The sequence below is a fragment of the Zosterops lateralis genome (genome assembly GCF_965231275.1).
Source record: "Zosterops lateralis genome assembly, chromosome: 20".
Lineage (NCBI taxonomy): Eukaryota > Metazoa > Chordata > Aves > Passeriformes > Zosteropidae > Zosterops > Zosterops lateralis.
Window position 1 is genome coordinate 819,408 of NC_139780.1, and position 272,807 is coordinate 1,092,214.

The window sequence follows — 272,807 nt, forward strand, 5'->3', positions numbered from 1 at the left end:
TGGCAGTGGGTGTGCCAAGTCCCTGCATACACACATGTGTGTCTGTATGTCACAGCAGCTGTGCACGCTGCCACAAGTGCAGACATGTGTGTGAGCCTGTGTTTGCACTGCAGTGCAAGTGTGCATATGGAGTGTGTGTATGTGCACATGGAATGTGTGCACATTGAGTGTGTGTGCACATGGAGTGTGGTTTTTGCATATGGAGTGTGTGTGCATCGAATGTGTGCACATGGAGTGTGGTGTATGCACATGGAGTGTGTGCATGTGTGCACATGGAGTGTGGGTTTTGCACATGGACTGTGGTGTGTGCACATGGACTGTGGTGTGTGCACATGGACTGTGGTGTGTGCACATGGAGTGTGTGCATGTGTGCACATGGAGTGTGTGTGTGCACATGAACTGTGTGTGCACATGGAGTGGTGTGCACATGGCATGTGGTGTGTGCACATGAAGTGCAGCCCATGGCCATCCCCACAGTGTGTGTGAGTGCACACTCTGCCTGCACTCATGGTGTTCCCTGTGCCCACAGCTCCCCACAGTTTAGTGACACCTGTGTGTGCTCACACTTGGCTCTGCGTGTGCCCGGGGTGTGTGTGGGTGTCTCTGTGTGTGCTATGGGTGTATGTGCACATTGCTGTGTGCATGCACAGCCTTGGGGGAACATGTGTGTGCACCCACTCAGTGCATGGGGGCCCTTGTGTGCTCAGAGTGTGTGTGTGAGTCTGTGTGTGCCCTGTGTGTGTGTGTGAGTCTGTGTGTGCCCTGTGTGTGTGTGAGCCTGTGCACACCTGGGCTTTGTGTGTGTCCATGTGTGCCCAGGGGCTTCATGTGTGAATCTGTGTGTGCTCAGGGTATGTGTGTGAGTCTGTGTGTGCTCAAGGGCTGTGTCTGTGTTAGTTTGTATGTTCTCAGGCTTCATGTGCCCTGAGGGGTGTGTGTGTGTGTGCCCCAGGGGTGTGTGTGTGCCCGTGTGTGCTCACACTTGGCTCTGTGTGTGCCCGGGGTATGTGTGTGTGCCCCTGTGTGCCCTAAAGGGTGTGTGTGTGCCCAGGGCTCTGTGGGTGCCCCTGTGCACCCCAGGGTGCTGCTGTCATCCCCTGTGTGCCCCGGGGGCGTTTGGATGCCCGTGTGCACCCCGGGGTGCGTGTGTGACCTCATGGATGCTCTGAGGTGTGTGTGTGACCCGGGTGGGGAGGGCAGGTGTCCCATGGGGTGTGTGCAAGCCTGTGTGTGCCTGGGGGCTGTGCAGGTGCCCCAGGGTGTCCGTGGGTGCCCCAGGGTGTCTGTGGGTGCCCGGGGGTCTCTGTGGGTGCCCCAGGGTGCCCGTGGGTGCCCCAGGCTGTCTCTGGGTGCCCGTGCCCGGGCTGTGCGCGGTGCCCGGCGGTGCCCGGGGGGGCGCGGGCCGCTCTTACATAAAGGCTGCAATGCGGGCAGCGCGCCCCGGGGCCCCCCGGGCAGGACCCTCGGCCGGGGGCACCGCGGGGATGGGGATGGGCGGGGAGGGGATGGGTGTCCGTCCCGGGGTACCTGGCTGGAGATGAGGTCCTCGCACACGGACAGGGCCATCTGGATGGCGTTGGGCTTGTGCGTGACGGAGGTGGCGTTGAGCTGGAGCTTCCAGGTGCCGTGCCGCTTGTTGGCCTGGTTCACGGCCTCGCGGAAGATCTGCTCGTGCTTCTTGGTGCTCAGCACCGCGCCGATGTTGACGATCTTGGGGTCGCAGCCGGCGCGGGCGAAGGACGAGGAGAAGAGCAGAGCGAGCAGCAGCAGGCGCATGGTGCTCATCCAGGGCCGGCCCGGAGCCCGCCGGGCCCCCCGCGCCCCCGGCCCGCCCGGCTCAGCGCGGCCCCATCGGGCTGAGCCCCCCGGGCTGAGCCCCCCGGGCTGTGACCCCCGGGCTGAGCCCCCCGGGCTGAGATCCCCGGGCTGTGACCCCCGGGCTGAGCCCCCCGGCTGAGCCCCCCGGCTGAGCCCCCCGGGCTGTGACCCCCGGGCTGAGCCCCCCGGCTGAGCTCCCCGGGCTGAGCCCCCCGGCTGAGCCCCCCGGGCTGGGCGCGGGCGGTGCGGGGCTGCCGGGCGCTCTCCGCGGTGCTGAACCGCCCGCGCCGCCGCCGCTCCGCCCGCCCCGAGCCCGCCCCGCGCTGCCGCAGAGCCCGCCCCGAGCCCGCCCCGCGACCCCCGCCCGCCCCGGGGGCTGCGGCAGAGCCCCCTCCCTCCCTCCCTCCCTGCCTGCCTGCCCAGGGTGCTGCGGGCTCTGTGCGGGTCCTGCCCGGGCTCTGTGCGGGCTCTGTGCGGGCTCTGTGCTGAGCTCTGTGCGGGTCCTGCCCGGGCTCTGTGCGGGCTCTGTGCGGGCTGTGTGCGGGCTCTGTGCTGAGCTCTGTGCAGGCTCTGTGCAGGCTCTGTGCAGGCTCTGTGCGGGCTCTGTGCGGGCTCTGTGCGGGCTCTGTGCTGAGCTCTGTGCGGGCTCTGTGCTGAGCTCTGTGCTGAGCTCTGTGCGGGCTGTGTGCGGGCTCTGTGCGGGCTCTGTGCTGAGCTCTGTGCGGGCTCTGTGCGGGCTGTGTGCGGGCTCTGTGCTGAGCTCTGTGCGGGCTGTGTGCGGGCTGTGTGCGGGCTGTGTGCGGGCTGTGTGCGGGCTCTGTGCGGGCTGTGTGCGGGCTGTGTGCGGGCTCTGTGCTGAGCTCTGTGCGGGCTCTGTGCGGGCTCTGTGCGGGCTGTGTGCGGGCTGTGTGCGGGCTCTGTGCGGGCTGTGTGCGGGCTCTGTGCGGGCTCTGTGCGGGCTCTGTGCGGGCTCTGTGCGGGCTGTGTGCGGGCTGTGTGCGGGCTCTGTGCGGGCTCTGTGCAGGCTCTGTGCGGGCTCTGTGCGGGCTCTGTGCTGAGCTCTGTGCGGGCTCTGTGCGGGCTCTGTGCGGGCTCTGTGCGGGCTGTGTGCTGAGCTCTGTGCTGAGCTCTGTGCGGGCTCTGTGCTGAGCTCTGTGCGGGCTCTGTGCGGGCTCTGTGCTGAGCTCTGTGCTGAGCTCTGTGCGGGCTCTGTGCTGAGCTCTGTGCGGGCTGTGTGCGGGCTCTGTGCGGGCTCTGTGCTGAGCTCTGTGCGGGCTCTGTGCGGGCTCTGTGCTGAGCTCTGTGCTGAGCTCTGTGCGGGCTGTGTGCGGGCTCTGTGCTGAGCTCTGTGCTGAGCTCTGTGCGGGCTCTGTGCGGGCTCTGTGCGGGCTCTGTGCTGAGCTCTGTGCTGAGCTCTGTGCAGGTCCTGCCCGGGCTCTGTGGCACCTCTTGCAGTGCACGGGTCCCTTGGCTCCCCAGTGCAGTGTGATCCATCCCGCACCTCCTGCAAGTGTCCCTGGTGCAGGGGGTGCTCTGGGGGTCCCGCTCTGCCCTCCTCCCCTGCAGTGATCAGTGATCAGTGATCACCTTTCGGGCTCAGGCCATTCCCGGTGCCTCGGGAGGCTCAGACACAGCGGGGATTCAGTAAATCAGGGCCCAAGGGTAAAGCACGGTCTGTGGGTTTGTTCCCCACACCAAGATCCCCAGTTCTGCAGCACCTCTGTGGAGCACACACTGCCACAGCTCTGCTGGGGACAGCTGTGTGTGACACGGGCTCTGTCATGGCCTGTGTGTGACATGGGCTCTGTCATGTCCTGTGTGTGACACGGGCTCTGTCATGGCCTGTGTGGGACACGGGCTCTGTCATGGCCTGTGTGTGACACGGGCTCTGTCATGTCCTGTGTGTGACACGGGCTCTGTCATGGCCTGTGTGTGACACGGGCTCTGTCATGGCCTGTGTGGGACACGGGCTCTGTCATGGCCTGTGTGTGACACGGGCTCTGTCATGGCCTGTGTGTGACACGGGCTCTGTCATGGGCTGTGTGGGACACGGGCTCTGCCATGGCCTGTGTGCACTCAGGGCTGGAGAACCCTCCCCTGACCAGCCCAGCTCCTGGGCAGGGATGTTCAGCCAACACTGAGCCTCCTCCCTTGGCTTTGCTCTGACCCTCCAGACAGAGCCACCACTCTCCCAGACATTATCTCACGGGGCAACCAGCCATTTCCCTCCATTAAATTCACCAAACTGCTCTGGGACGTGACCTTCACATTTCCCTGCTGGGGAGATTCCTTGGGGTTTCTCATCATCTACCTGTTGTTGGGCTGAAGGAAATGGAGGCACAGTGTCCAGTGGCGAACATCTGGAGGGCAGTCCAGCTCCATGGCAGAAAGAGACTGAGTTTCACTCCTGTCCTGTCCCAAGGCCAGAGGGGTGAGGAGGCCAGAACAGCACCTTGCTCCCAAGAGTTCCACTTTAGGCCTTTTTGGAGAAAACCAGCAGCTTTGCAGGTAGTGAGAGGGTGTTGCTTTGTCACAAATGTCCCAACCAGCCCAGGCAGGGAACAGACCGAGCACTGCACAGCCAAGACCACCAGGGATATTTTTATTTTCTGGGGTGCTGCTGCAGCCAGCCCACCTCTGTCCTTCCTTCGCGATGCGAGTCGGAGCAGAATATTTTCCCCCAACGCGAATTTTCTCGCTGGCATCTCCGAAGTGCGAGTTGCCATGGAAACCATTTTGCCTGTGTCCCACATTGCCCACATGCACTCGGGAGGAGCTGCAGGAGCAAAATGGCTGTTGTGTAATGCTGCAGGGCTCAGAGTGCTGGGGCTGGGGCTCTGCAGCCTCCTCCAGCCCGGAGACCCTCTCAGGGAGCTGCAGACCATGGCTTTGGGTGGCAATGAAACCCATGGAGGTGGTGATGCTGCTCTGTGAGAGAAGGAAAAGGGCCCCACCTCGCCTTAACTCTTGCAGTGCTTGGCGTGGAGCTCCACACCAACCCTGCTGTGCTCTTGGAACAGATTTCCAGGAAAGCTTAACCCTTTTCAGTGTCGTTCCCACTGCTCCACACACGGAGTGAGGGCCTTGCTGGATTCACAGGGTGTGGGTTTGTCTTGAAGGGACAAAGGGTGAAAACCAAAGGGAGTTGTATTCCCTGCCCTCAGTGTGCACAGAGCTGACTGCATTCCTCCCTCTGCCTTCCAGGGGCACCTGCAGCAGGTTGTGTGGGAGGAAACTGTTCTGCAGTGGGCTGTACAGACCTGGATCCTGGTGGGTGTGATGGCAGGAGAATGACAAAGGCAAGACCTGGCCACAGCAGGTGCCTTGGTGGAGAAGACAAAGGAAAAAGGCAGGATTTGAAACATTATTTGGAGTGCAAGAGCTCTTTCCCTCTTATTACCTGGAGTTTCCTGCAGGGAAGAGTGCAGCTCTTGAGTCCCTCCTGTGTTGCCCAGGACTCTGGGATGGCCATGCTTAGGAGGCAGGCTCTTCCCTGTGTGCCTCCATTCATTTTTTGTCTCCAGAGAATCTTGTATCTGCCACAATTGCAGAGATCTGAAGAATTCCTGCTTCCCTCTCAGGCCACGTCCCCCACCCATGTTGTGCTGGCAGCAGGAGCAGCCTGGATGACAATTCCCTGCAGCCAGGCTCAGCCAGCGCAGATGTTGTCACCACACGAGTGTCCCCCTTGCTGTGTCCTCGGGCTCTTTGATCCTCTGAAGGCAGAGGAGTGTGCAGGGCTTTCCCAGGTGGGGGCTGTGTACAGCCACGTCTGTCCTGGGTTTCAGTGTAGGATGTGCACACAGTGTTTATTCCATCCCCATCCCCATGAGCTGTTGGAACCAGGTGGGGCAGTGTTTTCCCAGGCCCCTCCTTTGGGCTCTTCTGCTCATGGCCCATCAATGCCTTGCCCAGGACTCACAGGGAACTCCCTCCAGGAGCTCTCTCTGTTTAATGGGCCATCAAGGAGCCACTGCACGACTCCTCATCCCATTGGGAGATGCTCCCAATGCCCAGGGGGAGGAGCCAAGCATTCCCACCTGGAGAGAATCTGGGATTTGGGACAGGACAAGCAGCCCTGAGCCACTGGATTCCCAGAGGAGCAGAGCTCCCAGACCTTTCTGTGGGATCACTGCTTCAGGAAGAGCCCCTCACCTGGACTGCTCCCACCACCCTGCTCAGGGTGTGTTCTGACTCTGTCAGTGCTCTTTGGTGTTATTGCATTGATTTTATTATTTTTTTTTTACCTTTTTACCTTTTTTCTTATTAAATTATATTTCTGACTTGGAGCCTCTCACTCGTTTTGCTTTTCAAACCACGACACACGTCCTCCAGCTGGTCCTGGCAGCCAGGGCTGCTCTCTCTGCTTTCCCTGTCGCTGCCTCCTGGAACATCATGGCAACTCCTTGGCCATGGCTGAGGGCAAGGATTGATCTGTTAGCAATTCATGCAGTGTGATCCTGCTCTTCGTGTGGCATCCTCTGCCTGCCACGAGCGTGGGAGGGGTGTTGGGGAGGTGTCCCCTCACCAGGGAGTGCTGCAATTCCTCCCACCCACGGCCAGGGGAACTCAGTGTAAAACCTGGAGACCTCAGAGGAGCAGCACTGAACTCAGCTGGAAACTTCTCGGGGTGAAGCATGGTAGAAAAGGCAATAGGGAATTTTATAGAAAACAAAATTAAATATTTTTAGTAATTCATTATAGCAATTCCTATATTGCGTATAGGAACATGCAATTTGTGCCACTCCTTGTGGAGCTACCAAACAATTCTTTTGATAAAACTGAAATGGGATTGAGAGCAGTGACTGCAGCACAGGCTGTAGAGATGCTGTCTGCGTGCAGCTGCAAGGTTAATGTGAGGTGTAAAATGGAGCAAAGCACACGCTGAGTGCCCGTGGCAAAGCTCCAAGGCCTGGGGCTGAGGAGCTGCTGTGGGATGTGGGTGTTCCTGCAGGGATGAAAGGATTTGCAATGCATTTGCCACTTCAGTATTCCTGCCTTTGCTCTGGAAGCAATCTTATCTGGTGATAAAATCTGTGAGATAGCAAATAATGGTGCCAAATCACTTGGAGTCTTTGATAAGAACAGAACTGGAATGTATTTTAGGACAGGCAGTGTAGAGCCACGGAAGGAGAAGCAAATATTGCTGATCCTGTTTTTCATACAGGACTGCAAATCCAGTGGAGACATGGACTGGAAATGTGACCTCTCATACTGACCTGGGGCTCAGAGATCATTAATTTCCAAACAAAAACGTGGCATTGTCATCCTTGGGTTCACCCTGAGGAGTCAGAGCAGCAGCTGGCAATGGCTTGAGCCTCTGTAGGAAGCCCTGGGGAGCCCTGCACAGCTGCCTGCAGGTCTGGGCATCACATTCCTTACAAAGAGGCTGAAAAAATGGAGAAACTCTCCTTGAGAACGTTTGGAGGAAAAACTCCCCAAGAGCTGCTCCAGCAGCTGTTCGAGCCCCATCTTCAGCTCTTTTCCAGAAAACACCCAGGATGGACTGCAGTCCCTAAGTCCCTGTGCTCTCCCTGAATGCTTTCCCAGCTGAAAGGGACTGAGCCCAGCCCACTCTGCTGTTCAGAAGTGTCTCCTGGAGTCCCCAGGCAGCACAGCTCCCTGTTCTGGGTATCCATGGGCATCTGTGGTTCCTCTACCCAGCTCCCCCCACAGCAAGGAGCTCCTTCCCCAAGGCCTTTCCCGCCCTCCTGAGCAGAGTGTTTGGCCCATCTGGAATCCCTGCTGCCACAGGAAGCAGCTGCAGCATCATCCTGCAGCAGGGGATGAGGATGGAGGTGTCTCTCCCCCTGCACTGGCAGGTCACTGTATCTCTGCATTCCCAGCTCCCAGCAGAGCTCTGCCTCCACCCCGGGAGCTGGGCACACACAGGGATGGGGCAGGTCAGACAAGGGGTAGGAGTTACTCTGGCTCCTGGACACCAGGGTGCTCCTGAGCAGGCAGGGACACCTTGGGTGAGTGGTAAAAGGACGGGACATGGAACATCAACGGTTCGAGAAACCCCAAAGCACCTCCTGTGCAATCAGAGGGAGCTGAGTGTGAAGAAACACAGTCAGATGTGCAGTGGGAGGGGTGGCAAGTTCAACTGAGAACATTTTCCAAGGGAAAAACCAGGATTTGCGTGTTTGAAATGCGCTGCGGGGAAAATTTCATCTTGATAACGTTCCAATTTTTCTGCTGGAAAAGCAGCCAGAAGCTGAGCTTCAGCTTCCTGCACGTCGTGTCCCAGGGGATGGGACAGCTTGTCCTCAGGGATTTCCAGTCCCCTGGGACTGCCACATTTCCCAGCAGGGCTGGAAAGCACCTCAGAGAGGCTGGTCACTGCTTGGGGATTTCCTGCACTTGTTCACCTCAGAGGAGGCTGAGCCTGGAGAGGTGATGGGGATGGAGCACAGAGGGAACAGCCCCTGCAGCCCTTGGTGCTGGACAGTGCCCAGCCTGGGTGTCCCTGGGAAAGCTGCACAGAGGGATGGCTCTGCTGCCTTCCTGCAGCAGGGCTGGCACCAGGAATGCCACCCTCATTCCCCTGGAAATGCTGGGGGACAGCAACAATCTCCACCCTGTCCCCTGCAAGGAGTGGTGGTTGCTCAAGCAGAAACCATCCCAGTGTTTGGAGGGGCTGGAGGGGCCAAAATCCCCAGGAAAGGGGCAGCAGGAGCTTCTCCAGGTGTTTGTTTGTTCCCAGCAGAGCCCAGGTGGTGACAGGCACCACTGCTGGGCCATGGCTGTGCCCTGTAAAGGGGAGACTGAGATCTCTGGGCATTTCCAACCTCTTGGAGCTGCAGTGAAGCTGAAACAGGGGAAGGAAAAATGGCAAATGAGGTGCTCTGGAACTTGCAGCCCTTCCAGAGACAAACCCAGGACATTGTGTGCACAGTGAGGGGTGCAGGAGTTCCCATCTCTGAACTCCACATGGGAGAGGATGCAGTGGGCATCTCCTTTGGGTGTGTACCCCAACCTCCTGTCCCCTCAAAGGAGCCACCACAGTGCCCAGAGCATCCCTGGGGTCCCAGCCCTGCCCCAGCCAGAAGAGGATCCGTCCCCTTGTCCCCTTGCAGGGACATCTCAGTGCTCAGCACCTCATCCTGCTGCTGGCAGATGTTCATGTCTTTGCAAAGCTTCAGGAGCTCCGTGGCCTCTCCAGCCTGTGCAGCTCCCTGTGAATACTCCTGACCTTGGGAGGACAAACTGAGAGTGGCTTTCCAGTCTGCCAGACGTGGCTTTCCAAGGCACCAAAACATGATAAATGAGACGTGCACAGCCTTGGGAGGAGCTGAGCAAGAGAGACAAAGGCCAGGCTGCCCCAGTGGTGACAATGTGGCATTTAGGGGCAGGAGCTGAGTGGCACCAGGCTCGGGGCTGCACTGGGTGTCCTCACCCCAGGAGGCTGGAGGGGAAGCCTGGCTGGGCTCCAGAACCACCAGAACAGCTCAAAACTGGTGGGTGACAGCTCAAAACCACCCAAAACACGGGAATGTGGTGACAAACCCATCCCCTGAGAGCCGTGCCCTCCTGTCATGTGTGATTGATGCTTGATAGGAGATCAAAATCTTGCTGCTGAGTGAGGACAGAAAGAAAGATTGATTACACAAGTTCTATTATGAAACCGGCCTAAAAAAAAATTAAAAAAAAAAATACCCAAGTGAAAACATGATGAGACAGCACCAGTTTTAGAGAAAACGCTGCTTTTATCTCATCTCCTTCCCTGAAGGCTCCTGCAATGCACTTAGGAGTCAGCACTGCTGGAAAGCACAATGGGCTTCCTAGAAAGGCAAACACACAGGTGAGGCTGCCTGGTGTGAAGTGTCATGGAATCAGAGAATCACACAATCCCCTGAGCTGGAGGGACCCACCAGGACCATCCATCCAGCCCCTGTCCCTGCCCAGACCCCCAAAAATCCCACCCTGGGCACCCCTGGCACTGCTGTTCCTGCTCATGGCAGGAGGGTTGGATGAGAAGGGCTTTAAAACTCCTTCCCAACCCCAACTATTTTATCATTCTGTGTTTTTCTGCTGTTCCCAATTATATTCCTAATTATTCTTGAAGGAGGGCTATTATACCTGAAAGCTCATCCACTCTTTTTTTCCATCTATATAAACTCATCTAATAGAAATTACTATTGTTCTCTAGGGGCCTTGCTTTTTTTATCCACTTAGATCATGCCCGCAAAGGCATTCATGCTAATTATCCCTAACACGCATTTTTCTGGTGGAACAGTGAGCAGATGCAGGCACAGAGCGAGTGGAGGAAGGCTCAGATCTCTTTCCAAGCACCAATTAACAGGCAGGGCTCTCCTGTGGGGCTGTGCAGACTCTGCTCTTGGCCTGAGAGGTTTGCAGGGCTTCTTCTGCAGGGATTGACAGACTCAAGCGCCCAGAACTGCCCAGTGGCCCTGCAGCTCTTTAAATCCCCCTGTGCTGTTCTTGCTGCCATTGCTATTTGTTTTCCATAAAATAAGTAAATTATTTACATGGGAAAATTATAAATAAAAATTAAAATGAGATAAATCAGTGTCTCTGACACTCATCTGGCACATTTCTCAGTATATCCCAGGGTAGAACACTGTCCTCCCAGGTGGAGAAATATCAGATTTGATGCAGGAGCCAGAGCAAAGAGCAGCCTGTCCTCTGGCTCTGCTCTGTGTTCCCACACTGCTGTTCCTGCTGAGCCCACAACGTCTCCCACAGGCACAAACACCTCCCCTGCCTTCCCCCTTTTGTCCTCAAACTCAGCTCAGGTGCAGAGGTGGGTCAGGGACAGAGGAAAATGCTGATGGTTCAGGATGAACCCCTTTCACTGGGGTCCAACAGCTCATTCCTGCCAGACATCACCAATTATCCTCCCCAGGCTTGAAGGCTGGGAAGGTTTCCAGAGGTTCCTTTCCTTGGCCCAGAGCACTCCAATCAAGGAAAGTGGTTTTTGGGAGGCAGAGCTCGTGCTGTGTCACTTGTCATCGGGGGGGGCCCAAAGTTTGGTGTCCCACCTGAGCTCCAAGTGGGAGCAGCCCCTGAAACAGCCAGAGCTCACCAAGGAATAAACTCTGACTGCAAATGTGCATCTCCTGAGGGATGGACTGGCCTTTGACCCCTGTGAGCAGCCCCAGGAGCTCCTGCAGCCCTGGCTCTGGTGCAGCCCCTCAGGAGGGGCAGTGGCTGGGGTGAGGCTGTGGCTGCAATCCAGATGTGGTGGAGCACAGCTGGCTGGGGCACAGCTGGGCACTCCCCTGTGCTGCAGCCCAGGACCTGCCTGGCCCTGTTCCATCAGGTCAGGGCTCAGATAATGTGGTGCTGCCCTGGGGAGGAGGAGGTGGGTCCCAGAACTGAGCAGGGACAGATCCCAGCGGGGCAAACCTCACATTCCTCCAGGAATCAGGGCCAGCAATGGGGAAAAACAATCCAGTTTGGGGCTGGGGCTTCACCTCACCAGGAAATTCCTTTTTGTGCAGGAGTGCCACAGCTCTGGCTCCCAGCCCCGGCCCGAGGGAGGGATTTGCTGATGAGTTACAGCCCGAGGGGCTCTTGGGGCTCAACAGCAAAGGGAGGAAGGGCTTTTCCTTTTGATTCCCCTTCCCGGAGATTCCTGGGCTGGGGGAGCCCGTGGCTTGGGAAGGAATGGAGATTCCTCTAAATGTTCTTTGAGTCTCTCTCCTCCAGCAGGGGAAACATCCTAAACCTTTAAACATCTTTTAAGGTGAAGGTGCCTTTTATCCTGCAGCCAAAACAGGATCCAGGAGCTCAAAAACCGGGCCTGAGGGTCAAACCCAGAATGGTTTGGAGGTGACCATGCCTGGAGCGAGGTGATGTCTCTCCTCAGGGATGTTTCTGTGCTCAGAACATCCCGGGGATTTGCTCCAGCAGTGCCAGCCCAGTTTTGTGTGGTCCTTTCTTCAGTCAGTGAACAGCTCCTGCTGCCCAGAGCCTGCCGGGAACTGCTGCCTCCTGTCCCTGCTGTCCCTCCTGTCCCTGCTGTCCCTGCTGTCCCTGCTGTCCCTGCTGTCCCTGCCCTGTCCCTCCTGTCCCCGCCGGGCTCCAGCAGCCGCCTGGTGCCATCTCGCGGTCCCATCCCTCCTCCGCACATCCCTGTTCCAGTCCCTCCTCCGCTTTTTCCCACCCAGAGAGAAATTAAACCCTCTGGGGCAGATTTTTGGCTGATTTTTCCCGATTTTTCTCCCAGGCTGTGGAGGGTGCCCCTCCCGACCCTCCTGCCCCGGGGTGCAGCTTTGACCCCTCCATCCCCTCAAGAAAGGTAAAATAAAATAAAATAAAATAAATAAAATAAAATAAAATAAAATAAAATAAAATAAAATAAAATAAATGCAATAATACAAAAGAGCCCTGCCAGAGTCAGAACACACCCTGAGCAGGGTGGTGGGGGCAGTCCAGGGGAGGGGCTCTTCCTGAAGCAGTGATGGTAAAGGTCTGTTCCTACCCGGGTGATTCTGACAGTCCCTGTCTGTGTGGGGGCACAGAAATCCCTCTTTGAGATCCAGTGAGATCCATCCCCCCCGAGGCCCCAGGTTGTGTCCCTCAGGGATGGAGTGAGGGGCTCCTCCTGCCCCCTCTGATGTTCATTGACTGGAGCAGAACCTTCCCTTCTCCCCATCCTCCCCCTCCCACACGTCAGCGTGAGGCTGAGCGAGGATGAATCACTCTCCTTGCTGCTCCTTCCCACATCAGGGGAAAAAATAAAATAAAATAATGAAGGCAACAGCCTTCCAATCCTGCAGGAGCTGCGTTTTCTGACGCTGGGTAAATATAAATGCCAAAATTAATTTCTCTGGAAAGAATGAGCCAGGCATGATCCTACAATGTTCCAACAGAGGATGACTGGAACTTGAGAGGCAGTGATGGCTCTCACTCTCTCATCTAGAACTTAAAGCAGCTCATTTTAGCTCGTTGAACATGAAGAAGGCTCCATTGATGCAGCCACTCAGTGGTTTGAAGGTTAAAGAGGCAGCAGAGCAGCCAAGCCACACAAAACTCATGCAAAACACCCGACTGAAATAAATCTGATGGGAACAAACACTCTGCTGTGCCCTCTGGAGCTGCTGTTCTCCTCCAGCACTCTGAAAACTGGAGAAGTGCCACCACGGGTGTGTGCCACAGGGATCTGTCCCAGTTCAGGGTGAGGTGACCCTTTGGGGTGAGGTGACCCTTTTTGCCTGGTCAGCCTTGGAATCACCTCTTTTATCAGGTTCCCTCCTGCCCTTGGGGTGTCTGGGGGTGATCAGGGTGCTCTGCTCTGGCCCCACTGCACGGGGCAGTGCCCAGACAGTGCCAGACCACCAGGAGTGGGGGTCCCCTGGGCAAACACAGCTCTGAGTGAGCAAATTGGGAGCTTCCTCCCCTCCAGGGCACATCCAGGTCTGGCTGCTCTGCTGTACCCCAGTTCAGGGGCATTTTCCCCCCAGTTCCCCCAGTTCAGCAGGCCCAGGGAGTGTCCCCAGTGCTGCTGGCACAGCCCTGACCCAGGGGCAGCCCCTGTGCTCACACTGAGCTCACAGCTCTTGTTCCCCCAGCACAGACTGTCAGCTCCTCCAGTGGAGAGCAGATGTTCTGGGTACTTCAAAAAAATCTGTTATTTTGCTGTGACTTAGAGCTGATGTGATTTAAAGGAAGATTTCCCGAGCAGTGCAGCACTCAGCACTCAGCACTCAGCAGCAGGAGGGTCTCAGCTCATCCATCACCCCAGTGGAAACTCGGGGTTGTTTTGCGGTTAAACTTCATATTCACCATCCCAGGCTGGCAAATGGTGCAGTCAGAGCTCAGAGAGCCCAGAGCTCGGTGCCCCTTTGGGCTCTCACCAGGAGCAGCTGCCAAACTCCTCCTGGTCAGAGCCCAGTGCCCACCCAGCACCTCAAAGGCCCATTGGTTTCCTCTGGGTGAAACCAATCCTGGTACAGCTGGAATCTCTGAGCAGAACCTGGTGCTGAGGCTGCCCAGCACAAACACCCTGAGCTGGGCTGGAGCTCCTGGTTTGGGGAACCCCAACCCCAGGGGACAGCCCCAAACTGAGGGTGAACCCCAACCCCAAGGGACAGCCCCAAACTGAGGGGCTCAGGGCCTTTTTGCTGCACAAAAACATCTCTCCAGAGACAGGAGCTGTTCATGGCCCTGGGAGTTCATGGCCCCAGAAACTAAGTGTGGACACTCTGGAAAATGCTCTGGGGAACTCTGAGTGTGCCAGGGATGTGGGATGTGGAGTTCTCCTCCTGCTGCCCAGTTCATATGGCTGTGAACTACCTGGATGGGAGATTGGGCAGGAATTGTTCCCTGGAATGGACATTGGGGCTTGGAGCAGCCTGGGACAGTGGGAGGTGACCCTGGGACAGTGGGAGGGGTCCCTGGGACAGTGGGAGGGGTCCCTGGGACAGTGGGAGGTGTCCTGGGACAGTGGGGGGTGACCCTGGGACAGTGGGAGGTGACCCTGGGACAGTGGGAGGGGTCCCTGGGGCAGTGGGAGGTGACCCTGCCCATGGCTGGGGTGGCACTGGGTGTCCCTTCCAACCCAAACCATTCCATGGTTCTGTGGGATCCATCAGTGCCAGATCCACTTCCATGGATGTTTTCCCTCCTCACATCAACACTGGGGATGTCCCAGTCCCAAACCTGAAATATGGAAAATACAGAAAACCTCAGACACTTTTTCTTTTTTTTCCCTAAAGGTTGTTTTATTGTAAAACCATAAATACAACACTGACATGAAAATCCTCAAGCAACGGATGCTTTCTTACAGTTACAGTTTGTCTTCTGCCTTGGCATCAATTCTGAAAAGAATGTTGCAGAAACATGTCTCTAAGGTATTTCCAAATCACCGAGCTCTGGCCTGGAGCGCTCGGCCCCTTTGGAAGCTAAGTGGAACTATTCCTCCTCTCTCGTGGAATATTTCCATTCAGACAGCAACAGACTTGTAAAAAACAGCAACATTTAAACACCTTGATTTTTTTTCTTTCTTTTTTTTTTTTTTTTTTCTCTTTAATAATCCTTTTCGTTTGACGTCAGTCTAAGTTTCAAACAGCACTGAATTTATTTAGCTGAAAAAAAAAAAAACAAAACAAAACAAAATGAAATCCTAAAAAAAAAAAACAAAATAAAAAACAAACCTCAGAACTTGAGTTGGCCTCAAGCGTTCGCGTTATCACAATGAAAAATCAGCAAACTCAACCCCGTGCAATATTGCTCTCTTAGTGAGTCGTTTTTTGATCCACACCAACAATACATGAGACTTCAAACAGGTTTTTTTTTGTTTTGTTTATTAACACAGCAAGTGTGACATTAGATAACCTTTTAAATACAGTACATGGTTCAGCGCGGGGCCGGCCGCCCGCACGTTTCCCGTTATGAAGACAAAGCCAGCGGTGGCGGTTTATAAAAATATTGTGTTGCTACAAAAGTATAAATTAATGCTACCGGTATTAAGAAATATTAAACACATAAAACTTATAAGGATTAAGAAAAATATTCATTAATACCTGTAGAAAAACTCTGGCCTAAAAAAGATATTTTTTGTATATTTTTTTTTTGTGTGTAATTTTTTTTTTTTTTTTTTTTTGTAATTTTTTTTTTTTTTTTTGTATTTTTTTGTATTTTTTAAGATGACGTGGTCGCGCTCGCGGCGCGGGCGCTCTGTGGTATTGCCTAGAACATCTGCATCTACAGAAAGGAAGGAAATGCACACAGATTACTGAGGGCAGGGAGGGCCAGGAGGGACAGGAGAACATTAAAATCCTTTGCTTGATGAAACGAGAATTCGGCCCCCCAGGAGGAGGGTTGGGAAATGGAACGAACGAGCGAGGAACAGCTTTTCTTTTCTTTTCAGACTGGCTGCAAACAAGGATCTCCTGATGTTTGGTTGTCACCATGACTCTGTCTGTGCACGGACCACAATCCTCACGGCCTGGGCAGAGTGTCCCCCACACCGACAGCCTGGGCTGCCACCGCTCAGTGCAGCTCATCCACTACCAGCTTTCCTTCTAAGAATTCAAATAAAGGAGTATTAAAGTACCAGAAAGTTTCAAGAGACTGTGGGAAACAGCTCCTAAAAATGCTGCTCCTTCCAGAACGTGCCTCTCCTTCCTTGAGGGGAAAAGTCATCCCTTCTCCCACCCCCAGCCCCCTTGAAAAGCCAATCCTGGCCCGTCCACAGACCCTGCAGAGACTGCCATGAGAACCCCTGGGAGGTGAGAACGAGGATTCAAGGCCAGTGAGGCTGGAGGTGTCTTTTTAAGAAACTTTGGTTGTAAGAAGCAAGGTTTGGATGTGTCTGTGCTCATCAACTCCACCCTACAATATTCCCATCATTAAGGCTGAGCTGCTCATCCGGGTCCCACTGTCAGGGGTGCTACAAAAAATCCTTATTTCAAAAAATCTCTTATTTCAGGAGCCAAAAATTCCAACTCAGCTGCCAATGGATGAGGAACCCCACAGGGTCGATGGATACACCGTGGTCTGTGTGAGCAAAACTCTCCCATGGAGTTACAAAGGACTCTTGACAGGAAAAAGACCTCAACTGAGCAGCCAAACTAAACCCGAAATGAAACAGAAATCCCACAAGTGTTCGATGGATAAAAATTAAATTTCAGGGCAACCCACTCTCATTGGTTCACCATTTCTGGCCTAGCATAAGCAGACTGTCCCAGGCCTGTCCCCCATGGGGTTCAGCTGGGCCTCAGGGTCTGCTCAGGGACACTTCCAGAAGCCCCAGGGAGGTGACAGAGCCGTGAGGGGACAGATCCCACACATGAGACAGGGAGTTCTTATTGCTACAGAGCCACAGTGTCAGGTCTGGCACGGGGCACGAGGCTCAGCTGATGGTTCTGGGCATTCCCAAGGGATCCCATGGATCAGAGATCACAGTGCTGCACAGAAGAAGCTCAGCAAAGACATTGAACACTCTCCCCCACGTCCATCTGACAGGACATTTGCTCCCCGACCAGCAGCTTCCCCTGTGCCACCTCCCTCCCTGGGGAGGCCCAGCTGATGGATGTGCTGAGAGCTGGCAAGGGCTTGGTGTTGGGTGGGAGGATGGGGAGAAAAAGGCTCTGAACCCTCCTGGAGGGGTCTGGAAAGGAACCTGGCACTTTCCAGTTCCTTTTCTCCTGGCTGGACCTTGCCTGGCCAGGTCCAGCCTCACGTCTCATGGAGTGAGCTCCACTCTGCAGCCTTGTCTTCAATGACAGGGCTCCGAACACATTCCCCCCACAGGCTCCTCCCAGAGGGACAGAGTTCTCCTCCCTGAAGAGGTTTCGCAGAATCTGCCTTTAGTATCTTTTTCATTTTTCTCCCAGCACTCCTAATTACTCCACAGGGAACAGCCTGTCCCTTCCTGTGTCAATGCTCACAGGAGCTCCTGCCTCTCCGTCAGCCAAGAGGTGCCATCAGAGCTCTGAGCCTTTCCTCAGCACAAGGCAGCACTCCCAGCCCTGGAGCCCCTTCCTGGCTGCTCTTCTCATCTCTTTTCATTCACCAGTTACCTGGTGCTGCCTAGAAATGCCCAGGGCTCTGTGGGAGCAGCAGGAGGTTCCAGTCCCTGCCCTGTGCTCACCTCAGCCAGAGTGGAACGGTCCCTCTGAGGAGACTCAGCCACCAACACATTTTTGGCAATTCCTTCCCATGCTAAACTTTCTGGGTTATTGCAGACAGTTGGAGAAAAAAATACCCAACCCACCCGAGCCATCTGACTGAAACCTTCAACCATTTAGAGCTCAAGTCATTTCCAGAAGTGTCTCCCCTCTGTTTTCAGTCATTCCCAAGGTTTGAGAGCATCTGCTGCAAGTTCACAAAATTTTGCAAATCTGCAAAATTCACGTAAGGGTCATGACTCCCTGAGCTGCTGCTGGACATCACCTCTGCCCAGCAAGCACAGAATAAACCAGTGCAGGTGGTTTGTGTGGATGCTTAAACCAGTTCAGCTTAGACTGGCTTAACCAGCAATGAATGAACCACTGAGTTAGACAAAACCTGAGCCCACAGTCGGCCTTCACAGAAAGTTTTGCAGATTGCACCAGTTCAAAGCCAGCCAGTTTCCTCAGCACAGACAGAGAGCTTGTTCAGAAAGGGAAATTCACCTCCATCTCAACTCGAGCCAGGTACAAGACACCAAGTCCACTCTGCAAGCCAAACACAACCACTGCCCACTGAGAAACACAGGAGACAAATCCTCCCTGACCTTCTGGCTGCTGCACCCACACAGAAACAATCTCCTGAGAGCTCTGCCTCCATCCCACTCTCTCCAGTGACAGGGATGTTCAGACAGGCCCCTCCCTCTTGGAGTTCACCTTGTTCCCCACCTGGAGGTCAGAACTCTTCCAAAGCAAACTGAAGGCAGGAAGAAAAGTCTGCAAGGTCAGGCAGAGTCAGCAGCAGGAACAGGGGGATGCCTGAAGGCCACACACCATTCCTGCATCCTGACACATTTCACAAGGGAGATTAAAGGAAACCAACAAGCAGAAGGCAAATTCCCAACATGACCCACCAGGGGATGATCCCAGTTCTGAGGACTTCTCCCAGCTCAAAGGGACAAACTCAGAGCCTCTCCTGGGCAGTCTCACCCCAGGAGCAGCAGTGCTCCCTGGCTGCTCCACACACCTGAGGCACCACAGAGCAGGAACACAGCAGCTTGGGTTGGAGCAACCTGGCAAACAAGAGCTTCCAAATTTCAGACCTTGGTAAAGCGTTTTTGATCCCTATAGAATGTGAATTCAAGCCTTGAAGAAGGAAGTAGGAAGAGGAGGCATTTAAGGTAAATGCATGTGCTACAGATGTGCTTCTCTGCTTTTACTGAGGCCCAAGTGACCCAGAGAGAGCCTGGAGCACAAACAGCTCCTCTGAGCTGAGCACCCTGCAACCAGTATGCAAGAGTCAGGAAAAGCTGCACCTTCCTCCACTGAGTCTCTGGAGGAGGGGCTACCAAAGCAGCCCCTCTCCTCCCCACCTCTGAGAATGCTCCATTTCAGGCCTTTAGCTTTCCTCTTGCTTTTCCAGCTGTTGAGTTTTTAAGTCTTTGGGAGAATCTCATCTACCCGACATCACTGCCCATCATCAGTGCAACTACAACTGGAGTTGCCTCAGAGGGGCAGTTTTTGGGATGGGGGAGAGGGCCAGTCCATCCCTCTCTTTGGTCAGCACCACGAGGAAACCCCAGCTCTGGTGCCAAACCCACAGTGTGAGAAGGGAAAGGGGAGGTGGGATGGGAGGTAGGGGTGGCTGTGGTTTTCCTGCCTGCATGTCCCCAGTCTGCACCACAGTCCTGCTCACTGCTGGCCACAAATCCCTGCACTTTGTCCCACTCTCAATTCCAGAGATTTACAGCTGTGCTAACTCTGCCTTGCCCACTTCCCACCCTTGTACAGACAACACGAGCCCGAGTTCACCAATTCCACAGAAATCATCCCTTAGCAAAGGAGGGCTGGGGGCTGGAGCTGTCTTTCCAAAGGAATGCAAGGGCTTTGCATGTTCCCCTGAGCATCAAAGAGCTCTCAGGGTCTCAGGTGAACCACACAGAAAGGTGAGAAGGAGCTGCCAACCCTGTGCCACCAGCTGAGCTGTGTGGTACCTCTGTGCCCACAGCTAATCCTGTCTGGGGACATGCACCAGCCAAGTTCTCCTGCTGTCAGCTACCAGTGGGCCCAGCACACGTCTCACTCACTCACTTGGAGTTCATTTTTTGTCTGTCCCAGGTTCCTCCTTGCCCTGCAAACTGCTGTGCTGCCACAGGCCACAGGCCCTATGCAGGATTTGCACAGGAGGAAACAAAACCAGCAAGAAGGAAAGCTGGCCCGACAAACAACCCCTCCATCAGCAACTGCCAGAGAAATGAGGAGCCCAAGAGCCTCTGCCTCGGCAGCTCCTGTTCATGTGGCAGGCTGTGTGCTTTAGGCAAAAAGTTATAACATTTTGGGAGACATTGGTTGTGGCCTGATGGCAGTAACAGTGCTGAGAGGTCAACCCAAACACCAGCCTCAAGGCAATGGAAGGCTGAAAGGGCTGGAAGGGGCAGGACAGCTGGTGCCAAGGTCTGACCTCGTGAGCCTGGCGTGGGGAAGGGTCCAGTGTCAAACTGTGACCCCCAGTCCTGTGGCAGTGCAGGGGTCAGGGAGTGCCCGTGAGGTTCAAGGCATCTGCACACAAAGCCTGAGAGAGATTGGGTGTGATATTTCTCATGTCTTGGAACTTGCAACTTCTCTTCAGCCAGAGCTGGGCGGGTGGGATCCTGGTTTAACATCTGGTCAGCAGCAGCAGTTCAAAGAGGCCTCCAGTCTCCCCCTGCACTGCCAGTGAGCAGCAAACTCCCCGTGCTGCTGAAGGGCTCCAGCCTGCCCCAGCAGGGCCAGGCCCTCCTCCCTCCCCTCCCACTGGGAGTGCAGCTCCACAGCTCCTGAAAGCAGGAGAGACTGCTGAAAAAAAACAAGGATTTGCTTCAGTTTTCCTCCGGGAGACAAGTCCCAGCGGTGAAAAATGCAGTTTGGCACCAGAGGTTGGGAATTGTCCAAGAGACACCACACCTGACAGAGCCTGTCCAGCTGTGCCTGCAGGAGCTCTGGCCTTGGGGACAGCAGAGTGACCAAGATGGTTTGGGGTTTATGGGGATCTCTAATTGCATTTGGGGTGAGCCAGTTACGTGTGAAGGTTTTGGGGCCCGTGGCCTTCCTGGCCAGAACAGGTCAGCAACAGAACAAGTAGTGTAATGCACTGTAGGTATCAAAAAGACATTCGTGCCACTAGAGGAAACCATTCCAAAAAAAAAAAAAAAAAATTAAAAAAAAAAAAAAAAAGGGAAGATATTCTTTGCACTCAATCAGGAGCACTTACATTCAGAAGGATCTTTGAGCCCATGCACTTCTCTAAGCTTCCTTCAAACCCCAGTTTGACAAAACTGGTGAGCTTTGTTCCCCTGAAAAATCATACACCTTGGTTTGTCCTTGGCCTTGGGAAGGGTGGTTAGTGTGTCACTGAGACAGTTTTTAATAAAAAGCTTTAGGTACAAGGGTTCTCTGGCAAGCTCACCAGTGGCCCACAGCCACCAGTGCTGTCACCATTTGCTTCTCCTGGTTTCTAGGCTTTGCCACAAGAACAACTGCTGTGGTTCCCATAAGAATATTATTTAATTGCAAATGGGCTACTCTAGAACAACTCTGAGAACACCTGATGTACAAAATTCACAGAAAAGCTAATTAACACCGGGAGTTTAGAAAAGTTTTGCTGTAAAAAAAATAAAGCCAAGAAACGTAACAATTACTGACAGCTTCTGCCATGAACCGTTTCTCTTAGTTTGAAATCAAACTTTTAATCACTTGCTACCATGTAAAAACTCAAAACTGGGAGTAGAGACAGAGGAGCGACTTTTGATTCTTTGGGAAAAAAAAATATATTGAAATGTTAAAAATAAAATTAAAAAAAAAAAAAAAAAACCTTCAAGCCTCCCTCCCTGATTTCTAAAGATACCGGTGTTGATGGAACAATCAGCTGCAGCCAAGTGCCCTCAAGGTGTACAGTTATTCAAAGGAGCAAAGTCCAGTGCAGAACTGGTCTGGTCAATGGAGTCTGATTATCCATGGCAAGATGGCCCAGGGGACAAGAGGAAAGGTGGGGTGGAGGAGAAACAAAAGAAACTTCAAGTCACTTTAGATCTCAGCTGCCTGAAGACTTTAGAACATCAGCCTCCCATTCGTCTGCCCACTTGAAAACATTAGAAAGTCTGTCAAGTCCACACACTATCTATGGAAAGGAGCACGTTCCTGGCAGAGGGCTGTCTCTCTCCCGTGCTCAGCTTTCCTTTCAAACTTAATTTTATATATATTTATATTTTTATATATATATAAAAAAGCACTTGGTTTCCAGGGGCATTCATAATGAGGTCCACAGTGTTTAGAACTTAAATTTCTTTTTTTTTTTTCTTTGTTTGGAACAGTGTTTTAAAGTTTTGTTTTTAATTAAAATACAGTCTTAAAGCATGTTGGACTTCAAAAACATGAGTTTGTTCATGTCTTCTGGACTGAGCAGCCGCCTCCTTTTGATCAAGAGCGCCTGCTCACACATATTTACACACTCGCTCCTGGCACCCACAGCAGGCACTGCTAAGAGCCAAAAGGCCAGCTTGGCTAGTTTTGTATGCTTTTGGGTAACACACGACCAGTACTGAAACAGGTCAGGGGTGGCCTGGAAGAGAGGTTCTTGCAAATAATCATAGACTTCACTTTTCCCGAACCAATCTTCTTCCTGAGCTGCTGCCGCGGCCTCCCCCGCTGCACGAGGCTTCTTGGTTGAGGGTTCAAACTCTGTTTCTTCTGCCCAGGACTCTTTCACCTCATTGATCAGCTCGCAGACCTTGCCAATGATCTCTTCGTGCTGGTAGGGAGGGACGGGCCGCAGCTTCTGCTGAGGGTCCAAGATCATGGCTACCTTGTGTGCCGAGTGAACCTTGAAGTTTTCCTTCAGCGCCTCCAGGAAGAGGTGACAGAGTTTGCTGACCACGCCAGCGTCGTTGGCTTTGGAAGTGAAGAGTTTCTCCAGTTTGACGTAGGTGGGCAGCACCAGCTGCAGCGTGGGCCGGCTCTCGTTGCTCAGCTCGATGACGGCCTGTTTCACCGGCGCCAGGATGGCTGCCAGGTTGCTGAGCAGGTGTTTGTTCAGGTTTTGGATGAGGTTCATCTTCTTGGCCCTGCTGTAGAACTCGCAGATCTGCTCGTAGCGCTCGTGGACGAGCAGCAGGGAGTCGGTGACCGAGTTCCAGCAGGGCGGAGGGGAGGTCTCTTCCAGGGAGCCAAAGGTCTCCTTGGAGAGGCCTGTGGACCCTGCCAGGTCTTCGCAGACATTCAGGAGCTCGATCACCTCGTGCATGTTGCGAGCCTGCAGCGTTCTCTTGTTGAGCACGCTCTGCACCACCGAGTTCAAGGCACAGGCCGAGCAGCGCAGGCACATGCCCGCCTTGGAGAACGCTGAGGAGTTGACCCTGCAGTCCGTCACGTACACCGTCCTGATCTCCGACATCACAAACTCCGACAGCACGTTCTGCACCCAGTGGTGGATAAAATCACCGTTGTCTCGAATGTCCACACCCTTAATGCCCAGGACGTAGCTCTTGATGTGGTTCCCTTCCACCTGGTAGGCGGTGAGGATGTAGCAGGAGTCGGGGCCGACGCTCTGCGAGTGGCAGGTGACCCCGATGCCCAGGCAGGCGTTGCTGCCCAGGGCGCAGGTGACTTTCACCTTCACCTGGTTGTACATCCGAGGCAGGTGCTTCAGAGCCAGGGTGTTGAAGTTGCCCAGGACCTCGGTGACGGAGAAGGCACCGTAGCGAGCCCCGCTGTCCACCAGGGTCTGGGCCAGCTTGATGAACTCCTTCCCGCTGATCACGCTGAGCGCGCCCAGGTCGGTGCACATCACCCTGAGCAGCCTCTCGGCGATGTTCTGCCGCTCCTTCTCCGGGATCGCGCTGTTCCCCAATGAGCCGCTCGCCGACGCTGCACCGAGACACAAGAGGGCACAGAAAGGACCACATCAGCACCAGGATACAACAGGGAACAAGGTACAAAGCAATTCTGGGAGGGCCTCAGACAGGTGGAATGTGCTCAGGTGATGGAAGAGGCAGTTCCAAGCTTGGATTTGTTACCCTGAGGTTTCTGCATGGAGGAACCTGCAGAGACAGGCCCTGCTCTTGTTCAGAGCAGATCTGTATCCTGTCCCTGGTGTGGGGATAGTCACCACTCAGCCCAGATTGAAAGAAGGACATCAAATCACAGAATCCCAGACTCGTTTGGGTTGGAAGGGACATTAAAACCCATCCACTGCCACCCCTGCCATGGCAGGGACACCTTCCACTATCTCAGGCTGCTCCAAGCCCTGTCCAGCCTGGCCTTGGGCACTGCCAGGGATCCAGGGGCAGCCACAGCTGCTCTGGGCACCCTGTGCCTATGTCACACCATAAAGACTGGATTGGTTTTTTAACTCCAGGCCAGGAGGTCTGACCCTGGATCAGAAGTTAGCTTCTTCCAGGAGCTACCAAATGCAAATGCATTTCCAAACGCATCTTCCTCACAAACCTTTCCAACTACCCCAGGGTTCTTTGCTGCACTCCTGCAGTGGGAAGGGGTGCTCTACTCTGCCAGGTAGGACATGAATTAAGGACGAAATCAAACACAGTTTGGTGAGGACAAGGGCCTTGTGCAGTGTCCATCACTGCTGCACCCTGCAGGCACCTGCTGGACAGGGAGAAAGTGAGAAGCTGCTACTCACTGTTGTTGGCGTTATTTCTTTGGAGCTGTGGTTTCCACTTTTCTTCAACCACGGGGTGAGGTGACCTGGACTGGTTGGAGGCAATGTTGTTCTCATTGTCAGCTGCGAGGCAAGAGACGGGGAGGGGTTAAAAGCACAAAATAATGTTTAAAGCACAAAGAAGCAGAAACTACCCAACTGTTCAGCATTTATGTAGCGTTCCTTTAACTAAGGGGACAACAACCTACCACACTCTCTGTGGCTTTTAGGCAGCTCTCAGTGAGCTGGCACAGCACCTTCAGGGACCTTGAAACTATCTTTGGGCTTACAATCTATCACTTCTCAAAATGTGGCTGAAATGTGCCACAGGTCTTTCTGTGCACCAGGGACACTGATGCCATCAGCACACCCTGAGGAATGTCTCCTGAGGAACTGGAGCTGCACACCAGGAGGAATGGAAGCTCAGCCATTCATGTGGCTCCAAAATGATGTGGAGCAGACACTGATCCTTCTGTTCCCTCCCTGCCACTTCCTGCACTGCAGGTGGCTGCCCTCTTCTCTCTGGGAAGAGCTTTGGTTTTCAAGCTGTGCTCAGCTCCTCTGGACCTGAGGGTCTCATTGCAATCCTCAGGTCTGATTTCCTCCCTATGAAGAGCAAGGGCCCATCTCCTCTGGGCTCTCACTGCTGCCTCAGGCTGCAAACACAAAGCCAAAGTTTCTGGAATGTGGACCAAAGACCATCCCACCCTGAGGCTGCAGACACCAAGTGCCCCCTCTTTGTGTTTGTGCTCACATTTCTGTGTGTGTAACTGGGTTAAACATTTTGGCTGCCAGTCTGATGGGATCTTACAAGAAAATGCAAGCCAGATCAGTTAAATCTGTATTGTATCCATGTTTTCCTCTCCTGTGCCCCAAGAATTTCTCCCCACCCTCCAGAGGAAACTTTCTAGTCCTTAGTATGCCTCAATACAAAGTGGTGCTGTGAAACAGGCTGTGAAGGAACAGTGCACAGTGAAATGGGATGGAAGAGGAAGAAGAAAGATAGAGAGACTGATGACCAGGTGGAGCAGAAGGATGGAAATAAACCCAAGGAAAGCAGAACAGGCCATTTGCTCATCACAGCTGGATTCATCACACCTAATTCTGGACCTGCCAGAGACACCTCTCTTTGAGGTGGCCCATTAGGGCTCCTTTTGCACTCAGAGGTGCCACCCATTCATTCCCCCAGGCAGAGCCAGATCCTCTCCTAGAGCGGGAACCACCTTGGCCTGGAGCCACCTGCAGTCACTGACTCTGCAGTGATTTTACAGGGAGTGCAGCCTGGCCAGCTCAGCCCCCACAGCCTGGGGACAGCAGCACACACTGCAGTGACCCTGCCTGTGCTCTGGGCAGAGGAGCACGAGCTGGAGCAGTGCCTTGGGGCACCCACAGCTCTGCCAGGCTGCTCTGGGGGCCAGCAGCACACACAGGAGAGGGCAGAGCTGCTCTCCTCCAGGTGTGCCAGCAACCTGAGAGAGCAGGGAGAGCAGCAGGGGTATGATGGAGCCCTCTGCCTTTACTGCTGGGCACTCCAGACCTGCCCATGCACTGGCACAGGCTGGAAAATGCCTCAGAGCAACCCAGGACAGAGCCCAGGACAGCCTTTGGGGCCTGTGTGTGCCCAGGGAGCTCCCTGGCCATGCTGGATACCCAGGAGTGCTGCCACACTGAGGCTGCAGCCACAGCTTGGGCTTTGCAGAGATGTGAAGAGCACAAGTTCAATGTCACCAGTGTCTTCAACTCCAAACTTCTGTGGGTGGGCAAAGGAAAATGCTGGATGTTGCCTACTGACTTTGCTCATGGTTGATGCCCTCCTTGTCTTGGTGAGGGATGGGTAGGGGGAGAAACCCTCTGTATTTCCTCACCACAACTCTTTTATCTGTTCCCTAATAATAGGGGATTTATTATACACAAATATCTGCTGGCATTCAGTGTGGTATTAATGAGATTTGTACATTTCAGCCTCATCTTCCTTATCAGACAGTCTGTGAACTACACATATCATGGTTCTTAATTTTTCTTCATGCCTCCAATCCTTTAATCCAGGTTCAGTCTAGTCCTCCTTTTAGTTTTTTTAGTCCTAGATTGTAGGAAGGGCATTATATGGCAGCACTCGACCTGAACAAAGTACTCTAAAGGGAGTCAAAGCTGTATATTGTTCAGTGTAATTACAGAACAAATTCCTCTGCCTGGTGTTCTGCTGTTCTATTTCTGCCTTTCAGCACCCAATTTACATTCTAATTGCTTCTTCTCACCGTGTGGCTGCTTTATGAAGCTATAATCTCTCCTTATTACCTTCCAGCCTGCAGGCTCAGCCCTCTGAACGACTCAAGAGCCAGAATGTCCCTGATTTTGCTTCTGGAGGCCAGCAGTGTGTTCCCTGGCTCCTGTCCCTTGTGAGAAGGGTCCAGGGGAGGCAGCACAGCCAGTGGAAGAGATCAGCCCTTTACATCAGACAGGACAAACCAAACTGGGCTGCTGAACACATGAACTGAGGGAGCATTTGACCTCTGCAGGCTTCTTGGCTCTCTCCTGTAATGAAACATTCCCTGAGCAGGGATAAATCACTGTGTCCCCAGCCTGTGCATCCTGTGCCACCAGTTCTGCTGACACTGCAAGGTCCCTGCGCTTCCAGACTTCAGAGATGTTGGGGCAATGCTTGGATATGGAAATCCCAGAATCACAGACTTGTTTAGGTTGGAAAAGACCTCTAAAATCACCCAGTCCAACCATCAGCGCAGCCCAGCACCACATTCATCACTAAGCCATGTCCCCAAGTGCCACATCCACATGTTCTTTGAGCACTTCCAGGGATGGTGAGTTCACCCCTGCCCTGGGCTCAGGGTGCTTGAGAACCCTTCTAACCTAAACCTCCCCGGGAACAACTCGAGGCCATTTCCTCTTGAACTTGCCAGTTGTTCCCAAGGAAAAGAGACCAACACCCTCACCTCACTACAACCTCCTGTCAGCCTGAGGGCAACAAAGTGCTGCCAGGTCAGATGCAGGCCCTGTGTGCCTCCAGTGCTGTCTGTGACACAAAACACCCAGAGCTGGACACCCACCAACACTGACTGCAGTTTTCCTGCCTCTGGTTTGGTTTTGCCCTCATCCCACAGCAGCAAATTCTGCCTGCTCTCCCCAGCTGCACACGGGGAGGAAGAGGAGAGGTTGATGCCCCTGCATTTCTTGCTTTCAAGTGTTTGAACCTTTGCAGCACCGTTCTCACGCTGCTTGATGTAAACAATGTGTATTCTTAGAAATTATCTTGTGTTTTGCATAGTTGTTCTCTGAGAGAGAACTTGATTGAAAGTAAGAGTGACCAATGGGAGGTTGTGACCTCCTTGGGCCAATCTGGGCCCTCTGTAAAAAGGGTATATAAGTTAATTGGAGTCAGATAATAAAGAGCCTTCCATGTTTGACCTGCTGCTGCTGCCTGCTGTCCCCTGTGAGGGTCCACACCCACATCACAAGGTGTTGCCCCTCTAAGGGCAGGGGTAACACACCACCCCCAGAGAGGCCACACGAGGGGACAGTGCCTTTCCCAGGGCACAGCCTTGGTGGTGCCTGCAGAAAGCAGCTAAAAGACATGGACACTCTGTCACTGCAGCAGTGAGACTTCAGGAGGAGGCAGCCAGGCAGGGGAAGGGACTGGCAAACAGAACAGGAAGCAATGAGAAAACAGAGTTTACCAAGAGAAATCCTGATCTGGGCAGAGGGGATTTACCCATTCACAGAGCTCTGATGTGAGAGCAACTCAATCACAGATACTGTTCCCTGCAGCCGTGTTCTGTGGCCAAAGTAACCCAGGGGAACAACCACAGGACACAGACTGGTCTGGGTTGGAAGAGGCCTTAAAACTCATCCAGTCCCACCCCTGCCATGGGCAGAGACACGTCCCACTATCCCAGGTTGGTCCAAGCCCCATCCAAACTCACACTTCTGCTAACAAAGTGCTCCCAAAGTCTTTGTAACATTACACAGATGATAAGTAGCTGCTCAACAACACACAAAGCCTGCACTAAGATTTGCCAACAGAAACTGAACTGGAATAGAGGAACCTCGTGGATGAAGATCTCAAGTGACACTATTAAAATTAGGGCTAAAACTAAAATAGAGAGGAAGAGAACTTTGATTAACATTATTGTTACAAAAAGAAAAAAAATGCTTTTCCTCCATCCTCTTGTCCTCCCATGCCACTTTCCTCAGGCCTTGCACTGCATCTGCATCTCAATAAAGCAGTTGCCTGTTGGAGAGCACAGCTCTGTCAAAGGGGGTTTAATTGTTCTTAAAACTGTGTTAGTGCACTTGAATTTTTATTCAGGAGAAAAAAAAAAAGAAAAAAAATCTGCCAATAAAAATTAATTCTGTTTCTACATTTTTGAATATGTTGAATGCTGTCTTTGAAACAGGCTTGGCTTTGAAATTTTAAAATCATCTCTTATGTATCAAGACAGGAAACAAAGCCAGTGACTTAGAAACAAAGCACTGGAATGACTCCTAAGAATTCTCATTTGCAGGTAGCTGAGAGGGAACTGAACACAGCTGCTGAAATGGCAAATTCTTCTTCCAAGAACACATTTCAGTCCTTTGCGGTACTCCAGGAGATACAGGCACAGGACAGGACTTGCTTCACAGGCAAAGGCTCTGCTGCCCTGTGAATGGTTTTGGTTTGTTTGCTTCCTTGAGAGCCACCCCTTTGTGGGGAATTAACCTGCTGTAGGAGCTTATGCAATGAGGATTCCCTGGACAGCTCTGGATAAAGGCAATGAGGAGTGTGATGGACTCTGATCTGACATGGCACAGTCCCTCTCTCCCTAAGGAAAGGGGCAGAATTTACAATACACCCTGAGCCTGTGTGCTCCAGCCTTTGAGAGATGACTGTGTTTGTTGCAGGTGAAATGACTGGGGCTGGGGAATGGTGGGGCACTGAGAACTCTAGGGACACACATCAGGGTCAGCACCAGGCAGCAGCACAGAATTAATGTAATTTATTTAATTCTCTGCTTGCAGCAAGTCGAAGTGCCCAGCTTACCTGCATGGGACTGCATGTGCTCCAGGAGATTGTTATAAAACTGGAACTGGATTCCACAAGCTCCACAGGTGTAAGGCTCTGTTTGGGAGAAATGAGTTCAGAAGAATTACACAGAGTCTGCAGGGAAGCAGCACAGGTGCATACCTCAGTGTGTACAGCTGTGGGGCACAGCACAGGGAGCAGGGCAGGGCTCTGCCCCCTGCCTGGGGCTGGCCTGGCCTGGGCTGGGCACCTCCTGCTGCTGCTGCACTTCATTCACTGCCAGGGACAGGCAGAGCACTGCAGGAAGCAGCTGCTGCTGTGTGTGGGCACCTCAGGGATGTGCACAAGGGTTTCTTCAGGCTGGTATCTGCTGGTCCCTGCTGCTTTTGTGCCTGTGCAAAGCCTGCTGGATTCATCTTCAATCCAGTCCTGTCAAATCCCAGTGTCTGCTGCCTTTCCTGAGTGAGACAAGGAGCACTGGGTTGTGACAAATGCTGTGGTCAGAGGCTGGGGGTGGAGCAGTGCCATGGGGGAGCTCAGCTGGGGCTTTGTGGCTGTCACCAAGTGCAGTGAGACCAGGGACTGGTGAGTGTCAGGGCCTGGGTGGCAGCAGGATGCCAGGGAAGCAGAGCTGGAGGGCAGAAAGCACAGGAACCAGGGCTGTGCCTGAAGGCTGAGAGCAGAGCAGGAGAGCCATGTGCCAGAGCAATATGGATGAGCTGGAGTGAGGAAAGAGCTGGATGCAGAGCTCCCTCATCAGCTGGAAGCCACATTTAGCCCTGTTCTATGTTCAAAGTGCATTTTTTTTCCACTGAATTAACCAAACAGCAAATGTTTGCAGCTGCCTGTTTAAACTGTATCAGTAGAGTGACAGTTGGTTGACAGATGTGATCTCGAACTACAGAGCTGAAATTTGGGTACACTGCAGTTGGCCTCTGTCCCTGCAGCCACACCAGCACTGCCACCTCTCCCTGGGACATTTTGTCCTGGAGCAGCAGAATGGACAAACACATTTGGCATATGAACAGTTTTGGATACACACACCAAGCAGGGTCTGTTGCTACAATATTTCAGAAGCCTAGCTCTAAGTTCAAAAGGAAAAACATATTCTGTATCAATGAATAAGCAGAAGCACCCAGGATAGAAGAACCAAAACCCAGGGAAGCACAAGGCTGTCTAAACCCTGTGAGAAGCCTATCTCAGGGAGCAAAACCCAGAATCCACCTCAAGGCTACAGGAATCCCTGAGGAAAAACATAAAAAAGAGCACGAACAAGTCTGTATAAGGTGTATTTTTATGCTGTGAGGTTAAAACTTTCCCACAGAACCTGCAGAAATGATGGAGCCAGCTCTGCCTGGAGTTGTGCTCAGTGCTTTAACTCACTGTATCTGCTTGTGATGCTGCTGCTGGGCTTTGCTGCACCATGGAAGTTTGGAGGTTTGGTACTCAAGTAACTGTGCTTGCAGAAAAGAGAAGACTTGGATGGCTGAGTGGCACACAGGGATTTATTCCTTGGGAATTAACAGGGACTAGCTGTGTCTGCTGAAATCATCAGCAGTGAGGTAGCTGTGATACAATGCAATCTAACTGTTTAGACTTATTTTTAATTGCCAGAGAGGAGAAGGTTCCCTGCGGGTGCAAACCATCCCTCTTGGGCTCATGTCTCAATGCCAGTGACCTGTGCTACAGACACACCTGTGCCTCTGCTGCTGCTGGAGCCCAGACTGCTCAGATGGAAACATCTCAAACTGAGGGGGCCTGACTGCCCCTCCAAGCATCTAAATTAACGTGTGAATGATCTAATGAAAGCTGCCACACTCCCCAGAGCCTGCTGACTGCTGCTGACAGGCCCCTGCTGGGTCAGAAGAGTTTGTCACCCTCTCTCTCTCTGCCCCTCTGCTCTGCTGGAGCCCCTGCCCCTCCACCAGAGGGGAGAACAGACCCTGCTGTAGCTCTGGGTGCTGCCAGTGCAGATGTCACCCCGCAGTGCCCTGGACACAGCAGCTCTCCTGTGCCATTGGCACCTCAGCAGACACCTGCATTCCCTCCTGCAGTGCAGAGGGAGAAGAACTGGGAGAACTCAGCTCTCCACTGAAAACCCAGGGCCCTTCTCTGCCCCCACACAAGCCCCCAGCTGCCCTGGGAGCAGGATTCCAGCACAGCTCTTCCCTGAGCTCAGTTCCAGCCTCAGCAGCAGGCAAGCCCTCCCATCAGCCAGCCTCTCCAAGCTGCACATTTTCCACACTCATTTTGCTCTCCTCTTTCACACTCATTTCCTTCTCAGCTCACTTTGTCTCCCTGAGCTGCTTCACTTCCCTCCTGCTGTATTCTCAGCTATTTTATCAGCACAAACTTGTGTTATTTTTCTAGCTCTCCCCTTCACCCCTGCCCAGTCTCTTCTGGCTTCTCCCATCTGCATCCAGCAGGGCTGTGACCACCAAGGCGTCCACAGCTCTTCATCTCGAGCTCCTCCCTTTGGCACCACAGATCTCTGGATGCTCAGTGCACTCAGTGAATTGGTAAAGCCTCTCATTTGTGATTCTTAGAAAAAATCGTGTTGATTTCCCTTTCAATTCCAAAAGATGCCCCTTCTGTTCTACTGCAGAAATGTCCAACTTTGGAAACAAAATCACCACCTGCTTTCAAAAGCTTTCATGTTCTGAAAATGCTAAAGTATTTTCTAAATAATTCTGAGACAAGGATATACAGAAGCCTAAGGTTGCCACAAATAAAAATGAGGCACGTTAAAAATAAGCATAAAATTTAAATTCACCCAAGAATTCCAAAGTCCTTCTTGGGACCAGGGGAAGGGATGCTTGGGAGGATGTGCAGAATTCTCATGGGAATGAATGAACTCACTTCACTTCCCAGAGCTCTCTCAACCCTCATCCTTCTGAGCTTTCAGCTCCTGAGCTCCTCATGCTCCAGAGTGCAGAGCTGGGAACAGTCAGGCTGGCTGGAAGGAGGGTGGGATGTGCCAGGGCTAGAAGAGGAAGAGGGATCTGGAAGGTGGAGAGAAGAAAGAGGCAATCTGTATCCCAAACCAGGGAAAAGTCACTGCTGGAAAAGAACTGTTCACCTGCACTGCTAATCCAGCAAATCCTCCTCCCTTTGAATTCTCTTGCAAATTAAACTGGAGAAGTTGTCCAAACTGCTCTGCACACCCACCTGTGTCTCATTCTCCTTCCTGGGAGCACAGCTCCCCCCACCACTGCAGGACCTCTGCTCCTCCTTCCCCCTGGGAATTTCAGCTCCTCCTTACTCAGGTTTATGGGTCAGGGACCTTTTCTCCTTCAGGTTGAGCTCCCCTTTTGCTCTCTGTCCTTCTGCTCCCAGCTGCTGGTGCACAAGGGAAGCTGAGCCCCCTCTGTGCTGCCCACACCAGCCCCCTGTGTCCTGCTTTTCTGAGAGCAGCTCCCCACCAGCAGCTGGTGAAACCTCTTCAGTGTCCTGAACCACAGAGAACTAACACTCACATCTGGTTGCACAATTTAAAACATCTTTCCCCAAGGCTATAATTAGACACTTTTATTAGTGCTTTACCCAGTGAGCAAGGCAGCAGCTGTGTGAGCCAAGGCAGAGGAAAACCAGTGCCTGTGCTTAGCTTAAATAAATCACTCTAATTTCCATGTTAACTCTCACTGCCACATCCAAGCCAGGGAAAACAGCAGAGCCTGGTCTGAAGCCAGGAGTGAACAGGAGCTTTAAGAGAAAGTTTCAACAGCAAGTGCCCTGAGGTGGCTGTGCAGTGACAGACACCCAGCAGGGTGACACCACGGCTCAGCAGGGACAGCCTCCCAGGCTGCTCTTTCCTCAGCAGAAAAGAGCCACATTTCAACACTTCTGTCCTCATCTTGGTGAAAAATAAAATGCAGAACAACTGTGGGGAAAACTTCTCAGCGTTTCCACCCAGTGTTTCCATTGGCTTTAGCTTTACTAACAGTGTAACAGCACCTTGTGTCCCTTTGACACAAACCCATGAGACAAGGCAGGAGAACCAGCAGCAGGCTCCTACAAAAATCACCAGCACACCCCAAAATCAGTGGAAGTTTCTTGCAAATAAAACTTCTGCCACTTCCAGCCAGCTCAGACAGCAAGAGGCAACAAGGTGCTCTGGAGTATGTCTGGAAAAGGGGAGTCCCAAATTCACCACCCTTGCCAAATGTCTCGGCATTAATTGAGTTTATCTTCCTGCATGAACTCGAGGTCTGAATAAAGCCCTTGCCTCTCTCTCAGGTCTGTAAGAGGAGGAACATATGTCCTCCCCACCATGGTCAGGATCAGGGTGCAGCTCTCAGGGCTGGCCCACATCACCAGGCTGGCACAGATGTTACCACCCCAAATCCCAATGTTGGGAACCAAACACACTGCAAGGCAAAGGGAGAAGCTCCACCTGCTGAAAGCATCGAGGCCAGAGGGCAGAACTTCCAGCAGAGACCACTGTCCATCCATCCCAGAGCTGCTCTCTCCCCACTCCTGCTCCCTGTTTCCAATCCATACTCCTAGAACTGGCACTGTGAAGGTGTTAACTGAGCTGAGCCCTGATGACAAGTTCTTCTGTGTGTAAATGTATCTTAAATATGGGTTATTTTCAATATTTTCAAATCTTGGTTTCAGAACATGCTCACAAAAAACTCCCTGAAGACTGAATATGAAGTGATTTGGTAACCTCAGACTGCATGGAAACACCCTGGAGGATTTCTGTTGCACTTAAATCGCCAGAGCCACAGAAGTGAGGGCATTTTATTCTTTGACACCTGGACTCATAATAAAAAACCCCATTTATTGATGAGAATTGCTGAGAGGGCAGGGCAGCAGGGCTGCAGGAGGGCAGTCCTTGCCTTTTGCACCACAGACATCCATCACACTTACTTCGTAAAAGCGGGAAAGGATTTGAAATCAGGGGACTGGCGGTTTCTGCAAAAAAGAAAGAGATTTAAATATTGAGACTGGCAGAGACCTCGCTGCATTCTACACTGCTCTGCCTATCTGCTCCCTGCTCCTTATCCCTACTCCACACTTCCAGAGCTATCCAGGGTGGGATGGGAGCTCCATTTACCACAAAATCCAACAGGCCCATTTTCTCTCCCTTGCTCAGTTTCTCATGGCCAGGGTTCTGCATCTTTCCTGTCCAATTAAAAATGTCCAGAGATTTTAACACAGACCCAACGCTACAGCAATGGAAACAAGGAGGGAGGCCAGCAAAGAAAAGCTACAGGGCAAAAAAACCTTTACAAAGGCTTTCTTTGGTGCTCCAGATGCAAATTCCCAGTTTCACCATGCAGCCTCTTTAATCTAAAGCTGGGAGGAAACCAGGGTGTTTCCCTCTCCCTGGATGCCAAAGGAGAGAGTTCCTAAGCAGTGCAGTTACTCCAGGCTGAGAATGCACGTTTCCTATGCAGCACACCCTGCAGGCTGCCTTTCTGTAAGGTGTGACTGAAAACTGGGTGCTGGCTGCCCCTGGGGCATCCAGGAGTTGTCTGTCCTGGAGCAGAGGGAGTGATCCCAGCACCTCACACCATCTGTGGTTTCCTACAGTTCCCAGGTGAGGTCCTTTAGGGCCAGAAATCATTAATTATTAATGTTAAATGTTCAGTCATGGACTCAGAGCATTTCCAGAAGGCTGTGAGCTGGCACATCCATGACTTGAGGCTCTCAGGGCTCTCTGATAGACTTGGCCTGGTTTCTTTGGAAGGAAAACTGCCCTCCTGAACTGCATGGGTCCAACACAGTGAGCTTCCTGCTGAACACCCCAATGTGCTGAGGGCCTGAGCTGCTGCAGAGGGCTCCAGAGGGCAGGGCCAGCCTGGAAGGGATGGAGATGGAGGCATGGATGATGCTTGGCAAAGACATGAGTGGACAGTGCTGTGGAAAGGGGACACAGGGAAGGCACCAGCTCATACAGAATGCTGCTGATCACTTCACACACTGTGACCAGCCAGCAGTGCTCCAGGGGCTCCTGCAGCTGCTCAGCTCTGTATCTGGGGCAGGATCTTCACTGGAACAAGCCCCCAACGTGGCCCTGCTGAGCAGCTGAACAGGGCAGGCTCCTCCAGGCACTCCCCTCTCTCTCTGTGTGCTTGGCCCCTGCTCTGGGAAGTACCAGGGAAGACAAGGATGCCCACGGCACCTTCCATGGCTCCAAACATTCCAGAGCTCTTGCAGCAGCCCAGCTGCACAAGAGCTTTTGAGGGGCAAAGCCCAAATTCACTATCCCCCAAGAAGAGCATCTGATCTGGAGCAGGCACAGAGCCCAGCAGTGGCACTTAAAAGAGCCCAAGGAATTCTCAGCACCACCTCTGGCTGCTCTCCAGCCAGAAGGGCTGACACAGTGTCCTTGTTATGCTTGGCTTCCTACTCACATGTATGAAACAGCAGTTCAGGTACTCAATACAACTGTTTTGATGTGAAGGAAGACTCTTGGGATTTTTCTGTTCTTCATATGTATAATTGGACAATTTTTTATCCATGCATTGTGAGGTCCTTGTTACAGCACAGTCACTTCCACTAAAGCCACCTATACAGGCAACAATCATAGAAATGCCAGAGTTTGGCTGATTAATGATAAATCACCTTGCACTGGGGCTTTGTAATCTTTCCCTCCATAGATTGTCCAGGCAAAATGAGAGTTGAGGCTTTTCTGCCCACACTTTGTTCTCTCAGGGACTCTTGTTGCCATGCCCAGCCCAGTATCTGTGTTTGCAGAGTGCAGTCCTCAGCCCTGCCCCAGCTCCTTGCCTCAATGCTTTCATATGGATTGCCTCAATTCTTCCCTGGTGTCCCAAGGCCCTGGAGCAATTGGCAGGATATCACCCACAGAGACTGGCTGCTGAGTGGTTATTTGAACCCAGATATATTTCTTCCTGTCTGCAAGTTGCCTGTTGAACATGAGAAGTCTGGAACAGCTTAAATGAATGTGGCACCAGAAATAAACAGCTCATTCCTAGAAAACCTCAATTCCACACAAATGCCCAGTGGACACAGTGACTTATTTATGCAACCAGGCAAAGTGACACCCTCTTAACTGAACCTCTCCCTGTGTGACTCTCATTCTCCTGGTGGGAATTGCACTCAGCTCCTGACCCTCCTTCTGGGCACAGCACTTCAGGCTGCTTTGAAAATGCATCTCTGCTTATTTGTGCATTTGTGCTGCCCCAGCATCAGCATTCCCTGTGCTGTGCACAGAGCAGGAACTCACAGAACAACTCCCCCTTCTCCTTTTCCTTACCCCTCAAATTTGGCCATTGGCTCTCCCAACTCCACGGAGACTTGTAGCAGCCACAAACCAACCACAGATGAGAACATTAGCAGATGAATGTTAATGGAAATTATATTTGTGCTGACAGAGCCTGAGAGGCAGCTGGGTGCACCTCAGGAGGCAGAGGCTCGGGGGCTGCCTGTGCTAATTTCACACTGCAGAGAGTAATCAAGAATTATTACGCCCCAAACACTAAAGCTGCACTCACCCACCAGAAATCGCATCCTAAAAGTTCTGTCTTTCCAGCAGAAACCCCCCCAGATGGGCTGTGTGATGGCTGGACCACAGGGGATGAGCAGAAGGGAAGAAAGCTGAAAATCCACTTTTAAAATCTAGCCCTGCATCCTTTAAATCCTGACAATGGGAGATTCCCAGGCTTTTCCAAGAATTTTTACTCTAAATCAATTTTTTTTTTGGTCTCAATCTCATCTCAGCTTGGCATGAAGTGATTCAAAAGAAGAAGACATTTCTATTGACCCTCTCCCCAGTCTGGAATAAACAGTGCTGGAAAGCAAAGCTTCCCTGTGTAAATAGGAATGAAAAGCGTTGACATTTTAAAAACTCTTAAACGCTACAATTTGTTGCACTGGAAGTTCTGACAGTAATAGTTCCCTAAAGCAGCAGATTAAATTGAGACATATTTATACAGCTTAAATCAACCTCGAAAGTTCAAAATATTTCCCAATTCCCTACATAATGATAACTGTTCTCTTTCACACCCGTAACATGGAGAAATTCAGACTTCAACAAACACTGACAATTTCAATTAGATTTCCCCTTTGATGGCTGTATTTGAAGGTGCTGAAACTAAGGAGCCTTTTTCTCATTTTTTGCTTTTATTTTACTTCTTGGATTCTCACAATTTCCTTAATCCCTCTGAGCCTTCATTTCACAAAGGAGTCACCCACAGTGCCCAAAACAATGGCTGGAGTTGCATTAGGCTGTAAACAGCTGAGTTAGAGATGGTTCCTGTGCCTGAGGAAGGTCATTGTCCCTGTCTGGAGCCAGAGGAAGGAGACCCTGAGGAAATCCCAAAACCTGGGATCTCTGTGGTGACAGAGGGCCCAGCCTCAGCCAAAGAATCCTCTCCAACCACACATGGATGAAAAGGAAGGCAGGTACATTTACTATGGCACACAACACTCAGCTCTGCCCCTTTCTGGGAATTTCCCCACCCATGTTCAGGCTGACCATCACTGCCCTTTACATTGCACGAGCTGGCCTTGAAATATTGTTTGGCCTTTTGAGAATTCAGACCAGAAAACCCCAGCAAGTGTCAAGAGTCAGCAGAGTGACCCCTGCCAGGGAGAGTTCCCTTGAAAGCAGCTTTATGGCACCCTGAGGAATAACAGCTTCTGCTCTCCATCCCAGTGAGCCAATCCCACCCTCCAGCACCAGGTCATGGCATTGCTTTCTGGACCTCCCTTGGTTCAGCAGGGGATGAACAGAAGCTCCTTGTCACCTGGGATTCTGCTGCCTGTGCTCCTGAGGCAGCACAAGGGAGCAACTGGAACATTTTAGCAGGATGCTATTTTTAAATCATCAAAAAGCCAGTTCAAGTGGCTGTGGAGACTCTTTTCCATGAGCACAAAGGATGCTCTCCAATCATAATGTGGATGGCAGCTGGAGTCCTTCACCCACTCCCTGTGTCCATCCCACCCTGCTGGGAGACAAAGCTGAACTCAAATCAGGCCCAAGGAGTGTGTGCCACACTGCTGTTTGTTTGAGTGTTTGCACAGAGCTGCTGTTTTATGGGCAGCCAGGTGCCAGGTCACACAGATAAGGATGTCAGGTACCTGCACTCACTGTGACAAGGACTGGGCTTGTGTGCATAGGGAAGAGACATCTGAAATCCAACATTTTTCCATTCTAGTTCCATTCTTATTCCCACTCAGGACTCCCTACAGCATTGCACCCCAGGGTGTTTTAGGTAGTTTTAGTTGCTGACCTCCCTGCTCTGCTCATCCTGCCCCTCATTCCAGACACCAAGGGGTCAGTGCCACTGCAGTCAGGATGGTGACATGGGGAAAAAGCAGAATGTCCCCAGCTGGGTGGCCTAAAAAACTCCTGCTGCTCTCTTGGGTATTTCTGTATCCCAGCCTGTGACACAAAACTCACACCCACAGAGAGCAAGAGCCACCAGGCATTTAACAAGGCCAAGCCACACAGCTCTTGGCTGCTCAGCTGGGACCTACATTTACCTCCCCAACCTGGTGACTGTTCCTTACAGCAGCACTTTGGTGACAAGCAAACAGCAGATGGGAGTGGGAGGACAGAAGTCTCCGTCCTTCTGTCATTCCCCACCACATCACCACCACCTGCTCCCCTGCCTGGGAGAAATCTGCTGGCTGGAGCACAAGAGGGGACAAGTTAATGGTGCCAGAATCACCCAAGAGTTCCCATCCCACGTGTGGCACTGAGGCACAAGGTGTTTGTCCCACCCACTGAGACACAGCTGTGGAAAGAAGGAAAAAGGGGAGGCAGGACATGTCAGCTCTTCCAAAAGGCAGCTACAGAGAGCTCTGCCTGGACACTCAGAGCTCTCCAGGGCCCCTCTGAGCACCAGTGATGCTCACCCAGGCTGCTGTCAGCGAGGCCACTGGGACTCCTGAGAACTGGAAGGAATTAAAGGAGAAATGGCTTGGTGCAAAGGCTGGAAAAGAGCACTGAATGGGACATGTAGGAAGCAGCACAAAAATGGAGCCAAAGAGGGAAAACAGGGCTGGGGAAGAAAAGAGGATGCAGGATAGATAAAGGATGGGAAAAGGGAAGAAGTTTATATGTCCCCATGTACCAGCCTGGCTTTGAGGAGCATGTCAGCTGCTTAATGCAGAAAGGAACTGCTTCTAACCAGAGCCCAACGCCCCTCAAACCAGTCCTGGGCAGCTCACTCGAGTTCCTCAGGTTTCCTGCCTCAATCAAAGGTTTAGGTGAGTACCTTGCAACTCCTCAGCATCCTGCCAGGCCCCCAACTGAGCCACTAAAATAAACTGACACTACATGTGGTGCAGACAGAAATGTTCCTTACAGGGAAACAAGATGAGCAAATCACACGAAACTTGCTACTCAGCTTGTCAGAATTCCTGGCTTTGTTTTGGTTTCTGCTGTGAACTTTCACTCGTGTGGTTTAAATGTTGCAGTCCAGAAAGAAACAGATTGAGGAGGATGAGTGTGATGTGAGCTGGTACAAGGAGATGGCAGGAGAGTCTGGAAGATGTGTCACAGCAACAGTGGGTCAGTATTTAAGAGTTCAGAGAGAACTGAAGTCTTGGACTGTTCAGTACAGCCACTCTTTGTGTGTGTTCCTTGTCAGCTTCCTGAGCAGGTTTATGCTACAGGTTCATCTCCCCTCCTGCAAAACTTGACAAGAGCAGCCAGCAGGTTTACAAATGAAGCTTTCTTGGCTTCAGAAATGAGGAAGATATTTCTGCCCTTCCTTTGTTGGCTGTACAGGGTTTAACAGGAATAAAACAGGTACAATCTCAGGCTGTTGCTTTCCAAGGGCTCCAGAGGAGTCAGGGCCCCAAGTGATATATTGGCATTTACAGATGTGCACTTAAAGGCTTTGAAACCCTCCAAAACACTGACAGTCCCCACAGAAGACAAGACAGGAGCTGCTGACAGGACAGGGCCATGTCCAGGGCTGCAGCCAGGCTGGGAACTCTGATAGCCAGTGACTACCCTGCCTTGAGTCCTGTCTGAAACCAGGCTGGGCTCACTGAGCAGGGCCTGGCAGCCCCAAGAGCTCCTGACTGACCAGCAGGAACAGGACTAAGGGCCTGAAACAGAGACAAGCTCACCTGAAGGGTTCTGCTTACACCTCTTTTCTTTAGGTTTTTCCGTCCCCGAATGACCAGCTGCAATTGTGGCGAATGATGGGTTAGTACAGGATTGTTCCCCAAAACACAACACACAATATTTTAGCAACAAACAACTTTTTTTTTCCCATTCCCCATCACCCACTCTGCCACCACAAATGGGTTTTTTCCAACATCACATTACTGTTTTTCAATATGATTCCAGAAAGCTTCTGGTTCCTTCAATGTGGTTCCTTACTTGTTTCTGAGTCAGATAAAACCCCCAAGAGACACTGTAACCTGCTCCAGGGAGATATCCCACCCCTTATCTGCCCATTCCAGCCAGAGGCATTGCCAACACCACATATTCTGCTTCTCTTGGATGAGGAACGGAGAGAAGCCAGGATTTTCTTGCTGGCAGCTTATTTATTTCTGCAGCAAGATGCCAAAATTATGTTTCATCTGGTCTGTCACTTTTGCTCCAATTAGGGAGCATGAAGAATGGTATCAGCCCACTGGAAGGCTGGGCAATATACAGGCAGGATAAAAACCTTGTAAAAAAATCCTCTATATGTGGTAGGCCTGAACGAAATTGTCCAGGCCACTGGTTATGTTCAGTTACCACCACTTGGACTTAACACTGCAAGGAAACTGCACAAGTGGAGGGGATTTTCATTCCTTCTAGCACATATATTTTGGTCTCACATACACACATCTGGTTCACTGTGACCTCCATTTGGTGACTGCACAAACAGCTGGACATTGGTTACAGTGACATTTAAATAAACAGTCAGGCTCAGCATCACTGTAACCTGCAAACTGCTGTTCTATCTTCAGTCCTCGATCTTTGCTGCTTGTAAATGTCTTTGCTCCACCAGGATACACAGACACAGCACAAGTACTGCTTGATCTCCCCATCCATCCTTTCTCCACATCTTGGCTCCCCTCTGAAAAGTCTATGCTCAAGCACCTGGTCCTTGGCAGCAGGATTTCCACACCCCCTGTTTGACAGGGCTGGAGTGCCAGGAGCCTGGGGAGGAGGGAGAATAAGGCTCTACCCCAGGAGGGCTGGATGGCTGTGAGCTTAACCAAGGTACCCCATCATACATCAACTGAGCACAGCTGGATTCCTGGAGAGGAACATAGAAGTGGCAGGAAGAGGTGACCACACTTACCACTGGAGTTCTGGGAATTGCTGTTTGTTTCTTCAAAGTTGTTTTGCACTTTGCCTTCCACTCTTCTGCTGAAAGCACTTTCTGCTGGGTGGAGAACAAAGCAGGAGTGGTGACTGGTGAACACTGGACACAGAACCAGGCAGACAGGAGGCAGGACATGCTCCTGTGCCACATAATCACAGACCCTGAACACAGCAGAAAGGTCAAATACCTCATTTTGGAGGCAAATGGGCCAGATTCAGTGAAGGGATAACAGGTGGGTATTTTTCCTGAATGCCTTCTGGCTGAGGTGGCCTGGATTGGCTCTTAGGGAGCCCATGAACACCAGTCCTGACTGAACCAGAAAGGTCATGGCTTCCTCCCCTGCAAAAAAACCCAACCCTTATCTTACTCTTCCTTAAGGTAACAAGCAGACCTGAAAGCCTGTGAGCAGAGGTGGCCAGCCTGAGACTGAACTGAGAGCCTCAGCACCACACCAAAGTGTCACCTACAGAAGCACCGTGCTTCTTTCCTTCTCAGCCACCTGCATTCCTTTCATAAACACCCTCCTGGAAATGCTGAAGCAGAGGCCTGAAGGGTTGGTCTCAGAGCTTGCCCACTATGTCTGGAAAAGCTGTGGAAGATCCTCTGGCAGGGGCCACAGAGTCCTGAAGCATCACTGCACAGCTCAGGGCATCCCACCCTGCTCAAACACCTAAACCCATGTCTCACTTCGCTGGGTTTGCAATATCCAGGCAAATGGATTTACTGTTGTGGCTCAAAATATAAACTAGAGATTAAAAAAAAATAAAAAGTAAGTGGCCAAAGCAATGTGTGTGGACTGTGCTGGACAGGCCCTTGCCCTGAACTCTCATCCTGGAGCCACTGTCACTAGACGGTTCATTTGGACACAAAACCTCCCCCCAGTCTAGCACTAAGAAAAATCTGGTTTAATGCACCTGCTTGGTCTTACTGTGCCCTTCCCACACTGAGAGGACAGCTCACTCTGCTCTCTCTCCTTGTATTGGAATCTTTTGAATGTGAAGTACAATTACCAGTATGGACCAAGTCCTTGGTAAATGTGAATATGTGTTATCCAACAAAACCCATCCCTCTTCAGCATCCATGGCCTCTCCCACTGCAGCCACCTCTCATATTCAGCATCTGTCTGTGCCAGACATTCTAGGGGTGTTTAAACACCATCTGACTGACCAGCCCTTCTTCTGCACCCAGATGGAATTTCCATCCATCAATCCCATAGATTTAAGAGAGTGCTTCCCAGTGGACTGTACACGGCACACTGTTTCACACTCTATTTATTAACTGTTATTTTTCAACAATCTTTGCTTTTTGTTTTGTTTTGTTTTGTTTTTGTTTTTTGGCTTGATCTTGTTTGGAAGGAGGAAACTGAGACAATGGGAGGATCAATCAACTTGCATTTTCTAACTCCTCAGTAATGGTTCTGTAATACTGATTTTTCTCTTTATCTCTCAGAGGTTCCTGCGGGGAACGGAGCACTGTGAAAACACCTGTCCTCCATTTCACTTCCAAAGGCACAGCCCTAGCCCTTAAAACATCACCTCGAGGGAAACAAACACTAAATGCCAAACAGTGCTGAAAAACCAAGCAAAAACCCCCATTCCTGACAAGCCATTACACCAATCCTTGTCAGGAACCTCTTTTATTTGTGACACCAGGATTTGAAACGGTGTCTTTTGTACCTTGTAGTTACCATGACATTTAACAAAAAACAACTTATCACTGGGAAAAGATTATAAAGGATCTAATCCCCTCAGCTGCTTCTGGGAGCAGCTTTTATAGGAGAGAATAAAGCCAGGAAGGGCCAAAACCCAGGATAGGAGTGGACATGGAGCAGCCCAGAAAGCTGGAAGGAATTGGTACCTGTGATGGCCTTGCTGCCCGTGGATCCGGAATTTGGCGTGCGGAACATCTGGGACTGGGAGGCAGGCGGGACCCCCGAGGGGCTGCGGTGCAGGAGGCTGGAGCAGCGGTTTAGGGACGCCGAGGATTTTTTGCTGGACTGGCTGGTCTGTGTCTTCACCGCCACGAAGAGTGGGGACCGAGAGAACTCTGGATGTGAACACTCAGAACTAGTGCCTGCACAGGCAGGGAGATCCCGGAGCGGGGGAAATGCTGGAGCTGCTGATCCAGCGAGCCCCTGGGGCAGAGCTGGGCTCCCCCTGGCCCGAGGGGACACTGGGGAGGCTCTTTGTTCCCTTCCACACCTCTCACTGCCACAGGACCAACCCACTCCTCCTCCAGCAGGGATCACCCCATCCATCCAGGAGCACTGTGTGAGGCTGGGGACACCTGCAGCTCCGTGTCTATGGACTGAATTTTGGGAGCAGGTTTCTAAACCACTCAGAGCTCTGAGTGGGGAGAAGTTTATATCTTTGTTTCTTGACCCTTGAATAAATTCTAGTGATCTCCAGCTACATCCATTGTCTCTTTGACCAAATACAAAGGAAAGGGCACTGTTGGGAGTGGGATGGAATTAGGAGGCAGAGTGAGTAAAGGCTTTTGGTCCCAACTCCAGACTGGTGATAGGAGGAGAAATTCTGAATATTACTGGCAGGAAAGGTGTAAAGACATCAGTGGTACTAAATCCCCTTGAAATGGGAAGCAGTGGGAAGGTGGCAGAGCTGAGCAAAGCCCCAGTGCTCACAGCACACTGCTCCTGAGCTCTGTGCAGGGGGAGCAGAGACCCCAGAGCCCTGCTGTCCTCTGTGGCAGCAGATGGACCCACTGCTGGTCACTAAAGGCTGAAAACACCCCAGTGAAGAGGTGGAGCTTCCAGGGCCAGGGAACCACAGGAATGAGGGCAATCACAAGCCCTGGGGCAGGTCCTTCAGCAGACAACAAGATTAACTTTGTGATGATGATGCTGGACACATATTTTACGCCCTTCACCTTCTACCACAGTCCTATCCAAGCTTCAGAGAACCTGAATGGCACCTCTCAAGAGCCACCAAACCTTAAAAGCGACGGTGTGGTGGACCATGTTCCCACAAACCCAAGGGTGCCTCATTTAATTCCCACAAACTCAATTAATTCCCACAAACCCAAGGGTGCCTCATTTAACCCCTTAAAACCCGATTCCGGGTGATTTTGGGGTGGAAGTGCCCCCTGCCGGCTGCTGAGCTCAGCTCGTCCCTCGAGTGTGATTTAGTAGCAAGGTCATTTAAATGATTTTGAAACGAGTTTTAACTCACTGCTTGAAATAATTCTGCAGAAGCTCGTAAGAAAGACACTTCTTCCCTAACATACATGTTCAGTTATTATTTAGGGGAGTATAAAAATGCTGTGCATCACTTCAGTTAAATAAGAGCCTAAACCATCAGCCCACAAGGGATGTGTAGAATTCCATGGATTGGGGTAGGAGCTCAGAGTCATTCCAGACCTAACAGTGTCCCTGTGAGAGGAGAGATCCCAGCTCAGCTTTACAATACACAGGATCTGTGTCCTGCCTGCTGCAATCCCACAGCTCCAGTGGAGGGATCCCCAGGAGTGAAGTCTCTCCTGCAATCCTTGTGCTCCCACAGCCCCTGGAGGTGCCAGCCCTGCAGCAGATACTCACTGATGGGGGCATGCAGAGCCACATGCTCTTGGTAGGGAGTGTAGTACTTGTACTGCTTGCCACAGAACTCACAGGTGTAATTTCCAGTTTCTGTGAAAGGAACAAGGACAAAGGTCAGGAAGGGAGGCAGCAGCCCCCTCACACAACCCCCAGTTTGTTTTTACAGAGAAACTGTTCAGGTGTCACAAACATTCCTCATGCGTGTGGAACTCGCCTGCCCTGTAATCCACACATCCTCTTCCCAAGAAAGGAACAGCTCAAAACAGAGGGATGGACCATGCATAAAAAGTCAAGTAGAACTGAACAAGCTGCAGATGATTACCCCAAAATTACAGCAAGTAAGTGTGCAAAACAAGGGAAGAGAATCCAGTGTTAAAGTCTGTATTACAGATGACACAGTTCTGTCCTCTGGCATGTGTGGACAACAGGAACTGTTAAACCAGGAAATGAACAGTCAAGTTCAAGTAATAGAGAACTTTTATTTTGGATTGTGGAGTCCTCTTGCAGGAGAAGAGGCTTTTCTGGAGTCAGTGTGCTCATTCCTGCCTTGGGGATACTGGAAATAATGGAGTATCACACACTGACACCTCGTCCTCTTGCCAGTGCTGGGAGTACAGAACTGGCAGCAAGCAGCAAGGAAAATCCACGGCTAATGAATTGTTTCCAAAATGGAAAATTCAGAGAAATGCTTTGTCAAAACCTGGTGTTCTCCCTGTTTCCCTCTGCTCTGTTTGAGGACCCACCACAAAGGCAAGTGTGAATTAATCACCTGCCAGATTGCTCTTCCCCTAACTCCCTTCCCTTCTCTTTGCAGAGCTCTTGAGCAGAGCACATCACAAAGCTGCAGTTCTCAGGGCCAGGGCAGAGCACATCACAAAGCTGCAGTTCTCAGGGCCAGGGCAGAGCCCATCACAAAGCTGCAGTTCTCAGGGCCAGGGCAGAGCCCATCACAAAGCTGCAGTTCTCAGGGCCAGGGCAGAACACATCACAAAGCTGCAGTTCTCAGGGCCAGGGCAGAGCCCATCACAAAGCTGCAGTTCTCAGGGCCAGGGCAGAGCCCATCACAAAGCTGCAGTTCTCAGGGCCAGGGCAGAACACATCACAAAGCTGCAGTTCTCAGGGCCAGGGCTGTCAGTGTTTGATGCTCTGAGCACACAAATCTCAAGCTCTCTGTGTAATGCAGGGCTTCCTCCTGCTTCTGGATGTGCTGAGGCCAAAGGCAGGTGTGCACACCTGAGCTTTACCTTTTACTTGAAACAATAATAACTCTTACTTGGCCCAATCTTCTGGAAGGGCTCGGGCTCCTCCTCCTTGACCTCGTCGGCAGCGATGACGGCCTGGTCGTAGGGGTCTGCAAGAGAACAGAACCAGAGACAGCTGACAACTCCTCAGCTTTGCCTTCTACAGCTGCACGGGCACTGAATGCTCCTGCACCTGTAATCACATTTCCATCTGTAACAGGAGCAGAAGGCAGGAATTATAAACCAGTGACCCCTCTTGTCTGACTTGCTCCTCCTCAGGTGCCCCAGGATTAACCCTCCTCCCAGCCACTAAGTGGCTTTTTAGGAATTAATGCTTTAAAAAATGCGGAGAAAAACTGAATTAACACGTTGCAAAGTCTGATCCGTATTTCCTGATTTTCTTGCAGGGAATCTCCCCTCTAATGCTGCTACACTGGCAGACAGTGGGCACAGCAATGCAGTCTGCAGGCACATCACCTAACAAACACCCACCTGAGACTTCTACCAGCTAACAGCACAGCTAGCGACAAATCACAACCCAACCCGCTTTAGAGAAGAATTTGATTTATACCTTGAACATTTTACAAGATCACCAGAGACATGAAACACCTGTTTCTCTGATTGTCTGAAGCCTGACCAAATGTATGTGCAACAAAAGCCTGGTATCTGGTAGGGCTGGGCATCAACCTACTGGCTGTGGACACTGGGGAGGGAGAGAGGATGCTCCCTGTCCTGATGCAAAACTCCTTTGACTCTTACAAGTTCAGAATCGACCTGCTGTGTCTGAACTAGTGAACGTTTGAAAAGATTGGTAAAATAAAGCACACAAAGGAGCTCGGCTTACCTGCCCGGTTTTCTGGGGCCCCTTCCACACTAAAAACTAACACAGAATAGAAGAAGGAGGGGAAGAAACAAAACAGAAATTAAATCCTCTTAAAAGGTCTTGTTTTCCTCCTGCATTTCACACACTGCTGCAGCACATTTCAGCCCCACTGAATAAACCAGGCTTTGTGCCCCAGTCCCTCCTCTTCCCAGCAGCATCCTCACAGGACCTGGTTGAGCATGCCCAGCCCTAACACACACACAGATGCTCAAGGCCTTTGTTCTGACCCTGACACAGCCCCAGGTGAAGTTCAGGTGCACAGCTGCCTCACCCCTGCTGGAAAACAGCAGCCACATTCCCTTCCCAGGGACTGTCAGTGCCATTAATTGTCTTCTGGCTCCCCAGAGGAGGAAGGGAGCTGGCAGCAGTGCCCTGTCCTTAGAGGATGTTCAGATGTCCACACATTCCAGGTAAACACAACCATTTTTTTTTTTTTTGGACAACCATGTATTGTGAAAAACTACTTGCTTTTTTGAGTCATTCCAAACCTGCTGCTCTCCAAGCAGCCTCTTCCTAGAGCTCTCCTTAGCCAAGTGAGGAGCAGGACTGACAGGCTTGCAGCACACACCAGGAAGGGCTGGAGTGTCTGTGGGCTCTGAGGTGAGGAGCTTTAGATGCTCAATAATCAGGGGGCAAGGCAGCATGGTGCTACTTCAATAAAGAAACTGCTTCTGGCAGTGGGGGTCTGCTTCTGTCTAGTGTCACCAGCCAAGGCCACTTTTACAGTCACAGAGGAAAAACCGGCCTTTAAAGGCCACTGACAACTTCATCAGTTCACTACCACAGTGATTAATAAGAATGAAACACTTCCCAACTCTGAAATCCAAAATACTTCACAGAGAAGTACGTTGGGAACAAACCTGCAAATTCAGAAACCAAAAAGCAACCAACTTCTTTCCAGCAAATAATCAGGCTGACCATTTACCTCGAGGCAGCCAGTCCCAGGATCTCCATCCTAACCATGAACCTCACTGCAGACACACTGCAAGGCCCCTAAATCCCAGCACAGGTGTTGTTTTTGATGCATACAGGGAGAATCAGGCACAACAAACTCCTTTCTGCAGTGCCTGCAGGCTGTGCCTCCATGGCAAAGAAAGCTGACCCATGTAGTGCCACATCCTGCAGATCTGCAGAGCCACATTCTCCTTCCCCAAAAACTTCTCAGCCTGGCTCAGGGGTCTGAGTGTCAAAATATGACTCACCATCCACGGCGTGTAGGTCTCTATGCTCTTGGAAGCAGCTATAGTATTTATATTTTTTCCCACAAATGTCACACGTGTACCTAAAATTGTCTGTAGGAAGAAGAAAACAGAGCAGTTTAGAGACTCTGAGGTGAGAGGCAAGCACTGCAACCACACTGCTCAGTCAGGGACCCCCATGCACTGACACACCCCTCGTGCTCTGTCAAGTCTCTAAGGCACACACAGACAATCACTGCTCCACACTGTCCCCCGTGCCCCACACTACAGGGCTTGGGGCACATTCTGATTTATTTCCTCTCCAGAGCAGACCCCACAGACCTCACAGCAATGAGGATGCAGCACAGCAGGCCCTGCTGGCACCTCCTTTGGAAGTTCAGGGTTCAGCAAGCTCAGGGACAAGCAGGGGTTGGTCAGGATGGGGACAAAGGGGCACAGCTAAACACAGAGTCAATGCATGAACTGTTAGAAAGCAAAGCCTTAATGCACCAATAATTAATGTGGACTGGATGTGAGCACACACCTGCTCCTCACTTCTCCTGTTTCCCAACTGCACTCAGGATCCTGTCAGAACCAACAAACCCAGGAGAACCACCAAGCCAAGGCATGCATATGATGCCTGAAGTTTTAGCTTTCATGTTTTTCAGACTCTGTGCTGTCTAGGTGTGTAGTTCCAAGCCTCATATTAATGTCAGTAGGCTCTCCTCACAGACCAGGTAAACAAAACAAATCCTTTTTCTGCTGGAGACCAAACTGTTACAAGTTTCAGGCCCAAAAGCACAAACAAGGGTGGACTGAAGAGAGAAAACAAGAAGGATGGGACTTCATAATCTGAATCTGCAATTGGACAATTAAACCCAAGACGCAAATGGACCAAAAACTTATAGAAGTGTGAGACCTTGTGACCAGTTGTCCATTTTGGGTCCACCTTGGGTGTAGCCCTGGCCAGGCTCTTGTACTGCCTTTTAATAAATATCTACTTTATTCTCTCAGCTCTGTCTAATCTCTGTTCCAGGTCAGCCTTCCCAAGGCATCAAAGGTGCTCAGTGAAGGGAGAACTGATGAAACTTGGTTTCATATCCATTTGTTCCCTATTCCCCATCACTTCATCCCAGCATCAACCAACCCTCCACCACAGCCTGTGTGGGGCAGAGAGATGCAAACCAGCTCTGAGTGTTTATGGATCTGGTTTGTTCTGAATGGGGATCAGTGTCTTTAGGTCAGCTATCACATCTGTGCAAGAGCAGGCTTTCCCTGGTCAGCTTGGTGGGTGTTTTCCCCCTTTGTTGCCTGACACACCCTGGGATACAGAGTGCCCTCCCTGAGCTGTCAGATAACCCCAGGCCCATGGCTTGGTGCTGTGAGCCCATGGCAAAGTGGCAAACACAATAAAATCCATGGCAAACACAGTGAAACACAGGGGTTTGTACAGCCACAAAGGATCTCCAGTGTGTTTTCTTCCCAGCAGCTCCCAGGGCTCCACAGAGGACCTGCCATTCAGCAAGCTCCATGTACCCTTACTATCTGCAAAGTTAAAGCCTTGTTTTCACCTCTTCCATGCTGTGTTCAAATACATCAGGCTGTGCACATTAAGTAAGCTTTTATTTTAATTCTCCATCACTTTACTTTTAAAATTACTCAGTATTTTAAGCTAGGATATATTGGTATAGTGTAATCATTTACTTGGGTTCACTGCTCAGTCCAGCAGCTCATGGGGTTCAGCACTAAATAAAGCATCACTGGCACCCTTTATTCAGGGTGACTGCAGAAGCTGTGATGATCTAGCAGAGAAAAATGCCAAATCTAAATGGTGTTAAACACCTGGGCACTGGAACTTTACCTTTGTGACTAAAAAATATTTGTATCTTAATCAGAGCACATCAGTGCTAAACCAGAGTGAAGGGATTTTTAGAAGTCTAGGCTGGACAAGCAAGGAGAAAGGGACTCACTGCACAGACAATGCATGGCTTGAGGGAGAGGAGGAGGAGCAGCAGAGCACACCTGTGAGAACATTCCAGTGGCAAAAGCACGTCACATTTAACTGTGTTGTTCCATTATGTGATGTTGTGCAGGCTCTTTCTGTGGTCACACTGCAGTGCTGAGCGCTCCCTCTACCCTGGCTCCTCTCCCACAGTGAAGAGGATCAATGACTGCTGCTGAGGACCTGTGTAGCTGCTGAAAACGACCCTTCCCCTGCCTCAATTAGCACAGTCAATTAGCAAGTCAAGTAGCAGAGAAACTCCAAACTTGGCATCAGCAGTCAGCCCAACCCCAATGGGTGTCCCCAAACCAAGGAACCAGCTTCCTTTCTGAAGTGCAATGAGCTCTACAGGACCAACTGAAGATTATTAACTCTTCAAAGGAGTCCCAAAGACCAGACACATTCAGAGAACAAAAACTATTATGGCTTTAGTTTGGAAGAAAAGAGCTCAGTAAATAAGAAGACTTGTTAGAACAGAAGAAAACTAACTAACACACCATTTCACAGGGCCAGGCATGGCTACCTGTGGTCCCTGTCACACAGAGGGGATCTCACTGTCCCCAGCAGAGCCTGGGGCCTGGGCACTGCTTCCCTGGGCACTGCAGGGAACATGGAGCAAGTCTAACAGCACAGCCCATGAGAACAGGGGTTTGTGTTGTCAGGGGACTGTCCCTACAGGCAGGAGGATCTCCAGGGATTACAGAGAAATAAGAATTTGTTCCAGCCGGTCCAGCCGGGCACTGATCTGGGCTCTACAGGAGAGAACATCCAGCAAAGAGTGCCCAGCCTCAGAGACAGGAGCTTTAAAGAGAATTCATGAAATACCAAGAGCTGCCCGTGTGCAGCCAGGCTTCACCTCTCTGAACAACAGTCCCTGCTCAGGCTGCTCCCAGGAGCAAGACCTTCCCCTCCTCACCCAATGAAGCCACCTCTGCTGACAGCCCTGGGACACGTCCAGTGCTGATCCCAGCAGACACTGCTCTCCCAGTGAGAAACTCTCTGGGCACAACCAGCTCTGCACTGCCACTTACAATCACAGAATCCCCTGGGCTGGAAGGGATCCACAAGGATCAGACAGCCCAACAATCCCAGACCATTGTCAAAACACTTCTTGAGCTCTCTTAGGCTGTGCCCACAGGGAACCTGCTCCAGGGCAGTTTTCCTCCTGTGGGTTATAACTCCTACCCCAAGGTATTCAGTTGGGACACAATATCCAGTACCTGTAACACAGCTTGTGGGGGATTCCAGCTCTGAGGTGTGGCTGCAAGCCCACACTGAAACCCACCCCTAAACCTCTGGAGAGGTGGATCCAGACACAGCCAAATGAACAACACCCAGGCAAGTTTGCTCAGATTCAAACTCTCTGCTGCCATCAGGGGCTCCACCATAAGGCTCCACCCAAAGCACAACCACACCAGCAGCCACTATTAGGGCAGGCAAGGACACCCCTCAGCCCCCCAGAAATGGGTTTTGGGGGTTCTGGTTCAGTAAGTGCTGTCCTTACTGGTGTTCCCATCCTTACTGCCAGCTGAGCAATCACCCTGCTGCAAATCACACACCTTCAAAATGCTCCAAAGGCATCTGGTCAAACCCCAGACTCCAGCAAGGATCATTCTCCTCCGTGCTCAGGAGCCTTTCCAACAGGAGCAGGGATTCCAGAGGGAGGTACCAGCTGTACTTATTTAGTCAGCTCACAATTCATCTTTAACACACAGGGCAAAATAGAGCAGCTCATCTTGCTGGTAGTAGAAAAGGCAAGGCACAGCCACGTTTTAAGGCAGCTCCTCAGCCATAAAGGACTGACACACTCAGATGGCAAAAGGGCAGGTTTTTCCAGTACCCCAAGAAATAACTCCACAAGGCCTGAAAGAACTTTTGACCCCTTTGCTTGCAAGTGGACCCTACAAAAAGAGAGAGAATGAGCTGCTCTTCTCTCCCATCTCCAGGAGCTGCTGCCAGCTGGGCTCCTGTGGTGTGTCCAGCATTCTCTGGACTGACTGAACCCCCTGCCCCAGATCCTGCATTCAAGATTTGGAGAATTTTTATTGGTTTGATTCACATATTCCCCAGAGAAGGAAGCACATATTTCATTCTGGCAGGAAAGAGAGGGCAGAGAACACATGCAGTGAGAGCCAGAACAAGGCACTTCTTTCCTCAGGGCACTTGGCCTCAGTGGATTTTGCTTTAGAAACTCAGGAAGGGAATCAGAGCAATTAGAAACGTATTGAAAGGTCGGGAGCTCTGTCTCACTAGAAATACAGATCACCTAACCTGCCCTCCTAAGTGCAGGAATACCACAAAAGCTGAGTACAAACTTGTTCCCACTGGACTCTAAGAGCTCTGCACAACATCCCAGAAACCCAGAGTGGAAACAGTCCCATCCAGTGACATCCCTGCAGTGCCACCAGCACAGCCCATGAAGGGTCCCAAACGAGGGGCTCTCCCCACAGCAGCTGCAGGAGCTCCCCCAAGACTTATCCAAGGTGAAGAACAATTTTCACCTGGTCCAGAACTCACACTGAGCTTTCCAATGGCAGAAACCACAAAAGATACTTGATAGAGGAGCTCTGTCAGGAACTGGCACTCTGCAGGAACCCTGGAATCCTATTGATCCTACTCTTGCAGGAACAGCTGTCTAGCAGAGACAGCCTCCACACGTGGAAGGGCAAAACTGTTGAATGTAAACAGATCACAACAGCCTGATAAATTCTTCTTAACATCCAGAAGTGCTGCAGGTCCCAGTCAGGATAAGCAGGAAAATTAGAAGAGGGCAGTCTGGACAGCACTGCTTGTCCTGCTCCATGTCAGGGTGGCTCCTTTGCACCAGCAGGTTTGGGAATGGCAAAGGAAGCACCCAACATAAGGAATTCTATTCTAAATCATACATCCTATGACAATTCCACATCACTCATTCACCTTGGCAAAAAAAGGCTTCCCAAACATAAAGTCTGAGAGTAACTTTTAAAGGAGAGGGGCTGGATTCTTACAGCTGCAACACATTTATGTCACCTCTCTATTGGAGGCTGTGATGTTTCTGGCCCCAAAAAGGCTCTCTGAGTGGGACTGAAGTGACCACAAAGGATCAGCACCATCCCTCCAGCTTTGGGCAGTGGCTACAGGACAGTCGGTGACATGCTCTGATCCTCGGTTTCACATTCCTTGTTTCCTGAAAATCTGCTGGCAGATGCTCAAGTCCTTCTGGTGCCAAACTCAGAGGGCTGGAGCTGGGGAATGGCTCTGTGGCAGTACCTGGAAAAAGCATCACCTTTCCTGGGAAATCTGCCTCACTGGAAGGAACCATGAGCAACACCAGCACTCTTCAGGAAGAGCCAGTCCCCATGACTAATCCACCTGATGCAAAGAAACAGGAAAGGATGGCATTTTCTGAGGAACATGCTGCATGCCTCCCACTGGGAAACAGCTTTCCAAGCTGTATCTGGGGTAAACTCTACCTGAACAGCCTCCCCAGAAGACCCAGAGTGCAGCTATCGCTTCCTTACAACACATCAGGGAAGGAAAAAAAAAAACAAAACAAAACATCTGGGACCCTCACTTGTTTCTGTGGATTCCACCCAGGGCAGCACAAAGACAGCTCTGGAGAGAGGCTTCTTCTCCCTTTCCGCAGCCAGAGGGGCACCTAGATGGAAAGGAACACATTTATGGCTTCCTAAGCTGGCAGGACATTCCCCGCGCAGGCTCACAGACAATTCCCCTGAGCTGAGCCTTTGGCATCTTTAGAGGATTCCTTGCAGACTGGCAGTGAGGAGAGGCACAGTCAGGGCTGGAGCACACACCTCCCTCTCCTCCCCACTGGAACTGTCCCTTGCACACAGGTTACAGCTTATTTTACAGCCAGGGACGGAGCTGCCAGTAAAATCAGCTTCAATTTACATCAGAACTCTATTTAAAGGTGTCTAATGGCAAAATTCCCTGAAAAGGGAGCAGGACTGAGCCCAAAGTCAGCAGCAAACCTCTAAGAGGATTAAAGTACCCAGAGTTACATTAGTACAGATTAAATAATAATAAAATCCAGAATTCTGGAAAGGACAGAAAGCCTCGCACACAAAGGCACAAGCCAGACCCTAAGTGGGGTAAGAAAGAAATTTTCCCTGTGGAAAAACCATTCCAGTATCACTCAGTTCACAATAACTCACTCTCTTCCCACAGGGGCATCCTGTGTGAATTTCTGCCTTCACTAAAATTCTCCTGGCACCTGGAGGACAAACTGAGGGATGACCAGAACAGTCCGGGATTTCTAAAATTCTTATCCGTTTTTTATTGAAATAAATCTATTTCTCTATCCTTTTCCTGCCTAGGAATTTTGTAAGAGATTTTTTTCCAAGTATTAACATCCAGATTTCTGTAAACGTGGTCAATTTGGGCAGCATTTGAGAAAGAATTCCATCTTAGCAATTCTCAGTATAAGATCATGTGAAGATGACAGAATTATAGACAATTTGAAAGCCTCCTCTTCTAAAATCTCTGATTAAAATTACCCAGAGAGACACTGCTCCTCTCCAGAGCTATGAAACTGCAGGACTTGCAGAACATCAAACCTTCCAGCGTGTGCCCTGTTCCTGAGCACATCTTTGGGACTTGGATGGAAACACAACAGAGATCTGGGAGCTGTTCCCAATTTCACCCACCTCAGACAGGGGACAGGTCACAGAATTACAAAATATTGTGGGTTATAAGGAACCCACAGGGATCACCCAGCCCAGCCTCTGTCCCTGCACAGACCCCCCAACAATTCACCTCCTTGTTTGGCAAATGGGAATCTAAAGAGACTTTACCTACTTAAAATGCAAAGGCATTAGGAAAATAAAGTCCATTTTTACGGTTCTCCCCAAGGAGCAGGAGAATTATTAAATAAGAGCACTGGGAAAATGAATCAGGGAGTTGTAAATGATTCATGGGTCAGTGTGGTGGCTGCTCGTGGGTGTGCACACACAGCATCCACTGTACCACACTTTTCACTGGGGAAGGTGTCAGTGAGCACAACAAAGCAATTTCCTGGGCTTTGCTCTGCTAGCCCCCAGAAAAGTAAAAGAAATCAAAAGTTACATTTACTTTAAGGAAACATTTATGTTGCAAATTAATCAAGAAACAGGGATGCTAAAGGTTCTTCCTCAACCATAAATTAACACCAGCAAACCACCTCCACATCTTCCCATCCCTGTCAGAACATTACAAACACCATATCCTGGATGAGTAAGGTGTGGGCAAGAAAAACTTAATTTTGACTACATTAATTTCATGGTTTAAATTCACAACCCCCCAAACGTTTTTGCACATGCAAGGCGTTAGCACTGTGCCTCCACAGTTAACATTTGCAAGGCATATCCCAGCCCACATCCTTGCTTCTAACCTTTCACTGCTTTTCCAAATAAATTCCTTCCCAGGCTGAACTTTCTCACACTTAGTCAGAGCCTAAAGGGGCATATGTTTTTAAAAGATCAGACCAATCATTTTTATTTATGGGGTTCTGAAATATTTACTGGGAAGTGCCATTCTGGAAAAAAATTAATACCACTTTGTTTTTTTCCTCACTGTAACTGCAGAGGAGACACACATGGATGTACAGCTGTGCCCAGGTGATGAATTTGAGGGATGTGGCTGACAAAACAAATGTTCTGTTTGCTACCTACAATATTCTTAGACCCAGCGAACATTAGAGATCCCCTCCCACCAACTCTCATCTTAGCCCAGCACCCAGGTACACACAATAAATAAATATAAGCAGCTACAAATAGGGAAGAAGAAAGTAAAGTCAGGATGCATTTATACTGAATATATTTTATTAGATTTTTGAAATTAGTTCTTCTGAAGATCATTTTGGCACGTCTTGCCACCCTATTTATACTTAAAAGCAGTTCTTTTTAACCCTGTGACACTGCAGCAGGTGCCTTCCTCATCCTTTGCTCCTGAGCTGCTCATCAGGCTGTGTGGTGACATTGTCTGACAAATTCCAGTGACCACATTTTGCTTCTCCTGCAGCCTGAGGATGGTCTGAAGCACCCAGATATATCCTTACCTCTGAGACAGTATTTGTGATTTTCAAAAAAATACTTTCAAGCAAGGAAAAAAGGGGATCAACACAAGATAAAGGCCTAGAGACACGAAGAAAAATCAGGTTGTGTTATTTGGGATCAGGTGGGATTTTGTGGGATGTGGCCTGGGAGTTTCCAGTTTGTGGGGCTGGTCACAGTGAGCATTAATGTTCTCTGATATCCTGTTTATGGCAGGATTTAAGGCATGAGAGGGAGGCTGTCAGGGATGCTCTGGCCTTACAAACAGGATCTGTGGGCTCTGAAGCATCTCCCAAAACCGGGAGGCCACTGGAGAGCTGTGCAGGATTAACCTGAAGGCAGGCTGGGCACTGGGATCTGCTTCTGAGAAACAGCACAAAATCCAGCCGTGCCTCTTGAACAGAACTGCATGTACACAGGAGCAGGAAATGGAGACAGAAAGGTTGGGATCTACCAGCAAAAAACTATTAGTGGTCTTCCAGCCTCCAGCAAATGTCCCTGAATTGTCACAGTAACAAGTGCAACAGCCCAGGAATGGAAGCAAGCAGAGCAGTAGAAGTGGCTTGGAGTGCAGCTGGTTTTCCATGTTGTTTTCCTGCCCGTGGTGTCACAGTACAGCCTGGGAACACAGCCTGCCTCAAACTGCAACGTGCCAGTGATGGTCCTCAAAAAAGGGAAAAATCACACACAACCCCCACTGTCAGCAAGATGTCCTGATTAAACCAGCCTGACTGACACACTGGAGATCAAGGCTCCCGAAAGCTCCACATCCTGATTCTTCCCACTTCTAACAGTGTTTTATTTAAAGAACCCAGGAATGGCAGGCTTCTCCCCTACAATATCAACCAGCACTGCTCCCCCAGACTCAGCAATTCTCCCCTGGGAAGAAGAGCACTCACAAAGTCCCAGATCACTAACCAGACATACCTGAAGTTAATGCATCAGTGGTACTTTGAGATACCTTTAAGCAATCCTCCCCTGCCCACTTCCCTGTGCATTTTCTGGTTTCTTTCCCAGGGCACAGAACTGAAATCCAAGGGTTGTGCCCAGCATTAACTGGGCTGCAAGCCCAGGGAGCTGCATTTTATTCCATTGACACTCACTCATTTGTTGCCCCTGGCAAGTCACTTTTCTCTGTCCTGCTGCTTCCTGCCTGCCTGCAGAATTCCCAACTCCTCTGGGAAGTGATCCAAGGCTCAGCCAGGCTTAGAACAACTATGGGCTGGGAGCACTACCTGCTGTATCTGTTAACATTTGGTATTTTGGTACTGAAAGGCCATTGCTAAGGAGAAATGAGGCAAGTGTCATATTAACATTTGCCAGAGCAACCTGAGTTCTGCCCTGGGCTGGTCTGAAGAGCAGCAGTGAGCAGGCAGAGCAAAGCTCCAGTGCCTACACACTCTCAGGTCAACTTCATGGGCAAACATAAAACTCAGTTCTCCTTCAAGCTCTGCAAGCCAGTTATGGTTACTCTGAAGATGTTCTTGTATGTAAGCTTCTCTTTCCTACAGAAAAGGATGGTACCACACTCCAACTGAATATTCCAACCACAGAACCAGAATCCCAGACTGGCTGGGGCTGGAAGGGACCTCTAAAGATCACTTTGTTCCACCCCCTGCCATGGCAAGGACCCCTCCCACTGTCCCAGGCTGCCCCAAGCCCCAATGTCCATTCCAGGGATCCAGGGGCAGCCACAGCTGCTCTGGGCACCCTGAGGGCCTCCCAACCCTGCCAGGGAACAATTCCTGCCCAATATCCCATCCAGCCCTGCCCTCTATGATCCTGTAGCTATGTCTCAAACCTGGGACGTGTGCACTGAACACACCCCACTGAACACACCCCAGCCCAGCCCTGGCACAGTGCAAACACCTGCTCAGGTGAGAGAAGCCTCTGTCTCAGCTGAGCCCTGGACCCCCCTCCTGCCCCTGGGTTTATTCAGCGACCTGTCCCCATGCCAAGAATGTCCTGTGGAATGTGAGCAGCAGGAGGGAGACTGTTTGTTCCAGTTTGTAACTCCCCTAAACATGACTGGAATTCCCGTGGAGAATGAGAGTGCAGGCCCAGTGCAAACACCTCCCCTGAGGACTCCCCAGAGCCTGGAGCAAACCACTCAGGCATAGGAGCACCTCAGAAAAGACCTCCAGACTCTTCTAGGGAACAGTCAGTGACCCAGATGTTGAACTAGCCACAGCTGTCTAGGAAAAGATACCAGAGACAGTTTTTTCAAAATCACCCTCTTCTCTTCCTCATCCCTGCCAGTTAAAGTTGGTAGCAGCCAGGCAAGTATCTCTAACACATTAGCACTGTGAGCTGCATTGTTTTCGTCTCTCTCATGTGGGAATTCTGGTCTTGGACCCTGAGCCAAGGCTAGAAAAGGAGCTCTCAAAGCCACGCTGCAGTGTCCCTGTGAGCACATCCCCTCCTCACCACCACAGAGCTGTAGCTCTTCAAGAATTGGTCCAAAAAAATAAAGGGAGTCCCAGAGAAACCATCTAGAGACCATAAATCCCAACAGCTGAAAATAACCAACTAAATGCGACAGTTTTTCCTCAAGGGAGTCTTCAATGTGCTTTCCCAGCTGGATAATGCAGTTATAGGAACTAATCCAGGGCCCCACTGCTGGTCAAGGGACTCGTCACTCACAGGTTCAGGATGGATACAATTCATGTATCCATGGATTGGATACCTTCCGGTATCCCTTAAACACCTTCCTATATCCCTTAAATAAATAAAATGAGGAATTAAATAAAATGAGGAATTTTAGGAGAGGGCAGCAAATCACGCCTGCAGAGACCATGAATGTAGAGGTTTCCCAATGAGATAGAAATAGCAGAGCAAGATTGGAACAACGCAGACATCTGTAAAAGAGAGGGTGTAAACAGCCAGATAGGGTCACACAGGAACAGCAGTGGGCAAAGCAAAAATAGCAAGGAAAGGAAAGATAAATAAAAAATTCCTAAAATATATGAGAAGCAAACAGACTGACAAGGAAACAAGAGAGCCATTGAGGGGAAAAATGAGATGTGCAGAAGCAACTCGGGTAGGCCAGGGATTTATTCCAGCCTCAGAGGGGAAGGCACAGAGAGGAAAGAAGAGAGCTGGGTTGTTTCAGTGCAGCATAAGGAGGTAAGAGGAAGATGACTCTGTCAGGAAATTACAACCATGTGTGCTCAGGCCCAGCAGCACCAGCCCAGCCGTGTCACATCACTCTGCAGGGCAGTGACATGTCCAGGCTGTCCCTCCAGCAGGGCATGGCCATGGGGGAGCCTCCCTTTTCCCCACCCCACTGTTCACCATCTCCCCGTTCTGGTGCCTTTGTTCTGCCTCCACCTCTTTCAGCTAGATGAGACTATTTTGGGATATGATGGGGCAGGTAAAAGAGAGTAATTCCTGCACGAAGATGGGAGCAGTTCCTGCCCCTCCTTCTGCTCCCTGCTCCATCCCCAGGGCCACCACAGCAACTCTTTGGACTCCTGCTGTAGGGAGCAGCTGCTCCTCGCTGTTCTCTCCCAGACTTCTGCCCATGATGTTCCTTTCTTTACGACCCAGACACCACAGAAGAGGCAGTTACATGCACAGAAATCCTTCTAAAGCTTCAAACAACATCGAGTCTGCCCACACAGCAAAGGTGTGAGCCCTCTTGTCTTTTTCTCTCTTCACACCTCACTCTGCCCTATCTTTTCCAGCCAAAAAAAAGTTCCCACATCAGGTGGGGAGAAGCTGACTTAGAGATGAAAAAAATCTCTCTTTGCACGAGGTGGTTCCCAAGCTCTGGCAAAAGTACCCAATACCCAAAGAGCAAGGCCAGGATGCACACACAGCCTAGCCCAGAAGACAGCAGTGCCTGCCAGAATTCAGAGCAAGGGAGCCAGGAGATGAGCCTGTAAAGCCTCAAAGTAAGCAAAACACCAACAGGCAGCTGAGCAATGACTGAAAGGGAGACAGTAAAGGAGGTGACAGGAGCCTGGGAAGGAGTTTCCATGCCCTGCACAGAGCTGGACTCTGTCAAGGGAAAGGGAAAGGCTGAGCTGCAGAGGCCAGCTGCCCCTGTGAGCAGCACACACTGATGTGGGATGGCTGCTGGCTACTGAGGTGTTTCAGCTCCGGGCTGAGCATCTCCATCCCCACTGCAGTGAAGTCAGTCCTGCTTCCTTTTGCAGACAGAAAGCCAAGACCCCCCTAGGCTAACGCCAATTGTTCAGAACATGGTGAAGAAAGTGTTCAGGAAAGGTGCTTTGGTTGTACGTTTTTATTTTTCTTTACTATTTATCTAACATTTCTATACCCATCCAGGGTAAGTTTGTTGCTTCCAAGCGCTGCCGTCTGCAATGACCGGTGTTGGGAACTTACCTTTCCAGTGGCTCTCACCTAACACAGAGCAAAGCCCAGAGACCTGAGGATATCTCTGATCTGACTCTGCTCCGAGCTCAGTCCTGGTTACTCATGACTTTACCCAGGCTGGTTTTGTAAACCCCCAAAGGTACAGGACACATCCCCCTGTGCTGCTCCACAGCAGGAGGAGTGCTTTTCCTCCAATGCAGCCTCAACCTCTCTTCTCCCCACTTCACGCCCTTTATCTCTCAGTTCTGTCACCGGGAGCTGCTGGGCTCCATCTCCCCACTGACCCCTCACAGAGACCCTCAGTCTGTCTGTCCCCAGCTCCCACTGCTGCCCCTCCGCCCTGGGCCGGCTCTGCCTCTCCTCCCTCCCGGGGCTGGGGCACACACCGCAAACCGCAGTTAGGGTTTAAAAACCATAAAGGGCTGGCCGCCGCTAGGGAGGCTGGCACTGCCCCGGGAAAGGAGGCGGGGTGAGCTCCGCTCACGGTCCCCTCACGGCGCGGGGGGACAGCGACAAACAACCGGCTGAGCTGCTGGGCCGTGAGGGACCGAGAGACTCCCCAGATCGTGAGGAGCGGCCCCGCCGTGCCCTGACGGACCCCAGGCTATGCCCCGCCGTGCTGTGATGAACCCCGGGCTGCGCCCCGCTGTGCCCTGACAGAGCCCGGGCTATGCCCCGCCGTGCCCTGACAGAGCCCCAGCTATGCCCCGCCGTGCCCTGACAGAGCCCCAGCTATGCCCCGCCGTGCCCGCCCGCTCTGCCCGTCCATCTCTATGCCCACCCGCCTCCCGCCACCGCCATCTCCGCGCCGGGCGCGCCCCCTGCCGGCCGCCCGCGGTACGGCCCTGAGGGAGCCCTGAGGGAGCCCTGAGGGAGCCCTGAGGGAGCGGGACCCCCGCCCTGCCCTGCCCCGCCCTGCCCTGCCCTCCCCTCCGCGCCCCGCGGGACTTACTGCCTTGTGAGGCTCCTTCCCCTGAGGCAGCTTCGGTGTCTGCAAAAGAGAAAGAACTGCGATCAGATCAGCCGGCCGCGCTGTCCCCACTCTGCCCCCGCCGCCGCCTCCATCGCTCCCTCCCTCCCTCCCTCTGTTCTCCGGCCCCTCACGGGCGGTGAGGGGATCACCGGAGCTGTGGGGACACGGCCAACAAAGGGTCGCTGGTTAAAGCGCAGCTGCCCCTGGTCCTATAATGGTCTCGGCTGGAAGGGACATTAAAGCCCATCTCCTTCCAGCCCAGCCATGGCAGGGTCACCTCCCACTGTCCCAGGCTGCTCCAAGCCCCAGTGTCCATTCCAGGGATCCAGGGGCAGCCACAGCTGCGCTGGGAATTCCATTCCAACCCCTGCCAGGGAACAATTCCTGCCCAATATCCCATCCAGCCCTACCCTCTGGCAGTGGGAGCCATTCCCTGTGTCCTGTCCCTCCATCCCTTGTCCCCAGTCCCTCTCCAGCTCTCCTGGAGCTCCTTTAGGGGCTCTGAGCTCTCCCTGGAGTTTTTCTTCTCCAGGTGAACCCCCCCAGCTCTCCCAGCCTGGCTCCAGAGCAGAGGGGCTCCAGCCCTTGGAGCATCTCTGTGGCCTCCTCTGGACACATTTTAACACATTTTATCCAGGAAAGCAGGCAGCAAACAGCACACTCGGCTCAGCTCCTGTGGCATTTGGCACAGCCGGCTCCACCACCAACATCCCAGCACAGGCAGAGATGACAAAGCCTCCACAAGAGACAGGCCACAGATAGAATTCACTCAGGATTCTATCCTGCTCTTACTGAAGGCAGATTGGGAAAAGAAGGGAGAAAAAGCTCCCTCCACTGTCGTGTGTGGGACTGCAAGAAGCACAGAGCTGACCGAGATCATATTCAAACTCTAAATGAATGCAACAGGCAAAGCTGCGAGCTGGAAAATAAACCCCCAAAGTTACAAGTCAAGGATCAGAAATGATTAGGATTTCCAAGCCAGTTTGAAGTGTTTCATATTCATCCTAAATTACATATACTGTATGTCACATTATCTAATAACGTAACTACGTTGCAAAATATTCCATATGTCTGCTGGAATGATGCTTGCACTGCACTGGAAACCACAGCTGCAGAATGTTTGGATTTAAAATTTTCAACCTTAAGTAATGAGCACTGTTTGCATTTAATTTCCTTATTTCTTTAAAAATAATAAAAACAAATGATTGTGGGTTTGCGAATTTGTACATTTCTACTTGATTAACCTGCCTGATTAGATCATTTTTCTAGGCAACGGTATTAATTTGGCACAACTTCATAAACTCAGGGGCCACATCAGAAACACTCAGTATCAGATACAGAACCTGACAGCAAAGCCCAGGATTTTTCCATAGCTGCTACTTGTTAGAATTCCCATCCATCGTTCAAGGAAAAGCAGCCATAGCACAACGGATTTATGCAAAATGCTGTTCTGGTGTTCACAAGCAATGGCATAAACAAACCATAAAATATATGTACTTTTTAAATAGCTTTAAAAAGTACTTTAGTCAAATTTAACAAGAATCAGGCAACACACGAAGTTTGAGGAACAGCCATTTCTGAACTGCATCAAGAAATGTTACTCCTAGTCATAAGACTAAAGTATTCATGAATTTAAAAATGACCAACTAAAAATCCCCTTCCAGCCCACTCTATATCACCTTTGAGGTCAGACCAAGTAATTACAGTTGTGAAACAAAAGACAAATTTCTGAGAAAGTTGCAAAAGTCAGTAAGAATGGGGAGGTGGGCAGGGAAGCTGGAAAACGTGCCAGTTAACTCCTGTGTAACAAGAAACTTTCTGCATCTCATATGAATATCTGCTGCAGACCAGGAAATGTGCAAGGGGAAAATGGATCTTGGGGTGCAGAGGGCAAAGGACCCCCCAAAATCATCAGATATTTTCAGTAACAAATAAACAAATGAACCTCAACTTTCTACAGCTCAGGAACACCATCCTTCCTCAGGGATGGTTATTCCTCTATTAGTTTTCTACTCCTCACCTCAAAATCCTTTCAGTGACAGAACTGCTTTAACTCAGATTCCAAAAAAGGCGCACTTTGGAAAAAAAGCGTTTTTCCATATTCACCATTTGAATGAGTCATCTTCCTTTTCATATTTTTTTGAACTGAGCAGAACCCATTCTTGGAAAACACTGAAAATCTGAAACTTGAAAAGCTTTTGAGAGGTTTTTTTAACAACTGGTGAAACTCAAAACTTGGCCTGAAGACTCCAGCCCCACTCAGAGCATCCAGGATCTGTTCTGGTGAGGGCAGAGCTGCCCTCGGCTGGCACAGCCCTGTGGGGAGGACATGGAGGGCTTGGAGGGAGGCAATGCAACAACTTAGAATGTAAATAAATAATAATGAAAAATAACGTGAGCAAAATCATCAGTCAGCCCAGAAAAGCTTATCTGGAAACAGAGAACTTCCACCAATTCTTGGGCTAGAGGCGATATATCCTGCGAGGGTTAAACTTCAGACTCGCTATTTTCTTTCTTTGCTTTTGGAAGAATTCTCCTTTGGGTACAAATCTCCCTTGCTTGGCCTCAGCACAGAGGTTTATAAATTTTGCTGTTTGAAAGTCTAATAAAGCAATTTCAGCCTTTTTTTTTTTTTTTTTTTTTTTTTTTTTTTTTTTTTTTTGGAGTTATCTAATAGTGAAATAATTTTCCTGACTCAAAACATGCAGACGCTTTGCTGCTCATGTTGCTTAAACACGACCCCAAACTACACAAAGCAGAACTTTCTAGCTGACTAACTCCTGAAGGCAATCCAAACCTTTTAATGACCTGAAAAACCCCACACAGCTAAAATAAAAGCACCGTAAGCAAAACATTTTTAAGCCCTGGGTTGCGTGTAGGCGAAGCGGGAACGTTTGGGACAGAGCCTTCCATGGGCAGCGGGAACACGCAGCCCCTCTGCTCCAGCTGAACTCCAGCAGGAGGAAGGAGCCGGGATCCTGCAGGGCTGCACGGCAGCTCACAAAGGAGCCTTTCAGCTCCACAGCATAACTTTGTTGTCGGGTTTCTTTTTTATTTTATTTGTGAGTGGAGGGAGGCAAAGGGGGAAGGAACGCAAACCTTTTCCTTTCTTTCTCGATGAAATGCAGTGGGGAGATTTCTTAACTATATTTCTGGTTCTTTGCAGAACCTTTACACGGGGATTTCCATGCCTGGGTCTCAGCTTTCAGGGGAAAGCAGAGTGGGAACTTGTCCCTGCGAGGCGGCACGTCCTGAAGCAGAGCTGCCTCAGCCCTTCTGCAAACTGCCAGAGGAGTCGCTCCCTGAAATTCTCCAGCCAATGCTCAGCACCACAGGGAAGGCTCAATAAACTAAGACAATGCCCTGGTTTATAATATAAACTCCCCTGCTCCTGAAGGCAGACGAGAAAAGAAATCAGCCTGAAGAACACGGGTCACCTCCAACGCAGCTTGTCTGCCACAGAGAGCTGGAGTGGAGGCAGGTGCAGCTATTAAAAAAATCCAGAAAATGTCTCAAATAAATGCTCATTGCAAGGAAAAACGCAAGGTTGCCAGGGCGAAACTCTTCATGTGGAACTGAACAGCTCAGAGAATGAGAAGACATCAAGTTCTGCACAGGGCAAAACAAGCAGAAGGATAAGGATGGATCGACTGCACAAGCAGAGAGGGTGACAGACCTTCCTCCTGCTATAAGGCCTAGATGTGCCCTGGACATAAAAACCACCTCAGAAATAACCCAGGTCAAAGCAAGGACAACTAGAGGTCCCCAATGGAATGGCCAAAAAACCTAAAGAAGAAGAAAGGAGCCTCAGTTTGTTCCAGCTCCTCTGATGCTGAGCTGCTGAGTCTCCCAGGATCAGTCCAACTTTGGGAAAGGCAGATGTTACATGACTGATGTCTGGCACCCAGAAAATCCATCCTGCAAAGAGGGAATCCAGGTCCTGCCACTGCAGTCGGGCTGCTCCCTTGTGTGGCCAGAAAGAAACGACTGAAGGATTCAGGACTGGAGTTTCTGGCAGCTGAGAAGTGCAGGGGCTGAGCCAAGGGAGCTCACATTGCAGTGCTTCGAGGAAAGCAGCCCTGGGAGAGCTGGCTGCCAGTGCCCTGGCGCTGGATCTGAGGAGATCACAGGGAGAACAGGAACGCGCAGGGTGACACCCTCACTTCAGATCCCACCACATTAGTCCACGTTTCTCACCCTGGCAGCACCAGCCCCTTCTCCTCTTGGGGCAATAAAATCTTTCACAAAAATCCCCTTCACTCCTGCAATCTCCTGCCACCCCAGCACCATTATTGGTCCAGTCCATGCACAACCTACACTCATAATACCACACAGAGCTTTCATCCAAAGAATCCTTCCTTATTTTTTCCTACCCATCCTTAACCTTTCATAGCAGGTTATTCCTCACAATGCCTCAGCTCCCTGGGAGAATCCCACTGCCACAGCTGCATGTTTGCAGTTTCATTTCTTGCTGAATAGTGTAGATGAATAAATAACTCATTTGTATTTTTATTGTCTTAAGACAATTTGAATGCACTTTAAATGTTACTGCTACATGCAGCCATTTACAGTAACATAAACCATCACTTTCTAATATCATGGATATAAATTCTGCTTATTCAGCACTGATGTGAGAATTAAGTGATAAATTTCCACATTCACAATTTTGAAAATTGCCATCTTCTACAACTACACATGACAAAAACCTTGGAAGCAAAAGGTAAAGTCACGTCTCCACTGAGTTCATGTCAAAACTATGGATATCAAATGTACAGGTCTATGTTGGTGCACCCACATAATTTAATATATTGCTTAATTTCATTATCAAAATATAAATAAATACAAATTAATCAGATCACACACTAGGAGGTGACCTCATACTAACAGAACTCCTAAAATTCCAGCCAAATTAAAGATCCCATAGTGCTTGGGGAAGAGAAGTAAAATAAAAGCAATCCTTGTCCCACATTTAAATACTACAATTACTATTGCGAAATTATTGCAATGCTGTAATGTAATGGTAAAGCATAACTCTGTTAGTTTAGGGATTTTTTTTTCCTTAAGCTGCAGAGTGAAACTACTTGAAGCTACATTTAAAGGACTTTAAGGAATTTTATTGGTATTTAGAAAAGAAATACCAGCACGGACAAACAATTCTGTGTATCCAGAGCTACAGAAGCAGCTCTGTGATGTTAAAGAGCACACAAGGACTATGCAACCCTGCAATTGTGTTATGAGACTGTGACAAACTCTGAGCAGTTAAGGATGCGTGTTCACTTCTCAGCTGTGCCTGTGCTGACTTTTGAGAGTCTGAGCATTTAAAACTTAATCTTAGCCTTCTTTATTCCTGGATTTTCTACCACTGGTTACACCTGAGGAGCTAAAGCAGATGTTCTACCAGCCTGGCACGGTGACTCCAGTGCTCACCTCACTGACAGGAAATCAAACCCAGAGAAAGGCTTAGGAGCAGCTGCTTTCCAGTCCCTGCTGTTCTGGTTTTTCAGAGCTCCAAATCCTGAAAACAACACTTTGACTGAATAAACCACCTCAAACTTTCACATTTCTGCAATTAAGCAACATTGGATTGTTCAGTTTAGAGAAAACTGAGATCAAGGCACTCCTGACAAAGCACAAGACCTTTCATGCACACAGTGCATTTGGGAAGTGACCTCAGCTAACAGCAAGGGCACAGGAGCAGCTCAAGGAGCATTTTGATGTGAACATAAAAATACAGCAGTCACAAGGCCCAGATCTGATTTATATCCTGCCAGGCTGATTTCTCAGCGATGGATGGAACTCCCAGCTGGGCAGGAGCACAGAGCACCTCAGGGAGATGCCACCACACTGCTGGCACTGGGACAGGCCAGGTGAAACTGTGATCTGAGCTCACCCTGCACACAGTGATGCCACAGAGAGCCCTGGGCAGTAAACACTGCCCCAAACACAGCTGCTGCTCCTGACCTGGGGAGAAATATTGCTGGAGTGAAGAGCCACAAAGCTGAGACAGCCCCAGAGTTTATCACTGGCCCCCTCTCAGTGGGCTAATGGTAAGAATGACTTATGACAAGAAAAGAATTACAAAGAAAAGAATTACTAAGAAAAGAATTTCTGGTGAATACGGAAGTAGCAGAGCGACCTTCAAGACCTGCCTGAAAATAGACATGAAAGCACAGAATATCCTGGAAAGGACCCTCCAGCATCATCCAGGTGTCCAACTCCTGTCCCTGCCCAGGACACTCCAACAATCTCACCCTGGGCATCCCTGGCAGGGCTGTCCAAAGGCTCCTGGAGCTCTGGCAGCCTCGGGGCTGTGCCCATTCCCTGGGGAGCTTTTCCAGGGCTTATTCCACCCTCTGGGGGAAGAGCCTTTCCCTGATCTGAAGCCTGAGCCTGCCTGAACCTGTGTTATCCCAGAAGTCCCAAGATTGCAGCAGGACTGAGATACCTCTGTGTGCTCGCACATGGGTCTGGAAACAGTTGTAATACTTGTATTTCTTCCCACATATTCCACACTCGTAAGACCCTGAAAAACAAGAGAGAGAAGCTCACATCACCATGAGGGATCAGGAGAAACAGCCTCCCTGCACACTGGTCCATAAACTCCGGGCAAAGGGTTGCGCTTTGCAGCAAAGTAATTTTTGGAAGGTTCATGAAGATAAATGCAGGAAATCACTATCTCAGACACTATTCTTTCCTTCAGCCTCTTTAATCTCTTTAAGATTCCTTGGCTTATTACCCTGAACTTACATTTTCAGTGTATCTTTTTAACTTTGCTAACGTGAAAGGGCCAGTCCCAAAATAGCCTGACTTATAATTTTATAATAATGACTAATGTTTCCTATGGACAGAAATAACCTTGAATTACTTTTCAATAAGTTCCTAGTAGCTGGGAAAAAATCCTTTTCAACTGAAAAAAGAAGGCAATATGTTATCCCAAGGCCAGGAGTTTTCAAAATTTCTCAAGAAATGCAGAATGTACAAATTTCCCAAGAAACCCACAGAGATTTGGTAAATATCCACCCAGAGGAAACCAAATAGATACAAATAGAACTTTTGTCCTTTTTAAGGAAAAGCACATGACCACAGTAGTCCCTCTTCTCAATTTGTGTCTCTAATTCCAGAAAACACACATCTGCAAACAGTCATTTGAAATGAAACCAGAGGAACAGAGCTGGGAGAGCCATTGGTAATGATGAAGTTATGCCATGAATTTAGACTCTTCTGTTATGGAACAGGCAGATAGAAATTTCCTTAGATTTGTTACTTGAGTTGATTCAATCTCTTTTTTTTTCTACTTCACTTTGTTGCACAGGCTATAAATTCACATTCCAGGCTCTTATTTTCAGAATGCACTGCACTTCTAAGCTATCCACCAGAGCTGTGGAACTAGGATCCCCTTGGTGCTCTTTGAGAGGGTGAGAGCATCACTTGACTGAAGAAGAGGTTGGAGAGAAAAGGGCTGAATTAATTTGATGTGAAAGCAGAATTTCATTTCCTGGTACCTTTCCTCGCACAACCTTGAAACAATCTTTTCCTGACCATGCCAAACTGCCAAACTCAGGGAGCAGGCACAAATGAGAACAAAACCACTGCCACACATCCAGATAAACATCCCCAAACAGCATTTCACAGCAATACTCACCTGGAGCTACTCAAAGGAACAAACCCAGGGCGCTGTCTGAACACACTATGCCCACGGTCCTTTTTTCCCTTCCCATGTCTCATGCTTACAGCCTGGGAAGAAAACACCTCCCTTCAGAGTGTCAGAGCCCTGAATTCCCTGCCTCTCACTGGTAGCACCACCTGGGGCTGTCTCCTGAGCTGGGGAAGCTCCTTTGTCACTGATGCTGAAAGAGGCCATTCGCCACAGTCTGATACACCAGAGTACCCAGCTGAAAAAACACCCACATATCCTGATAGCACAGGCACTTGGCTGTGTCTGATCTGCTCCAGAGCATTTTTATTATCACAGCTCACTGTATTTTATAGAGATACACATCTGTGGGACAGTCACCACCTGTGGTCACTGCACACAGGCTGCCTGAGTGAAACCTGGGATATCACCAGGTCAGGAGTGTTTGCCAGCCCTCATTCCCATGCTCAAGGACTGATTATTTTCACCACCAGCCTCCCAATTCTTTTCTGAAAACTCTTGGAGCTGGAGCCCCAAAGCAGCAGATGAGAGCACTCACCATTCTCTGGGCCTGCAAAGAGGAGCCCTGAGCACAGCTGAGGTTCAGCTGAAGCAACAGCACGAGGGGACTGATGCCCACCCACATCCCAACAGTGCTGGCTGCACACAGAGCACTGGGAAGAACTGAAATGAGTCCAGAGTTCATCACAGGGCTGGAGCCCCTCTGCCCTGGAGCCAGGCTGGGAGAGTTCATCTGGAGAAAAGAAAGTTCCAGGAGACCTGGGCTTCCAGAGCCTAAAGAGGCTCCAGGAGAGCTGGAAAGGGAACAGGGACTAAGGATGAAGGGACAGGACACAGGGAATGGCTTCCCACTGCCCCAGGGCAGGGCTGGATGGGAGATTGGGCAGGAATTGTTCCCTGGCAGGGTGGGCAGGCCCTGGCACAGGGTGCCCAGAGCAGCTGTGGCTGCCCCTGGATCCCTGGAATGGACATTGGGGCTTGGAGCAGCCTGGGACAGTGGGAGGTGTCCCTGCCCACGGCAGGTCCATTCCAGCCCAAAGCATTCTGTCATTCTATGAGTTGGTGCAAACACAGTGAGGGGCTCTAGGCTGATTTTCCCTCCCCATTTTTATTGTATTTCCTCTACTTCCTCTGGAGACAATCTGGCACATAAATGTACTGGCTGTGCAGAAGTCCTCCAGGAAGGTCAGCTGTCCAGGGAACTGTGCAGTGCTTTCTTCTGCACTGGGAACCTGGGCAGGGGCTGCAGCCCCTCATGCAGGGGCTGTGCTGGACACCAGGGGCAGGAGCTGAGTGTCCCAGGCCAGGGCTTTTGTGCAGGTGTCCTGAAGCTGCCAGGGCTCAAGCAGAACCCAGGGAAGGTTGGAGTCAGCTTTGAGGGGGACACCTGCACTCACCCTCTGCCCACGGGTGCCCCAGGAGCACAGGGAGCTGGGGAGGGTGTGAGGGAGATGTGTCACAGACCTGAGGCAGAGACACAGCTCAGCAGCCACAGCTGTGTGCTCAGCTCACGTTAGAGAAAGGAGAGGTGACTTCCACAAAAAATGTGCTGTTAGAGTGGAGGGAAGGAGAAGTGGAGGAAGGACATCACTGTGTGTTAAGGCCTTGCAGAGGACATGCCCACGTGGCCCTGGACACCAGCAGAGGTCATTGTCCACTCAGGGTGTGTCATGCAGGTCACAGCAGGAGGGGAGGTGGGGAAGGTTCGGGGTTAGTTGGTGCACTCAGTCAGGCCAGGCTTTTCCTGAGCCTCACAGCTGAAATCTGGGCAATGCACCCATTGCTTCCAGAGCTTCCTTTGCTCCCTGAGCCCTGGTTAGACTTTCACACCCTTCCATCACATACCGGACGTGTATCTCAATGCATGGTCAAAAATCCAGGTCCCTGAATATCGATTTCGTGTATATCCAACGGGAGAGCCACGTTCCACTGCTTTTCCATCTAAATTGTGCAAAAAGAAATCAGAAAAAAGCCCTTAAAGTGGATGCATTTCCAAGGAATAATGATGGCTGAAGCCTATTAAAAATTTCCAAGACCCATGTGTCCCTGTGGCTTCCTGACAAGATGTCAGAAGTCTCACAGAATTTCTTAAGGCTCCTGCAGTAGTGTTTTACCTCACCAGGGAGAAGCCAAAGTGCTCTTGAATTTCATATGCTGAGCAGCTCAGCAAGTGAAACATCAGCACCATGGCATGAACCCAGTGTGTGCATGGGAGATGGACAGAGAGGCTCAGAGCAGAAGGGTTCTCTCTTCACTCTGTCTCAGAAACATTTCTGATTTAACGCATTACTTGAAAACTCCTCTCCAAAATGTTCCTCCAGAATCTTAAAGCACCAGATTGAGAGCTTAAGGAGTCTTGGATCAAACTTCTCCTGATCAGCTCACAGGTAACTCAGTCCTCTAGGACACAAATACTGACCCGAAGCAATTCCCAACAGGAGGAAGTGATGACATCTAACAGACTCCCCCTCTTTCTCCCGAATTACAACCAAGTGCCCTTTGCTTTTCCCCTCCTCTCCTCTCCAGACAGCTCATGGTGGGGCCTGTGTGCCTCCCTGCCCTGACAAGTGTCCATGTGCTGGGGCTCTTCAAGTGCCCCTGGCCTGAGCTCAGCACAAGAATCTTGCCAGAAGAAAGAAGAGAAGAGGAGGAAATGTGGCACCTCTGGGCTGTGCAGGGCAGGAACTCCCACCCCAGGGGTGGGACACCCGGGGAACTCTGGGGTTCCAGGTGGGTCAGGGGGGAGCAGGGGATCCACAGCAGCTGCAAACAGGAGCCAGGAGAGAGCCAACCTCTCCATTGGCTTCCTCTGCTTGGGATGCCAGAGGGGGATCCCACAGGATTGAAAGACTTTTGTGGAAAAGCGGCTGAAAGGAAAATGGTCAAAACCCACAAAAAGCTCTTTGTCTTGGGGACTGTGGCCACTTGTCCCCAACCATCCCACCCAGTACAGCCCCTTCCAGCCCCCACAGGGTTTGGGATGCTCCACAGGGATGGAGGCAGAGTCTGGAGGAGTCCAAAGTGCCAGGAGAGAGGAGCTGGTGCAAGCAAACAGGAGGCAAAAGACACATGGCCTGGTTTGATGTAAACACTGCAAGGGAATAGCAGCAACTGAGCTGGGAATCCCTGTTATAAATTGCTCCAAGTAACAACTAAAAATATAAATAGAGCAGATGTGTGACTCAGAAAAGAGACGTAAATCTTGCAATGTGCATTTCAGCCGAGCCCCAAGGCTGAGCCCTGCAGAAAAGCTGTCACTTGGAACCACATGTGCCTGAGCCTTCAGCACCATAGTCCTGGCTCAGACACATCCCCCGTTTAACCAACTGTCCCCAGCACATCCTGAGAGGAGAAAGGCTGGGGAACAGCAATTCCACACACAGGAGAGGGGTTCAGTCACTCCTGATTCACCACTTCATCAGATTGCTATAAAAATAACCATTTTTGACACCTACAGTCTCAGATTTCCCCGTGAAGGTGAATAAAATCCTAGCAAAGCCTTGCCTGTCTGCATGAAGTGATTGAGATACAGGGCTCCCAGATCCCAGGGCAAGGAAAGCTCCTGGAAGTGCTGGGCAGCAGCAGCAGAGTCACAAAGCCTTTGCTCCAGAGGCAGGAGGCACCAGCAGCATCAGCAGGTCACACTTTCAGGCAGCTGGAATGGCCAGTGAGGAGCTGGAATGGCCAGTGGAGCACACGGGGCACATTCCTGGTGTGAGTTACCCTGGGATGGGCACAGTGCCTGTGTGTGATTTCCACGAGGGGACAGAGGGGACAGAGCTCAGCAAACACAAGGAGCTGATCTCTGGGCACCGTGGGCTGTGCACACGGAGCACAGGAGCTGTGGCCAAACAGGAGTTACTCAAAGCCACCTCCCCAAACACAGGGGTCACGTCAATGGCAGACAGGGTTCTGCTCACAAAGGAATTGGCACCAACCCCATCACCTCCAGACCAAACTGCCTTTAGAGAAGCCCAGGCTTTACAATGACCAGTCAATGGGTGTTTCACTGGAAAAGGCCCTTCCAGGCAGATGCTCTCCAGTTTATATGGCTTTAACCACTACTTGTAACTGGTCAGTGAATCTGTCCCTGTCCCTACAGTGCCCATACATTGTGAGTGTCCCCTCACACCAGTCTGTCCCCAGTGCTCCCCATGGGGACAACACAGAACCACAGAACCATGGAACAGCCCGAACTGAAGGGACCCACAGGGATCATTGATCCAGCCCCTGTCCCTGCCCAGAGCCCCCAACAATCCCCCCCTGGGCACCCCTGGCAGTGCTGTCCAAAGGCTCCTGGAGCTCTGTGCCCATTCCCTGGGGAGCCTGGGCAGTGCCAGCACCTCTGGGGGAAGAGCCTTGCCCTCATCTCCAGCCTGAGCCTGCCCTGGCTGAGCTCCAGCCATTCCCTGGCTCCTGTCCCTGTCCCAGAGCAGAGATCAGAGCCCATCCTCACTGCACAGCAATGAGCCAAGCTCAGCTGGAAACCACCATTGCCAGAGGACACCAATTGCACAGCAGCTGCTGCTGCCCAGCCAGGAGCTGTGGGGGAACAGAGTCCTGCAGGGCAAACCCCAACCTGCAGATGCTTTCACCAAGGGCTGGTGGCTGTGGCTGGAGGAGAAGCTCCCATTGCTGCCCATCAGCCATAGACAGTTCCACCTCTCCCTCCCAGGGCTCTGGGGATGCTTTTCAGCTTTGCCCATGTAATCAAGAGCTGCAGAGGCACAAAAACTCTGAAAGTACAGAGAGTATTTCTTCCAAACTGTAAAATCTTTATGTCAGAAATAGCTGTGGACTTCTTAGGCTTTCCCTAGACCTGCACAGACAGCACTGACCTCCCGCCCTGCTGTTCTTAGTGGCTGCTCTGTGGTGGAAAGGAGGACAGGGAGAACAACGATGCTTCTGAGACAATCACCAGCTGAGGACATCTCCCAGGTTTCTTTCCATCAGTGTGGACAATGATCAACAAAACCTGGGAGAAAATCCAACATCAATTCCTCTTTTCTGCCCCCCTGCAGGACAAACCAACCCCAACTGCAATTCTGGGCAGCTCAAATCAGCTTCCTCCTGAGTCCCTTAAAGGAAACCTGGTCCAACTGCTTTTCCTTCTTTTTATTAGCAAGTGCCTTTGGATCTCAGGCACACTGCAGGGACCTGCTCCGGTCCAGGGACTACAGAGGCAGTGCAGGAGTGGTGCCTTGCCAGGTTCCTGCAGGAGGCCAGCCCCTTTCCCTGGAGCAGGAGGAGAGGACAGTTTGATGTTCACAGAAAAAAGAAAAAGCTGTTTCTCATCACAGTGGGAGGTGGGGTGGGGACAGGAACACCACAGGGCAGTCCAGAGTCAAAAGTATTCCCACAACTGACTGGTGACTGAAGTGATCAGGAAAACAAACAGCAACCTGTAAAACCTGCTCTTGAGCTCAGACTTTTACAGAAACCATCCACATTTCTCGAGCAACTTTCCTCAAAAAACATCTCAGCTGTTTTTCAAGTTTTCCTTTCCAAGTTCCTCATCTGTGTCAAACACACCCCCAGCCCTGGGTTCACCAGGTACTGACTGAAGTGACTGATGGGCAAGTCCCTGAACGTGCCAAAAAAAGATGAGGAGCTTTTTCTTCCCAATCTTGGCTGAGCCTTTAGGGGCGACCAGATGCAAACAGACACACAAGGTCAATAATCCTGAGCCAGGACCCCAAGAATGATGTTCACCCTGGCTCTGGGCCCTGCAGCAGAGCTGAGTGTCCAGGCACAGCTCTCCAGAGCCTCATCCCCACACCCAAAGGAGGAGTGCCCCGAGCCTCACCGAGCGTCTGCTGGTTGCGCACGCCGCCGATGACCACGCAGATCTCCGCAGGCACGTCCCCAGGCCCATCTTTGATGCTCTTCTTGGAATCTTTGGTGTCTTCCTGCCAGATCACCTCCTCAATGTAGTCATCTGGTACCTCTGTCTTCACTTTCACCTCAGTCATCATTCCAGCCTCTTCACTGGGGGAGGAACGAGAGGTCACTGAGTCGGAGCCCTCGGGTTTCGGGCTCCGCGGGCTCCTCTTCAAACACTCCCTGAAGGGGAAAAGAGAGTACAGAATGTGAATCCTCAATGCCAAGTGTTCGTTTTGTCATCACCAGGACCTAATTCAAGGTACTCTGGTTTATGCAGGTTTATTTAAAAGAAGCATATTAATGTGTGTCTGCCATATGTGATAAGTAATTAAAATTCAACGAGACAAAAGCAATAGAATTATTTGCTGGTAATGAAAATAACCTTCATCATCACAAACAACAGCAGTACTCATAAACACACTGGACCCCTAAAGGAGAGCACAGAACTTGCCCTGGTTGCCAGCAGGCCACAGGCCCAGCTCCAGCAGTTCTGACTGCAGGTATTTTACCAACACTAGTCCATATTTACATATTCCCCTGTGGCCCTTGAGGACATGGGCCACTGGTGGGCCTGGCACTGTTGAATTAACTTTGACTTGATGCTCTTCAAGATCTTTTCCAACCTAAACAATCCTATGATCCCCTGACATTTTTAATTTGGAGCTATCTCCACCCTCCATCGCATCCTCTCTTTTATCCCTTCAAGCAACCTGACATCCCCTGGTATCCAGAGGCTTTATTGAACATACACGGGGCTGATCAAAGGGGATCATCTGCAGGATTAGGATATTTAGGGAGAAGACCATGTAATGGACAGATACAACTATTGGGGATGACAGGGAAAGGGGGAAAGGGAGAGGGTCCACTGTGCTCAGAAACAGGTTAGAAAATGGCATGTGTTTTCATCTGGGAATTTAGGAGAGAAAACAGTCTAAACAAATATTCAAAACCCTTTAAGAAAAGGAAACTGGACATCTCAAAGCTGTAAAACAACATCAACAGGTGCTGTGGTGGCAAAAGGCAAAGGGGGTGTGAGCCCACCAGACAAGGATGTGGGAATAAGCCAGTGGAGCTCCTTTAGTATCACTTTATGGACCCCAATTTTTCATACACTCCAACATGCAGTACAAAGATAAAATAACTGCTGGTTCAGTTTGTGCAGAAATCAGAACTAAACATATAATGGCTCAGACAACCCAGAAACAAAAACCATTCTGACATATTTAAAGTCATGTAAACACTGGGAACAGCCAAAGGTGTTTGAAAATGTTTTAGGCAGAAGTAACAAAACAAAATTAAAAATAGGCTGAACTTATGGATGATCATTAGGTCATGTAACAGTGACAGAAAAAAAAATCTCATTGCTAGGAACATCATAAATTCATCAGGGCAAAGTATGAATGACAGTGTTAGAGAAGCAGCACCTACAGTGGGTTCTGACACAGGTTAAGGAGCTCACAGAGGAACCAGGATCACTGGAGGGGAAAGTGTGGAGCTCCTGGGAGGGCAGGGATGAGGGGAGCAGGGGAACAGAGAGAACAATCCTCCAGTAATCACTGCCCAACCTCCCACACGGACATGGAGTCACTACTGCAAACTGGGTCAGGCACATTCTATTGCCAGAGATTTTATTATTCATCCCCTCATTCTCATTATGGGATGAAATGTACAATTAATAGCCCCTAAACAGAGAGAATTAGCCTTGACCTGCCTTCCCACTCATTTCCTGCCTTCTCACACACACTCCCCCATGCCGTGCTCCCAAAATCATACAAGGCTCTTACAAGTGAGAAAGATGGATGGAGACAGAGAGGGTGTGGTTGAGAACTGGACAGTTTTTATGGTAATATTATTGGCTGTGCCACAGGCCCATCAATCTCAGCCACCACGTTGTGGCTCAGCCCCTTTCCAAGGGGAAGGCAGGGAGTACAGAATACTCAGGGGTCAGAAAAGAGTGGGATTGATTGCAGATCAATCAAAGCCAGAAGGTGTGAAATGCAAAACACTGATAAAGGCAACAATAGGGCAGATGGGAAAATCTTTCCCTCCTCAGTGAAGACTGTGGAGGTTCCCACTGTGGGGCTGGGAGGTGGGAGCAGCAGTGAGAGCTCCGTTATCACAGCACAGAAACCTGGACCTGCCAGCCCTGGGCAAAGCAACAGGAAAATCCAGGCACGAGCCAAGTGATTTGGGATTAGGAGCTGACACCAGTGAGACTGAGGCTAGAGCTTTCTGCAGGGTTTATAAAAGGGGCAAAAATACAATGACTTTGTGATGATGCCCAGCTTTGCGTTGGTCACGTTCAAACACAAACCAAATCAGCAACTGCTGCGAGGCAAAGCTGCTCTCTGTGAACAGAGAGAGGCATTTCCACAGCACTCCTGGAAATCATGGTTGATGTGGGGCAGATTTATTCATGCTCTGGAATTAAATTTAACACCACTGTTGCTAAAATTATGGGTGGAGAGCAAAGACTGTGAACAGGACATTCCACCAGTGGGTCCCTCTCTCTGCCCAAGACCAGTGCCTGCAGCACATTTTGACAAGTCCAGGACTCTGGATGAACCCATGTAATGCTGCAACCACACAGAGCCATGCTCTGAGCTGAAGGACTGACCAAATTTTCAGTTCAGGTGCCTGAGATGGGACGAGGAGATCATTTTCTCCCTGTCTGAAGCTGCAGTGAAGCCACTCCCCATGAAGCAGACACAGCTTCATGTCCCAGAGGTGATCAGAAAAGCTGAAGGTGGTTCCAAAATGCAGCACTGAAATGGTTCAAGACTGGAAAAGACACTTTATGAGACTGAACTGCTCCAGTCTATTTCTCATGCCAGAAGGAAGACTGGAGGATGATTTGATTGCAGTGTATCATCATCTTCATGGGGAGAAAACACTGTCTTGCCTTAACTTGGCAGAGAAGAGTCGAGTGTAAGATCACTGCTGGAAGCTGGAACCAGCTGAAATGAGGCACGAAACATTAGCACAGATGGTGGTCCACTGGAAGAGCCACTTTCCAAAGGATGTGCTCAGGGAGAACAGATCCCACAGAGTTCTCAAACCCGGAGTGGTGTGTGTGGCTGGCCCAGGTCCCTGGGCTCAGCGCTGACAGGCACTGGCCACACTTGCTGGCCTGGAGCTGAGGAATATATAAATTATTAGACCAGACCACTGGACCCTCAGAACCTTTGCCCTTCATGCTCACTGACTTTGTGGATCCAGCTCTGCCAAGAAAGGAACTTCCCAGCTGGAATGTCTGCTCCTGGGTGGGACCTAACCCTGCAAACATTAACTGAAAGCAATTCATTGCCCCATATGCTCTAACTCTGAGCAGGTACTTGATGTGCAGAAGGACACAGCCCCAAATACTTCAGCAACTTTCTTCCATATGATTTCATGGCTCACAAGCCTCAAAAACAAGAGAAACCATAAAAACAGCAGCATTGACACTCCTGGGAGCAGGGCTGGGCTCTTCAAAAGCAATTCGGTGCCTTTAGCTGGGGCTGCACAACTTCGGAGAGGAGGAGGAGGAGGAGGGAGCAGTGGTGGAATCCAGCTCTCCCAGCCAGGAGAGAGCATCACTTTCTTGTGGTCCCCAACCAGGAGCAGTTCAGGCTTTTCTGAAGCTCAGCTGCTGATTGGGAATATATAAATGTTCCCAAGGGTGCAGGGGAGAGCTGGGCTCAGGGAATAATCCTCATGGGACAGCAGAGTTTGAAGATTCCTGGTTTGGCTGGGGATAGAGTACCAACATCCCAGAGCAAAATAGGAAGGAAAAGGAAGCTCCAGGAGTGAATTTTCAGTTCTGCCATTCCCAAGGCTCCAAGCAGGTCTCACGGGTTGGGGTGAGGGCACAGAGAGAAAAGGACTCAAAGCTCTTCAGGGGTTCAGGGAGTTCAGTATCAGTCCTGGGGGCTGGAGCAGAAGGATTCTCCAATGTCACAGAGACCTGCCCAAGCTGCCAGGACCCTGCAGGCCCTGCTGGGGACACACTGGGGCCAGTGATGGTCAGAGCCTCCACTTGGTGGAGACAGCAGCGCACAGGAGCCAGGGGACAACCTGCCAGGGTCACCTCCCACCACTGGCTCCCCAGCCACCCCCTCCTGGTGGCCCTGAGCTCAGTCCCAGCTTCATGCCAGCCCCATTCTGCATGAAACAATGCAGATTTAGTGTTCAGTGTGGCCTCCCAGGGCTCAGCTGCACCTCCCTCTGCAGCTCCAACCTGCATTTAAACATCCCTGGGCTGGTGTTCCCTGGGCAGAGGATATTCCTGGTGCTCCCTGGGCAGGGGATATTCCTGGTGTTCTCTGGGCAGGGGATATTCCTGGTGGATATTCCTGGTGTTCCCTGGGCAGGGGATATTCCTGGTGCTCCCTGGGCAGAGGATATTCCCAATGCTCCCTGGGCAGAGGATATTCCTGGTGGATATTCCTGGTGTTCCCTGGGCAGGGGATATTCCTGGTGTTCTCTGGGCAGGGGATATTCCTGGTGTTCTCTGGGCAGGGGATATTCCTGGTGGATATTCCTGGTGCTCCCTGGGCAGAGGATATTCCTGGTGGATATTCCTGGTGTTCCCTCGGCAGGGGATATTCCTGGTGGATATTCCTGGTGCTCCCTGGGCAGGGGATATTCCTAGTGTTCCTTGGGAAGAGGATATTCCTGGTGTTCCCTGGGCAGGGGATATTCCTGTTCTCCAAACACAGCCCTGCTTGCACAGACAGACACTGCTCAGAGCCATCAGGCCAGAGGAGCAGAGGGCACACTCAAACCCCACCTCCTTCCACAGGGGGGATCTAACTTCTCCTCCATGGCTTTGCCCTTTCCTGGGAAATACCAATCTCCTTCACCATTCCATGTCTTGTCTTTACTGAACTGTGGGCCCTGGCAATCCGAGAGGCTCTTCCTTGCTGAGCAGAGGAGGCAGAAGCCTTGGGATCACACAGTGCTCACCCTGAGCCTGCCTGCTCCTACAGGTGAGGTCCTGTTTCACTCCCCAGAACAGGCTCTGTGATTTCCAACATGAAAGAGGCAAACATTGCACTTGCATGTATCCCTGCTCTCACTAAGTAGGCCACACAGCCAATTACTGTAATACCAGCTCTGCCATCTCACAATGCTCATTTCAACATTGCTGCCTGCTTTGATCATCGCACTTTCATCTTCTGATGACGTTACGGCCACTTTCATGTCAGACACGAGTGTGTGAAGGCAGAAAGAAATTTCAGAAGGCCTTAATGAAGCCTCAGCATGGGGAACTGGAAAAGCAGGGGTAAAAAAGTGGGTTCCTGGGCCCATTTGGGAACAGATTCCTTGGGCTTCTTCGGCAGAGATTGATGATGCAGCACAACAACAGGGGCCAGAACAGCTCTGGGAGTGAAGCCTCAGCAGCATCAATTCAAGGAGCAACATGAGGGCAGTGCCAAGAGTCAAGGAGCAGAAGGGAAGGACAAAAAGGAAAGGCTGGGTGCTCACCCTGTGCACAGGGACATCCAGCAGCCCCTTCCAGCTGAGCTCCTGTGGCAGGAGGGGGTGAAGGCTGCAGTGTGGAGCTGCTCTGGTCTCTGCACATCCCTGGCTGTGACTGATGAGCAAAGCAGCAAATGAGTGAAAGCAAACAGGGCCCGTCAGCTGCTGCAGCCACAAGGAACTCGTGCTTTGCAGTTTGCTGTTTCTGATCTGGAGTAGCATCCTCATAAATAATGAAAGTGACTAAAAGCTACTTAAAAAACACACACTCCTCCCTTCTGAAAGAATGAGAAAAAAAGAAACCCAATTATAAAAGGACATTTCTCCCAGCTAGGAATAATTTGTCATGTAATTCTCTGAAGACAGCAACAGAAACATGCGTGCTCCGTGCTCCCTTTGAGTCATCTGTGATTGCACATGTACTCAGATGGCTCCTAATGAGGCTATTTTTACAGCACACATCCTGCTGAGTTTTTGGGGAGGGGCAGAGTGAGATCAGTGAAGTGTCAGCCTTCAACATCAGCTCCTCGAAAGGAGAGGAAAAGGCAACACACGTGGAGGAGGATGTAGCACTCTGAACCAACACCTGTGAACTCTCCTGCCCCAGCAGTGAATGTGGAGCATCTTTTGGTTTTTTTCTAAACAACACTCAAGCTGGAAAACCCAGAGATCATTAATGCCTTGGTGATACATCAGTGATGGCCACAGGGTCTGCACAAGCTGGTCTGGTGGAAGCTGTCCCTGCTCAGGGCAGGGGCTGGAACAGGATGGGTCTCCAAGGTCCCCCCAACCCAACCCATTCTGGGATTCCATGGTGACAACTCCTTGGCAGAGCACAGGGTTGTTGCCCTAATTTTTCTTACTTTCAAGTGTTTGAATCTTCGTAGCATGATTCTCACAGAGCTTGATTTAAACTATATGTATTTTTTTTTAATTATCTTGTGTTTGCATAGTTCTTCTCCAAGAGGAGAACTATGATTAATAGTCAGAATGACCAATTAAGTCCATGAGGTCACAACCTTCTTGACCAATCCTTTGCCTTCTGTATAAAGTGTATATAAGTTGATGGAGTCAGAAAAATAAAGAAGCTTTCCATGTGTGACCTGCTGCTGCCTGCTGCCCTCTGTTTGGGTTCACACCCACCACAATTGGTGTCCCCTCCATATGAGGTGGACACACATCTTTGGGATGACCCAACTTGTCCTCTGGAAACCAATGTGCAGTTGGCTCATCCCAGGCTAAATCAAAAGGCCCCAGCTGCCAGAAAGCAAAAGAAGCAAAAAATTGAAACTGGGCTCAATGGACAGATGTCTGCCATGGAAACATGGAACCAGAAGGTTCCTGTCATGACTGGAGCTATGGGAAGTGGAATAGACAGAACAGATGTAAATGAACTCTCATTTCACATGGAGATGGTGAAAGCAGAGATGAGAAAAAGAAGCCTGGAAGTTGAAAATCTGCTTGTGTGATAAATCAGCTGTGGTGGCCTTCCCAGCCCTCCCAATGGCTCCCATCTGCTTCCTGGGGCAGCCCAGGGGGAGGTGGAGAACATCAGGGAGCAGAGGAACTGCCTGGTGTCCTCCACTGGGGATATCTCCTGCAGACATCACCAGACAAGATTTTTCAAGTGCTGGGTTAAAAGAGAGAAAAGCAGGAGCTGTTTTCCCAGTGTTAGAATGGAGCTCTTGGCTCTTCGGCTCCAGCCCCAGCTTGAGATGTTCCCTCACACCCTGAAAGTCCAAGACACCACCCCACACTCCTGTGTCAGTGTCCAGAGCTGTTCCCCTCCAATGGACTCAACCCTCCATCCTTGTCACAGCTCCCAGAGTTTCTGCCAAAGCCCCTGTGCAGCCTGAGCCTGGATCCTTCAGACAGGATGTCCTGGTGTCCACCACCCCATCCTGGGTTCCTCCTCTAAGGGATTATTTTATTGCTGCCTCTGGACATTTGCTGAAAAAAAAGATTCTCTTACTGGGATTCTCCCCTCCACAGGAGAAAACCCTCTTTATTCTGTCAAATGAAGCAAAGCAAATTCTTCCTTAATATACACTGTGTGCACACTGAAATATCCCTTCTGATCCTTGACTCCTTCCATTTGTCCACATTCCAGAGCATGGAGAGCCAAGCAGGATATCCAGGTGTGTCACCAGCATTCCGGGTGACACAAACAATGGCACCACATGCTGGTCCATAGGACTGAACCCCTAATTTCCATGGGGTTCATGGTCATCTGTGTTCCACCAGGAGGTTTCAGTTCTCTTCCCAACCTTCTGCAATGCCACTGTGAATTCCCAAAGTGTGCATTCAGCTTTTGAAAGGTTACAGAAAAACCTGCTCTCTCCTGTCCTGATGTTATTTCAGGGGATGGGAACTCCCTCCTCCAGCAGCAGTGCAGGAGAGAAGACTTGCTGAAGAAGAGAAAAAAAAAAAGCAAAAGCTGATCAGAACTTCTGGGCATTTTCCACTTCAAACCTCAGGATTCAAAGACTTAAGGTCCCTGCAGGTCCCAAGAGCTCCTGTAGTCTCTGTGCTGGTTTTTTCCACGTATCCTTGTGCTTGGCTGGGATTCTTCACAAGCTGCTGGTTCCCTCTTTGCCTGACCAAGGATGGTCCCTCCTACTCTGACCAAGGATGATGCTGCAGCTCCTGGAGGCTCTGAGGCCCCCAGGGGACATCAAACAAACTGGGCACAGAAGAAAATCCTCGAGGCAGAAGCAGCAGACCAAACTCTGCCCTTATCTGGGACACATTTACACCCTCTGCTTTCTCCCTCCAAAACAAACTGAAATCAGAACACGAGGCCAGATCCTTCTGCAGGCAGAAGTGAGACAGTAGCTGCCCTTCAGGTTTTCCTGGAAAAAATTCGCTCAATAAATACCAATATTATTGAGGAGTTCATAAATTTCAAGGACATGGAAGTTTTGTAGAAAAGGAGATGCCTCAGGGAGGTTCAGCCCCTGCTTTTGAGGGCAGCCAGCTTGTGAAAACAGAAGTAACAACTTTCAAAAACCCCCAAATACATAATGCAGCACTCGGTGGTGTGTGTGTGGTGTCAGTGCTAAAATCTAGAGAAAACAAACAAACAAAGCAGAAATACTTAATTTTTTTTTCCAGCTATCTGGGTCTAGTAAAACACACAGAACCTTTCCTGAGAGCAAACTCTGCTTCAGGAAGTCCAGGAGGAATTTAATCGAGGAATTTAATTCCTCAAGGGACACTCGGCAGCCCCAAATCCTTGGGAGAAGGTAAACTCCAGGACCAATCAGCCTTGCCTCTCCTCTGCAAATTAAACATTAAAATACAAACCAGAACAATAGTCAAGAGCCACAAAGAATTCCTAAGGTATTAGCAAAACAAATTCCCTTCAGTCCTTATTAGGAATATCTTGAGGATGGTTTGAAGAGGAAAGTCTAACCAAATAATAATAATAAAAAAATTTGGCTTATCCAACAAAAAAACAACTGTGCACTCTTTGCCAAAAGCAAAAGAATTCAGTCAGATAAAAAAAAAAATGCGACACGCAAATGATGCAGGTTAAAAACTGAATTTAAGATGATAATGGAATCGCTGCCAGCGTCTTTAAATTTTCAAGCGTGGAAATGTCAACAGAGACAAAGAAATTCAGGGGAAAAAAACCAAAGAGAATAGATTAAGGATTTATTTATATCAGTGAAAGAGCTCTGTGTTCTTTGACTAAGAAATGAGTGAGAGGATGAGAAGTGAAATGGCCACACGTCTCCAAGGAGAGAGGGGGTGACCCCAGGATTTCCTGAGGCTTTAGAGCTGCCCCATCTCGGTGTTTTGTGCCTCCAGAAAAGGATGTTTCTCCACCTCACACCATCCAAAGCTCTCCAGGAGTTTGGCACTGGGCAAACTGGTGTGGTTTACACAGAAAATACTCCCATCCCTCGGAGCTGGGATGTGTCTGAGCGCTGCCATCTCCTTGTGTGTGGATATTTCACCTTCTTTTGGGTTTCAAGGAAACCTTTTTGGGTTCCCCACAGCTTCTGTGCTGGTTATGGTACAGAACTGAACTATCCCCTGCTCTCAAACTGCCCAGAGGACATTTTTGGGAGATTTTGTGCTGGTTGGTTGGTTTGTTTCTTTTTGAAGATGGCTGGTGAGAGCCCTTCAGCAGGCACCAAGGCTTATTTAATTCCTTGCCTAATTAGTAAGAGTTTTCTCTTTTTTTCTGATGCAGAATGAGTCAGAAGCGTTTTTTCTTGGCACTCTGGGACTGAAAATTCCCACAGGTTGCCTCTTAAAGAAAGGGGAGACAATTCAAATAATTTTGCTTCCTGGAAATACCCAGTCCTAGGCTTGTCCTTCCACAGAGTGTAGAGTCCTCTCCTGAGGAGCTTCAGAGGACACAAACTCAGAAATTGTCCTTTCCCAGTGCTGGGGACATGGTGAGCTGGGAGAAGAGCTGGTGCCATCCCAGGGCACTCCCTTGGGTGGCAGGAGCTGCTGGGGAGGAGCTGCATGTCCACAGAGGATGGAGCAATGAACGTGAGGAAGGTGCCACCAGGGAGGCTGGAGAAAGGTGAACTGAGAAAAAGCAAAGTGTTTCTCAACAGCTTCTTCCTCCCAGGGCTGCCCAGGGAATGGTCCCAGCCCCAAGAGCTCCAGGAGTGTCTGGACACCACTCCCAGGGTGCCCAGGGTGGGATTGTTGGGGGGTCTGTGCAGGGCCAGGAGCTGGACTCTGATCCTGGTGGATCCTTCCAGCTCAGGGATTCTGTGATTCCATGAGAGTCAGATCTCCTGTGGCACAGGCTGAAACACCGAGACCCCTGAGGCACCACAGTTTGGTCTGGAATACCTGGGAAAAAACTGCACCAAGGCAGAGCTGGGACACCCAAAGCCCACCCTGGGCACTCCTGGGCCAGCACCCAGAGCCTTGTGCTGGACCCTCACCCCCCTGAGCCCTTCTGGGAGCTGCAGCCCTGAGTGAGAGCCAGCCCTGCCCTGCCCTGCCCTGCCCTGGCAGCAGCTCCCAGCCCCAGGCCTGGGTCTCCCCTGCTCCACAGGCACAGCTGTGCTGAGCTGGGCCCCCGGCTGGTGACAGCCCTGCTGCTGATGGGGCTGAGCTTCCAGCTGGCTCCATTCCCTCTGCAAACAGATGCAGCTCCTATGGCAGGGGCTGATTTATTCAGCAGGAGTCTCGCACATTAAGTGTAGTTAAGTCTGAAAACAAATCTAATGGCTTTAAAATAAATAGCCAACAGAGGACTCGGAACTGAAATTCCTCCTTTCCTTCTGACACCCGCCATAGAAACAATAATAATTATATAAAACTGTGTCTAACACACCACTACACAAGGCTCTGGTGACCAAGAAAAGCACACGCTGCTTGTCAGACCTAATTGCACATTTGGTTTTTCAATTATTTCTTGTGAGGATGCAGAGCCCACCATCTGAACGCTGACATTAATTACTGGGAAGTTGTTAGTGCTCCAAGAGTCTTCTGGAGACTCCCAGTGCTGCTCCCACAGTGCCCTCCCATCCCACCAGCCCCCTGGGACACTCCAGCCCTCTGGGACACCCATCATGAGCAGAAGAGGCTTCAGGAGAAGTGTCAAGAAAGTCTCCAGTGGAACCAACCCCCTGCCATGTGCTCACCCACAGGATGGGGCCAGACCATCTCCAGTACTGGGGCCTCCAATAGAACACCAGGAGCTGCTGGAGAGAGTCCAGAGGAGGCCACAGAACTGCTCTGAGGGATGGAGCTCCTCTGCTCCAGAGCCAGGCTGGGAGAGCTGGGGGGGGCTCACCTGGAGAAGAAAAAGCTCCAGGGAGAGCTCAGAGCCCCTGGCAGGGCATAAAGGGACTCCAGGAGAGCTGGGGAGGGACTGGGGACAAGGGATGGAGGGACAGGACACAGGGAATGGCTTTGGGAAAGGCTGGATGGGAGATTGGGCAGGAATTGTTCCCTGGCAGGGTGGGGAGGCCCTGGCACAGGGTGCCCAGAGCAGCTGTGGCTGCCCCTGGATCCCTGGGATGGACATTGGGGCTTGGGGCAGCCTGGGACAGTGGGAGGTGTCCTGGGACAGTGGGAGGTGTCCCTGCCATGGCTGGGGTGGGACTGGATGAGCTTTAAGATCCCTCCCACCCCAAACCAGTCTGGGTTCTGTGAACCCACCCCCTGTCTCTGTGTTCCAGCTGAGTCCCCTCCCAGCCCCTCTGAGCACCCAACTCCTGGTGTCACCCTCCCATCTCATCACTGCCCATCATGCAGCAAAACATCCTGCCTTTTATTGCCTTTTAATTTGCTGCTTTTTAATTTTGTTGACTGTCTCTTTTTTCCTTGCAAAAAGGAAGAAAGAAGCCTCTGATCTACCTTTTCTGGAGTGTTCAAAAACACGCACAGCTTTGTCAGGTTGTCTCTGAGTTGTCATCTCCCCCAAGGCAAGCAGCCATCTCTCTTCTGGCTGCCTTCAGGGAAGGGGGAATTTTTTTTTTGTGTTCTGAAAAATTCTCTTCACCTTTTAAAATCTCCCATTACTGAGCACTCAGTGAGGTGCAAAGAGCACAGAGGAGTTAATGGGGGAGGAGAATATGGTGAGTGCTCTCACCCTCACCCCTGTTCTTCCAAAGGCAGCAAAAGGCCTCTGGAGCTGGGGCTGGTGGGGTCACAAACCCCTGGCCCTTCTGAGCTTTCAGTGTTTGCTTGAAACAGAATAAAATCAATTCACTGCAGTTAAAAAAAAAAGGAAAAATAGGATTGACCCAATACTAGAGTCAGCACCTTAGACCGAGGCTGCTGCTGTGAAAAAAAATACTGCAGGAAGATAAAATCCAGGCAACTATACTTTGATTATATTATATTATATTATATTAATTACATTACACTACATTATATTATACTATATTTTATTATGCTATATTATTTTGGCTTATATTTTTTACTGATCTAAATTAATTGTTAAAAGCTTCCTCGATAGTTTGCAATTAGTGAGGGCTGCAAGCAGCAAAACATCCATTTTGTTTCTCCATCCACTGATGACCTCACAGATTCAGTCAGAGCCTCATCTCCACCTTCAATCACTGACAGAGCTTTCTTGAAATACCACATTTTGATTGTGTTTTATTATTTTTAAATGGACTTGGTCATTCTCTTTTCTGTGGCCATGTTTTGTTCAGTCAGGCAGATGATAAAGGAGGATTTCTACAAGGGAAAAAGCCATGACCAGCCTCACACTCCTCTGGACACACAAAGGAACAGGGAACACAGAGGGAAGTTCTCCCACCTGGCCAGGAGCTCCATCCCTGCCCTGGGAAGGACCATCAGTCACTCCTGGGAGGATGTTCAGCCACAGGGGAACCCCAGGGAGGTGACATGGACACCCCAAAGGTGACATGGACACCCCAAAGGGGACATGGACACCCCAAATGCAAGGTGGACACCCCAAAGGTGACATGAACAGTCCAAAGGTGACATGGACACTCCAAAGGTGACATGGACACTCCAAATGCAAGGTGGACACCCCAAAGGTGACGTGGACAGTCCAAAGGTGACATGGACACCCCAAAGGTGATGTGGACACTCCAAAGGTGACATGGACACTCCAAAGGTGACATGGACACCCCAAAGGTGATGTGGACACTCCAAAGGTGACATGGACACCCCAAAGGTGACATGGACACCCCAAAGGTCAGCTCCCACATGGAGAATACATTTGCCCTCCAGTGAGAGCTGAGTTGAAGTTTGGAATAAATAATCCATGGGAAGGAAGGGATGCCTGGCTTCTCTCCCCTTGCTCCTCAGCCTGAAGTTTCATTCCAACATTTCCTTCAGGCTCATTCCCAGTGTCCTGGGAAATAGCAAAACACTGCTGGACCCAGATGAGCCATCCCCAAAGTGAGACAGAGAAGTTGTCCCCCTCTGCCCAGCTCAGGGGCACCCCAGGCATGTTCAATGCCAGGCAGAGCCAACTGGACAGAACAGTGCCAGGAATTTGAGAATTTCATCCTGAAATCCACTGGCAGAGCTGGGGCACTGGGCAGGGACCAGCACTGGTGGGAACATTGCACCCAGCAAGGGCTCTGCACCATCAGCAGTGGGAGAACATCAGTTTTATCTAAGTTTTATTTAAGGAATAAAACTTTCACAGTGTTTTCCAGGCCCTGGAGGGGACAGGAGGCCACAGCCCAGGGCAGAGCCACCCCAGCATGTCCCTGTCCAGAGTGGGAGCAGCAGAGACACCCCTCAGTGGGGTCATCACAGGGGGCTGGGCTGGTGGGACACTCTGTCCCCCCCTTCTGAAGGACAGAAGGGTCTGCACAGCCCAAGAGCCTCAACCTGGAGGCACTCAGCTGGAACTCCACACACAAATCACTTCTGCTTTCAGTGCCCAAGGCCAAGATGAGGCCAGATCCCACATCCCTCTCCCCAAACAGACACTGGGCTCTGAGAGCTCCCTCCCCTCCCTCCTGTGCAGCCACCCCATGTCCAGGCTGTCCCTGTCCAGAGTGGGAGCAGCAGAGACACCTCGCAGTGGGGTCACACAGGGGGCTGGGCTGGTGGGACACTCTGTCCCCTCCTCCTGAAGGACAGAAGGGTCTGCACAGCCCAAGAGCCTCACCCTGCTCACAAACCACCTCTGCTTTCAGTCCCCAAGGCCAGGATGAGGCCAGATCTCACATCCCTCTCCCCAAACAGACACTGGGCTCTGAGAGCTCCCTCCCCTCCCTCCTGTGCAGCCAGCCCATGTCCAGGCTGGAGAACACCCCTGAGCAGGGCTGTCCCCACCCAGCACATCCCACCTGGGCCAGCAGCCCAGCCCAGCCCAGCCCAGCCCAGCCCAGCCCAGCCCTACCTGCTGGAAGAGCTCCTCCTCCCACTGCTGCTGCTCCCGTCGGCCTGGGGGGATCAAAACAAAACAAAATAACTGGTGAGGTTCAGGAGGACAAGGCTGCAGAAGGTTCTCCAGGAGCTCCACAAGCCCCAAGCCCTGCTGCTCACTCCCCAACAACCCAATTTTCAAGCCAAAATCCCTTGGATGCCAAACCACCCCAAGGATTGTCCAAATGTCCCAATGTCCATGTCCATTGTCCCAATGTCCATGTGGGAATGGCCCTGCTCCCCTCATTAGTGCCCTAATTAGTGCCCTAATTAGCCCCTGCAGGGCTGAGCAGGGACACTCTCCCCTGGCTCTCTGATGAGGAGCCTTCCTTGGAAAGAACAATATTATTCCAATCCCAGAAATTTTTTATTTCTGAATTTGTGCAAATACAAGTTAAAAGATATTAGCTGCATTTCACATTTTGTGCAAATGGCAGAAACAGGCAATTCGTGTGCAGCAGGATGGGGGCCAGCCAACGATTTCGATAAAATAAACCCTTTTTTAATTTAAATGCTAATGCACTGAATTAAAATTTAATAACTGAGGAAATTGAAAAGCCGAGCAGGAATATTGGAAATAAATCCAAGCAGAAACAGCTGAAATTAAAAATTCTAGAGAGTGGGAGGATAGCAGCTAAGCTGTCTTATATGATTACATTTTTTTTTTCTTTTTTTTTTTTTTTTCCAGAATGAAGGGGGGAAGGAAAAAAAAAAAATCCTATCTTTGGCTGGCTGTAGGGCAGTAAATCGAGAGTGCTGTGATTTATTGCTCAATTTTCCTGAGGGAAAAAGGCTTTCTTTCATGCTGAAATATTTCATAAATTTCAAGCCAGCATAAATTCTTAATTTAAAAGTTATGGAGGTCACATTTAGTGCACTGGTGCAATTCTGAAATCTTAAAGGAATAGCGACCAAAAATAAAAAAAAAAAATTGCAATTTTGATTTTTATTTTTTTTAATTTTTCACGTAAAATTTTCTTCAAAAGGATTGTCCAAGTCACACAAAGCAGAAACACAACCTGCCTTTTGAAGGGATACAAAATCCACTGGAAATTAAGAGATAAAAATCTAACTCGATTACAAAAAGGTAATTTTTTAAATTACGATTATTATTATTATTATTATTGTGAGCCACTTGAGGAATTTCTGTTAATTTTTTTCCTCCTCTCCATTGCCTGGGAAAAGGCAGAAGGGAGGAGCTGACAATGTAATTGCTTCTGTTAGATCTCCAATCTTTTGTGAGCACTGATATGTTCATTTGTTATACAGCTGTTCAGCTACAGAAAGGATGTCAGAGCACCCATAATTCAAAGCAATCAATCAAAAATTAATGATTTGTCATGCTTACACAATGGGAAAAAGAAAAAAAAAAAAGGAAAAAAAAAAAAAAAAAAAAAAAGAAAAAAAAATAGCTTTATGGGTTCCTGCAACTGGTAGATTGCTCAAAGCTTGGGGGCATTTTCTACAAGATTAGATTTGTGCAGGGAAATGGGGGAAAAGGAGATTTAATATAGAGCCAGGACAGAATTCTGGGGTGCTGAGGTGGGAACCTCACAATTCCTCTCTGGAAAAAGAGTTTTGTTCACAACCCAAGAGCCACATCTTGGAGCACAGGGAGCTCCTGCCATGAGAATTCCATGGGAAATCATCATGGAGCCAGGGAATAGCCTGAGCTGGAGGATGCTCTGAGCCATGAGGGTGATGGAATCCACCCCCTGGCCCTGCACAGACACCCAAACAATCCCCAGGATGGGGAAGTTTCCTTATTTTGAAAGAAAAATATGAGGAAAAAAATAAAGGAACCACGACAGGTAAGGGCTCTAATCTCAATGGTTTCACAGCCAGGAGTGATCCTGGGGATGATCCATTAGACAGAAACACCGAGCTGAGCCTCAATGAGATCAGATCCAGCTGTTTGAAATGTTTCTGGATGATGAAATAAACAAATCCACAGAATCCCAGACTGGTTTGGATGGGAAGGGACCTTAAATCCCATCCTGTCCCACCCCAGCCATGGCAGGGACACCTCCCACTGTCCCAGGGTCACCTCCCACTGTCCCAGGGTCACCCCCCACTGTCCCAGGGTCACCCCCCACTGTCCCAGGGTCACCTCCCACTGTCCCAGGGTCACTCCCACTGTCCCAGGGTCACCTCCCACTGTCCCAGGCTGCTCCAAGCCCCAATGTCCATTCCAGGGATCCAGGGGCAGCCACAGCTGCTCTGGGAATTCCATCCCAGTCAGGAATTCCTGCCCAATCTCCCATCCAGCCCTGCCCAAAGCCATTCCCTGTGTCCTGTCCCTCCAGCCCTTGTCCCCAGTCCCTCTCCAGCTCTCCTGGAGCCCCTTTATGCCCTGCCAGGGGCTCTGAGCTCTCCCTGGAGCTTTTTCCTCTCCAGGTGGACATTCCCAACTCTCTCAGCCTGTTCATTCCAAAATAAAATCCATTTAAACTAAAACATTCCGTCCAAATTCTAAAAAGTGGCTAAAAGAGAGAACTAAAATAGCAGGAGGAAGGGGAAAAGTGAAAGGCTGGAAATCACCAGAATGGGCCAAAATTGGGTCAGGGGCAGCTCCCAACAAAGTCACATCTCTGTGGAAGGGAACAGGAATCTCCTGCACTCTCATTTACCCAAATTATTGATTTTGGTCATTTCCTAATTTCTAATTGAAAAAAGAGAGGAGCAGAATTTGAATTTGCAGATGTGAGGTGCTGGAATAGGCTGGAGAATGTCACACAATCTGCCCCATAAAATCATTTATAATTCAAAATGTTGTTCCCTAAAGTTGCTTCTCTAAATATTGGGTGCATTTAGGATGGTTTTGTTTAACTAATTCTAATAAATAGCCTTTAAGTGAAACTGCACACAAGCAGAATGTGGTTTCGGGCCATATGCTCCTCAAATCGAGCTGTAAGCAAAAAAAAGTAAATGGTGATAAATAAGAAATGTATCAGTCAACATCTTCTAACAGGGTAAAAAAAAAAAAAAAACAGGAGACCAAGCAGATGTAGAAGTGACCTGAGAAATCCATGTTTATCAAGGGGGTTACATTATATCAGGGAAAAAGCCCAACATTTTAACAGTTACAGCAAAACAAAACAAAAAAAAAAACCTAAAAGCAATAAAAATGTGAAATGAGATTTCAGACGATTTAAGCCCAGCCTTCCTGCCTGATCTCTTAAATTCTGATTAGAGACAATTATTCAAATAACTGGGATTTGCATCCAGGCTCCATCAGCCCCATGGATGGGATGGGGGCACTGGGAACCCCCAGAGCTCTGCCCAGCCCTGCCCGGGGGAAAAGGGGTTAAACCCAGGGATTTAGGGATTTATTTATTTATTCAGACACTGCCACCTCCTGTGATTTGCCTCTGAACCCCATCCCAAAGGAGACATCCCTAATTCTGCCTGGAGGAGCAGACCCTGCTCTCCCCAGCACCTTCCCTCTCTATTCTTGTTCACCTGAGGGGAAAAAAACCAGAAAAATAACCCAAATCCCCACTTTGCTGCCCCCAAACCCCTTCCCAAAGACAGCTGAGTCACACAAACCACGCATTCAATATTGGAGCACCCAGCGTGGAAAATTTCACCCCAAAATAATTCAAATTTGGCCAAGGGAGAAGCAACTGAAAACAGGAATGTGCCATAAAAATAACTGCAGGCCTGCTACCTGTGCTCTCTGGGGTTATTGACTTCAGAGCCACAGAAAATGCAGGAAGTGCTTTATTTATTTTTTTTTTTCTTTTCTTTAAACAAAGGGCAAGACACTGGCAGTTCCCTATTTAATTTTTATTAAACAGGAGGGGGGAAAAGCAGCAGAACAGCTCCAAAACATCTGCAGAGCACGAGGACCCATAAATGTGCCCCTTTTTAATCTGGATTTTTGTAGGAGGAAGCAAAAAATCCAGATTAAAAAGGGGTTTAAAAAAAAAAATCCAACAGAGAGGATGCTGAGGAGCCCCAAGGGTGGATTTGGAGAGAAGGAAGCAAAGCTGGATCCAAGCAGAGCTTTTGACATTCCCAGGGATGTGATTCCACTCCTGCCCTGGGCAGCCCTTCTCATGCCTGATCCTCCTTTTCATGAGGATTTTGTTTCCCTAATATCAAAAGATCATTTATTTCTAAATATCAAATATTTTTTCTAAATACCATTTTTTTTTCTACACCTTCCCTGGTGCATTTTAAGGCTGTTTCCTCTGGTTCATCCAGGCATCCCCTGCATGAAGGACAGAGATCTCCCCTGCCTGCGGCTCATCCCCTCCTCATCCTTTGCCTTTGCCAATACAAAAGGGATGAATTTTCAGAATTTTCCACTTGGGAACAAGAGAGTTCTTGGGGCTGGAGGAATGCACCGCCTATTTCCTCAGCTGGAGCTTCTCCCCTCAAGAAACAACCAAAATATTAATAATAATAAAAAAAATATTTGCAAGGAGGAAATGGGAGCTCTCCCTGAGGCATCTGCTCAGTCCCAGAGGGAGGGTTCCCCAACCCCAAAAATCCGCTGTGGGGTCTGCAAACCCCCCTGGACATGGGGCAACACCCAGGGTGGGGATGCTGGTGGCCAGGGGCCATCCCTGAGTGACCAGTGACCACCAGGGGCCATCCCTGAGTGACCAGTGACCACCAGGGGCCATCCCTGAGTGACCAGTGACCACCAGGGGCCACCCCTGAGTGACCAGTGACCACCCCTGGGCTCCAGGGGCCACCCCTGAGTGACCAGTGATCACCCCTGAGTGACCAGTGACCACAGCTGGGTCCAGCACAGCTCTAGACAATCCCTGAGTGACCAGTGACCACCCCTGGGCTCCAGGGGCCACCCCTGAGTGACCAGTGATCACCCCTGAGTGACCAGTGACCACCCCTGGGCTCCAGGAACCATCCCTGAGTGACCAGTGACCACCAGGGACAATCCCTGAGTGACCAGTGACCACCAGGGGCCATCCCTGAGTGACCAGTGACCACCAGGGACCATCCCTGAGTGACCAGTGACCACACCTGGGCTCCAGCACAGCCCCAGGACCATCCCCGAGTGACCAGTGACCACCAGGGGCCACCCCTGAGTGACCAGTGACCACCAGGGGCCATCCCTGAGTGACCAGTGACCACCAGGGGCCACCCCTGAGTGACCAGTGACCACCAGGGACAATCCCTGAGTGACCAGTGGCCACCCCAGTGCCAGAGGAAGGTGCTCCTCTCTCCTGGCCATGCCCAGTGTTGACATTCCCAGCCCAGTTCCCCCCTGGGAAGGCCCAGGGGTGGCTGTGCCCTGCAGGGACATGCCCTGTCCCCTGTGGTGACACAGGACACCCCAGTGGTGGCTGCCAGGGGACAGAGGGGGCCCAGCAGTGCCCACATGGTGCCTCTCTGACCTTTTGTCCCTGGGGAGGGTCTGAGCAGACCAAACTCCTCAAGGTCACTGAGCATCCACCTCACCCCTGTGAGCACCTTTACCACACACAAATCAACAGCTCGAGATGGGAGCTGAGCCTGGAATGAACCAGAGCAGCTCCTGGATGGGAACATCAGCCCAGCTTGGCCAGGGCCCCTCCTGTGGATGTCACAAGGGGGACACAAGTCCTGGGGGGCCAGGGGACACCCCAGTGACCAGCACCTGGGCAGGGTCACCCAGCACCTCCACCTGGAGCTCTGGGCTCCATCATCCCCTGTCCAGCCACCCCAGGTCCCCAGTCCTTCCTGCAGTGCCACCATCCCTGTTTTAATTATCCCTGGGGATCATTAACAGCTGCCAAGGTTCTTCTCTGCTCCCACACTCTGGGAAGCCACAAGGTGCCCCCAATCACTAATTAATGACAAACACTAATGACAAACACAATGAGGGGGTGGATCAGGTCAGTTGTGAGCTCAGGGTTCTCCTGGAGATGCCAAAATGGGAAAAGATGGGAATGATCTTCTCTGCTCTGGCTGTGACACTTCAAACTCAGTCCAGGGGGTCTTGCTCTGTTGATTTCTGTTCTCTTTGTATTGGCAGGAGAATTATTTTCCTTTAAAATATTCCTCTTTTTTTTTTTTTTTTTTTTTTTTTTTGGTGTGGTTGTTTGGGTTTTTTTTGCTTGTTTTGTTTTTTGTTTGTTTGGTTTTTGGGTTTTGGTTTTGGTGTTTTTGTTTTTGTGGGGGTTTTTTTGTTGTTTTTTTGGGATTTTTGGGTTTGTTTGTTTTGGGTTTTTTTTTGGGGGGGTGGTTTTGGTTTATTTTGGTTTTGGTTTTGCAAACTGGGTTCCCTCAGGCTTCTCTCCTCCCCCCAGAATCTGGTCTGGGACACAACAAGTTGCACCATGGAGGTTAAAACTATAGGTAGGTAAACAATAAAAATAACTAAAAATAATAATAATAAAAAAATCACAAAGTCTAAAATTTTTTCTCATTCAATTTCACCGGATTTACTTCTTGTCTATTTATTATCTCCCCATTTTATAACCTCCATTCACCACCCTGCACCCACCTCATTTCTGTAACCCACAATTACAAATTCTCCTGAAGAGTTTTAAACAGAAAAAATCGAATTTCTGCTGGAAGAGGCACACCTGGGGCTGAAATTTGGGGGGAAAAACACCAAAATCAGTGAGGAAAGGAAGAATCCCACCACAATTCCCCCAGGAAATGTCCTTTGTCACCCATTCCCAGTTCCCACATTCCAGGCAGCCCCAGAAAGGTTGAAAGGCTCTGAGTCAAGGGAATATTCCTGTGAGTAATTTTATGAACTGGCAAAATTTGTGCTTTGAATTTCAATTTTTTCCTCCCCTGGCAGGGAGATTCAAGCAGCACATGCCAGCAGAAGGAACCAAAGAAAAAGGAACATTAAATAAATTTTAACCGAAGCTACAAATGTTCAAACCAGTATTAAAAAAAAAGCTTCAACCTCGTGTACTTTTTGTTTTTCTCCCCTGAAACAGTCATGAAATTAAAATTATGAATAAATCAATTGCAGCAAATTGGTCTGAATTTAAAGAGTTACTCCTTGATTATAAGCAACCCAAAAGTAATCAAAATATTTTTTCCATCTCCTGTTGCTCAGTGCTCTCCTCACTTTGTTCTTTATGAGAAAAATAATCAAATTGAGGGTGAAGAGGAGAAAAGGCATTACTGATTACTCTGAACTCTCATATTATAAGAGCTGGAAAATAAGAGTGACCGGGCAAAACAACAGAATTATGTGCACGGAGCAGTTGTTTACACATGGTATGAGTTTCCCAGCAAAAGAAACAGCTGGAAATATTTTTCAAGAATAAATGTATATGGAATGAAACCTTGGGGGGAGGGAGGTATTGTTATTTTTTACTTTATGGGGGGGAGAAAAAAGGGGTAAATAGGATTTCAGAAATCCACCCCTTTTTTCCAGGTTTCCAATTTCACAGGAAACTCTCAGGAAATCAATTTAAAAAAAAAAAAATAAAAAATCCCATTACAGGCACTTTTCCAAGTTGATAAAACAAACATTTCCAACAAGCTATGAACGCACACGGGGAAAAAAATATTAAAATAAGAAAAAAAAATAAAAATGAAAATAGGACTTATTTATGCAGGGAATCCCAGAATCATTCAACACATTCTGTTCAGGAGTTCAGCTCCTCCAGCCCCTGCCCTGGGGACTCTGATGGGGCTGGGAGGCTCCACTGCCCTGGGACTGACAGGACCTTCCCCTGCACTTTCCCTCATGGCAGGGATGGTGGGAAGGACCTGCAGGTTGGGATGTTCTAGAAATACATGGGTTTATTGCAAAATTGTGGGTAAAAAGGGATTTGCCTTCAGCCACCAGCCTGGGCTGGAGGGAACCCCAAAGAGAGAGGGAGAGAGAGGGGGTGAGGTGAGGGAGGTAAAAAAGTTAAGAGAGGTAAGAGAGCAAGGACCTTGTTCCAATCCATTCCATCTCCTTTTGTGTTGAATATTCTAATTTACAGTGACCAACCGGCGCCAGATACAAACCCTACAGGCTTTGCCTGCAGCCCATGAGAACTGCTCTATCACCACATCATCCTGTATTCTAAACTCTAAAGAGACTTTTCTTATCCACCTTTTCCCTGATGCCTTGGCAGGGTGGAGAGGGGCTGCACCCTTGGGGCCTTTTGTTTTCTGTCCTTCCACCCATCTCCAGCTCATCCCCGTCTTCCTGCCTGCCATGATCATATCTCAGAGCTGGATTTCATTTCTATTTCACTCACAGCTTTTACACCTCCAGTATTTCTTACCAGACAATCAGATCCTTCTTACCCCATCTTTCCCAACAAAACCATATAAAGGATCTGGAGAAAAATCCAGCCAAGCTTTTCCATAGAGGAAAATCCAGAGTCACCCATGGAACAGCAAAGTCCCCTTGGGGCTCCACCAGCACAGAGACATGGATGGATCTCTGGGAATTGACCCAACACACCAGGAAAACTCAAACCCAGCAAAATTGTACATTTTGGGGTTGTTTTTATCTCTTTTTTTTGGTGAATTTTGAGGAACGCTTTGGGTCTCTCCGTAGCAAACAGCACTGCAGAGGGGCTGCAAATGCTCAGCCTCAATCTGAGATAAACAATGGAAATTTAAACACTTGAAGAATACAATTCAAGGCAGAAAAATTGATCTAGAATAGAAAAAAAAAATAAATGAATAATTTGATAAGTATTGCTGTGAGATGGAGGTGGGAACAGCACCATGAGGAGCTGCCCAAGGATCCCCTCCAGGGCTGGCACAAAAAAACCCTCCCAGTGCTCATGGGAAAGGCTCTGCATTTGCAAAATATAAATATAAATATATAAATATAAATATAAATATAAATATAAATGTAAATATAAATATAAATGTAAATATAAATATAAATGTAATTATAATTATAAATATAAATATATAAAATAAATATAAATATATAAAATAAAAAAATAAATAAATAAAATATAATTTTTCCCTTATAAAATAGAAATTTTATCTTTATTTTTTAAAAAAATCCTATGTAGCATTTCTAGACAGGCTGTGAGGTTGGAACTAAAACATCCTCCCTTGGGTGGGTAACTGTGGGTCCTCACCTCCTCTCCCCATTTTGTGTGATTGGTTTGTTTAAATAGCATGAAATGGTGGTAATTTTACTTTGGAAAAGGGAAAAAAACAGTCAAACCACATTGGTCTAAAAGTAAGAAAAGGGGCAGGGATACAAAGCTGGGTAATTTCTTCAAACTTAAGAAAGAGCAGTAATTACAGGGGGAATTTGGAAAGAGTTTAGACTGCCTGGCTCCCTCAAAAACCAAAAAATAAGAAAAAAAAACAGGGAAAAAATAGTAAAAAGAGAAAAAAAAAAAAAAAAAAGAGAAGGAAGGGAGGAAATGAAGTTGAAGAAAAAGCAGGCTGAAAGTAGAATTCTTAGAAATTCTGCTTGCAAAATAACTCCCATCAGCCGACCACAAATCCTATAAATATCACCAGATCCACTTCCTGAGCAGATCTAAATCAACGAATAAACAAACAAACCTCCAAGATTTTAAAAAAAGAAAAAAAAAAATCTAAATAAAAACTACCAAAAAGCCCCAGTAAGGCCAAACTGGTGTCCCCAGGGGAGGGTGGCTTTGCTGCCTTCCCAAAAATGATGGTGGTTTGGAAAGTAAAGTGGGAAAACAAATTTTCTTGGTCTGCACCTTCTCACTCTCAAATCTCCACTTTTGAGCAATGGTTTGGGCTAAGGAAAAACTCAAAAAGATATTCCTTATTTCCTGGGCTACAAAAAAAAAAAAAAAAAAAAATTCAAATCAATCTATTTTTCTTCTGGCTCAGCCGGAAAAGGAATTTTTCAATCTTTCAGAGCTTCCGGAAAACCAAGAATATCAATTATTTGCACAGCCCTGCGGAGTGGACAGATTTGTCTTGGAAAACCTCCAATGTGATGCAAAAAAAAAAAAAAAAAAGTACAAACGTTTCTAAAGAATCCCTTTTTGGGGCTGAATTTCGCATGAGTCCTGTGCACATCTTAGGAAAGAAAATCTGATGCTCACCTGCACTTTATTTTCTATCTGCTTTATTTTTCTACCTGCTTTCTATTTTTCTATCTGCTTTATTTTCTCACGGATAACCTCAGCAGCCACGGATGTTTTCTAGGGGAATGTTTGGAGCCAAGGAACACGGTGTGTCAGTGATTTTGGGACTGGCTGAGGGCACTGAATGACTCAAACATCTGAGAAATCCACTCAGATGGATTTAACACTGCACAGAACAGTTCAAGTGTGGGAATTCAATGGATGGGAAGCTGTGACAGCAGATATTGAAAGGATCTGTATAAAATATGGGAATAGTGGGGATTTTCTCCAATCCCCAAATCCCATCCTGGGTGAGGGATCTCTGCTTTGATGCCCTTTGCCTCCACATGGTCCTGAACACAAAGGAGGGCACAGGATGGTCCTGAGTTTGGGGGAAATCCTCTGGAGGGAGCCTGGGGAGCCTGTCAGAGCTGCACCATTGCAAACCATCCAAAAACATCTGCTTTTGTTGAAATGACAACTGAATTGGGCATCTCCAGCTACTCACAAATGTCATCCACCCATCCATCCATCCACCCATCCATCCATCCATCCACCCATCCATCCATCCCTCCATCCCTCCATCCCTCCATCCATCCATCCCTCCATCCATCCATCCATCCCTCCATCCATCCATCCATCCATCCATCCCTCCATCCCTCCATCCATCCATCCCTCCATCCATCCATCCATCCCTCCATCCATCCATCCATCCATCCATCCCTCCATCCATCCACCCATCCATCCATCCCTCCATCCCTCCATCCCTCCATCCATCCATCCCTCCATCCATCCATCCATCCCTCCATCCATCCATCCATCCATCCATCCCTCCATCCATCCATCCATCCATCCATCCATCCATCCATCCATCCCTCCATCCCTCCATCCATCCATCCATCCATCCATCCATCCATCCCTCCATCCCTCCATCCATCCATCCATCCATCCATCCATCCATCCCTCCATCCATCCATCCATCCCTCCATCCATCCATCCATCCATCCATCCATCCATCCCTCCATCCCTCCATCCATCCCTCCATCCATCCATCCATCCATCCCTCCATCCATCCATCCATCCCTCCATCCCTCCATCCCTCCATCCATCCATCCATCCATCCATCCCTCCATCCATCCATCCATCCATCCCTCCATCCATCCATCCATCCATCCATCCATCCATCCATCCATCCATCCATCCCTCCATCCATCCATCTCTCCATCCTTCCCTCCATCCCTCCATCCATCCATCCCTCCATCCATCCACCCATCCATCCATCCATCCATCCCCATCCATCCCTCCATCCATCCATCCATCCCTCCATCCATCCATCCATCCATCTCTCCTGGGATGCCCCCAAATTTTGTAGGGCTCAGAAAACGGACATTCAGAAGTTAAAAACCCCACAGTGCCTGTGAGGCATTAAATGTGACCTCCAGGCCTCCCCACAGCCTCTAATGGGCCAACTCTGCACTCTGCACAAATTATCCTGAGTATCAAAAATATCTGTACAACAGAGCTTTTATTTCCATATATTTGAAGCTGCTTTCCCCTTTTGTTTCTTCTCTAAACCGGTTAAAATGAGCATTAAGGGATATAATTATGTTGTTAGCTTAATTGCCTACTTAAAGCAGAATCTACAGGGGTTTAATGCAAGATTTGAAAAAGAGGGGGGGAAAGGAAATTGGGATATTAATGGATACAAATTTTAAAAGGAACCTCTTCTGGGGAAAAGTGAGTTTGGGGCATGGGACAGAGCACAAGGGGGGAGGAGGAGGAATCAGCTCCCATCAGTTTCTGTCAGAAGGTTTTGTCAAAATGCAAATTGTTGGCCCATTCCTTCTCCAGCAGTCTAATTTTGGAGGATTTGACCTAATTAATCATTAACCACCACACACAAAAAAAACTCTCCCTCCTTCAGCTGGAAACCTTTCTGCTATTCTGGGAGTGACACACTTGTGGCCAGCACAGGGGCTGGCACCTGGAACGTGCCTGACACTGAGGGACGGGTCCTGCTGAGAGAACTCCTGCTCCCAAATCACCCGGGGATAACAAACACTTCCAGAGGCAGAGGAGCACAGGATGAGAGAAAATAATTAGTGCCCAAGCCTTGTTATGGTATCTGCTGTCTGGAAAAGCCATCACTGTCCTGTCCTGGGTTTAGTGTAGGATGTGCACACAGTATTTATCCCATCCCCATCCCCATGAGCTGCTGGAACCAGGTGGCGCAGTGTTTTCCCAGGCCCCTCCTTTGGGCTCTTCTGCTCATGGCCCATCAATGCCTTGCCCAGGACTCACAGGGAACTCCCTCCAGGAGCTCTCTCTGTTTAATGGGCCATCAAGGAGCCACTGCACGACTCCTCATCCCATTGGGAGATGCTCCCAATGCCCAGGGGGAGGAGCCAAGCATTCCCACCTGGAGAGAATCTGGGATTTGGGACAGGACAAGCAGCCCTGAGCCACTGGATTCCCAGAGGAGCAGAGCTCCCAGACCTTTCTGTGGGATCACTGCTTCAGGAAGAGCCCCTCACCTGGACTGCTCCCCCCACCCTGCTCAGGGTGTGTTCTGACTCTGGCAGTGCTCCTTTGGTGTTATTGCATGTCCTGGTTCTGCTGCTCTGCCTCGTGTACAGCTCCAGCCAGAGCCACATCCCACACCTGGAACCTCCAGGTTGATTCACAAACTTGGGTTTCTGCAGGTTTTTGATGACCTTCCCCCTGTCCAGTGCTGGGGCACACAGGGGACACGACATTTGGGGGAAATTCCCACTATCAACCCTGTTCAAGGTTTCATTGCCTGTATGAGCCAGCAAGGGAAAACATAGAAAATAATAGAAAAATAGGGAAAAATAGAGATGGAGCAAAGCTCTATCCAGTGTTTGCTCTGATAATACTCGTGCAGCAAAACCCAGCAGTACCAAGGTCCTGCTTCTCCAGCAGGAGAAACAAAATGCTGATCACAAAAGAGATGCTTCCCGTCCAAAACAAGAGCCCTCTCAGGGTCCCCTAAAAACCAATTTAAATAAAATTTTGAAATTTCTAAGAAAATTTTTCTCTGCATTTATTATGTTATATTGTACAAATATTAAATGTCCAGTGTGCTATTTATATATATATAATATATATATATTATATATAATATAAATATTATATATTTATATATAAATATATCTTATATATTTCTATTTTATATTTTTATATATTTATATGATATATAATATAATACTATACATAGAAATATATACTATATATACAAATATATATACTATATATAAAATACATATACTATATATAAAATATATATTTAATATAAATGTATATATTTAATATAGAAATGTATATAATTAATATAAATTTATATATTAAATATATATATTTGAAATCTTTAAGAGAACTAATTCCTGTGACAAACAGCTGTTTCCCTCCAAAAAATCCCCTTTTTTCCAGCCCTGCACAAAAACCATCACTGAGATTTCAGAGGTTTGATGTGTCCACACAAGGGGAACATCTCACAACCCCAGATAAATCATTGCTGTACTTGAAAAAAAAAAAATAAATAAATCAGAGAATTAATGTATTTCAGGGTCTCCTTGGAAACACAGAGGAAAGGTGCATTGTTCCAAAGTTGGATGTTATTGGCAGGAATATGTACAGCACAAATTAAAGATTTCAGAAAAGCCACCTTGGATGGTTTGATTAGTACAGTAAGTACTTCCTATACCAACATAAGTGGATCTCAAACAACTTGAACTCAACGTAATTAGATAGATTAATAAAGCACCAGAATTAAGGCATTAGGTGGAAAGGAAAAAAACGTGAAAAAATCTGGAAATTGGGAGATAAAGTGAGAGCAAGTAAACAAGGAGAGGCATCAAGTGACAGCTCAGAAATCCTGACAGACCACAGCCAGCACCGTCGGGTAATTCCAGGATTAAAGAACAGAACTTTTTCAGGGTTTACATTAAAACCAACAGGGGAAAAAATAACAGTGTTGAAAAATCAGAAAGAAGTGCCACCAGTCCTAAAGTGCCACCAACCCTAAAGTGCCACCAGCCCTGAGGTGCCACCAGCCCTGAGGTGCCACCAACCCTAAAGTGCCACCAGCCCTGAGGTGCCACCAGCCCTGAGGTGCCACCAGCCCTGAGGTGTCACCAGCCCTAAAGTGCCACCAGCCCTAAAGTGCCACCAACCCTAAAGTGTCACCAGCCCTAAAGTGCCACCAGTCCTAAAGTGCCACCAGTCCTGAGGTGCCACCAACCCTAAAGTGCCACCAGTCCTAAAGTGCCACCAGTCCTAAAGTGTCACCAGCCCTAAAGTGCCACCAGGCCTAAAGTGCCACCAGCCCTGAGGTGCCACCAGCCCTGAGGTGTCACCAGCCCTAAAGTGTCACCAGCCCTAAAGTGCCACCAGCCCTGAGGTGCCACCAGCCCTAAAGTGCCACCAGCCCTAAAGTGTCACCAGCCCTGAGGTGCCACCAGCCCTAAAGTGCCACCAGTCCTAAAGTGCCACCAGCCCTGAGGTGCCACCAGCCCTAAAGTGCCACCAGGCCTAAAGTGCCACCAGCCCTGAGGTGCCACCAGCCCTGAGGTGTCACCAGCCCTAAAGTGTCACCAGCCCTAAAGTGCCACCAGCCCTGAGGTGCCACCAGCCCTAAAGTGCCACCAGCCCTAAAGTGTCACCAGCCTTAAAGTGTCACCAGTCCTAGAGTGCCACCAGCCCTAAAATGCCACCAGTCCTGAGGTGTCACCAGCCCTAAAGTGCCACCAGTCATAAAGTGTCACCAGTCCTAAAGTGCCACCAGTCCTAAAGTGTCACCAGTCCTAAAGTGTCACCAGCCCTGAGGTGCCACCAGTCCTAAAGTGCCACCAACCCTAAAGTGCCACCAACTCTAAAGTGTCACCAGCCCAGCCCCTTCTCTGACCCTGAGATGGTGAACACACATCACTCCTTCCATGGGACCCTCAATGTGCTCACCATTCCATCTGATTTAGATTAAAAAATTAAAATATGGGGGGAAAAAAAGAAAATTTTCAGCAGCCAGATTAACTTGGCTGGTCTCTGTCAGACTCTATTTTTTTTTTTTTTTTTTTTTTTTTACTTAGGATTAAAATTTTTAGAATATTTTCTAGAAATTATTATTATTTTCTCTCTATTTTTTTTTTTTTTCTGGTTGGGGTTTTTTTTTTTCCCTCTCCCATATTTGTACTTTCCTTTCTCCCTGGGTACTTCCCCAGGTGAAGAATTCAGCCGGACCAGGGTGGTTTTTCTCAGTGTCACATCCCTGCAATACAATAAAACTTCTCCCAGTTTCTCATGGTTTTCCTCCTTCCCTAAAGCCAAGAGCTCAGTGATGGTCCAGCCCCAAATCCTGGTACATTTCACCACATTTTAAACTCACAACAATCCCAAGATCAGGAAAAGGCAGGAAATCCCCCCTAAATGCCCCCAAAAATCTGGATTTTTCCCCATCCCCATCAATTTTTGGGTTCACCCTCCTTCCTCTAAACCCATCCATTACCCAGGGCACTGAGAGTTTTTGCTGTGGCTTCTCCAAATGAATTTTCCCCCTTTAGGCAAACACCTGGTTTGGAAAATTTCACTCCAAACACTTTAAAAAAAAAGTTTTGGCAAGGTTAGAAGGAATCAGGGGCTGGTTAGAGCTTAGCAATCCTCACCAGCTGCCAGTACAGGCCAAAATCAAAATAAATTTTAAAAAACAGGAAAAAAAAAAAAAAGGAAAAAAAAATCTGAATGAGTCATTGTTCGTCAGAGGAGAAATTGGGATTTTTTTGTGTTTGTTCGGGAGGGGGTGGTGCAATGGAGATGCTGAGGGAAGAAAGGTTGTTTTGTTTTGCTTTGTTTTACAGCAATATCACAGGAAAAGTCTCCTTGGGAGATTAACTCGGGCTATTAATGGTGAGCAAAATGTCTGTGAGCTCCTGCTTGGGGTGGGGACACACCAGCAGCTTTATTAAATACAAAAATAGAGCAGAGCCTCCCACCAGAGCCAGCCCTGGACCTCTGCAGCCTCATAGAGCTGGAACAGGAACCCAGGGCTGGAACAAGAACTCAGAGCTGGAACAGGAACCCAGGGCTGGAACAAGAACTCAGGGCAGGAACAGGAACCCAGAGCTGGAACAGGAACCCAGGGCTGGAGAGGGAACCCAGGGCTGGAACAGGAACCCAGGGCTGGAACAGGAACCCAGAGCTGGAACAGGAACCCAGGGCAGGAACAGGAACCCAGAGCTGGAACAGGAACCCAGGGCTGGAGAGGGAACCCAGGGATGGTACAGGAACCCAGGGCTGGAACAGGAACCCAGGGATGGAACAGGAACCCAGGGATGGAACAGGAACCCAGGGATGGAACAGGAACCCAGGGCTGGATCTAGAACTCAGAGCTGGAACAAGAACCCAGAGCTGGAACAAAAACTCAGAGCTGGAACAGGAACCCAGGGCAGGAACAGGAACCCAGGGCAGGAACAGGAACCCAGGGCTGGAACAGGAACCCAGGGCTGGAACAGGAACCCAGGGCTGGAACAGGAACCCAGGGCTGGAACAGGAACCCAGGGCTGGAACAGGAACCCAGGGATGGAACAGGAACCCAGGGCTGGATCTAGAACTCAGAGCTGGAACAAGAACCCAGAGCTGGAACAAAAACTCAGAGCTGGAACAGGAATTTTTATCCATTTTTGATGAAATGAAGAAGAAATAACACCAATGAATCCTGGTGGCCTTGCAGAGTCACAGCAACTCCCAGGCACTTCTTTTCAAACAGAACCAGGAAATAAATATCCAGCAGCACCAAGCCATGTCCTCCTCAACTCTGCTGTCAGCTTGACAGGAAAAAATAATTAAAAAAAAGGCTTTGGAGCACTGAGGAAGTTGGGAAGAATTTTAACAACCAGGCCCAGCAGGCCCCACTCCCAGGAAGGTGTTGCCCAAATCCCATCCCAGGGCCAGCACATCTGAATTTTGAGAAATTCTTTAATACCTCAAACTCATAAAGACTTTCACTAAAAAAAAAAAAAAAAAAAAAAAAAAAAAAAATTAAAAAACCACTTAAGAACCCCTTTTAGGTTTGGGGTTTTTTTGGTTTTTTGTTTTTTTTTCACCAGCAGCTCCTGCCAGCACCAAAAGAATCCCAATGTCATCCATCGTGTCCTTCCTCATAATGAAAGAATTCAATATAAAACATTACCAGTGAATTTCTTGACCTCCACAAGGAGAACTCCCCATGCTGTACAAAAGGCTGTGGAGCCAGCACTGCTCATCATTACATTGTTTGAAATTTCCTCTTGCATTGCCACCAAGAACCTGAATATCAAGGTGACCTTCCAGCAGCATTTGAAACAATTTTTGAATCAAAATTGGCACCGAAATGGCATCAAATTTTTCCCTTTTTTTTTTTTTTTTTTTTTTTTCCCAGAAAATTTCTGTGGTGCATCATGGGCTCGATTTTGGATTTTGGTTTGGTTTGGTGTTTGGTTTGTTTTTTTTGGTTGGTTGGTTGGTTGGTTTTTTTGGGTTTTGTTTGTTTGTTTGTTTGTTTGTTTTGGTTTTTTGTGGTTTTTTTTTTTTTGTTGGTTTTTTTTGGTTTTTTTGTGTGTGTTTTTTGGTTTTTTTGGGAGGTTTTTTTTGGTGTGTTTTTTTTTTCTTTTTGGTTTGGTTTTGTTGGTTTTTTCGGTTTTTTTTGGTTTTTTTTTTTTTTTTTTTTGGTGTTTTTTTGGGGGGGTTTTTTTTGGGTTTTTTTGGGTTTTTTGTTTTGTTTTCAAGAGGAACTAATCCACAGAGCCTCCCTCCCAAGGCAGCAGTAGTTAAGCCCGTGCTAATAGAAGTGCAAATCAAGAGTGGGCCAAGCAACATAATTGCTTTCCAGCCGGATGGAGCGGCCCATCTGCTGAGAAAACGACTGCAACAACTGCTCCAATTTTTTTTTTTTTTTTTCCAAGCAAAGGTGCAGCAGCAAACCCACAAAATAGGTTTTGCTTCCAACAGGCAGCACCTCCGAGCCATTTTTATAATCCTTGTTTTTCTTAGATTATCCCAGTGTGGTTTTTTCCCCCCCGTTTCCTTGTTGAGCACTATTTAACCAGCACTAAAGTCTGCAATCATTAAACCTGGGCAGGCAGGAGCTGCAGCCAGGCATGGCTGGAATTACTGCCTTGTTGGCAAATTTATAAAAAATAAAAGGGACTTTTTGGGGGGTGTCACCTCAAGGTGCTGCTGGGTGGGTGCCCCAAGGGTTGGGAAGGCGGCTGAGCTGCCCTGGGTTCCCAAAAGCATCAAGAGGATGCAGATAAATAAGTAATAAATAATTATAAGCATCTTTTAGCAGCGACCAATTTATTTAATAAATAAAAAAACCAGCTGTTTGGAGGCCTGGGCAGAAGCAGAGAAGAAGAGATGCAAGGAGCAAAGCCTGGCTTTAAATTAAATCCTACAGGTTAAGGAATCCAGGCTTTCCCCTGCACCCACCTGCTGCTGTGCAGGCTCAGCTCCCCAATTCCTCCAATTTCATGTTCAGACTCTGTGAAGCTGCACAGAGCCCAGTTTTGGGAGCAGGGTGGGTCAGAGCCAGGCTGCTGTCCCTGTGCTGGCTGTGGGATGAGCTCCAGGACATCATCCCTGACCCAGCTCAGCTCTGGGCTCGCTCAGGCATCCACTGAGCCCAGGCAGGAGCAGTCCCGGGCAATCATTAACCAGCACCCACCTGCCCTGCCAAAATGAGGTGAAAGAACAGCCTTAAGGGACCTGCAAGGCTCACCAGCCTGGGGAGGCTCTGATTTACTGATAAAGGGCCCATTCCCATGGAAAAACCCAGCACAAACATTCCCTGCTCCTGAGTTTAAAAGATGGGCTGGAGGTAGGAGGTGAGAGCTGCCACAGCCTGGAGACCTGTGCTGGGGACTGTCCCTGTGCCCCCTCTGTCCTGGGGATGTCCCTGTGCCATCCCTGCCCTGGGGACTGTCCCTGTGCCACCCCTGTCCCAGTGACTGTCCCTGTGCCATCCCTGTCCCTGTGCCATCCCTGCGCTGGGGACTGTCCCTGTGTCACCTCTGCCCTGGGGATGTCCCTGTGCCATCCCTGTCCTGCCCTGTGCCATCCCTGTCCTGGGGACAGTCCCTGTGCCATCCTGTCCTGGGGACTGTCCCTGTGCCATGGCTCACCCACAGGGACCAGAGCCTTCCCCATCCCAGGTTTCCAGCCCAGCTCCCTGCTGCAAATCCCCTTTTATTTGGGATTCACTCCTCAACTCCTCCTTCCTCTGCACTGGTGTTTGCCCCCCACGGCTCCAGAGCTCTCCAAGACTGGAAGGTCTTTTACTCTTGTCTTTTACTAAAAAAATAAAATCCCATGGAATCACAGACTGGTTTGGTTTGGAAGGGACATTAAACATCATCCAGTGCCACCCCAGCCATGGGCAGGGTCACCCCCCACTGTCCCAGGGACATTCCCACTGTCCCAGGCTGCTCCAGCCCCAATGTCCATCCCAGGGATCCAGGGGCAGCCACAGCTGCTCTGGGAATTCTGTCTCAGCCCCTCTCCACCCTTCCCACCAGGAATTCCTGCCCAATCTCCCATCCAGCCCTGCCCAAAGCCATTCCCTGTGTCCTGTCCCTCCATCCCTTGTCCCCAGTCCCTCTCCAGCTCTCCTGGAGCCCCTTTAGGCCCTGCCAGGGGCTCTGAGCTCTCCCTGGAGCTTTTCCTCTCCCAGCCTGGCTCCAGGTATCTCATTTTTAGACCTTTTCATCATCCCTCTGCATGCCTGCACAGAACCCAGTTTTGAAATGCAGTAGAAAATAAAACTACCATGAAATCACTGATTTTGTTGTCTTGCTTTCAGTGGAACAAAGCCCAAAATGGAGCCTTTGCAATTCCTCAAATACAGAATTTCAGTTCCCAAGAGATTATTAATTTTTGTTATTAAAAATAATAAAAAAATGCATTGGAGTTATTTTGTAAGAAAAATATTGAAAGTCCAAACTAAGTCAAAAGTTAAACATGCCACTGCCAAACTTCTGCAAGGCTTGAGTGCTATTTAAAGAAAAAAGTTCATAAACCAAAAAAAAAAATAAATAAAACAACTCCAAACAACCTACAGGCCACGATAACCAAGATCCAACAGCAAGATTTCTTTTGCTATGTGTAAATTTCTAATTATAACCACACACGAAAAAAATTCCTTCCAAATCCAGTCAGAATCTTTCCCACCTTGTCCCTGGAGACCAAATTTACCCAATCGTGTTTTGAACAATTGTTTCCATATGTTAATTATTTCCTGTAAAAGATCAAGCCCCTTTTCTTTTGTGTTAAATCCATAGGAAGGCCTCAAATTCTGCTTCAGCTGAACACCAAATTATGGGATTTTTCTGTGTTTCAGGCCCAAAATAGATGCTGAAAAAGCAAAATATAAACTTGAGCAAACTCCTACCCAGCCAGGGTATGATGGACTCGATGTCTATTTAAATGTTCACCTGGGACATTAAAAGAGGAAAATTCAAGTGTTCACTGATGTCCACAAAGAGCGGGATGTGAGAACCTTGCAACAAAAAAAAAAGCAAATAATCTTTTTAATTTAGTCCCAAATTGCAGGTTCAGGCAGTTTCTGGAGGATTCATTTCATTCCCCACCTCTTGTGCCTTGTCCTTCACTCTCCAAACCCAACCTGGTGCTGCTCCTGAATCAAACCAGGTGGGATTTCCTCACCCACCCAACTGGATATTCACATCTTTCTTTAATTTCCTTTTTTTTTTTTTTTTTTTTTTTTTTTTTTTTTTTTTTTTTTTTTTTTTTTTTTTTTTTAATGGTCTTTTATCTCCAAAGTGACCCCAAATCCTCCTGCCTGGTGAGAGATGGGCATTTCTGGGTTCTGCTCCCATAAACCCAAAGAAATCCATAGGAGTGTTTGCTTTGTCAATATGAAAGTGCAGCACATAAAGCCTTCAGGCACCAGTTAAATCTCCACATCACTGTATTTATAGTTATGAATAATAAGAGCTTTTTTTTTTTCCCCCAGCACTACAGCAGCGAGGCATAATTCAACAGAAATTCAATTTTTAAAGGGAGATGAATTGTGATACACTGAGATTTTTATGCTCCTGTGACTATTAAGGAGTCCATGATATTCGTTTTAGTGAAGTAAAAATTGAATGGGGGGAAAGAATTGTTCACAACTCGGGTAGGAGCAGCAGTCCCAGCAGCTGTGCTGGAGAGGATGGGAAAGCCCAGATCCCTCCTGGGCTCCTCCAGAGTTTGGGAATCCTGGAACACCTTCCTGAGCCCCTCCCAGGAGAGGCCCCAGTGCTCTCCTGCATCACTCCACACCACACTGATGTTGCAACTCTCTTTTCCTGAATTCTCTTGAGTTTTTCCCTCTGATTCATCAAAAAAAAAAGCTCAAAGCTGGGTTTTAAAGCTTCCTCCAAGCTCCTCATCACCTCTCCCATGTCCCCAGCAATGTCCCAGGGAGTCTGACAGTGACTCCTGCACAGATTGTACTGCTGGGCACAGCTCTGAGCTCTGCCCTGCTGCTCCTCACAGCCACACACCGGTTTTGCTCAGTAAAAACTTTGTGTTTGCTCACTCTGGGTGCCTGAAGTGCCTCTCCCCAAACCAAGCACTTCTGGAGCCCCAAACATCCCCCTTTGGTTCCAGCCCACGAGTCAATGATCTCCTCCTCTAAAGCATCACCAGAGGCCACTCTGAGCCTTTGTCCCCTGAGCACATCCAAAAAAATGCTCAAAGTTTGGTTTTAAAGCCTCCTCCCATCTCCTCACCACCTCTCCCATGTCCCCTGCAATGTCCCAGGGAGTCTGACAGTGACTCCTGCACAGCCCTGAGCTCTGCCCTGCTGCTCCTCAGGAGTTTTGCCCAGTGAGGCTTCTGTGTTTGCTCACTCTGGGTGCCTGAAGTGTCTCTCCTCAAACCAAGCACTTCTGGAGCCCCAAACATCCCCCTTTGGTCTCATCTCTCCGGCCCATGAGTCAATGATCTCCTCCTCTAAAGCATGACCAGAATCCACTGTGAGCCTTTGTCCCCTGAGCCCAGGGGGACAGCAGGGACACGGGGCAGCAGCAGAGATGATGCCCTGACTGAAAAGGCAGAGAAATCCTGAAATGAGCAGTTTTCCAGCCCCTCCCCTGCGTGAGATGCTTCTGCTTAATTTGATCAGCTGGGGCCTGGCTCTGCCCTTAAACTACAGGGGTTTGTCTCTAATAAAAACCTTAGACCCAACCACAGAGGCTTCCAGCATCCAAATAAAGATGTTTCAAATTTCTGATGCTCTTCCCATCACTGGTCTCCAGCAGCAGGCGCCAGATCTACAGCACTGGATGGGATTTTAAAGGGGGCTGATTCACCACCAAGTTTCATTTTTTACCCATGAAGGCAACAAAAGGTTTCAGCCCAATGAGTGGCAAATAAATGCTTATTCACAGCCCCTCACACACACACACTGGTCTGTGCTTCAGCCTGCAAAGCTTTGCTGCCTCAGGGTCTGAATTAAATCTAGAAATCAGGTCCCTGGGTTGATTCCTGGCACATTTACACCTGGCTCAGGGGTAGATGCTCACCACAGACCTGTGAAGACACTCACACACCTTACAGGACCTGGAGCCCAGCACAGGAACTCTCACACTCACTCTGCCAGGACCCAGCAGAGTATTTGCCACAGGCAGCAAACACAAAATGCCCAAAACACCCTCAGAGCAACACCAGACAGGAAAACTAAGAATGTTCAATTATGTCTAATGATGTTTAATGTCCCTTCCAAACCAAACAGGATAACCAAGAATGATGAGATATGGCCCCTCCACTCTCCAGCTTCTCATTTTTCTGCCAAGCACTTTGAGTTCTGCCCTGCCCCAGAGCTCAGGGCACACCCGGGTGTCCCCACCTTCAGCACTCCCCAAAGCCATTCAGACAACTCAGAGTCTCCCATTCCCCTTTAAATCTCATCTTGAGGCTTTTCAGTTTTCCATCCCTCCACTGCCCCTGAATTATTCCTTGGTCCAGGTTTTCCTCCTTCTCAGGTCCCTGTGAGACTCCCAGACAAGGTCTGGGGTTTGGAGAAACATCTCTGCTGTCAAAGCTCAGCAGGTGAGGTCACAGAGAAACAGTAAAATGGATTTTTAACAGAGTTTCCCAACATCTCCCAGCTCAGCCTCTCTCTACCAGCACAAAAAATACATTTATGAAGAAATGGCACTGCCTGTGTGACACTGCCAGACAAAAGAGAGAAATTCCAGCAGACACCACCAGCACCTCACACTGAGAAACCTGGGGAAAGGGCTCGAATTAATTCTCCTGCAGGTGTGAACACCTGTGCAAACCTGGATGGAGATGGTGCAGCAAGAAAATTCAGCCCAGATGTCTCTATAAGGGAAAAAAGCCTTGTCAAACAGACTTTGAGTTACTTCCTGATAAGATTTATGGGTTTGGTTGAGAAAGATAACTGCTTTAGCATAAGAGATTTTTGCATAGTTTACTATTGCACAAGATGTTGAGTCGAAAAAATAAATTTAAAAATAAAAAAACAGCCTTAAAACAGAAATCAATGTAAACACATACTAAGTGGATTAAAAACCAGCTATCTGATAAATTTTGAAAACCAACTGTAATGAGAGAATCCTCATTTCTTCCAAGAGAAAGCAGCCCTTGAAAGGATTCAATATCTATCACTGATTTACAAGCAGCTACAGAAAATCATTCCCAGCCATCTTTGTGGAGAACATAAAATTAAAAATTAGTTGCACATAATTAAAGAGGACAGGTCACTAATACAATCCCATCTGGATCGATGGCTGGGCTGAATTCATTTAAAAAAAAAAAAGATGCATTTTTAAGCAGCCAAATTGTGCAAGTAGGAAATAACCAGACCCCAAACCAACGGGCAGCAGAGGGACATTATCTTGGAAAAAGGGCTGGGAGACACTTTTTTGGAGAGCAAAGAGAGGCCAGAGAGAGGCCAGGGGTGTTCACTGTGCTGACACCACCAGTGATATTTTATTTTGTGCTGTTTTGATTTTTGTGCGCAATAAATTCACCCAGGATGGGAAAGGAAGAGTCTCCTCACATCCCAGAGCAGCAATCTGGAGCCAGAGATCCTGACTTAGAGCTGCAAAACCCAAAAGGAAAAGAACAAGGAATGAGGCAGCGATTATTTCCTTCCCACTTTATGTCTTACAAACCCCCTTTTCCTCCTCTGGCTGCCCGATTTATTTTTGATGGCAGCTCCCAGAAATGAAACACTTATCCTCTGCGAGTTTGCTTCCCTTAATGAATACACAGCAGTTTGCTATTCATGACAGGCAGGAGGAAAAGCCAAATCTGGTTGTGCTGCATTAGCCAGCAGGGCTGTTAAACCCAGCATGGACAGTAGCCATGGCGACCTCCTCTGCAAAAAAACACTGGACTTTGCCAAAGCTCTGGTCAAAAAACTCAAAAATATAAAATAGAAGCGACTTTTTATTGTTACTGTGAGTAGTGTTTATTGGTAGTTTGGGAGAAAATTCACTATCTGTGGGAAAGATGGCAGCACTGAAGGAGCTCAGCCACAGATTGGGGATAAAAATACTGAAGGTGTTGAGAGTTTATTGTGACCTGGAAATGGTCGCCTTTAAAATGACACAGCAATTGATCTGTGGGCACAGCAGAACCCCTGGCACTGTGCTGAGGGCACTGCCTGATGCTCCACTGCTCATCTCCAGCACACAAAACCCCACTCAGGTCTCTACCAGGACAAAGCCATCCTGAAGTTGGCATTGTGATGTTTTTCTGCCTCTAAAAATGAGGAGGACAAAGCAAAAGATGAGAGTTTCTATGGCAAAAAGGCTCCAGAGGCTCAAGTAAAGCTCCCCAGTCACTGAGAGCAATCAGAGCTATGAGAAACACCAAGCAAAATGTCTCAAACATCCTGCTGTCCCCCATACATCAGTTAGGATTGACAATTTTTTTGTGAGTTGATACATAATTCCCTTTCAGTTCTTCAGCTGGAAAATCTAAGACAGATCATACAACCTGCCCAGAGCCACAGAGGAAGGTTTTGTGAGAGTCAGACATTTATCTCTTGAATTTCAGTCTCGCTTTTTATTCACAAAAGCATTCCTTTTGTTTTTGGAGAGGATATCTATGTGCCAAGGGTCATCCCCAGACTCTTCTGGAGAGTCAGAACATCAAAAAGCAGATAGAAGCAAATCTGGCCAGTGAAAGGAACAACGTTAAGTGCTCTCCAAACCACTTATGGCCATTGCAATTATGACTGAAAGAAAACAGGGTCATTGCATTGCTCCTCAAAGCTCAGAAGGTTATTCCAGGCTGGAGGATCCAGGTGGTGAACTCCCACTGTCCAGGGAGTGTTTGTACAGGCTGACACACAATAAATGACAATAAATCCCAACATTCACCCCCCAGGCCTCTGGCTGGGGCATCACCAGGAGCATGAAATTATTTTCCAGGATGATGAGGAAGCTCTTGAGTTGGCAGTGGGGTGAGCAGCCACACCAGGGAATGCTGCTGCAGGGGTGATGTGAATGAATTCACCCTCATTTCAGCCCTAAACCACATTTTCCCCCTGTTTTCCCCACCCCTCCCAGGCCACACAGCTGTGCCCCCTCCCTGCACAGCTGGGGGATCCCTCAGCTTTGGGGTTTACCCTGTCAGAGAGGGGAGTTTATTTAAAAAAAAACAAACCCCAAAGCTGGTGGCGCCTGCTGGGCTGTTCCCAGATCCTGGGGACGTGTGGGAAGGTGGGCTCAGCAATGTTTCTGAACCAAATATTCATTTCCCAGACACCATTCCCAGCTGGCTGGGAGCCACCAGCCCGAGCCAAGGCCTGGAGCAGCCCTGCAGTGTGTTATTAGTACCACTTAACTTACAGTAGGCTCCAAAAACCCCAAAAAATTACCATTTTTCCAATTTTTTTTTTTTTTTAGTTTTAAATTAACAGCACAAATTTCATGACGTGAAACTTTCTGCTCTTTATTTACTATTATTTTTAGAGGCTCAATGTGATAACACTGCAGTGAGCAAAATGTTTGCTGAACATCCCATGGCCTGAATATTTGAGAAAAGAGCTGAACAGGCCAACAGTGGAGCAGAGTTTAACCCATTTTCCAGCATTTTGGCCACTCCAGAAACACTGCCAAATAATTTACTACTTTAAAGTAGATGGCAGTGCAATTTGTAAAACCTATTTCAAAATCTCTTTTCGCTAGAAATATTTTCGTGGCTTAATAAAATTAAAAGGAAAACTGGGTATAAGTTTAAGTATTGCTTTCACTCTAAAATTTTACTGTGCTGCAGCGTGGAGGAGAATCAAGCAACAAAAAGCAGAAGTGATCTCAGCCTGGTTTCATTTGTGAAAGAGCCCAAAGTGAGACATTTATAGGATGGATGTGTTGCATCATTTGGTTTTAGGAACCTCTGGCTCTGCCAGAGAGGTGAGGAGGGAGCCCAGAGCATTTCAGTGTTGGCGTTTCCTCAAATAAATAAATCTGCATCTCTCAGTGGGTCAGTGATAGCCAGGACTGCCCCACATCCTCCTGCAGGGCTCAGGTGCCCAGGCTGGGGTTTGGTGGCCCCCAGGGCTGGGGTTTGGTGGCCCCAGGGCTGGGGTTTGGTGGCCCCCAGGGCTGGGGTTTGGTGGCCACCAGGGCTGGGGTTTGGTGGCCTCCAGGGCTGGGGTTTGGTGGCCCCCAGGGCTGGGGTTTGGTGGCCACCAGGGCTGGGGTTTGGTGGCCACCAGGGCTGGGGTTTGGTGGCCCCAGGGCTGGGGTTTGGTGGCCACCAAGGCTGAACTGCAGGGCCCAGAGCCAGCAGGGCTGAGCCTTTCACAGCACCAGGGACTCCTCTGAAACTCCTCTCCAGGATTTATGTCCACTCATTTTCGAATATAAAATATGTTTCTGTATCTAAAGGGAAGCCCCTTTAGGGGCACAGACAGAGCTCTGGAGGCCAAACATGTGTGATATTCTGTCTGCTCACCATGGAATCCCAGCCTGGACTGGGCTGGGAGAGACCTTAAAGCCCATCCTGCAATGGGCAGGGACACATCCCACTATCCCAGGATGTTCCCAGCCCCATCCAACCTGGCCTGGGACAATTCCAGGGATCCAGGGCCTCCCCACCCACCCAGGAACAATTCCTGCCCACTATCCCATCTAACACTGACTGCCCTCTGGCAGTTTAGGAATATTCCCCCTTGTTCTGTTGCTGTCTGCCCATAAGAAAAGTCCCTCTCCCTCCTTTTCACAACCCCTTTGAGGCTCCCTGAGCTCTCCCTGGAGCGTCTCCTCTCCAGGTGAGCCCCCCCAGCTCTCCCAGCCTGGCTCCAGAGCAGCTCCATGGATTCTCTGGACTCTCTCCAGCAGCTCAAGGTCCTTGTGCTGAGGACCCCAGAGCTGGAGGCAGAATCATTCCATAATTCCATGAAAAAATTCTATGAAAAAATGCACGAAGCATTTAAACCCTCATGTGCTGGCCCTGTGCTAATCCCCATGGGATAAACACCTTTCCCAACCCCAGAACTCATTCCAGCAGCTCCTGAGCAAGATCAGACCCACAGGATCTTGTGGGGAACAGAGATTTATTGCTCCTTGGACACCTCCAAGTCCTGAGGACCCCAGAGCTGGAGGCAGAATCATTCCATGATTCCATGAAAAAATTCCATGAAAAAATTCTATTAAAAAATTCTATGAAAAAATGCAGGAAGCATTTAAAACCTCATGTGCTGGCCCTGTGCTAATCCCCACGGGATAAACACCTTCCCAAACCCCAAAACTCTGTCCAGCACCTCCTGAACAAGATCAGACTCACAGTAACCAACAGGATCTTGTGGGGAACACAGATTTATTGCTCCCTGGACACCTCCAAGTCCTGAGGACCCCAGAGCTGGAGGCAGAATCATTCCATGATTCCATGAAAAAACCCCATTAAAACCTCATGTGCTGGCCCTGTGCTAATCCCCAAGGGATAAACACCTTTCCCAACCCCAAAACTCTGTCCAGCACCTCCTGAACAAGATCAGACCCACAGGATCTTGTGGGGAACACAGATTTATTGCTCCTTGGACACCTCCAAGTCCTGAGGAACCTCCCTGCATGTCCCAGCATCACCAAGGGATGGAGGAACAGCCAGGGGAATGACAAATAATCAATAATTTATCCCACAGTTGCTTTGTACCTGTAAAGAAGCATCTTAACTACACCTTGAATGCTCCTATGAGGCACTGGAGGTGCTCTAAGGGATTATGCAGTGTTAACATAAATAAATTAAGAAAATAAATGAGGAGCTGCAGTAACATCTCATGCAGTCCATTGCAGACTGCTAAATTCAGGGGAAAATCTTGAATTTTCATCAGAGGGAACCAAAAGGTCAGTCTTTCTTATGGGATTTCAGCCATTTGAGTGCCCTTTTGAGCTCCAATCTTGAAATTAGGAATAATTCATTCATTACAGACTGCTGATTACAGGAGGGGGTGGGGAGGAAACAGAAATTTGACATTTCTTTCCAGTTCACCAAAAGGTCAGTCTACTGATTTACAAAATTTATATTAATTTTAACTCTCTGTCACACTGGGCACGAAGAGCCCAATTTGGGGAAATTAAGGTCATTTAAGGTCTCCAGTTGCATTTATCATTTAGAATGAAAAAAAAAAAAAAAAAAAAAAAAAAAGTTATCAAAGGCAAAGCTGAGGGAGACAATGGCCAAAGTCACCCAAATTTGGAACAGCTGCCAATTTTAATACACTAAAATACATTTAAATAGAACATAAATAAAATACATTTTAAAATAACCCCAGATTTTAAGTCTCTCCTTGCCACGTACTGCCAGACACCAACTGCCATTGCTTCACAAGGCAGAAAGAAGGTAAAATTTGGGGTGGGACCATCTCTTATAGCAAATCCATCTGTCCTTGAGTCACACTGGGCTCACACCAGGCACTAAAGGCCACTGGGTGCCCTTGTCACCACCAGGCAGCTCAAACCCTGGAAATCCTCCACCCAGAGCTTGAAAACACCAAGAGAGGAGGAGGAGGATGAGAATGAGGAAGAGGAGGAGGATGAGGAAGAGGAGGATGAGGATGGGGATGGGGATGGGGATGGGGATGGGATGAGGATGGGATGGGGAGGAGAAGGAGAAGGAGAAGGAGAAGGAGAAGGAGAAGGAGAAGGAGAAGGAGAAGGAGAAGGAGAAGGAGAAGGAGGAGGAGAAGGAGGACAAGGAGGACAAGGAGAAGAAGGAGCAGGAGGCAGCAGCATGGAAGTCATCTCCTCAAGGAGCAGAGGAAGCAATATTTCAGAACTGACCCAAAGCTCATGGGGAGGAGGCTGGGAGGTGTCTCCCAAGGATTTGGAGAACATTGCCAAGCTGCAGAGGAGGCCCCAGCCCGGGCAGGTCCTGCTGGGGCTCCCCAGCCCTGGGGACAGCCCTGGCACAAAGCTCAGCCCCCCAGCACTGCCTCAGCAGAGCCAGGGGAAAGCCACAGCCAGGACACCCCTCCCCAAATCCCCAAACTGCTGAGCTCCAGGAGTGCTGTTGTTTGGGGACATCCCCAGCCCTGCAGAGCCCACCCTGTGCAATGGCAGGGCCCCAGGGAAGGCTCAGGATCCTTCCCTGCCCCAAAGGGAAGTTGTGCTCAGCAACTCTGCACCCCAAGGCATGGAAAAGCATCCCAAGGTTTGTGAGGAGCAGCAAGGGGACAGAGCAATCCAATCCCTGCCTTCCTGCCCTGAGCACCAGGGAATGGCTCCATGGAAAAGTATTCCAAAGTTTGTAAAGATCAGAAAGGTGAGAGAGAAATCCAATCCCTGCTTTCCTGCCCTGAGCACCAGGAATGGCTCCATGGAAAAGCATCCCAAAGTTTGTGAGGAGCAGCAAGGAGATAGAACAATCCTGCCTTCCTGCTCTGAGCACCAGGGAATGGCTCCATGGAAAAATATTCCAAAGTTGGTAAGGAGCAGCAAGGACACAGAGCAATCCAATCCCTGCCTTCCTGCTCTGACCACCAGGAATGGCTCCATGGAAAAGCATCCCAAGGTTTTTAAGGAGTAGCAAGGACACAGAGCAATCCAATCCCTGCTTTCCTGCCCTGAGCACCAGGAATTGCCTCCCAAAGCTCCAGCCAAGGCACAACCCTCACCTGCTCCAAACCAGCCCCATTCCCATCACCCCTCCATTCTTTTTGAATGGAAATTTCACTCTTTTAATTTTTTTTTTTTTATATAAAGACACACTGATAAAATATTTCTGTGGTCTGTTCAGGCAGGAGGGAGCCCCCACTGTCCCAACAGCCCCTGTGAGCACTCAGGCTCTGCAGCCTCACACTGATTTCTAATGCAGGAGCCTGACAGGACCTTCCTCAGGCACAAAAATTAAGGAACCTTCTTGACATTGTGGTCATTTTGTGCTCTGCCCATCAAGCATTTGTCCCACCCGTGTTTGTGCTATAAGGAGATTTACATTTTCGAGCTTTTTAAACACAGAAAGTTGGATTTGACCACTTTCCCTTCAGAAAAAAAAAAAAAAAAAGCAGTTCTGTGTTTTGTTCTGTCTTAAAAACCAGCCTTGGAACAAGGTTTTTAAATAAATTGCTACTTTCTAAACTATTTGCAAACACTAGTTCCTCTTTGTATTTCATTTCTTCGGGGGAAAAAAAAATCTAAATCCAATCCACAATCAGACATTTGCCTTTTTATTATTTTTTTTCTCCTTTTTTAATTTAGTAACTTGTGAATTCATGCATTGACCCCGCTGAACAAAGGGCAAAGACTGTTAAATTCCAGAGCCCAGGAGATATTCGGTTACTCATTCAAGGCCTTCTTAGAGAGTTTAAAAATAAATAAAAACGAGCCTTTAGCGAGGAGGAGGAGGAGGAGGAGTGGCAGATTTGGAAATGACACTTTTAAATGAACAACCCAAAAAGGAGAGAAAGGTAAAAGTGGGAAGGGGATTAGCTGCTCGCTGTGCTGTGAGGGAAGGATGGAGAGTGGGCTGGGACTCATTAGCCCAATTACATAAAAGATTGTTTTGGCCAAATTCAAAGGCAATAAAAGCAGTGAGAGAAATGAACATTAGGTACCAGCAAAGATGGAGGAGGTGGAGGGAAAAGAACAAGAAAAAATAAAGGCTTTTTATGATTTTATTCTGTCCAAGGCTCCATTTCAGCAGGGAAGCACCGAGCAGAGGCAGGAATTTGGTAAATAACCAAAATCAGGCTGGGGGTGCCCAACGTGAACTGCAGTGGTGGGGAGGGAGGGCTGGAACACCAACCAAGGGAGAGAACAGAACTTGAAATTTCCCCGCCTTTCCCTTCCTCCCGGCCCTGAAAAAATCACATTTCATTGAATTCAAAAGCATTTCTGAAATTTTACTAGTTTAGGAAAGATTGAATAAGCATGTAATTAAATTAATTACAGAATCACTGCTCTGCATCCTACTGCAGGAATAGCAGTGAATCAACCAAATGGATTCAAAATCACTTCCTAAATGCTTTCCAGTCAAATAAAACTTCAAGCGCAGCTTCAAACCACTCACGGCACAGTCCACAAAAGCCCAACCTCTCCATCAGTTCCCTTCAGCCAAAGAGGACACGCTCCTAAAGAGCACGACCCGAGCTGGAGGATTTCCCTTCCCAAATAAACAGCAGCTGCTTGGAGCTGGATGCCTCCTGTCCTGCCTGGATCATATTCCCTGCATCCCATCCCCTGCATCCCATCCCTGCCTGCATCCCATCCCCTGCATCCCATCCCATCCCTGCCTGCATCCCATCCCCTGCATCCCATCCCCTGCATCCCATCCCTGCCTGCATCCCATCCCTGCATCCCATTCCCTGCATCCCATCCCCTGCCCTGCCTGCATCCCATCCCATCCCCTGCATCCCATCCCCTGTATCCCATCCGCTGCCTGCATCACATCCCCAATCTGCATTCCCTCCCTGCATCCCATCCCCTGCATCCCATCCCCTGCATCCCATCCCTGCATCCCATTCCCTGCCTGCATCCCATCCCATCCCCTGCATCCCATCCCTGCATCCCATCCTCTGCATCCCATCCCCTGCATCCCATCCCTGCATCCCATCCCTGCATCCCATCCCTGCATCCCATCCCCTGCATCCCATTCCCTGCATCCCATCCCCTGCCCTGCCTGCATCTCATCCCCTGCATCCCATCCCTGCATCCCATCCCTGCATCCCATCCCATCCCTGCATCCCATCCCCTGCCTGCATCCCATCCCTGCATCCCATCCCATCCCTGCATCCCATCCCCTGCCTGCATCCCATCCCTGCATCCCATCCCTGCATCCCATCCCCTGCATCCCATCCCCTGCATCCCATCCCCTGCCTGCATCCCATCCCATCCCCTGCATCCCATCCCTGCATCCCATCCCCTGCCCTGCCTGCATCCCATCCCTGCATCCCATCCCCTGCATCCCACCAAGTGTCATTTCACTGCTCCTTCATTCCAGCACAACCAGAACTGGTGCCAAGATTTGTGCCAGGACTGGGACAGAGGAGAACATGGCAATGGCGTTTCAGGCTGGAATGGGGTCTGGTCCCAGCCCAGTGCAGGTTGGGCATGACAGGGGGGATGTGGCACTGCCCCAGGGCTCAAAACCCACCTCCTGCTCCTGTCCATGGCTCTGGCAACCCTGGGGATGGTTTATTCTTCAACTGTTTGTAACCAGGCCAGACACTGACTCAACAGTGCCCAGCTCCACCAGACCTGAGCTCAGCCAGCAGTGCTGAAGAGCCCAAGGACCACTGCTATCAAATTGTGCCAGAAGGCAGGAAAAGGCAGTGTGACCACAGAGGGATGGCAGCTCCAGATTTGCTGCTGAGCTTGAACCACATCGTGCCTTAAAGCATGTGGGGGAACAGAGCTGAGCCCTCCAGGGGCTCACAGCCCCACAAGCTGCCCCACTGCAGGTTCAGCCATGTCCACATGAACTGCTGACCACCCTGCAGGGAGAGCTGCTGGAGGAAACTTCTCCCTTCACACCCACACCATTACTGAACTCCAGAGCTCTAGTTTTAATGCCACAGTCCTCATCCTCTTATGAGCCTCTGAGTGGCTGCAATGGTCTGATGGTGCTGATTCCTGATTCCTCCTCATCCTCATCCCCATCCTGCTCCTCTTTTTCCTTCCTGCTCCCCTCCACAAGCAGAGTTATTACTCACCAACCTGGCACAAAGCCCTGCTTTTTTTTTTTTATTTTTATTTTAACGTGCTTTTCCAAGGTTAGGGACATCAATCAACCCCCAGAAGGCTCCAGCAAACACAAGCCCGTGAGATCAGCAGCAGATGACCACAGACAGAAGGCAGAGGAGCAGCACTTTGGTCTTTTGGCAACAGCATATTCTTGGCCAGGTTTTCTTTCCCATCCTTCAGGCTCTGCTTGCCACCCACTCCTCCCTTCCCCGGGAGGACTCATAGTGTCGTTAACATCCAACAAAACGAGGGCTGAGGGAGTTCACACCTCCAGTTCCTCAGAAACGCTGCCGGCAAACTCCAGACTGGAACGTGCTGCTCTTGCCTCCAGACTGAGCCTGGAAAATCCTCCTCATAAAAAGCACTGGGCTATTTTTAAAGGAAATCCTGGATGCCTCTGAACGTGCAGGCAGCCACAGAGGTGCACCAAGGCAAGGAGGCTCTGGGCTGGATCTGCTGGTCTGACACTGTAGGAGCATCTGTGGAGGGCAGGGAGAGGGAACTCTGCAGAGCTGAGATGTTCTAGAAACAAGTGGGTTTATTGCAGGGCTGTGGGTAAAAAGGGCTTTGCCTTCAGCCACCAGCCTGGGCTGGAGGGAACCCCAAAGAGAGAGGGAGAGAGAGAGAGGGTGAGGTGAGGGAGGTAAAAGAGCTGAGAGGGGTAAGAGAGGTAAGAAACAAGAGAGCAGGACCTTGTTCCAATCCATTCTATCTCCTTTTGTGTTGAATATTCTAATTTACAGTGACCAACCGGCGCCAGATACAAACCCTACAGACTTTGCCTGCAGCCCATGAGAACTGCTCTATCACCACATCATCCTGTATTCTAAACTCTAAAGAGACTTTTCTTATCCACCTTTTCCCTGATGCCTTGGCAGGGTGGAGAGGGGCTGCACCCTTGGCTCCTTTTGTTTTCTGTCCTTCCACCCATCTCCAGCTCATCCCCGTCTTCCTGCCTGCCATGATCACATCTCAGAGCTGGATTTCATTTCTATTTCACGCACAGCTTTTACACCTCTAGTATTTCTTATCATATCCACAAGCCCTTCCTGTCCCATCTTTCCCAACATCTCACACACCTGCAGCACCAGCCAAAGCCACGGTGCTGCCTGTGGGTGCCAAAAAACACAAGAGTGTGGCCAGGAGGATCTCAAGGCATGGAGCAGCTGCTGGTGGAGCTGAGCACTCCCTGCCAGACACGTCCAGCAGCACCTGAGGCAGGTGTGGGTCCTGTCCTTGCTTTGTCAAAGTTGGTGTGACCAGGTCAACAGGTGAAGGGTCTCACTGCAGTGAGAGTTTTACTGAAAATTGCATTATTTCAGCCTTTAAAGGCTCCAAAGGATTCTTTCAAGGAAGAACCAGTGAAGGAAAAGGATTAATTTCTCCAAGTTCAAAGGACAGAATTTATTTTTGGGAATAACATTTCACTACAAGTGGGACAGATCAAAACGAGCCACACCACAAACTAAATGTGAAGGACACAACTTCTTTTGCTGCCACTGATGGACAAAAGCTTCTCCTCAAGATCTACATCACTCTTGCACAAATATCTCCTACATATTGGTTTTGGACTTTAACTTTTCTCCCCTTGTACCAAATGACCGATTTTCCTCTGATCATCATTTGGTTGGATGAAATCTAAAGTTGGAGGGTTTCAGATTTGAGGGGAGAGGAGAGCAGAGCACAACAACAGACGTGGTGTGCTCATCTTGCTTTATTTCCCATTCAGCCCCACAGACACCCTGCTCTCATTAGCACTTAATGCAGGTGAAAATAAAGAGGTTTAATATTAAAGCAGCATGGGCACATGGAAAACATCCACCTGGACCTGCTGGAACTTGCCCAACATCATTCCCAAGCTCTTTCTCTGTACAAGGAGCTTTTTCACTCCTATGACTGTAACTCCTTATTTGGGCTAATAACATTCAGCCTGAAACCTCTCAAATCCCATTTGAAAACTTAAGCATTCAATAATTAAGACATTTCTCTACTCCATCAGAAATGTAACAGCCTAAAGAAGACCATCCTGCTGCCACCATGGAACGGGTTTGCTGGTTCCAGCTGTGTGTGAATCCAGGGGCTGCTGCAGCTCTCCCACCCCGGGATCTCATTTATGCCAAGGAAAGGGTTTTGCTATTTCACAAGAAAGGAAGGGCTTTGCTACTTTCTGCAAAGAAAAGAAGGGCTGTGCAAGCACAACCAGAGCCCTCTCTGAGATAAGGACAGGGAACGTGGGGCTGTGCAGAGAGTGGCACAGCTGGGCACAGCTGGACACCTCACTCAAGCCTTGCCAGCCCCCAGCTGAGCACACGGGCTGAAAACACTCCATGCAACTGGTGTGATGCTTCAAGGGACAGGTCCTGATGCAGGAACAATGGCTCTGGTGGCACTCCCAGCCAGGAGAATCCCAGCCTCCAGGGAGGATGTGACAGCAGGCACGCGGCGCTCGCTGACACGGAAACAAAACCATTGGGGAGGCACTGGCCGTGCAAGCACAGCTCCCCAGGAGCTCCTGCACTGCCACAGCCCCTGGGCTCACTGCTGAGCCCCTCACAGACGTGGTGAAATGCATGCTGTGGTGGTGGCTGGGTGAGGAGCAGGGATCCAAACCGCAGATATGTCTGTGAGCTGACAGGAATGAGGAATCACAGAATGTGTAGGTTGGAAGAGACCTTCAAGATCATCGAGTCCAACCCAGCCCAACACCTCAACCGGATCATGGCATCAAGTGCCACATCCAGTTTCCTTTTAAACACATCCAGGGATGGTGACTCCACCACCTCCCCGGGCAGACCATTCCAGTATTTAATCACTCTTTCAGTGAAAAATTTCCTCCTAATATCCAACCTGTATTTCCCTTGACGCAGCTCAAGGCTGTGTCCTCTGGTTCTGTCAGCTCCTGGTGGTGCAGGAGCACTGGTGGAACCAAAACCTCCCTGCCCCGGGCTGTGACAGCTGATCCAGCGTGGGAACACACGACATCCATCCTTACAGACACAAAAACCAGAAGAAAACGAGATCTCCTGGCACTGCTGATCCTGCTCTCCAAACCAGGGTAAGGAGAGGAGCCCATCAGCACCAGAGGAATCCCCACTTTTCCCAGCCTGTTAAAGTCAACCCATTTTTCTAAAGGAAACGTTAACCACAGTGGGATATCAAGATACAAGACTGCTTTTAATTACATATACAAAGGAGCCCGTAACACTCCAGCTCTCTGCAAGGGCAGCTTGCTGAGAAAAGCAACTCTGATCAAAGCAGGAAAATCTAAATCGGGTTGAGCTTAGTGAGAAACTGCATAAATTGTCCCCAGGTTTTTTTATGCACAAGACTCATGAACTTCCAGCCAGAATATGTTTTAGTTGTGGCGTTATCTTTCCTTCTGATTTAGTGCCTGCTGAACTCTGTGTTCTGCACTCATGAGGCCACACTGTGAGTCCTGTGTCCAGTTCTGGGTTCTTCACATCAAGAAGGACATTGAGGGGCTGGAGGGAAGGGAACAGAGCTGGGGAAGGGTCTGGAGCCCCAGGAGGGGCTGAGGGAGCTGGGGAAGGGTCTGGAGCCCCAGGAGGGGCTGAGGGAGCTGGGAAGGGGCTGAGCCTGGAGAAAAGGAGGCTCAGGGGGGACCTTGTGGCTCTGCACAAGTCCCTGACAGGACAGCTGGGGGAAATTTGGGATCTGGTCCCAGGGAACAGGGACAGGAGGAGAGGGAACGGCCTCAGGGGAGGCTCAGGGTGGACAGCAGGAGGAATTTCCTCATGGAAAGGGTGGCCAGGCCCTGGAAAAGACTGTCCAGGGAGGTTTGGAGTGCCCATCCCTGGAGGTGGTCAAGAAATGACTGGATGTGGCACTCAATGCTCTGCTTGGGTTGAAACAGTGGTGACGGGTCAAAGCTCTTCTACTGGAAAAGGTATCTCTGTCTCTCTGTCTGAGAGGTCTCCTCCAACCCGACAGTCTTGACAGTCACCAGAAAAAGCCTCAGGCCTGGCTGTGGCACAGAGTGACCCCCACATTGCACAGGTGAGTCCAACAAGGCATTTTTATTGTGCACCACAAACACTTGGAGGTTCCTGGCCAGCTGCACAAACCTTGGTTTAAAAACAACATCCCCAGGAGGTGAAGATGCCCCAAGGCCCTGCAGCTCCCTGCGCTGAGCTGGGTCCTGGACATGGATGTGCCAAACACCCTCTGGAGGAGGCACAGCCCAGCCAGAGACACCCAAAGCTCATTTATAAACATTCTCTCCCCAGATCTGCTCCCATCCCTGCCATTGTCTCCACTGGACAAGTTTCCTCTCCCAGCCTCTGTCTGCTCTGAATATATCTAAAGAATTCTTTGAAGTCAAAATATTCTTAGCAATTAGATCTTCTCTACTTCTTTTTTGCCTTTCTAATTATCCTTTTAACTGCCTTCTGCTTGTTTTAGTAGATCTTCCTATCCTCCTCCTTACCAGACTGTTTATACTTTTTAAAAGCCTGCTGCTCACTGCTCCTAATACTGTTTACACCTTCACTCAGCTCAGTTGCTGCTTTTTTTTTTCCTGATTTCAGAGTCAACCAGGGGAAATTTCCTCTCTCTGATCTCTGCAGCAGTTTGTAAATATCTCCCATTTTGTCTACAAGAGGTTTTCTACAATAGGTTTCCTTTTCCACAACAGGTTTCCTCTTGGGAGGGGGAACTGAGTCTCCTCTAGACCACGAGTGTTCCCATAAAAATCCATATTTTTCTATATTGCTCAAAGCACTCTTGTCTCTGCTGCTCAGCCTATTCCTTCTGCATTAGGAATATAAAGCAGATTATTTAATGACTGAGTCCCATGTGTTCCCTTAACTACCTTATTCATTATCATTTCCTGCCTCAGAAAGTAAACAAAATATCCTTTTGTGCTCAATGTTACAGGAGATTACCTATGAATTTCTTTAGTTGTGTCTCTCCTAGAGGGGGGAAAAGCCACCTGGAAGTACTTTGGCTTCGTGCAAGGGCTTGAACCAGGGTGTGGGTGATGGTCTGGAGGGTTGGGAAGTGGGAATAATTTAGGGTCCATTTGGTGGAAAGTGGAGAGTAAATTAAAGGGAAGCTGACTCAATATTTCCTCTGTTCCTTACAATCCTTCTCCAACCATCTGCTGTCAGACACTGGGAAACAGGACACCAAAACACAGAGAGAAAGTGAGATCTTTTGTGAAGCCACAGAATGGTCATTCTTTACCCCACAGCACAGCCCTGGCTCTGGATCCTGGAGCTCTTCTCCCCCAGCCACAGAGCCCCAGCACCCAGTGCTGCTCCCCTGGGCAGTTTGTTCTAACAGCCAATCTGCTCTGCTGCTCCAAATTCCCACCTCCTGCTTTTTTTTAATTTTTTTTTTTTTTTTTTTTTTTTTTTGCGTCTTCATTTTGTCATCTCAATGTTTGGATCCTGCTTCCAGGTATTGTTTCTTTGCTAAAAAGCAAGGCCTCTGCTACCTGCTTTTTTCATTTTCTGCTTTTTAAACCCACGGAGAACTGGCTCCATGAAGATAAAAATCAAACAAGTGAGGATTTCTTTTTTTGGCAGAGTTTCCCAAAATACGATGCACGTCCCCAAATGTTTAAGAACAAACACTAATGAGTATTTCCTTTGACTCCTCAAACTGCTTCACTCCACTCTCATGTTCTGTGTCTTCTCCAAATTTTCACCATCTCTTAAGGAAATGAGGGAACTGAAAATGGGGATAATGCATTAAAGTGCATTAAAGCAGAGGGAAGAGAAGAGCTGTTCTCACTCAGATCCCTCACTCTGCACATCCTGGCTGCTGTCCCCCATTCCCAGACTTGTCCCTGCTCATCCTGCAGCCTCTGCCCCTTTCCCAAAGCCTGGCTTGGCTTTTCTGCTCCTCTCTGCTCTCCCCACACCAAAAGGAGACACAGCCCCATCCCTCCAGGAGCACAGTCCCAAAATTTATATCAAAGTTCACCTGATGGAGACAACTCCAGAACTCAAATCCCTGTGGGCAGCTGCAGTCTCTGTAACCCTAACCCTAATCCAAACGCCTAACCCTAACCCCCTAAAACTAACCCTAACCTTAACTCTAACCCTTGACCCTAACCCTAACCCAAGCCTAACCCAACCTTAACCCAACCCTAAACCAACCCTAAACCCCTAACCCCCTCACAACCCTTAACCCTAACCCCCAACCCTAACCCAAGCCTAACCCCTAACCTAACCCTAACCCAAACCCAACCCCTAACCCCAACCCTAACCCCTAACCCCTTAAACCCAACTCCTTAACCCTAAACCCTAACCCCTTAACCCCCAACTCCAAAATTCATACATATATGCATATATAAACCCTAACCCTATCCCCAACCCCAACCCAACCCTAACCTAACCCCAACCCTTCCCTCCCCACCCCATTAATGCCCGTGGCCATACCAGACCCTTTTGGCCCTGCTGCCACGGGGCATTTTGGGGAAATGACACAAACCCCAGATGTTTTTCCAGCTCAGGACACTCTCCCTCCATCATCCCTCCTGCTGGAGGACAAATCCAGGCTGACATTCCCACAACTCCTGGCCAGGCTAAGGCAGCACAAACAGCAGCACCCACTAAATCCTCTAAAATATCCTCATTTTTATCCAGATTTTACAGGACAGATGGACAGACAGAAGGCCCAGGGGCAGAGCTGGCAGGAGAGCCACCCCTGGGAATGTCACCCCAAGGCCCAGCTGGAGTCCCCTGCCCTGCTCAGCCTCAGCCTGAGGCTGGTCCTGGCACCTCCTGGGCTGAGCCAGGATCATTCCTCCTCCTTACAAATAGGGAACAGCAATATTTATTAAACATGTCTAGTTTTTTTTTCTGCTTTATTATGCATTTTACCTCTCCTCAGCCTCGATAAGTCTACACAAACCATTATTAGAATTTCTTTTGTTCCTAATACAAACACTTTCTTACTGTTCCTTGCATTGACAGTCACAGATTTTTTTTTTCTTTCTTTCTGTGTTTTTAACTTCCTTTATCCATTTTCTGCACTTGATAACTTCTAAAGTCAAGGATAACTGTCATCTCTTCCTCTTAATATTCCTTTTTTTTCCCTTTTATTCTGTTTTAATTCTCACCAGCCCTGCTAAGAGGAGCTCAGCCTGCAAGGGAAGGAGGGGAGGGAGGAGAGGGGGGCTCAGGGTCCTGCCCTACACCAGTTTCACCCTACATTTTAAGCCCAGAATGTGGCTCTCAGTTCATGGCAGAGACCACACTTTGCTAAAAAAGCGCCTGCAAATGGCACAGAGGAACAGCAGAGGCTCCAAAAGTGAAACTCAGGATTTTTTTGTGAAATCCCACCTGTACCAGGCTGCAGGGGGGGAGCTGAGGAGGGTTTGAGCCAAAGGGAGCCCCTCTGGCAAAGCCAGACACCATCAAAACCAAAGTGAAAACAGACGCCAGCACATAAAACCCATTTAAACTAAAGCCTGAGAAAATCAAAGTTACAGGAACATCCAGTGTGAGTGAGGCATTTCCTATTGATGAGACCATAAATTCACTGAATCCTTGAAGAGCTTCAGAAAATTTCAGGTGGGAGACAAAAGGCTCAGGACAGTGCAATCCATACCCAAATCACACAGGGGATCCCAGACTGGTTTGGGCTGGAAGGGACCTTAAATCCCATCCAGGGCCACCCCGGCCATGGCAGGGACACCTTTCACTGTCCCAGGATGCCCCAAACCCCATCCAGCCTGGCCTGGGACGTTCCAGAGATCCTGGGGATCAGCTTCTCTGGGAATTCCATCCCAGCTCCTTCCAGAGAACAATTCCTGCCCAATATCCCATCCCATCCCTGCCCTCAGCCAGGAGTGAAGTGTCCCTGTGTCCTGTCCCTCCATCCCTTGTTAAAAGTCTCTCTCCATGGTTCTTGCAGGTCTCCATGGAAAGCCACAATTTGGTCAGCCCAAAGCCTTCCCTTTTCCAGGCTGGACAATCCCAATTTGGTCACCCCAAAGCCTTCTCTTTTTCAGCATTCACCCAGACAAGGCAGGAGGCACAGGGACACCTCTGAGCCATCAGAACTCACCCAGGTAAGGCAGGAGGGACAGGGACACCCCTGAGCCATCAGAATTCACCCAGACAAGGCAGGAGGGACAGGGAGGTCCTAAATCCTAAATGAGCCACCAGCATTCACCCAGACAAGGCAGGAGGGACAGGGAGGTCCTAAATGAGCCAAGCCAGGCAGGAGGAGGCACAGGGGACACCTCTGAGCCATCAGAATTCACCCAGGGCAGGCAGGAGGGACAGGGGACACCTCTAAGCCACCAGAATTCACTCAGGCCAGGCAGGAGGGACAGGATCTGAGTGACTCTGATGGAACCAGCCACTCATTACAGGTGTAGGGGACAGAAATGTGCACAAAGCTGCACCCACAGCCCCTGGTGATCCACCTGCAGAGAGACTGCAGAACACAACAAGGGCAAGGAGGGCGATCCAGGCAGGCAAAGGTGTCCAAACCAGCCCCAAAGAGCAGCACCTCAGGGAAAAGGGACATTCAGGATGGCTCAGCTTTGCTTCCCAAAGCGCCTTTTTATTTTAAAAATAAACCCCACCAGCAAGAGAAAGCAAATATTTTTCAGTCCCCCCCCGCCCCGTTTGCCTAAATAAATTGCAGATGCTGCAATTATCCAAATGATTGCCTTGGTGCTGGGTAATGCCAGGCTACTGAAAATCCACATCCCCAGGGGCTGCAGCACAAGATCCCAGAGGGTGGGCACAGCACTGAGGGGACAGAGAAACACCTGTACCAGAGGAAAATACAGTAAATTCTGTGTCCCACAGCTGGAGCCACACAGGAGCCAGGAATGGGACAGCTGGCAGGGCTGCAGGCTCACAGGGAAACCTCTAAAACAGCCTGCACCAGTGGTTTCTTCTTTTCATTTATGGGGTTGGTCACCTCACAACAGCTGGGGATGGAGAATTGGGAATAAAATTGGGAATAAAATTGGGAATAAAATTCCAAGGCTGATGGCATTGGAAAAGGGATCCCCTGGAATGGAGAGGGCACAGAAACACCCAGGGAGGGCAGGAGACACCAAGGAACTCAAGCTGGGAGAGCAGAGAGCTCCTGCAAAGGAAAAAAAACCAAAATTCCCTCTGCCTTGAGACAGAGAGAGATGGGGAAACACAGCAAAGTCAAAGTAAAAATAAAGGAGGACAGACTTGTTGAGCTTGTCCAAGGCGGGAAAATGGTTTTGATCCAACATCTCACCTTGGCCATAGAATTATCAACAGCTCTTGCACAGGAATTAGGAATGGAGGCAGAATGTTTGCAGAACCTTCAGCTCTTCTGGGTCACCCCTGACACCCCTAAATCATCTCCAGGAAGAAAGAAAACCCCCAAATTCTTTGAGTTTACAGCCTGAAGCTTGGGGGAAAAAAGGTAACAAAAATAATTGGACAAAAAGGTTGAAAATGTATGATGTCCAAAAAAAAAACCTCAAAAAAGCTTCTGCAATTTGCTTCTGAAAAATTTCCTACTGCTTTTTTTGGGTTTGTGGGATCATTAAAATAGCTGAGCTGGGAACGTCATGACTTGGTTGGTTTGGTTAATAAATGGGACCTTCTGGGCTGGAACACTGGGGATGTTTATGGGAAAAAAAACAAAAAAAAAGCATTTTCTTCTTTTTGTGAAGAAAATGGAGTCAAGTATTGATATGCAAAATAGAGCAAATGATTATTTATATAGGAAAACTATTCTAACGTGATTAAATTTTAAATATTTTTAAAAAACCCAACAAACCAAACCAAACACTTTGGCAGAAAAGGAATTAAAAATAGAATTCCTGGTGCCAGAATATTGCTAAATGAGAGGTTGTATTAATGGATAATAATACCTGCCCTAGAGACAGCTCAGGTAGAGCTTGGAAACACTGGCCAAACACTTGAAAATTACATAAATCAAGAGGAGACAGATAAATTTTTTTTTTTGCCTATTTTTGGGTGGGAGGAAGGAAGAGCCTTGAAAAATGTAAATATCCAAATGCAATTTTTTTCCTCCATAATGCTATTTTGCTCATTATGTTCTCCTAACAAAACAAACCCCTCCTGTCCTGCAGAGGCAAAGGGACAGGCTGGAGCCCAGGAATTAGGAAATGTTTCACTGACTTGTAGGGAAATTTAACCACAAGCCTAAATCCCCACAGGACACGTCCCTAAGTCAATTCCAAAGCAGAACAAAAAAATTAAAGATTGAAGATTAAAAATAAAAATTAAAAAAAGAATCCAAACCACATCTCCTATGAGGAAAAGTCAAGACAGAAATGGAAAATTCCTTGCTGGCAAGGATGCTAATTGCATACCTTGTGCTGGGAGCTGAATATCATAAATTTTTACATATATATTTAATTAGGTTAATTTGCAAACCGTAGACATATGTCTGCTTACAGCAGACAGGAACATTTCATTTGATACAGTTTAAAATCTCACCTAATGAGCCCCAATCCCGGGCAGTGTTTGTGCTGCAGGGGGAGGCCAAGGAGCTCCCTGGCAAAGGAGGGAAGGACAAACATCTCCCACTCACACAAATAAATAAACAAATAAACAAACAGGGGCTGATCTCCGCCTTATCAGGGAGCAAAAGTGAATGCAGCGCTCTCAGCAAATCTAGTTTCTGGCCACTAAATCAAATTAGATTATATAGGAAAAAAAAAAAAAACAAAAAATCAAAAAAATCAAACCAAAACCAAACAAAAACAAAACAAAACAAAACAAAACAAAACAAAAAAAAAACTCAAACCAAAAAAAAACCAAAAAATTTTAAAAACCCACAAAACACCCCAAAACAAACCAAACCAAAAAAAAAAAAAAAAAAAAAAAAAAAAAAACCCAAACAACAACAACAACAACAACAACAACCCAAAAAATTCAATACATGCAAGATTTCAAGAAAAGGGACCCTGATAGTGAAGTTTTTTCTCATTTATGAACGGCACCACTATTCCATCCATGTGGATCATGGACAATACCCACAGCTGGAAGAAATCCCGAAATCCACAGGGATCACCCAGCCCCTGTCCCTGCCCAGACCCCCCAAAATCCCCCCCTGGGCACCCCTGGCAGTGCTGTCCAAAGGCTCCTGGAGCTCTGCGCCCATTCCCTGGGGAAAAAACTTTTCCCTGCTCTCCAATAAATGTTCCAAAGGACTTTCCTACATCCCTCTGGCACATCTGGAGCCCTCCCAGGGGCAGAGTGAATCCAGCAGCTCCCAGACCACCTGAGGATCTCTGGGTGTCTCCACCTCTGCTGAACACTCTCTCTCTGGATATATTTATATTTTTTATTTTCCGGCCAGGCTGAGTCTCTGTGTCCCAACAAACCCCACGGTGCAGAAATGCCAATTTCAAACCGTTATCACCAACCAGCCAAATTTAAAGGCCTCTAAAATAAAGATACATAAGGAGGTAAAAACATCCCTCCCTTGGATTTAATATGCAGTAACCCCAGCAGTGTTAACCATAAACAGAGGTGCCCTGGAGCCAAGTCCACACACAGCCCAGGGAAACCTTCCTGCTGGTCATTTATTAATTCCTTCCCTGGTGAAGTCCAAGTCCAGCCCTGCCAGCCACCCCAAGGCCACCAAATGCCATGTCCCAGCTTGTCCCCTGGTGTCACTGCCATTGACCCTCAGCATCTTCAACAGCACCCCCTGAATGCAAAACTGATTCCCAAAGGGATTTTCAGATCCCCTCTGCCACCAGCCTGATCCAAACCCAGCCATTCCTCCCCGCAGAGGTTTCCAAAATTCATGCACAAATCCAAAAAGGTATTTTATTCCCAGCCAATAATTACCCTGCCTTCTTACAATTCTCTCTTTCCCACCCTGAAAATCACAAATATCTCACAAACACCACTGCAAACTCACAGGATTTGCAGCCCACAGAGTGAGGCACATCAGACCTCAGAGTGACAGATTTACACCCAGAAAAGCAGGAGCTATTCTTGGGTTTTGGGGCAGAGCCCTGCTGGGGCTGGGGCTTGCTGTTCTCTGGGATGTTCCCTCCAAAGTTCATCCACCACCCTGCAAGACTTGACAGAAAAAACTGTGTAAATCTGCTGGAAACGGGTTTCGTTCATTCATTCATCCTCTCCTCGTGTAGCCAAGTAAATAGAATAGTAGTAAAAATAAAAATTAAAAAAAAAAAATAGTAGTAAAAATTAAAATAAAAAAGATCTCACCAAAACACAGACAACTCCATTTCAAGTGTGCACCCCAAAGGTTCTGCAGCACCCCAAGCCCTGCCCTGACCCCAGAATCTCACTCCAGCTTCTCCTCCAGGTTCCCATCCCAGCTCTCCCACACCAGCAGAGCTGCAGTTTTCAAAACTGAGGTTTAATACTTCTAAAAATAGGTCTAAAGCAATTAAATACTTGCACTAAAAATTGTTCCCAACATGCTGGAAGCAGTAAATGACAGCCCTTCAAGGCAAGCACACCCAACTCCTGAAAACTGACTTCTGCTGCTATTTTGGGGCAGGAAAGGATACCTACACCCACGCAGAGAAAAAAAAAAAAAAAAAATTAACTTCCACAAAATCACTGGTGCCTGCATGTGTCTAGGAAAATGAAATCACAATAAATTTTAAATCTTGAAGAGCCTGGAGAGCCAGTGGTGCCATGGGGACACCAGCAGTGGGGTGTGAGCACAGCTGGCTCAGCTCAGGGTCTGACAAACCTGGCTGCTCTCACCTTCTGAGATATCAAACCTTGTGTGGTAACATCTCTGATTTCTAAAGCAGGGCAGAAAACACCACAGAGCTGCTGTGCTCCTGTCCCAGGCACAGTGAGGACCCAACAGCCTTCACACATCCCAGCAGAGAACCTCCTGCACCCAGCAGTTCCCAGGCACATCCATATGCACAAACACACAAGTATTGAGCCCTCAAATATACCTGTGGCAGCTCCTCTTTGCTCCAGCAGCTCCTCTCTGCTCCTCACTCTGACATTCATGTCTCCCTTTGTCAGCCCCTTATCAGTGCAGGCAAATTCTCCAGTCTCTTCTCCACTTCCAGCCTTATTTTTCCATGTTACACCAGGCAAATATAGATGTGGAACAAGCAGGAGTGCTGGGAATCACCAGCAAGGAAAGCCTTACCTACATAATTAAATCTTTGCAGGTTCAGTACAGCAGTGACACCTTTCTGAGCACACACTGGAGCGCCTTGGAAATACAGGTGAGGGGAATAAAGGGAGGGACTCCCAAGGAAAGCTCTTCTGGCAGAGGAATTGCTGCATTGACACCACCAAAAAAACAAAAGGCTTGGCCAGGCTCACCCTTCCCACAGGGACAGCCCCATGCCAGGGTGACCTAGAGCCCTGCAGTTTCACCCCAAAACAGCCACAGGGCCTCCAGCTTCTCCAGAGGCAGCACAGCTCCAGCAAACACAAATCCCATCACTTGGCAGGAGCCTGAAACTCTGCCCTGAGCTGGGGCAAGAGTCACCCGGGTACACCCTCACCCAGGGGGGCACAGGCTGGGGGGTTCTCCCATCAAGGGGAGGCAGAACATGCCCTGTGCCCCCCCGATTGCCATCCCAGCTGGAGCAGGAGCTGTGCTGGCACAAACCCCTGCAGCCTGGTCAGTGAACCAGAGCTAACTGCCACTCAACTGCCAAAAAACTGGAGAACAAGAACTCCTTCCAGAGGTACAGAGGAGGATTAATTAAGGGAATGGGCTCTAATCTACCTGTGCTCGTGCTGCATCCTTCCCCAAATGCACCACTCAGAATATGAAGATTCTTTGCACTTTCAATGAGCACAGGGGAGAATTGTCTTTATTTAATCTCTTTTTTCCTGCCACTGCTTGCATTGGGAGAATCCAACAGGTGAAAGCCAAGTAACTCAGAGAGAGCCAACATGCAGCTTGCCCTGTGCACTTACACTCTGCAGCGTTGGGAGCACAAACCCCAGATTCCAGGAGTGACCTGTGTCCATCATTTGGGCTCTGACACTCCTGTCCCAGCACCAGCAAAGCCATTCCAGGGTGGGAAGAGCCTCAGTGCTGAGCCCAGCCCAAAGGGTGACCAGCAGTGACACTCTGGGCATCAGTGTCACCCCACACAGCCCCAGGGCCCCACTGAGAGCCCCCAGCAGGGGACAGGGAAGGGCCAGGGATGAGCCAATGGACTGGCCAGGGGCTGAATTGGTGCAGTTATGGACAGGAAAAGAACTGCACTCACCTGTCAGGTAGAAGCAGGGAAAAGGAAAAGGAAAAGAAGGGGAGTTTATTATGATTTAGGGTTTATATAGGATTTGGGATTTGGTTGAGAATTGGTCATTGAGAGGAACACCTCTCTGACCCCACTGTTCAATCCAAAAGTCCATCACAGAGAGGAATGAAAAACAATATAGACTGTTTTGAGAGGCTTTGAAGGAGAGTATGTAAAATATCATCAGAAAGCTCAGTATTATAGCAATACTGAATATCAAACCTCACCAAGGAACGGCTCTGAGTGGAGCTGCAAACACCAAGGAGCAGGAGCAGGGCAGCTTTGGTGCCTCCAGCACACCTTGGGAGGGCCCTGCTCTGCAGGAAGGGCCCCTGCCCAGCCCTTCCCCTCCCCAGAGGAGACAGGAGGGTCCAGCAATGCCTCCCCCAGCCCACGGGACACCTGAACCTGCAGCAGCCACAGGCACATCCCAGGCAGGGACAGCAGCACCAGCCCTGCCCCACCCAGAGCCCCCCCCAGGGCTTCAGACACAGCTGTGCCTGAAGCCTCCATCAATTCAACCTTCTGCTTGTTATTTTTGATCATTAGATTTTTGCATTCTCCTGGTTATGTTCCCAATATTCCTAATATTATCTGTTATATATTATGTCTTACACAGATTCAGGTTTTCCCACTGTCACCAGAGCTGACCAAGGCCACCAGGAGCTGCTCCTACATCTTCCCCACACACCCCAACCCTTCCCCAGTCCCTTTTCCCACTCCTGGTGCCAGGGTTTAAAAATTCAGCTCTCCCAGGAGGAGGCAGAGCCACTGTGACAAGCTGCACCAGAGCCCTGTGCCCCTGATGAAAGGCACATTGCAAATGGTTATTTTTCATATACTATCCATGGTAAACAGCAGCATTCATTTCTATTCCCTTGCTCCAGACAAATCAATGATTGTTAATGCAAAGTCAACACGTCCAGATGTAGTTTGCATACTAGTTAACCACTAAATTGGCATCACATAGTACAAAATAATCAAGAGACATTCAAGGAACCAAACAAAAGCAAAAAAGGAGGCAGATGACTAGCAATTAATCCATAAAAAGACCTTTAAAAATTAGAAACTTCTTCCCCAGAAAACACGGTGTGGCCAAATGGAATCCATAAATGTGAATTTCCAAATATGCATCAATGCTGCATGCACAGAAATTGCAAGAAATAAATATCTCCTGGGGCCATTTTCCCCACATCCTTTACCAAAAACACCCACAACCTCCAGCAGCACCGGCAGCCCCTGCACAGGCACCTTTTCCCCTCACCCCACTTGGTACATAATGCACAAATAATGTCCATTATATACCTGACCTGGCAAACTTCTGACAAAAATTCACATTTTGGGGTGTCTCCCCACAACTACAGAACCGCCCTCATCTGTTTTACAGCTCCCAGCATACAAATAATCACCCACAGGGATCCAAGCATGAACTAGAGAAGGCACAGAGCCCAGTGCAGCACCCACAGGGTTTGGGGGATGCACCAAAGCTTTGGGATGAGCCAAATTCCCTGGAAATCCTCACCCCACAGCAGCACGGGGCGCGCTGGCACCATCCCCTGGGACATTAATGAAATCTGAGTTGTGGTTGAGATGCTCAAGCTGAGGATGCTCATGAAGAGGCCACCAGTGGCTCCATTGGCAGTGCCAGGTGGGGACATTGTCACCCACCCGGAGCCAGCCTGGCCATGGGGATTATGCCATGGGGAAAAAATTGTCACCCACCCGGAGCCAGCCTGGCCATGGGGATTGTGCCATGGGGAAAAAATTGTCACCCACCCGGAGCCAGCCTGGCCATGGGGATTGTGCCATGGGGAAAAAATTGTCACCCACCCGGAGCCAGCCTGGCCATGGGGACTGTGCCATGGGGAGTTTTCCCATAGGGGCTGTGCTATGGGGGTTTTCCCAGGGGGGCTGTGCCATAGGGGTTTTTCCATAGGGACGGTGCCATGGGGAGTTTTGCCATAGGGGCTGTGCTATGGGGGAAAATTGTCACCCACCTGGAGCCAGCCTGGCCCCCTGGGGCTGTGCCATGGGGAGTTTTCCCATGGGGACCTGGGCCATAGGGGACTGTGCCATGGGGACTGTGCCATGGGGGATGTGCTATAGGGGCTGTGCCATGGGGACAGGGCCATGGGGACTGTGCTATAGGGACTGTGCCATAGAGGCTGTGCCATAGGGGATGTGCCATAGGGGATGTGCCATAGGGACTGTGCCATGGGGGGTTTTCCCATGTGGACTGTGCCATAGGGGCTGTGCCACAGGAGCTGTGCTATAGGGGCTGTGCCACAGGGGCTGTGCCATGGGGGATGTGCCATAGGGAGTTTCCCCATAGGGACTGTGCCATGGGGACTGTGCTATAGGGGCTGTGCCATGGGGACAGGGCCATGGGGACAGGGCCATGGGGACAGGGCCATGGGGATAAGGCCATGGGGGATGGTGCTATAGGGGATGTACCACAGGGGATGTGCCATGGGGGCTGTGCCATTGGGACTGTGCCATGGGGGAGTTTTCCCATAGGGACTGTGCTACAGGGGCTGTGCCATGGGGACTGTGCCATAGGGGCTGTGCCATGGGGGATGTGCTATAGGGGTTGTGCTACAGGGCACTGTGCCATGGGGACTGTGCTATAGGGACTGTGCCATAGGAGCTGTGCTATAGAGGATGTGCCATGGGGACTGTGCCATGGGGATAAGGCCATGGGGACTGTGCCATGGGGGGATGTGCCATAGAGGCTGTGCCATGGGGACTGTGCCATGGGGACTGTGCCATGGGGACTGTGCCATAGGGGATGTGCTATGGGGGGCTGTGCCATGGGGAGTTTCCCCATAGGGACTGTGCCATGGGGACAGGGCCATAGGGACTGTGCCATGGTCACCACAGCACCATGGACCTCATACCAAGTCCTGCCATTCCACGGTGGGAAGGTCGAAATCTTAGAACAGTCACAACATGCAAAGAATTATTGATCCACAGAACATCCTGAGCTGGAAGGGATTCACAGAACTCACCAGCCCAGCCCCTGTCCCTGCCCAGACCCCCCAACAATCCCCCCCTGGGCACCCCTGGCAGTGCTGTCCAAAGGCTCCTGGAGCTCTGTGCCCATTCCCTGGGGAGCCTGGGCAGTGCCAGCCCCTCTGGGGGAAGAGCCTTTCCTTTATTTCCACCCTGAGCCCACCCTGCCAAAGTGGGCACAAATCCTGTCTCTGCATCACCATCACCCTCAGAGCAGCTTTCAACCCTCTCCCTCATCTCAAAAAAAAACCCTAAAATTAAATTAATCTAATTTTTAACACACTAATTCCACTCTAATTTCACTCCTGCACTTGTATAATTGCAAATTTGACTGTGCATCAGTGGGGCAATGTGACTGCACCCATGAACTGAACTATTCCCAGCGTTGCGTTATGCCAGTGATAGATATTTAAATTCTCCTGGAATCATGCAATAACCTCCCAAGGTTTTATATGACATTTGTATAAATATTATCTACCACTTTAATAATATTATGTCTGTTTTCATTCTGAGATGAAAATATGTCACCCAAAATGAGGTCCTGGAACTGAAAATGAGGTCCTGGAAATTTTTCCTTTTTTTTTTTTTTTTTTTTTAAAATACATTTCAGTTATGTCACAAGAAATCTGTTGGTATCACTCAGCTGAGCTCCTTCCCCTCCCCTTCCCCTTCCAGGCTGCCAACAGCAGTTTTGAAAAGGATAAAATATTGATCAACTTTCCAGAAGAAAGAAAAAAAAAAAAGGAAAAAAAAAATCCCCCTGAAGGCACGACTGCAATGAAAAATTGTAAATTTTTTTTCCAGGTTTGTGCTGGAAGGACAAGGCAGAAAAGTGAGATTCAGCCCCAAATGTTGCCACCGTGACCCCAGAATTGAGTTTGGTCTTTAATTCTGATTAAAATTCAGCTCCCATCAATGTGTTCCCCCTCAAAATCCAAGGGGTTGCTCCCCTGGGCAAAGGAAAAGCAGCATCAAAAGGTTTGATTCATATGAGAAAAAAATAATTAAAAAAAAAAAATAATTTACAGCTAAACAGCTTTTAAAATAAAATAAACCATAAAATAAAAATTTAAACAGCTTATTAAATATATATATTTATAAATATACATATAAATTATATATAAAATAAAAATTTAAATAGTTTATTGGGGTATAACAATATCACAATAAAAGTTTTGGGGTGCAGCTCAAAGGAGGGAATTCTCAGAGAATAAAAACATGGAAAAGCCACCACGCTCCAGTTTCCTGGATAAAACATGGAATAAAATCTTCCCTGGGATTTTAAAATCCAATTTGGAGCATTTTGTGTGTCATTTTTACCCCGCACTGCCAGGCTGGACCAGCCTCCCCCTCCATTCTTTGCTCAAAAAATGAGATTCAGGAAGAGGGTGGGTCCTTTTCGGGGGGGCTGGGGGTAAATAAATGCAAAAATAAAAATATGGACTTGACATTTTGGAGTATTTTTTCCTCCACCCAAGAGTTATCCTGCTTTGGAAATTTTTTTTTCCATTTCCCTCCCCCTTTGGAAAAGTCAAAATGTGAAATAAATAAAAGGGAGAAAAGTGAAAACAGCCCCCCAAACCCTGAATTCAGCAGCCACTCCTTTCTGATTTCCAGCAAATATCAAATTACAGGAAAAGGAAAATCAAAACAAAGCAAAAAAAAAAAAATTAAAAAAAATTTTTTTAAAAAAATTTTTTTTTCAAGGATTTAAAATTCAAAATTAAAAAAATTCATTCTGCCTCGAAATTTAATTTCATTTTCTGCATCCGCCCGGATTTTCAGCATTTCCTGGTTGGGTGCCTTGCAGCAGCTCCAAAAAAAAAAAAAAAAAAAAAAACTGACTTTGGAGTTGAAAAAAAATTTAAAAATGCCTTTAAAAAAAAAAAAAAAAAAAAGAAAAAAAATAAATAAATAAAAAATAGCAAAAATCCCAAGTGCTGCAGCTGTGGAGCCATCAGCCATCTTGCTATTTTGTCCCCATTTTAGAGAGGATACTGTGTCAAGGTTGGTTAAAAACTCAAATGTTTGACCTAATCTTTCCTTTCCTCTCTCCCTCCCCCACTTTTGGGTGGAAAAAAAGCTCTGTTAAATTGCTTTTTTTTTTTTTTTTTTTTTTTCTTTTTTTTTTGGCTTGAAACAATGCGTGTTTTCAGCGCTCTTTTGTTATTTATTTTTAAAAAGATCAATACCAAGACCCCCAGTATTCAAGGGCAACTCTACAATAATAAACCAGTGTTTGCACAGTCCAGAACTCACAGAGACTCTGTAACAGCAAAAAAAAAAAAAAAAAAAATAAAATAAAATAAAAATAATAAGGACAGAAAAGCATTTTAAAACAAACAAACTAAAAAAAAAAATAAAATTTTTAAAATATTTTCAATTCAAACTCCAGCAAAGCTTTAAACAGTCAAGGAGAAAAAGGATTTTGAAATTGTAAAAAAAAAAATAAAAATAAAAATCATGGCTGAGCCTTTTAAAGGCACTTTAGTTTTTTTTTTAAAAATGAAAATTATTAAATCTGCAATTTTTTTTTTCACAATATTGTTAATTATGCATATTCATAATATCATGGCGGAGCTTAGAATAAACCTGTGTAAATATTAGATTTCTGTGAGCCACAGAACCTGGAGTTATTACAGTGTGTTAAAAAAAAAAGGAAAAAAAACCACTAAAAAAACCCCACAATATGGAAATTTTCTTCTTTACAAAAGAACTAAGAAATTAAATGCTGAAAAAACTGTTTTAATTATGCCAGAAAAAAAAATAAAAATTCTAAAATAAAAACTGACATTCCACTCTTTAAATTTTTTTTTTGCTCCTCCTCAGCGTTTTCTTGGACTCTGTTTAAAACCTCATTGTTTAACAGCAGTTTTTGAAATCCTAAAAAAAAAAAAAAAAAAATTTTTTTTTTTTGGGTGTGTCCAACAGCAAAAAAAAATTTTTTTTGCTTCTTCATTTTCCTGCAAAAGTCCTTGTTTAAAATAAAAAAATTAAAAAAAAAAATAAAAAGGGGGGAAAATAAAATGAAATAAAATAAAGGGTTGAGTTTTGGCACAGAGCTCGACGCACAAGTTCAAAATTACAATGAAGCTTCAATTCTTTAATTGCTCCGGAACAGCAAATTCTGCACTTTTTTCCCCAAGTGATCCCTCCCTGCAGCTCACCCGGGGACACAACCAAAAACTTGCCTCACTCCTCCTCTCCCTCCTCTCTGCTGCTGCCAGGATCCGCTTTCCTCCAGAAAATGGGCGAGAGAGAGGGAGAAAAAAACCTGAATTCATTCAAATTCCTGTTTAATTTTCATTTCCATGAGCTGAGCTTTGCTTCTCTAAAAGGGACACAGAGGGAATTTAAGGGGCGCTGCAAGAGGTGACAAAAAACCCCCAAACTGGATCCCCCAACTTTATTTTTTTTTAATATAGATTAGAAAAAGCAGAACGTTTTCCTTTTTTTTTTATTTTTTTTTTCAATTTTAATTTTTTTTTTTAATTTGGGAAATAGCCTCCTCTAGGTGGCGCCGTTTTAATGGAAAAAAAAAAAAAGAAAAAAAAAAAGAAGGAAAAAAAAAAGAAGAAAAAAAAGGAAAAAAAAAAAGAAGGGAAAAAAAAGGAAGGGAAAAAAAAAGAAGGGGAAAAAAAAAGAAGGGGAAAAAAAAAGAAGGGAAAAATAAAAAGAGGGAAAAAAAAAGGGAAAAAATAAAAAAGGGGAAAAAAATAAAAAAAAAGGGAAAAAATAAAAAAAAAGAAGGGAAAAAATATAAAAAAAATAAGGACGTTCCGGAGGAGAAATTAAGAGAAGGAAGGAGAGGAAAATAAGGGGGGAAAGAGGAGAAAGAAAAATAATAAAAATAGGAAGAAGGAAAAAAAATAAAAATAAAAAAAGGAGAAGGCCCGGGCGGGTCGCGGCGAGCGGGGCCGGGCCCAGGGGCGGCGGGTCCCGCCATGGCCGTTCCCGGCCCCGCTTTGTTTTCCTCCCGTCCCCGTCCCCGAGCCCGGCCCGGCCCGCACAGCCCCGCTGTCCCCCCAGAGCGCTGCGCCAAAGCGCCGCCACGGGCCGGCTGCGGCTGCCGCCCTCCCTCCTTCTTCCCTTCCCTTCTTCCCTTCCTTCCTTCCCTTCCGTTCCGTTCCCTTCCTCCCCGCTCCCTCCGCCTCCCCCCGGGGAGAGGACACGCCGCCTTTACCTGCGTTCCCGCCGCCGGGGGAGCGGGCCCGTCCGGCCGGTTCATGGGGCTGAGGCGGGAGCGGGCGAGCCCCTCACGGCCCCTCACGGCCCCTCACGGCCTGCGATCCGCCCGCCGCGCACAAAGCCGCCTTCGCCGCCGCCTTCCCTCCGCTCTCCTCTCTCCTTTCCGCCCTCCCAGGAGCGGCGAGTGGGGGCGATGCCCCCGCGGCGCGGGTGGGCGGCTCGGCGGGGCTGCTGCAGCCCCCCTTTCCCCGCGGGGCATGGGCCGGGGCGGCGGCCGCGGGCACGGACGGGGCGCTGCCGGTTAGCGGCGCGGCGGGCAGGGCTGGGCGGGCGCCTCCCGCTGCTGCTGATGGTGCTGGTGGTGCTGGGGATGCTTGTGGTGGTTGTGGTTGTGGTGGTGCCGCCGAGCCCCAGCCGCCGCCATCACCAGCCCCAGCCGCTCTGGGGGCAGCTCCAGAGCGCTCCTCCAGCTCCAGCTCCAGCTCCAGCAGCGGAGAGAGAGAAAAGGGGCTGAGTCTTGTTGGTCCAGGCGCGGGAGTCCCGCTGTCTGTTTGTCTGTGTGTTTGTCTGTCTGTCCGGCTCTGCTCTGCCCTCCGCCCCTGTGGTGGGTACCGAGTATCCTAACCCGGCTCGGCTCGGCTCTGCCCGGCTCGGCTTGGCTTGGCTCGACTCGGTTTGGCTCTGCCTGGCTCAGCTCAGCTTGGCTTGGCTTGGCTTGGCTTGGCTCGGTTCAGCTCGGCTCGGCTCGGCTCGGCTCGGTTCTGCCCAGCTCAGCTCAGCTCGGCTCTGCCTGGCTCGGCTCGGCTCGGCTTGGCTTGGCTTGCCTTGGCTTGCCTTGGCTTGGCTCGGTCCGGCTCAGCTCGGCTCAGCTCTGCTCAGCTCGGCTCGGCTTGGCTCTGCCCGGCTTGGCCCAGCTCGGCTCTGCACAGCCCAGCTTGGCTCGGCTTGGCACGGCTCGGCTTGGCTTGGCTTGGCTTGGCTTGGTTTGGCTTGGCTTGGCTTGGCTCAGCTCAGCTCTGCCCGGCTCAACCCGGCCCGGCTCTGCCCAGCTCGGCTCAGCTCAGCTTGGCTTGGCTTGGCTTGACTCGGTCCGGCTCTGCCTGGCCCGGCTCGGCTCGGCTCAGCCTGGCCCGGCTCTGCCCAGCTTGGCTTGGCTTGGCTTGGCTTGGCTTGACTCGACTCAGCTCAGCTTGGCTTGACTCGGCCCGACTCAGCTCGGCTCCCGCAGATCCCGGGGACAGTCTCCAAAGGCAGCGCGGTGACCCCCAGACAGGGCAGGGAAGGAGGAAGAGACCGGTGGAGCTGCAGGGAGAGCCCAGGTCCTACACGGCTTCCCCAGGTCTCCCACACCTCCCACACCTCACTGAGCACCAGGGGAAGGTCCAGGGATGAAGCACGACCCGAGGGGACACGGGGGGACAGATGGGCCCACCAGAAGGGACACAGGGCACGGCTGGAGCTGGGCCAGGGCAGGCTCAGGCTGCAGAGCAGGGAAAGGCTCTTCCCCCAGAGGTGCTGGCACTGCCCAGGCTCCCCAGGGAATGGGCACAGAGCTCCAGGAGCCTTTGGACAGCACTGCCAGGGGTGCCCAGGGGGGATTGTTGGGGGGTCTGGGCAGGGACAGGAGTTGGAGTTGGACTGGATGATCCTTGTTGGTTTTTTCCATCTCAGGATGGTCTGTGATTCCCGAAGGGCTTGGGCAGCATCGCCCCTGCCTCCTCTCCCCCAGCTCTTTATTTCCCCCCAACAGCACACCCAGGGTTGGAATCACCCCGTGCCCTTTTATAAAGCTCCCAGCTCTTGGTCCCACCATGGTTTAGAGATGTTTTGCTCACACAAAATTCATCCTGACACCCCATCCCTCCACAAAGCCCTTCTTCTCACCATGTTCTCACAATCCTCATTGCTGCTCTGCAAACTTCGTTCATTTCTTCAACAAGCTTCGTTCATTTCTTCAACAAACTTCATTAATTTCCTCAACAAACTTTGTTAATTTCTTCAACAAACTTTGTTAATTTCCTCAACAAACTTTGTTAATTTCTCCAACAAACTTTGTTAATTTCTCCAACAAACTTTGGTAATTTTCTCCAAAAAGAAGGGAAAAAAAATAAAATATCAGTGCTTTATTTCTCCTGGAAAGCACCCAGCATTAACTATAAACATAATTACATCTCATGCATACCTGGTGTTTTCTCCAAAAAATAGTTATTAATAGTATTAATAAAATAATCTGAACTTGTGAATTTTCCTGCCCCGGCCCACGAAACCCTCTTTCCCAAGAGCTCTGCAAAACCGAGGATTTGTGGAGAGCCAAATGCTGATTTTGCTCTTGTTTGCCCAGCCTGAGGATCGCTTCAAAGATATTGCAAAACGTAGATTTATTTTGCTTAATATCTTTTATGCAGATTTTCGTTCCAAGTCGCTGTACGGTCAGATAATGTAATTACAGAGCTAAATAAAAACAAAGGGGCAGGGGAATTGGTGGGGACGTTGGGCAAGGGAAGATGTTTTCCAAATGGGCTTGGAAGGGATGTAGGAAGTGAAGAAGCAGAAACCACTCACGAGGTTTTCAGCCCCAGTGTTGGCATGAAGCACAACCAGATTGAATCCCCCATGGAGCAGAATGGAGCAAAATTCAGTGTTTAACAGAGTCTGAGGAGGGTTTGGGGGAAAAGGCCGCTTTGATATGGAGTTTGCAGGATGAGGAGGAGCACGGAAATCCTCTCAACATCTCTTTGACTTTGGAAACCTGCTCAGTGACCTCCAAAAGGCAAAAAAGGTGCCCACCCCGCTGTGTCTGATGTCTGAGGGCACATTTCAAGCCATCCCTGGGGGCTCTGAAGCATCTTCAGCACTGCAGAGCCCCTGACAGCTCATGGTGACTTGGCCAACCATTTGTCACCTTCTCACTTCCAGCCTGACCCTGTTTTGCCTCCTTTTGATCCATTTGTAACATGGAAAAACCTGCCTGCCACGTCCACGAACCATGGAGATAATTATACCTTTGTTTGAGGACTCTTTTCCCTCTGGAAGGAGAATGTTTGAGCTCTCTGAGCTTCCTCAGCCCAAACCTCCCGTGTCTTCTCGTCATGGAGACAGAATAAATGCAGAAAAGGATTAGAAACTGTGAAATTCACGGAGAGCCCAGGAAGATCTTCTCTGTCATGGGTGTTTTTGCAATGGGTTTGCACAGTCTCCTTTGATTGCCCAGTGAACACAGACGTGGCTCTGGGTGGGGGATTGGGGGTCCACAGGGGGCAGTTCCCAGTTCTGGGTCAGATCTCAGAGTTCAAAGCCTCCCTCCTGAGGGATTTGGCTGCTGGTTGGTCTTGGCTTTGTGAATCCAGCCCTTAAAACCCACCTTAAAAAATCCTGCTGCCAATTACACACAACAAACACCATCATTGGTGGCTCCTCCTGCCTTCTCCTCCCTTGGACTCGGGTATAATGCAGGAATTCTACAAGACAAGACCTAATCCTTGATTAGGAAATTTCTATGGATTAGCTCCAAGACATTCCAAGCATGTTTTGTTCCTGGCAGAGTGAGATACCCATCAGGTCACCCAGGCTGAAGTCCCTTCTGATGAGGTGACATATTTTGGGATAAATGTTTTAGCCATGCCAGTCTTGCCACTCCAATGGGCTCTTGTGTCCTGAATACCAAATTTTGGCTTTTTCTCTCAAAACTTCCTTGTGATCAGTGACCAAAGCCTGAAAATCCACATCAGGAGCTAATCAGACCTTCCCTGGGTAACAACTACTGCCAGGCCCATTGCAGCCAGGAGCTCTCCACACCACATTTCAGAACATGCTTTCCAATAAAGCTCAATCACTTTTCTCTTCTTATCCCAGTTTCTGGTGTCTTCAGGCAGAGAGGACAGCGGTGCTCACACCTCTGTGGGATTCCCAGCATGAAAAGATTGAATTCCTCCTGGGACATCAACATCTGTACAGCACTGGGCTTTGCCAGAGGTACCTCAGTGACTTCTCCCTCCTTTTCTATCCTTAAGATGAAGCAGCAGCAATGCTTTTACCTTCCCAGGGAAGCTCTGTATTCCTCTCAGACTGGGAATGCCATCCTGGCAGGAACCAGGAGCAGATTCCTCCCATGAGCTGGTAATGGTGTCCTGGCTGCAGGAATCCCAAGTGATAATATGATTAAAAATCGTGGCGATGCACATACATGCAAGGGCTGGTTCTGCAGGCTTGATAATCTTTTACTGTGCTGAATTCCTGTGTATCCTCCACAGGCTGTTTTTAAGGCAGGCGGCACCAGCAGTTGCTGCTCTGTGTGAGTGTCAAAACCCCCACAACATCCATCAGGAGCTGCTGGAGTGTCCTGGGGTTTGCCTGATGCAGTGTGACTTCTGCTCCAGCTCTGGGGTCAGGGAAGTTGGGCAGATGGGTCAGGGGGAGATGTCACTTAGCCCCTGGAAGGGTGTTACAGTTCACAGATAACTCTGTTTTGGAAAAGTGGGGAGGTTTAGGTTGGAGATGAGGGAAAGGCTCTTCCCCCAGAGGTGCTGGCACTGCCCAGGCTCCCCAGGGAATGGGCACAGAGCTCCAGGAGCCTTTGGACAGCACTGCCAGGGGTGCCCAGGGGGGGATTGTTGGGGGGTCTGGGCAGGGATGGGCTGGATTGATGATCCTTGACCCCTTCCAGCTCAGGAAATTCCGTGATTCTTTGAGAGCTCACCTGAGGATGAAGATAAATCACAGTGGAGGCAAATCTCAGCGAGGTGATGAGGATTCTGCATCAGGCACTTGTGATGATTCCAGTGAGGAGCCTCTTTGTGGGATCTGTGCTCAATAGTCTGGAGGAGGAAATTACTGGTAGCAATCTGAGTAAATCTAGAGCTCAGGATCCCTTTAATCCCATCACAGCTTTCACTCATCTGGGCCCAAGGTTATCCCTGAGGGATATGGGGTTCCCTCTGTCCCAGTGCTCACTATGAAATTTGGATTCTGTGCCCAAAAAGCTGAGATTGAGCCCCGTGCCAGGGCCAAACCCTGAACACTCCTAATCACTGCCATCAATAAGGAAAAGTCAGCACACCACAGTCAGCAAATGGCCAAAAGACTATTTATAATCACTGCTATCTGCAAAGATATTTGTGAAAAAAAAAAAAAAAATAAATCCCCACTTCACTCCTCCTGACCCCAGCACCGTCTGTTTGCTTCGCTCTGAGGCATTAAAGCTCATCAGAAATGTTTGCCAACGGTTATGCAGAAAGGAAGTGTTGGATTGTGTTTGTTCTTGTCAGCACTGAGCTGCTCCTTCCTCTTCCAGCTGTGGTGGCTTTTGTCCCATCCTCTGGCAGGGCTGTGTGTGTTTGGAGGGATCTGCACACACTGGGCATCTCTGGATGGGCTGAAAACCAACTGTGGGCAACAGCAGCTCCAAGAACATCCCGATTCAGGTACAAAGCTTTTCCCTGCACAAGGATTGATGAGTCCTTCACATGCACCAAAGCCTGGTCAGAAATAGGAGAGGCTGAGTCCATGTTTGGGCCATGCCAATAAAGCCAAGTCGTGGGGAAATTCCAGGTTGTGGAGCTGATGGTGTGAGCTGGGATGGATGTGGGGCTTTGCTCCTCCTGCTCCAGGTGCTTGGTGGAAAGGCTGGAGCTGTGCAGGGCTCAGGATGCAGCTGAATTTCAGGAGCAAACACCAGGGTGTGGGGGCATTTACAAGCACGTATTTTACCCATATAAAACACGAAACCTTTGGTTTTAAAAGCGTTAGGGTTGTATAAACATGACACTCTCCAGAGCAAACTGCAAAGCAATAAAATCCCAAACCATGGGGCAAACTCTTACCCTCTCTTTAATGACCACACAACACATTTCTGCACATTTCCTGCAACAAAGAGCTTCCTTCTACCTCCAACAAATAATGAAATGGCCACGTCCCAGTGTTGGAATCTCCCCTACCTTTACCTTAGAGCATCTTCCAGGGCCTAAAGGGGCTCCAGGAGAGCTGGAGAGGGACTGGGGACAAGGGATGGAGGGACAGGACACAGGGAATGGCTTTGGGCAGGGCTGGATGGGAGATTGGGCAGGAATTGTTCCCTGGGAGGGGTTGGAATGGAATTCCCAGAGCAGCTGTGGCTGCCCCTGGATCCCTGGAATGGACACTGGGGCTGGGAGCAGCCTGGGACAGAGGGAGGTGTCCCTGGGACAGGGGGAGGTGTCCCTGCCATGGCTGGGGTGGGATAAGATGAGTTTCCAGGTCCTTTCCAAGCCAAACCAGTCTGGGATTCCACCCAGAGGTGCAAAGCAGCAGATGTGGCTCCACCAGGTGGGGTTGCAGCTGCAATAATTTGGCAGGAGGATGCTCAGAGCTCCCCTGCCCTCCCAGGGGCAGCTCTGGAGGCAACATTGGGATGCTGGAGCTGCTTGGGAAGAATTTCTGCTTTCATCTACCTGAGAAATACACCCTGGACTGAAGGAAAACACTGGGAGGAAGAAACCTCTTGGTTGGAAACCCACAGGGAGTATTTTGGACACCAGCACATGAGGGTTTGTGCTTGGGTACAGCTCAGCCCGTGCCTCATACCCATGGCTATGTTTGCCAGGAAAAAAAGGTGTCCAAGAAAATTCCGCCACGGAAGCAAAGAACCTTAATAAATGGGATTTAAATAATAGATTTAGCTGAAAATCCCCACAAGACGGATTTTTTTATCCACACATCAGGTGCTGTAAGCTTAGGAAAAAAAAGATAACAAAGCGTTCCTCAGACAGAAAAGGGTTGAGTTTCTGCTTTAATTGAAAAATCATCTGTGGTTTTGATACTCCTGGAGAGATGTTATGTTAGGAAGTAGTTTATACTGAGAGATGGATCATCGCTATTTTGGGGTAAATTAGATTAAAGTGATTTGCAGTTATCCCCATGCTAAGCAGTATAAAGGGAAGAAATGGGAAGTTAAAGTTGTACTCAGGAGAAGTGCAGGCAGTTTGCTGAAGGAAATCCTGACTCGGCTCAGTATTAGAGAGGAATTGTGCCTTTCTGGACCCATAATCAGATTCATCTGTCTCTTCTTCACAGTGGCATGGCAGAGCAGAATTAGGAATATTTGCATGCCTTAAATTGAGTCTTTCTGCTTTAATTGTGTAATTATGGAAATCACTGTTTAGGGATCCATAGTAGAGCTCTGCTGAATTCTGCACTTCAGGCAGGCACAGAATCCCTTCGTTAAAAAAAGAGAATTCCCTGCAACAGCCCAGCATCCAGTGCAGAGTGTGGAACACATGTCCTGGGTACGTATTTGCAAATTCATTAATTAACTTATCACTTCAAACTAATTAAAAATCGGTTCTTTAACAAATCTAACACATTGTGTGGCAGACCTGTCTTTTTTATTCTTTTTTTTTTTCCTGAAGATCCTATTAACAGAGTAACTCAGCCCCTTCAACCTTCCTGTGTAATTAATACTCACTGAAATCTTATATATAAATTTCACTGGGCAGAATTTACATGACAACGGCCTCTGACGAGAGACTGCACTTCATAAGTGAAAGTTTATTAAGCAAGGCTGGTTTGCAGGGGTTTTATTTAGTTTTCCAGGAGGATTTGCCTCCCTTCCAGCTTTGTCCCGTGTCACTGATGCTCTCACACTGCTCTGGTGGGATGAAGCCTCACAGGAGGGTTGTGGCTGCTCTGGAGCAACAGGAAACAGCCACACACATGGACCACAAGCCCTGGGTTGACTAACGAGCATAAACAGTCTTTTAAATTCATTACAAGCCCTTTAGTTCATCCCGTGTGGGCCACGGGGCGGGAGGTTGGAGAAGAGGAAGATTTCCTGGCTTTGTTTGTTACCGTCGCAAACGGAATATACTAAATAATACATGAGTGAGCGGTGTGATTAATTTTATTTTTGCACTCCCAGCTTCTCTGCCTGTGAGTAATGTGTCCCTGCCAGACACACACACACACCAGGAAAACCCTTTTAGCCACCCCACCACTGACAGCATCACCCCAAAAACGCCCCACAAACTTCTTTGGGCTCGGATAAGACAAAAAGCTCGACCAAAATGTCACTTGCAATCCTGCCACAGCTGCTGGCCCACCTCGGGTACGGCTGAGCTGTGCCAAATCCAGCTGTGCAGCTGGCAGGGAAGTCTGGATCCTCATGGAATGGCACTCAGGAAAACTGGGAATTTCTCTGGCACTGGGAATTACAAACAGTGGCTAAAGCAGCTCTCACTCAACATCAGCAGAGCACAGCTTTGCTCCCGCTCAGAGATGAAGTGAGAACAAAAAAAAAAAAAAAAAAAAAAAAAAAAAAAAAAAAAAAAAAAAAAGAAAGAGGTAAAATTGAGGAAGCAGGAAAGGGCACAGTTAAAAAACTGCATTTTAAAGCTGAGGTGGTGACGTGTGTGTGCTGCGCTGGTCCTCCAGAATGTCCCATTCCCTCCCCAGGGAGCAGATTTGGTGGCCTGTCCTGGGTTGTAAACAAGTATTTATTCCATCCCCATCCCCATGAGCTGTTGGAACCAGGTGGGGCAGTGTTTTCCCAGGCCCCTCCTTTGGGCTCTTCTGCTCATGGCCCATCAATGCCTTGCCCAGGACTCACAGGGAACTCCCTCCAGGAGCTCTCTCTGTTTAATGGGCCATCAAGGAGCCACTGCACGACTCCTCATCCCATTGGGAGATGCTCCCAATGCCCAGGGGGAGGAGCCAAGCATTCCCACCTGGAGAGAATCTGGGATTTGGGACAGGACAAGCAGCCCTGACGGGTGAGTGCAGCTCTTTTCCATAATGGCACCAATTCAGCCCCTGGCCAGTCCATTGGCTCATCCCTGGCCCTTCCCTGTCCCCTGCTGGGGGCTCTCAGTGGGGCCCTGGGGCTGTGTGGGGTGACACTGATGCCCAGAGTGTCACTGCTGGTCACCCTTTGGGCTGGGCTCAGCACTGAGGCTCTTCCCACCCTGGAATGGCTTTGCTGGTGCTGGAACAGGAGTGTCAGAGCCGAAATGATGGACACAGGTCACTCCTGGAATCTGGGGTGTGTGCTCCCAACGCTGCAGAGTGTAAATGCACAGGGCAAGCTGCATGTTGGCTCTCTCTGAGTTACTTGGCTTTCACCTGTTGGATTCTCCCAAAGCAAGCAGAAAAAAAAAAAAAATCTCTTTTTTTTCTGCCCCTCTCTCAGCCCCCGGTTCTCTCCTCCCGCTCGTAAATTAACAAATTGCAAATAAGGCATTAAATAATGGCAAATGCGTCCCTACAAACAAACAAATAAATATTTCCAGCGCTTTATTAATAGGATTTTGACAGTTTCATTAGGTTGGTGAAATTTCAAGATACTTAATGAAATAATGCTTCATCCCTTGGCTTGTGATATAAATTCTAATGAAATGTGCAATTCCAGTTCAGTCCCAGCAAACTGGGATGCTCTGCTCACACTGCCAAGGGTTTTATTTCTCTGACATCGGGATCTCAACAATTTTATTTTAACAGTTGGAATGGTGGTGCCTAATAAGTTAAAAAGCAGAATAAAAATCCCTCTAGAAGGAAAAAAAAAAGTATATGTTTAGGTGGAAGAGACTTCAGAACAGATTATGGGTTGTTTTATATTCTAAATATGACACATTAATATCTACTCATTTAATACTGTAATTTTTTTTTTTTTTAAGTTCTTTTCACTGAAAGATGATCTTTATTTCTCTGAAAATTGCCTGGTGGAATCCCCACTTGTGCAAATGATAAGTGACTGCTGCACACCACGAGCTAAATGCTCCAGAGCTCAATGGAGCTGCCCTTAAATGAACGAAGTAAATGGGAGAAAAAAAAAAATTAAGCTGAATTAATATTATTAAAGATAATAATATAAATTATTAGTAGTATTCTATTAAGGTCAGATTAATCCCACCACAATTCAATTGGAATAATACGTGCAATTTATGCAATCACAAATGTTTTAACATTTAAATTACCTTTCTGGCGTTCTGGAAAGCTGCGTTTGGCATTGCAGAGCACGGCAGGGTCTCCCCAGCCCCGCTCAGCCCGACCTGGGCAGAGTCAGAGCCTTTTCCAGGGCCTGAAGGGGCTCCAGGAGAGCTGGAGAGGGGCTGGGGACAAGGGACGGAGGGACAGGACACAGGGAATGGCTCCCACTGCCAGAGGGGGTTGGAGTCCAGGACACCCCTCTGGGCACCCTGGAAGGTCACAGACCTCAGTAGAGAGACCTGGGACCCCAGAAAGAGGGTCTGGGGTCTGCCCAGGAGGGTCTGGGGTCTGCCCAGGGGGGTTTCCCTGGCACAGAGCCCAGGAGGACACAGGCTTGGATTTTGGTCCATGAGAAAAATTTCCAACACAGAGAAGAATTACAAGTCACGAATGTGTAACAGACAGTGGTGTGAGTTATCACTGTGTAGAAAGTGTCGTAATTTTGGGATTTTTAGAATGGAGGTGCAAGGGGACAAGATGGAGGAATTAGGGTGGAATCCTGAGTTCTTCTCCCTTGGCATCCATTGTCTGCAGTGACGTGGGCACAGGGGAGTTTCAGTGGATTGGGGCAAAGTAGAAGTGACCCAATTGGCACCAGGCATTGGTATGGAATGGTGAATAATAATCACATAATTATCTGTATAAAGGCAGAGTGACCTCCCATCACGGGGCAGTCCCATCGTGTCCAGGCTCCTGTGAACACCTTGGGGGACACAGAGAATTGTAAGATAAGAATTAATAAACAACACGAGAAACCAAGAAAACCAAGACCTTGAGAATCCTCATCATCCTCATGCTGATTTAAACCCTTCAGAGGTTGGAGAGGGAAAAACACTCCCTTGGACCCACCAGAACCACCAGCCTTGAAATCTCAGACAGAAAAAAAAACATAAAACCCGAGAGAGGGCAGGGCTGGATGGGAGATTGGGCAGGAATTGTTCCCTGGGAGGGGCTGGAATGGAATTCCCAGAGCAGCTGTGGCTGCCCCTGGATCCCTGGGATGGACATTGGGGCTTGGAGCAGCCTGGGACAGTGGGAGGTGACCCTGGGACAGTGGGAGGTGACCCTGGGACAGTGGGGGGTGACCCTGGGACAGTGCGGGGTGACCCTGGGACAGTGGGAGGTGACCCTGGGACAGTGGGAGGTGACCCTGGGACAGTGGGAGGGGTTCCTGCCCACAGGATGAGCTTTGAGGTCCCAACCACCCCATGGACTGAGCTGAAGTGACCATTGTCTCTATTTCCTGCATTTTTTCCCTGCAGGGTGGCAGCTTTGGGGAGGCTCTTGGTGCCACCACACCCCCTGGGGAGCCAAATAAACTCCTTTTCCTGCAGGACATTGCTGAGACCTCCTGCGAGGCGGCGATAAAACATCAGTGGCATCTCTAAAAATCATCCACGACGATTCTCTGACACAAAAAAGAGACGGCACCTAACGTGAGGTAATTCTATTTTAGATCTTATTATGATGGATAAAGATGAATTGATCACTGAACTAGAAATTGGTGGTTGCCTGGAGACCGGTGATCATGACCTGATTACATTAATTATGGGATAATAAAAGACAGTCCCAAGCAGTAAAATATACCTGGTGCTTCTCCCTGGATGTGTGAGGCTGAATAAAGAGGCGAGGGAAGAAAAAAATAAACATGTACCCAAATGAGTGAAAAATAACAAAGTTCCCGCTAAGAGTTCCCAACCTGGCTAAAAAAGTTCCATTTGTGCCATAATTTTGGAAGAATGGTGTTTGATTTTGAGATCTCTCTACGTGAGAAAATGAAAGCAGCAATTAGAGAAAAGAAGCAGTGTATAAAGAATAGGGAAAAAAAAAAAAAAAAAAGGGAAAAACCGGTAATCAGGATAATTTAACATTTCTGAGTGGTAGGAAATTGATAAGGGGAGGCAAATGCATTATAGAAAAATCTGGCTGATGAGTTATAGGTGTTAAGAGCTGTTATTATCAACAAGAAAAAGAACCCTAATTGTGGTCCCTGCTTCTACTTGAGAAAGATGATAAAAATGATAAAATTAGATGGTGAAATTAATAACAGTGTCACCGAGAGGATCCAAAAATGTCAGAGTGTCATTATCTTGGTCAAGCAGTTCATAAACTCCTCGGGGCATTGGAGGAAGCTTAAATTTAGAGAATCTACAAGAGACTTTTTTTTTTTCTTGTGAGGGCTCCAGGGCACTGCAGCAAACGGTCCATTGCATCCTGCCAGGGTTTGCTGAAATCCAGAATTCCCTGCTTGGGGCACAGGCCACACTCTGCCCTGGTTCTGAGCCTCTCCTCTGTCACTGTGCTCACAATGTTCAAAAATAATAAATTTAAAAATTATGTCCAATTGCCCTTTCTTACTGTATGTAGATCTTATCTGGGGACAGCTGCTGGCTCAGGGCCTGCTGCTGCACAGCACTGGGGGAAAAGCACTCAAAACCACGATTATTTTCAACCAAAACCTGAGATTATTTGTGTGACCACCATCATGGGAAGAGCCGGAGCTCTGGCAGGCTCTGAGACATTGATCCTCACGGGCAGGGATGGAGGAGAGGATGGGATGGGTGGAATGCAGGGTTTTCTCTGAGCAGGATGGTCCCAGATGTGTCACCAGCACCTCTGTGGCCACGTCCAGGTGTCCCCTGAGCTTGGGAGAGGTTTGTCCACCCTGTACTCACCCCTAGATGCTGCAGTCATGGACAGCAGCCTCACCCTGAGCTCCAGTCCCCAGGAGAGGACAGTGACAGGTGTCCCCTGAGCTTGGGAGGAGGTTTGTCCACCCTGTACTCTCCCCCAGGATGCTGCAGGCATGGAAAGTGACCTCATCCTGAGCTCCAGTCCCCAGGAGAGGACAGTGACAGGTGTCCCCGGAGCTTGGGAGGAGGTTTGTCCACCCTGTTAACACCCCCAGGATGTACAGCCATGGACAGCGGCCTCATCCTGAGCTCCAAGCCCCAGGAGAGGACAGTGACAGGTGTCCCCTGAGCCTGGGGAAGGTTTGTCCACCCTGTGCACACTCACAGGATGTACAGCCATGGACAGTGGCCTCACCCTGAGCTCCAGTCCCCAGGAGAGGACAGTGACAGGGCTCAGCCAGGTGTCTGTAGGAACAGCGTTTCATCACCAGGGCACCCAGAGGGATGGAAACACCAAAGATCAGCCTCTGCTGGGGGGCTCTGCAAGGAAACGTCTCCAGGCTGCCTGAGGAGAGGGAGACAAAGCCAGCTGGATGGCAAATAATTAGAATAATCATTTGAAAATCAATAGCTGTCTGAAACAGCAATCAATTAACCTGCAGACATTTCAAAACGAGATCTACACTGACTGGGCTACTGAAGCCCCAATAATGGCTCGGGATTTGCTCTGGATAACCTCAAATCATCTTTTGCTTTAGGTCCACTGCAGCCAGCCCTGAATCACCCACAGCCTCTGGGATGAAGGAAACTTCCTCTTCCTCAGGGCTCTCCCAGGTCTGTCACTGCACACAAAAAATTGGAGACACCCCTGTGTGGAGAGCAGAATTTAATGCAGGGTGAGGATTTGCTTCCTTGATCCACAGAAAAAAAACCTGGAAAGAGGCTTTAGGGCATCTGTCTTTGAAGCTCCAACACAGGGGCAGGCTGGATCATGTTTACTGCAAAAAACAGAGTTGTTTGGGGGGCTCCTGGAGGCAGATCACTTCCCACAGAGCCCTGGAGAATCATCTGGTTTATTTTTTGAGCTGTAGCAGCTTTCTAGGAAAGGGATGGGTGTCACTGGGGGCTGTTTTCTCAGATTAGGAAAAAAATATTTAATAAAGATTTTACAAGTGTGATTTTTCTGCATGAAAACTGCAACCCCAGCCTTTAAAATGTTTAATAAAGTCTGTCCCCTGGATCTGAGTGGCCACCAAAGGCAGAAGCAGCTCAGCAACCTCAGGCAGGGGCAGTTTGGGGCTGTCACTTTTGCTGTTGAAACTCCTTTTTCCCTTTTGCTCCATCCCTCGGGTGCTCCTGCCTGTGGAGGGGAAGGTTGTGCTCAGGCTCAGCAGCAGATAAAGGTCACCACAGCCCCAAGCTGGGACAGCTCCAGGGGAAGGGATCCCTGATCCTGGTGAGCTCCTGGATGCTTTAGGATCAAGTGTTGGATATTGTCATGGTTTGAAAGCAAAAACGAGTGAGAGGCTCCAAGTCAGAGATACAATTTAATAAGAAGAAAGGTAAAAAGGTAAAATAAAATGAATGCAATAACACAAAGGAGCACTGCCAGAGTCAGAACACACCCTGAGCAGGGTGGTGGGAGCAGTCCAGGTGAGGGGCTCTTCCTGAAGCAGTGATCCCACAGAAAGGTCTGGGAGCTCTGCTCCTCTGGGAATCCAGTGGCTCAGGGCTGCTTGTCCTGTCCCAAATCCCAGATTCTCTCCAGGTGGGAATGCTTGGCTCCTCCCCCTGGGCATTGGGAGCATCTCCCAATGGGATGAGGAGTCGTGCAGTGGCTCCTTGATGGCCCATTAAACAGAGAGAGCTCCTGGAGGGAGTTCCCTGTGAGTCCTGGGCAAGGCATTGATGGGCCATGAGCAGAAGAGCCCAAAGGAGGGGCCTGGGAAAACACTGCCCCACCTGGTTCCAACAGCTCATGGGGATGGGGATGGGATAAATACTGTGTGCACATCCTACACCACAGCCCAGGACAGGGGGAGGAGGAGCAGGGGGCAGCTGGTGGCTCCCAGTGCAAGGAGCCCCCACACTCCTCACCCCTTTCCCATCCAGCTGAGCCTTTTCCTTTTCATTTGACTCCAGCAAAGAAAACATGAGGATGGACCAAAAGGAATGTTGCAGAGTATATAATTAGTCCCCACTAATCCAGCAAGCTAAATAAAATAAAGAGTTTTAACTCATTTTTTTAGTGGGGATAGTCTCTGCTCAGTCCCTCAGAGTGTCCTCACGGTGTGAATTATGGTGTAATAATTCACACTGAGCTGCATGGACAGCCCTCAGCTCCCAGCCTTGTGCCTGACACCGCTCCAGGCGTGAATTATTGTCCCATAATTCACACCTTGTCATATCTTATTGCCGGAACAGCCCCGAAATGACAAAGCTGGAGTCATTAAGGAGAAATTCAGTCAAAACTTGGCCAAGGCAGTTTTGATGGCAGGAAGGACCATGTAGTTAAGGCTGATGAGGAACAGCTGAGGGAGCTGGAGGGGCTCAGCCTGGAGAAAAGGGGAACTTTCTCACTGCCCAGGACTCCCTGACAGGAGAGGGCAGCTGGGGGAGCTCAGGCTCTTCTCCCAAGTGACAGGACAAAGGGAAACGGCCTCAGGCTGCACCAGGGGAGGCCTGGGCTGGAAATCAGGGAAAATTTATTCCCTAATGGAATAATGCTGGAGTCACATCCCTGGGTGTGTTCAGAGAATGTTGGATGTGACACTTGGGGACGTGGGTCAGTGGTGACCGTGGCAGTGCTGGGTTGGCAGTTGGATTTGGTGACCTTAAAGCTCCTCTCCAACCTAAATAATTCTGTATTTACCTGTCTCATTCAGGAAGAGTCCCAAAGAACAGACACAGGGGAGGAGCTGGGTGCATTCAGTGCTCTGTGTGTGCAACTATCCTGACAGGAATTTCTCCAAGCAGAGAGATGATTTCTCCAAACTGGATGCCTGTGGTGCAGAGGTGGCGACCAGCAGGTCCATTTCCAGCTCTCTGGGTTCCCATGCAGACAAATAATTTGCTCCAAGGGGATATTTGCAGACAGAAAGTGAGGAGAAATCAGTAGAGCATTTCACAGACCCAGCACACACAAGTTTCTTAGTGCTGTGTCCTGTAAATTCTTCTCTTCCTCCTCCTCCTTTACCTGCCCCAGGTCCCCAGAGCAGCCCTGGTGTGTCCCAGGTGCCTTTTGAGGGAGGTGCAGCTTTGCCATCCCTGTGTGCTGAGCACCCTTCCCTCCCTCCCTCCCTCCCTCCTGCAGCCCAGCTCCACCTCACCTGGATGGGGACAGGGGTCTGGTGCCACCAGGCAGGACACAGGGACAGCTCCTGCCTCCCTGGGGAGCCCTGGGAAGGCACAAACCAGCCTGGGCATGGAGCAGGTTGGGTTTGTGTAACCTGAGCTTGTTGGGAGGCATCCCTTGAGATAAAAAAAATATCAATTCTGGGGGGAAAAGGCTGGGTTTGACAAGCAGAGGTGACACTCAGCCCATGGCAGTCACTGTGCCAATACAGCCACCCACAGGAGCCTTTGCTGCTGTTGGGGTGCAGGGGAGGAATCCCTGCCAAAAATCCAGGAGCTCCAAACAGCCCCAGGCATCTGCTGCCAGTCAGATAATTCACACCCTTCCTGCCCAATGAAGTTTAAATCATTCCAGTGTCAATATTGCACTCTGCTGAGCCCAGTGAGTGCAGGGAGCAGCCTGTGCCCAGCTGGTTTGTGTGGCCCCCTCCTGCTGCTCCTGCAGCTCTCCCTCCCTGTGCTCCTGGCACAGTGGGAGCTCAATTTCAAATGGTCAGAGAGACAAAATATATGGCCCAGCTCCTTGTTCCTGTTCCTCCCTTCCCCAGCTCCTCGTTCCTGCTCATCAGCCAGCCCTGCTGCCTGCAGGGACACTGGGATCACTCCCAAATCCACTGCAGGGACAGGGAGGTGACACTTTTCCCTCTGGAGCAAAGGGGAAGGAACAAACAGGGAGCCACAAGTGGCTGGAGGTGGCAGAGCCTTCTCTTGGAGTCACTGCAGAATCAGAGCAGGCACTGCTCAAGATGTCTCATGGTAACAACCAGTGTTTGGAATGCAGGATCTGGATTTCAGGGTGGATTTTGGGGTGCTGTGGTGGGTGCCCACCCTGCAGAGCTCTGGGGCAGAGCCCTGGGTTGACAGTTCCAGCAGGACTCTCAAAGAGCAGCAAATTCTTTTGGATTTCATTGCCTTCCCTGGGAGTGCAGAGGGACTTTTGGTGGGGCAGACTCCAGACTGTGCTGAGACATGAATATTGCATGATTTCCTCTTAACCCCAGAGCAGCAGTGACTGTGCCAGCCAAGCTCCAGGGGCAGAAGAGTGCACCCAGCACAGGTCCAAACCCACCAGCCTGCCCAGGCTCTCACTCCTCAGGTCACTGATACTGCCTGGGTTAAGAGAGCAGCTGGAAAAGGCCAGGACAGCCTGTCCAGGCTGGAATCCAGGCACAGGGAGGTGTTTGAACAAGTGTAGCAGAAATTACATGGCAAAAGCAGCAGCCAGTTGGCTGAGCCCCCCAGGGAGGCCTTTTAGGACTTGCTCAGTGAAAATTATCAGCAAAATGCCTTGAGCAGTGGGGATGGCTCAGGATTTCCAGGGGGTGACACTCTGGACCACAGGGACTCTCTGAGCCATCTCTGGGCCAGCTGTTGGTGCAGCAGAAGGCAGCAAACCCTGCAGGAGCCACATCCCACCGTGCTGCATCCAGCTGGCAGAGGCAAGAGCACAGAGCCCTGGGGAGGTGGAGACAGCCAGGGACAAACCCAGAGCCCCCTGTCACCCCTGGCAGAGTTTGTGCTGGCACAGGGATTCGGCTCAGCACATCCCTGGTGGGTGCAGCACCTCTGGGGCATCAGTGCAGGCAGTGTTTGCTGACAGCTGGGGACAAGCATGAATTACCATTAGTTATCCACTAATTGGTGGGCTAATAACCAGCTAAACCAGCTTGTGCTTCATAGGTGAGCCTTTCCTCTCCTCCTGGGTTATTATAATAGTCACAGTCACTCTGTGTGTTCCTGCAGAGTCACTCACACAGATGGGACCACAGGAGAACCTGCAACTGTCCTGCTGCTTCTGTCACCCCAGTCCTGCTGCTTCTGTCACCCCAGCCCTGCTGCTTCTGTCACCCCAGCCCTGCTTCTGTCACCCCAGCCCTGCTGCTTCTGTCACCCCAGCCCTGCTTCTGTCACCCCAGCCCTGCTGCTTCTGTCACCCCAGTCCTGCTGCTTTTGTCACCCCAGCCCTGCTTCTGTCACCCCAGCCCTGCTTCTGTCACCCCAGTCCTGCTGCTTCTATCACCCCAGCCCTGATGCTTCTGTCACCCCAGCCCTGCTGCTATTGTCACCCCAGCCCTGCCAAAGCTGATGGCAAAATACCATAAACCACCACAAAACTGAGTGTTGGGTGGGTGTGTAATGCCCAGAAATCCTCCAGGACAGTTCCCTGTCCCAGCCTTGGCTCAGACCTGCACAGCTGCCTCAGGTGTGAGATGTGGCAGGAGCAAAGAGCTTGGAGCAGGTGAAATGGGCTCACCCTACCAACCTTAAGTGCAGCAGGCACCCAGCTGAGTTTTCTGACCACAAGGAGCACTTCAGCTCGTTCAAATGCCCTTTGGGATGTTCCCTGGGCTTGTCACTGCAGGAAAACAGCCTCTTTCCTCCCGGATCATTGACGTAGCTTATTACTGAACACTCATCTGTTTGCAGATGTTCTATATTTCCCTGACATGAAGTTTCTTAACATCCCTTTTAAATTGTCTTTATGCTCACAATGTTGATGCATAATCTCTTTTATTTTTTTTTTCCTTGAGAAGTTCCTGTAAGTGCCTCGTACAGTGACGAGATGAAAGGTTCCTTTGTGTTCCTGCCAATCCAGTTTGTGTGCCTCTGTTTGTCACCTGCAGATAAAAGCTCAGGGATGTTTAGAGCCAGCCTGTGAAGCAGAGACTCAACTGGAGGTAAAGATAGGAGGAAAATATCAGCAAAAATACCTAATTCTTGACAACGCCAGCACCAGGCCATGAATGGTGAACCTTTGCCCAAACAGGAATCCCTCCCTAAAGCCTCTTGGGGTGTTACAGGAGCACATTTGACTTCAAAAATGGTGCACACCAGGCCAGCTCAGCTGATGAGGAGGAACTCATTAAGCTGCACTAATTTGGCAGGTCTGTGTTTACTTCTGCTGGAGCATCACATTTTGTGAACCATTTTTTTCCAGCCCAGAAGGTTTTGAACTGTGTTGAGCTGATGAAACCCAGTCACACAAACCATTGCGTGGCTCCAAAACCCCTTTGAGTGATGAAAGTCTCTGAACAGATCCTTTCATTAAACAGGGGACCAAGTTTCCTTTGGTTTTAGCCAACTGGAAACTGGTTTTAGCTGAAGCAAAGTTGTGTTTTGTTGTGGCAGATTCAGAGATGAGCTCTGCAGTGTGGGCACACCAGAGTTAATTTATACCCCAAGTCACCCATGATGGGGGGACAGCTGGAGCTCCTGGGGGTTCCTCTGAATCCCCCTCCACCTCCACACAGCACAGCCCATCCCTGGGAGCTGCTCTGAACCCCTCCCTGCCTTCTTCCCCCTGACCTTTGGGGTGGTTGTGTTTGTTTGGGAGAATGTTTAATGTGCATCCAGGCAGATCCAATCCTTTAAACCCCATTCCAGGATCACAACTGGCACAACTGTGGGAATGTGGAACTGGGAGGAACCTGCTCCACCTGAGCCTGTAAAGGTTTGTTTGTCTGCTCAACAGATTCTTTTCTTCTGCTGATGGATCACCTTGGTGGCCACCAAACCCTGTCACAACACCCAGATCACCTCTGCTCTTCCTCCTCTCCCTCCTCTCCATCCCTGCCCCTCTGCTCTCCCTCCTCTCCATCCCTGCCCCTTTACTCTCCTTCCTCTCCATCCCTGCCCCAGCTCTGTCAGAACCAGAGTCACAGAGGCTGGAAATGATCTCTAATGTTGGGGTTTGGGGGCTTTTCCAAGGTAGGAAAATAGTACTTTTTTCCCTCTTCACTCCTAATGCAAATGTGGCCAGATTGATTTGCCTCCAACTTTCCACAGAGCAGATTCATTCCAATAGGAGGATTTTTGGGAAAAGGTACAAGTCTGTGGAGACAGAGTGTTCCTGTGGAGGCTGAAACAGTCACTACTTCAGCTGGAACATTTGTGGCTCGTGGCTGCAAAGGCAGAGTTTAAAACTGGGGAGGGGAATAACTCTGGATGGAATCCCAGAGGAAGGAGGATGAGGATTCACAGAGAGATCAGCCCTGGGTGAAGCAGCACAGGGTGGAGCTGTCACAGCACAGTGACCAGCACAATGATGAGTGTGGGCTGAGGGGAAGAGCCAAGGTCCCTGCAGGGTTCCATGTCCTGGGTTTGTGTCCACTGCCAGCCCAAAAGGTGCAGTCTGGACTCCAGGGAGTGGTGATGTCCCCACACCCCAACAATGAACACAGAAGTGACAATCTGGGGTAGATGCAAACCCAGCTTTGCTCCAGGTGCTGAGGTGGATGATGCTCATGGGTGGCTGATGTTGTTCCACATCTTCCATGAAGGTCTGACATTTTTATTTTCTCTGAGCTCTCTGCAGCAAGGTCAATGAAGAACTATTGCAAACCAATTAAAAAAAAAAATGGTGCAGGAGCAGATAAATCTGAACTCCCAAATATTTAAAATAGCTGCCACTGGATCCCTAGTGCAGAACAGACTGAGTCACTCAGCTGGTGGAACTGCCCCCATATGGAAATGTGCACTTCACATTCGTTTGTGCTCAGAACTCATTGAGATTAATATAGGCCAGCTCTGTCTTGTTTCACTTTTCTTTTGAATTTACGCTGAAGATCTTTTTATTTACATCTGTCTGAGTGTTTGAGAGCAGTCACTTGGTGCCTCTGCAAACACCACAGGGCTGGGCACTGCATTGAAAACCAAAAACTGAGAGGGGACCACAGCTGGGATTTGGCCCAGGGGGATTTGCACCTTAAGGATGTTCACATTGTGAGTTGTGGTAGTTTGGTTGACTTGGGCTTGTTGTGCCTTAAACTGATAACTGGGTAACTGTTTAAAAAGGCCAGGTTTGTGCAATAAAGAGCCCTGGGCCATGGGGCAGCATCACCCCACTGCTGGCCCAGGGCTCCTGGAACTCCTTCCCATTCCCCCCCAGCTGGACACAGACCCAGCCCCATTTTTGGGAGGTTTGCACAGGAGGAGGGACACACAGTCCCACAGTGAAGGGCCTCGGGGTGAGCTGCTCCTCTCCCTGCTCTAATCCAGCCCTCCTGGTGATGCCCTGGCAGAGAGAACACTTTGCTCAGATCTGCTAATTGAAATTTAATTGAAACTGGCTGACGAGGAGCTCTCTGAGGGCTTAAGGGCTGGAGGAATGACAGTCCACTGAGGAGAGCTGTGCACTGCAGGGCACCAATCCAGGCCCACCAGGGCTTGGGTTTGGTTTAAAATAGTCACCAAATCTCTGAAAGCAGCATGGCAAAGGGTGTTTGTAGACTGTGCTTCTGTTGGAAGGAAACAAGCAATGGGCAGTGATGGGATTTTGTTGCAGTAGTGGAAGAGCAGGTAAGTGCAAAGGGGGGCTCTTTATTGCTAAAATACAGCCTTTTTTAGCAGTTGGCCAGTTATCAGTTTAAGGCACTGTTGTGGTTTGAAAGCAAAATGAGTGAGAGGCTCTGAGTCAGAAATACAATTTAATAAGAAGAAAGGGAAAATATAAAATAAATTTAAAAATTAATAAATAATAAAAATTTAAAAATTAATAAAAAATAATTAAAAATAAAATAAAATAAAATAAAATAAAATAAAATAAAATCAATGCAATAACACAAAGGAGCACTGGCAGAGTCAGAACACAGCCTGAGCAGGGTGGGGGGAGCAGTCCAGGTGAGGGGCTCTTCCTGAAGCAGTGATCCCACAGAAAGGTCTGGGAGCTCTGCTCCTCTGGGAATCCAGTGGCTCAGGGCTGCTTGTCCTGTCCCAAATCCCAGATTCTCTCCAGGTGGGAATGCTTGGCTCCTCCCCCTGGGCATTGGGAGCATCTCCCAATGGGATGAGGAGTCGTGCAGTGGCTCCTTGATGGCCCATTAAACAGAGAGAGCTCCTGGAGGGAGTTCCCTGTGAGTCCTGGGCAAGGCATTGATGGGCCATGAGCAGAAGAGCCCAAAGGAGGGGCCTGGGAAAACACTGCCCCACCTGGTTCCAACAGCTCATGGGGATGGGGATGGGATAAATACTGTGTGCACATCCTACACCACAGCCCAGGACAGGCACAACAAGCCCAAGTCAACCAAACCACCACACCCCACAACGTGAACATCCTTAAGGTACAAACCTCCCTGGGCCAAATCCACACCAGCCCAGGAGTGCCCAGAAATGTAAAGATTGAGTTAGAACCTTCAGAAAAAACTAAAGTACATAAATCCACTTGGGGGAACAATTTGGGGTTACATCCCAAGGAGGCACGAGAGCACAGAGACCACCCATTTAGGGACTCAATTCCACCAGAAATATCCCACTGTTGGGGAAATTTTTGGGAACTCTCCCTGGCAGTCTTGGAACCATCAGAGGCTGGTGAGGAGATTCTGTGGCTCTCTGTGGGCTGTTGAGGTGATGTCTCACCATCCAGCCCTGGCTCCCTCCCCATCAGCATCTCCCCTTGCCCTGTGTGGGACTCATTTCCCAGCACATCCCTGGGATTCCCTGGCAGATCTGGCTGAGTGCACCTGGAACTGATACCCCAGCCCTGACACGTCTGAGGGAAGTCATTCCCCTTGTTCCTGGCTCTTGGCTGAAATTCTACTCCCTGTTCCATGAAATCCCAAGTAAATAACTCCCACAGGATTACCTTGAAATTTGTTTCCATCCTATCGCTGATTTGGTTGTCTGTGGGCACTAACTCCACATTGTAATAAGCAAAGCCTCTGAAATACCTTCGTGAGAATTAGGGTTCTATAAATTAACTGATTACTGATAAAGCCTAATTATAAATTAGGTCTTATTATCAGGAGCTTCTGAGCCACTCTGAATGAATTAAAGCTGCAGGAGCAGGAATGTTTCAGTTAACTCTGTGAACTCTGATAAAGGTCTGGAGAGGGTCTGTTTCCACAAAATGACAACCTGAGACAGCTCCTGCCCCCTTAAGTCACTTCTTTTTTCTTTTCCTGTCTGCCCAAGGAGTGAGGAGATCTCTTCTCCAGGGCAGAAATCACTTCTCAGCTGGTTCAGTACCACCCCAACCTCCCACTGCGACAGGCAGAGACGCTCTGGGGGTGAAGCCTGGGGTTGAAGGGCTCAGAAACATCTTTGCTCTCACTTTCCATGGGAAAAAAATCCCAATTCTCACCAGCCACTCTCCAACCCTCATCCTGAAAACCCTCCCAGTGACCTCAGTGCACTCTGCACACAAACCCCTGCCCAGGACTCACCCACCATTCCAGCTCCCCTCCCCATGGAAGAATTGAAATCTAAGAGTTACATTTTTAGGAATATAAAAAAAAAAAAAGGCTGAGTGGATGTTTTGGGTTATAACGCTGTTTCCCAGACTTTGGATGATTCTCTTGCTCTCCCACATGTCCAACATGCCAGCAAATTTTTAACAGAGGAATAGGAAATGCTCCCAATAGGAAATTATTCCCAGTTGTGGGGTCACCAGTTGCAGGGAGGTTGCAAGACCCATAGCCCTGGGAACAATCCACTTTTCCCACTCCAGAGGGGAACAATCCCCCTTTTCCACTCCAGGGTGGTGATTCCTTAAAGGAAAAGGAATTCCAGCTGTGAGTCCAGGTGGAGTCACACATCTGAGAAAAGAACTGCCCAGATTTGCTCTGCAGCCAAGCACCTGAGCAAAAATCCTGGTGAGAATCACACAAAATGTGATGGTCTCCTTCTATGACTGTAACCAGACTCTTCTCAGTGTGTTTGTGGTCTCAGGGCAGTTCTGTTTCCTGGGGAAGGGTCACACATCTGGTGGCTCGTGTCCTTCAGCTGTGGGGAGCAGATTTTGTGTGTCCTGGTGAGAGCAGGGCATTGCCTTGTCCCCGTGGCCTCACACCTCCCACAGCCCTGCTGGAGCTCCAAGGGGGGAAATCCCACTCCTGATGCTGTAGCAGAACTCAATCCAGCAGTGCAACAAAAAGGCTCCAAGTCAGAAATACAATTTAATAAGAAGAAAGGTAAAAAATAAAATAAAGTCAATGCAATAACACAAAGTGCACTGCCAGAGTCAGAACACACCCTGAGCAGGGTGGGGGGAGCAGTCCAGGGGAGGGGCTCTTCCTGAAGCAGTGATCCCACAGAAAGGTCTGGGAGCTCTGCTCCTCTGGGAATCCAGTGGCTCAGGGCTGCTTGTCCTGTCCCAAATCCCAGATTCTCTCCAGGTGGGAATGCTTGGCTCCTCCCCCTGGGCATTGGGAGCATCTCCCAATGGGATGAGGAGTCGTGCAGTGGCTCCTTGATGGCCCATTAAACAGAGAGAGCTCCTGTGAGTCCTGGGCAGGGCTTTGGGAAGGACACATTCCCAGGGAGGTGGATCCAGCTGGAGAGAAGGATCCAATGCCTGTGACAAAGAATTCAGAGAAAATAACACCCATCTGCTCTTCCAGCATGGAAAAAAAATATTATCCTTTGGCTTTTTAAGGAGAAGATCCATGTGGAGCTATTTTCATCCCCCCACAGCACACAGATGGAATGGAATTGTTTTCACGATGGCAAAGGATTTGCTCCTTCCCTTTGCCGGCGCAACCAAACGTTTAATTATAAAAGCTCCCGAAATTAAGTAGATGCAAAAAAATTAAGATGAATATGGTCGTTTTTGCCAATCCTTTTTCCTCTGGAAGACTCATTCCGTTACCACACAATGCAGCAGAAAGTTAACACTGACATAACGACCTTAAAACCTGCTTGGAATGCAGAAACAGGTCATGGCTGCTCACTCTCTTTAAGAAAAGTTATAAACACCTAAAAATTGAGTCTGCAATGGAAATATTGTAATTATAGATCACAATATCACACCAACATCCTGTGTCTTGGATTATAGGGGATTTATAGGCCTCAAGGTCACTGAGGGGGTTCCTTTCCTTATTTCCCTCTGCTCTGGGACATTTGGATTCCCATGGAAGTGGCCAAGGTCAGGTTGGATGGGGCTGGGAGAATCCTGGGATAGTGGGAGGTGTCCCATGGCAGGGGATGGGATGGATGGAGTGGGATGGGGATGGGATGGGATGGGATGGGATGGGATGGGGTGGGATGGGATGGGGACATTGGGCTTCCCATTGAAGTGTCCAAGGTCAGGTTGGATGGGGCTGGGAACATCCTGGGATAGTGGGAGGTGTCCCATGGCAGGGAGTGGGATAGGGATGGGATGGGGATGGGAATGGGGATGGGGATGGGGATGGGATGGGATGGGGACGGGGTGGAATGGGCTTTAAGGTCCCTTCCAACACAAATACTGGGATTTGTAGGAACAGAAATTCCCCTGTAGGAGGATTCAGTTGAATCCTGGCACAGTTGAATCAATTCAGCCAAGGCAAAGGCATTTTTAATGTGGTCACAGTCACCTGTTTCAAATGGGTTTATTTTCCTCCTCCAATCCAATTGCCCTCCATAAATATTTCTCCCCTTCAGCCACTTCCATGGGTGTTTCATGTCAGTGTTGCTGCACAACTCACACTTTTTTTTGCCATCTGAGTGCATGGTCAGTGCACCCCTCACTCTGCAGTGATTTAGAATCACCATGTCCTCCCACAGCACAAGGAGGAAGAACTGTGCTGTGCTCCAGTTGTGCACCAGAGCACATTTACACAAATCTCTTACATTTCCCCCACATTTGTACCACAATATTTCTGGCTGTTGGCACCTGTGCTGGCAGGTACTGGAGCTCCTCAGAGCTGTCACTGCAGGCAAACACAGCCCCAGCCGTGCCCCATTAGCACTACAAAGTGACACAAGTGTAGCTGGAGCTGTGCTAATGCTCTGCGCTCTATGATAATTACAAATGCTTTTCATACAGACATTTCTTTTTTTTAAAAGAGAGAAAAAATCCTGAACAGATTCTGAGCTGGCAGCACTGCACGAAAACCTTCTGCTCCAGGGGGTGAAAATCAGAAATCCCTGACTGGTTTGGGTGGGAAGGGACCTTAAACTCACCCCTGTCCTGGGCAGGGACACTTTTCACTGTCCCAGGTTGTTCCAAACCCTTTCCATCTGATCTGTTTGTTATAATATTGAATAAAACCAGAAAAACATTTCATAGTTTCATCCCCACCAGCTGCCTGTACGACCCTCACTCTGCCCCACACTCAGCTGTGTCAGCCACGGTTTAAATAAGGAATAATAAGGGATATATAAAGGAATAAATAATAAGGAATAAAGAATCAATAAATGGAAATGGGATGGATGGGTCCTCCTGCCCTGGAGAATGTGGTGTCCCAAGGGTCAAGGGATGTTTTCCAATGAAAGATATTTTATTACCACATTTACAGTGACCAACCAGCCCGAGATACAAACCCTACAGACTCTGCACACAGCCCATGAGAACTGCTCTATCACCACATCATCCTGTATTCTAAACTCTAAAGAGACTTTTCTTATCCACCTTTTCCCTGATGCCTTGGCAGGGTGGAGAGGGGCTGCACCCTTGGGGCCTTTTGTTTTCTGTCCTTCCACCCATCTCCAGCTCATCCCCGTCTTCCTGCCTGCCATGATCACATCTCAGAGCTGGATTTCATTTCTATTTCACTCACAGCTTTTACACCTCCAGTATTTCTTACCAGACAATCAGATCCATAAAGGATTCCTGTCCCATCTTTCCCAACAAATTCTTGTGGATGGGGATCCCTGGTTTAAGGAGAACCATCAAAACCCATCCCCACATAAAAGTGACCTGATGGACTCAAGTTCAATAGTCGACAGGAGAGGGAAAAAAATTTTAAAAAAAGAAGAAAAAAAAATTTAAAAAAAAGAAAAAAAAAAAAAGAAAAATAAGAAAAAAATAAGAAAAAAAAAAAGAAACAGAAAAAGAAAAATAATTTTAAAAAAGCTAAAACCACTCTGATAAAGTTTAAAGGGAAATTACCAAAAAAAAAAATATATATCTATAAAATAAAATAAAAAGGAGACTAGTTAAAAGGGAATTGAAAGGGAATGGCTGGAAGGGTAAAATGATTGAAAGTTACTTTTGAAATAAATCATATTAGAAGGTCTGGAGTGTTATTAAAAAAAACTTTAAATGGGAAAAAAAAAGTCATTCTGGTCATGGCTATAAAGGAGCATAAAAAAAGCACCTCGAACTCAAAGGATAACTCTGGTGAATTAATGTAAACCTTATTAACGAGGGCCAAAATTATGCTGGAGAAAGAACTTTTTAAAGACATTAAAAGTAATGATAATTCTTTTTTTTTTTTTCTTTTTTTAAAGCACTAGAAGGTAACTCTGTGCCGTGGTGGAAGATCAGGATTCAGTGGGAGAACTGTGAAAGGGCACGGCAGGAAATTTAAATAAACAGAGGAATTTAGTCATGTTCCCACTCGGGGAATTTTCATTACCAGGGGATAAGTATGAGGAGCTGGTTTATATTTTAGGGCTCGAAATTAAAAATTGAATAATAAAAATTCATCAGGACCAGATGGTATTTTCCAAAGAGCGGCGAAGGAATGAAAAAAAAAAAAAAAAAAAAAAAAAGAAAATTCCAGTCTATTAACTGCACTGGGAAATCTGTCACTTCACCTTTGCAGGAGGAATTAGAAGGTTGAGAATTTCTCAATTTATTAAAAGAGGTTGGAGGAGAAATACAGAAAGCTGTGAAATGAGATCTGGGGTTTTTTTTACAAGGAAAGCTTGTGAGACACCAAAATAAAGAATAAAATCAGCAAGGCTGAGGCAGAACAAACTGGTTTTTACCCAAAATTGACCAACGGGACAATTCTAAATCCTGCAGGAATAAACTGATGTGGCCTTGAGAATTTAGATTTCCAAAAATCTAAACCAACAGGGCAATTCTAAATCCTGCAGGAAAGAACAGATGCGGCCTTGATAATAAAAATTTACAAAAATCTAAACCAAGAGGGCAATTCTACATCCTGCAGGAATAAACACATGTAACCTTGAGAATTTAGATTTCCAAAAAAATCCTCTCAAATAGAGTTTTCCCAGCCATGAAATAACAAGAAAAGCCCTTTTTTGGTGTGATGGGAACTTGGACATTTTCAGGATTAAAATCTCTGTGTCTCAAGAGAGCAATGCTGGAGCCAGGGGAGTTTGAACAGTGCCAGGGAACCTCTTTGGGAAGTGGAATTCAGAAATTCACTAATCCCAACATTATTCTGGCTTTATTTTTTTTCCTGGTTTGGTTTTTCCCATCACAGTGATGGATTCACCAGCCCTGGGAGGTTCCTGCTGCTCACTCTGGGTGTGTCCAGCCCTTTTTGGAGAATTGGGAAGAGTCCATGGGATACATGGGATTGTGCCCTGTTGTGCCAAATGTGATCTCAAGCAATAAAAAAGCAATAAAATGGAGATGTAGAAAGATTTCCTCCTTCTGGAGAATTCTAAGGAACATCAGTGCAACTCCTGGAAGTGCTCACTTCAAAGGGAAGAGGAGGAAACAACAGGAGCAAACAGGAGACAAAATTCTGCATCTATAACTCCATGGAATGACCATATTTTGGGTGTTATGCACATTCTTGACATGTATTCCTATTGAAATTGCCACCTAAAAAAAAAAATAAATCTCTAAATTAGAAGAGAGAAGAGGAGAAGAACTCAAAGGAGAAGAACTCAGGGTACAACTCTTAAATCTCCATCTTGTCCCTTTGCATCTCCATTCTAAAAATCCCAAAACTACAAAATCTTCCACACAGTGATAAACCACACCGCTGTCTGTCACACATTTGTGACTTGCAATTCTTCTCTGTGTTGGATGTTTTCCCCATGGACCAAAATCCAAGCCTGTGTCCTCCTGGGCTCTGTGCCAGGCAAACCCCCCTGGGCAGACCCCAGACCCTCTTTTTTGGGGTTCCAGGCCTCTCTGCCAAGGTCTGGGACCTTCCAGGGATGTCCTGGACTCCAACAGCCCCTGAAGGAGAAAAATTCCCCAGCCCAGCCCGGCCACTCTGGAGCTCAATTAAACCAGATCGTGCCTTTCCCACTTTAGTCATCCAGATAAAAGTAACATTTTGTTTGAGAGCAGCAGCAATTATTCCCTAGGGTTTGGGGATTAACATAATTAATACTTTTCTCCATCTCCAAACTCCCTCCACCATCCCACCCGCGCTCCTGGTGCAATCAGAGCTTTGACTTTTTGGTGACGCTGCAGCCAAAAGTGTTCCCCAAAAAAAAGGGACACGAGTCCTTCTGGGGGAGCCTGGAGAGTGCTTGGGGAGGAGCATCTCTGGAATAAAAAGGAAAAGAGAGCAGAATCACCCTGAATTAGTGTCTGCAGCACATGAAAAGCCTGTCACTCCACCACCCAGGGAACTAATGAACATCCCAATTATGCAGCAATAAAATATACATAGGCACTACACAGGGCCTTATACATTTTTAATTTATTATTTTTTTTTTCTTTCCGGAGCCAAATGCAGAGAGAAAATTCTAATTAGTGGGGTTTTTTGTCATTTTTAAATAAAAAAAAGGTTCGTGGCTGTGGGAAACACTGGTGGAGCATCCTGTCCTGGGTTGCAGTGTAGGATGTACACACAGTATTTATCCCATCCCCATCCCCATGAGCTGTTGGAACCAGGTGGGGCAGTGTTTTCCCAGGCCCCTCCTTTGGGCTCTTCTGCTCATGGCCCATCAATGCCTTGCCCAGGACTCACAGGGAACTCCCTCCAGGAGCTCTCTCTGTTTAATGGGCCATCAAGGAGCCACTGCACGACTCCTCATCCCATTGGGAGATGCTCCCAATGCCCAGGGGGAGGAGCCAAGCATTCCCACCTGGAGAGAATCTGGGATTTGGGACAGGACAAGCAGCCCTGAGCCACTGGATTCCCAGAGGAGCAGAGCTCCCAGACCTTTCTGTGGGATCACTGCTTCAGGAAGAGCCCCTCACCTGGACTGCTCCCCCCACCCTGCTCAGGGTGTGTTCTGACTCTGGCAGTGCTCCTTTGTGTTATTGCTTTTATTTTATTTTCCCTTTTTACCTTTCTTCTTATTAAATTGTATTTCTGGCCGTTGTCCACAGTAACAACATCACACAAACACTTCCAGCCCTCTCAACCTGCTCCCAGCTGGGAAAGGATCAGAACTACTCAACAAAAACAACTTTGGGAGCTTTTCAACATCAGCTTAGCCATGTATCTCCCTTAACTGCATCCAAAGAAATGATGGGCCTATTTGAGAGTCACTTTGCCAAAAAGTGGATATAAAAACATCCATCTGAAGCAGCAACTGAACTCAGAGAGTTTCTGACAAAATGCTCCAGGCCTGGCGAGGTTTGAAGTGATTCAGAGCAAAGTGTTGAAAACGGAGCTGTCGGGAACCTGCAGTGTAAAGCAGTTCTGCCAACCCCTCCTGTAATAAAAATAAATGACCATTTGCTGCTTTCTGAACTCCAACATGCAGATGAGTGAATATATTATGTGATGTCCAATGTCCTGAACTCCATCTTTATTTCAATTTTAAAATCGCCGTAATGTAGCGCATAAATATAAGAGAAAAAAAAAATAAAAATCTGATGGTAGAGTGATGCTGCAGAGTTCCCCAGCATGCAAAAAAGGCCAGGAATTGTTATTTTGCCATTAATCAGTGAGGAGGCTCTGAGACACAGGATCATTATCACCAGACTCATCCCCACCTACTGTGGGACTGTCAGGAGGGAGAGGGGACAGAAATCTTTCACTTTTCCAGCTATAGATGAAGGACAAGGTGCAGAATGAAAAGTTTTCTGGGTCACATTCACCCTCCTGCAGCTGAGATGAGGGAAAACCTCAGTTATGGCCAAGAGGGTGCAGGTGATGCACAAATCTCACCTGGGATGGAGTGACACACCTGGGGATTGTTCTGCTGAGTTTCCTGCTCTGCTGAGGCAGCAGATTTGGGCCCCTCTTTATTCTCATCCTGCAGTGACCCAGGTGCTTTAAAGCTGTTTGAATCCTGAGAATGGCTCAGATAAAGCAGACCAGGGTCTCTGGTTTAATGTTTTCCCCTCTCCAAGTCACAAAGTTCATCTGGAAACCCCAGTGTACACCTGGCTGCCTTCCTAATTAATGTTATCTCAACCACTAGGCCAGCTTTAAATGGCAAGCTGGACTGGGATGAAAAGCGAGGAAAGTTTAATTAATTGGTTAATTAATTATTTTTTTCCTTCTTTTAATAAGGAGATAATATTCCCAGAGACAAACAGGGGCACAGAGAGATCCTGTGGCTGGTTCACTGCAGTGCCAGGAGCTGCTGAGCCTTTGGAGTCTGAGGCTTTTCTCCTCCAGGTTTCTTCTCCTTGATCCTCCTGCTGCCTGAAGGAACTTTTTCTGAGCTATGAGAGTGTCCCTGAATTGGGTAAGGGGTGTCAGAGGGGCAGCACTGACAGAAAGTTTGGGAGAAAACAATCCCAGGGTTAAAAAAAAAAAAAAAAAAAAAAAAAAAAAAAAAAAAAAAAAAAAAAAATCACCTTTAGGGTTTTGGGGTTTTTCTGGCTGTTTTTCAAATTCCTGCAAGGACTCAAGGCTCTTGGTGAAAATGTTGAAATATTGGGCACAAGTTTGTCTGGGGGTTCTGTTAACTCACCCCTCTGCAGAAATTTGCAGAGCAGCATTTGGGGTGAGGAGCTCCCCAGGAATTCCACAGCAGGACCTCAGGGCTGTGGCACCAAGTGATGGTCGGTGAACTCTTGGGAGATTCTGCCTGGCTTGAAAAACCCCAAACCCCCAGATTTCATCAAGGGACAAGGTTGTGGAGCTGCCCTGCAGCCAGCCCAGCTGCCCAAAGAGATGTTTAGAAGCCAAAATATTTGCAAAGCTGAACCTGAGAGATTTGGAAATAGAATTTTTTTTTTTTTTTGGGGGGGGGGTTTATTTTCCATTCCAAGCGACTCCTCAGCTCCAAATTCTGCAGTAAATGGGATTTTTCCCATGGTGACCTACAGTAAATAATTTGATCAGCTTTTCCTGGTGATAGAGACTCTAAATTGTGAGATGCTCATGATTATGGGAAAGTGCTCCTGACAGGATGAGCTGGGACAGGGGTGGACACCAGGGGAGTATTTCAGCAGTGTCAACAGAGCAGAAAAATCTCCTCTTCTTCTCCACTTGCTTAAAAATCCGGGAAAAATGCCCCAGCCAAACCCCACCTGGCAGAGCTGATTTTTCCTGTGTGTCCCCATTGGTGTCACCTCACTGCTCACCCCAAAGCCACCCCAGACTGTTCCACCTCCTCTGCTGCCTCTGAGCTCCTCACAGCAGCACCATTAGCCTTTTATCTGCAAATCCACCTGTCTCAGGAATTTACCTGTGCTGCTTTTCCCCCCCGTTCCTCTGGTGAGGAATTAACGTGTCTGTCAACAAGTGCCCCTTCCATTAAACCTGCACTTGTTTATTTTGAAATAAAAGTGAGCTGCCGCAGCGAGCATAAAAACATGTAATGCTTTGTGTGGGAATCTGAAAGAATATTATATTAACATGCACATTTCTTTGCTTCTCTTCTGAATCCCACGAGACTCTCTTCCAGGGAATTTCAGCTGGCAGTGCTTTCTTACGTGTTAATGTGAATCAAACCTTTTCGACCATAAAAGTTACTGCTGGTAATACACAACCCTTGAGTGAAGCTTGAAATAAATAAAGCAGTTCCTTGGCTCAGCTCATCCAGAACCTGTGAGTGCACACCCAGGCTGGGCCAGGGGAATGTGCCCTGAGCTGATGGAGATTCCCAACCCCAGGAGCAGCCCAGGGCACAGGGGAGGATCACAGAATTCACAGAATTCACAGAATCACAGAATCACAGAATGTGTGGGTTGGAAGAGACCTTCAAGATCATCGAGTCCAACCCAGCCCCAACACCTCAACTGGATCATGGTACCAAGTGCCACGTCCAGTTTCCTTTTAAACACATCCAGGGATGGTGACTCCACCACCTCCCCGGGCAGACTATTCCAGTATTTAATCACTCTTTCTATGAAAAACTTCTTCCTGATATCCAACCTGTATTTCCCTTGACTTGAGGTTGTGTCTTCTCGTTCTGCCAGTGAATCCCACCCAGCCCAGCATTTTCCATCCCACTCTGGGCTGAGCTGGACATGGGACAAATTCCAGGCTCTCAGCACATCCCACCTGCCTGTGGTGGTGTCGTGGAATTGGGCAGGGATCATCCACCCCAAATGGACCAAACACCCCAGGGACCATCCATCCCAAAGGGACCATCCATCCCTCATCCATCCCTCCATCCATCCATCCATCCATCCCTCCATCCATCCCTCCATCCCTCCATCCATCCCTCCATCCATCCCTCCATCCATCCATCCATCCATTCCTCCATCCATCCCTCCATCCATCCCTCCATCCCTCCATCCCTCCATCCATCCATCCCTCCATCCATCCATCCATCCATTCCTCCATCCATCCCTCCATCCATCCCTCCATCCCTCCATCCCTCCATCCATCCATCCCTCCATCCATCCATCCCTCCATCCATCCATCCATCCCTCCATCCCTCCATCCATCCCTCCATCCATCCATCCCTCCATTCCTCCATCCATCCACCCCTCCATCCATCCATCCATCCCTCCATCCATCCATCCATCCATCCATCCATCCATCCCTCCATTCCTCCATCCATCCCTCACTGCAGAGCCCCACACAAGGGGCTCCAGACTCTGGTTTCAGCCCCAGTGGGGCTGGACTGGGGAACATCCCACCCTGGGGGTGTCAATCCTGCCCCTCTGATGGTCCTGCTGGGGGTCTGCAGGACAAACAGCAGCAGCTCCCCAGGGCTCTTGCACACAGGATGCCTGGAAAGGCCACCCAGGACTCCGCTTTTGCCATTTTCTGTGAATTCTGTGAGGGCCCAGGGGTTTATCCCCAAAGGAGCTGTGCCTCAGCCCTGGGGGACTGAGGCAAATGGGGAAAAATCCCCTTTTAGATCATAGTGAGGAAAACTTTCCTCCCATAGCCTTTACAGACTCATGTTAACATTTCCTAGGTTTTGTTGTTTCATTGGTTTGTTCAGTTTATTTTACCCTGTCACCATAAATGCACAACTGCCAGGATGTTCTTCCTTCCCTTGAACACCCCTGAGACCCCATTAATCCCCCCAATTCCTGGCCGCCCTCTGCACCGCATTTCCCTCTCCCTGCTGGGCCCTGACCCTCAGACACATCCCTTTTCCCTGCTATATAACCCTGGATCCTTGGCCCCATCTTGGCTCTGCTCCCTGGATCACACTGGAGGCTGTGCCCACAATGGAGACAACAAACAGCCCTGGGATTTCCCAACAGGAAAAACATCTCCTCACCTTTATGGTCACCTCTTTGTCAGCAGATAAAGAGCTTTATTAGCTCCGGGCCCCAAGGCACTGGTCGCTCTCAGGGACACGCGGTACCACAATGCTACAATTTTAATTTATTTTTTTTTTCTCCAAAGAATAAAATATCAACTTTATACTGATACCTCCAAAGGCTCCTCCTGTGCAAATCCAGCTCTGGTTGAATCAGAGGCTGGTGGGACCTGGATGAGCCTCCTGGATGGAGCAGGAAACATAAATTTGTCAGGGAAAAATCTGTGCTGGGGCTGCTGCAATTAAAACTCCTCTCTGGAATCGTGGCTGACCCTCCCCTTCATCCCCACCGGGATGTCAAATGTCAAACTGTCTCCCCAGCTCGGGCAGAGCGAGGCTGACGAGGAGGTGGCAGCAGCTCTCAGTGGGGACAGCTGGCATTCAGCATAATTGTTTGTGAGGCACAACTCGCCAGCAGCAGCAGCAGCAGCATCAGGGCAAATTGGAGAGAACTAATGGCTCAATATTGGGGAATTATCTGGCTGCAGCAGCAAGGCCCAGCCTGGTTAATTAGGAGCTCGCAATGAAGGTGGAATTGATGTTAATTTGGACCCACCGTGGCTTTCCCCCAAGGTGAAACAGGGGGAGGATCAGTGTTGTGTGATTGGGTAAAGGGTGGGAGGGGATGTTTGATAAAGGGGGGTTTGTTTCTTTATCTGAAGTGTTTCCCCAGTGGTGCAGCAGGGACAGCCCCAGTGCAGGGCTGGGGGCAGCAACACCCCGGGGTGTGCCCTCGGTGCCTTCCCGGGGCACAATTCCTTCCCTGGAGGGAATTCCAGAGCCTGCCCAGGGCAGGTGGAGCATCACTGCCCCCAGCCCCATCCCAGTGCCCCCCAGTGCCCCCAGCCCCATCCCAGTGCCCCCCAGTCCCATCCCAGTGCCCCCCAGTGCCCCCAGCTCCATCCCAGTGCCCCCCAGTGCCCCCAGCCCCATCCCAGTGCCCCCCAGTCCCATCCCAGTGCCCCCCAGTGCCCCCAGCTCCATCCCAGTGCCCCCCAGTGCCCCCCAGTCCCATCCCAGTGCCCCCAGCCCCATCCCAGTGCCCCCCAGTGTCCCCCAGTACCCCCCAGCCCCATCCCAGTGCCCCCCAGTGTCCCCCAGTACCCCCCAGCCCCATCCCAGTGCCCCCCAGTGTCCCCCAGTACCCCCCAGTCCCATCCCAGTACCCCCCAGTAAGTAGGAGGAAAATATTTTCTTTCTTTTTTCCCTCCCACTCCAAAGAAATAAATTATGGTGTCAGAACGTAGAGGAATTTAAGAGCTAAAAATGCAGAAAGGTCTTGGTGGGGCTTGTGAAAACACCTGAGTGTGGGAATGGCACTGGGATGGGAATAAACACACCAATAAACCTTTTCTCCCCCCTTGAAGAGCTGGTGCACATTTTATACAATTTGTACCACGTCATCTCCCTTCTCAAATATTTAAAATCCCCTGACGCCGTTTGGAAAGCTCACTCAGGGATGTGTCATTTTAGCTTTTCATCAGGCTGCCATGGGGGGATTTGTTAGTGCACATTTCAAACCAGAAAAGCATCTCTCGTTCACCTGGTGTCACTTAGAGAGGGGGAAAACCTTCCTCTTCCTCAGAGAGGCACCACAGGCAGGACCTCTCCTGGTGTTTTGTGGACCAGGAGCACTGAATATGATTTCTTAGCAAAAGATTCTGAAAATATGAAACCTGTAATGGAAATAGAAATGGAAGCTTTGAGTTGTAGGATACTGAGTCTTAGTCACTCTATAACCTGAAGACAACAGCCTGGGCAGCTGGAGGAGAATCCCTTTGGATTGAACAATACCTTTCTGCTGCCTGAGGGATCCAAAGGTCAATGCAGCAAAACAGAAAATGTCTAAAGAGGAGTTTTTTAAAGTTTAAAATATAACACAGTGTGGTGATGTAGTAGTTCTTATAGGCTGTGTGGAGATTCTATAGGATTTTGTGTCTTGTGTTGGCTGGTCACTGTAAATTAGAATATTCATCACAAAAGGAGAGAGAATGGATTGTAACCAGGGCCTTGCTCTGTTGTTTCTTACCTCTCTTGTCCTGCTCTTAGCTCTCTCTTCCCTCTGCCACCTCTCTCTCACTCTCTCATCCCTGCTCTCTCACCTCTTCCACCTTGTTCTCTCTCTCCCTCTCTCTTTGGGGTTCCCTCCAGCCCAGGCTGTGGCTGAAGGCAAAGCCCTTTTTACCCACAGCCCTTGCAGAGTTTTTAATGTCCCTCAGCTCTGGGGGAATGAGCTGCAGGTCCCATCCCCTGCCAGGCCTGCCCTGGGTTGTGGTGTAGGATGTGCACACAGTATTTATTCCATCCCCATCCCCATGAGCTGTTGGAACCAGGTGGGGCAGTGTTTTCCCAGGCCCCTCCTTTGGGCTCTTCTGCTCATGGCCCATCAATGCCTTGCCCAGGACTCACAGGGAACTCCCTCCAGGAGCTCTCTCTGTTTAATGGGCCATCAAGGAGCCACTGCACGACTCCTCATCCCATTGGGAGATGCTCCCAATGCCCAGGGGGAGGAGCCAAGCATTCCCACCTGGAGAGAATCTGGGATTTGGGACAGGACAAGCAGCCCTGAGCCACTGGATTCCCAGAGGAGCAGAGCTCCCAGACCTTTCTGTGGGATCACTGCTTCAGGAAGAGCCCCTCACCTGGACTGCTCCCACCACCCTGCTCAGGCTGTGTCAAGGGAAATACAGGTTGGATATCAGGAAGAATTTTTTCACTGAAAGAGTGATTAAATACTGGAATGGTCTGCCCGGGGAGGTGGTGCAGTCACCATCCCTGGATGTGTTTAAAAGGAAACTGGACGTGGCACTCGATGCCATGACCTGGTTGAGGTGTCAGGGCTGGGTTGGACTCGATGATCTTGAAGGTCTCTTCCAACCTCCACATTCTGTGATTCTGTGATTCTGACTCTGTCAGTGCTCCTTTGTATTATTACATTTATTTTATTTTACCTTTTTTCCCTTTCTTCTTATTAAATTGTATTTCTGACTTGGAGCCTCTCACTCATTTTACTTCCAAACCACGACAGGTCCTTTTCCCTGGCAGATCCTTGTCCCACCTGCACCAGCAGAGTCTGTGCTGTGACTCCCCCGTTCCCCGTCCTGGCTCACACAACTGTGATTCCAGGCTGACACTTCCAGGGGTGGCAGTTAACAGCCTGATTAGCGAGATCCCATCCCATTTTATAATTAGATTAATGAGAGCCTTCATTCAGAAGTTGTTATCTCACTTAATAATGACCTCGCTGATTATTTGATCTCCTTTAACTCGGCAGAGTGATTTTTTGATTAAAATAAATATAGCTCAGAGCACCTGGAAAATTCATTCTTCTCTTCAGAAGGAATCTGATGGAAAGAGATTCCCTTTCAAGAATTTCTTGAGAGTGATTAAATATTTTGGTCCTCCCGAGGGGCTGGATTTTTCATGTTTTTTAACGATGACATTTCTTGAAATATTTGATGATAAAATATTTATCAAGCCCCTGTATTTATATTTTCAATACATCTGTTTCTGCCGTGACTGTTTGAACATCATTTCAGCAGAAATATATATATTTGCATGCTGAGCTGATTTTTTTTTAAAAAAAAACACCCTCAAGTGGTTACACACACACAGAGATTTGCACACACACACAGATTTGCACACACACACACAGATTTACACACACACACACACACACAGAGATTTACACACACACACACAGATTTGAACCTCACTCTTCTTTTTCATCCTTTTCCCTCCCAGAATGATTTTTTTTATTCAGGGGAAAAACACTGCCAGCAGTCATTGAGCCAATTGAGTTTATCAGCTCCCCGCTGCTCCTGATGATATTTCGTGTATTAATTCATTTGGTGAGAGAGAAAGGGGGGAAGAATTAGCTCAGCACAGCTGGTGGAGACTCGGATTGGGAAAGAGGCAAACGGGAGGGCAAAGAGCATTTGGGGTTGGCAGGACAGGCTGGTTCCTCTGGGGAAACATTAATTAATTAATCACAAATTCTGGGCTGGGTTGGGCGTTTTGGGCTGTGACAGGAGCAGGGGGAAGGTGCCCGTGGGGTGACAACACCTGGGTTGGGTTGGGAGGGACCTTCAATCTCATTCCACCCCTCAGAGTCCAGTGTGGAGTCCTTAGAGCTCAGATACTCCTGATAAAACAAAAAAAAAGGCTCTAAATAATGATGTGTCCCCCAGTGAGCGCCCCAAGAGCTCCTGGAGAAACCCTGGGCTCCCCAAAGCTCTGCAGGAGCCAAACCCAGCAGGGACAGAGGGGGCTGGAGCAGCTCCAAATAATCACCATCAACACCCAAATAATCACCATCAACTGCCAAATAATCACCATTGACCCCCAAATAATCACCATTAACCTCTAAATAATCACCATCAACCCCCAAATTATCACCATGAACCACCAAATTATGACCATCAACCCCCAAATAATCACCATTGACCCCCAAATAATCATCATCAACCTCCAAATAGTCACCATCAACCACCAAATAATCACCGTCAACACCCAAATAATCATCATAAATCTCCAAATAATCACCATCAACACCCAAATAATCACCATCCATCTCCAAATAATCACCATCAACTGTCAAATAATCAACATCAGCCCCCAAATAATCACCGTCAATCTCCAAATAATCACCATTAACCTCTAAATAATCACCATCAACTGCCAAATAATCACCATGAACCCCCAAATAATCATCATCAGCCCCCAAATAATCAATCACCATCAACCACCAAATAATCACCATCAGCCCCCAATCACCATCAGCCTCCAAATAATCACCATCAACTGCCAAATAATCAATCACTATCAACACCCAAATAATCACCATGAAACTCTAATCACCATCAATCTCCAAATAATGAGCATCAATCTCCAAATAATCATCATAAATCTCCAAATAATCACCATCAACCCCCAAATAACCACACTCAACCTCCAAATAATCACCATCAACTGCCAAATAATGACCATCAACCCCCAAATTTCCTGCAGCAAAATTCAAGTGACAGGGATGAATTTACACCTCTTTTCCCAGGGGTTTGAATGGTTTCAGTGGGGCAGAATTTGGTCTCTCATATCAAGGAGATGGAAATGAATTCTGAGATTCCCCACTGGTTTAACTCAAAGCTTCTTATTTTTTCCCAGGTTTTAATTTTAAATTTTATTTTTTTTTGCCAAGGTTGCACGTCAGGAATGAGCTCAGGAGAATGTCAATCTCCCCCAAATTCTGGAGGTGGTTTTGCTGACCTGTCTGGGAGCAAAAAAAAGGGACAAGTCTCATCCTGCAGCTGCAGGTACAGCAGAAAAAAACCTTTTAATTTTACAACAAGCCTGAATTCTGGAGGAAAAAAAAAATGAGTGAAGGGGACCCTGCAACCTTTGGTATTTTAGTTTTCGTTTTACAATATCCGTGGGCAATTAACATCCTGCAACCTCCTTTAGAAATCCTTGTGTTTGTTTTTGGGGAAAGCTGGCAGGCTCTGCCTCGCTTCAATTCAAAAAATGTTCAGGATTGGTGTTGCTCAGGCAGGAGAAAATATTAAAAAAAATATAATAAAATAAAAAAAATTCTATTTTTGAGGTTTTATTTAGCTCTAGGGGTATTACTGTGGTTTTATTCCTAAAAACCCCAATGGAAAATTTGGATTTAAAATTGGCTGGCATTGACACAACAGCTCCTTGCCCATTCAAAGGGAAATAAATCTGACAAAACAATCTTGTCGAATTTTTTTTTTTTTTTTTTTTTTTTTTTCTGGGTTTGCTCCTTCTGCCGCCTCTATTTCGATTTTATATTAAAAAGTCAAATCCTGTGTAAGCACAAATATCCTCTGGGGCATTTGGGAGCAGCTCAGTAGGTGAGACAGGCAGGGAATGCTCATGGAAGGAAAACAACGCTGAAAATGTTGTTCTGTAAATATAAATAAACTCAACCGGGCGCTAAACCCTCAGATGGAACAAGAGGAAACGTTATTTTTGTGAAAAGAAAAGAAAAAAAAAAAAAAAGAAAAAAAAAATCAGTTTTTCTTTCGCCCCAACCAGTCTCTCTGTCACTAAATATTTATTTTTACGTGGGTCAAAGTAACCAATGCTGTTTGAAAATTTCACAGCTCTGGGGATTTATGGACAGTGTTCTGCAAAGTCCTTGTGGAGAGGGTGGAGGGAAAACCTCTGTGAATCCCAGAGTCAGTAAGTCAGTATTTATTCTGACTTATTCTGAGAAAAACCCTAGAAAAGAAAATAAAAAGTGGAAATGAGCATTAAACACTTCACATTGGGCTGGTTGAAAATGAACAACATCACATAGGGACGCTGCAGAAAAAAATCTCTGTGGATATTTTAATGGGCTTTTTCTCAAAAAAAAAAAAAAAAAAATGAACCATCATTAGGTTGTTCAGGATTAAGAGTGGAGAAAGATTCACCCAGTCAAAGGGAGAATGTGCTGGGAGCTCAGATCAGGCTCTGTGCAGGTACCAGGTCACTCCTGGCTCCTCTGTGTCCTCCCCAAATCCCAAATTCCAGGATTGAGGAGCCCAGAACCCCCCTGAGAACAAACCCCACTGTTTTATAAAGAGCCTGAAGTCTCCAGAAGGGAAGTTCAGAACTTCTTAATTTTAATTCTCCCCACAGCCCCTGTGAGCACATCCCTGGGGGAGGGACCTGAGGGTCCTGCCTCAGATCTGATTTAAAATCTAAGTCAAATCTGGCTGAAGCTGTTTCAGTCAAAACCTTTCCTTTAGCATTTCTCCTGTGAAATGCTAAAGGGGAAAAAAAAAATAATCTGTAATGATTTTTCTTGAAGAAATACACCCAAAATAAAGTGGGAAGTAGAAGATGGACTTAACACACTAAAATCCCTTCAAATAATAAACAAATCATTGTGCTCAGTTATAGAACCTCAGACTGGGTGGGGCTGGAAGGGACATTAAACACCATCCAGTGTCACATCCTGCCATGGGCAGGGACATTCCCACTGTCCCAGGGTCACCCCCCACTGTCCCAGGGACACCCCCCACTGTCCCAGGGTCACCCCCCACTGTCCCAGGGACACCTCCCACTGTCCCAGGGTCACCTCCCCCTGTCCCAGGGTCACCTCCCACTGTCCCAGGCTGCTCCAAGCCCCAATGTCCATTCCAGGGATCCAGGGGCAGCCACAGCTGCTCTGGGAATTCCATTCCAACCCCTGCCAGGGAACAATTCCTGCCCAATCTCCCATCCAGCCCTGCCCAAAGCCATTCCCTGTGTCCTGTCCCTCCATGCCTTGTCCAGATTCCCTTTCCAGCTCTCCTGGAGCTCCTTTAGGCTCTGGAAAATGAAGGATGTGGGAATGAGCTGCAGTGGAGTCACTTCCCCTCTGGATCCACACTGAACTTGGGCTGGGGCTCTCTGGGGCTGGGCTGGGATTTGTTTTGGTGTTTTGGTGAAGTCCAACAATCTCCTGCTCTCCAAAGGTCAGAGATTCCCCATTCCCAGGAAAGGAGAAGATGTGGGATCTGAGCACAAAGTGTCACACACAGAAAAAAAGTTTTGGGCCAGGTTTGGTGAGGGTTGTTGTGGCTCCAGCTTTAGGATTTCTTGGTTTTGTTTTCCTCACTCCATGAGAAGATTCCTCTCCATCATCCCTCTGCTCTGCAGTTTCTCAGAATTTCCCATTATGGGTGATCACAACTCCCTGTTTCTGCAGTGCCACCTTTCCTTTTCCCCCAGCTCTGCCCTCCTGCCCAAGTCACTCAGAGCTCCTGGAGCCTGACGTGCAGCACAAAATCCACCCTGCCCACCCTGATTTCCTGTGGCAGCTTTCCCTTAATTAGGTCCTCATTAGAGAGTCTTTGTGCAGGGAGCCCTCAGTGCCAGGCACATCCCCCTGAGCCACAGCAAATGGATTTTTAACCTCTGGGTAAACATTTCTATATATATATATATAAGGCAAAATGCTGGGGAGGGAAATGACTTTTGAGGCTGAATTGAAGGGCACAGAGTGGGCAGAGAAGGAGATTTCAAAAGGAGACTCTTCCAGAAAGTGAAACTTTTGCTCATCACCTGCAGCCAGACTAAAATGTCCCAGGGATGGAGTTGAGGATGGGGAGAAACTTTCATGTGGCAAATGGGAAAAAAAAAAGACTCAAAGGAAATTCAGACCCTGCTGATCCTGACTCTTACCTTGAAGTTTCTGCCCCTTTCCTCTCCTCGTTGGCACAGGGATTTCCGATAAAATCACATCAAAAGCTTTTGTCTTCTGCTCCTCTGTTTTATCCTGACTTGTTGCAACTGGCAGGGAAGTGGTCCCAAAATCCAATATCCCTTTTTTCCCCTCTGAGCTCCAAAAGGGCGTTTTGGCATCCCAGGGCAAACAGTGCAAGGACTCAGGGACACAGATGGGTGGGGTGGGCTGGAATTATTTCAGAGTGAATTAGGAGCAGCATTAACTCCAGCAGCAGCGTGTTTGGTACCCACAAAGGGAAATTCAGGCAGGAATGTGAGGAATGTGCCGTGTCAGGCACGATGGCATTTCATACTGGATGATGCAGTTGGAGGAGAGAGGATGGTGTTGGCTCCAGGGGGAGGGAGCAGGGTGGGTATCACTGTTATTCTATTCTATTCTATTCTATTCTATTCTATTCTATTCTATTCTATTCTTATTCTAGTCTAGTCTATTTCTAGTCCTATTCCTATTTTACTCTGTTCTATTCTGTTCTATTCTATTCTGTTCTATTCTATTCCTATTATATTCTATTTCTATTCTATTTCTATTCTATTCTATTCTATTCTATTTCTATTCTATTCTATTCCTATTCTATCCCATCCCATTCCACTCCATTCCATTCCATTCCATTCCATTCCATTCCATTCCATTCCATTCCATTCCAATTTTACTCTATTCTATTCTATTCCTATTCTATTCCTATTTTACTGTATTCCTATTCTACCCTATTCTATTCTATCCCATCCCATCCCATTCCATTTAATCCCACAGGAACCTCCCCTGGCCTCAACAGGATCCTGAGGGATGCCCTGTCCCCAAGTGCCACATCCACCTGTTTTTAATCCCTCTGGGGATGGTGTCTCCACCTTCCCTGGGCACCCTGACCATCCTTCCCATGAAAAAAACAATTTCTTAATATCCCATATAAACCTGCCCTGAGCCTGAGGGATGCCATGTCCCCAAGTGCCACATCTACCTGCTCTTAATCCCTCCAGGAATGGTGTCTCCACCTTTCCCTGGGCACCCTGACCATCCTTCCCATGAAAAAAAAAAATTCTTAATATCTCATATAAACCTGCCCTGAGCCTGAGGGATGCCACAGCCCTGGAGGAGGATCCAGCCACCAGCTGTGGAGCAAATCCAGATTCCTCCCTGTCCCTACAAACTCCTGCTGCTCCCAGCTCTGAGTCTGGGGGTGAGGAGGGCTCAGGGTGAGGACTCAGGATATCCCTGGCGTTTCTTCTCCTCCTGGCACTTTCCTGGCCCCAAATGCTGACAGGAGGATGGAAATCAGGTCCTTTAATGCAGAAGCCACTAAAGGCAGGGAGGGTTTAGGGCACATCACTTTCACTCAGATCAGCCACAAACACTCAGAGGTTTCAGGAGTTCTCTCACCCCCTGAGGGCAGCACCAGCCAGCACAGCTGAGAGCAGGAGGACCTGACATCCCTTCCCTTCCCTTTTTCCTGCTCAGCAATCCAATCTTTGCTCCATTTCCATGGGATTCACCCAGCAAATCCTGCACTTTGTACCCAGGTTTTTTTGAGGAAGGAAATTTCCCTGGATGAAATGAGTCTGCCCATCACAATGGGGCACCTCACCAGGCACAGCTCAGCCCACAATAAAAAAAAAAAAAAAATCTTTATTTTTTTTCCCTGTGCTCAGGCTGCTGTTTAAATTCCATCACTGTCCAAATTAACTTCCAGGATCAAACTGTAAATATTGAAAATAACCATCATTCTGCTTCCTCAGAGCTAACAAAGGACCCCCCCCGCCAAGCTCCAGCTGGATGAGGGGATCTCATCTGAAATCAGTGGAGATGTGCTGATTTTATACCAAGGGACTCCAGCAGCTCATTAATTTTGCAAATCAAGCATTTGGACATGGGGGGAAATGCCTTTAGGAAATGTAACCAGGTTTCTGGTGCACCTTAATTGCCCCACGTTCATTATGTTGATTGGCGAACAGAGATGCCACTGGAGTAAAGGCTGAGAGCTCACACGGTTAAACAAATGAGTCCTTCTGAAGTCTCTTTTATATGGAAAATTGATCAGGATAATTACACCACCCGTGTAATTTTACCACTTTTTACCAGCTTTTTTAGTGTCCCTGCTTTTCCAGGATTGCAATGGAGGGGGAGATAAAACACAAACTGTGCTGCAAACAAGTGCAGGGGGCTGTGGGAGGAGAATTGCCCTGCTGCATCCCTAAATTTGTGCTTTTCTCATGGACATCACTGCTTGGGAAGGGTTTCAGCTGCTTTTAGAGGTCCAGAAAAACAGATGGAACATGTCTGGGAAAAGTGGGATGTGCATTGAAACGTCAGCTGAGGTAAAGGTGATCTCCATGGAGGAGCAGGGTTGGGGTTTTCTAGAGCTGAGAGCACTGGCAGCTCAGCAGGGTCCTAAAGAGTCACAAACAATGCCCAGATATTGGGCAAATTGAGGGAAATAAAAGTGTTCCCCACTATCCCACCCAGCCCTGCACTGGGGGATTGACTGTGTGTGAAAATCCCAGCCTGGGGTTTAAATCTTTCTGAGCATCACAGAGTTCTGCCCCAAGGACTGGCTCAGATTATCCCAATCATCTACACCAGAGTACAGTTTTTATAGAAAGTCAGAGTTTGAGGATTGTCCTGGGCTGTGGTGTAGGATGTGCACACAGTATTTATCCCATCCCCATCCCCATGAGCTGTTGGAACCAGGTGGGGCAGTGTTTTCCCAGGCCCCTCCTTTGGGCTCTTCTGCTCATGGCCCATCAATGCCTTGCCCAGGACTCACAGGGAACTCCCTCCAGGAGCTCTCTCTGTTTAATGGGCCATCAAGGAGCCACTGCACGACTCCTCATCCCATTGGGAGATGCTCCCAATGCCCAGGGGGAGGAGCCAAGCATTCCCACCTGGAGAGAATCTGGGATTTGGGACAGGACAAGCAGCCCTGAGCCACTGGATTCCCAGAGGAGCAGAGCTCCCAGACCTTTCTGTGGGATCACTGCTTCAGGAAGAGCCCCTCACCTGGACTGCTCCCCCCACCCTGCTCAGGCTGTGTTCTGACTCTGGCAGTGTTTTATTTCTATCATTGCACTGATTTTATTTTATTTTACCTTTTTTACCTTTCTTCTTATTAAATTATATTTCTGACTTGGAGCCTCTCACTCGTTTTGTTTTCAAACCACGACAGGATTCACCGGGTCTGTGTCAAACACAGGATCTCATCCTCCACTCCTGAGTGGGGGGCAGAGAACGAGGAGCCTGCAGAGAGCAAAAATGTGAGAGAATTGTGAGGTACCTCAGCCCCTGGGGCTGAAAGGAGCTCTGCAGATCACCCAGCCCTGCAGGAGCAGGAAAGGAACCTCCTCATCTTGTCTGGGCTATCCCTGATCCCTGCCAGGGGTCAAAGTCGTGGAGATGGAGCAAAACCATCTCAGGCTCTTTTCTTGCTGCCCAGTGAAGTGACCAGTGCAGCCCACCTTGACCTGTCCTCATCAGGGCACCTTCCAGGCACAGAAAACTCTCCTGTTGGCTCCAGGGACTCCTGGTCACCTTTTGGCAGAGCTGGGGAAGGTCTGATCCTCTGGATTTAACTCGTGTTTAGGGCAGACACAGATCCTGCCCAGGGCTGGGGAAGGCTCAGCCGATAAGGCACAGAAAGTCCAGATCCCTCCAGGAGAAGATGACTCTAAATGGAGCATTAAGAAATGTCTTGGGTTTTGATTTAAACCACTCAAGAGATATTTAAGCACCAAACCCCCTTTTGTGGAGGCAGCTGAAACAACCAGGAGGAACCTGAAAGAGGAGATGGTGCCCATGGCTGAGCCTGGGCACAAACAGCAATGAACCTGTCCAGAAATAAATGAGGCTGTGATGGGAGAGGCAAAATGAGAGATTTTTACAGATCTGTCTCCAGGAGTAAAATACATTTTTACAGATCTTCTGTCTCCTAAAATGGAAAAATCTGGTGTTTTGGGGCGTCCTGAAATCCCCACTCCTGGCAGTGACATCCCTGGGAAAACTGAGGTTTTCCAGCCAAAACACCAACAGAGCAGAGGAACCTTAACCCTGGTGCTTCCCTTCACAGCCTGACTCATTTTTTGGATGATATTCCTGATTTTTCAAGCATTTTTGGAGAAAAAAGGATGTTTTTGGAGAAAAATATTCTTGTCTAACAAATTCCCAGAGAACCTCACCCCCAGCCCTGATCCACAGCAGCAATTTTAGCAATTTTCCCAAACCCATCCTTGGAGCAGAGCGTGGCTGGGGGAGCTGCAGCCCCAGTGAATTCAAGCAGCAAAGTTATCAAAAAGTGAGAACTGAGGCTCCTAATGGGAACTGTCAGCACATCCAGGCACGGCTGCTGCAGTTATTGTGGCTCTGCACCCCCAGCCTGCTCACCTGCATTACATTTATTGCTGCCCTGCTCTCCTGCCTTTGTTTAGTGAATTTTCCTCAGCTTTTCTGCCACTTATCAGCACTAGAGGATTTTTTTTTTTTTTTTTGCCTCAATGAAATCTATTTCTCAAACACTCTGCTGTGTCTGATACGTATTTAAAGAGCAGATTGAATTATTTGTAAGGCGATTTCCCTTATTGCACAGGATCCTGTTTGCCACCCCACATTTTAAGATTTTTTTTTTTCTCCCTGGTTTATTCTAAAGCCTGACCCTTGTTGAGCAGGACTCAAGCTCCAGCTGCTCCACTGTTTCCCCTCTCCTTGAAGGTGAATTTGATGTTCCAAAAGTGTTTTTTTTTTTTTCCATAAATCAGCTGCTCTGGTGTTGTGATCACCCCCAGCTCTCTGCTTGGCCAAGGCCATAAAACTGATCTCAGTTCTTCAAACCTTCTTTTGGCCCATTCCTTTTAATTTTAAATTAATTAATTAATTCATTTAATTTTTAATGAATTTTAAGGAATGGGGCTGATCTTTAAGGTCTCTCCCAATTCAAGGAATCTTTCTGGGACTCTACAAACTTGGGTTCTCATCAGCACCTGTGGGGTGGAACCTCCAGCCTTGCACCAGACTAAAAAATATCCCTCCTCGTTATTTTATGGACATAAAGAAACTCTGGGATGAATTTGGAGCCATTTTTTTGTCAGATTGGATGAAGGCAATGCTCCTGAAGGGGTTAAACCAAACCTTTATCAATAGATATTAAATTCAATCAAATTTTGAAGAACTTGGGTCCTTGGGTGCCACCTCCAGCCTTGCCCCAGACTAGAAATTATTCCTACTTGTTATGACTCAGATTTTATGGTCATTAAGAAACTCTGGGATGAATTTGGAGGCATTTTTTATCAGGTTGGATGAAGGCAAAACTCCTGAAAGGATTAAACCAAACCTTTATCAATGAATATTAAATACAATTAAATCTTGAGGAACTTGGGTTCTCATCAGCATCTTTGGGGTGGAACCTCCAGCCTTGCCCCAGACTAGAAATTATTCCTGCTTGTTATGACTCAGATTTTGGGGCCATAAAGAAACTCTGGGATGAATTTGGAGGCATTTTTTGGTCAGGTTGCATGAAGTCAATGCTCCTGAAGGGGTTAAACCAAACCTTTATCAATAGATATTAAATTCAATTAAATTTTAAGTAATTTGGGTTCTCATCAGCACCTGTGAGGTGGAACCTCCAGCCTTGCACCAGACCAGAAATTATCCCTGCTCCTCATTATGACTCAGATTTTATGGTCATAAAGAAACTCTGGGATGAATTTGGAGGCATTTTTTGTCAGGTTGGATGAAGTCAATACTCCTGAAGGGGTTAAACCAAACCTTTATCAATAGATATTAAATTCAATTAAATCTTAAAAAACTTGGGTCCTCATCAGCACCTTCTCTGCCTCTCCAGCCTTGCCCCAGACAAAAAATATTCCTGCTCCTCATTATGACTCAGATTTTATGGATATAAAGAAACTCTGAAATTAATTTGGAGGCATTTTTTGGTCAGGTTGGATGACATCAATACTCCTGAAGGGCTTAAACCAAACCTTTATCAATTTATCATTTATTAAATTCAACCAAATCTTGAGGAATTTGGGTGGAACCTCCAGCCTTGCCCCAGACCAGAAAATATCCCTCCTCATTATGACTCAGATTTTATGGACATCAAAAAACTCTGAGATTAATTTGGAGGATTAATTTTGTCATGTCGCATGAAGTCAATGCTCCTGAAAGGGTTAAACCAAACCTTTATCAATTTATCATTTATTAAATTCAATCAAATCTCAAGGAATTTGTGTCCTCAGTGTCTCTGAATTCCCCCCTGCTCCCAGACTGGCAAATCAGAACAATTCAGCCCCTTGAATCCGTGGAAAATGCGCCAGCAAATGGCACAGGAATATCAGAGTGCATTAAAATCAAAATAAGTAAACATCAGAATGAGTTAAAATCCAAGTGAGTTATTGCTAATGGCTTTCAACCCTCAGTTTAATTTTTTTTTCTTTAAAAATAACTATAAATGCAGAAGCTTTACAGGAAACTAAGTGAATATGAAACTAATCCCCTGAGATTGGCTTCGAATTTCAGCTCAATCAATCTCTTTTCTCTTTTTTTTTTCATGTGAAATAAAGGAAAAGGAGCACAAAAAACAACGGATACACTTGGTGGGATTTTTTTTTTTCCCCCCTTATTAACAGAGAAATACTCAGAGTAGATGCCAAAGCATCCAGTAAATAAAAATTTCAAACTTTGGGGGTTTTGGGGGGTTTTTGGGGTTGGTTTTTTTTTGGGTGTTTTTTTTTTTGGTTTTTTTTTTTTTTTTTTTTTGTGTGTGTGTTTTTTTTTGTGGTTCTTTTTTTGTTGTTGTTGTTGTTTGTTTTTTGTTTTTTGTTTTGTTTTGTTTTGGTGTTTTCTGGTGGTTTTTTTGGGGGGGTTTGGGTTTTTTTGTTTGGTTTTTTTGGGGGTATTTTTGGTTTGGTTTTTTGTTTGTTTGTTTGTTTGGGGGTTTTGTTTGTTTTTTGTTTGCTTTTTTTTTTTCACAACCCACTCCATGCCAGGAATTGCTGTTTTTATAGGAACAGTAGCTGAAGTTTATTTTAAAATCAATTATAGGACCCACATCCTCCAAAACTATCTAGAAAAATATTCCTGCTCACAGCCAGGCCAATTTCTCCAAGGATTTTTAAACTTCAGAATAAATCTACGGATCCCCATCAAAAGCAGCTCAGATTTTTTATTTTTTTTTTAAGATCTTTGGCTTATCAAAACTCCCCTTTCCTTTGAATTCCTCCAGCTCTGGGTTTTCTATTTGCCTTGTCACATTGGGTAACATCAGTGGCAGGAGTTTATTATTGGCTGTAACACAATTTGACTGATGCAATATGATGTGATAGGTCACAGTCCTGATGTTTCATCTCCAGCTTATTAAAAAAAAAAAATGGGTTTTTTTGTGGAGCTGCAGCAGAGGAAAAGCCCAGCCTGAAAAAAAAACCAAAAAAACGAGGGCTGATGGCTGGAATTAGCTTTGCTCTGGTTTTATTTTTAAAACCTCTACAGCAGAAATACAAATTTCAGGCAGATTTTGCCTCCTTGTGAGTCTGACAGAAGGATGTGACACGTTCCAAACTATGGAGGGTTGGGAATTGGGGTGATAATGCACCCCAAAATCTCAAATGGCTGCTGAGTTCATTCCCTGGGTGCCAATATTTATAAATTACCTGATCCCAATGTTCCCATTTCCCCAGGGCTGTGGTGGCCCTTTGGGACACACAGAAGATGCTCAGGTTCCTCTCCTGGGGAGGGGCTGAACCTCAGCCCTGCCCGGCAGGGAAAGGGGATGAATTTTGATCTGATCCCCCAAATCTCAGATTTTGGGTTCTTTCTGCCCGAGATTCCAAGGCTGGTGGTTCTGGTGGGTCCAAGGGAGTGTTTTTCCCTCTCCAACCTCTGAAGGGTTTAAATCTGACGTGAGAATGATGAGGAGTCTCAAGGTCTTGGTTTTCTTGGTTTCTCGTGTTGTTTATTAATTCTGATCTCACAATTCTCTGTGTCCCCCAAGGTGTTCACAGCAGCCTGGACACGATGGGACTGCCCTGTGATGGGAGGTCACTCTGCCTTTATACAGATAATTCTGTATTTATTATTTACCATTTCATACCAATGTCTAATAACTGTACATGAAGGGTCATTTCTACTTTGCCCCAATCCACTGAAACTCCCTTGTGCCCACGTCACTGCAGACAATGGAGCCAAGGGAGAAGGAGAAGAACTCAGGGTTCCACCCTAAATCCTCCATCTTGTCCCTTTGCATCTACATTCTAAAAACCCAAAACTACAAAATCTTCCACACAGTGATAACCACACCACTGTCTGTCACACATTTGTGACTTGCAATTCTTCTCTGTGTTGGAAGTTTTTCTCATGGACCAAAATCCAAGCCTGTGTCCTCCTGGGCTCTGTGCCAGGCAAACCCCCCTGGGCAGACCCCAGACCCCCCTGGACAGACCCCAGACCCTCTTTTTGGGGTCCCAGGTCTCTCTACTGTGCTCTGTGACCTTCCAGGGTGCCCAGAGGGATGCCCTGGACTCCAATACCTGGAGCCTTCCTCATCCCCCAGCTCATCTCACAAGCTCAACACCTCCTGGCCTCACTGGGGACACAATTTGTCACCTCCCAGCAAAGCCAAAACCACAAGAAAAAAACAAAATGCAAAAAGAGAGTTTTATTACAGAAAATTTTCCCCTGCACCTCCTCAATGTCCCTGCACCTCCTCACCCTCCTGTTTATTTGTTTTTTTTTTTTTTTCCCCAAGCTGCAATTTCCAGCTTTAAGCCTGTGGAAGGAGGGATTTGCCAAACCTTTTGGAAGATTTCACCTTTTGTATGGGTTTCCCAGGGCTGAGCCACAAGGGAAGCAGGATTCCTACAATTCCTGCATAATTAAGGGGAGATAAAGGAACTCCAGGTTTCCTTTCTCATGCAGGTGATGTTCTCCCCCCTCAATCCTGCACCTTAAAATATTTTCTTCCTGCACCACTGGAAATCTTTTGGTTTTTTGATCTCTTTCTGGCTGTGTTGGTTTAATTGGGGTTTGGTTAGTTTGGTTTCATTGGTTACCATTGACTGGAACACCCAGGATTGGAAATAAATTAAAAAATCCGTTTTATCTTTAGCCAAATTTAATTCTTGTTGGTGTCGTACAACCACTGACCTTGACAAAACCTGAGCCTTAAAAATAAATTCAACTTCTCCTTCTCAGACACATTAATATCAAATCAGATCAGTGGAATGATCCAAACAGGAAAAGGGAAATTGGAGAAATGGGAAACATTCAGGAATGGGAGATTTCAGAGGGAAAAGGGAGCTCTGCCTTCCTGCCCAGATAAAGGAACTCCAGGTTTCCTTTCTCATGCAGGTGATGTTCTCCCCCCTCAATCCTGCACTTTGGAATATTTTCTTCCTGCAGCACTGGAAACCTTTTGTTTTTTGCTCCCTTTCTGGCTGTGTTGGTTGAATTGGGGTTTGGTTAATTTGGGGTTGGTTTCATTGGTCACCATTGACTGGAACACCCAGGATTTTCCTCGAGATTGGAAATAAATTTAAAAATACAACCAAAAAAACAACCAATCCTGTGGCCCAAGTGATTCCCAAACCTCACTGAGCTCCAGGAAGGTGCCCCCATCTCCCTCTGAGATTCCAAATTGACCCTGAGGATTCTCTGAGGAATTTCCACGACACTGGAGTGGAGTTTTCACAGGGAAACCACTGCCTTGTGCACTGCAATGAATAAATGGTGTCATTTGTACCCCAAATATGTGTAAAAGAAGTTCCAGCGTCCCAAATTCAGCTGCTGCACAACGTTGGTACATTCACTACACGCGTTTTTTTTCACAAGTAATAATGAGTGACAAAAATAACTGACCTACTTCTAACTCCACAAATACCTGCACCTCACATTTTGGAGGCAGAGGAATCAGCGTGGAGACGTTTTAGAACAAGTCTATTCTTGAATGCCCTTTTTTAAACTCCCTTTAAATTATTCCAATTTGGACAGTTTCTAATGTAATTTTTTTTTTTTTTTTTTTTTTTTTTTTTTTGTACACCTTGCAACTCCCCGGAGCTGTTTCCTGTAGTTTCCAGGCACGTCTGCACCGAGCACAAAACCCCTGGTGATCGTTAATGTGAAAAGATTTGGCTCCCCCAATAGCAGAAAATTCACTTTTGCCATCACACATCCCCTGATGGTGCCTGAGGATCTGGGTTATGCTTTAAACCAAGCCAAGACTGTTAAAAACTGATATTTTTTTTTTTTTTTTTTTTTTTTTTTTTTTTTTTCACCTTCAGGCTTCTCCCAAAATGGCCTTTGAGTGGCTCCAGTGCTGAGGTGCTGCTCCATTGTGGGGACTTTTAGGGTGTCCTGGGTTGTGGTGCAGGATGCACACAAAGTATTTATTATTATTATATTCCATCCCCATCCCCATGAGCTGTTGGCCCCACCTTGTTCCAACTAAAAAAAATGAGTTAAAATTCTTTATTTTATTTAGCTCGCTGGATTAGCGGGGACTAATTATATACTCTCTGTAACATTCCTTTTGGTCCATCCTCATGTTTTCTTTGCTGGAGTCAAATGAAAAGGAAAAGGCTCAGCTGGATGGGAAAGGGGTGAGGAGTGTGGGGGCTCCTTGCACTGGGAGCCACCAGCTGCCCCCTGCTCCTCCTCCCCCTGTCCTGGGTTGCGGTGTAGGATGTGCACACAGTGTTTATCCCATCCCCATCCCCATGAGCTGTTGGAACCAGGTGGGGCAGTGTTTTCCCAGGCCCCTCCTTTGGGCTCTTCTGCTCATGGCCCATCAATGCCTTGCCCAGGACTCACAGGGAACTCCCTCCAGGAGCTCTCTCTGTTTAATGGGCCATCAAGGAGCCACTGCACGACTCCTCATCCCATTGGGAGATGCTCCCAATGCCCAGGGGGAGGAGCCAAGCATTCCCACCTGGAGAGAATCTGGGATTTGGGACAGGACAAGCAGCCCTGAGCCACTGGATTCAAAAACAGAATCCCCCCAGTCCTGAAAATATTTGACCAAAATTTCAGGAAAAATGGGCAAATCTCCTCCTCTGATGTGGTTGTACCATGAAAATCATAAATAGGAATATCAGCACTTCCAATGCTGATATTGCTAATGCTGAAAGTTGAAAGGGGAAAACACACCCAGATTGTTGTTAAAGGAAAATAATTGGGGAGGGTGTTTTTCTTCTGTTTTGGTCAAATTAGTAAAGGTGGATTGCAGCATTTTGTTGTGGTTCTTCTGAAAAATCACAGAAATTTTCCAGCTCTGATGTCCAAAACCTGCTGAAATCCATGTTTTCATTCTTCTGGCAAAAACAAGAATTACCCCTGAACACATTCCTGCCTCAAAAACCTTCAGACAAAGCTCCTGTTCTCTGGAAATCTGTTTGAAAGGATGTTGATGCTTGAGCCATAATCAGATTTTATTGAATATCGAGTGAAGGCAGAACCCTTCAAATCTCCTGTCATGTATTTCAGAAATTTAAAAGCAGGATTTTTATTTTTTTTTTTTTTAATTTATTTTTTTAAATGCAATTGTGGCCAGCTCTGCTCTCCAGCCCCTGTTCTCACCAGAGCTCAGCAGCTCCAGGTGAAATAAATGTCAGGTCCTGTGTTCCAGTGACGTCGCTGATGTGTGAACTGAATTTCAAACCCTTCTTTAAATGCTGAGAGGAAAAAAATGTCTCCTCAGATGTTGCATTTTTAAATCACTGCCTGGCAGATTCCAAATAAAATTTATATATTGGAGTCTGTGTCATTAATATTCCTTGTGATATCAGCTTCATTTTGGGCTGGGAATGGGCTCTGGTCAACCTTCTGCAGGAAATTCCAGCACCTCAAGGATTTTTCTGGGTGCTGATGGGATTTGGGTTATGGGGCTTTTGGGAAATTAATTTATAAAAAAATAATTTCTCTGTTTTTGTTAGAAGATCCTACAAGAATAAATTAAAAAAAAAAATAAAATTGCAGAAGGGAGAAGCAAATTGAATTATGAAATAAAAAAAAAAAAAAAAAAAAAAAAAAATTGCAGAAGTGAGAAGCAAATTGAATTAAGAAATCAAATCAGGATACAAGGTGGAATTGTTGGGGTGTCCTGAGCAGGATCATAATTATGGACCCCATAATCTTGGTGGGTTCCTCCTAATTCAGGATATTCTGTGATTCTCTGTCACAGAACTCAGTTTTTTTAAATTTTGGCTGAACAAAACTTGGATATTTTACATTACAAGGGGCCTTTTAGGACAGATAATTGCAGAAAGTATTTTAAAAAAAAATCCATTATCTAAAAACATTTAAGTCTCATCCTTCCCATGGGGATTGGATGGGATGGGGATGGGATGGGGATGGGATGGGATGGGATGGGATGGATGGGATGGGATGGATGGGATGGGATGGATGGGATGGGATGGATGGGATGGGATGGATGGGATGGGATGGGATGGGATGGGATGGGATGGGATGGGATGGGATGGATGGGATGGGATGGATGGGATGGGATGGGATGGGATGGGATGGATGGGATGGGATGGGATGGGATGGGATGGGATGGGATGGGATGGGATGGGATGGATGGGATGGGATGGGATGGATGGGATGGGATGGGATGGATGGGATGGGATGGATGGGATGGGATGGATGGGATGGGATGGGATGGGGATGGGATGGATGGGATGGGATGGGATGGGATGGATGGGATGGGATGGGATGGGATGGGATGGGATGGGATGGGATGGATGGGATGGGGATGGGATGGATGGGATGGGATGGGGATAACGGGATGGGGACGGGACAGGATGGGATGGAATGGGGATGGGATGGGAGCACTCCCCAGGTCTAGGACCCCTCAGGAGAGGATCTAGAGGCAGGGATACACTTTGGATCCCAGATCCCACTCCTCCTGCCTGATCAACTCCCCTCCCCACACAACCTGCCCAGGCAGGCAGCAGCACAAAGGAGCCCAGACACGTCACCACCATCAAGCATTTCAAGCCCAGCGCTCTCCTCACAGCTCAGAACCGGGAGACTCGCAAACATCGACTACAAGTAGGAAAAATGAATAATATATGAAAGAAAAAGCAAGAACTAGGGAACAGTCAGGAGCATGAGGCGTTAATTGCTGTACATCCCCCACAACACAGCGACAGGCGGGGATGGATGTGCCAGGGAGCCCCTGACAGCAGCTCCTGCTCTGTTCCCTGCCTGCAGTGACGAGGTTTGGTTCTTCTGAGCTTGTCTCCTGGTTAGCTTTACTCTTCAGATTCCATATAAATGAATTATTTCTTTGGGTCCAGATTTCGGACCATATAAACAAGTTGTTCCTTTGGTCCAGATTTCAGACCATATAAACAAGTTATTCTTTTGAGTCCAGATTTTAGACCATATAAACGAATTATTCCTTTGGTCCAGATTTCAGACCATATATGAGTTATTCCTTTGGGTCTGGATTTCAGACCATATAAACAAGTTATTGAGTCCAGATTTCAGACCATATAAACAATTTGTTTGTTTGGGTCCAGATTTCAGAGATGTGACCTTGCCTGGAAGAAGGAGCACACTCACACTTGGTGGTGATTAGGAAGGTGTTTATTCATGAGTGTGAGTGTGAGTGAGGATTTTGGCTCTCCCTTTAAGTACAGGGGTGTTACTGATGGAAATGAGAGGGAGTGACTTAGATAAAGGGACACTGGCATTGCCATTTTGGGGCAAAAAAGAGGTGTGGGGATACCTGAAGCCTTGGCTGAACCCTCTGGCTTTGCCAGGGCCATCAAGTACCAGGTGTGTCCATTGATAAGGGTCAATACACTGGGACAGGGCTATGGAGGGGGTACAATGGGGAGGGAGAGCCCTGTTGAGGAGAGAACACAGGGATTAAGGAAAGAGATGTGGGTAGAGATGAACCATTACAGAAACTCAACGACAAAAATCCTACAGAACCTTTGAGAACCCAAAATGCACATTGCGACACCGAGGGTGACAGTGGCAGTGTCCTGTGCCACGGTGGGCAAGGCACACCCACAGGTGGGCAAAGGACACCCACAGGTGGGCAAAGGACACCCACAGGTGGGCAAGGCACATCCACAGGTGGGCAAAGGACACCCACAGGTGGGCAAAGGACACCCACAGGTGGGCAAAGGACATCCACAGGTGGGCAAAGGACACCCACAGGTGGGCAAGGCACATCCACAGGTGGGCAAAGGACACCCACAGGTGGGCAAGGTACATCCACACGTGGACCCACAGTTTGATAAAACCGGGGAGAAGGCGACAAAACAGGAAATTTCATTCAGTTTTGGAGTTTGGGACTTGTTCTCCACACAAGCAGGTCCTCTCCCATCTTTACTCCATCCCTGTTTTCTCTCCCTCCTCTTTCCCAGCCCTATCAGTGACACCCACCTTTGTCCCCACCCTGCAGCCCTGGGGACAGCTTTGCTGAGCTGGCCTAGGGGATGCAGGTAGAGAAAACCCTGATTTTGGAGGACTCATGATGCTCAGGACCAGACACTTAACACAGAATGGAATTTTCAGGGCAATTTCTGGTGATTTGGGCACATTTTCTGCTTAAATTCCACCTCCAGCTCCTTCCTCACCATCACCCAGAACCTTCCCCTTCATGTCACTCCTTCCCCAGCTCCCCATACCCTCAGCAGCAACAGCAGCACATTTGTTACTTGACAGCTTTTTATTTCATATTTCATTTGCCATTTGTCAGCCGAGGGAACACGGCTCCGAGTTCCCGTTTGATGTTTCCATGTTCTCTACAAACGCTTTAAAGCGTCAGCTCCGAGCTCAGCACAGCAGCACAGGCACCCCCCTCTAGTGGTCCAGAGGCAAGAGGAGTTCTGCAGGAATTGGAGAGTTTTTTCAGGGGTTCAGAGTCCCCCCCCTAAAGTCCCACAGGTAGAAATTTGTTGCTGATTTTCTTAAATCAGAAGGTCATGATTTATATCGAGAGTTTGAACTACTGTTACTGAGTTCTGCCTGTTGCGCGGCTAAAATTCCATCAGGCGTGTGGCGCAGCTAGAAAATAGATATTAAGGTGTTTGGGGAAGATAATAGAGATTTGAAGGTCACTGAGTGAAGTATTTAGTAGGCACATGTGTAGCCACCTTAATTGTAACTAAAATAATGTGTGTTTTCATTCTTTCCCTCGCTGTGTGCCAATGACTGAGCTACCCGAACTGTAAACTACATAGAAGTGTATAAAAGACGCCATTTCTCTCGAAATAAAGGAGTTGCGTAGTGTTAATCACATTGATCGGACCTACGTTTTCTCTGGCCAGTCTCCTTTTTATTTACCTAGGTAGCCCTCACTAGAGAAATGATGGGAGGGAGATAAAATTCAGTCCTTTAGGTGCTGCCCCAACGCTGTTGAGACCTTGGTGGGGACTCTGCCACATCCTTGTCTGCCTCAAATACCCCTTGGGAAATTGTTGGGAAAGATGGGACAGGAATCCTTTATGGATATGATCGTCTAGTAAGAAATATTGGAAATGTGAAACCTGTGAGTGAAATAGAAATGAAATTCAGCTCTGAGATGTGATCATGGCAGGCAGGAGGACGGGGATTAGTCAGGTTGAAGGACAGAAAACAAAAGGCCCCAAGGGTGCAGCCCCTCTCCACCCTGCCAAGGCATCAGGGAAAAGGGGGATAAGAAAAGTCTCTTTAGAGTTTAGAATACAGGATGATGTGGGGATAGAGCAGTTCTCATGGGCTGCAGGCAAAGTCTGTAGGGTTTGTATCTGGCGCCGGTTGGTCACTGTAAATTAGAATATTCAACACAAAAGGAGATGGAATGGATTGGAACAAGGTCCCCACTCTCTCTCTTACCCCTCTTATCTATTTTCCCTCCCTCACCTCACCCCCTCTGCTGCCACAGAACAGGCAGGTGAATGTGGCTCAGTGGAGAACCAGAAAATAAAATCCTGGTGACTCTGAGGGCTGGAACAAGAGAAATGTGAAGAAAACCCCAAGCGAGGCGTTGGGTCCTGCATTTTGGGACCAGGATTTTGGAGGTGGAGAAACCCTGAAATGTGTCGCCATCTTTGTGATGGAACTGAGAGCTGTGAAAGTGTTTCCACAGGGGTTTCACACGTTCACACAAAGTGCTGCTCAAACCCCCAAACGAAACAGCCGTGGTTTGAAAAGGGGAACAAAAAGTGCAGGGAGGGTGCACAGAGAGTCTGTGCTGAGCAGGGAATGGAAAACTGGGGCCAGGAGTGGCTGATCTTTTTAAATTAAATATCAGGACAAGTTTTAGGGGAGGAAAGGATGCAGTGATGGCACAGACAGAGCTCCACAGGGAGTTCGGACAGAGTCCTGAACAGCAGCAGGAAAAACACCCAGAGGAGCTGTTGGGTGTTGTGGCTTGAAATAAAACAAGTGAGAGGCTCCAAGTCAGAAATATAATTTAATAAGAAGAAAGGTAAAAAGGTAAAATAAAATAAAATCAATGCAATAACACAAAGGAGCACTGCCAGAGTCAGAACACACCCTGAGCAGGGTGGGGGGAGCAGTCCAGGTGAGGGGCTCTTCCTGAAGCAGTGATCCCACAGAAAGGTCTGGGAGCTCTGCTCCTCTGGGAATCCAGTGGCTCAGGGCTGCTTGTCCTGTCCCAAATCCCAGATTCTCTCCAGGTGGGAATGCTTGGCTCCTCCCCCTGGGCATTGGGAGCATCTCCCAATGGGATGAGGAGTCGTGCAGTGGCTCCTTGATGGCCCATTAAACAGAGAGAGCTCCTGGAGGGAGTTCCCTGTGAGTCCTGGGCAAGGCATTGATGGGCCATGAGCAGAAGAGCCCAAAGGAGGGGCCTGGGAAAACACTGCCCCACCTGGTTCCAACAGCTCATGGGGATGGGGATGGAATAAATACTTTGTGCACATCCTACACTAAACCCAGGACAGGGGGTCTCCCCCTTCCCCAATAAAATCTTCTGCTCTTTGTGCAAGGAATTGCTATTTCTGTCCCCAGATCTGAGCCCCTCTGGAGGATCAGCCATTATCTGCTATCTCATACCCTGCAAATGCTCCCTGCTCTAATTAAGCAATAATTAATGGCTCCAAAGTACAAGGTGGATTCCCAAGTTCTCTGCACTGCACAATAAGCAGCAGCTCTGGGTTTTTTGGGTTTTTTTTGCTTTTCAATTTCAATTAGAAAAAGCTCGTGTTCCCTTTTAGTGTCCTTGTGTCTGCAGCCAGACATCACCATTCCAGCAATATCTCATTTGTTCCTCACATCAAATTATACAAAAAAAAAATTAAATTCATCTCTTCTTCTTTTTCTTTTTTTTTTCCCTGGCTTTATTTTTCTCTGTTATGAGCTCCATACATAAACCTGGTAGAAGAAAGGTTTTTCTTCCTCTTCCTGGAGGAAGAAAACGATTTTTTAGATAATTTTTAGATAATTTAAATGATTTTTAGATATTTTTAAATGGGTTTTTTTTTAGATAGATGCAGGTGACATCCCCACCCAAACCCCTCTCCCTCAATCCCCTGCTCAGACCCTGCAGCCAGGGCAGGATTCAAGTATTCTGTGTTGTGTGGAAAATATAATTTTCATTCTACACATCATGTTTTCTTCCCAATTCCTAAAAACAGGGGAAACTTCCTACTGAGGGAATTCAGCTCCCGATCTCGGCTGCCTGTAGCATATGGGCTAAATTTGGTTGCAATCCTCACACTCTGTTTTTTTGGCAGGGACAATGTGTGAAGCCTTTAAGTGAACATTCTCTCCTTGGCTGATTTTTTTTGCCTCTGTTTGGACAAGGCAGGGGAAGGGGAAGCCCAAACTCCTGACAACACCTTTAATGCTGCAGCTCTTGTAAACCCAGGGGGCTGCAGAAAGGGCTGAAATCCCTTGGGGGGTGTGAAATTCCTTCCCCTTAATCCTCCTGCCTCTCTCCTTTTCCCAGCTCCAGGATGCTGGAAACACCTCTGGGTGTTTCCCAGATTCTCCCCTCCCTGAGCACTTTCTGAGTGAGTTTTTGTGCCCCTGCAGAGATCAGAAATCTGCTGAGAAACCCCAAAAGCAGCAGGAACAGCTCAGACACCTTGGGGACAAAGCAGAGCTGCCTGCAGGGACACAGGGCTGGCTCTGTCCCCTGCAAAAGGCCACTGCAGACCCCTGGGGACAAAGTGACCACTGCCACCCCCAGGGACAAGGTGACCACTGCAAACCCCCAGAGACCAAGTGACCACTGCAAACCCCTGGGGACAAAGTGACCACTGCAAACCCCCAGGGACAAAGTGGCCACTGCCAACCCCGGGGACAAGGTGACCACTGCAAACCCCAGGACAAAGTGACCACTGCAGACCCCTGGGGACAAAGTGGCCACTGCAACCCCCAGGGACAAAGTGACCACTGCCACCCCCAGGGACAAGGTGACCACTGCCAACCTCAGGGACAAAGTGGTCACTGCCAACCGCCAGGGACAAAGTGACCACTGCAAACCCCAGGGACAAAGTGGTCACTGCCAACCCCCAGGGACAAAGTGACCACTGCAAACCCCTGGGGACAAAGTGACCACTGCCAACCCCCAGGGACAAAGTGACCACTGCAAACCCCAGGGGACAAGGTGGATGTGTCTCAGTGAAGCTCCAGGTGACATTTTCTGCAAAGCAGAGTCTGCAGCCCCATTATTTTTGTGTCTCTACCCAAAGCAGCTCCATTTCTGTGGATTTTATCCCAACTGAATCAGAAAAATCTCCATGAGAGTCGCTGGGAATTCTGCAGTGGCTGATCCAGCCCAAATGTTCCTGCTGAGCTGGTGGCACCCAGATGTTATTTCAGCAAACAGCAGCTCTTTAGCCTCCAGCACAGAAAACTTTACATTTGGGGAATTCTATTTTTACCGCTCTTATCTTACTGTTCCGACCACTGATTTATTGACAAATGTTCCCTGGATTGGAGCTGTTGTGGTGCCAACGCTGAGTTTATGTGGATACAACTCTTAATATGGAGTTTTGAGTCCTGTTTTAGCTGAATTTCAGCAATAAAACAGCCCAGGCAGCTGAGGTGAGGGAGCAGGGAAGGTCAGTGGTTTTTCAGTGAAAATAAAAGAGGCTCAGTTTGTTTGAATTTTTATTTGGGGAACTGTGAGAGTTTTCCAGGCCCTAAAACTACTATTTTGGGGGTTTTTTGCATTTACATTTTTAAAAACTTAAAACCACAAATTTTTTTTTTTTTGCACGGTGATAACTACACTACTCTTAGTAATACTTTTGTGACTTGCAATTTTTTTTTTTTTTTGGGAGCTCCATGGGGGAACAACACCATCCTTGTGCTCTGTGTTGGGTCTTTTGTCTCTCCTGGAGAGCATTAGATCAAATTCTCATGGACAATTAGAACCGGGAGAATATTAACAAAGGAGGAAAATTACGCGTCGAACATTTTGCTTGCAAAATTCACTGAATAAATTATTCAGGTTTTAATGTTGGAAGAATAATGGAGGAAATAATTGAATAATGAAATGTCATAAAAATTAACGGGCTGTTCTATTAATAATTTTACATCTCAGTCTGATACAATAGAAGGGGGAACAAGAAGAAGAGGAAAAAAAAAATATAATTTGGCATGTTTGGATGAAAGGAGAGCGATGGCTCTGTTTGTGAGGAGCATTGCCAGGAGCTCATGAATTTATCATGTCTCCTGTGCTGAGCATTCCCAGGCCACGGGCAAATCTCCAATTCCACCTCTGGGATGACACCAAAAAAAATCCAAATTATTGCCTGAATTTGGGCTGAGCACCACCTCATAACACCCAGGGGTTTGTAGGGCAGCCTCAGGACTCCCCAGACTCTTCCCAGTGGGAATTTCTCCTTCATGGGGATGATCTGAGTGTCTGTTGTGATGTGTTTGGGCATCTCGTGGCTTTTCAGTGATTCTGGACGGGAAACATTCCCCACCTGGTTTTTCCTCCCAGACAACAAATGTGCAAAATCCGAAACAACTCCAAGGAAGGGATTCTCCAAAGCAAAGCTGAAATCTCACACCTCTTGGATTCCTGAGCCAACTTCCCATGAGATTTGGGATCCCCCTGGTGAACCCTGGGCAAGGTGAGCACCTGCTGCCCTTGGGAAATGCAGATTGGGTTGGGCAGGTTGGATCATCTCCAGAGATCCCAATTTAGGGAGGTGAACCCCACCTTGGAAAACTCAACATCTCCCCAAGACCCTTCAGAGCAGGCACAGCAAACCAAGGGTGGGATGTGATCACCAACCTCCCCTCCCCTCCACAGCCCCCAGGCATCCCCATTATTGGATTTTGCCCAGTGAGGGGGTTCCAGGAGTCTCGGGTTTGTTGTTTTTTCTCCCAACCTGAGATTTCAAGGCTGGTGGTTCTGGTGGGTCCGAGGGAGTGTTTTTCCCTCCTGACCTCTGAAGGATTTGAAGCTGAGTCTGTACTCGGTGTGAAAATGAAGTGGAGTCTCAAGGTCTTGGTTTTCTTGGTTTCTCGTGTTGTTTATTAATTCTGATCTCACAATTCTCTGTGTCCCCCAAGGTGTTCCCAGCAGCTCGGACATGATGTGACTCCCCCTGTGATGGGAGGTCACTCTGCCTTTATACAGATAATTCTGTATTTATTATTTACAATTCTGTGCCAATGTCTATCACCTGTACCAGAAGGGTCATTTCTATTTTGATCCAATCCACTCAAACCACCTTGTGCCCACGTCACTGCAGACAATGGAGGCCAAGGGAGAAGGAGAAGAACTCAGGGCAACACCTTAAAATCTCCATGTTGTCCCTTTGCATCTACATTCTAAAAATCCAAAAAATACAAAAACTTCTACCTGGTCATAACCACACCACTGTCTGTCACACATTTGTGACTTGTAATTCTTCTCTGTGTTGGATGTTTTTCTCATGGACCAAAATCAAAGCCTGTGTCCTCCTGGGCTCTGTGCCAGGGAAACCCCCCTGGGCAGACCCCAGACCCTCTTTTTGGGGTCCCAGGTCTCTCTATCGAGCTCTGTGACCTTCCAGGGATGCCCTGGACTCCAAAAAAGTTGCTGAATTTTCCAAAATTCCCCCCAGAGCTCCCAGGGAGAGGATTCTCCTGTCCCTGCAGCCCCCCCAGGCTGGTTCCCTCCATCCCCTCCCATCCCTGCTGAACCCACAGAGGGTCACAATGTTCTTTTATAAATTAACTAAACCCCAGAGATTGTAATTTGTCTTTTTCCTGTTCCAGCACCAAACGAATCTCCCTGTGTTTAATAATAATAATTCCAAAAAGCAGCTCCCAGAGCCGGGAGGGAGGGCGAGATTGGATCAATCATTTGTTTCCTCGACTCTTTCAAGGAATTTCCCACTGTGTTTTAATTTCTCCACCAGCCTCGGGAAGGGTGGGAAATGCTGTTATTATTCATTTTTATTTTTTTTTTTTTAATCATCAGAGGAAACTGTTGAGCCGCTCTAGAAAATTAAATTCGGGAGGAGCCAAACAAGTGGGGAAATGCGATTTTCATGGGCTGTGTCAGATTAGTCTAAGTGGTGTAATTTAGGACAGCTTCATTTAAAGGGGTTTTTTTGAAGGGAATTGAGATAAAAAACTTTGGATTTGTGCTGCAGAAAATCCCTTTGGGGCTGTTTGGGGTTGGGATGTTCTCCCAGTTTGTAAATGATGGGAAAAGGAAGAACCTGCTGGGTCCAGGCACAAGTTTTGCTGCTACAGAACCAAATTCTGCTCTGGGTATTTCTAATTCTGAATTAGAAATACACACAGAGAAAGAGAAAATAGAAATCAGAGTGGGATTTGCCCTGATTTAAAAGGAAAAAATAAAAATTTAAAATATGCAACATGTTTGGGCATCTTGTGGTTTTTCAGTGGATGGGAGACATCTCAGAATCTGAGACCTGTTGGAAAATTATTAATATAACAATTAGCAATAAAACAAAATAATAATTTCAAAATGACAATAAATAAAATAAAAAATAAAATAATGATTTAAAATAACAATAAATAAAAAAATTTAAAATGACAATAAATAAAAAATAAAATAAAATATTTTTTAAATTACAATAAATAAATAATAAAATGAAATTATAATTAAAAATAACAATAAATAAAAACTAAAATTATAATTAAAATGACAATAAATAAAAAATAAAATAAAATCATTTTTAAATGACAATAAATTAAAAAATAAAATGAAATCATAATTAAAATTAACTAATAATAAAAATAACAATAAATAAACTAATAATTAAAAAAACAACAAATAAAAACCGAAATAAACTAATAAATAAAATTAACAATAAATAAAAATTAAAATAAAATAAAATAAAATAAAATAAAATAAAATAAAATAAAATAAAATAAAATAAAATAAAATAAAATAAAATAAAATAAAATAAAATAAAATATAAAATAAAATAATAAAATGAGGAGGTGACTGCCCGGCTTTGGGCCCCTTTGGCAGAGGGTGCGCAGAGCTCCGGCCGCCACCAGAGGGCGCTCCTGCCCTGCACAACCCGCTGTGCCCCTTGACTTTTCCTGCCTTGGAGTTTTTGATCTCTGCAGCACCATTTTCATGTAAACTCTTTGTATTTTTAGAATTTATCTCTTGTGTTTAAATATTTCTGCCCAAAGAGGAGGAATTGGATTGATGGTGATGTCCACCAATGATGTTCCCTTTGGCCAATCCACTGGACAAAGTGGATAGAAGTAGATGGAGTCAGAAATTAAATTAGAAATTTTGCTGCTTCACCTTTTATTTTTTATTGTTATTTTTAATTTTTATTTTATTTTATTTTATTTTTATTTCATTTCATTTCATTTTATTTATTGTCATCCTTAAAATTATTATTATGCATGTCTTTTCTTATAAATAATACAATTCTGGATAATCCAGCTCCCAGCCCACCCTGGATAATGCAGCTCCCAGCAGAATCTCTGCTCTCTTCTCTTTCCCTTCTCACATTGAAACTGCTCTGCTATTTTTCCCCCTAATTTGAGCCTGCTGACGATGAGCGAGGCCCATTTAATTTGCTGTCCTTGTTTGCTCATTAATTCCGCTGAATTACTTGATTTACTAACAGACTTCTTCTAAATTACTTGATTACTTAACTGAATTTATTTATTTACAGAGGAGAGAAAAAAAAACAGCTGCAGTGGATCCCTGCTGGGAGTGCCCCAAAGCACAGCCTGGGAGTGGCAGGGAAATCCCTGGATTTTGGGGGCTGCAGCATTTCCTCAGACCTGGGGGCAGATTTTCATGGTTTTTTATTGTCCAAATGAGGACAAGCCCAAGCCCCTGAAGCACAGAGTGAGTGCAGAGCTCTTTTATTCTCTTCCAGCAGCAACCTCTGCTATACTGCACCCCTTATCCTGAGGATGGGGAAGGATTTTTTTTTTTTTTTTTTTTTTACCCACTTTCATGATTACCATTATTACATCAGCACTGAAACTCAATAAACTGATTTTCCTCCTGCAGCCCCACAGGGTCTGGCCTGGCTCACAAATTGTTGAGTGAATGCACCGAGTGCAGCGACTCATCTGTAATTAAGGGCATCTGTCAATAAAACATCTTCTTCTTCTCTCTGGGGGCTCTCAGGGCTGCCTTGAGATGGGCTTTATTCCCAAAGGAGCTTTGCCAAACCTTCCTGGACACCAGGAGATCTCAGAGCCTCTCCAGGGGGGTGGCAGGGCAGGTTGGGGACCTGGGGCTGTGACATGCAGGTGTCCAGTTATTGTGTGCACAATCCCTCTGCTTTTTGGAGTCCAGGGCATCCCTGGAAGGTCACAGAGCTCAGTAGAGAGACCTGGGACCCCAGAAAGAGGGTCTGGGGTCTGCGCAGGGGGGTCTGGGGTCTGCCCAGGGGGGTCTGGGGTCTGTGCAGGAGGGTCTGGGGTCTGTCCAGGAGGGTCTGGGGTCTGCCCAGGAGGGTCTGGGGTCTGCCCAGGGGGGTTTCCCTGGCACAGAGCCCAGCAGGACACAGGCTTTGATTTTGGTCCATGAGAAAAACTTCCAACAGAGAGAAGAATTGCAAGTCACAAATGTGTGACAGACAGTGGTGTGGTTTATCACTGTGCAGAAGATTTTGTAGTTTTGGGTTTTTAGAATGGAGATGCAAAGGGAAAAGGTGAAGGATTTAGGGTGGAACCCTGAGTTCTCCTTCTCCCTTGGCTCCATTGTCTGCAGTGTCGTGGGCACAGGGGAGTTTCAGTGGATTGGATCAAAATAGAAATGACCCTTCTAATACAGGTGATAGACATTGGTATGGAATGGTCAATAATAACCACAGAATTATCTGTATAAAGGCAGAGTGACCTCCCATCACGGGGCAGTCCCATCGTGTCTGAGCTGCTGTGAACACCTTGGGGGACACAGAGAATTGTGAGATCAGAATTAATAAACAACACGAGAAACCAAGAAAACCAAGACCTTGAGACTCCACATCATCCTCACACTGACCCAAATCCTTCAGAGGTTGGAGAGGGAAAAACACTCCCTTGGACCCACCAGAACCACCAGCCTTGGAATCTTGGGCAGAGAAAACCATAAACCACGAGGCACTGGGATACCCAGAAACACCAGTCCCTTTATGTTCCACAAATGTTCCTGAAAATTCCTGGAAAGGGCAGCTCGAGCTGTGCCCACTGATCCCCCAGCCCTGCACAGCACCAGCAGCTCCACGTGCCTTCTCCAGGACAAGCTGGATCTTGGCTCTTTGCTCATCTGAAACGGGTCAAGGGTAAAATTCTGACCAGTTTTATATCCCAGGAGGGCTCTGGGGAGAAGCTGCAGCAGCTGCATTCCAGAAATAACTGCAGTTCCCTGAGCTCAGGGAACAAACTGGGCAATGTGTTTGTGCCAAATGAGCACAACCAGCTTTATTTTTGTTTCCCAGGACCTGAGGAAACTCCTCCTGCCTTCCAAGAAAGCTTTACAAGGGACTTTAAAGGAACTTTTGGGCAGTGGTGGTTGTCACAGGCTGGGACAACAAATCCAAGGTTCATTTTAAAACCAGAAGGAACCCCCTGCCTTGTAATATTATATTAACTCTGTCAATTTTAAATTCTAATTCCATATTTTCACTTCTAGATAAGGATATAAGCTAGATTTGGACAACAAATCCAAGGTTTATTTTAAAACCAGAAGGAACCCCCTGCCTTGTAATATTGTATATTACCACGTCAAATTTCTCTTCTAATTCCATATTTTTACTTTTAGATAAGGATATAAAATAGTACCAACTATGGCTACAAAATTAAATTAGTTTTTTTTTTCTTCGTGCATCAGATCAAAAATTCTGCTGAGCACAGGGAACAAACTGGGCACCCTCTGGGCAATGTGTTTATTGCTCAAACGAGCACAACCAGCTTTATTTTTGTTTCCCAGGACTTGAGGAAACTCCTCCTGCCTTCCAAGAAAGCTTTACAAGGGACTTTAAAGGAAGGCAGGGACTTTGAGGCTGTCACAGGCTGGGACAACAAATCCAAGGTTTATTTTAAAACCAGAAGGAACCCCCTGCCTTGTAATATTGTATTAATTTTAACACAAACATTTCCACTTTGCAGCAATTTCCCTCATCTCTGGCTGAAAGCAAAAAAACACAGTGGAAATTCTTATTTCCCATGAAAACCAGAGGCTTTGGAACAGCCAAATTCTGCTTTTCAGGTAAAACTGGGGCAACTTCCACAGTGTTTTCAAGGAATGTGGATCCAAAAAATCAACCAGGAAGGATCCAATAGGAGATTAAAATCTAAAATAGTGATTTGACTCTGCAGTGATAGGTGCTCCCTAAGTGGGCAGATATTTAATTTTAATTTAATAGGAGATTAAATCTAAAAAGTGATTGGACTCTGCTGTGATAGGTGTTGCCTAAGTGGGCAGATATTTAATTTTGTTGCAGCCAAACGGGTCAATTTGAACTAAACAGGTGAATTTATTGTTGGTAACTGAAGTCAGCAGCGTGGCAAGTGAAAAATCTTATTTATAAAAATCTTATTTATAAGTTTTCCCTGATTCATCTTCCCCAACACACTGCAAGGGTGAAAACATCCAAATATTCCAGAACACGCTGACACTGGGAGGAAAACAAGGACACAACCTTTCCCATTTATTTCTCACCAAATCCTCACAGCATCAACACACATTTAAACCATTTTATTTTCCAAATCAAGCTCTGCCCCATCATTTCCTTCCGCCAGGCACCTCTCATGGCTCAGCCATGTGTTCCCAGGCTCCAAAGCACATGGACCCTGCATGGGATGCTCATTATTATTATTATTATTTTTTTTTTCAGCTTTATTTTATTTTATTGGTGCACGTCCTCCCCTGTGGGTGCCCCTTTCACAGAGTTGTTTGATTGGTTTTGGATTCCTTTTGTGGGTTTATCCAATGCCAAGCTCAGGAGCTGAACCCACGCCAGGTAATTCATCATTTTTTTTCTCCTTAAAAGCTACAGACAGGATCCTGCTCTTGGCTTGTCAGATAAAGGCCCGAGAATTGCCTTTTCAGCCCACCTAATGAGGGTTTGTGGACGGATGGTCTTAATTTCTGGTTTCTTTCAAAGAGAGCAATTTTCTTCCACAAAAAAGGCCAGGAATAATAGACACAATGTGGCTTATTCTGAGTCACCCCTTTAACCGTTTGTACTTATATTTTCTCTTTGTGCATCTACCCTGAAACTCAGAATTAACCATTTGTATTTATATTTTCTCTTTGTGCATCTACCCTGAAACTCAGAATTAACCATTTGTATTTATATTTTCTCTTTGTGCATCTACCCTGAAACTCAGAATTAACCATTTGTATTTATATTTTCTCTCTGTGCATCTACCCTGAAACTCAGAATTAACCATTTGTATTTATATTTTCTCTCTGTGCATCTACCCTGAAACTCAGAGTTCTCTCCAGCTGCTGCTGGACGTTTTCCCCCTGCCATGAGACATTTCTGTTTTATGCACATCCTCTCCTGGGCTTGCTGACAGTCTCCACAAATACTTCCCCTCAAATTTGAGATCTTCCAGACAGGGATTTTTCTATCCCAGCGCTGCAGGAGAGGAGTGAGGGAGCTGAGACAAGGGGCTGTGCAGGGCCAGAGCTTCTCCTTCTGTGCACAGAAATGTCCCAAGGGACAGCCCAGGGCACCCTCCTGGGGGTCTGGAGGAGGAGGAGTTCCCCAGTCACCCTGGCACTGGTGAACAATTCTACATGAATATTCCTGGGCATCACTGGGGTTCTCACTGGCCAAATGCTAAATCCAAAATTCTGTTCTCTGTAATTCTTGCTTTCTGCACATTGACCCCACTCTCACCCAGTCCAGGGCACTGTGATGGGGGATCTGCAGGATCACTCTGGCACTGCCCACCCTGAACAATTCTACATGAATATTCCTGAGCATCACAGTGGTTCTCACTGGCCAAATGCTACATCCAAAATTCTGTTTTCTGTGCTTTCTCCACATTGATTCCACTGTTACCCAGCTGGAAGCCCAGCCCAGGGCACCCTCCTGGGGGATCTGTAGGATCACTCTGGCACTGCCCATATTGAACAATTCCACATTAATATTCCTGGACATCACAGGGGTTCTCACTGGCCAAATGCTACATCCAAAGTTCTCTGTGATTCACATTCACCCCACTCCTGTGAGTTTCCCTGGGGATTTTTCAGCCCCAAAGTCCATCAGACTCAGCCTCCAGGTGGCCTCCAAAGGGCTCCCCCAGGGAGGGTGAAACAGCAGGGAAGGAACAATAAATGGACTCCAAAGGGAGCAGTGACATCTGTGAAGGGCTGAGAGGGAGAAATAGATACACAGCTGATCTCCAGTGGGGAATAAGAGAATCCCAGACTGGGTTGGGCTGAAAGGGACTTTAAAGCCCATCCAGTGCCACCCCAGCCATGGCAGGGACCCCTCCCACTGTCCCAGGGTCACCTCCCACTGTCCCAGGGTCACCCCCCACTGTCTCAGGGTCACCCCCCACTGTCCCAGGGTCACCCCCCACTGTCCCAGGGTCACCCCCCACTGTCCCAGGCTGCTCCAGCCCCAATGTCCATCCCAGGGATCCAGGGGCAGCCACAGCTGCTCTGGGAATTCCATTCCAACCCCTCCCAGGGAACAATTCCTGCCCAATCTCCCATCCAGCCCTTCCCAAAGCCATTCCCTGTGTCCTGTCCCTCCATATCCTCAAGAAAAATCCCTTTCCAGTTCTCTTGGAGGCCCTTCAGGTACTGAAAGGCTACAATAAAGTCACTTTGGAGCCTTCTCTCCTCCAGGCTGAATAATTCCAATTCTCTCAGCATTTCTTCATCTGAGAGAGGCTCCAGCTTTTGGAGCATCTTCATGGCCTCTATTTCTGTCCTTTTTTTGATAAATAAGTGCAACAGCTATGAAAAGGCTCAATATCATAATTTATTTGTGAACTTCTCAATCTGCTGGGCTGGGGGAAAAGGGAATCCTCCTTCTTGGTGTCCTGACAGGGATGAGCTGAAGGAGAGAAAATTCCAGCTTTGGGTTCACCTCGTGGTGCTGGTTTTGTGTCTCTGATGGGTTTGGAAGGAGAACTTGGGGCAGCACAAATGGGGCCATTTCAGGATGGTGAGAAAATTATGATATGAAATGTTGACGGAGGCAAAAGCAGCCAAAATTCAGAGGCTCCATAGCTCAGGGGTTAGAGCACTGGTCTAGTAAACCAGGGGTCGTGAGTTCAAATCTCACTGGAGCCTGGGCAGGTTCTGCACCTCCTACAGATGTCTCACTGATTTGTCTTCCTGTTTATTCCCAAATTGCTCGTGAATGTTTTTTGGGGCATCCACCCCAACCTGAGTGAAATACAAACATCCCACAGAACCTCCAGCAAACCACAATGAGGAGCAGAACAACCAGCACTGGTCAGAGCTGTGCCCTTGAAATATTTTTTTTTTTTAATGTGCAGCAATCAGGGAACACCCAGAAATGGGAATTTGGAGTTTCTGGAGCTTTTGGGAGGGTCATTGATGGACAAAACTGGAATTGCTGCCAGGTATTTACAGTCAGAGCTGGTTTATGTCTTCAGACCTCAGCAGGATGATCAAATTATGGCTGCAGAGCTCAGTAATTGCAGAACTGGCTGAAAACATGACAAATGTGGTTTGTGGAGGAGCAGGAGCATCAGTCACCTGCAGAACTCTGCTGAGGGGGCTGGGAAGTGATAATTTCTCAGGATAAAGTAATAGGCAGGAATTAACTTATTTTGCATCTTGAATTCCAGATTGATGAGTTTCCTCCTCTGCCTTTGCACATCTCTTTTCTCTGCTCATTTTCAAGCAAACTCCTTATATTGAGTCCAAACCAGTGATGGAAAAGGGAATTTCTGAATTTCCAAAAGGGTTTTTCCATCTGTGGGAAGGAAAGACACAAAAGCCTGAAAGATTTTTGAGTTTTACTAAAAGGAGATTTCTCTCCAAGCTGTTGTGGCTCTACCTGCCTTCCCTCATTCCAATTTAATTTTCCTTTCAGAGCAAGACCCAAAAATATTTTTATGGTTCAAGTTTTCATTTTTGCAATCAAACTCATGAGTTCAGCTCAGCTGGGGATGGAAACGACCCTCTGAAAAATTAATATCTTTTTTTTTTTTCTGTGCAAAGAGAGGACAAATGTGCAGGATGTGTGGGGTTTTTTTGCTGAATTTATAATCCCTGATATTAATGCCAGGAGCCTTTGGAAAAATTCCATATCTTGGAAAAAAATGTCCATATCTTGGAAAAAAATCCGTATCTTGGAAAAAATTCCATATCTTGGAAAAAATTCCATATATTGGAAAAAATTACATATATTGGAAAAAATTGCGTATCTTGGAAAAATTCCATATCTTGGAAAAATGTCCATATCTTGGAAAAATTTCCATATTTTGAAAAAATTTCCATATTTTGGAAAAATTCTGTATCCTGGAAAAAATTTCCATGTCTTGGAAAAATTTCCATATCTTGGAAAAAATTCCGTATGTTGGAAAAATTTCCGTATCTTCGAAAAATTTCTATATTTTGGAAAAAATTCCATATCTTGGAAAAAATTCCATATTTTGTCTTTTCCACAGCAGGGCCCCCAGGGTTTAATGCTGCCTTTATATATATAATGTTATAAATTATAACATTTATAATGTTATATATTATATATTATATTATATATATATATAATATATTTATATATATATTTTATATATATATATATATATTTTATATATATATATATATATATATATATATATATATATTATATATATATATATATATATATATATATATATATAATCCTCATTCCACCAGGCCATAACCCCATGGAAAAACTGGGAAAGAAACCTGGAGATTGTTGTAGCCACTCCAAATTTAACCAAACTATAAAAAGCAGTGAGTGCAAATTGAACCCAGGTTTAAAATAATTTCACCTGGGCAACCTGGTGAAAAAAAAAATTCCATTTGAGGGGCAGCTCCAGGAATTTCCCAGGAATTTCCCAGGAATTTCCCAGGAATGGCAGCTCTGCCATAAAGGAGGGAAGGGAAGGAGTTTATTGTTTTTAGGGAGTTTATTGTTTTTATTATGTTTAGTCTGTCCACAGGAAGGTTAAAAGTAGCCCTGAGGAACTCACAGAAATACCACAGGAGTAAACGGGCAAAAGGAGAAAAAACTATTTTAACTCCATTACGTGATGAGCAGGAATGAGTGTGTTAGGCTGGAATTTAATTTTGAAAAAAATCTAAAAATAAAAAAAATCTTTTTTCTTTTTACAGAAGGCAAAGGATTGGCCCAAGGAGGTCACAACCTTCTGACTTTATTGGTCACTCTGACCATCAGTTAAATTCTCCTCTCAGAGAACAACTATGCAAAACACACAGATAATTTTTAAAAATACATATAGTTTGCATCCAACTCTGTGAGAATTACGCTGTGAAGACTCAAGCACTTGAAAACAAAAAAATAAAAACAAAATAAAATAAAATAAAATAAAATAAAATAAAATAAAATAAAAAATGCAGAGCAACAATGGGCAGGGACACCTTCCACTATCCCAGGCTGTCCTTGGACACCTCCAGGATGTGATTTTTGACTAAATTCATCCCCATCCCATGATGGGTGAGGACCTTTGTGCATTTTGTCCATTTCTAACACTCTTTTAAATAACTTGTGTCTTAAATGCTTCTCCCATTTTCAGAATAGGAGGAAAAACACTTTAATTCTGCTTTTTTTCTGCCCCCTGGAGAGGCAGTGACGTCCCTGCTGCCTGGGAGGGAGGCAGCTCAAACAACTATGCAAATCACACAAGATAATTTTTTAAAAATACATATAGTTTACATCCAACCCTGTGAAAATTATGCTGTGAAGACTCAAACACTTGAAAACAAAAAAACAACAAAAACAAAAACAAAAATAAAAACAAAACAAAATAAAATAAAATAAAATAAAATGCAGAGCAGCAATGGGCAGGGACACCTTCCACTATCCCAGGTTGTCCTTGGACACCTCCAGGATGTGATTTTTGACTAAATTCATCCCCATCCCATGATGGGTGAGGACCTTTATGCATTTTGTCCATTTCTAACACTCTTTTAAGTAACTCCTGTCTTAAATGCTTCTCCCATTTTCAGAAACAGGAGGAAAAACACTTTAATTCTGCTTTTTTTCTGCCCCCTGGAGAGGCAGTGACGTCCCTGCTGGGCTGGGAGGGAGGCAGCTCATTCCCTGTGCACAGAGCCCGCTCAGAGATCTCCTTGTTCCAATAATGGTCACCTATTTATAGCCTTGTGTAATTTGTTTCATGACAAAGAGGATTCTGCAAGATGGCCCTTGATTTTTTGTGAGTTTGTAATGATTTTTTTTTTAAAATTTTTTTTCCCCCTTTTCCCGTGTTATTGAAAGTGGCTTTTGTGCTGTGCAAAAACGCCTCTAATAAAGGCAATTTGGTGTGTTCTGAGTAAATGACAGGGACTTTAATAGGTTTCTGTGGAAAGCTTAGAATTTTTCTTTGTTTCCTTTTCAATTCTTTTTCAATCTCCTGTGTCAGATGGGCCTGGCAGGGGCAGAGGGGGCACAGAGCCCCCAGGGCCAGCACAGCAGCTCAGCCCAAAGGTGACACTTGGCAAAAAAAAAGCAAAAAGGCAGAGTCTGGTTGTGATTAATTTGCTCATTCCACAACTGGCCTCGCAGCAGAAATGACAATTTATTTCTGGGGCCAGCTGTTAAATGTTTTGGCGTTGATACAATTGTCCTGATGAAATATCTCTGCACCATCACAGCCACAGCTCCTCTCCTGTCACCATCACTGACTGTGGTGCTCAACAGCATCATCTGCACCCCATGAGACCAAATCTCCAGGTTTTCCTCATTTCCTGCAGCATTTTTAACCCAGAAAACTGTTTTTATCCCCAGGGGACAGTGCTGGTGGCCTTGTCCTGCCTGCAGAGCTGTTGGGGGATGTCAAAGTCTCTGTGTCAAGGCTCACAGTTATCAGTCCCTGCACATTTTTCTGGGGGAGAAAAAGGATGGGGAGAGCAGAGCCCACCCCTGAGTTCTGCCAAACCCAGCAGGGTGTCACCAAGCCCTGGGCTGGGGGTTTTCATTAGTCAGGGGTCAGGTTCACACTGGTTTGGTTCTCCCCTTCTCACTGCTCCCAGCTGTGGCTGGAGTCTTTTCAGAGTTGGAGTTTTCAGCAGTTCTCCAGTGGGGCTCCAGTTTTGTTAACCAAGAGAATCCTGGAATCTGCTGAGCTGGAGGAACCCACAGGAATCATCAATCCAGCCCCAGACCCCCCAACAATCCCCCCCTGGGCACCCCTGGCAGTGCTGTCCAAAGGCTCCTGGAGCTCTGTGCCCATTCCCTGGGGAGCCTGGGCAGTGCCAGCACCTCTGGGGGAAGAGCCTTTCCCTGCTCTGCAGCCTGAGCTGACACAGCTCCAGCTGTTCCCTGGCTCCTGTCCCTGTCCCAGAGCAGAGATGGAGCCGCCCTTGGGGACAATCCCAGCTGCTCCTCACTGGTTTCCCCTCCAGACCCTTCCCCATCCCTGTGTCCCTCCTCTGATCACTGACAGCTTTAATTCTCACACTGTGGTGCCCACAGCTGCCCCAACACTCCTGTTGCTCCTGTCTGGCCAGTCCATACCCCTGAACCACCTCTGCCTCTCCTCTTTCCCCATTTCCCAGCCCTCTCCTCCTGCCCCTTTGCTTGGACTCCCCTCTCTGATCATCCCCAGCTGCATCTTCCAGTCCCCACTGGGATTTCCCCAGCACCAGGAGCCCTTTGCTGGCTCTGGAAGGTGTACAGACCATCCCCAGAGACCCCAGACCATCCCCAGAGACCCCAGACCATCCCCAGAGACCCCAGACCACCCCACAGACCCCAGACCACCCCACAGCCCCCAGGCCACCCCACAGACCCCAGACCATTCCCACACACACCAGACCATTCCCACACACACCAGACCATCCCCACAGCCCCCAGACCATCCCCAGAGACCCCAGACCATCCCCACAGCCCCCAGACCATCCCCAGAGACCCCAGACCATCCCCACAGCCCCCAGACCATCCCCAGAGACCCCAGAGCATCCCCACAGACCCCAAACCATCCCCACAGCCCCCAGACCATCCCCACAGACCCCAGACCATCCCCACAGACCCCAGACCACCCCACAGACCCCAGACCATCCCCAGAGACCCCAGACCATTCCCACACACACCAGACCATCCCCACAGCCCCCAGACCATCCCCAGAGACCCCAGACCATCCCCAGAGACCCCAGACCATCCCCACAGACCCCAGACCATCCCCACAGCCCCCAGAGCATCCCCACAGCCCCCAGAGCATCCCCAGGGACCCCAGAGCATCCCCACAGCCCTCAAACCATCCCCACAGCCCCCAGACCATTCCCACACACACCAGACCATCCCCACAGCCCCCAGACCATCCCCAGAGACCCCAGAGCATCCCCACAGACCTCAGACCATTCCCACAGACCCCAGAGCATCCCCAGGGACCCCAGACCACCCCACAGACCCCAGACCATCCCCACAGCCCCCAGACCATCCCCACAGTGCTGGGATGGGATTTCCCAGGACCACCAGGAGGCATCACTCCCCTATTAGTCCTACATCACTCCTCTCACTCCTCCATCAGTTTTTCCTCCCAGGGCAGGCAGGTGGAGGGGAAAACCTCACCCCTCTGCTCAGCTCCAGGAGTTTCCTTCCAGGTTACCCACAGCCCCAGGGATGCAGAGCATCAGTGCTGGTTGTTGGGAGCCCCCAGTGAGCCCCAGGCTCCCCAGAGCACAGGGCAGCACCTGGATGTGCTGGAGGAGCAGAGTGAGCTCCATCAAACTGCCTGGAAAACATCCAGCAAACCCACACAGAATCCTTTCTGTTCAGTCCAAGAGTCTCAGGCTGATGACGAGTCCAAACTAAACTTCCAGAGGGGAGTTTTCTCCTCTGCAGCCCCGGTTTGACAAAAGGATCTCCCCTTGCCAGGGAATTCTGAATTCTGCTGTTTCCGCCCCGGGATGGAGGCAAAGCACGTTTTGGGTTGTTTTGTTTTCTCAGCTGCTGCGACCAAAGTGTTTCAAGAGTTTGTGGGGACTGGAGGGGGGTGATGAATCTCCAGTTGGGTTTCCAGCACAGGCACAGCTGTAATTCCCCAGCTCATCACAGTCTCATACCTGAACCAGTCTCATACCTGAACAATTCCCCAGCTCATCACAGTCTCACACCTGAACAATGAACCCAGGAGCCTGGAATTGTCTCCCTCTCTCACTGAGCCTTGTGTTTCCTCTCTCAGGAAGGCAGAGCTGCTTTAGGTCTGTGTTTGCTTTTATTTCCCCTTGTTCCTGTCCTTCCCCCTGCCCAGCCCAGGGAAGGCTCCCCCAGCCCTGAGCACACACCAGGTGCTTTCTGTGCTTGGGGGGTTTGCAGGAGATCCCACATTTCACAGGGGATCTATTGCCATAATAATGAGCTTTCTGATGATAATTTACATATTTTCTCTCAAAATTTCTCAAAACAATCTATATTGTTTTCATTCCTCTCGGTGATGGATTTCTGTATTGACCACTGGGGTCAGAGAGGTGTTCCCCTCAATGACCAAATCTCAAATACTATATAAACCCTAAATCATAATAAACTGTCTTATTTTTCTTTTCCCTGCTTCTACCTGACGGGTGAGTGTGGTTCTTTCCATGTCCATAATTTTATGTCCATCCCAGTGCTCCCAGTGCTGCCAGGGGTGGCACATCCACTCTGGGAGAAAAAGTGAATCTGGTTGTGTTTGCAGGGGGGAATTTTCCTGGAAACCACTCAGGAACATCCCAATTCAGACACACAATTGGCTGTGACTGTGCTGGGGGGAAAAAAATGGAATTATTTTGTTATTAACACTCATCAGCTCAAGGATCCATCCCAAGGCTGAGCCCACAATGAACGTGGAGCTTGGAGAAGTTAAAAAATCAAGAAGTTTCCAGGAGCTCCTTTTCCTGCCATGAAATTCATAGACTGAGCATCAACAAAAGGGGGTCAAAACCCCCAAAAAGAACAGAATGAGCCTTTTCAGTTGGTTTCATTGGCAATACCCATTTTTCCCCCCAGTAACTGGTGGCCTCGTTGATTTTGGAATGGGCAGTCAGAACTGAAATGGAGCTGTTGGCCTTTCCCAGAGTGGGAAGTGAAATGTTAAACTCTCTGCTGACTTCAGTCAAATGTGATATTCCCCTTGGCTTTTCAAAGTGTTAATGGAGTGCAGAGACGAGCTCCACTCTTGTTTTATATTTCAGGGAACATTAATGGCAGATCCAGGGCCCCAGGCAGCAAATGCCAAAATGCAGCTTTGGCTCCATTTCAGCCCTTTCCCTGGGCTGAGTGCACACATCGTGTATCCTCAGCCTGTGCCCCAAGGTGGATTTTATCCTCATTCCAGCCCTGAGTGCAGCCCTGAGCCTCATCCAGCCCTTGGGTGTTGTCCAGAATCTCCTCTGCACTGGAGCCATTCCTGATTCCAGGAACACTTTTCCTGCTGCTCCACAGCCCCAGCTGGGCCATTGCTGGATTTGATGTTTTTGGGGCCTCTGAATTTGTGGGAAGATGTTCCCATGGAGGTTTTGCTGAAGGAGTTCAGGCACAATTCCTGCTGGACACCCTCTTTTTCCTTTTCATTTTGGGACAAGGACATGTCCTTTCTCCAAGGTGAGAGAGCATTGATATATTCTGATTACAGCCCCTGATTTTGCGTCTTTTTTCTTTCTGATCACACTAATTTAAGCCACACTCTGCTCTGCAGCTTCTATTTTCTCCTGCAGCACAGGTCTCCTCTGGGGCTTCCAGCCAACCATCAGTGTCCTCAGAGCTGCAGAAATAGAGAATTAATCAAACAAGGAGCTTCCAACCAACCATCAGTGTCCTCAGAGCTGCAGAAATAGAGAATTCATCAAACAATGAGATAGTCACTCATACCAGAAAATGCTGTTTTTACACCTGGAGCACAAACAGGATCTCCTTGAGGTTTCACAGGGGAAGGTGCAAAGATCAGGAGTGTTCACTACATTAAACTTCAGGCAGAAATACTCACCCAAGGGTCTGGAAATTGAAGGCAAGGGACAGATTTGGGTGTACAAGGTGATGGGAGGGAAAATGGAACTCAGCTGGCTCCCACCAGGGCTCATAGGTTGGGGATTTAGGTGAGGAGAACATGAGGATTTCTCACCTGGACAGCCCCAGGTGGGTGGTTTGGCAGTAAAGACAGAGCTCAGGGAAGGTGAGGCAGGGAGAGATCCAGGGAAAGTCACAAGGGAATGGTCCAAGTGAGCACCAAGGACAGGCACAGCAGCTGTGCCAGGAGCACCATCCTCATCTCCGACCCCTGAGAGCTGAGATTTGAGGGGGAATCGAGGCAACACCTGGACTGGAGCTCCCAGCAGCATTTAGGAATTGAGGCTCTGATTCAGAGGCTGTAAAATCCTGCAGGGGTCACTGGGTTATGGCCAAAACCCACCCTTGATCACAGCTAAGGCTGACCCCAAAAAACAGCCAGGATTTCCAGGCTGTGCACCTGCACTGCCCCAAACTCCCTGGGCAGGGTTGGGAGGGTGAGGGCGAGGAGCATCACAGGGAAAACAAACCCAGCAGGGGTTTCACAGCACAGCACGGGCTGAGCATCACTCAGGAAAACAAAAGCAAAAGTGTTTCACTGAATAAACTCAAAGCTTTCCCAGGGAGGAGCATCTGGAAGGGATGGAAGGTGGCAGGAAGGGCTGTGGGAGCTGCAGCAGGTACCTGGGGCAGCCACAAAAACACAGAATGTGCAGCACAATGACCACAGTGAAGCCAAAATTCAGTGATTTGGTTTTCCAAAGCCTGTTGGAAATCCTGAATTCCTGCTATGACAGGAATGAGATGCTCCAAGAAGCTCAGTTGTCTTTAGAGGAAGATCACCCTCATGTGAAGGTGGCTCCAAGTGCAGACCCTGCCTGAGGAACAGGGAAAAGCAGCCCCAAATCTTCTCCAATTATTCCTGGGCAGCACTGACCCCTTCCCTGAGCACTGGGAATGAAACAATGGTCTCATTGCTTGGGAATGAGAAGACAGAATGAGAACTTCCCATCCTAAAAATTGTGGCCACACAGAGCAGCTCCCAGGAACGTCATTAGAGAAGGGGAAGGTACCTGAGGCAGCCACAAAAACACAGAATGTGCAGCACAAGTGACCACACTGAAACCAAAATTCAGTGATTTGGTTTTCCAAAGCCTGTTGGAAATCCTGAATTCCTGCCATGGAAACAATGGGATGCTCCAAGAAGCTCAGTTGTCTTTAGAGGAAGATCACTCTCATGTGAAGGTGGCTCCAAGTGCAGACCCTGCCTGAGGAGCAGGGAAAAGCAGCCCCAAATCTTCTCCAATTATTCCTGGGCAGCACTGACCCCTCCCCTGAGCAATGAGACATCCCAGGGGTTTGTGGGCACACAGAGCAGCTCCCAGGAACCCCCTTAGGGGAGTGGGATGTGAGTGAAAAGAGGCTTTGAGGAGCCAGGGGAGGGATGCAGGAGCCCAGGGGCTGGTTTTGGCTGCTCTGCCCTGCCTGGCAGCCCCATTTCCTGCTCTCACATCCTGGAAAACCCTGTGGGAGTTTCCTGTTGCTCAGCTCTTCAGGCTGAGGCTGCACCTGCCTCCCTTCCCCACATTGTGCTGGGCAGGCGGGGGGGGAGGGTGTCAACTGGCCAAGAATTCCTTAAGCAAGAAAAATGCCATGAGGCTTCCAGCCCTTTTCCAGGCTGCTGGGCAGTGGCAAAAAAAAAAAAAAAAAAAAAAAAAAAAAAAAAAAAAAAAAAAAAAAAAAAAAAAAAAAAAAAAAGTGTGGGAAAGAAATTGCCAGGTGCATCCTGCAGGCCAAGGAAGGGGCAGAGCTGGTCCCACGGAATGTGGAGGGAGCTCAAGGGAGCTCAGCAGGATCAGGGCTCAGATTTCAGCTCAGAGGTGGCAGCTTTTGAGGTTTGGCCAGGGGAAAAGGTCTGTGCAGGGTTGCAGTGTTGAGGCTGGACTGGAGCCCTGCAGAGATCCCAAAGCTGGTCCTTCAGAGGGGCTGAGAGTCCCTGGAGCATCAGCCCCGGGCTGGGACACTGAGCCATTGCCCAAATGGGCTGGACACACTCCAGCATTCCAAGAGCACTGGGTTATTCTCACTAAACCACCTCCCAGACCACCCAGACACCCCATTTCATCTTCTCTTTCATTTCAGAACCAGGTCACTTCCACACCCCCATCCTGTGAGCTCCAAACTCCCACCCCCGGGATCCCACAGCATCTCCAGCAGCTCCTGTTCCTGCCATTTGGCTGAACCCTCTCCTGTCCCCTCCACCTCTATTTTATTTTTATTTTCTCCCTCCCTGTGCAGTGAGGGAGCAGCTGCAGAAAGCAGCAGCTTCTTCCCATCAGCTCTGACAGGAGCTGCCAAATCCCTGCTCCAGTTCCCCCAGCAGATCCTTCCCCCTGTCCATGGCTGGAGGGATCCCTGTCCAGGCAGCAGCTGCAGACTGGGAGGGCACTGGGAGGGCACTGGGAGGGCACTGGGAGGGCACTGGGGGCTCTGGGGGCTCTGGGGGAGCCCCAGCACAGCATCAGTGACAGGCAGGATTAGGGTCAGGTAACATTTCAGCTGCTGCCTCTGGGCACCCACAGAACCAGCTTTGTTCCCTTGATTGGGGGAATGGGGGCAGCTCTGCCCCTCCCTGCAGCACTGGGATCACTGTCCCAACTCTAGGAGCATCCGTGGAGGGCAGGGAGAGGGAACTCTGCAGAGCTGAGATGTTCTAGACACACGTGGGTTTATTGCAGGGTGGTGGGTAAAAAGGGCTTTGCCTTCAGTCACCAGCCTGGGCTGGAGGGAACCCCAAAGAGAGAGGGGGAGAGAGGGGGTGAGGTGAGGGAGGTGAAAGAGCTGAGAGGGGTAAGAGAGGTAAGAGCAAGAGGGTGAGGACCTTGTTACAATCCATTCCATCTCCTTTTGTGTTGAATCACCTGGAGAATCACCTGGAGAATCACCTGCCTTGGCCATGGGCAGGGACCCCTCCCACTGTCCCAGGGTCACCCCCCACTGTCCCAGGCTGCTCCAAGCCCCAACGTCCATTCCAGGGATCCAGGGGCAGCCACAGCTGCTCTGGGAATTCCATTCCAACCCCTCCCAGGGAACAATTCCTGCCCAAAATCCCACCAAACCCTTTCCCTTTATCCTGTCACTCCATGCCCCTGTCCAAAGTCCCTCTCCTGGAGCTCTAAGAAGCGACTTTAGGCTTTCCCCAACCCTTCTCTTCTCCAGGCTGAACAATCCCAACTCTCTCAGTCTTTCCTCCATCCCCCCATGATCTCCCCTGGATTTATCCCAACAGCTCCACGTCCTCCCTGTGCTGGGAACCCAGAGCTGGACACGGCACTGCAGGACTTTGAGCAATTCCAGAGGAAGGACAGAAACACAAAAAAAAAGAACAAATGGACCTGGAGCAGCTTTTCCTATTTAGGCTCATTTGTTACAGAAGGATCTGCTGGAAGCTGGAAAGCTTCAACCAGCAAAAGGTTTATGTTCTCCTGCAAATGTTTGACCTTCAGCTCCACGAGTCACGGAATTACATAAAGTCCCTCATTTTTTTTTTTTTTTTTGCTAAATAAAAATGTTGTCATAACGGAGAAAGAGCATTTCAGAGAAAAATAAAATAAAACGTAAACACGGAAAGGGGAGAGGAAAACGAGACAACGCCCTGTCCAAGCCAGATCTGGGATCTGGGGGAATGTTTTGTGGGGATCAGTCACATCATGGTTGGCACAGGGGACACCAACAGCCCTGGAGCTCCACTCTTTAATCTGAAAGTTCAGCCTGTGAAAAAAAAAAAACAAATTTTTGCTCAATTTTTTCTCTTTTTTTTTTTTTGTATCTTTAAAAGTGTCCAAGGCCAGAGCTCAGAGCAGGGGAAGATCTCCCTGCCCGTGGCACTGGATGAGATTTAAGGTCCTTTCCAACCCAAACCAGTCTGTGATCCTTTGGTTTTATAATCACTGCATTAAATAAAACCCTTAGAATGCCTGCAGGGGGGAATATTCCATATCCTCCTTTCTTTATGAGGAAATGAGAGCAAGCCAAATAAATTATACCTGCAGCTAAAAAAAAAAAATTATTCTGACTAATTGTAGAATGTCACCTCTTTTTTTTTTTTTTTCTTTTTTTTTTTTTTTTTTTCTCAAGAAAAGAGAAAAATCAGGTCACTAGCAAATGACAGCTCCAATTTTTCTCTTTGTAGTCACATCCTCAGCAGCTCTGGGGGGGATGAAGAGCAGCAGGACCCACCTAACCCAGCCCAGCTCCTGGGGCTCCCCTGCCCTGGGGAGAAGGAAAAGGGATTTTTATCTAAAAGTGACACATTCATGCACTGGAAAGGCACCCAAAGAGGTGCTGAGGGTGATGATGATCCCAACATTTGGATCTTGTGGGTTGTATTTTGGGAAAGTGAAGAGAGCCAGGCAGGCTGGAGTTCGCCTCCTTCAAAACCGACAGAAAATCTGCATCCAAAAATGGAATTTCACTGCTTTGCAAAGGTCCTGCCTGGGCATTCCCTGCTGGGCTGGGCTGGGCTGGGATCTCACCCCACTGAGACACCCTGGGAGGGTCTGGGAGGGGGGACAGAGGGACAGGGGGGACAGGGGGGACAGAGGGACAGGGGGGACAGGGGGGACAGGGGGGACAGGGGGGACAGGGGGGACAGGGGGGACAGGGGGGACAGGAGGGACCCTGGGACAGGGCAGGGAGAGGGGACAGAGGGACAGGGGGGACAAGAGAGACAGGAGGGGACGGGGGGACAGAGGGACAGAAAGGACAGGAGGGACAGAGGGACAGGGTGGGCAGGGGGGACAGGAGGGACAGGAGGGACGGGGGGACAGGGGGGACAGGGCAGGGAGGGGGGACAGGGAGGACAGGAGGGGACGGGGGGGACAAGGGGGACAGGGGGGACAGGAGGGACAGGGGGACAGGGGGGACAGGAGGGACAGGGGGACAGGGGGGACAGGAGGGACAGAGGGACAGGGGGGACAGGGGGGACAGGGGGGACAGGAGGGACAGGAGGGACAGGAGGGGACAGGGGGGACAGGAGGGGACAGGGGGGACAGGGGGGACAGGGGGGGACAGGAAGGACCCTGGGCCAGGGACAGGGGGGACAGGGGGGACAGGGGGGACAGGGGGACAGGAGGGACAGGGGGGACAGGGGGGACAGGGGGGACAGGGGGGGACAGGAAGGACCCTGGGCCAGGGACAGGGGGGACAGGGGGGACAGGGGGGACAGGAAAGACCCTGGGCCAGGGGCTCTGCTGGTGCCTTTGGGCTGAGCAGAGTTGACCAAAACCCCTTTTGGGGTTAATTAATTGCTAATTAACCACCACAGCTGCTACAGGAGCCATAAAAACCTCCAAAAACAAATCCATTTCGGCCAAATAAAGATATTTCTGCAGCTCCAGCACTGCCCTGGGCCCCACAGCCCGTGGGGAATCCCCCTACCTGTCACCAGGTGGGCACCCAAAACCAACATGAAACTCTCCACATCTTTTCCCTTTATTTGTCTGCAACATCCGGCTGGAAAAAAAAATAAAAATTAAAAAACAAGACAAAACAAAACAAAATAAAATAAAATAAAATAAAATAAAATAAAATAAAATAAAATAAAATAAAATAAAATAATTTCTCCTTTGCTATTTTCCTTTTTTTTATTCAGAGAATTGCCGCTCAGGATGAGGAATTGCAGTTGGAGTTAATCTTGGTGAGGATAAAGACGAGTTTAGGACTGAGCTTTAATTAGAAATGGGTTACTTTGGAGGTTAAAAATATACAATTAGAGTTTTTTTTTTCTTTGTGTCTGTGGGTTTAGATAAGTTTTAGGGTTATATCTATGGGGATGATTAAACTCGAGGACTTAGATTTGAAATTTCAAGAGATAATTGCCTTTGGGCTGGAATTAAAATTGAAATAATTTGAAGGATTAGGCTGGCATTAAGGTTAGATATGATTAACCATTGCATTAGAGTAGATCACTGTTAAATAGAATCTGGGGCTGATTTAGGAGTTCTGTTTGAATCTAATTATAATTATATATATAATATTTATAATTATTATTTGGTATAAACACTGTGATTCCTGAGCAGGGCAGAGATCAGCATTTCTATCAGGGTCTTTCTGCAGCTGCATTTCCACTCAATGCCCCAGTTTGGGACTCCCCATGAGGGGAAAAAACATAAATTTCTGTGACCCAGAGAACCCCAAATCCCTGATGGCACCAAGAATATCTTGGAGCTGTTTTTGTTTTTGTTTTTTTTTTTTTTTTGCAATCCCTATTTCTGTTTTATGAGCACAGGGAGGATAAACAGGGCATGGTTTTGTTTATGGCACGTTGACACTTTCCCAGGTTTCCAACAGGGGAAAGATCTGATCATTTTTAAAAAAAAAAAAATCTATTTTCCATTCTCTGTAGGAATAAAACCACGGGTTGTTGTTTTTTTTTTTTTTAGAAATAACTCTCTTCCATATATAAATCCAACTTTCCTGTGTAAAAAAAAAATTAAAAAAAAAAAAAAAAAAAAAAAAAAAAAAAAAAAAAAAAAAAACTCTTGATGTTTAGTCAGCGCTGTTTTATTCAGTTGCAGTAAAAGCAGGGAAGAGAAGCCTCAGTCGGGCTGTTTATCACCAGGGATGTTGTTTTTTGTACTTTACAGGACGCATTTTCTGTCAGAATTTGTAAAATATTGATCAAACAAACAGCAAACAGCACAGAAAGTACAAGTTGAAATGAAGGTGATTTCACAGCGACACAAAACCCATAATGGCACATTCCCCATTTTTTTTTTTTTTTTTTCCTGTCAGCTGTGCCACCTAAATGCTTCATTTACAGCAGGTTTGCTTTTGTTTTGGTACTTCTTGACATTTTATTGTCTCGGTTTCACTGAAACGAGAACAAAGCAGGGAAAGTCTCTGTGAATAATAATGTTAAGAAGCAATTAGGGAGGTAAAAATCAAAATACACGGTGCTGGCATTGGAGTGACAGGAGCTGCTGTGCAGAGGGGGCTGTGCCAGGGCTGAATTCCAGGTCCTGGAAGGTGGATCCACACCCAGGGATTCCTGCAGATCCAGGGAAGGGGAATTGGGGTCTGGTCCTGTCTCCTCCCAGGCTCCTCATCCCATGGCAGGATGGTTTCCACAGGGGCAGAGCCAGGGCTGTCCCAGCCCCTGGTCACTGCCCTGGTCACTCCTCTGGTCACTCCTCTGGTCACTGCCCTGGGTACTCCTCTGGGCACTCACCTGGTCACTCCTCTGGTCAATGCCTTGGTCACTCGCTTAGGCATTTCGCTGGTCACTCCCCTGCTCATTTCCCTGGGCACTGTCCTGGGCACACCTGGTCACTCCCCTGGCCACTCCCCTGGTCATTCCTCTGGGCACTTTCTTGGTCACTTCCCTGGCCACTCCCCTGGACACTGCCCTGGTCACTCCTCTGGTCACTCCTCTGGTCACTCCCCTGGGTACTCCTCTGGGCACTCACCTGGTCACTCCTCTGGTCAATGCCTTGGTCACTCGCTTAGGCATTTCGCTGGTCACTCCCTTGCTCATTTCCCTGGGCACTGTCCTGGGCACACCTGGCCACTCCCCTGGTCATTCCTCTGGGCACTTTCTTGGTCACTTCCCTGGTCACTCCCCTGGACACTTCCCTGGTCACTCCCCTGGTCACTCCCCTGGTCACTTCCCTGGTCACTCCTCTGGTCACTCCCTTGGACACTTCCCTGGTCACACCTGGGCACTCTCCTGGTCACTCCCCTGGCCACTCCTCTGGGCACTGCCCTGGTCACTCCTCTGGTCATTTCCCTGGTCACTCCTCTGGTCACTCCTCTGGCCACTCCTTTGAGCACTCCCCTGGGGACTCCCCTGGTCACTCCTCTGGTCACTCCCCTGGGTACTCCTCTGGGCACTCACCTGGTCACTCCTCTGGTCAATGCCTTGGTCACTCGCTTAGGCATTTCGCTGGTCACTCCCTTGCTCATTTCCCTGGGCACTGTCCTGGGCACACCTGGCCACTCCCCTGGTCATTCCTCTGGGCACTTTCTTGGTCACTTCCCTGGTCACTCCCCTGGACACTTCCCTGGTCACTCCCCTGGTCACTCCCCTGGTCACTTCCCTGGTCACTCCTCTGGTCACTCCCTTGGACACTTCCCTGGTCACACCTGGGCACTCTCCTGGTCACTCCCCTGGCCACTCCTCTGGGCACTGCCCTGGTCACTCCTCTGGTCATTTCCCTGGTCACTCCTCTGGTCACTCCTCTGGCCACTCCTTTGAGCACTCCCCTGGGGACTCCCCTGGTCACTCCTCTGGTCACTCCCCTGGGCACTGCCCTGGTCACTCATCTGGTCACTCCCTTGATCACTTCCCTGGTCACTCCCCTGGTCACTTCCCTGGTCACTCCTCTGGTCACTCCCCTGGGCACTGCCCTGGTCACTCCTCTGGTCACTCCCCTGGTCACTTCCCTGGTCACTCCTCTGGTCACTCCCTTGGACACTTCCCTGGTCACTCCCCTGGGGGTTTCTCTGGCCATTCCTCTGGTCACTCGCCTGGTCACTCCAGGGCAGTGGGGCTGAGGTATTAAATTGAATTTTGCATTGAATTTTGGGACTATTTATCCCATTTCTGCTCCTGCAGGGGTTTCCTCTCTTAGGCACATAAAGGAACAATTCTTATTAAGGTTTTCAAGCTCTCCATGAATTCTCCCTCTGATTTTTGCTCAAAGAGCCTCAACAACTGCTGCATTTCACATTTTTTTTCAGGAAGAAATAGATTGGGATTGACGTCACGGACCATATTTGGGCCCCAATAAAAGCTGGAGCTCGTCTGACAGACGCTTTTTATAGATGAAAAAATATTTGTGGTCTGAGGATGTATTTCCAAGGTCTTCAGGAAACTCTGGCAGATTTGTTGGACCAAAACAATGGCTGGGTTTTTATTATTTTTTTTTTTTCTAATTCAGACCAATTTTTGGGTTTTGATCTTGCACAGAAAAGCTGCACTTCCTCAGATATTCCACTTTTATGTCAGGATCAAAAGTGTTGGAATTCTGGAAATTTAGATTTTAAGATTTTGGTACAAAGTCATATATATGGGGTAATATTGAGGATTTAAGGCATTATCTAAATCCTTTTTCTTCACCTTCTTTTTCATGGTTTGGGATGTTTTTCCCTAATTTTCCCTAATTTTTCTATTTCTAATTTTTTCTAATTTTCTGCAATTAAATCTAATTGCAGAAAAAGGTCTGTGTTGTGTGGTCAATTATTGGGTTAAAAATATAAATAATAGAGGTGTCATCTCATTATTGGGTGATGAGTGCTGAAATAACCTTGGAAAGAGTTAGAAACACCTTCATTTTCTACCTTGTTAGTGAGAGCTCATGAGATTCTAAGATAGACAGGAATTAATAAACATTTAAGTTGGAATGTGGATTTTGTCTCTGGTGCTTTTAATCCCAATCTGGGCAGGAAAAGAATCCAGAACTGTCACACAAAAACATCCAAATTTTCCTTGATTCAGGTGCTCAAGTGCAGAACTCAGGTCCTCCTATGGGATTATTATATTATTTATTATTATTATTAATAATAATAATAATAATATTTGGAATTTTCAGCACCTCCAATCGGAAAAATACATGAGGACCCCAATTTTTGGTGGAACTTGCACTGATTAAAACTGAAGTTCTCCTATGGGACTATCCCTGTATTTGGGATTTTCAGCACCCCCAGATTGAAAAATCCATGAGAACCCCAATTTTTGGTGGAACTTGCCCTGATTAGAGCATGGGCCTGTCCTTGTATTTGGGATTTTCAACACCCCCAGACTGGAAAATCCATGAGGAACCCAATTCCTTGGTGGGCCTTGCCCTGATTAGAACTCAGGTCCTCCTATGGGACTGTCCTTGTGTTTGGAATTTTCAGCACTTCCAGTCATGGAAAAATCCATGAGGACCCCAAATTTTTGGTGGAACTTGCACTGATTAAAACTGAAGTTCTCCTATGGGACTGTCCTTGTATTTGGGATTTTCAGCACCCCCTAAGTCATGGAAAAATCCATCAGGACCCCAATTTTTTGGTGGAACTCACTCACACATCACCACAGCAGCTCTTTGGAGAAAAAATAAACCTGCTTTTTATACAACCAGCTGAATATTTTTAATAAAAATTTGAGGCTTTTTTCTGCCCAACAAGGAGTTTAATGTGGGTGAAAATAACCTGGAGATGGTGGAATGGTCTTTTTGACTCTGTTTCCACCAGCCTGAGCTTCTCATCCCAGGAGAGCTGTGCCCAAACTCCGTGTCCTCTATTCTCTCCCTAAAAAAACAGAATTTCTTCTCACCAGTCTCAGAGGGAATTTTTAGAGGACAATTTTTTTTTTCCCCCCCAGGATTCTCTGAGGAAGAAGAAGAGCCACTCCTGAAATAGAGGTGATTTCTATTTCAGGCCACTCCTGAAATAGAGGTGGGAAATCAGTGTGGGGCTCCTGGTGATCCCAGAGTGGGAGAAAAGGGGCTGGAGTTTGCCCAGCACTGACCCCCAGGATCAGAAATGCAGAAATGCCAGTTGTGAGGATAAAGATGGCAAGAGCAGGAAAATCCAAAGTGAATTTTTACTGTAAAAACTTTGTGGACCCACCACAGGTCTCTCTGCTCATTCCCCATGAGGACACCTGGCCCAGGAAAGGCAAAAAAAAGCAGAAAAGGTGTCACCTCCCTAGAACAGAGAATCCCAGAGTCCATTAATCCCAGAATTGCAAAATTTCACCTTGGTTTGGGTTAAAAGGGACCTTAAAATCCATCCCATCCATGGGCAGGGACATTCCCACTGTCCCTCCAAGCCCAAAGTCACTGAATTTTGCTTTGTGGCTGAGCCCTCAAATGGCCAAACAATTGGCCAAGCAGGGAAATCAAACAGGGATTAAAATTCCCTCTGGCAAACAGGGCTGGAGCCTGGCTCTGACCCCAAACAGAGCTGTGAGGTCCAGGTTAGTTGGGTCTAGAACCCCAAGCATTTTCTTATTCCCTGCTCTAGAAATTGTACTTCAGCTAAATTTTAATTACCCACTAGAAAAGTGGGTAATTAAACTACCAAAGAGAAATTTTTCTCCACCTCAGAGGAACATTCTTACCCCCAAAACATTTTGCTGACAAAATGCTATTTTATTTGCTATTTGCTTGCAAATATTTGCTATTTTTGCGTTTGTTATTTTCATACTCCAAAAAAAAAAAAAAAAATTAAAAAAAAAAAAAGGGGGCCCTAAAGATGAGTGTTTGTCCTCACAATAAATCCTGAGCTCAGCACTGAACAGGCTGCCTTTGCCTTGCCCTCCAAACATTTCTCCCTCTGCAGGTTTGGTTACATTTCATGCCTGGCTGCAGCAGTGATAAATGTGCCTCTGTTTGTGCCCATCAGCACAGCTGGACTCCCAACTCCTTTGGGCTGTAAATATCTGTTAAAATAAAAATAATTTAAAAAAAGAACATCAAACAGCAGCAGGAGGGGGAGTTTGGGGGACTGGTGGGGTTGTGAGGAAAATATTGGAATTAAAAAAAGGAATTAAGGGATTTAATGGGAAGGTGAAGGGTCAAGGTGGGTTAAGGTGGGGACACTTTTGAAAGGTGGAGATTCCACCTCGAGAGGGTCAGGTAGAGTTAGAGCAGATAAAATAATTGAATTAATCGAATGGAATTGAATTGAATAATTGAATTGGGGTGGGAAGGAAGCTGTGACCTCCTTGTCATTCCTGACACATCCTGGGGTCAGTCCCAGGGCTGGGGTGAGGCCACTGGTGGGAATATTTAAGGCCAGGTTGGATGGAGACTCTGAAAAAAATGATCCAGTTAAAGATGTCCCTGCTCACTGCAGGGGGGGTTGGACTTGACGGCCTTTAAATTCCAAACTTTCCTGTGATTCAGCAAGATTTTAACATTTTAACATTTTAACATTTCCTTTCCATGCAGGGGGGAAATGAGTTTCTATTTGTTCTCCCTCCCTTAAATAAGTTTATTTGTGGAGAAATTATCTCACGTATTGATCAAATTCCTGCCTCTGACACTGGACATTACCAAATCCTGTTTGCTGCACTTGGAATTCCTTCTGGGAAGGATTTTGTTTAATGTGTGGGTCAGCACCTTGCTCGAGACAAAAAAACTTGACCCACAGGCAGCACCTTGTTTGGAAATGTCTGGGAATGAGGGAACAAATAATTTGGCCTTTTCTTTGCCTGGAGGGGGCCAGGCACTGTGAAAAATGGGAATCTGTATCTCAGCACTTCGGATTTCACTTTCTGTAAACACCTGGCTTTAGGGAAAACTCAGAGTAAATATTGGCTTTAACTTTCCGCTGGTCAATATTTACTCGTTCTGTCAATAGAGGCTGATGTTCATCGGGGCAGAAGCCTGAACTTGTTGGAACAACTTGGAACAGCTTCTCCCAAACAGGTGCCACAGGAGCAGAACAGCCCAGGCAGCAACATCTGGGCTGCCCCCAACATCTGGGCTGCCCTCAACATCTGGGCTGCCCCCAACATCTGGGCTGCCCCCAACATCTGGGCTGCCCTCGACATCTGGGCTGCCCCCAACATCTGGGCTGCCCCCAACATCTGGGCTGCCCCCAACATCTGGGCTGCCCTCGACATCTGGGCTGCCCTCGACATCTGGGCTGCCCTCAACATCTGGGCTGCCCCCAACATCTGGGCTGCCCTCAACATCTGGGCTGCCCTCAACATCTGGGCTGCCCCCGACATCTGGGCTGCCCCCGACATCTGGGCTGCCCTCGACATCTGGGCTGCCCCCAACATCTGGGCTGCCCTCAACATCTGGGCTGCCCCCAACATCTGGGCTGCCCTCAACATCTGGGCTGCCTCCGACATCTGGGCTGCCCCCAACATCTGGACTGCCCCCGACATCTGGACTGCCCCCGACATCTGGGCTGCCCCCAACATCTGGGCTGGCAGAGCAGAGGAGGCTCCACCAAAAAAACACACACAGAGCTTCAAACACACTTTGCTGGAGCAAAACTCCACCAGTTTGTCACTGCTGGAAGACAAAATTGTGCCTTGGGGGATGTTTTTCTGGGCCTTCCCAGCTTTTGCTGCAGCTGAGAAAGGTAAAAGTGTCCTTTGTCCCCTTGTGAGGGGATCACCCTCCCCAGGAGCCCACCCTGCTCAGGGATGGTGCCTCCTGTGCTGCCCGTGTGAGATCTGATGGTTTCATCTCCCTTTTCCATCTCTCTCCCATCCAGGAGCTGCCCCAGGAGGAATTTGTGGATGTTCCCAGTCCCACATGGAGCTCGGGGCTCCAGGAAAGGTCACAGACATGGGTTTGTCCTGCCCCATCCTGAGGATCTGCACTGTCCTTTCCCTGTGCCATGGGATGTCACCGGCTGCCACATGGACCCAAGGGGAAAACTCCACCCCGGAGCTGTTCCCACTCCTCCCATCCCTCCATGCCCAACCACCTCACCCGCAGCCAGGTGTCTTTGGCTTTGAAATGACCAGTTTGTACTTCTGCCCTGGTGGATCCTCACTTTTGGGTTCTATCAGCAGCACCCAGACACGTGGTGCCCAAAAAAGACAACACCAAGGGGGGGTGTCTGAAAAATGCCGCTTCAATATCCAGATTTGTGCCCGCACCTTCAGAGGAATTGGCCCAAACCCTGGGGCTCTGAGCTCCCAACCCCACACAGAAGGGACAACCCCAAAATTCAGAATCAAATCTGTCTCCAGGACACCTCCATGGGCCAGAAGGTTCCTTACATAAACAAAGGGCAGCTGCTTTTCTAATAGATCCTTCATGAGCCAAGAGGAATTTGATTCCAAAGCTCATTTATAAACCTTGTGCTGAAGCCTTGTAAACCAAACCAGCCCTGGCTGTGTCAGAGAATTATTTTAAGGAGGTTTGTTACAGGCTTGAGCAGAGGCTGTAACCTCCAACTGCAATTATTGTTGTGTTCTGACTCTGGCAGTGCTCTTCTGTGTTATTGCTTTTATTTTATTTTATTTTACTTTTTTTACCTTTCTTCTTATTAAATTGTATTTCTGACTTGGAGCCTCTCACTCGTTTTGCTTTCAAACCACGACACACGTGCACGCCCAACCTGATACACAACCAGGCTGCTCTAAAAATTCACCCCTTCTCTGATATTTATGATGAGAATTCAGAGTGGATTTCAGAGCAAATGATATTGATTCAGGTTAAGTGAGTGTAACGTGCTGAAATCCCTGTGAATTCAGGTGTCTGCAACACAACAAACCCAGGAAAACAAAACCTTTTCCTGCTGATTCTCCTCAAAACTGTTGTGGTTTTTTGGTTTGGGTTTGTTGGGGTTTTTTTGTTTTTTTTTTTTTCAGAGGAGGTTGGTGTTTATGGCCAAGGAATTTGCTGTCAGTCCTTGGCTGTAATTTACACTTCAGTGGATGGATGTTATAAATTTTGGCGTGCACACATCAATGCAAAAGGCTCATTTTTAAAAATATTCTTATGTGTTTTAAAATGAGCATTGAAAGCCTTCAGCACTTGCAGACCAAGCACTTTCCATCTCTCTTTCCATCTGCGTTGCATTAAGGAATATAAAACCTTCAGCTGGGCTATTCCTGCTCAATTCCCTGGGATGGCTTTCAGGAAGAGCCATTTTATGATGGGCTGCCTCAAACATTTATTTGTATTTAATGGGAAAAAGATCTCAAACCCTCTGCAATCCTTCAGCCCTTTGCTGGGGGAAGGAATTCATAAAGAACTCGACACAATCCATTTACATCATATTTTTCTGTTTCACACATGTGGGTTGAGAACTTGGGAGTAAATATTCAGCCTTCCCCTCCTTCCCCCCTTTAATTTCTGACTTTGAAAATTAAAATTTTAGTGGTGAATCATCCTCAGAATCCAAACCACATGGTAGAAACACTTCTCACATTTTCAACCCTCTCCCAGTGCTGCTTCTTCCTTGAAAACAACTCGACAAGAGATGATTTCCCTCTTTGCTGAGCTGTAATGAGCCACATGAAATGCTTTGAAATCCTGGTGGTTTCAGACTTCAGAAACCACAAATAAAAATATGAATATTTTAAGCCAAACCTTCCATTATTCTCTCCAAAGAGCAGTTAATACATTATTGGTGATACATGGAGCTTTTGTCCCACAAAAGGATCATTTTAGACGTGGAAAACAATTGTATTTATCTGTATTTATTTATTTTTATTTATCTGTATTTATCTGTCCTGAGTGTGGCCATGGGTGATGAACATCTGTGTTTTCTGCCATGCTCCTTTGCTTATTCTCATGTTTTGCTATTTCTTAGCAACAAAAGGAAGCTCAAAAAGCTTTTTTTTTTTCCCTAAAAATTGCACCAGGAGTGTCTTTGTGTCCCATTTTTACACCTGACACTGCACCAGGAGCATTTGAGGCATTTCCTTGGCTCAGCCTTTGGGGTGTTACCACTGCCCGTGGAAAAGGCAACAGCATTTCCAACACCTTCGTTTGCAAATCGGAAATTGCTCTTGGAGCCAGTCACAGGCTAAATCATGGCATAAATATTATTATATAGGATTGTCATTGGCCAGGCAGGGGGAGTGTTCAGGGCTGGTTTGGTCCTGCCCTGCACCAGGGGCTGGGTCAGGGCTGTGGCAGCTTCAGGTTCAACCCAGCCCAGGGCAGTTTTCACCCCAGTGCCCAGGGATGGGACACAGGGATGGGGCTCAGAGAGGCTGCTCAGGGCCAGGGATGCTCCTCCAGGGGGCTTTGCCTGGGGCAGCTCTGGGTGGGCTCTGGGTGGGCTCAGGGTGGGCTCTGGGTGGCTCTGGGTGGGCTCAGAGTGGGCTCAGAGTGGGTTCTGGGTGAGCTCTGGCTGGGTTCTGGGTGGCTCTGGGTGGGCTCTGGGTGGGCTCCGGGTGGCTCAGGGTGGGCTCTGGGTGGGCTCTGGGTGGGCTCTGAGTGGCTCTGGGTGGGCTCTGGGTGGGCTCTGGGTGGGCTCAGGGTGGGCTCAGAGTGGGCTCTGGGTGGGCTCTGGCTGGGCTCTGGGTGGGCTCTGGGTGGGCTCAGGGTGGGCTCTGGGTGGGCTCTCTGACCCTCCTGCTCTGGCCAATCCCTCCCCTCTCCCCCTGGAGCTCAGGTGTGTCTCAGTGTGGCCCAGGACCTGCCCTGAGCCCACCCACGACTTTCTCTGCACACCCAGCCCAGAGTCCTTGACAGGGCAGTGAAATCTCTCCTTTCCCAGTGAGCCAGTGTGGGTTTTCCACAGGAGCTCAGTCGGTCCCTGCTGGGGGCACAGATCCCTCTCTGATGCTATTCTGGGCTTTCCTGCTGCTCCATACATTACATTTATCATCATTTGAACCTCAGCCCTATGTAGGCCACTTCTTATTTTTAAAAAGGAAGTTCAAAGTCAAATCCTCCCCAAAACTCCTTGAGGAGTCTATTAAGGTGTGTTGTCCTACTTTCTCACAAGTCCTTCAGCCAGGGCATTCCTAAAGATCCCTCCTCAGCATCCCCTTGGTGCCCCATCAGTGGTGTCCCCATCCCTGGGGGGACGTTCTGCATCCTCCCATTCCCAGTGGTGACTGAGCAGGGGATCCTGGGCACCCCAAACCACCCTGTGCCTGCCAGGGGAGATGTGCCAGGCCCTGCTGGTGTCCCTTGTCCCCTGTGTCACCCTGACTGACCCCAGGCAGGCTGTGGGGTCCCTGTGTCCAGTTTGGGGCTGTGTGGGAGTGAGTGAGAGCAGCTGGATCTCCAATAAACCCCCCTGTCTGTATGAACAGCCTTGCCCTGAGCTCTGCTGGGCTGATGAGGAGTTTCATCCACCTGAGACTCCAAGTGGGAAAATTTCCCTGGGGGAATTGGAGTTTGCACTGCCAAGGTCTCCCCTCTGGTGGTGCCTCCACGCTCAGGGTGACACCTCTGCCTGCAGCTCCAGTGGAGGAAAACTCAAGAAGCTGCCAGAGCTGGCACTGAAGGCTCCTGCAGCTCTGGGGTTGTTATTTGGCTGCAGATCCCTGGTTTGTTTGTTTGTTTATGGGTGCTGCAGGATGGGGGTGGCTGGGCCTGAATTCCCAATCTTCATCCACTTGTCCAGGCTGGGTGCTCAGCCAGATGTGCTGCCAGATGTGGGCAGGGCAAAGGGAGAGATCAGCACAGGAGGGGGAGGAAGGGGAAAGGGAAAGGGAAAGGGAAAGGGAAAGGGAAAGGAAAAGGAAAAGGAAAAGGAAAAGGAAAAGGAAAAGGAAAAGGAAAAGGAAAAGGAAAAGGAAAAGGAAAAGGAAAAGGGAAGAACACGTGTGAGATAAGACACTGGCTCCTCCTCAAAGGAGATCATTGCCTTCCAAGGGCCTGGCTTTCACTCAACTCTGACAAATCAAAGGAAGAGACTCCCTGGAGGATGGGAATTAACACCTAAAACCATTATAAAAACCATGATCATCACCAAGTTTATGAAAATAATCCCAGCTGCATCGATGTGTTAATGATGACAACACCGACCACAGTTGGGCTGAGTCAGAGGAAAAGAAGCATTTTCCCTCTCCCCAGTCCCAGTGAGCCACTTGCTGCAAGCCGGGATCCCAAAATCTGACTGAAAACTGTTGCTGAGAGCTGGGAGAGCCAGAGTGTGAGTCACGGTGCCTTTGGACACCTCCAGGATTTTCCTGAATGACAGCGGGTGACAGAAATAGAAAATACACTTATAAAGATAAATCACCCCAAACCCTGATTCATCACATTTTTAACCATGAGCTATGTGGGGAAAAAAAAAAAAAAGCCTTTGGCCTGCACATGAGCAGCTCTGTATCCTTAAAAATGATGCAGCCAAGGAGAAAAATTCCATCCAGCACAGAAACACTCGGCTCTGTGAGGCTGAGCTGTCTCCATAGCACTGGGGGTTGTTAGAAGTGGCAGGAAAATATTATCTGGACACTTCAAAAACCTCTCCTGGTGCTTGCCCTGCCCGGGGCAGCTGCAGCAGCACTTGGGGAAGCCTCGTGGACACCTCAGTGGGGTAAGGAGAGTTTTGTGATGAGGATTTGTTTGCATAAAATGCAGGAAGGTTCTCAATAACGAAAATCAGAGTTTCCTGGAAAAGCAGCATGGAAAATCCTTTTCCCTGTCCCTGGAGTCCCTCTATTTCTGGTGATGGGCGTCTCAGGAGAGTCCCAGCCTCTCCTTCTCTCCCTTGGAGTCAGTTTGGTTTCCTTTTGTTTTATCATTAAATCAGCCCAATCCTTGTTGAGTATAGAGCAGCAATTTCCCCCAGAGTGATGGAATCAGAGATTCCATGAGCAGAGATCCAGAGATGGTCTGGGGTGCAGGGATCTCCTGTCCTCAGGGGGGTGAAACTCCTCTCTCTGCCCTGGTTTGGCTTGGAAAGGTTGGAAAGGTTGGAAAGGTTGGAAGGGTTGGAAGGGTTGGAAAGATTAGAAAGGTTGGAAAGGTTGGAAGGGCTGGAAAGGTTGGGAGGGTTGGAAGGGTTGGGGAGGGTTGGAAAGGCTCTCAATGATCAGCTCATCCCACCCCAGCCATGGCAGGGACACCCCTCACTATTCCAGGTCTCTCCCAGCCCTGTCCAGCCTGGCCTTGGGCACTCTCAGGGATCCAGGGGCAGCCAGACTGGCTTGGAAAGGAGTTTACGGAGCAGTTCATGCGCAGGGACACCTCCCACCATCCCAGGCTGCTCCTTTATGCCCTGGCAGGGGCTCTGAGCTCTCCCTGGAGCTTTTCCTCTCCAGGTGAGCCCCCCCAGCTCTCCCAGCTGGGGCAGCTCTGCAGGTGAGATCTCACCTGAATGGGGCAGAATCCCCTCTCTGATTCCCATCCCGGGGCTCGGGGGGTTCTGGATCCCATCTCCCTCTGGAAACCCCTTCCTGGGAGCTTTGAGCACAGCCCAGTGAGATATCAGAGTGATTTATCAATCCCCCTCCCTCTCCTGGGGCTGGATTCCGCAGGGACCCTGAGGAACACCCAGCTGCAGGCACTGGAGTGGCAGCAATTTGCTCTTGCTGGAGGCACAACCTCTGCCTTTATCATCAGCTCCATAATTGCTTTGTTGTAAAAACTTGTCACCCTTAGAAGTAATTAATTCCTCAGATGGGCTGGTAATTTATCTGAAATCACGTAGGAGTCAGGGGAGTCTCTCAGTAAATAATAAACACGGCGTTTTAACCTTATTCACTTTATTCCCTCCCAGACTTCCTGGGAATTCTCCCTTTTTGGGGGAGTTGGATGCTGATTCACTGCAGGGGCTGAAAGGCTCAGAATGGGATTGATTCATGAAGTGTGGCCTGGCTTAATCCTGGAATCCTGGAATCCTGGAATCCTGGAATCTTGGAGTCCTGAAATCCTGGAATCTTGGAGTCCTGAAATCCTGGAATCCTGGAATCCTGGAATCCTGGAATTTTGGAATCCTGGAATCCTGGAATCCTGGAATCCTGGAATTTTGGAATCCTGGAATCCTGGAATCCTGGAATCCTGAAATTTTGGAATCCTGGAATCCTGGAATTCTGGAATCCTGGAATTCTGAAATCCTGAAATCCTGAAATCCTGGAATCCTGAAATCCTGGAATTCTGGAATCCTAAAATCCTGAAGCCCTGAAATCCTGAAATCCTGGAACCCTGAAATCCTGGAACCCTGAAATCCTGGAATCCTGAAATCCTGGAATCCTGAAATCCTGGAACCCTGGAATCCTGGAATCCTGGAATCCTGCAATACTGAAATCCTGGAATCATGAAATCCTGCAATCCTGCAATCCTGGAATCCAGGGAGGAGTCCCCCCGCTGAGTCAGTGACACATTTATGGCGCTGCCCATGTGCAGATGTTCCCTGCAAACATCTGGATCTCTCCTCAGCCCTCCCTGACCAGGAGGATTATTTTCCCTGTGCCAGCCCTGCTCCAGCTGGGGGATTCTGTGCCCTGCAGGGCCCTGGGAAGGGACTGCAGCTCCTCATGGCAAAGGTTCCCATTCAGGCTCCACTCTGTTCTCTGACATTCTGCAGCTCGAAGGGACAGCTGAGCTCGGGGTGTTGGGCTGGGAATGAGCAGGGAGGTGATAGAAAAGAGAGAATAAAACTCCCAGCAAGGAAAATGAGGAGGGAAATAAGAGCAGGAGAGTTTGGACTGCACTGGAGCACTTTGGGCTCATCAGTTTTGGCCAAAATCTGTGTGGGAATGAGGCAGTGAAGGAATAATCCCAATGCCTGGGGAAAGGAGGTCTGGCACCAAGGGATCTCCTGGTTTGATGGGGATGAAACTCCTCTCTCTGCCCTGGTTTGGGGTGGAAAGGTTGTTATTGATCAGCTCATCCCACCCCAGCCATGGCAGGGACATTTCCCACTGTCCCAGGTCACTCCAAGCCCACCCAGGGGACACCTCCAGGGATCCACTTCACTGGGAAACCTCTGACAGGGCCAATTTTGGGCCACTGAGCTGGACAAACCATGACTCCATAACCCACAGAGCCCAGAAAATGTTGTGGGGGTTTTTTTTGTGTTTGTTTTTGTTTGTTTGTTTGTTTGTTGTTTGTTGTTCTTTTGGGGTTTTTTGTTTTGTTTTGGTTTTGGTTTTGTTTTTAAATTCCAGCAATAGCTGTAGAAATTTCTAAAGGAAATCACACTGGAAATACCTACATTTTTTTTTCCCCTTTGCTCAGTAGAAAAATAAAACTTCCCCACTTCCCCTCCCAATTTTTTTCAACATTTCTGCAGAAATCAGAGCTTTTCCTGGAACTGGGGGTTTTAAAAATTTTGTGGAAATCCTTGGCAAACACTACATGTGGGAGGATTTGGGACAGTTGGTGTCTGTCTGTCAGCCCAGGGACCCAAACCCTGGAGGGAGTGCTGGGCACAGATGACAACCAGAGGCTCCTGAGAGTGTGCAATCACTGGAATTAAATGTAGGATCATTCATGGAGGGATGAAGCTTCCCAAAGGCTCCCCAAAAATGTGTCTCCTCCTGAGGAAATCCAGCCCCAAATCCCCTCTGAGAGCCCAGGGATGGTGTTGGGGACTCTCAGTTCATTTCCTGAGAGTTTGGTCCTGGTTTGCTCACAACAGGAGAGGAAACCAAGGTCCAGAGAACTCCAATTTCTTGCAGGGAATGACCTAATCCATGCTATTGTTTCCTGCTCCATTTAAATTTCCACTCAGCCACATTTCCATTCTTTCCTCAGTTCTTAAAATATTTTTTCGACTTTTTTTTTTTTTTTTTTTTTTTTTTTTTTTTTTTTTTTTTTTTTTTTTTTTTTTATCAGGAAAGAGCAGAGACCTGACCACGTTTCTTGTTCGGTTTGGGGAAAGGCCATTTCTCCACAACATATTTTTGGTCTGTTTATACAGGGCTGAGCAAAGAGGAGAAAAATGTGGAGTTTATTCCTGCTGAGGAAGGAGCAGATTTGCATTTTCCAGCCCTGGCTGGAGCAGCTTTTAGCCCTCCCTGCTGCCCTTAATCTGGGGGATTAAAAACATTATAGATCTGCCCACCCTGCCTGTGAATTTCTCCCTAAAATAGTAAACAGATGCAGCCTTGAATAAAGGAACAAATCCCAGCTGTATCATCATCACCTCTGCTGAGTTTTCTCCTGTTTTCCACTGCAAAAATCAAAATATTCTATCTTTTTTGGGGGGGACTTGTTTAAATCCTTTTATCCATCCCACTGCTGGGAATTCTTCCTTCAGTGCAGCTCCTCCTTTGAGCCAATCCATCCCAAGTTCTGGAGATGTTTTTTCTTAGGAGCTCAGCAGCCTTGAGGAACATGTCCAAGATCAACATTTCCAGGTGGCCTGAGGTTCTCTCCATGTCCCTCTCCTTCCAAACAGGGTCTGAGGGACCCACTTCATGGAGTTTCTTAGGTCTGGGGGTGGTTTTGTAGGACTGATTCCTCTCCTCTCCTCTATTTTTCCTGCTCTAACTTCCTGCAGTGGCTCTCAAACCTCCCCATCCTTTGTTGTGCTGGAGTTGAAGCATTTGGCTGGAAAGCAATCACAGCCTAAACCCAGACACGGGATATAAAAAGCCCTGCTTCTAAATTTAAACCTCTGTTAGCAGCTAATTTAAGCAGCTAATTATACTAAAAAATGCACCAGCCCCAAATTTGCCAATTAAAAGTTAATTAAACGAAAAAACTCAGTGAGCTCCAATTTGTCAGTTAAATCCATCTGCTTCCTGAAGCTTCCTGTGCCTGCAGTGGGAACCATTCCCTGAGCCATCACCATCAGACAGATGTCCAAAATCCCAGGAAAAGCCCTGAGCTCTGTCAGACCCAGGAGGAATTAACAGCCTCAGCCCTTGGGAGCTGCCCAGACATCTCACACTCGGTGTGGCCTTAGGGCAGGAAGGCTCTGGATGGGGATGGAGCTGTCCCTGACTCCCTGAAGGTGTGGGAAGGGACAGGGAGCTGTGCAGGGACACGGAGCTGTGCAGGGACACAGAGCTGTGCAGGGACAGTGAACTGTGCAGGGACAGTGAACTGTGCAGGGACACGGAGCTGTGCAGGGACACGGAGCTGTGCAGGGACACGGAGCTGTGCAGGGACACAGAGCTGTGCAGGGACAGTGCAGGGACATGAAGCTGTGCAGGGGACATGGAGCTGTGCAGGGACATGGAGCTGTGCAGGGACACAGAGCTGTGCAGGGACACTGAACTGTGCAGGGACACGGAGCTGTGCAGGGACAGTGCAGGGACACAGAGCTGTGCAGGGACACGGAGCTGTGCAGGGACATGAAGCTGTGCAGGGACAAGGAGCTGTGCAGGGACACGGAGCTGTGCAGGGACACAGAGCTGTGCAGGGACATGGAGCTGTGCAGGGACACAGAGCCCTACAGGGGACACTGAGCCATACAGGGGACACTGGGGCAGGGCTGAGATTAGGCAACAGCACAATTAACTCTGCCACTCACTCAAGCTCTGATTCCCACGTAGGATGTGCTCCCTGCTCTCCCTGCAGACACCGGGATATCCCCTGGACACATCCCCTGCAGTTCCCTGCCCTCTCCATCCCCTGGACACATCCCCTGCAGTTCCCTGCCCTCTCCATCCCCTGGACACATCCCCTGCAGTTCCCTGCCCTCTCCATCCCTTGGGATGCCCTGGGCTGTGCTGGACCGGGATCACATCCCGGAGAGATGCTCTGGAGGATGGAGGTGCCAGGCTGGGCTCAGCCTCAGCACAGGACAATGTTCTGGGCCTTTCTGGCTGTCCCTGGCAGCTGATGATGCTTTTCACTGGCTGTATCTGCTGTTGGCTTTGGTATTGTGTTGGTTGAATAGAGCAGGGCTGGGGACAGAGCGGCGGCTCTCGGGATCAGTGTGTTCCCTGCTCGGCTCCTGTCCTGCCCCGTGGGTGCTGGACACGATGGGAACACAGCAGGACATGCAGGCCCTTTGCTGCTGCTTCCAGGGGTTACCCTCATTCACAGCTCAGCTGGACATCAAAGGAATTTGCTTCCAAAATAAATAAACCCCCCCATCATCAATGTTTCTGTCCCTCTCTCTCCAGCTCTTGCTGCCCACACGCTTCAGAGCAGAAAAAAATATTTTCACTGATGATGCCTGAGCTGGAATTTCAATTTCCAATGGATGCAACTTCACGTTCCACAGCCCAGATTGTGCTCTGGCCTGTGGGTGTTACCCCAGCAGTGAAGCCACCACCTCCAGCACAGGAACATCCAACCCAACCTTGTGCCAAAGCCACGAGGAACAGCAGCTCTGCGATTCTGGGCAGCTCAGAAACTCCAGGGGCACATCTGGGGGCGGGCAGGGCTCCCCTCCCTGCTGCCACCCCGGTGATGTGCTGGGACGTGGCTCCCTGAATTTCAGCACCTGCATTTCTGCCACCCCCAGCACACCCAGGGCCTTCCTTTCATCTCTTTTAACCTCAGCTCTCTCAGCTGCCCCATGTGTTCTCCAGCTGGGAATATTCAGCTTTCTTTGTGACTTTTTCCCCCTTTCTGGCTGTGTGAGGACTTTTATCCCCCTCCCAGCTGTGTTTATCTCTAATGGCACCGATTTTATCCTTTGTTTTCACACAGTGAATGCCAGGTCTCCCTGTTGCTCCAAACCTCCTGGATCTCCTGCAGCTGTCGGGGATGTGTCCACCTGTGCCAGGCACAAGGAGATCTGGACAGGCTGGAACCTCCTGATAAACCCTAATTCTGTCAAAGGACAAGTCTCACATTAACACCATTTGTCCACAGAAAAGTGTTTTATGGCTTGATAATAATATAAAAAAAAACAAGAGGAATGGAAGCCTCATTGTCATCCTGGCATGAACTTTTTAAATGAGGCATCAAAGGTTCTTCTCCCAGAGGGTGCTGGGCTCCTGGTTCTGGTGTTCCCCATTTCCTGGTTCTGGTGTCCCCATTCCCTGACTCTGGTGCCCCTCATTTTCTCCCATCTCCAGCCAGCCTTTGAGGAAGGGTAATCAAGCAAATTTTAATGGGTAAAAAAAGCTTAAACAGGTTAATTTTTTGTTATTTTGGTGGTGTTTGGTTGGTTTTCTTTTTATGGACAAAGCAAGGATGCAGCAGATGCTCAAACCTCACCTCGACACAGCTGGAGACCAGAAATGACTTCAGTGATTTAAAAGGAAGATGGGTTGAATCAGTAAAAACCACAGGGAAATTTTTTTTTTATTTATTTATTTATTTTATTTTTTATTTGCCCAAATTCCTGTAAGTTCAGGAGACACCAGGTGCCTGCACTGAGAGAAACATCCCTGCTGCAGTCCATGCCATCAGCCCCTGGCTGCCTGGGGATGTGTGCAGATGTCACCTCTGCACAAGGGGGATGTTTGGGGTTTGTATTCTCCAGCTATTTCTGGAAGTGAATGCAATAACCTTCCACTCGGATGTGACTGTCTCCAGGATAAACAAACCCAGGCCAGCTTTGCACCGTAGTTCTACTGGCTGGAAATATCATCATGGAGGATGTTTACTTGACTCTTTCCAATTTTTTTTTTTAATTTTTTTTTTTTCATTCTTTGCTTTGTTTGCAGTCAAACTCTTTGTTTTTGTTTTTGTGGGTTTTTTTGGTTTTTTTTTTTTGTTTTGTTTTGTTTTGTTTTGTTTTTTGTTGGGTTTTTTTGTTTTGGGGGTTTTTTTGGGGTTTTTTTGTTGTTGTTTTTGGTTTTGGGGTTTTTTTGGGTTTTTGGGGGGGTTTTTGGGTTTTTTGTTGTTGGTTTTGGTTTTGGTTTTTTGGGGGTTTTTGGGGTTTTTTGGGGGTTTTTTGGTTTGGTTTCGTTTGGGTTTTTTTGGTTTTTTGGTTGTTTGTTTTTGTTTTTGTTTTTTGGGGTTTTTTGTTGTTTTTTGTTGGTTGGGGGTTTTTTGTTTTGTTTTGTTTTGTTTTGTTTTGTTTTGGGGTTTTTTTGTTTGTTTGGGTTTTTTGGGGGTTTTTTTTGGTTTTTTGGTTTTTTGGTTTTTGGTTTTTTGGTTTTTTGGGGTTTTTTTTGATAGATACACTTTTCCCAACCCAAATATCTTCCCCCTTTCATTTCAGCATCTCTTAATCCAGAATTTGGGCAACAGCCAAACTCTTTGACTGGAATCAGTTTCTATCTGGGACACGACACCGTTCCAAGCTGCCCCAAAGTCAAAGTGTGTGTTCCATACACAGGACCAGCACGGAGAGCTCGTGTTGCCTTTGGCATTGTGGCCACACTCATCCAGGCCCATCCTGCCCTGGAAACACAGATCAGACTCTGGGGTCTGGGTGACCTCCCTCTGCTTTGGTGACATTTCTCCTCCAGGTGGGACAGCGGGACTCGATGGGCTGAACCTCATTGTCCTGCCAGTGGGAGTGACAAGGAATTGTCTTTGATGTCCTTGAGGATGTGGGACAGACCCCTGGGGACATCCCTGAGATGTGGGACAGACCCCTGGGGATGTGGGACAGACCCCTGGGGATGTGGGACAGACCCCTGGGGACATCCCTGGGGATGTGGGACCTGTGGGGACATCCCTGGGGATGTGTGACAGACCCCTGGGGACACCCTTGGGGATGTGGGACAGACCTGTGGGGACATCCCTGGGGATGTGTGACAGACCCCTGGGGACATCCCTGGGGATGTGGGACCCATGGGGACATCCCTGAGGATGTGTGACAGACCCCTGGGGACATCCCTGGGGATGTGGGACCTGTGGGGACACTCCTGGGGATGTGGGACCTGTGGGGACACTCCTGGGGATGTGGGACAGACCTGTGGGGACATCCCTGGGGATGTGGGACAGACCTGTGGGGACACCCCTGGGGATGTGGGACCTGTGGGGACACTCCTGGGGATGTGGGACCTGTGGGGACATCCCTGGGGATGTGGGACAGACCTGTGGGGACATCCCTGGGGATGTGGGACATGTGGGGACATCCCTGGGGATGTGGGACAGACCCCTGGGGACATCCCCCCCCGGCCATCCTTTGAAGACAGTGGACAGCAGACCAGCACTGTGCTGTAACTCCAAATCTGAGAGTCCCCTCAGCCCTCTTGCTCAGCACTCCTGGAATTCAGAATCCCGTGGAAATCAGAGCTGAGAGCCACCTTTAAACCACAAAAAATATTTTTTTTCCACCACCCCTCTCCCCTAAAACAGCAACCAAATGTCCTACAAACCTCTGTGTGTGCTCGGGTCTGCTCCCAGTGAGGAATAACCCTGCAGGGAGTGAGGAGGCAGAAATGGGACCAGATTAATTTGGATTTTGCCCTCCCAGCCCGGCGTCAGCGGATATGGGTATTTTTGTGCTGCTTCCTCGCAGAGATATTTTTAGCCACTCAAGTGACTTGTGGCAATTCCCCGAGGCCAGAGTGATTCAGAGGGTTTGGAGAGTGCTGGATCACTCCTTGGGAAGGGAACGTCATCCCACTGAAATCTGCCTTCAAAGGCATGGGGACTTTGAAAAAAAATGGAGCAGGATCTCCAGAATGAGGTTTTTGGCTCTGGCTAAACTGGAGCTGTGGAATTTCCAGATTATTATATCATGGAGGGGAGGAGGGAGGGATTTTTTTTTATTATTTTTTTATGGTGTTGGTGAAAGACACTGATTAATCTCACAGGCTGGGGGCAGGCAACGTGCACAGCAAGACTGAGCCATGGAAATTCCCTCTTCCCTCACTCCTCAGAGGCTTTTAACCCTGCCCTGGGCACCATCTCACATTGTTATCCTGCCTTCCTCCCCTGCAGCCTCTTCTCCAGACCCCCAGCCCATTATCTCTGATGTGTTGGCCAACCAGAGACTTTTTTAGGCTCTTCTTGTGGTCAAGTGGATTTGGCAGGATCTGTGAAGTTCAGCAGCCCGAGGGCTGTGGAGAAAAGGAAACTTTTCCTGATCCTCCCCATCTGGCTGTCCCTTCCCACAGACACCCCTTAGATCATGTCCAAGAGCTGCTGCTCTCTGGGCTGACAAAAGCAGAGGAAGGAACCTCCATCAGTCCATGGGGAGATTGAGATGAGGAGATGAGATGATGAGATGAATTCAGGAGAAATTCTACTTCTCCTCTACTCTTTCCCACCCTTTTACTTATGAAAGGGGCACACCTTTCCTAAATGACTTGAACGTGGGTTTGGAAGAATGTTTTGATGTGTTTCTCCTACACGGAAGAAAGGAGAGGAGGTTTCCTGCCCAGCTTGGTGGGTTGGCAGTGGCTGTCCAGCCTGTCCAGCAGGTCATTTCTATCCTCTGGACAGCAAAGAATGATCAGGGAGGACAAAAGGAGTGACCAGAGAACCTCCCTCTGTCCCCACAAAGCTGCCAATGGCTGTGACAGCCCCATGGAGAGAGAGGAGGAATTAGAGCCCTCCTGGCAGGAAAAACTAAAAAAAATATGGAAAATCTCTGGAGGCAGAGAGGGGAAGGGAAGACAGGCCTTGCTCAGAGCTGTCTGGAGATGGCAGGAGGCTCTGAAAGCCTTGTCTGGGGCAGCAGGCAGCCTCCCAGGCTCAGTCCTGAATTCCCCTGGTCATGTGTGATGTGCTGGGCTGCAGACACCCCCGGGCAGTGGTTTGTGGGCAGATAATGCCTGGCTGCTCCTGTCAGACACTGTCCTGCCTGCAGGGCAGCTCTCCAGCCCTCCTGAGGTATTTTTTGCCTTGGACAGGAGCCAGTGGGGATCATGTGCTGGGATTCATTTCCCAGCTCCTGCTGTCCCAGGCTGGGCACAGCACACAGGCTCCAGCAGTTATTTACAGCACAGCAGCCAAGCCCTCTGGCAGAGCAGCTGCTGGGGGCCAAAGGCCAGTGCTGGGGGCAGGATCTGCCTCCCCATGACCAGCACTGACACAAAAGCAGCTTCTTCTTCAAGCCCTGGACTCAGCTCCAGCCACCCTTGTGGAGCTGAGAAATGGCAGTGACCACACTTGTTTGGTCTGTTCCATGGCGAATTCAGAATTCTGGAATATCCTGAGCTGGAAGGGACCCGCTGGGAGCTGGATTATCCAGAATGGGCTAAAAGTGAAGGTTTTCCTCTCAAATTGGGATTCTGGGCTCTCTGTGGGTGCAGCTCTCAGCTTTGAGCTCACAAAGCAAATCCAGAATAAACCCTCCTGGCCCTGCCCTGGAATCAATGGCTCTGCACAGGAGCAAAGGGACAGATGGTGGGAGAATCAATGACAATGTCCTGGAGGGGTTTGGCACACGGGTTACGGGTGAATTAATGGGGCTGCAGGGATTTCACTGGGATTTCACAGCCAAACTCTGGGCAGGGAACAGCTCAGGGCAGTCACAGAAACTCCTCAGCTGGGAGAGACCCACCAGGATCATCAAATCCAGACCCCCAACAATCCCCCCCTGGGCACCCCTGGCAGTGCTGTCCAAAGGCTCCTGGAGCTCTGTGCCCATTCCCTGGGGAGCCTGGGCAGTGCCAGCACCTCTGGGGGAAGAGCCTTTCCCTGCTCTGCAGCCTGAGCCTGCCCTGGCCCAGCTCCAGCCGTGCCCTGGCTCCTGTCCCTGTCCCAGAGCAGAGATGGAGCTGCCCCTGGGGACAATCCCAGTGCCCTCAGCTGCTATTCACTGGTTTCCCCTCCAGACCCTTCCCCATCCCTGTGTCCCTCCTTGGGACACTCTCTAACAGTTTAATTTATTTTTTTATATTGTGGTGCCCAAAAGTGCCCCCACGGCTCAAGGTGAGGCTGCCCCAGGCCAGAGCAGGGCTGGACAATCCCTCCCTGGCCTGGCCAGCAATTCCCCCAGGACAGGGATGTCCCTCCTGGCTCCAGGGCACTGCTGACTCTTGTCCCTCTGGCCACCAACCAGGACCTCCAGGACCTCTCATTCTCCCTGTGCCCACCCAATGTCTCTGTTAGTGCTCACCCTGTAAACAGCAATGCTCCTTCTCCAGGCCAGGCTGCTCATCCTGACCCCAGAGTGGTGGGATGGAGGTGAAAACATGGGGAGATGGTCCTGGGCTGCCAGAAGAAAAGGCTGTTTCCTACATGTCCTGGGTTTAGTGTAGGATGTGCACACAGTGTTTATCCCATCCCCATCCCCATGAGCTGTTGGAACCAGGTGGGGCAGTGTTTTCCCAGGCCCCTCCTTTGGGCTCTTCTGCTCATGGCCCATCAATGCCTTGCCCAGGACTCACAGGGAACTCCCTCCAGGAGCTCTCTCTGTTTAATGGGCCATCAAGGAGCCACTGCACGACTCCTCATCCCATTGGGAGATGCTCCCAATGCCCAGGGGGAGGAGCCAAGCATTCCCACCTGGAGAGAATCTGGGATTTGGGACAGGACAAGCAGCCCTGAGCCACTGGATTCCCAGAGGAGCAGAGCTCCCAGACCTTTCTGTGGGATCACTGCTTCAGGAAGAGCCCCTCACCTGGACTGCTCCCCCCACCCTGCTCAGGCTGTGTTCTGACTCTGGCAGTGCTCCTTTGTGTTATTGCATTCATTTTATTTTACCTTTTTTACTTTTTTTTTTCTTATTAAATTATATTTCTGACTTGGAGCCTCTCACTCGTTTTTCTTTCAAACCACGACACTACATAAGAATAAAAATAACCCCCTTCTGCAAGAAGAGTCATTACAGGGCTGGTAACTGAATTCCAGCTCCACTGCAAAGGTTACAAAGTGCTTCGAGTGCAGCAAAACCAGCCCTGGGCTGAGCAGGACCTGCAGGAGTGGAGAGGGAACCAAACCCTCCTGAGCCTCACCCAAGGTTCAGGTGGAGCCACAACGTGAGAAAAGGGAGAGTGTGGGAAAGTGGATTTCAGGATAAAACCTCACCACAGAGCAGCCAAGTTGTGCTGGGAGAAAAATTTCCTGTCAGAACCAAAACTTTTCTTCAGAGCAGGCCAAAAGTGAATGGCTGATTGCTGATTTCTCCTTTGTGGCAGAGGAGCTTCAATTTGACATTTTCAGTGCATTTTCAGTGCTTTAAATGAATGGTTTGGTAATAATAATAATAATAATAATAATAATAATAATAAATGTCCTAACTCCACGGCAGTACAGCAAATTAAATGTGATGCTCTGGGTGGAGGTTAAATAGACATAGGATTGCATTATTGTTTATGTTTGGATGTTAACAGAAAGAAATAACCTGGTGTTACTGAGTGGAAATCTGTTATCATCTGTCCTGGGGTGAATGCCAACGTTTGGGGGTTTTCCTTCAGATTTAGAATTTCAGAATTTCAGTCAGTGCAAGAATAGAAATAGAAATAGAAATAGAAATGGGAATGGGAATAGGAATAGGAATAGGAATAGGAATAGGAATAGGAATAGGAATAGGAATAGGAATAGGAGTAGGAATAGGGATAGGGATAGGATAGAATAGAAATAGAATTAGAAATAGAAATAGAAATAGAAATAGAAATAGAAATAGAAATAGAAATAGAGTGGGGACGCCTCTCACTGTCCCAGGCTGCTCCAAGCCCTGCCCAACCTGGCCTTGTTCACACTGACAACGATGTGAAGTTGAGGAAACACAAAGTGCTGCCTTTGAAATACATAAAAACATTTAGAATCCATACATCAACCCAACCATGGGATTACTTTCACTCTTTTTCAAAACAGAGAAAAAATTCCCACTTCAAAAGCAGCAACAAGTGGGAGCCCTGGTAGGACACCCACTGTGGATTAGCACAATGAATAAAATGTGTAATTAGACAAAAATGACAAGCAGTTTCACTGGGAGGGATGGAGTGCTTACTTACATCAAGAGGAAATTATTTCACAATTCTTCTTCTTGATGTTTCCCGTATTTTATGGCATTATGGCTTTCATGTTGGTTTAATTGGGGGAGCAGCAAGAAATGAAAGGAGAAGTACCAAAAGTGGCTTTGCTGTGTATTAGAGGTTGTGCTACTGGAAACTCAGCTCAGAGCATTGTCCAGAGAATTTTGGGATGAGAAAACCTGGATCCAAAGTAGCCTGAGAGGGAAGGAGGGTTTATGTTTTGTGGGGGGCCAGGCTGGGAGAGCTGGGGGGGTTCACCTGGGGGAAAAAAGGCTCCAGGGAGAGCTCAGAGCCCCTAAAGGAGCTCCAGGAGAGCTGGAGAGGGACTGGGGACAAGGGATGGAGGGACAGGACACAGGGAATGGCTTTGGGAAGGGCTGGATGGGAGATTGGGCAGGAATTGTTCCCTGGCAGGGGTTGGAATGGAATTCCCAGAGCAGCTGTGGCTGCCCCTGGATCCCTGGAATGGACACTGGGGCTTGGAGCAGCCTGGGACAGTGGGGGGTGACCCTGGGACAGTGGGGGGTGACCCTGGGACAGTGGGAGGTGACACTGGGACAGTGGGGAGTGTCCCTGCCCATGGCTGGGGTGGCACTGGATGGGCTTTAAGGTCCTTTCCAACACAAATCTGGGATTCTGTTCTATGATTCCCACCTATGGCAGCCCAAAATCCTGGGGCTGCAGCACAGGCTGACAAAGCTGCTGAGAAAAGGGAGTGACATCCCTGAGCTCTGCCAGGTGCTCTGTGGGAGGAGGGACATGGATTTCATCTCCAAAACCTTTCCCAAAACTCTGGCCCAGCACAGGGACCCAGTGAAACCCCTTCCTCCAAGCTCAGCCCTGGCTCTGCTCCTCTGCTGCAGCACAGCCAGGGTGCTTTTATCTTTATGTTTTCTAATTGTGCTTCATCGCCTCCAGAAACCCCAAGAAAAAAGGGCTGTTTGTCATTACAACACTCACAATTGGTGCTTTATGACACCCAACATTCACAGCCTCTCCTGGGGGTTACAATGCTGATTTTTTTAATGGATATTCAAGTATCTGGGGGAAAGCCTTGGCATTCATGGATTTACTGCACCAGAGTGAGGACAGGCCAGTGCAGGGCACTCACAGCTGGATCTCTCAGCAGATTGGGGTTGTTGGGTTTGTGACAGCACAGAAAAAACTTGTCCTCATAACTCTGGATCCATAAAAACAACATCAGTGGCCAGAAATATATCACTGCTGGAATTGTCTCCCAAAACAGAGGTGTAAAATACTGAAAGCATTGGGAAATTTGCATTTTTCTCTTTCCCTGTGCTCTTTTTTCTCTTTTCCTTGTGCTGGAGCAGCTCCAAACATTTCTATCCAGGATCCTCCCCAGGCCCTGGTGTCCTTGCCTACAGTTGGGCTCCCAGCTGGGCTCAGTTTTGCCTCCCTGTCCACAACAGGGCTGCAGGAGAGGCCCAGTCCCTGCTTTTGGGGATTGCAGTGCCCAGAGGGATGGGATGGGATGACTCACAGCCTGGCAGCCAGCTGGGAAGTTCCCATGAACATAAGCCAGGCTGATGGTGCAAGCAAATAATCTATTCCCAAGAGTCTGGCAGGAGCAGCACAGTCACAGATGCTAAAATGAGACACAGAAACAAAAGCAAAGCAGACCTGGGGCTGCCAAGGGGAGACAAAAGCTTCTCTCATTCCCCTCCATGCCCTGGCCAAGTGTCCTGGGCAGGATCTCTGCTCTCACGGGCTCAGGGCAGGACCTGGGGCTGGGATCACTCCCTTGCCTTTGGAAAACTTTCCTTGTTGGAGATGGGGCTGAAGGAGGACCCAGGAACATTTACCCACTTTTCCAAAAGTCCTTGTCCCTTTGGAGAAAAACAAGAATTATTTCACCCCCCTCTGGAGCCAAGCTGGCAGCTCTGGGTGCAGCAGGGCTGTTCCTGTGCCTGCACTGGAGGGTGGATTTGGGTTGGGCTGGAAAAGGAGCAGCAGTGGTGGTGCTGAGCCCAGGGACACCATCAAAGGGTGTTCACCCAGCCCGTGGGGGATCACTTGATGGGAAATCACATCCCCAGAGCCCCAGTCAGGCTCAGTCTGCCTCTCCACCTCCTGCACAGCCCTGACCACATCTGAGGCTCCCAGAGGAGCACAGGACTGAGCAGATGGCAGCAGATAACAAGTTTGAACCCTTGGTGCTTTCTCCAGCCATGGGAGCCAGCCCAGCTTCCCTTGAACTTTTCACACAGATATTTTGTGGAAAAACTGTCACTGACCCAAACAGCTCGTGGCAGGAGCAGCTTTACCAGCACATGGGAAATGCCTGGAGGATTTGGATGGGCACTGCCCTGAGAGCTGCTCTTGAGTCTCACCACTGCTCATTCCTCCAGGATGCCAAGCCCATGTCAAATCAGACAACTTGACCACGCAGCCCCCAAAAAAACCCCACATTTTTGGCATGTAAATCAATGAAAAACCTGATTTTATCATCCTGTCTGGCTGCCTTGCTTGTTCCAAGGTGCATTCTTTCCCAGGAAACACCCATGGAAGCAGCTCTGGACACCAGCACAGGGCTGAGGATGTTTGAGCATCCCTCCAGCTGCAGCAATCAGCTGTCAGAGCAATCCAAAGGAGCTGGGGAGCTCCTCCAGGAGGGTGAATTGAGCTGTTATCACACAGCCCAGAATTGATGAGAAGACTTTGGTTTGCACTTTACCAGCCCCTTTCATCTGCAAAGCTCGGAACACTAGAAAATGTTTATAAATAAACCCCACATCTCTCCAGAGGAGACTTTATTCCCCTTTTAACGCTGGCCAAGTGCACGGGGGGGGAAGAGCTGAGCAGCTCAGCAGAGATCTGAGTTTGATATGGGAGCAGAGACCCCTCTCCTGCTGCTCTGCCTCCAATGGCAAAGAGCCAAATCCTCCCAACATCTTGATGCCAGACACAGAACTGACAAAAAGGGCTTTAAAAAGGCCCCAGAACGGGTGTTCCTCACCACTAAACCCTTTTATCAGATATTTCCATGTCATGTTGCTGCCTGAGCCATTCCCAGTGAGCAGACCTCCCTTGTGAGGCACAGGAAAGGAACCCAAAATCTCCAGATTCTGCAGGCAAGCCAGCACAGATACTGAGATTTCACAGCTGCTCTTTCATTTCCCAAACCCCATTCTGCTTCAACAGAAGTGTCCCAAAATCCTCTTTATCTGTCCCAATAGTTCAGACATTGCTGATGGCACCAAGATGGGGGTTTGATCCCTATGGGGCCGTTTGCTGAAGTTGGATTTGATGATCCTTGTGGGTTGTGGGGAAAGATGAATCAGGGAAACCTTATAAATATGATTTTCTAGCAAAAGATTCTGAAAATGTGAAACCTGTAATTGAGATAGAAATGGAAGCTCACTTTGAGTTGTAGGATACCGAGTCTTAGTTACTCTATAACCTGAAAACAGCAGCCTGGGCAGCTGGAGGAGAATCCCTTTGGATTGAACAATCCCCTTCTGCTGCCTGAGGGACCCAAAGGTCAATGCAGCAAAACAGAAAAGTCTAAAGAGGAGTTTTTAGAGTTTAAAATATAACACATGGTAATGTAGTAGTTCTTATAGGCTGTGTGGAGATTCTATAGGATTTTGTGTCTGTATTGGTTGGTCACTGTAAATTAGAATATTCATCACAAAAGGAGAGAGAATGGATTGTAACCAGGACCTCTCTCTCTTCGCTCTCTTCTCTCTCTCTCTTGGCTTTCCCTCTCTCTTCTCTTCGCCCTCTTGGCTCTCCTTTTTGCTCTCTTGGCTCTCTCTCCCCTCTCCTCAGCCCAAACCCTCTTGCTCTCTCTCCTTCTCTCTCTGGCCCTTCCCTCCAGCCCAGGCTGGTGGCTGAAGGCAAAGCCCTTTCTACCCACCACCCTTGCAATAAACCCACATATTCTAGAATATCTCAGCTTTGCAGAGTCCCTTGTCCCTGTTAGTCACAGATGCTTCTACAGCAGGTCTTTTCCAGCTGAGGATGATGAAGAGTGGGAGCAGTGGGAGGCAGGAGGGGCACTGGGGTGGGAGGTCCTGGCCTCCATCACCCCTTTCCTGGCCATTGTCCCTGTGCCACTCACAGCAGCCACTCAGCCTCTTCTGGCTCCTCAAATCTCATTTGGGCACATCCCCCAAACCTCAGAGACAAATCCCTTGGGATGGGTGAGCTCTATCCTCTCCCAAAAGAGGGAGGCTGTGCTGGTGGTAGGAACAGACCCCAGGACAGAGAGGAAACTCAACCTCCTGCCCCAAGAGCCTTTCCTGCCCTTCCCAGAATAGCCCCGTTGTTCTGCACAGCCCCTTGTTTGCTCCTCCAGCTTAACTCCTTTTCTGCAGCCTCATTAATGCTGGGGATCAATGGGCTGATTGTTCCCCTCCTGTGCTCTCAATGAAGAGAGATTTTGTTTATTAAAAAGTCATGCTGGTGGAGAGAGGAGCTCCTGGGAGCCAAAAATAACTGAGGCCTGGATTGTTCCCTGGCTGCTCCCTTATCTCCTCCCCAGGAGTCGCCGGCAGAGCCGCGGCCGGAGCAGATGCAGCTCCTGCTAAAAATACCTTGGAGCGAGGAGCAGGAGACGTCAGCTGGGCTGGGAAGGGCATGAGCCAAGCCCTCAGACATGCAGGGCCACCAGCCATGCCGGAGAGGGGCTCCAGAAGTTTGCTGAGGGTGTCAGGATGTCACTGGGGTGTCCATCCCTTCCATCCCTTGGCTCTGGGGCGTGCACAGCACATTTCAACCCCCCTAAGGTGCTGCTCTGGAGATTTCCTTTGGGGAAACTGCAGAGGGAAGGGAGCAGAGGGCAGGAATCCATAGGCAACTCCACCAGGGAGCTTCCAAAAGGGGCTCCAGATGTTTGCTGACGGTGCCTGGATGTCTCTGGGGTGTCCATCCCTTGGCTCTGGGGTGTGCATGGCACATTTCAGCCCCACTGAGGTGCTCTATGGAGATTTCCTTTGGGGAAACTGCAGAGGACAGAAATCCATAGGCACCTCCACCAGGGAGCCTCCAAAAGGGGCTCCAGATGTTTGCTGAGGGTGCCAGGATGTCACTGGGGTGTCCATCCCTTCCATCTCTTGGCTCTGGGGCGTGCACAGCACATTTCAACCCCCCTAAGGTGCTGCTCTGGAGATTTCCTTTGGGGAAACTGTAGAAAGAAGGGAGCAGAGGGCAGAAACTTCCAGCAGGGAGCCTCCAAGGGGCTCCAGATATTTGCTGAGGGTGTTTGGGGTGTCCATCCCTTGGCTCTGGGGTGTCCACTCCTTCCATCCCTTGGCTCTGGGGTGTGCACAGCACATTTCAACCCCCCTGAGGTGCTGCTCTGGGGAATTCCTTTGGGAAAACTGCAGAGGGAAAGGAGCAGAGGGCACAAACCTCCACCAGGGAGCCCCCAAAAGGGGCTCCAGATGTTTGCTGAGGGTGTTTGGGGTGTCCATCCCTTGGCTCTGGGTGTCCATCCCTTGGCTCTGGGGTGTGCACAGCACATTTCAGCCCCACTGAGATGTTCTGGAGATTTCCTTTGGGGAAACTGCAGAGGACAGAAATCCATAGGCATCTCCACCAGGGAGCCTCCAAAAGGGGCTGGGGTCAGCACAGGCTCTTCCCAGAGTCTGGAATTTCCAGGTCTCCGCTCCCTGCGGGTTGTTCAGGGCTCCTGCAGAGGGGCAGCACCACCCAGGCACTTTCAAAATATTTTTTTTATTGTATCAGTTTGTTGAATATTTCTATTTTTTTATAAATGAGTTTTTATATTTTAGGAACTGTTTTGGATGGTCTTTTTTTGGCTCTGCCTTTTTAGAGTTTGTGTGTTTTGTGGTTGTGTCTTTGTTATTACTTTTAGTTTGGGTTTTGGTCTGTATTTTTTTTAGATGGTAGATGCTGATAGTTGGTGTATTAATAGCAAAGCCTTTTTTATATTTTTATTGGATGATATTTTGACTAAACAGACAGTTTAAGCATATTTATATTAACTACTACTACTATGCCTAATTTTTTTTATTAACAGCAGAAATAAAAAACTTATATTCTATACCATTACCACAACGTTATTAATCATATAGCACGCATCTTGCAAAAAGATGATTTTATAATATATTAATATTTATTTTATAATATATTTATGTTTAATTTATAATATATTAATATTTATTTTTATATTATATTTCTATTTAATTTATAATATATTTATATTTATTTTATCATATATTTATATTTTTAGAATATATTTATACTTAATTTATAATATATATTTATTTTATCATATATTTATATTTATTTTATCATATATTTATATTTATTTTTATAATATATTTATATTTAATTTATAATATATTTATATTTATAATTTATTTATTTTTATTTTTATAATATATTTCTATTTACTTTTATGATATATTTATATTTATTTTTATAATATATTTATATTTATTTTATACTATATTTATATTTAATTTATAATATATTCATATTTATTTTTATAATATTTTTATTTTTATTTTTATAATATATTTCTATTTATTTTATAATATATTTATATTTAGTTTATAATATACTTATATTTACTTTTATGGTATATTTATATTTAATTTATAATATATTTATATTTATTTTATACTATATTTATATTTAATTTATAATATATTTATAACAGCAGCACATCAGAGCCAGCCCTGGCCCTGTGGCCATCCCTGACTCCAGACACAGCTGGGATTTTATTGCAGGAGAATTTCAATGCTCAGGGTGGGTGAACCTTCACTGAAAAGCCCCAGCAGCTTTGGAAAACTCTCCCAGCTGCTTTTCCACGAGCCACATTTTGCCTTTCTGGCTCGAACACACATTTCATTTTTTTTTCTCTGCAGCAATGAAGATAAATGTCAATAAATCTTCTACAGCCATTCCACAGGGCCAAGAGTGATCTCAGCCCTGAAACATCTCAGCATCCTGCAGTTCCACCCTGAGCCCCGTCCAGCACACCCAGAGCCTCAAACACACAAGTGGCTCCTTCAAGGAGGTGCCCAGTCCCTCTGAAGTCAATGACAGCTCTGTGCTCCAGGCTGCGGCTGGAGCAGCTCCCAGACAGGCAGCCTGTGTGCAGCACAGAGTGCTGGCAGTGCCAAATCCCCCTTTGCAGGGCCAGATCCCCCTTTGCAGGGCCAGATCCCCCTTGGCAGGGCCAAATCCCCCTTTGCAGTGCCAAATCCCCCTTGGCAGGGCCAGATCCCTCTTTGCAGGGCCAAATTCCCCTTTGCAGGGCCAAATCCCCCTTTGCAGTGCCAAATCCCCCTTGGCAGGGCCAGATCCCCCTTTGCAGGGCCAAATTCCCCTTTGCAGTGCCAAATCCCCCTTTGCAGGGCCAGATCCCCCTTGGCAGTGCCAAATCCCCCTTGGCAGTGCTGCTCCAGGGGCTCCCAGGTGTTCTGCTGCCTCTTCTCCTTGCAGTCCCCAGCAGGGTGACCCCAGCCTTGACACCCTCTGGGGGCTGTTTGTGCACATCTGTTCTCCTTTTTGCCCCTTAAACAAGACCTTGGGATGCCCTGTCCTCTTCTACATGAATTCTACATGAATTCCCAGCAATGGTCACTCTTCTGGAAAAGCAAATTCCATTCCCCAGCTGGATGGAAAGGTAGGAATGGGGGGAACCTGCACTGCAGCAGCTTCAGCTGATTGATATTTCTCAGCCTGTAGTGTTTTTCCAACACCTTTCAATGGTACCAGAGCACTGTGGGTGATGCAGGATCCTGCTGGCTTCTCCTTTCTGCTCCTCACAGACATCCAGCCCAGGCAGCTCTGTGTCCAGCTCTGTGTCCAGCCCTGGGGTCTCTGCCCTGCCCAGCCCTGGGGTCTCTGCCCCGCCCAGCACCAGCTGTCTGCTCCATGGAATCTGCTGGAGAGAGCAGGGAAGGGGCAGCTCAGCCCCACAGCACAGCTGGGTGCAGGCAGAGCACCCCTGAGGATGCTGCTTTAAGGGATAAAGGAATTGAGTCCTGGACTGAGCCAGCAGCAATGAGGGGCTGGAGATGGAAATGGAGTGATGGATCTGCAGCACATGGTGGGGAACAAGGAGAGAGCAGGATTGTTTCCCATCCTGGATATGCAAAGATTGGATTTGGTCACAAAATTCACATGTTGTTCTGCAGTTCCCAGGTTCTCATTCAGACCAAAGGCAGCGAATGTTGCTGCACTTCAGACACTCCCAAGCCAATCTTTGCCTCCCAGGATGGGTGACCCCAGCCCCTGGAGCAGAACCCCCTTTCCCCTTGCAGAAGGACAATGTGAATATTTCACTCATCTATTTTACAGCTTGAATTGTTTTCCTTCCCTCTGCTTTTCCTGGGTGAGCAGGACTTGCCTTGTGCCTCAACTCCCATGAGCTGCAGGGTCTGCAGTGCCACAGCTTTGTTTCCCATCCTAATTTTAATCTCTTCAGCAATATTGGAGGGTGGCCCTTGCCAAACGACTTGACCTTGCAGAATACCCATGAAAACAGAGTTTTTTGCAACCACTCTGGGAAGGCTCTTATCAGAAAATGAGTTTAGAAATTCCTCAGTGCCCAGAGATGGTGCCAGGTCCTGGCTCTTATCTTCTGCAGTGAAGGGAACATCCAGTGTGTTCAAGGGAAAAACAGAATTAATTGTCCTGGAGCTGGGATGGAGCCCAAAGAAATTGAGGGTAATTTTTTTTTCCATCCTCTGAGTTTCTGATGTTCAAATTGTCTCATTGTTCCTTTGCAGTTGTTCTGCTCCACTTCAAATGCAGGTTCGTAACAAACACAAGCACCTCTTTGAAATATAAATATTAAAAATTTGCACATTGGGAAGGAAGGTGAAGGAAATCTGAGGGATCCTCCTCTGAGAGTGACTGTGAACAACATTCCTGAACATTCCATTCCTCCCCAAGACCCCCAGAAAATCTATTTGATAGAATCCCAGAATTATGGAAAGGAAGGGACCTTCAATCTCATCCAGTGCCACCCCAGCCACGGGCAGGGTCACCTCCCACTGTCCCAGGGTCACCTCCCACTGCCCCAGGGTCACCTCCCACTGTCCCAGGGTCACCCCCCACTGTCCCAGGTCACTCCCAGCCCCAATGTCCATCCCAGGGATCCATGGGCAGCCACAGCTGCTCTGGGAATTCCATTCCAACCCCTGCCAGGGAACAATTCCTGCCCAATCTCCCATCCAGCCCTGCCTGAAGCCATTCCCTGTGTCCTGTCCCTTCATCCCTTGTCCCCAGTCCCTCTCCAGCTCTCCTGGAGCCCCTTCAGGCCCTGGTGAGGGTCACTGAGAGGATGGCAGGTCCTTTATGGTCTGGCATGGACAGTGTTTGAACTTGGCCACACAAAATCCCAGAATCATTTGGGTTGGAAAATCCCTCCAAACCCATTGAGTCCCAGCTGTGCCCAATGCTCACCTTGTCCCCAGCCCAGAGCTCTGAGTGCCACCTCCAGCCCTTCCTTGACACCTCCAGGGATGGGCACTCCAAACCTCCCTGGACAGTCTTTTCCAGGGTCTGAGCACCATTTCCATGAGGAAATTCCTGCTGCTGTCCACCCTGAGCCTCCCCTGGCCCAGCCTGAGGCTGTTCCCTCTCCTCCTGTCCCTGTTCCCTGGGAGCACATCCCAAATCCCCCCCGGCTGTCCCCTCCTGTCAGGGACTTGTGCAGAGTCACAAGGTCCCCCCTGAGCCTCCTTTTCTCCAGGCTCAGCCCCTTCCCAGCTCCCTCAACCCCTCCTGGGGCTCCAGACCCTTCCCCAGCTCCCTCAGCCCCTCCTGGGGCTCCAGACCCTTCCCCAGCTCCCTCAGCCTCTCCTGGGGCTCCAGACCCTTCCCCAGCTCCCTCAGCCTCTCCTGGGGCTCCAGACCCTTCCCCAGCTCCCTCAGCCCCTCCTGGGGCTCCAGACCCTTCCCCAGCTCCCTCAGCCTCTCCTAATGGGCTTTACCCCTACACCCTTCAGAGAGTGTGACCAACCCTGTCCCACTCCCCCACCTCTACCTGGGGTGGTTACACTGAGCTCCTTTACAACATTTTACTGTAAATTCACTTTCCAGATCCTTGGGGCAGACAGGGAACCACATCCACGGGCCAGTTGTTGGCTTCCCACCATGTCCAGCCCCCTGAAGGGTCCCAGCAGAGCAGAGCCCCCCCTGCGAGGCCCCCAGCCCACAGGTACAGACTGCAGACAGCTGTTGGACAGATGTGCTGCAGACAGGCAAAGGCTCTCAGCCTGCAAGGGTTGCTCTGGTAACACCCAAACACAAACCTCACCTCCAGAGGCTCCGAGCTTTGCCATCAGCACAAGAGGAGACAACAAAGTGATGAAATCTCCAACCCTGCAGAAACCCCCTGGAAGAACCAGCCTGGCTCAGATTTGCAGAAAAAATAAATAAATAAATAAATAAAAGCCAAGAAACTGAGCGGGCTGGGAACAGGCAGAGTGGGAACAGCCCTGGGATAAATCCAGGAGAGAGGACAGAGGCAGCAGCAGCCCCAGCAGTGAGTGTGAGGTGGAGGAGAGAGCACAGGGGTGGTGGAAGGAGCAGGGTTGGGCTCTGCTCCCTCTGGGGGCTCTGGTTCTAAGGGGAATTGCTCTGGAGCTGCTCAGCCTCCAGCACTGCCATGTCCTGCTGCAATTCCAGGGAATGTGTCTGAGGAGGGACCTCTGGGATCACACCCAGAGGGTGAGCAGCATTTTCAGACTCATCAGACCAGTGCAGTCCAATGCAGGGATCCCCTGCAGCCCCAGCACTGCCTCCTACCCCAACACAGAGCTCAATCACCCCTGTTTGGAGTGAGCCCACCCCTTCCAGCAGCTCCTCCTGGAGCACAGGCCATGGAGGGGACACAGGGGACATCCCACACTGCACAGCACTTCCCATGGAGCTGCCCACAAAGTGCTGTAAGTTCTTAGAGCAAGGAGGAGAACTCTCCCATCCATCCCTTCTCCAGCCACAGGGCTGCCCCAGGCACTCAGTGCTTTCAGCTGACAAATCCCAGCCCCTTTTCTTCCACATCCTCCATCAGTCGAGGGTCTGCTCTGCCAAATCCCACCACATCCCTGAAACCTGGCTCAGGATGGGCCCATCTGTCCTTATGGGCCACCTGCAAGTTCAGAAATCACACAAGACTTCAGCCCCTGCACTCCCTCATTGCCAGGCACCTCCTCAACTCCTGTCCCATTATTTTAAGGAGAAGCAGCACCCAATCCATGTTTTTCCACTCAAGAGTGGCCAGGAGCTGGCCTTGGACTCACTTGAGCTGCTGTGGCCATGGCTTTGCTGGGGCTCTGAGGACAAGGGCCACTCCTCGTGTGTCCTGTGCCAGCCCAGCCACGTGGCACAGGCAGGGCAGAGGTGGCTCCTGGAGCTGATTCACCCCTGTCTGACTCTGCTGTGTCCCCTGTGAGTCATCCCACGGTGCCACCAGGCAGGGGCTGGCCAGGCTGCCACTCCCTTCCCATCCCTGCCCTGCCTGATAACGGCTCCGAGCCCGTTCTGACCTGGCTGTTCCCATCTTTGGAGGAGCCCTGCTGCAGGGACAGCCACAGAGGGCAGGAAGGGTTGTTGTGACGTTTCAAGTGGTGTCACCTCTGTCACATCCAGGAGGAGCCTCGTCGCCTGGGGTCAGTGTGGGAGGCACCAGCAGGTCCAGCCTTTCACCTTCCACACACATTCCCTGCTGTTTTCCACATCTCATGGTGCAACCCCATGGAGCAGGAAAGATCCTGCAGAAATGGGAGTGTGCACAACAAAGGCAGGAGGAAAGCAAAGAAGGCAAGATGAAGAACAGGAGAGTGGTGAAACCACAACACCAACACCCTGTGGATGATGCCCAGACCAGCCCCAGCTCCAGCTCTGGTTCCAAAAGCCCTGGGAGAGCTCAGTCCTCCCATGGGAAACCAGAGCACTTGAGGCTCCAATCCAGGGCATCCTCACCAGGGAGCTGGGCAGAGGTTGGGCTTGGCCTTGTTTTTCCAGGGAATTTCTGCAGTTTATGGGAAAAGGAGCCTCAAGTGGCCCCTGTAAACTCACCTGTGCCTTTGGAAGAGCAGCCACCCCCAAGGAGAGCCCCCCAGGCCTCCAGGACCCCTCTTAGGGGAGGCAGCAGGAGGCCACATTTGTGAACAGGATTTTTTCTTAAAACCCAAACAACAATTTGAGGGATTTCATCCAGAGGAACCAGTGCTGTGACTGTTGGTTTTCCTGACCTGGAACATGCAGATCTTCAGCACTCCCATGGCCAAAACAATCTGGGAATCAGTGGCTGGACCAGGGATGGATGTGCTGGAGCCCAGGAACACCCCAAACCCCCAAACCCCTCCTCTGACCAAAACTGGGTCACTGCCAAAAGGGTTAAAAAACCCTGCAGGGATCCACCGACAAACCACAGCTGCCAACTCTGTGCTGCACTTGATTTGTGCCTTGGAAGAGCCACATCTGGGGAAGGATCCTCCCAACACCCAGGAACTGCCACAGCAGAGATTTGTCACCACCAGAGAGTGTGTGGCAGCTCAGGAGGGTGAGACAGGAACAGGAGATTCTCCCAGGGATTTATTTCCACTGACAGCTGCAGTTATTTTAGGAGTTTGGCACAATGCAGAGTGCATTTGCAGGGGCCAGTTGGATCCAGGAAAAAAAAAAAAAAAAGGAGAGATATGTTTTTCTTTAAGAAAATCAAGCTGTAGCTTGATTGGAAAAAGATCAGGTTTTGTTTCTTCTGGTTGTTATTTTTTTCCTTAGTTGGAGTTCCTCTCTCACTCTGCTGCATTTTAAGTTTTTTTTCCAGAAAATGAGGAGCAGCCTCAGCTCCTGCCAGGAGCAGTCACTGAGCCACCAGGGCTAAAAGTGGCAAAAAGCACTGAAAGTTTCCAGAAGCCACAGCTGGAAATAACCGAGCACAGCAGCACAGGAGAGAGCACAGGACAGCCAGTGGGGCTCCACACATCCCTGCTCCAGCCTGGGGCTTTCCAGCCCTTCTCCTCATCCTGGAGGAGTCTGGCATTTCCTGGTGACTCTGTGCAGATGTGGAAAAGTGGGGATAGAGCAAGGATGGTGTGTGAGCAGGGAAAACAGGGTGTTCAACATCAGAGGGGTTTGAATTTGTGGTGCCTGGGGGAAGTGCTGGAGGTGGAATCATGGAATCCCAGACTTGGGTTGGAAGGGTCATTCCAGCGATACTTCCCACTGTCCCAGGGTTCTTCCAGCCTGTTGTGGTTTGAAAGCAAAATGAATGAGAGGCTCCAAGTCAGAGATATAATTTAATAAGAAGAAAGGTAAAAAGGTAAAAATAAAATAAATGCGATAACACAAAGGAGCACTGCCAGAGTCAGAACACACCCTGAGCAGGGTGGGGGGAGCAGTCCAGGTGAGGGGCTCTTCCTGAAGCAGTGATCCCACAGAAAGGTCTGGGAGCTCTGCTCCTCTGGGAATCCAGTGGCTCAGGGCTGCTTGTCCTGTCCCAAATCCCAGATTCTCTCCAGGTGGGAATGCTTGGCTCCTCCCCCTGGGCATTGGGAGCATCTCCCAATGGGATGAGGAGTCGTGCAGTGGCTCCTTGATGGCCCATTAAACAGAGAGAGCTCCTGGAGGGAGTTCCCTGTGAGTCCTGGGCAAGGCATTGATGGGCCATGAGCAGAAGAGCCCAAAGGAGGGGCCTGGGAAAACACTGCCCCACCTGGTTCCAACAGCTCATGGGGATGGGGATGGGATAAATACTGTGTGCACATCCTACACTGCAACCCAGGACACAGCCCAATCCAGCCTGGCCTCTGTGAGCAGAGAAAACAGGGTGCTCAACATCAGAGGGGTTTGAATTTGTGGTGCCTGGGGGAAGCACTGGAGGTGGAATCGTGGAATCCCAGACTTGGGTTGGAAGGGTCATTCCACTGTCCCAGGGTTCTTCCAGCCCCATCCAGCCTGGCCTTGGAGTCCAAATTCCTCAGGAGCCTGAGCAGTGCCCTGTGTGCTGAGGGCAGCTCAGCTCTGGGGAGAGCAGGATGAACTCCCTTGGGAATGACTCCCCTGCCACATGGACACAGAAGAGGAGAACAGGCAGAACCCACTCCACTCCTCACCAGAGTCAATTCCTGGGCTCTGCTGGAGCTGCAGTAATGAGAGTGTGTCCATAATTATCATCTCGTTAATGCTTCAGGAATTACGGTTTTATGGCTCGGCCATAAAAGCTGACACTATTTAAAACGTGATTTTTTTCAGGGGTTCCCATCCTTACTTCTTTCCTCTCTGTTTGTTTTAGGAAAGGGAAGATTGGCTGGATCAACTTATCAGATTTCCTACCTCTGGCAACACTTGTGCTCCCCTGAAAGATCATCTAGTTAATTAAGCCAATTGTTTGCACACAAATGACAAATTAAATAAAACACGTAGGGAAATAGCTGCAGGAGCCACGGGGATCTCCATCCCAACACCTGAGCCCTGCACAGCTATTGCTGCTGCTCAGGCCAAAAAAAAAAAAAAATTTAAAAAAAAAAAAAAAAAGAGATTTTAGGAATTATCTCTAGAAAACACAGCAATGTGGAGGTCAGAATTACCAGTCAGGTATTTGTGATAGGGGACAGGGCACAGCTGGGCACAGCAGAGGTGTCACCCTGAGCTCCATGGGGCCATTCCACAGCCAAAATTTGGCTCTCAGCTCCCATCTTTTACCCACAACCAGATTCTGAGTGGTCAGAGGGCAAAGGGGAGGGCTCTTAATACAATGGACCCATCCTTAACTATGGAATTTCATTTTTTTCCTCATAGAAAAACACAAGATTTGTCTTCACATGAGGCCTTTGGCCTCCTGCAGCTCCTGTGTCTGGGGGGGACATTGTCCATGTCCAGGGGTCATCCCTGGGGTGTGTGTCCCCACCTCGCACAGAGCAGGGATGTCCCCACCCCTGGACACCTGGACAGCTCACCTGGGGCTGGGGATGAGCCTGGGCCCCTTCCAGCCATGAGCCCCCTCCTTCTCTGGGGGCCTTTTTCCTGCTGTGCAGCTGTGCCATGAGAACACCCATCCTGTTGTCCCAGTGGAGGTCTGTCAGCTGTCACTCTGTGCCTGCTGTCCCCCTGTTGTGTCACCAATAGAAGTTTGGCTCCATCACTTTTCCCAAAGCTGTGACATCCCACCCCTCTCCATCCCTGCAGCTCAGCAGCCTCTGCAGCATTCCCTTGGATTTCTCCACACTCCTCTTGAGAGAACAGGGCACAAAATCATCTCCAGGAGCTCCATCCAAGAGCAGAGCAGAGCACGTTTGGCTCTGGGGATCATCTTTCAGCACACAAATCCCTTCTGCCCTGGGAGGTTTGTTTGGTGCTCTGTGACCCATCACAGCTGTCCCCAGGCCCGGGAGGAGGAGTTTCACCTGCTTGTCTTTGTCTAGAAAATCACATTTGGGATCTCAAGGCTGCTCCCCCCAGGAGATGACGCATGGCCTGGGTGGAACTTTCCATGACAAACACGTGTGGCCCCAAATAATTTTCCCATTAGTTCAGGAAGGGACAAGAAATGACTTGCAAGTGGCTCCTGTGCAAACATTCCATCCGCAGCCCCCACCTGCTCCTGCTTGGCTCTTCTTCCTCCCCCTCCAGCTCTGCCAAGGGAGGAAAGCAGGGAAATGATGGATCCCAGATTTTCCCAGGATGAGAATCCCAATATCAGCTCAATCCCTGCCCGTGCCCCCTGCACAGAGGGCTGGGGGTGCTGCCAGTGGGTCACTCTGAGGAGCAGCTCCCCCTCATCTCTTTCCTGTGTCCCAGCCCTGCTCAGCCACAAATAAAAGCATTTTCCATTTTCCTCCTTTCCTCCATCCTCCCCCCGGGCTCGGGGCTGGCTGCACTCAGCATTATCCACTTCCCTCCCCAGCTCCAGTGAATGTGTGAGCAAAAATGACCTCATGCAGGAAAAAATCAGAAAATTCAATGAGAGGGACACAACAATGTTTCCCCAACGAGCTGGAGGCACCCAGGGGACTCTGAGCACCACTGCTGCATTTCCTGCCCTGGCACCGGCCCAGCTGAGCTGGGTTTGTGTCCTTGACAGAAACCTCTGAGTCTGGGTTTATTTTTACCTCAGAGCCTTTTACTTTCCCTGTGTTTGCTCCTTTGGATTGTTTAGGGGTGACAATGGTTAATGCCACCTGCAGAGTTGGTGGCACTGCCCCTGCCAGCCTTGACCCAAGGATATTTTGGGAGGGCAGCTGTGACACCCTGGGCAGGACAGGGAGAGCTGAGTGACCCCTCACCCAGCCCAGCCCAGCCCTGGGGTCACCACCAGGAGCCTTCAAACACACTCTGCACCCTCTCACCCTTATCACACCCAGAGGATGCCAAAGACAAGCCCAGACCAAGCCTGACCTCCATCCCCACCATGCAGAGAGCTGAGTGTTCCCTGGTGGGTCTCCAGACACCTCCTGGGCATCTCAGCCACCCAAATCAGAGCTCAGGCTGCTCCTGACAAGCCTCAGTGGGTAAAGGGGCTGTCCCAGCAGCTCAGCTGTTTACACCGGGCACAGAATTCTTGTGTCGGTGGTTTCAGTATCAAACTGCTGAGCTGTGTTTAGTCTGGGCTGGAAAGCAGCCTTGCTTCTATTCTGAGAATATTTGTCTAATCAGGGGGTCCAAGGAATGATCCTGCTCAGTGGAAAGTTGTGTTTGTTTGGGTAATTTGTCCTCCAGGATGGGTGACTTGGAAAAGCCCATAAAAGCTGAGCTGGAGTGTCTTTGGGGCACAGGACACACCTGCAAAAAAAGGCAAATTTCTATTTCTGCAGAAATAAGAGAAAAGCTTTATGTTCCTGGCTCCCAGCCAGCCCAAGTGCTGCAGGTGCTCACCTGCCAGACTTTGCTCCTCATTCCCTCCTCCCAATAAATCTTCACCCCAGAGGTGCCCAGCAGCCTGAGCTGCATTTCCAGCTGCCACATTCAGAGCTCCCTTTGCTTTGGTGAGTCACAGGTGACCCCAGCCACGCCAGGCAGCTGATGAAATGCTGAACTCAGGGACACCTGAGGGGTCAGGGTCATCGCCTGGGACAGGTGAGGCATTTTCCCACCTCTCCAAATCCTTTTTATCCATCCCAACCTCCTCATCCCTGAGGGTGAGAGAGAACCATCCTGTTAAACGCAGCACCTTGGGATGTTTTACCTTTTCCACACCCAGAATCACTTCAGTTTTTGAACCTTTCTGGTGATAATTCCCATTTTCCCACGTAAGTCAGTCCCTTCCCTGGGGAGCTTTGCCTCCAGCTGGCTGAGCTTTGTCCCAGGGATGAACCAGGAGCACCTGGGTGGACTTTGCCCCTGTTTGCACACAACAAACACGGCTGAGTTGTGACTATTTGCAACTCAGCAACCGCTAATTTTTTTAAACCCTCGTTATCTGCTGAGATAAAGCTCATCTCTATTTTGGAAGGCACCGGTTTCCACATTGGGAAATTCCCTTTTGGCTGCAGCCCCACAGGCAGCTCTTCCCCACATCCCTGATCCTCAGGATGAGCCCAGGGCAGGGAGCAGCTCCTGCTGTCACCTTTCATGGGTGGCTTCAGTGCAGGTGATGTCCCCTCTGCTCCTCCAGGGCCATCCCCAGCATTGCTGCCATGGAATGTTCCTCCAGCTGGGTTGAGGCTGTGGCAAAAATTGGGAATTAGGAATAGACCTAATTCCCATTCCCATCATGGAGGTTTGTGGCATTGGCATCGACAAGTCAGGAATTATTTGTTCTCTTGGCATGGCTGGGTGTTGTCATGGATATCTGATTTGTGCTCAAGGACATTTCTGTTCCCCCTGTAAGAGCTCCCTGTGTCCCCTGGATCTCCATCCCCAGAAATGTCCCCCAGAAAAAACAGGATGATTTCCCCATCCAATTTCCATGTAGAAGCTCCAAAGCTCCTCACACCTTTTGCTCTGCAGCACCAAGTCCTGTCCCAGCCCCTCTCCCACAGCACAGAGAGGACAAAGCTGTGGCTCCAGTGCCACCACAGAGTCCACGAGGAGACCTGAGTTCATTTGGAGACCTGTTCCATGCTGGCCATCCCAGAAAAACACGAAAAAAGCACGTGGCACGTCCAGCTTTACCCCAGGCCTGTCTCTCCAGGGACCTGAGTGTCTCTGAGCACGTGGGGAATGGTGTTTGCCAAGTGACTCAGGCCAGCCTGGAGCCCAGCAATAAATTCTCTTACAGCAATAACCCGCCACTCACCCGGGGCTATTTCCAGGGAGTCACCCCAGGTCCCCATTTCTCCGCTCCCACGGTGCCTTTGTCCCCTGCAGGGATCACAGATTCTCACCCCACACATCCCACAGCAGCTCCAGCCCTTCCTTGCCTGCCTGACTCACTGGGCTGGGATAATTCCTGGAGGGAGGGTGGGTTGTAGGGTCAAAACTCAGTGTGGTTATGGGGTTGGGATGCACCAGGGCATCACCAGCACCATGGGAAGCACCAGGGCTGCAGGGCCTGAGCTGCCCAGTGCCCACAGAGCCCCTGAGCCCAGACCCTCTGTGGGTGTCCCACTGAGCCTGGGGACGTGGAAAAATGGGTAGGAGAAGGTTATGAAGGGAATTGTGCCCTAACACTGAAAGTTTGGGATGGAGTGAGGAGCTCAGGAGAGTGCAGATGGAAAGGGTGGGGGGAAGGTGCAAGAAAATCTGTGTTGAGTCCAGACACAAAGGGACACACACCCTCCCAGCTGGGAAGGAGAGGAGATGGAAGCTCTGGGCAATGCCAGGAGAAAAAGGAGAGTCTGGCTGGGAGGGTGCA

The 272,807-nt window shown here is 48.6% G+C and overlaps 2 protein-coding genes across 19 annotated transcripts in view; both read right to left on the reverse strand.

Annotated features, from left to right (window-relative positions):
• GRIN1 (glutamate ionotropic receptor NMDA type subunit 1) overlaps positions 1-1,785 on the reverse strand; it is a gene marked incomplete at both ends in the record, with an annotated part of 32,311 nt that extends 30,526 nt beyond the window's left edge. For all 4 annotated transcript variants that reach the window (XM_083875953.1, XM_083875952.1, XM_083875951.1 and 1 more), the window contains one exon: positions 1,528-1,785. In XM_083875953.1, the coding sequence (XP_083732079.1) occupies positions 1,528-1,785 (258 nt within the window). The remainder of the gene's footprint in view (positions 1-1,527) is intronic.
• A 17,837-nt stretch (positions 1,786-19,622) lies between these two features.
• Positions 19,623-144,490, reverse strand: ZNF618 (zinc finger protein 618). Of its 15 annotated transcripts, none has more exons than XM_083876140.1 (18): positions 144,030-144,490; positions 89,377-89,420; positions 75,019-75,275; positions 71,058-71,153; positions 68,004-68,081; positions 61,538-61,576; positions 53,769-53,852; positions 48,238-48,327; positions 46,997-47,032; positions 46,185-46,262; positions 44,912-45,001; positions 43,216-43,404; positions 41,335-41,415; positions 40,163-40,219; positions 33,977-34,021; positions 29,123-29,200; positions 24,073-24,174; positions 19,623-23,300 (listed from the first exon to the last, which is right to left on the reverse strand). In XM_083876140.1, exons 1-18 carry the CDS (start codon positions 144,072-144,074, stop codon positions 21,784-21,786), a joined length of 3,006 nt encoding a protein of 1,001 aa, XP_083732266.1. In that variant the 5' UTR covers positions 144,075-144,490; the 3' UTR covers positions 19,623-21,783. The 15 variants fall into 15 exon arrangements, with proteins under 15 accessions (XP_083732266.1, XP_083732259.1, XP_083732261.1 ...); XM_083876133.1 differs by having other exon boundaries at positions 41,335-41,418; XM_083876135.1 differs by lacking the exon at positions 144,030-144,490 and adding an exon at positions 122,024-122,646 and having other exon boundaries at positions 41,335-41,418.
• Positions 144,491-272,807: the final 128,317 nt, after the last annotated feature.

Bases quoted from the DNA above. Each gene is read 5' to 3' on its own strand.
- ZNF618 (XM_083876133.1), bottom strand. From the start codon at position 144,074: ATGAACCGGCCGGACGGGCCCGCTCCCCCGGCGGCGGGAACGCAG. The intron at 47,033-48,237 runs GTGAGTCATATT...ATTCTGTGTTAG, and splicing joins AGACCTACACGCCGTGGATG to TTTTTAGTGTGGAAGGGGCC. The intron at 23,301-24,072 runs GTGAGTAGCAGC...GTCTCGGTGCAG, and splicing joins AAGAAATAACGCCAACAACA to CGTCGGCGAGCGGCTCATTG.